We start from the raw sequence: 235,811 nt of genomic DNA, 5'->3' as shown, positions 1-235,811 counted from the left end.
ATCATCGGTTAAAGAAATTAATGCAATACTGTATATTTGTTTATTTATATTATTAACAATCATATTAATTGTTGCTTTTGGTATTCCTATTATTTTGATCAATTTACGTGACTACTCAGACTACCTCTTTTGTCTATCGACTATGTTGTACGAGCGTTTTCAAGTCTATCCCTCGACTTGAGACGCGGCTTAAACTATCCTCAGTTCTCCTCACTCACTCACGGTAGACACGGACGGATAGCTATCGTCACGTAAAATAAAAACACATTCTGAAGCTTAGGCGAGACAAACGAAGAAGAGAAATGAGAAAGTAAGCATTAAACTAAAAGAAACAATGTAAAGGTAGATGAAGAAGGGTCGGTAGGTTAAATTATTATCAATGAAAAAGCTTCGAATAACGGCTTAACGTAAATCATCCAGTCCTGCAGGTGACTTGTTAATATCAATTTATTTTCATTATCTTTAATGTCACGCAAAATGTTTGGGGATATTTGTGGACAAACCAAGGAATTTGTGTGAATCAATCCGATTATAAGATCTTATCTTACTGACCGTTATTAGTCCGGATCAATCCAAACAGAACATGCATGGTGTTAAAACCTGCTTCACAATTTATGACTTTTAACAGTTAAGCCTTACTTTATTCTCTAAATCTAAAAAAAATATTTCTAATTTATTGCTGTGTACTTGCATTTTAATAGAAAAATCAAAATTGTGCATTCGGTCCATCATTATTCTGCACATTGTTTACTTATTATATTCTCTGTAGTTTAAGATTACGCTTTTACATTATTAAAGCCTATACTTGCCAGTATAGTTTCATATTAAAAGTAGGCTATAGTAACATAACATTAACACATAACTGTGTGAATAACTCAATATTTATTTTATTTACTCAGCCAGAAGATGAAGACTACAGGGACGAGTCTAGAACAGGTAAGAAACGACCATGCAAGATATAAAAATGATCAACCAATGAACAATAGTCCATTACAGCATAAGCTGCTTTATTAACATTTGATATAAAGTCACTTAGGTGTTAAATTTCCTGTGTTCCTGTAACTCAGTGGAAGTGCATTGCATTAGCAGCGCAAAAGGTTGTGGGTTCAATCCCAAAAACATACACGCACTGATAATTGTATACCTGCACTGCAAAAAAATGATTTTCAAGAAAAAATTTAGTATTTTTGTCTTGTTTTCAGTAAAAATATCTAAAAGTTCTTAAATTAAGATGCTTTTTCTTGCTGAGCAAAATGACCCAAGAAATTAAGTCTAGTTTTTAGACCAAAAATATCAAATTTAAGTGATTTGTGCATAAAACAAGCAAAAAAAATCTGCCAATGGGGTAAGCAAATTTTTCTTGAATTTTGTTTGTGTTTAAGAAAAATTTTCACGATTTTTGCTTACCCCAATGGCAGATTTTTTTGCTTGTTTTATCCACAAAATCACTTAAATTTTATATTTTTGGTCTAAAAACTAGACTAATTTTCTTGGGTCGTTTTGCTTATCAAGAAAAAGTATCCTAATTTAAGAATTTTTAGATATTTTTACTGAAAACAAACAAAAATACTAAGATTTTTTTTTCTTGAAAATCATTTTTTGCAGTGTGGTAATGCACTGAGTTACTTTGGATAAAAGCATCTGCCAAATGCATTATAATTTTGTCACCATTTTTATGAGGTTAAAATAAGGAGTGTCAACTTTATACGTGACCCTGGACCACAAAACCAACCATAAGGGTCAACTAACCAATAAGGGTTAACTATTTGAAAATCTGGAATCCGAGGGTGCAAAAAACCAAAATATTGAGAAAAACACCTTTAATGTGGCCCAAATAAAGTCCTTAGCAAAACATATTACTAATGATAAACATTTTTAAAAAAATATATTTACGGTAGAAAATTTAAAATAGATCTTCATGGAACATGGTCTTTAATAACAGGGTTCCCCTTCAAATTTCCTGACTAAAAAGCCGAATTTCCATGATTTATGTCCGGGATGCCGTGAGCCTGGATAACGTAGTGTACATCGTGAGTTTATAAAAATATAGCATAAATACGTGAAATGAATAAACCGTGCCAATTAACAGCTGTTTAAATTGTAGGCAGTGGAGGCTTGGACCCGGAAATGGTATTCCTTACTCTGTTATATTGACAAAAGGAAACTAAAGCTACAAAACAAAAATCCCTGATATTCCATGACTTGTTAAAAAAAATTCCATGACTTTCAATGTCTGGAAAACCCCTTTTAAAATTCCAAGACATTCCAAGAAAATCCATGACCCATGGGAAATTTTATAATTGACACATACAATGTGTTGTTGGCTATTGCTAACATTTTTTGTGGTCCAGGGTCACATATTTATATTTAAGTTGTACCTGTAATTTTACATATTAAGACAGAAATCTTAAAAAAAGACAACACTCTCACTCAGATGTTAAGAGACATTTTCTTTTATTTTACATAAAAAAGGGTGCAAACTTTGAGTTTCCCTTTAGGAGTAGAGGGAATAAAAATTTAATTTGAAAGGTTATGTATGGAATATTATAGGACTCCTCAGGAAAATAGGCATTTTAAATAAGATTAAGGCCTGCAACTTAAAAAGAAAACGTTTAGAGAGAGGGGAAAACGGGTCCATCACAGTTGAAGCCCTTGACAAAGTAAATCATTGAAATACATTTAAGTAACATTCATATTTCAACACAATAAATTCATAACACAATGAAATTTAAAGTATCTCTGTAAGTATGACCAGAACAAGAGAACGAAGACTCCTGCGGTACTGTACAATTTCGTTTTTTAATAGGGATGAAGTACAGAAGTACGCAGAATCTTTGTCGCCATCTTTCTTACTGAAAGAAACGACAACAAATAAAAGCCAAAAACAAAAGATAATTCAAATATTGCAGTGCTTTCCTATTCAGACATTTTTAATATAATCATCATTCCGAGGTCGTTAAAAATAAGCAGTTTAACCAGAACAATTGGTTCGCACGTTAACCGAAATGTGACAGGAATGATTACATTTGTTTAGAAAAGAAAGCAATGACTCTATAGCAGACACAATGGCAGGGCTATACGTTATACAGTGGTGAAAAAGGTACGCAGTGGCGATTTACCTGCTTACAGAGGGTCGGCCTTGCAGTAGCATTTAAAGGCATTATGCAGCCTCAGGGTAACAGTGTATCAACTTCATGCCCACAATGTTCTTCAGTGCCCAATTGACAAGTAGTTTCCATTGCTTTCCCATTTAAAAGCCATGCACGTAAAAATCTTCATTAACGTCACTTACATCAACTTTATGAGAATAATCTATACTGTACCTCTCTGTGTGTAAATCTGTAGCACAGTAATGTGATGCGAAAGCAGGAGATGGTACGGTACACAGACACCTTTACAAAAGACCCACAATGCTTCCTGATCGACTGGACCACCTTTTAACGAATAGTTCATATATTTAAACCTAAAAGGCCATTATTGTAAGGATACCATCTTTATTAAAATAAAAAAAGGACATTTTAAAATAAAACAGGAAATTAAAAATGGTTGACAATAGAGCTAGTAATCATTTCGATCGCATCATTTCATATTCCAGTAATGACAAATATCAAATCACTGAATTTTAACCATCGATCAATAAGAGTACTTCATATATACTGGAGTGTGATTTCAGTGTAGTGTCTTATATATATATATATATAGCATGTTTGATCGTTCTTGATCTACTCTTTCCTGTTCATCAAAGTATGTGTCAGTTCAGTGATAGTAGGACTAAATAGCTTAACCATAATCAGACGATTAAATATTCTGTTTATATCCACAAAACAGTTACTATTAGTGGCCCTGCGACTAGCCCGTTTACACTTTGGAAGAGTCAATAAGAATTAAGGGGGGTTCGAGGAGAGTAAACTTGCGAATTCGTTCTCCTCGCCTGGCAATAGCAAGCAGTGCACATCCAAAAAATACTAAATCGTCTAGCGAGGCACGTAATACATATCAATGAGAGAAGAATGTTAAATAAAGAGTCTTACGGGAGACCTCTCGCTGGACGCGTAAGACTCCGCGAGTGGATTTCCAAGCATATCGTTCAAGTACTTTTCACAGAATAATTTAGACCCAAAGTGACCTGCATCACAGTGGATAAGCATGAGGAAAACTATTAAATAACCATCACGTCGGAAAAATACAGCTCACCGTGACAAGTTTCGTATGCGATGAAAGCGGTTGGTTGGTTAGCCCTCCTATTGCCGCCAACCCGCATGCACGGCTCCACGAATGTAGACACTTGGACCTCATGGGAGCTCACCAAATTACTATTTACATTGAAAAACTAGTGGAAATGGACTGGATGACTTAATTGGTTAGTCAAGAATGTGCTAATAAAGAATCTGTGCCATTTTGAGATATCCATTTGGTCCAACATGGCAATTAACCTTTCCACCTGTAGGCCCTTTTTTATACAGAAACATCACGGTTTCTAGAAAACATTACAGGAGAGGTGTATCAGACCCTCAGATCAGAAGTATACAGTAATGCACAGACTAACAGTTAAAGTCATCGAGGGCCGAACGAAACTTTAGTGCAGTCCCACGCTCCTATGGCTTCTCTTTCGATGTCCGCACGGTGATCAAAATAAAATAAAAATAATAGTTATATAATTTATCTTACATTAATTCACATTTACTTTACATTAGAAAGCTCACGAAATAAAATCATGGATTTAATGCTGTGAACGGGCGAGAAATGAGCAAGGCAACGTCACGACTGAGATTATAGAGTCTCTCGCAGCGATTCTTGAAAGTAAAAAACATGAACATTACAGTCATTTTTAACGTATAACCCCACGGACTGCCTCATCCGTGTAAGAGGTCAAGGGCTGCCCGGTTAAGAGCGCCTCAAGGGCGCAATAATAGTCCCACATGATTTAACAAAGATGGGCCGCTTTAGGGGGTCTGTTTTAATACTTTATCCATATAATCTGATTCATACCCCCCCAAAAATGTTCCTAAAGAGAACGCGACACACATTACATTAGCATGAAGGCATGGGAATTTCGTAATGTCCTATCGCGGAGTCCCATAGAGGTGCTGAGTAACGTTAAGGCATTATATTGAGAGTCACTACCGTCAGTCTGGATCCTCCCACTTTACGCCCTTCGGACTCATGCACACCTATATGGAACGGTTGCCGAATAGCCGTTATTACAAGCTGAAATTGATAGCTTTTGCTTTACACAAACACGTTGAGGAATAAGACTTTTCTTAACCACCCTGGCACATAAAACGATTACTCACATCCTGAATAATAAGCAGTTTTCTGGCATATAAAACAACATCGATCAGTCGACTCTTTGTGGGAATAATAAGGTGACTATATGGACGGAAAAGAGTGTTTCAGATACAAAAGCGCAGAGAAGGAAAGAGGTCTCGCTGGTCACCGCAGCCAACAGAAAAGCAGACGTTTTATGCGCAAAGCGATACGATGTCGTAAGAGGTACAGCAGCAGGACTGGCTGGTAGGTGTGTCGGGAGGAGTGCTTTAAAACAAGCAGCTTAAATACTAGTCAGTGGAACTGAGATGGCGCCATCACGTCGCGTCTATCCCGTTACCACTGGAAACAGAGCTGCTTACGTCACACTTTCACAAAGTTCACGTGTAAAGGCCGGTTAGCATCGTTACTACAGTTAATTGTTTTTCGCTTTGCCCGTGTGCGTTAAATCACTCCGACATGTACGATGACGAACGCTAGTCATATCTAAGGCTTCGACCACTTCCTGGCAGCATGAAAACCAACAATCAGCCAACAAATATACAAACAAAAACCAAAAATAAAAAGATAAGTGAACAGAAAAGGGCCGCGCTGCAGCTCTGTCTCACGCAATGCCAGGGGATGGACAAGTGGTCCAGCGTGGACGATTCTGTCTCTTTACATCACACCATGGGAACTGCGTCCGTCACAGAGGAAGAGGATAACAATCGGAGATTTCCTCCCACCGGCAGGGACGAGGACAATGAAAAATAAGCAGGACAGCAAATCAAGTGCCGTGCTGTTCCAGTGCTTTGAGATCCGTAGGTTTGCGTGAATATCTGTGAGGCCTGCCGCCGCATAAATTCATGTGTGGAAGAAAACAACAAAAACAAACACAATCCCAACAGAGACGACGTGTGCACGTCTCGGTTTTCGTACGTCGGGCCCCCTCGAACTGATTCGTTTTGAAGGCTCGCCGTTGTAGTCTTGTAAAATTTCTTTATTTGAACGCTCGGAAAACAACCAAAGGAATGGGTTCTCGTGGAGAGGCCGGAGGTTCATTTGTGTCGGGGTGTGTTTTTCTTTCTCTTCCTCTTGAAGAAGCAGCAGCACCTAAAAGGACAGACAAAGGCAGGTTAACATCAGTGCAGGCTGCTTCTGAACGTAATAGCTACACATGCGGCACTTCCTTCGTAATTACACACCAAGCAGATATGTAGGTTACACGTTGTCAAAATATGCATTAGTATATCCTTATGTTTGCGTATGAAGGAGAGCTGGTAGTAGTTAAGAGAACTTTATGTCTGGGTTTCGTTTAAAGAGGACAACAGAGTCTTATGATAACAGCAACAACACAACAGAATGAGTTGGGGAAAACAAGCACATGCAGTGGAAGAGAACAGCACCAGACTGACACATCGAAAAGTGATAGACATAATTCTAATAGATGCCAGCAGTCACTGGCTTGTATGGTTTGTTTACTGCAGTTTTCACACGAACATAAGCAATCCTAAATATAGAATGGCCTGCGAAAACGTGCAGATCCTTAATAAAGTCTCTCATTTGACTGATTTTCACATTGTACAGTGATATTTTATTACGTAATATTACTATTTTAAGTATCTTGTATGCCTGTTCGCTTTGTAAGGTAATGGATCGCAACAATTTGGCATTCAAACAAACCTCTAATCTTAAGTATAAACAAATCAACAAATCTGCTTATAGACATTCCAGCAGTAACCACATGAACAGCTTTCGTGGAACAAACGTAACTTCTGGTTAATTTTCGCAAAGAATTCATTTAGAGTTGATTATTTCTGATTACAAGCAAAAATAAACAACAAGTAGATTACCTTAGTTCAAATCATAGCTAAAGCATACCAGAAACTTCACGGAGCTAACGTTATGGTGTAAAATGTGTACTATATAACGTATACAATCTTAACTACAGATTGGCTGCCAAACCTCCCTTTACATAGCTGTGATCCATGATCCCTCGTTTTTGGGAAACCAAAACATGTTATTTTCGACAAGGTATTTGTTCCATTGTTCAGTTTAGCCACTAGCCAAACCATTAAACAAACAGAGATCAGATGTTAATTTCCGTACAGACGTGTAAAGATACATTCACACGGGGCGAAAGCGTTAACGCTTCTCGTTTACTTCTATGCATTGCCAAACTGATTTGTGGATCTGTCAACGTCGAATCACTACCGTTGCTTGCTGCAGAATCTGAATCAGATCGCCTTATGCAAATAACCTAGTGTGAGCCAGCCAATTACATTTATCGTATTATTCGGACTATAAGCCACGTTTTTTTCATAACTTGGCTGGTACTGCGTCTTATAGTCAGGTGCGCCTTGTAAGTCAGTATGAATTAATTTAGACATTTATGAGGCAAGAGTCATCATTACCGTCTACAGCCGCAAGAGTCCACTATATGCTGCTCCTATATTTATTTAATTCAATGGATTCAGTGATGCGGAATGACGAACCTGCGAACTTCATGCTAGTTGGCTTGTTTGGTTAATTTAGCCTATTCAATCTTCCAGGTAAGTTCTGTATGCTATGGTTTATCGTTTAAATTACTGATAAGATTACTTTAACGTACAGACATCTATTCAGCCTGCTGTTCTGTCTGCTATTGTTTAGTTGAATAACTTGCCTTTCCAGATTAAATGTCTGTTCTTCGGCTTGGATTTTGTGAAATAATTTTCTAAATAAACGTAGACGTATAGTCCACTTCGACATATATGTTATTTCGTCTTTTTGAATGATGCGGCTTATAGTCTGGAAAATACGGTATGCAAGAACGGAGCATGTGTTGCGGCCACTCTGATTGGCTGTTGTCAACGCTTCAGACAAGCCTTCCTAGCCATATCTGCCTAGAAAATTGCACAGTTTAATTTTCTGTTTGTCTTAGTACACGATGTAACTACAGAAGAGTCAAGTTTTAAATAGGAAAAATATCGAAACTCTTTGGTACTCTTTGAGCGCGATGCTAATGGTCTAATCAGATTCAATGGATTATGCTAAGCTATGCTAAAAGTGTTAACGCCAGACCTGGAGATAAGCTGAATGGATTCCAAAACAGTAAAAATCAAATGTTTAAATCTAGGGGAGCTGGAAAATGAGCATATTTTCAAAAAAAGTGGTGTGTCCCTTTAAAAATATAAAGGATGTTTGCAACTAGAGTGCCCCCCTTTTAATCTCAGTCATTTTCACAAATGCATATAAATAATTTATCACAAGACTGGTAATGCAGTACAATGAGAGATTTAGTTAAGGGCCTGCATACTTGTAAAAGGCAAAGTATGTTTTTGTGAAGATATTCTTATTTCATTACTGGCTTTATGGAAATTGTATTACTCGGACGATTAGAGCACATCAAATCACGAGTACTTTAGTCGTTTAAATCAGACACGCCTCCATCTTCCCGTTTCAACTTGCACACCATAAAAAACTACATTAACCTATAACTGTGTTAGTAGATGTGAGTCCTAATGCAAACTAGATCTATATGGCCACAGTCTAGGCTGGTCCACTCCCTTTAGCTTTGATGTGGACTGGAGAGAGGGACTCACCACAGGTTGAGCATTTTCACGCAGCTACAGAAGAGTGTGAAAAGAGAAAAGACAGAGATTATTACACAGGGGTGAGATGATGAGACAAAACTAATGCCGGCGACACAAGACCAACAGGAAAACACAAAAACAAAGTGAGATCTGAAACATCGACTCAGACTCTACGACTTTAAATCAAGTTTAATCATCATATAGCAGGCATTTCCTGTATTCTTGTCAATTTGTAATACACATGAAACAAAATAGAAAATAAAATGAAAAAGGTGTGAGAGGAGGTGGAGTGTGGAGAAATGAAATGTCATGCTCGGCTCAGAAAGCAATTTACCACCCTAGTAAAAACAAGTAAGTAATGCACATAATAACTCCTAATATTTCTTCTACCATACCGGGAAAATGTTTTCCAAAAAAAAACCTGACGACGACTCAGGGTCACATACAAGTTATAGCGCTTTTCAACTGCATAGTAGCCCACGGTTTAGGTTGGGTCAGCTCACTTCACTTTGACTTGGTTAGCTTTTTCAATTGAGTTTTGTAACACTTTGGAGTGGGAGGGATTATAGGCGTGTCGTTATATTTGCGCTGCCTACTGCTGTGACATCATACAAGTGAGAGCTCCGTTGGAATGCTATACATTAATTTATTTCTCAGTCCGCCACAAAATTTAAATCGACCACCACAAATTTTATCGCGTTGTCTCACACGACAGTTTCTGTAGAAACACCTGTGACATCAGTCGACGCTCTCCGCCGAGCCTCGATCATTTAAGTTGCATTTAAGCATATATGCGAATGTGCGCGTCACGAATGTGCCGCCACCAACTGCAAGTTTAGAAAACACTTGTATGGTGTTCCTGATTGTCAACCTGTGGATGTTTTTCATTGCTAAAAGGGAGTTTGGGAACTTACAGCAAAGCACAGATGACAACATGTTTGCTCGAGGTAAAGCTAATCTTTTACATTATCGTGAAGACGTTGGTAGTGACGATTCCTTTAGACCAATCAGTGATCTATAGGGCCCTATCTTGCACCCAGCGCAATTGACTTTGTCAGTGACGCATGTATCATTTCGTATTTTGCACTGGCGCACAGCGGGTTTTTCCCTCCACAGACGCACGTCGGCAAACTAGGGAATAAACTTGCGCTCCCTGGGCGGTTCAGTGCAAAAAAGGAGGCGTGCTCCGGCGCAAACCATCTCTTATGCTATTTTGCAGTTTCAAAAAACAATTGCGCTACTAACAAAAAAAAACTAGTCTAAAGTCAGTGGCGCGTTGCGCGTAGTTCATTATGCTATTTTAAGGGCGCATGCTTGACCATAATGTATAGCGTGCACAACGCGCATTGCTTATCTAATCTACACAGATGCAAGAGTTATTTTTGCAAATCATAAATTGTTACAATAAAAAATATAAGATAAGGGAAATCATTAAATCATAAATTGTTACAATAAAAAATATTAATACATGAGATAAGGGAAATCATTGTGGTGAGCATTGTGGTGATAGTTTTTATTTATTTTGTGTGGCAGCGTTAAACAATTATCATGCAAATAACGATTAAAATATTTTCATAAGTTTGTTGTGTGGCTGTATTACGTTTATTTTATCTAAATAATAATTAAAATGTTTTCATAAGAAACCTTCATGTATGTGAACTTTGGGGTTGAACCTTGCTTGCGTTTCTTGTGTCCGATTTCAAAGCCCCCAAACCCTTTCAGCGGTGAGGGTGGACGCAGCGATGTCCTCCTGTGTGCCCGCCGTGCCCGATTTATGCTGGCAAGCTTGGGATCCGCCCGTCTCCTGACATCATGGTAGTGCTTGGCGCAGCTGATGTAGCCCGGGTAGGCTGATGAGACAATTGCGGCTATTTCCTCTCACGCCTGTTTAACCGACGCTGATTTGGGCGGGTTTCTCCCATCCCCATACAAAACAACTTCTCTGTCTTTGACTGCTCTTACAAGAGCGTCGGTCTCCTCGGCCGTGAACCGCTCCTGGCGTGCGCCTGTCAAATCCGTCATAATAATAGCAACCCGCCATGGAACTTGCGCCCTTGCGTTTAAAGGGAATGTTGAATAGCGTTTTGATTGGTTTATTTGACGTTACGCCCAAACCACACCTATGAATAATGAACCTACTTCAAACCAACCCCTTATTGATTTGCGCCCGGCGCAAGACTTATTTCTCCCGCCGGGAAAATAGCAACAGCGCCCAAGATCCGCCCACAAACTCACTTGCGCTTTGCGCTTCGGACTTGCGTTTCAGATCGTTAAAATAGGGCCCATAGTGTTTTCACATCACGTTTTGGTATCAGCTCATCTCGCTTGAAACCCCAACCGAGGTGCTACTAAAAAAAGTACTGGGTACTATATACTGCACCCAGTGGAAAAGCCCCTAAAAGTAAGCTGACCCGACACAAACCGTAGGGTACTATGCAATGGAAAAGCGCCATTATATCAAATTAATCTAGCAGCACTGGATTGTTTAAACCAGTAGTTAAGTAGAATATGGACAAACCAAACCGTTGGTTTAAATTAACCTAGATAATATCAATTTTGACCCAACTATGCGTTGAAATAACCCAGCACAGGTTAAATTTAAACCCAAATGGTTGTGTTTATTCATATTTAAAACCAACCATGGGTTGAGGTGATTGGTAAATGGCTATAATGTAAATCCTCCTTGGATATGGCCCGTCCCAACTTATTTCAGTCCATTATTTAGTAACTAATTATAAACTATACAGATTTCACACGATATGAAAAACAAGTATTATAACAAGTTTGCCTTTAATAGAAGTGTTTCACCATCACAGGCTGAATCTTTGAATGTAATTGCCTAACAATAATAACACAGACTGCTAAATGCAAGAACCAAACAGGAAACACACCGAAGAATAGAAGATCACAGAGATTAGAAGAAAGACCTCCGTTGAGCATTAATAGCATATAATAGCCATGGCGACTCTGTGCTGATAATTGATATTGCTACACTGTCAGTGCTACTTTTAAGTCTGTGCATCAGTAAATCAAAGACGGGCAGCTTCTAAAGATATCAAAGAACTAAAAGAATGAGTTGTAATTCAGGATGTTTTATATAACAAACTCAAATGTACACGGACATCAGGTGCATTAAAGGGAACACAAAATAAAGTGCGTAATTGACTCGCTAGCAGAATAGAGCTTTATGGAAATATATGCTCTCTCCCAAACGCCAGTGAGCTAGCTACCTAAACAGCATTTTCGGCAAAAATAAGGTACACTACTTATGCAAAGGCTGCTCCAAAATGGTAAGCTTACTAAATATAGCGTAAAGGGATGGTTCACCCAAAAATGTTATTTACCCCATGACTCACCCACCCCCAAGCCATCCTCGATGTATAAGATAAACATTTTTTCAGAGGAGCACAGAGTTATACCAGAAAAAGTCCTGGCTGTTCCAAGCTTCACAATGGCAGCAAACGGTGCCTCCGATTTAAAGCGCAAAAAAGTGCATCCGTCCCTCACAGAAGTAATACAAACGGCTTCAGGGGGTTCAATCGATTAGAGGTCTTCACGGGTCCACTTGATCCAAAAACCCAAGGTCTGACCCGAGCGGGTTCGGGTATAAAATTTTCAAGTGTGCCTCGGACACGGGTTGGGTATAAAAATAGCGGCATCAAGTCTCGGGTAATTTAAAATGAATGCGTTTTTGCCAAAGAAACCCGAGATGACCTATACTCTCTCTTAGTAGTTACTTGGTGTCACTGTCAGATAAGAGTACAATAAACAGAGCAGCGGGTCAAATTGGTTTTGAGGCCACCGGGTTTTCTTTCTGTCTGACGGGTGCGTGTGGAGCTGCAGACTGCATACACGTTGGAGCCGTTTACATTAGGGTTCCAGTTGGGTTAAAAAATTGCCAGTGTTTCGGGTCGGACTCGGGTCTAAATTTCTCGGGTTTGTCTCTTGCTGGGTCTATCTTAAAAAAATGCATGTATGCACATTGGGTAAAGAGTGTTTCGGGTAATTTCGGCTTGGGTGCATTTCTTTGGACCCAAGAGGACCTCTACAATTGATGCGATTTTGTGGGAAAAAAATCAATATTTAAAATGTTACCAACTAAAATAAATAGCATCCAGGTAACGGCCGACGCACGTTCACAAGAGAGTGCATTTCTAGTGTACGTAGCGTATGACGTGAGACGTAGCGTACGACGTTGGGGCTACGACGACTGAGACGTTGGGGCTACGACGACTGAGACGTTGGGGCTACGACGACTGAGACGTTGGGGCTACGACGACTGAGACGTTGGGGGTACGACGACTGAGACGTTGGGGGTACGACGACTGAGACGTTGGGGGTCCGCCGACTGAGACGTTGGGGGTACGACGACTGAGACGTTGGGGGTACGACGACTGAGACGTTGGGGGTACGACGACTGAGACGTTGGGGCTACGACGACTGAGAAGTTGGCGCTACGACGACCCGAGACGTTGGGGCTACGGGCTACGACCCGAGACGTTGGGGCTACGGGCTACGACCCGAGACGTTGGGGCTACGACGACCTAGACGTTGGGGCTACGACGACCGAGACGTTGGGGCTACGACGACCGAGACGTTGGGGCTACGACGTCCGAGACGTTGGGGCTACGACGACCGAGACGTTGGGGCTACGACGACCGAGACGTTGGGGCTACGACGACCGAGACGTTGGGTACGACAGAGACGTAACATACGACGTAGTGGTGTAGTGACTAACATGGAAGCGCAGAGAGCAAAACAAAATGGCATTTAGTAAATAGAAATCTAAAACAGGGATTTGAAAGAAAAAAATTTGCCTGCGCTTTAGCATCTGCAATACTGCACTATGTCTCGTACGCTACATCCTATGCTGGAAGCGCATTCTCTCATGAACGTGCGCCGTCATTACTAAAAGCTAGTTATTTCAGTTTGTAAAGTGTGGATTACTTCTTTTAAGGATAGATAGACAACTTTGGGCAATGAATCAAAGGCACCATCCACTACCACTACAAAGCTTGGAACAGCCAGGACATCCTCCAATACAACTTGTGTTTGTCTGAAAAATGACAATCATATACATTGAGGATGGCTTGAGGTTGAGTAAATGTTAGGGTAATTTTAATTTAGGGGTGAACTATTCCTTTAAGAAACCTTGTTTTCGTCAAATTCTTATAATTCACAGACGAGATTCCCAAAATACAAGCGAAAACATCCTCCGAATTGGAGGAAGCTGATCTAAAGTATTATAATGTATGTGCTCCTGTATACCTCAGTGGTAGAGCTATGTGTTAGCTGTGCATGGGTTAAAAAATTTACACCTTTGCAATTCACTGTAAATTGCTTTGGATAAAAGTGTCTGCCAAATGCAAGTACAAATGTATTTACATAAAAACAGTGCAGCCTTATTAAAAATCACATGGGGCTAACATACCTCATGAAAAAATACTAAATACTACAGCTTGTATACACCGGTGGTACATACAGCACAATCTCAAACACTAAAGGGTAAAGTAGATGACAATGGACCACTGAGAGTGATGTCAGGTAAAGACCCAGAGAGCTTCAGGACATCTTGAGTCAATCAGACACAAGGCAAAGACAACAGAACTTTGTGAATCTGAGTATACATACTTGGCTTCATCCACCACCTCCACCTCTGCCTGCGCTGTGATTGGTGCATTCGAGTGGGCCGCCAGCGGGTCGTCGGCATTCAATTCACCATTGGTTGAGCTAACCACCTGTGTTGGAAAAGCACGAATAAATAAACGTTAAAGTCGAAACATCATATGATATTGGTGTAACAATGTTTCTTCAGTTTTTACATAAAATCATTCTATAATGTAAAGAACATTGTGTGATAATATAGCCTTGATATTTTTAATATTGCCCGATTAAGGTCGAAGATCGATATCAATGTGAAATCAAACTTTGATGCTCCTCATCCCATCATTAGATTATGAGACTTTAGTCATGATTTCACAGACAGGGTCACATATATAGCACCACTACCCTACATCTGAACATATGATTACATTTGACTGGGTCGCCAAATATATTATATATTTATACATGTTATCTATGAGACCAGCCAAGATCTGGTATTGTATTTGTTTTGTCTCAAGATCCAGGTTCAATATTGCATGTTCCTAATTTGTGACCCTGGACCACAAAACCAGTCGAAGGTTTTTTTGTTTTTAAATTAAGATGTATACATGATCTGAAAGTGAATAAATAAGCTTTCCGTTGATGTATTGTTTGTTAGGATAGAACAATATTTGGCTGAGATACAACTATTTGAAAATCTGGAATCTGAGGGTGCAAAAAGATCTTAATATTGAGAAAATTTAACCCGTTAACTGGCACTGTCCCGTGACAAGAGTATGCAGCAAACAAACCTTATTTTTTATAATTTTATGTACAAAAATAATACTATATTGCATTATTTTAATTACAATAAATTTAAATTGCTATAACTATTTTTTCTTATTTAATATTTTCACCTCCAGACACTTCTGTAAAAAAAACTTCAAAGTGTCTTCTTTAAAACAAGACCAAAATTAGGATACCAGACCAAAAAAATTCCAGAGTTAAATTAATTTAAAGGCAGGAATTATCTAAAAAAAAATTTACAAAATTTTTACAAACTTTTTTACAAATTTGTTTAAACTGTCTTTATATAACAATACATAAATAAAATGTAAGTACTCTGAAAAAAAAGAGTATAAAAATCGAGTGTCTGCAGACTTCTCACGACTGTTTTAAACACAGTTCACTCCACCCCCTCCCTTCTGGGTTTCTTCTAAAGCCACGCCCCCAAAACACATGAACGCGCGACGCTGACCGGCTCTGCTGGGAGCAGCATTTACCAGACGAGCGGAGAGGAAGGAGCGTGGTGCATGTAGTAACATCATGTCACAATCACATGTAATAATACACCTAACTTTATCACTATGAATATAAACAAATGGGATGGCTTTTAGTACTAACTATAAAGCTAGGATATCCATACTGGTAAAGTTTAAAATATATTTTGTTTGATTCGGTAACAAACAAACTAGTTATATTTATAAGACAAAGCTAAAAACAGATTGCATTGATACAAGTTTCTTTATTACCATCAGTTACACTGTGATGAAGGTGAATTTCGTGAACGATTCAAAACATATACGGTGTTTTGCATGGAAGAGTTTCCGTGATGAAAGCATTGTTGAGGACTACACTCTCCGGAGACAATACCACTACCGCATTGTCGACTCGAGGAAAAGCCACGTGATATTTACTCTTGTTTGATTTCTTCTTTTATTCCTTTTTTGCCATGTTTGCCTTCGCTGACTGGATATGCAGGTACTGTGAGTTCTGAATGCTCTTTCTCTGCCATACTTTTGCTCTACCTAGAGTGCCTCGTGCACGTTCAAATCAATCGGATGTGCACATGTGTGGGCAGATCCTGTAGCAACAGGGGTGGTGCCATGGTTGCGAGAGAGAGTGATAGTCGCGCAAGCCAATCATTTGTTTTGTCCCGAATGGAAATAATGAGCTGTGTTTAAAACAGCCGTGAGAGGTCTACAGACACTCGAGTTCTACACTCTCTCCCTCAGAGCACCCACACTCCAATCATGCATTGGTATATAAAGACAGTTTAACAAATTTGTAAAAAAAGCTTTTTTTTTAGATAATTCTTGCCTATCCTGCCTTTATAATTGACCCAAAAAAGTTATTGTTGGCTATTGCTACAAATATACCAGAAAGACTTATGGCTGGTTTTGTGCTCCAGGGTCACATTTGTATCACAGACATACAGCAGGTGTTCATTAGCTTAATGCTTTCTCACAGCCTTGGGGTAACTTTATCTTATGCTGCATTTCATTCAACACGTAAACTGTATTAAAAACTTTCCAAATCTTGTTTGTAAAGATGCAGGCGTATCGCTTAAAAAACAAACAATTCTTCAACGAGTTAGATCTCCTATATTACCTAAGCAATAAGGTGCAAAAGGCTGTGTTGTATTGTTGAAAAACAACTGGTGGGGAAAGGGTGTTGATAGCCATGATGCAAAGCAAAGTCAATGCAACCCCTTCAGCAGTCACTTATTCACGATACAAGACTAGCCTCGAGTACCTTATTGCTTTTATAAAACGGTTTTCACACAATACAAATATTAAAGCAAAAAAAAAAAATGTATCAACGCAACCTTCATATAATAAAATCACAAAAAGTCTTCTTTCTGCTGGAAAAAATATTCCCTAACTGACTGATCAGTAGATGGGTGCAGAACGCATAGCTGTGTTTAACACAACTATTAACCAATCAGAATCAAAGACTCGAACTATCCTCAGATAACAAAGTTACAGGACAGGAAGGCAGAGATGTGATGTAGTGAACATCGAATGAAACGCAGCATTAGAGGGGAACCAATGGAGGACGTGTCTGGAGTAACGCTGCAGATATGAGCACACACAGGAGTCATCGAGCGAGGGGTAAAGCTGTACCTGCACGGAGCCCCCGTGCCTGTCTGCTGCCAGGTGGGAGGTCAGGTAGGAGGAGTTTGTCTGGCGATTGGGCTGCACCTCCCATGCTCCTCTGCGGTCGGAGACGGCCGTCTGCGCGGATGGAGGTGGCGCGGGAGGGAGGGGAGGTGTGGCGAGTGAGCGAGAGCGGGCGAAGTGAGGCCAGGTGACATGCAGCACAATGCAGGGATGAAAATCGACAAGAAACAAAAGAGCCAGTCAAAGCCAGGAAATGGCATTAGTGACTGCGGACCGATTGTCCGATTAAATCAAGAAGCCAACACAAAATAAAACATAGGGCATTTAAACAGAGGAAAATAAGCAAAATATTTACTGCGGTTGAATGCCTATAGTTGACATAATGTGTAGCAAATCATACATGATCTAACATAAGATCTATAGTACATATAAACATTTTACACACAACAACCCATACGTTACCAAATCTGTTTAATTTAAACTTGTTGGGCACCGTATATTCATAGAAGGTTTAAGTTATAAAAGTGATGGCACAATCAGATTCAGACAAATGATTAAACAGATCAATAATCTTAAAAAATCTAATGCCAAGTTCACACTAAAGGGCGATTTATAGTCGTGCGTAGGTCCTACGGCGCAGCTACGGCGTAGGCTATCCGTAGCCTGTGCGTAGCTCTGCGTAGCCTGACGCGCACCTCACAAATTTTCTAACAGCGCGTCGGCTCTACGCGGACCGTAAGCGCTGTGATTGGTCCACCAGAACCCCTCCCGTCAGGTAAAAAAACTGCGTCATAGGTATTTCCGTTTGAGACGGTGAAAACAAAGATGAGCCAAGTTGAGGAGTGTTTTAACTCAAACTGCAACATAAGTTGTTGTTTATTTACTTCCATCATTGCTGGTCTTCTCAAATTATACACAACAAGTTGCTATTTCTTCTTCGTTTGTGGGTTTACTTGCTTAGCTTCTTCTTCTGTGACGACTTCTGCTGCTACTGTGGTTACACGCGTGATTACTGCCAACCAGCGGTTTCGCGTGTGTTTGCACGTCGACGCGGACGGCGACGCACAAGTATAAATGAAAACCGACGCGGAACCTACGCCGTCGCTGCTACGCCGCAGGACCTACGCACGACCACAAATCGCCCTTTACGCCCGATCGCTGTGCTGTTCAGACTACATGACTTGCTCTCAGTAAATTCTGTCAAAGTGGTTGAGGTGTTCACACTACGTAAATAATCGCGACACACTACACGAGCTGAAAACAACTCTGTCATTCAGCGACTCGAGACGCTTCCCAAACCAATTTTGTCAAAAAAAAAAAAACCACAAAAAAAACATGAGAGAAGTGGAATCGGAAATTACGCGAAACAACAATTGGAATTGTTTATTTAAAAATAGATGTCAGAAAGAAAATAGCACCACAAGCCCAGAAAAAGATATGGGTGAAAGGAATCAGCATACACGGGTACCTCAACCCATGCCTTGCTCTCAGTAGCTGGGTTTACTTCGAAACGTGAAGCTAATCTTTTAAAAATTAGCAAAAAATTTAAAACAAACAAATGCAAATTAGGTGCGTTTCCATCAAGTTGTTTGAGCAAATAACGTAGTATTGGTACCCTAGTAACCAACAACAGTAGATAAACAAGGCACGCTTAGAAAATGGAGACAAGACTGCATTTAGTTACGATTGGGCAAGTTATAAAGCTTATTACTGCAAAACTAAATGAATATAAGGAAGAAATGCAGAATTTTTGGTGCAAGCAGTAGCAGCAAGTGCATTGCGATGACATCGAGCCCCATAAATGGGAAAGACAACAGGTGTGTTCGAGATCACATGGCGCTGCGCAAACCGATCGGCGAAGTTTGCCGCTTGCAGTCGAGAGAGGAGCTAAACACGGACCCGTCAAGTCGGACACCTTGCTGCTTGGCGTAGTGACATGTGCGCCGTGTTTCCTTTTTTTATCGCGAATGAAGTAAATTAGATGGTGAATTTGTTAAAAACAAACCTTTTAATAAAAAGTTGCAACCAGAATTTTTTTTATATCAAATATTTTAATTGCTGCTTATACTGTATGCCCGAAAATAACGGGAAACAAGCTTACATTATTAAAATACCAATAGAGTTTGGTATTTATATTTTATTACACCACATATAACATCATATTTATGCATATTAACGTGTTTTATCTGTTGTAAAAACATGAATTTTTAATGTTTACTAGTGGAACGAAGGTTGGATTAAACTTGAAACCCACGTGATTGTTGTCATCAGTGAGGCGACCAATCACAAAGAGCTGTGTCGTCATCAGAACTCCATGGAGAGGCTGCACTGGCTGAACCGGCCGGCTACTCTCGAAACGCTCTCGCGGCACTTTAAAACCATACGTCTAGGGCTGGCCGATATACACTGGGGGACTCTCATGCGCGTCCCATCAGCAAAGCCGGCTCCCCGACCAGCAGCAAACCGCCATCAGCTGCTTTCAGATGGAGCGGCACCTACCACACAGAGCCGTAGCATTTGACATCACGTGGTGAACTTCAAACTTTATTGCTTAAAAACAAACGTAATTCTTAGATCTCCTATATCAGTGGTTCTTAACGTTATTCCTGGAGGCCCACTGCCCTGCACATTTTGTATGTCTCCCTTATTTAACACACCTGATTCAAATCATCAGCTCATTAGAAGAGCTCTCCATGAACTGAACTGAGTCTTTCAGATAAAAGAGACATACAAAATGTGCAGGGCAGTGGGCCTCCAGGAATAACGTTAAGAACCACTGTCCTATATTACCCAAGCAATAAGGTGCAAAAGGCTGTGTTGTATTGTTGAAAAACAACTGGCAGGGAAAGGGTGTTGATAGGCATGTTGCGAAGCGAAGTTAATGCAACCCCTTTAGCCGTCACTTATTCACAATACATGTGAACTACGGCTCTGTGTAGTAAATGCCGCTCCATCTGAAAGCAACTGATGGCAATTTACTTCTAATCAAGGAACCAGCTCCACTGATGAAACACGCACGAGAATCCCCCGATATATATCGCCCAGCCCTACATATGTCACAGTCACATGCCTTCAGCGCGGACAAAATTACTAACCGTCATGCACTGCTTTAAGTCAGCCGCCGATCAGTCTGCGCAGGGCCGCATGAAGTTGAACACACCTGATACAGCTAGACGATCAGACACATGGGTTTGATGATCCCGGCGCCAAAATTTATTCAATTTATTCATCTCCCATTATTTGTATTTACTTTTTATCGCAAAAAACACCTCAAGCGAGCGTACAAACTTTTTTGCGAATTAAGGGATTTTGATTCGAAATTTGGCGTTTCCATTACTAAAATGCGCATATAATCAGGGTGACGGTAACCCAGCTAGTGGCTGTAGTTCATCTCGACACATGACACGACTGATTGTAGAGTCGGATGACAGCTCCGATATTTGTTTGGCATCTGCGAGGCGCGGCTTTGATGCGTCGTTAACTAGTTCACAAATAGATTGGCAAGCGCTGAATGCCCGATGATTTGCCCCATCACAGCCCTATCTGTCGGCGAGCTTAATGACTTGCTTAACTCATTCACCGCCAGCCTTTTTGAGAAAAGTTGCCCACCTGCATTTTTGTGATTTTAACAAAATTTTCACAAAATTCCTTGCAGGAAAAATCATTTTCTATAAATATATAAACATTCAAATTATATTAAATTAAAGAACACACCCTCTGCTTTCAAACAAACAATAAACAAACAAACAAAATGGGGAAAAAACGTTTCATTATATATTTACTTTTTCTACTTAATTTAACCACTGAAATATGGATATTTCTCTTCAAAAAGCTTAAAAAATTGCGTTTTTGTAAAGGAATTTATGTTAGAGATCAGACTCAGAATGACTATCAAACATAAAGGCAGTTAAAATAACCATTAAATCTTTTTTACTTCCGTTTTTGATCAATTCGATTTGGTGGATCTGGTGGATACAAGCGGTATTACACTTTCACTTTGAAATTCGTCAAAAAAGGCATATTTATTAGTAAAATATGAACTCATAAATGACGAGATAACTCGTCAATGGCGGTGAATGAGTTAAAATCCTGTAGTGTGAACTTGGCATAAGGAACAGTAAAAACACTTGGCATAAGTGAACCCTAAAACTTTAGGTGTAATTTTGCTTTCTAAGTAAAAATTGTAATATTTCCTTTCGACTGACTTGGTTCAGTAGATTCTTGCAGGGTCATAGATATCAGTGTTGTTTTGCCCTCTGAAACAGACTCACTGACGACTAAAACTTCTGCCAAAATGATGATGTCTGCACTTTAGGAGGCCCATGTGTGTTTCAATTCAAGAAACTCTTAAGTATATCTGCACTTTTCTTTCCTCACAGGACTCATTATAATATAGTCCTTCCCTTGAATATTCAACATCTTAACCTTGAACCATGTCCACTAATTCAGTTGCACTGCAGGATTCGGCTTATGATCTAATATTAAACTTTCTTTTCGGCAGATGAGTTTGTGAGATTTGCGAAGCTGATTTGTACTTGCAAACGTAAAAGGCAGAAAAAGAAGATTGCAGAAAAAACTTAAGTGATATGCATCAATATATAATATTAAGATGTTTCACTGCCAGCATGCACTCTGAGCCATGATAAACTGAAGCAGTGCATGCTGTAGCAGACAGCGTGGCCAGTGGGAATCATGTGGGTAGGTTTAAGGCTTTCGATTCAAACTAAATATATTGCAAAAGCTCTCGAAAATCATAGACTGTGATGCAGTTTATTCCTATATCAGAAAATTTCTCCTGTAACAAAGATATAGGTTCATCACTCTTAAGATACCTAATGGTGAGATTACCTGATTTCTTAATGGCTGGTGCTGGGAGGGTCTGTCCCTGTGTGCGTGGCTCTCACGTGTGATGGCAGATGCACCTGAATCCACATGGACTGACCCCACTGGTGTGGGCTGTGCATAACATACAAAAACATAGTAAACATCAGCTTTAAGGCTTAACCAAACGAAGAGCGTTGCTCTGTTGCAAAACCTAGTGAGCCGCCTACTACATTTTAAAGCATAGGCAGAAAGGCCGTCCAAAAGGTAGGCAGCTTTTTTGCTGGCTTTCTAGACGCCTCGTTTCGCCTATGATAAAGTAACATGGCATGGATCCTTTGCAGAAAATGCAGTCCCATAATGCATTGCGATGAACTCCAATATAGCGACTGGAGTCCAGAGAGTCGAGATAAATGTTGATTATAAATATACTTCATTTACTATTTAATTTAATAAAAAAAAATGCTGCACTGCAAAAAATGATTTTCAAGAAAAAATGTATTAGTATTTTTGTTTTCAGTAAAAATATCTAAAAATTCCCAAATGAAGATGCTTCTTTGATGAGCAAAACGACCCAAGAAAAAAATATAGTTATTAAACCAAAACTATCAAATTTAAGTGATTTTGTGCATAAAACAAGTAAAAAAATCTGCCAATGATGTAAGCAAAAAATCTTGAACATTTTTCCTAAACACTAAATTCAAGAAAAATTCAAGAAAAATTAGCTTACTCCATTGGCAGATTTTTTTTGCTTGTTTTATATACACAAAATCACTTAAATTTGATATTTTGGGTTCAAATACTAGACTTATTTTCTTGGGTCATTTTGCTCATCAAGAAAAAGCATCTTAGTTTAAGATTTTTTTTTTTTTAGATATTTTTACTGAAAACAAGACAAAAATACTAAGAAATTTTTTTAATTTAAAATTTTTTTTGTAGTGTGAAAGCTATCGGAGCCAATGGTGACTTATTTTCTTGGGTCATTTTGCTCATCAAGAAAAAGCATCTTAGTTTAAGATTTTTTTTGTTGATATTTTTACTGAAAACAAGACAAAAATACGAAGACATTTTTTTCTTGAATAATTTTTTTGTAGTGTGAAAGCTATCGGAGTCGATGGTGAAGTGAGCAGTGTGTTCGGACATATAGTGCTTTTCCGATCCGTCCACTCTGTACTTTCCTGTTTATCACACGAGGCAAAACCCAAAAACATAACTTTAAAAATAAAATAAAATAAAATTCTCACATCCATCTGCAACTGTGATTTGAGTGTATGTATCAAAAGAGATCAACATCCCTTTATCCCTCAAAATATCTTCCTTCATGCTTATCAGAACCCAAGAAAATTATTCAGGTTTGTAAGAACATGAGAGGAAAACATGACAGAATTTTCATTTTTGGGTGAACTATCCCTTTAAAATGGTTCCAATTTGGTCGGGAAGGTCTGTGCCTATGTAGTCAATACAGGGCTCAAAATTGCGACTATTTTAATTGCGAAATTTAATCTGTGCAACCTTAAAATATATTTGGGAGCATTTGTGCGACTGCCCATTTTGTTGTGGTGCAACTTGATTTAGATTGTGATGCTGTGTGCTGCTGTCCCAGGTTCAGTGTTCTCTCCAACGTTACATAACCAATCAATTTTCACCATTAAGTTCTTGCGTTTAATGAAGACCGCAGATTGGCTAATATGAGCGTCAATCATTCCTTGTTGCCGTGTTATGTTGCTACGTGAAGCGTAGTGAAAATGTGAAAAGACGAACCGCGAGCATGACGAGAACGAGGCCGATTACAGCCAATGTTACTACTGTAATTAATGAAGATGATCCGAATTCAAATGCGACTCCACCACCGGAAAATAAGACTTGACGTTAAACCTTTCGGAGAGAGTGGCTTAAAGATTTCGAGTGTCTCCGCTATGATAATGACTCGATGTAACTTACTGTGTTTACGGTAAATCCTGCAAAATGGCGTTGGTGGCGTAACCAACACATTTTAAGCGCGAGACCTTGCTTAAACATGGCGAAAGTGCCAAAAACTGAACTTCAGCCAGCTCCTTGTTTCCTGTCTGCCATTATTGGACAAACTGATTAATCCAGGTGTGTCTGATTATTGTTGTTGTGACTACTGAGGTCAGGCACACCTGGATTAATCTGTTTGTCCAATAATGGCAGACAGGAAACAAGGAGCTGGCTGAAGTTCAGGAAGTAGTGCAGCTGGGCATAAAGCCTTTGCTAGGTTTTCTATTGTAATCTTAATCATGTTACCTGTAATTGTTAAATCATTATTGCTGCTATACTATATCAACAGCATTTGGGTATTATTTTAGGAATCTATGCAGCAAAAAAAAAGAAATTAATAGAAGATCAAATTTCAAATGCTGGCCATGGGATGTGTAAAGCCCAGTGGTGGTGTTTTATTTTTAATAAAATAAATATTTTAACATATACATTGTAGTTGTTGTGCTTTTTAATTTTTGGATGGGTGCGCCTAAATTTTTGCTGGTGCTCCTAACTCTTTAAAGTTGGGAGCACCAGTGCTACCAAATAAAAAAGATCATTTTGAGCCCTGCAATAGGCAGCGAGTCAGCTCACCAGGTGGTTAACATGATTTAAATACAAAAAAGATTAACCATGTTGACTTACGATCTGTCTGCCAACCCAGTCATAAGAGTAATCAAATGTGTATCCTTTTCGTTCGAACAACTCCGTAAACAAGGTTCTCAAGTATTCGTAATCCGGCTTCTCGAAGAAATCCAACCGCCTGACATATCGCAGGTATGTGGCCATCTCCTCTGAAACCACAAATGAGATAAAAGTTAAAATGCTTTTATCATCAACGCACTGAGAATGGTCAATTATGAGAATATATAACAGCAAATGCCTCGAGAAAATAAATGGGGTTGAATTAAGATATGAAGAGTTCAGATGCAAAACCTTTTCAGTTAGTGGTCGACCGAAATGTTTTTTATGACCAATCCAGATATTAAGAAAACTGTATGGCCGATATAACACAAATGTTATTACAGTAAATAAGAGACAAACAAAAAATTGGAGAAAGTAAAAATACATTTGTTGTATACCCTTATAAAGTACTTAAAACATATTTACAAAACACAAAATAATGTCATGTTAAAAAGTGAATAATGATTGGTAATTTACTGTCTGTCAGACTTTGGCGTCTTTTTTATTACAAACATAACATTTAAGTAATAGAGAAATTAATGTCCGATTGAAAATATGTATCTGCTGATACAAATATCGGCCTCTGCAATATATTGTCCTATCAATACTCTTAAGTGCGTCTGACATGATTTCATTTCATGATTTCATTTTATCAGGCTCTTATGTTTAGGTTCAGTAATTTTAAGGTTATTAGTCAGTAATTAAAATGCCTTTGTGTAAAATACATCTTTATTTGAGAATTTTTAGACATTTCTACTGAAAAAGAGGCAAAAATACTAAGTTATAAAGTCATTTTTTGCAGTGTAAACGTATAATATGTGCCGGGAGTATTTGGTTATTATATTACACCATTATATAATTTTTGACAGAGGTGGCGTTTAGCCGTTTAGCTTTTGCATCAGAACTCTTCACGTGTTGATGTAAGGGTTAACTGATATATGAGGCCTCACCAGGAAAGTTTTCACAGAGAACTTCGATGGGAGTGTTTCGCTTCGTGTCCCCGATCTTCTGGTAGCGTTCTTTAAGCGTGTCTGCCTGCAAAGTGCACATCAACATCTCAGTCATTTAAAAATACAAAATCTGTTACGGTTCAAATGGAGTAAGCTGTTCAACATACTTTTAGTCCTTGCCAGGGGAGACTTCCCCTGAGGAAATACATAAACATGTGACCCAAAGCCTCAAGGTCATCCCTCCGACTTTGCTCTAAGGGACAAAAACCACCAGTAAAACAACAGCACATTACAATCTACATGTGTACACATATGTGACCCTGGGCCACAAAACCAGTCATAAGGATATATTTTTTGAAATTAAGATTTATGCATTACCCGAAAGTTCAATATTGAGAAAATCGCTTTTTAAGTTGTCCAAATGAAGTCCTTAGCCACACATATTACGTAAGGAATAATTGACGATGGGCCGTTGAATTTTAAGAAAATATTTAAGGACCGGAGTCAAATTTTTCCTCTTATAACACAGTTACCATAAACATTGCACTGGTGCCTATTTTTAAGACATTTGACAGGTCAGTGGTGCGGTTTACAGAAAAATAATCATGGAACATGTCTCAGCCAATCAGAATAAAGCATTCAACAGACCCGTGGTATAATAATGATTAATACATGTTTGATATTTTTATGGTAGGAAATGTACAAAATATTTTCATGGATCATGATCTTTACTTAACATCCTAATAATTTCTGGCATGACAAAATCGATCATTTTGACCCATACTATGTATTATTGGCTATTGCTACAAATATACCTGTGCAATTTAAGAGATTTAATTTTGTGGTCCAGGGACACATATGTAGGCCTATATACACGCACACACTTTTGAACCAATTAAACAATAGCTAACCTCACAAGCAAATACTTGGCTATACACTGAAAGATGATCATATTTATGCATTACGGTACCCAATGCATTTCAAAACACCACTATAGTATGATACTACAGTAGTATTAACATGATACATCTTCTCCATTAGTGTAATTAAGCAGATTATGATTATGGCTTAACATTTCATGTCAAATATCAATTTAAGCACGAGATTATGAAGCTGTGAACCACTTACCCTTCCCTAAGTGTGTATTAATAGACATATATCGTGCTGTGCCGGTGAGGCTCTTGTGCTCCCGGTAAGGAATGTGTTTTTTGGTTTCTGGGTCGATGTATTCTTTCGCAAGGCCAAAGTCTATGATGTGAATGATGTGCTCCTTCTTATTGCCTTGCCGCCCGATAAGAAAGTTCTCCGGTTTGACGTCCCGATAGATGAGGTTTTTAGAATGCACATACTCCATGCGAGAAATCTGTGAAGATTGACAGACGCATGCTTATGTTGTAAAGATTAATCCGAACGATGGGATTTAAAGTAATGGGTGTAAGACACTTACCAGCTGAATGGCGATCATTAGGACGGTCTTTAGAGAAAAGGTTCGGTCACACAGGTCAAACAGATCCTCAAGACTGGGACCCAGCAGCTCTAGAACCATGGCATTGTATTTCCCACATGGCCCAAAATAAAAGACCTGAGGCAGACCCTCAACTGAAAAAAACAAACACAAAACAGAGTATTAGTTACAATAGTCATGTAGTTTACGTTGAATTAAACTTTAAGGAGCAGTTCCCCAGCAAGGGTATAGATCAGGGGTCTCCAACCTTTTTGCACTGCATAAAATGACTTTCTTACTTAGTATTTTTGTCTTGTTTTCAGTACAAATATCAAAAAATTCTTAAATTAAGATGCTTTTTCTTGATAAGCAAAATGACCTAAGAAAATAAGTTACATTTTTAAACAAAAAATTTACAATTTAAGTGAATTTGTGCTTAAAACAAGCAAAATATCTGCCAATGGGGTGAGAAAAAAAATCTTGAAATAAGTTAACTTTTTTCCTTAAACACTTGATTCAAGCTAAATTTTCTCACCCCATTGGCAGATATTTTTTGCCACAAATTCACTTAAATTGTATATTTTTTGTTTAAAAACTAGACTTACTTTCTTAGGTCATTTGCTTATCAAGAAAAAGCATCTTAATTTAAGAATTTTTAGATATTTGTACTGAAAACAAGACAAAAATGCTAAGTAAGAAAGTATTTTTTTGCAGTGTGGCTACCACTGCATAAAATGATTAAGAAAAAATTTTCTTAGTATTTTTGTCTTGTTTTCAGTAAAAATATAAAAAAATTCTTAAATTAAGATGATTTTTCTTGATAAGCAAAACAACCCAAGAAAATAAGTGTAGTTTTTAAACAAAAAATATACAATTTAGGTGAATTTGTGCATAAAACAAGCAAAAAAATGCCAATGGGGTAAGCTAATTTTTCTTGAATTTTTCTTGAATTTAGTGTTTAAGAAAAAAATTTCAAGATTTTTTTTGCTTGGCCCATTGGCATTTTTGTTGCTTGTTTTATGTACAAAATCACTCAAATTTGACATTTTTGGTCTAAAAACTAGAGTTACTTTCTTGGGTCGTGTTGCTCATCAAGATAAAGCATCTTAATTTAAGAATTTGTAGACATTTTTGCTGAAAACAAGACAAAAATAATAAGATTTTTTTTCTTGAAAATCTTTTTTTTGCAGTGCACAATGGATAAAACTAGGCTACTGAGGGCTACTTTTTTGATACAGTCTACTCAAAACTTTTTGTTTTACCATTTTATTTTGTGATACGTTTTATCACTGTTTAAAATGTTAATATACATAAAAGAACCCGTGGGCACCATATTTGAGACCACTGGTTTAGATAAATCCAGGACTAGGTCTTAGTTATATTAGGACATTGAAGTAGTTTTTACAAACAAACCTTCCTGCTGTGCATCTTAAGACACCGATATATGTTTTTTTTAATGAACACTGAAAAAAATGATTCATTGAATTTAATCCATTTTTTTAAGGTAAGTGGTTGCAATCAATTTATTTAACCTACATTTAAACAAAAAAGATTAGTAAAGTTAAATGAAATATAAAACTTTTGTTTAAATGTAGCTTAAATAAATTGATTGCAACCACTTACCTTAAAAAAATTGATTAAATTCAATGAATCATTTTTTTCAGTGAAGGCAGCTCAAATATGCATTTTATTCTGGGATAAGCCCTGTCCGGGAAACCGCCCCAATGAGTTATTTTAGTAAGTTAACTTCTATACTATCTTATCGGACTAAACAAAAGCCGACTTAAGTTTTAAGTGCAACCCTGCTTACTATAAAACATACAGTTTGCCTTTTGCACAAATCTAATGCTAACAATGATGGTGTTGGAACAAAGCACAAAAACCTGTTAGTTAAACAACCAGCTTAACATGAAGAACTACTCAACTAATTCTGTCATTATTTATTCAGCCTCAAGTTGTACAAACCTGTATAAATGTCTTTGTTCTGCTGAACACAAAGGAAGATATTTTAAAGAATGTTTGTAACCAGGCAGATCTGGGGCACTATTGACTTCTATAGGAAAAATTAATACTATGGAAGTGAATAATGCCCCAGATCTGTTTGGTTATTAACATTTTTCTAAATATATTTAGCTGTGTTTAGCTGAACAAAGAAATGTATATAGGTTTGTATCAACCTGAGGGCAAGTAAATTAAGACTTTATTTTTCAGTGAACTATCCCTTTAAGTCAGGGGTGCCCAAACTTGTTCCTACTAAGGACCAAAAATCAAACCTGACTGAGGTCCGTGGGCCGAAATTAAATGCTACTGAAATTTTTTAATTTTTTTTAAAACAAATAAGCAAACATTACTTTGTTTATGCTTAACTAATTCAGTAGTAACTGTTGTAAAAATAAAAAAATTGCCATTCAAATTTCCTTTTGTCTGTGTGCCACTGTCTCGACCTCTTCATTATTAGAGTTTGTTAAGTTTCATGATGCATGCTTTACACCTTCAAGTATGCATGCATGCACACACAAAAAAAATTCACTTTAATTCCTTGCATTTCATTTTAAATTACATTTTTGTAATGTACAAATAAAACAAAAAATGTTACATCGCAGAAAATGTTTAATTAGAAATATGAACATCTGTGTCATGACGGGCCAAATTAAAGGTCATTGCTGGCCAACTTTGGTCCTAGTTTGGGCACCTTCGCTTTCAGTAATTTATTAAATTCATCCAGCCACTAGATGGCAGCATTGTGAGAACAGGACTGAAATAAATGACATGTTGTCTTAGCATCTTTGCCTTACTTTGTCCACTCATAAATTATGTTAAAAAATAAGAAATCATCTGAAATGTCAGTGTTATATTTAAGGAGTGATACTAAACACCATATTTATTAAGTAAGTCTCTAAACTGTATGCATGTGGGTAGTTATAGTCTGAGCCCACACTGCTCATTGTGTTGTTGTAACACCCCTGAGAATCAAGCGCACCGTTGGCCTGCCGATGACTCATCTAGTGTTCAGAAAGCATATAACACGTATTGCATCTCTCTCCAGCCTTTAGTGATTAACACGTTTACAAGCTTTCTACTGGCGCTCTACTGCTAGATGTTACAGGAACATGTGAAAAAGAATTCAAAGGGGACTCATGTATAAATTAATCTATACTTCAAATAAAAACTCTATACTTTGAATTTGAATAATGCAATGCATTGGCTGCATCTGTATAAAAATTATTTGAGAGGTGCTCATTGTAACATAAAAAAAATCCATAAATTTTTTTTCTGGAACAATCCGTCCTAAAATGCATTTAACTTTCGTTTACAAAGACGTGAAACTCATCGAGTGGGGTGTTCGCTGATATGCTCACACAAAAATCGCTGCAAAAGATGCTTTCCAACAGCTGTTTTAGCATTCGTTGTTAACTTGTGGACCTATTTTTCCAAACGCATCACACCCATACATTCACTGAAAAAATTGATTCATTGAATTTAATCAATTTTTTTAAGGTAAGTGGTTGCAATCAATTTATTTAAGCTACATTTAAACAAAAAAGATTAGTAAAGTAAAATAAAATATACAACTTTTGGTTGAATGTAGCTTAAATGGGTTGATTGCAACCACTTACCTTAAAAAAAGTATTATATTCAATAAATCATTTTTTTTCAGTGTTCTTCCGTTGAGAGCTTGAATAATAGACCCTCCAGCCCAGTTGGTGGCGATAATCCGCCTTTGCCAATTGCAAGAATAGAAACAAAGTTCCCGACGCGGAGTAATACCGTACCTCACAGCACAACTAATACAAGTCAATGGAGTTGGACAGAACTACGATAAAACATATTGGAAACATTTTTGCAGCGATTTTTGTGTGAGCATATCAGTGAACACCCCTGACCACTAGGTGGGTTTCACGTCTTTGTAAACGAAAGTTTAATGCATTTTAGGAAGGATTGTTCCTGTGCACCTATACAGCCATTGTAGAGGTGGGAGGTGATAGAACAACACCTGAAAATTCTCAGGCTAGCATCATATGTCCAAATTTCAGTCAAACGCGTTCATCATAAACAATCTGAAAACAGGGCTTTAAGTGTAAAATACCGAACTTGTCCTTTAAACTGAAGAATTAACTTTCATCTATCAAATTGCCAAATTCAGTGTAACTTGCCTTGTTTATACTCGACGCGAGCGCGAGGGTGCGTTTGGCAAAAAATGACGTCAACGCGGAGAGGGCGGAAGTGCGCGAGACCCCATTTTGCTTGGCGGTGTGCACGTCAAATTTTGTAGGTTTGCATGCGGCTCTGCAAACCAAGAAGCATGAGTTTCAGGCAAATCTAGCCGAGCCTGATGTCTCATCACGCCAGCACCCAGTCTGTGCGTTGAGTATAAAAACCTTACCAAACGGAGGCTCGCGCTGTGGAGCCAGAAGAAAGTATACAAGGCTTCAGTTAACATATGGGCACAATGGTACATTGCGCATGCGTCGAACCATGCGACATACACACTCCGAACTGAGACAAGCGAACTGAACGGTTCGGATGTTCTTTCATGTACCGTGCCAGCCCTACTGTTGATGTTTAACACACTCCAATGTGACGGGACAGCGGGAAAATCTGCAAAATAAAAATCGGCAACAAGTCGTGGTAAAAACACAAAATCTAATGCAACAAAAGAGTACATTAATCTGCCTCGATGCATTTATTACACACAGACAAACACTTAGTCTATGTGGATTAGGATGGTTTCAGATACAGTACAGTATCAAATAGAAAGTTATTTTGATAAATAATGGTAACCACACAGTTTACAGTACACGGGTGATTCTCACGAAACCATTGAAACACCACGGCACTAATGATTTTAGCTTTAAAATGTGTAATATAGTAACATTAAAAAGCATCAGAATTAACACAATACTGTGTTCTACCTTGCACAATGTGTGATTTCAACATAAGAATTTATAATTGTACATTTTATCTCTTTTTCTGCTGAAATTCTCATTACCGCAATGTGTCCGGCTGTGTTTGAACATGCGTTATGTTGTAATTTAATCAAATTAACACAAAAATAAAAAATAAATGGATGTTTTGCTAGACTACTTTAGATGACAGAAAAATTATTTACTGAATATTCATGTATAATAATAATGAAGAAAAATTAGGAAAATGATGTGTCCATGTCTGATGTTCTCATCCTCCGCAACACTTTTTGAGAACAGTTTAAGCACACATACAGAATTTTAATAAAGTTTGATATTGAGTGACCAAGCACATGGACCAGTTACTTCAAGATGGCTACCAGGTAAGATCATTTCTTTACAGTTAATTTGAAATATTGTCTTGTCAGAATGCTTACACGACATTTTGATTATCATTACCGCAACAGATGCTTATTAAATGTTAATTTAATTAATAGAAGCATAATACTTTGATTTTAAATGCATGTGCAGAATCTCCAAATTATGTTCTTTCAGGTTTGTCATGTCATTTTGAAAATATGTCAGTGTTGATGTTTTCTGACTGTTGCGGTAATGAGACTTTTTAGGACTAATTTTTTAAATTATGTTACAAAAAGTGTTAAATGATAAGTAAAAGTTTTTAAATGAATGTTCCCATTTACTCCAGACTTTGTTTTTCAATGTCTGGTGGGAAAAAAAGTAAATTTAAGCAATTTTTACATTTTCATGCTTGACATTTTTAAAACCAAGTTTTCGTGAGAATCACCCACACATTAACTAGCATAGTATCTGTTTTTCCTACTATTGACTTCTTAAGTCAATGGGTACAGTCACGGTTACCAAAATATCTTCTTTTGTGTTCATTCTCTTGAACAGACAAAAGAAACTCATACAGGTTTAGAAAAACATGAGGGAGACTAAATGACAACAGAATTTTAATTTTTGGGTGAACTCTCCCTTTAAAGAAACAAACCCGGGAATTAGATACCAGCGAATTGGGTTTATCACGCCCGAGTTGGTTGATCAGTATCCAAATGGTTTCCCAGCCGGTCAAGTCCTAATGCAACACAATGCAGCTACACATTAACCACAGACAAAAGAGAACTTCAATGGACTTTCTAGAGGAAGAGATGCAAGCGTGACCTTTTCTTCTGGCTTGGTTTGATGGGAAATTATGACATAAAACAAGTGGTTAAAGATCAACTGCTTATAAGGAAGTATAATATGGCTGAGGTCCGTCCTTCTGTGCGTTATTTCAACCAATTAATCATTTAAAAATGAAACTAAAAGTCTGATGGTATGCCAGCACACCTCTCCTGAACAAGCCACATCACTTCATACTTCACCGCTAATATTTATACTACGCCATAAGTGAACTATAGGACCACCACAGAACTTATCTGTAGGAGATGCTGGGTCAGAGCATCAAATTTACTTTGTGTTTAAATGGCCTGAGCTGATGATACAAGCGAGATGATCGAGGAGAGCAGGAAGAAAGGATGGACATGGATTACATAAGAGCCAGGGGCGGTGTTATGTCATTCACAAAGCTGTGCTTGAGGATGGAGAGAAGCTCTGCCTCCCACCCCAGCATCCTTCCTTCACCAGCATCACTCCTACACAACACACGCAGTGGTCAGGACAGCGTGATTAACAAATTGCCCACTTTACCAGGAGCGCTCCTACATAAACATTCCCCACAAGCTCTGCTGAAACAACAATGATGAGAGGATAGGGTACAACCGGTGACCGTGTTGCATAGCTTGGGCACTGTATTATCTGCCTGTGTGCATGGGACACACCTTACCAATGTTTTGACTTCCTGCCAGCTACCTTTGTCCGTTCCTGATACACTAAGAATACACAGGGCGGTGGCACCGTAACAATGAACACAAACCCTCAATCTCAAACAAACTGTAAGTTATAAAACGAGCGAGTCTTTAGTTTGAAACATTGAAATATGAATCATTGTGAAACAAGAATCTGTATGGTGGTGGTATTTGTTTTTCCGGTCTGTCAGTCTTATTGGCTGTAACATGACCTAAACTGCTGTGATGTCTCAGTAAAGATGTCCATCTCTCTCTCTCTCTCTCTCTTTTGTACCCGAGCCAACGGATGGGAGTTAAAAGGATGATCTCTGGTGCAAACAAAAGAAATCATTACAGCTAAATCAGTTTGTGTAACCTGCTGACATCATATCCACCAAATAAAGCAATTTAAAGTAACTTTATTGAAAGACTTGTGGACTAATCTAATCATAAACTATTAACTATTTATAGATTTTCATTTGTCCTAGTAGCATTTTTAATGACTCAAAAATAAAAATATACATATGAAGAGTTTGGTTCCAAACGCTATAAAACGCCATTTAAAAAAAAATGAGTTACTGCCAAAATCAGTATTATATCAGGTCAGTATTTGAAAGTAAATTCTTAATTTTACGCAAAATACAATATCCGCCATGTTATTCTGTCATCTTTTTTTTCCCAAAACGCCACAAACGCCACTCCTCCTTTTCTACAGAACGCAATAAATCCGCTCCACATATTAAAGCGCACCATTCCACGCACTGTAAACAAACAACGGCGGGCCGTTGAGTACACGGAATCCTAGTTTTCCTCGTCTACTTTGTACTTCGTGATCAACAAACAAACAAAAACAAAATAATACTTTTGATGCCATTGATAAACCTGTGGTGGTTTTCTGTGACAGGAAAGAAATGTAAGCCATCAACATCTGATCATTTACGCGAGAGGCACTCGGGAGACAGTTGCTTGTTCTCCCGACAGCATCAAGCTTCTGTCATACTAACACATTGACCCCAGGGGATCTTATGAAAAACTTTACATTATTTTACTCAAAGTCAACAAAAATCGAGCAGGACCAAAACATTTTACAGCTGATCGCTATGAAAAACGTTAAGCGACTACGTCAAGTATAAATGCAGCAATGACAGTGTTCTTAATATGACAAAGTAAGTGTTTTGATTAATGACATTAATGTTTGTTTTATCAGCCTTAGCCGATGACCGATACAGGCGGACAATTTTCATGAGCCGATACTGCTTTTGCTCACTCAATTTACATCATAAAAATGACACAATGGTAATGCCAAATGTTATAAGTCTCAATTTTAAAAAAGTAATATTTGGGTGATTCTCACGAAACCATTGAAACACCACGGCAGTAATGATTTTAGCTTTAAAATGTGTAATATAGTAACATTTAAAAGCATCAGAATTAACACAATACTGTGTTCTACCTTGCACAATGTGTGATTTCAACATAAGAATTTATCATTGTAAATTTTATCTCATTTTCTGCTGAAATTCTCATTACCGCAATGTGTCCGGCTGTGTTTGAACATGCGTTATGTTGTAATTTAATCAAATTAACACAAAAATATTAAGAAAAAAATAAATGGATGTTTTGCTAGACTACTTTAGATGACAGAAAAATTATTTACTGAATATTCATGTATAATAATAATGAAGAAAAATTAGGAAAATGATGTGTCCATGCCTGATGTTCTCATTCTCCGCAACACTTTTTGAGAACAGTTTAAGCACACATACAGAATTTTAATAAAGTTTGATTTTGAGTGACCAAGCACATGGACCAGTTACTTCAAGATGGCTACCAGGTAAGATCATTTTTTTTACAGTTAATTTAAAATATTGTCTTGTCAGAATGCTTACACGACATTTTGATTATCATTACCGCAACAGATGCTTATTAAATGTTAGTTTAATTAATAGAAGCATAATACTTTGATTTTAAATGCATGTGCAGAATCTCCAAATTATGTTCTTTCAGGTTTGTCATGTCATTTTGAAAATATGTCAGTGTTGATGTTTTCTGACTGTTGCGGTAATGAGATTTTTTAAGACTAATTTTTTTAATTATGTTACAAAAAGTGTTAAATGATAAGTAAAAGTTTTTAAATTAACGTTCCCATTTACTCCAGACTTTGTTTTTCAATGTCTGGTGGGAAAAAAGTAAATTTAAGCAATTTTTACATTTTCATGCTTGACATTTTTAAAACCAAGTTTTCGTGAGAATCACCCATTTATTGAACTTAAAAAAACTATAGTAAAAACAGGTGAGGGTGCTATGGAACCATGAACTCTACTCTCCATAATGACAAGGAACTATCAGCAAAGGATATTGATTTCTAGCACTTTACTACTACAACGTTATTAGTTTGGACAGTTCTTACATACGACGTCTGCGATTTCATGTACCGATTCGGACGGACTAGAATTTACAGGCTAGTCCAGAGTTTGGAGTTTTGCTTTTGTGGGTAAGTGTGTATTAGTACATGTTAACGATATGCAAAAGTACAAACCCCAAAGGAAATTTAAAAGCATGAATCGGTCAATAGGTGCTCTTTAACAGTGTCAAAATTTGTCTCGTCTTGAAAAAAACATCCATTTCTGAATTAATGGGACGCAGAAAGTACAATACAGATCAAGTTGGCCAAAACACGAATATAACCAAATTTTCAAAAGATATTGCTGGCAAACACAGAAATTCGCATTTAGACGGGATTCAATTTCCCAGAGGACCTTTGAGTTCGGCGAAAAACAGTAAGTAAATTGCGAATGAGTTTTTACGGAGGTCATGGCCAATTCTTAAGGAATAAAAAAACACAGAGGACCTCTGACAGGCACGATTTTTTCAGAGGACTCCCTGTAAAACTAATCCAGTCCGAATAGGGCTTATGCATTATGAAACTAATTAGCAAGTATGCATGTAAATACTTAGTGCTGCAACGACGCGTAGACGTCATCGACTACGTCGACTATGAAAATACGTCGACATGCGTAAAATGCGTCGACGCGTCGCTGTTTACATTAATTTCGCATAATGGCAGCTTCTGCTCCTGGCAGTGTTATCCATACATTGATTTGTTTGTTTGCGGCACAAAATCAACAATGGCCGCAACGTTTACATTTTTATTTTCATTTAAAACGGCTTCATTTATTGTTGTGAGCGCTCGTTGGTGCCTCTCTTGTGCACGCGCGCTCTCTCTCTTTCTCTGCGTGAAGCCCCTACAGCGCCTCTCATACAATTAACTGAGTGAAAGAATTAAAAGTTGGCTGTGTTTTCCATGCGGATTCCTCTGTTTACTTGCATTTTCACGTAAACGTCAGATGATGTTACTGGCAGAGAAGACGACTGATTCGAAAGGTTAGCAGTGTTTTCCCACACACACTGGTTCTCTGTGCTTGTGCGCGAGCTCTCTCTCTCCTTGCCCGCGCATGCCTTTTGTAGTAACTCTGTGTAATGGCAATTTTTTAATTTGCGCCGAATTGTCTGTGATGTCGCGTTTATAAATCAAGATTTTAGTAACTTTGTAGTTAAAGTAACAGCTGGTTGGATTAAACACAAGGTTATTGGGTCATGTTTAGTCACTATTTTAATAGTCTTTGGGGTGGTTTCCTGGACAGAGATTAGCTTATGCCAGGACTAGACCTTAGTTTAATTAGGAAATATAATTACTTTAAACAAACATGCCTTACTATATTGTATTTCCTGAGTCCCATTCATTCAGATATGAATGTTTTTTGCATTTGGCAAAATAAAATAATTAAATCAAAACGAGCTGAATATCATACACTGTTAAGACTGGCCACTGCAATATCATTAACGTTATAAGAAACTCCGATCAAAGTTGTTTAACTCCGGAATGGTAATGTTAATTAATAAAGATAATACATTTTTATTAATCATTATTTCTTCATTTTCTTCTTTTGTGTTTATTATAAGCAGACAGTTATATAAAACATGGAGGTTAACGTTACTTTAGTAGGATTTGTATATTTTATTTTGATTTGTAAAAATTAAATTAATAAATTACATGTTCTGTCATAAATGTACATTTAAAGCAAAATATTAAACATTACAAACACGTGTATCCAGAGCACGTGCTACTGCAACGCCCAGATGAATGAAACAAACACTCCCATCTCTGGACTAGCCTGCATCATTTTAATCCGGTCCGAATCGGTACATAAAATCTAGGGCTGCAGCTATCGATTCTTTTTGTAATCGATTAATCTAGCACTGAATCGATCGATTAATCGAGTAATCGGATAAAAAATTGGTGTGTGTTTTTAAACAACCAAAACAAATAATGCATAACGAAAATGACGTGGCTGTAAAATGTTCAAGCATTTGGCTCCAAAAAAGCCTATTTATTACCCATTTAGTGTTTATAAGTGCCAGTGCCAACAATTAAACACTTTAATTTATTAATATGCACAACAGGTTTCATGCTGTAATCTAGCCCTGACATCAAAGTAAATATCTGGTTTATGTACATTTCTACACCTGCAGCATTTACCATTAGGCTACTAACATATAATATATAATTTCTGGTGTGAGCCTATTTGCTATGGTGACAACCTGTGTGTGTGCGCGCGCACGTGCACCTGTGTTTATGTCACGCATGCTGTGCGTGAGGAAGAGTTACACCCCAGTCAGACGTTCAGTTGCTTCATTGCATTTTGGTACGGCAGAAATACATACGTTAATTTTCAATAGAACGCTGCATTTGGTTTGCATCACTTGCATTGCGGTGCATTTTAGTTTAAGAATCCGTTCGAAAAATCACAACATCACGTCCCGCTGTATACAGTGAATGCATGCTGAAATTATTGTTGCGTGGCTACATAAAAGTTTAAGCATTATTTGATGCATCGCGCGATCGGTCTCTCGCGTGAGAGATAATATCTTACTTATGCTAAACTCCAATAAGACAAAAATTATTATTATTGAACAAAATATGTCAGATTACAAGTTGCCCATATATGATTGCACTGTGGTGCCGTTTTTGGTACACACACCTGTAAAGTGCATGCATGTGTGTGAAGGGGTTATACTCTCCTGCAATTAAACGTGAATACGTTTACTACTTAAAAACATCAAAGCTAAACATCATATCTAGTCAAACCGCATAACGACTTCGCTACAAATACAGTATGGGATTAAAATCAGCGGAAGCTACGTTACCTTGTTTCATCGACGCTTGGTGAAACAGCAGTGGATATTTTCGGTTCAGATGCTAAATGTAATGATAGTGTAATGATCCCAAACTTTAGACATTCTCTCTCTGCCGTTTATGGACATATTCGCTCCGCCATCGCGCCAACTAAATTCAAAATGTACCACGCGCTATGATGTGCTTCCTGAACATTGAACAACGGTCCGTGTGAATCAGATCTTGCCGCCTGTAGTGCGCGTCATAGGAATTTAGCGAGGCATCGAGGCAGAATTTTTGCCTCGAGGAATTTTTTGAATCGAGTAAATCGAGTAACTCGATGAATCGTTTCAGCCCTAATAAAATCACAGACGTCCTGGGGGACACGTTGAAACTCAAACGTCGTTTGGAAAACTAAACCCATCCGAATAGTGCTTAGGAGTAGTATAATCCCTGTCTGGGAAACCGCCCCATATGTCTGACTACAGAACAGATAATATGTGAAAATAGCATTCAGTTGTGTTAAAATACAATAAAACAGATTATAATCTGTAGAAAAACAGATTATACAACAGATTAAATAGCTAATCAAAAAAGAACACTGTATTAATAATAAAAAATAGTCGTTAGAGTAGTCGACTAATCGGAAAAATAATCGCTAGATTAGTCGACAGAAGATATAGTCGTTAGTTGCAGCTCTAATGTAAATACATAAACATACTTCTAATATTTTACTTATAAATTAATATCAATATTAAACTTACTATGACACAAATTCATAAGGTGCCAGCAAAAACAGCGTTTATGTTTTTTGCATATTTATGATGAGATTTGCAAATAACTATATTTTGCAGGACTAAAGCTCCAATACTTTAAAAGAGCATTACAGATGGAGTTTGAATATGATGCCTGTGTGCGTAATCATAACACATGAATCTGAGCAGATGGGTTGGACCCCTATCTCTGGACCAGTGATGTCATTCCTCTCCTCATTGATACGAGCTGTGTGCTCGAGAGAGAGAGAGAGAGAGAGAGAGAGAGAGAGAGAGAGAGAGAGAGAGAGAGAGAGAGAGAGAGAGATAGACAGACAGACAGATAGATAGACAGACATACAGAAAGAGCGTACACTAATCACACCATCATTTTGGAGTGGTGAAGCAGAGGATGAGTAATCATCACTAACACCATCTCATCTCGGCCTTACAGTGAATATCCCATTTACCTTTATGGGGGAAAAAACGTTTTCCCAAGTGCTTCATTAGACCACTAAAGGCTACTTTTAATGTCTATTGTTCGGCCTGATTTCCACTACTGCTCCTTTAATATCACAGAAAGCTTGCTTCATCTTACATGCGATACATCCTCTAAGCAGAGATACAAATTAGCTGGTTAAGCGGTGACATCACTGCATGATATCCAACCAAGTGATGCTGCTAAAAACGGCATTCTCAGAGCATCATGTCTGGGCATGTTCATGGGACGTGCGTCAGGATAGCAGCCTTCATGTTCAGACTTACTAGAAGTTAATTCTTTATGCTGTCCACAGATCAGCTTCTTAGTGACGTCAATTAGCAGTAATAAAAATATTAAGTGAAAAAGTAAGGCTGTTAAATGATTAATCACGATTAATCCCATACAAAATAAAAGTTTGTGTTTGCATAATATACGCTTGTGTCTTGTGTTTAATTAATATACATACACATACATACAAGTATGAAAAAATAAATAAATTTTTTTTTAACAGTGTACGAGATATAACAGTGTATATCAGTGGCGAACCGTGAGTACTTCAGCTGGGCCTTCAAAATATGCAATGAAGTGCAAATGCCTCTCCATGCGCAATTACGCATGGCGCAATAAATGAAAGTCACAAATTGAATGGATAGGTTCTACTTACTACACCGCCTTAATTCTTAAAAACAGGAAAATGGAGACAAGTGAGCATGGGGGAAAAAACACCAAAATAAATTGAGAGTAGTTTGTTTTTCATAAATGTTAAAATTCAGAATATAATACTAGGCTATTCGTATTTCGTTAAATCATACAGTGAACGTGTAAAAATTCTGAGCACGCAAAGTTAAATTACAGAATAGGCATCGTTTGCCTTTAAATGCAGTTTTAAAGTTTAAAATTACTTTAATCTAACTGATAAACACAAATACAGACTCTGCTGCTCTGTAAATTTGCATTTAATTTTGTTTTTTGTAAATATATATTTAGCTGTAGGATAGCTTGTTAGTCTTTTTTCATAAGGGGAAATATAGCACCCTGCGTTCTCAGTGCACCTCCTTGTGGCTTATAACTGTTATATTTTGCGGGCTCGCAAAATCCCTAGCCCGAGCCCCGGAGAATGTTTTTGCATTCTCTGAGATTTAGTTAGGTAATTATATTGTATGTAATTCGGCGTCGTCTGCAGTCATTACTATCCTCAAGTAAAACTGTCAGGAAGTGAAAGTATAATTAAACCCATTATTTTTCTCGTGTTCACGTCTGATATGCGCAGCGCAGCTGCACGCGCATCTCTCGGCTGTGCTCTTCACGAGTACCCGCTTAAGTAATTTCGTTTTTACCTCAGCCATATCAAACTAGCCACAACGTCAATCACGTTTTCTGCCATTTACCTCAACCACTCTCACCGCAGAGATTCGGGCCATTAGACGGTCTATGATTAGGACTTCTTCTTCTTTGGTGTTTTACGGCAGCTCGCATCCAGCTTGTTGCATGATTAGGACTTCATGAAGGCTTACAATGCTTTGTTTTTTACCCGCCCACTTGAAATCAAAGCGTGATTGGTCGATTTGCCCGTCACTCTCCACACCAAAACACATAGCTTGGCCTTCCTTGGGATTCTTGAAGTCCTAACCAATGAATGAGCCAGTTTACCGGGCCTTAATAGAGACAGACGATTCTGATTGGATATGAACCTGACAGTAAGCTTAACGTTAGAACATAGATGAGAGAAAATATATTACATGTATTAAATTAAATTAAATATAAATTTAAACATGTAAAAACATATTTTTATTGAATACTTTATTATTTATTAGTATTATTATAAAAAATATTTTTATTAATTTTTTTAGGCCTTCTCTGAAGGCGTAGAAGGCCCTGAAGGTTCCCCACTGGTGTATATATATGTATATATGAAAATTTTACTTGTATATCATTTTTTTATTGAATAAGTAAGCAAGCAAGCAAATAATTAAAATTTATTTAAAATAAACATTAGCCAATATTTTGCTCACCCTTAAAGGTGGTGTGTGTAATTTTAGCGACATTTATTTATTTATTTTTATATTATATATACAAATTTAAAAAATTATATCTAAATGACATTTTTCTTAAATTTATACATGTATGTGTGTGTTTTTTTTTTTTGGTATTTTGTACACAATTTTGTATGTGATTAATCTTTTAACACCCCAAGAAAAAACGCACAAAAAATGCCACAGACGACAGAGCTAGTTTGACGTCAATGTTTTATTGTTCATCTGCAAAACAATAAAAAGCTCTGAAAGTGATCACATTTATATTGTTCCTCTGTTTTATTAAAGGAAACGTTCACCACAAAATTAATATCAGCCCATATTTTACTCACCCTTAAAGGTGGTGCGTGTATTTTAATGGTATCTGGTGGTGAGATTGTAAATTGCAACCAACAGCTCACCCATCAATTTTTAAAACGCATATGGTAGCCGCCACAGGACAAACATGTCAGCGTCTAATGGAGCATACACACCAAACTAGGGCTGGGGGATATGGCAAAAAAATCGAAAAAATCCATATTGACTGATAACGATATACGATTCCGATATAAGATGCTAATGCTTCCAGCTTTAAAAGAGTATGCCAACAATGACTGAAGCCACAAAAATAAGAGGGTTCATTAAATAAAATTTTAATCTGCGGCTCGTCTGTTTTTTTAGATAGCCAAACCACTTCCATATAACAGAATTTGTGCTACCTTTTTTGTCCAAAATTTCATCATCTTTAGATAATTATGTATTACATATAGGCCGATGTATTTTGGCTGTCACTACAACAATGCTACTGACAAGCAACCAAATCTTAAATTTTTCCACTTAATCATAAGACTATATTTATCTTGTTTTACTTTTCAGTTTATTGGCACAGCCCTAAACCAAACGCGAGTTCAACGATTTGCGTGAGTAGATTACATACAAAGTCAAGGCAAAGACGCAATCAGACGCGTCCTTGCGCGGGGCGATGCGAATTGGGCGGCGCGATTACCGTGAAAACACGCGCTATTCGTCCTCAAACGCGCCTTCGCGCAAGTTGAAAATATTCAACTCAAGCGAAAAATTTGCATGAAACAAAGTTAAATCCCGCGAGTAATCTAAAGCAAGCAACGCAATGCTACGCGTTTGGTGTGTACTTAGCATAAGACAATGTAGGGGCGAAACGCGCTTTATAGAGCAGTTTGTCTGTTTGGGCTACCGTACAAACATGACGATGACTTCCATATAAGGGGACCCACGGTCTATGTAGATAAAAACGACTCATTCTAAGGTAATAAAAACAATACAGTTCATTGTGTAAGGTCTTCTTTATACAGCAGAATATAGTTATGTGAATTATTAGGGCTGTGACGATTAATCGCGCAAATGCGCGTTTTCTCAATGAATGAATTTTAATGAATTATGGTAAAATGCCACCACATCCAAAAGCCAGAGGGCGCACTTGTGCAGAAACTCCATTTGTGCCATAGAAGAAGTATCATTACAAATGCTATTCCAGGAAATGTCTAGAGGAATATTTATATCGCTGTTATCAAATTGTTTCAGGTATTTTCATGATAATAAAAATATTTTGAATTATTATGTTTGATGCGCTTTTTTAATGCACATTATTAACGACTTGTTACGACTGATCACAGAGCCCTAGTACACGCACAAGTTGTGCATTAAAAACAGAATCGGAGCCATGCGATTCAGAATCGATTTCAGACAGGTATTTTTAATGGGGAACGCAATGTATCGTCACAACCCTATGTATTATATTGCATTTCTGTCAAGAGATCCTTCAAAAAGTTAAACAATGCACCTTTGGGCTCTTTTCAGCTTTATAATAGCATTGGATAGTGCCACGATTTTAATCACTTAACCTTCAAAGACATTGAATAACTGTATGTATTAGTTTTTGATGGATGGATACGCTTTTTGGATGGATACGCACTATTTAATGCTATTACAAAGCTTAAAAGAGCCAGGATGTTATTTAATATAACTCAGACTGTGTCATAGACAACTAGGATGGCTTGACGGTGAGTAAAATATGGGCTAATTTTCATTTTGGGGTGAACTTTTCCTTGAAAGTTTTTGAGGTGGTGTAGACTCCACTATGCTTTTAAATACTTTATCGGTATTGTCCTTGGTCGCACTAGGCCTTTACTGTTCATACCTCTGGAATGCTCGATTCTGATTGGTCAGTCACTTGTCTAAACTATAGAACTGATCACTGTTCAGGACAAGAATTTATTCGCCACAATGTGCGCATGGGTCACCATACATGTGTTTTATCTCAAATTTAAATCTCTAGAAAAGATCTAGAGCCATTATCTAACAAACTGGCAAAGTTTGTTATGTAAATAGACTTCATTATTGCATATACATGGCTGTGTTTGGGCTTTGTGGGTATTATTGGATACCTAACGACAAAAGAAACAATACAGCAAAGAACAGAGAGTGAATCAGTCTGCATTAAATAATGCACGAATAGCATTTCCTAACCAACAATCAATGACCAAATGTTACATCCAGGCTTATTTGTCCAAACACGCTGCGCCGAAGGCAAGAGCAAGCGGATGGAGGAAGGTGAGAATCACAAAGCGGTGCATGAGACTCTCCACCCGTCCGTCACCCCATCCCCCTCATCTATAAAGCCTGAGCAGAGAGCTCAGCGGGTGGGCCTGGTGGAGGCAGCAAACCCCGCATTCACATACAGCACCTCCTCCACTGAGGTTACTCCTGTAGAGCCGGGAGGAACATTTTATGCACTGATGCATCATTATCCTTTCTCCAAAGATTCTGATTTGATGCGTAGTTGAAATATCAAATTAATACTAGTTACTCGTAAAAAAAACACAGACACGAACTAGATCACTTTCAATTCAAAACTAAAAACCCTCGTTCAAAGCGCCCACGTATGGTACCTCAAACAAAACAAATAGGTTTATCACTTCTACTTCTTAATGTATTAAGCATCACATTTGCATTTGAGTATTACATCATGACTGCAATGGACCATGTGCATGAAGGGCAGAAATAAGTAGACATTTTCTCTAAGAGCCTACAGTCGTGTCTGGGGGAGGGTGGACCTATGGGGTCGGGTTGCACACTAAAGGATGTAAGGGGAAGCACATCCTCAGGAACACATGCTACAGCGACAATAGCATCTCCTTCACCTGATCACCAAGAGCTTCACTTCCTGTAGTAGTCATGGGGTTTAACAAATAAACAAATGGCCACAATTGTGTACACAAGATTAAAGGAACAGTATGTAGGATTGTGGCCCAAACTGATAATGCAATCACAAAACTTGTGGCTAACACTGGTACTGCAATCACACAACTGGTGGCCAATACACAACATGACAACATAAACATCATTTGAGGGCTGCAACTCAACTTTTTAAATGACAATATCCTGGCCGGACCACTGTTGTCAGTGATATAAGTATTTGAAATTAAAATGATTTCTTAATGTCTAGTGAGATATCAGGGCCATTTTATGATTAATAGATATACATTTCTTACATACTGTTCCTTTAAGTTGTGCTGGGGTGACACGGGGGTACCTGTCTATATGGGTGATTCTCACGAAACCATTGAAACACCACGGCACTAATGATGTAGCTTTAAAATGTGTAATATAGTAACATTAAAAAGCATCAGAATTAACACAATACTGTGCTCTACCTTGCACAATGTGTGATTTCAACATAAGAATTTATAATTGTAAATTTTATCTCATTTTCTGCTGAAATTCTCATTACCGCAATGTGTCCGGCTGTGTTTGAACATGCGTTATGTTGTAATTTAATCAAATTAACACAAAAATATTAAGAAAAAAAATAAATGGATGTTTTGCTAGACTACTTTAGATGACAGAAAAAATATTTACTGAATATTCATGTATAATAATAATGAAGAAAAATTAGGAAAATGATGTGTCCATGCCTGATGTTCTCATCCTCCGCAACACTTTTTGAGAACAGTTCAAGCACACATACAGAATTTTAATAAAGTTTGATTTTGAGTGATCAAGCACATGGACCAGTTACTTCAAGATGGCTACCAGGTAAGATCATTTTTTACAGTTATTTTGAAATATTGTCTTGTCAGAATGCTTACACGACATTTTGATTATCATTACCGCAACAAATGCTTATTAAATGTTAATTTAATTAATAGAAGCATAATACTTTGATTTTAAATGCATGTGCAGAATCTCCAAATTATGTTCTTTCAGGTTTGTCATGTCATTTTGAAAATATGTCAGTGTTGATTTTTTCTGACTGTTGCGGTAATGAGATTTTTTAGGACAAATTTTTTAAATTATGTTACAAAAAGTGTTAAATGATAAGTAAAAGTTTTTAAATTAATGTTCCCATTTACTCCAGACTTTGTTTTTCAATGTCTGGTGGGAAAAAAAGTAAAAGTAAAAGCCCTTTCGGTTCCATTGTCCCGAATTCAACGGGGTTTGGTTAAACATCTTAAACAAGATATTGGGGTAACACAAGCCCAAGATTTTTCACGCTTTATTAAAAAACACCAGTACACTCACGCATGACTTTTTAAAGCTTTAACGCATCTTTAAACGCAAGTTATAAAACCCAGAAGTATCGCCCTAGAGCAAACAGCTGCATGTCCATGTATGTTTTGAGAATCGCTCTGAATCTGATTTCTTTCAAAAGTCTTTTACAAAGGGCCTTTTTACACCTGGTCACTTCATGTGTTTTCTGTGATCGAACAGCTATCTGATTTGTTAAAACTGTTCCATTTACATTTGGCCACATAAATGTGTCTTGGCAAAACAGATATGAATCCGATCTTCTACTCCTGCACAAAATGCAAATACACTATTGATTTCTCCGCCTTAAGAAACTTAAGACGGAGTATATGCAACAAAAGGCAGCACATACTGTATGTTGGGCAGGGGATGCACGTTTCCATGCTCGGCATGAGCTGGAGCGCGCAATACCGAGCAGCAGGACAGTGACGGCGCGATGATGTAAAGTTCACAAAACTCCATCTCAAAGTTTTATTTCTTTGTTTAATATCATTTGAGTTTGTCATTGGACTCTTTAATTGGTTCTAGAAAGCTTTTTACCCGCTGCCATTGTTCCATAAAGCAATAAACATGTCGTCTTGGTTTGTTTGCCTCTTTATCAGCTTACTTCCGGGTGACGTGTTTGTGTTGGGAGGAGTTATGCGCTGACATATGTGGTTTCAACAACCAGATGTATTCACACTTGTCCAGTTTCGCCTGAAATTCATCCCAGACCACCTCCTGAAGTGGTTTGAGCGATCGAAATTTAAATCCATCTCGAAAACGTTTCATAGGGCATTTACATCTGGTCTTTATACGATCAGATAGCTATCCAATCAGAGAAAACGCATGACGTGAACAGGTGTAAAAAGTCCCAAAAATGGAATGCTTGAGAGCAGAGAATGCTGCCTATTTTTCCAAGATTTTGATTACTTATTTAATAGGGGTATGACGATTAATCGCGTTACCCCTTAAAAACACCTTGGTTTTTGGTTGGGTGGTTAATAACACATTTTTCTGTGGTGTCACAAACTCAAAACACATTTAATATCCGACTTTACTGGGACTATAAAGAATTACATATTAGGCTTGCCGCGGTAGTCGGTGAAATGGTGATTACCGGTGCTACAGCCTCTCACCGGTTAAATCACTTGCCCACCGCGACACCGTATTTCACCATCGTTTTGATATTTTCATGTAATTAAATCATTTAGTTTCGTTAGAGAGAGAAAACACACTGAATGTGTCTGCTGCCTGAATTCAGCGGAGCTGAATGCGCGTCACGTAACAGAGCAGCAGGTGTCAGATTTCATTTATCTCTGTCAGTGTGCGAGGCGAGCTGACCGACCAGACGATGGCAGAAGCCGCGTGCTTACTCATTTTTGTTATAATATACATATATGATGTTTAATATAATTGAGATCGTTTTGTTGTTGTGTTTTTCATTAAGAAAAATATTAAACCCATCATTCAAGCAGCGCTTTATGGAGAAGCTTTATGGACTGGCGGGTTCTGTGAGAATTACCTGCGCACATTGACTCAAGCACTTAATTAAACCAGCTGTTGCACTCGCATTGCACGCAAATTCATATGCGATTTAACCACTGATCTATATAAATGACTGGATTGCGCATAGAACGCTTAACGTAACAGCGTGAGGTGAAGCCAGCGCAGAGTTCAAGCCGCCATCTTGGTATACCCAACCGGCAGAGAGCATCAATTGACTTCCATTCAAAATCATGTTTTAAATTCACCCGCTTTACAGCGTATCAGTCACGCAAGATTAATTTTAGGATATGTGTACGTAAATTAACTGTTATTTCCGGTGTTATTTGCAATGTTTATGTTTTAATCGGGCAGGAAAATGGATTTATAAAAAAACGTTAAGGTGAGTGTGTCTGCTGCATTCTGTTAATGACACGGGTATAAATAAAGTTTTTTTTTGACATTCAGCTACACGGTCAGTGTTATTTCTCTAAATAAGTTTAGGTAACTTGTAAGTTTAGATAACATAATTACAAAACCAGCAAATTATTGCATGGGTGATTCTCACGAAACCATTGAAACACCACGGCACTAATGATTTTAGCTTTAAAATGTGTAATATAGTAACATTAAAAAGCATCAGAATGAACACAATACTGTGTTCTACCTTGCACAATGTGTGATTTCAACATAACATTTATAATTGTAAATTTTATCTCATTTTCTGCTGAAATTCTCATTACCGCAATGTGTCCGGCTGTGTTTGAACATGCGTTATGTTGAAATTTAATCAAATGAACACAAAAATATTAAGAAAAAAAATAAATGGATGTTTTGCTAGACTACTTTAGATGACAGAAAAAATATTTACTGAATATTCATGTATAATAATAATGAAGAAAAATTAGGAAAATGATGTGTCCATGCCTGATGTTCTCATCCTCCGCAACACTTTTTGAGAACAGTTTAAGCACACATACAGAATTTTAATAAAGTTTGATTTTGAGTGACCAAGCACATGAACCAGTTACTTCAAGATGGCTACGAGGTAAGATCATTTTTTTACAGTTAATTTGAAATATTGTCTTGTCAGAATGTTTACACGACATTTTGATTATCATTACCGCAACAGATGCTTATTAAATGTTAATTTAATTAATAGAAGCATAATACTTTGATTTTAAATGCATGTGCAGAATCTCCAAATTATGTTCTTTCAGGTTTGTCATGTCATTTTCAAAAAAAATGTCAGTGTTAATGTTTTCTGACTGTTGCGGTAATGAGATTTTTTAGGACTAATTTTTGTAATTATGTTACAAAAAGTGTTAAATTAATGGTCCCATTCACTCCAGACTTTGTTTTTCAATGTCTGGTGGGAAAAAAAGTAAATTTAAGCAATTTTTACATTTTCATGCTTGACATTTTTAAAACCAAGTTTTCGTGAGAATCACCCGCATACACATACGGTACAAAGTATGATTATTTATTTAGATTTCAGAATGAGCACGTACGTCATTAATACTAAATATGCCGCGGTCTGTCTGCTGATCTGATACTGTAATGAAGATGAATGTATAATAACTGATCAAAAACTAAAATGTACAACTTTCAGTAAATAACTATGTACATGCTTAGGACGTTTGTGTTGTAATAATGTACAGGGTAACTTCAGATATAAAAACGAAGACTTGTAAAGTGATGTTTTATCATTAAAATCTGATTGCGTCCATTGATTTAATAGAATGTTTGGGTATACCAACATGGCGGCGCGGTGGCTTCACAGTTGTGACGTCATGCGCAATCCAGTCATTTATATAGATCAGTGGATTTAACGCAGCGTACGCAAGCACTGCATTTAAACAGTTGTGTAATTCAAAAGTGAAAGTAAAATGTGCACGTCTGCAAGCCCCTCCCACCCGCTGAAACCGGGATCACAGGGTTTGTGACGCGCTGATTAACCGGTGGGAAAACTCTGTCACCGCGGTAACCCTATTACATATACGGTAGAATTACTCAATGTTTACATGCACAAAATTGTGTCAATCCGACTGAATTGAATCCGATTGCAGCTTACGACAATACAGTTAACGAGTACCCTAAACATTGCAATATGTTCGTTTACATGTACATTGTATATAATCCGAAAAAGCAGAGGACTTGGCAACGCAGTGCACAGCATCTCTCATAGAGTTCTTGCTTTATTTCTGGACAAATGTACAAAGTTGAGTTGAACAAAGTTGTTCTTGAGAAAACAGACTTTTCGAAAGGCATGATGCCATTTTTATTGCTTTATGCAATGTTACGAAAGTACACATGAACGCTGCAGAATGTACAGCTATATTTAATAATCCGTGTTGCCATTGCCTTGCTATTGCAAGTTTCTGTGATGAGAATCAGGTGATACGTACATAAGAAATAAATATAAGACGTGTACTTAAGCATAATTTTTCTGCAGATGTGCAAAACGTATTTTGAATCCAATTTTTGAAAATACTCTGATTCGCGCATTTACATGCAAACTTTTCTCCTGATGACAGGATCACAGATCGGACTACAACACCCCTTTCAAAATGATCGAAATTTACTTCTGATCGACCTCAATCGTATTGATTAAGGGGTTTACATGAAGGCTTTTCAATCCAATGGAGCCATCAATACGATTACAAACGAATTATTTGGTTACATGTAAACGTACCTAATGATTTTGGTCCTACCACCCCTAGTTCAGAAGTAACATTCACTTTGAGCATCTTTCTGGCTTAAACTTTACCTCACATACTGAGTCTATCCTGCACACTGTACACAAGCAGGCTTTTCTAGGAGTCAGGGGTTCATGGGTTACGTGGGACCCTGCTGATTCGGTGTTACTCCAGCATATCGCTCTGCTTTTACAAGCTGACAGAGGTACGGGTGTAGAATTACACCGGTTTCTTCCAGGCAGTTTAATCAGCGGACCGCTTTTCAGACGTCATACGATAACAGTGCTAAGTGAACATCCTGGAAACGCTCGTGGTCAGAGTGCCACCTTTCCTGAAGTGCTGATTCATCGGTGAGACACAAATCCTGTAGGACATCTAACAAACCAGTGTGACATTGTATTGTCTGCACGGTCTACACAGAAACAAAACGTGTAGAGTTACATACCAAGAGTATAGTAAACATTTAACAATTCTGGTTCTGATGCCTCCATTAATGATTTATTTAGTACTTTTGAGGATGAAATATCAGCAGATTTGATTTATAAATGATGATATCTTTTCAGAATTAAACAGAGCAGGTATGACCTATCGGAAGTAACCTGTTTTTGCAGAAGGTGTTTTTTAGACTTAGACTTTGTAATGTGACATAAACGCAACACAAAAAGAGTGGTTTACGGAGGCGGCTTGTGAAGATCGAGTAGTAGCAGCAGTGTCGTGTGCTGAATTATTGATTAGTTGATGCTCAAAAGCTACTCCACCCTCTTCCTGTCTGCACTGGCACCACACACGCCCCTGATCTACATACATATCAATACACATATTACAACTCTCTTCTGACTGCATTAAAAACAATCATCTGAGCTCTACTTCAACGAAAAGCTTTGGTAAATACTTTGATGTCTTAAGGTTGCAATGATGTGGACATTTTAGCCACATTACATGTTAAAGCTGATAATAGCATTTTCTATTCATATTCTTTATATTCCTGATAATACAAAACTAGAACAAATAAATACGCAAATACTGAAGATATATAATAATATATAAAAATGTTAATAGGCCAACACAAGTGCCTCTCTTTCTCGCTCACTGTAAAATTATTATTTTTTAATTACTAACGAAAGAAAGTAGTCCAACTCACAATAACATTTTAGGGACAAAAACCTGTCAAATGTCTTAAAATAACACTTAAAAAAAAAAAAACTATACGCAATTTTAAAATATGTGTCATGTATGTTTTCAAAATATGTGTTTGTTGCGTCATGTGAACCATGTGCATCACGTGTTTTGTCAAGGTGGGTGCCTGCTGCATATGCGTCAAAACTGTTTATGATAAAAGAGACGCTCACGTTCAAAAAGTACAAGCAAGACAGCTTAACAGTAAACTTTGATTACGCATGAGATTATGCGAGTATCTGGCAAAGGCGAGCATCTCTTATATCATAATCCCTTTTGACACGTCTGCAGCAGGCACTTATTTTGACAAGACACGTAATTACTTGATGCGCAGAACACATATTTTAACATTACATGTTGATATACATGTTGTGAACAACTTTGCATCAAGCGCCCTTGAAAAAAGAAATCACCAACCGCCACTGGTAATACCAGAATGTTGCATTATTTCAAAGTAGGGATGCACCGATTGTTCAGCAACCAAAATTATTCGGCCGAAAATAGCCGAATAAGTGAAAAGACGAAATACATTTTACAGAACAATGAGGTCTTTGATGACGCAATCAAATGGCAACCATCGCAGAGTGAGAGACGCGCAAATGCAGCAAACGTGTCCCAGAAAGACACAAAAACTCACAGCACTACAAGTTTCATTTTTAATTTAAAATCAGGACATCAACACCATGCAGCATATGAGAAAGACACGTCGGCGATCCTGGGTATTTGTCTGCTGAATACACAAGCACGAAGAATGACAGACTTCATCTCACGTCATAGAACGACGAAGAGCTTCAGCAGCAGTATGTAATAAAAACTTCATATAAACAGTAAAGTCCTACGCTTATATTAAACGAGAAATAAAACGTTTATTACCAAAAGCTTTTCGTTAGACTGCTTTGTTGAACATTTTTTCCTTTGTCATGCTCCTGTTAAACTTGCCGCCGTCTCTCACTCGCTCTCCCTGTGCTCATGCTTGACCATGCACGCAGGCGCGCGTCCGCTGCTCAATATAAACTGCTGCGTAAAAGTGTTGTTGCAAGTTTCTTAAGGCATAGTAATGAATAGGTCATTTACATTTTGAGCGGGAATAAGAAGATCGGACTAATATTTGTTCAGCCAAGACTGGTTGAATGTAAATGAAGCAGTTTTAACAAGTCAGATATCTATCTGACTAGAGAAGTGACCAGGTGTAAAAGGCCCTATATAATGACTGCTGGAATAAAAAAAAAATAATGTTAATGTAAAATAAATATAGTAAAAAAAAACATTCTGAAAATGTAAATTGTGCAATGGTGAGAAAACTGACAAAATAATTAGGAAAATTAAAAATGAAATTTCATTATCGCTCTGAATCTGACGAATATCACATAATTTAGAAAGTTACGACAGATCACAATTTTCTTCAATATTAAGCAGCCCTAATCTACACTGTTTTTATTAGAGCTCCAATGCACACTTTTAACAAACAAATGAAAATATACATTAAATCTGTGTCAGCTTAAAATTAATCTCTGTAAGCAGGACACCAAATTGTAAAACTGCTTTGTTATTATGAACTTTTATAAAGTAGACATTGACGCATATCCATCCATCTATCCATCCAAACGCAACCTAAAGTATTAGCAATATATGAGTAAAAATAAACACCGCCGTCTTTACAGGCCTGCCCCTGCTTCAACCTTCATCACTGATCATGAACGTCTAATGCGAATAAACTCTAAAAAATATATATATAATAAGCCTGCATCACAAATCGCCTACTATGCCCTAAAAGTATATACTGTTTTTTAAATTGGAAAATATGGACATTTGAGTACTTCAACAGAGATGAGACATACAAAATCTAATTTTGACTACTATTTAGTACTGATAGTATTTCGAATTGGCTTGTTTGAGTGTGATGATTGAGGAATGTGTGAGCAGAATCTCGTAGGCAACGCCCCCTGCCAAGTCATCATCCAGACAGTGAACAGAGCATTTGCATTGTGTCGCCAAGGTAACGCTGACACCGTGCTGCTCTGTGACGCCTGAGATGCTACTTCCTGAATCAAAGTGCAGTGTGAAGTGATCAAACCCTGCAGCCGCTGAATGACAGGACAAAGACCTTTACCATTATAGCAGGGATGCACCTCTCGCATGAAACAAAGCAATACATTTTCATATTAGAGCAGAAGCGTAGTAAAAAAAAAGCACTGGGGGACAAAATCTTACATAATGCATTGCCTTTATTATATCTCCAAAGATTAGATATGCCTAAAATTTATAATGAAAGAATTTAAGTCTAATAAAAAATATTTTTATGCAGTTGTTAGTCGTGAACTTAAACTGATGATGTAAAAACACCACTTTTGTCAAACACATTTTTTTTTACAAAACTTTTGTTCATGGTAAAATCTGTTATTGAAATGTGTACATGTGCAATGCATGTAAATTTAAAGGTCCAATGTGAGACTTTTAAAAGGATCTCTTGACAGAAATGCAATATAATATACATAACTATTATTAGTGGTGTATAAAGACCTTACACAATTAATTGTTTTTATTACCTTAGAATGAGCAGTTTTTACCTACATACACCGCAGGTTTACTTACACTGATGTCGCCACCATGTTTCTACAGTAGGTTCAACATTGCAAGAGACAAAAGTTAATAGATCAGCTATGAACGTTGCACAAAAGAGTGCAAGTGTAATTAAATAAACACATGTATTTTGTATAGCACTAACTGATTTCTTTTGTTTATAACTGTTTAACCTCTTGAAAAGCACCCACACTCTATAGCCCAAACCTACTTTCACTAAAAGGGTTGTTTTTACTAAAATATTTAGAGTATACGCATAACGCATAATGATAATATGGTATCATAAGAAAGACGACAGTTTGAGCTTTATTTTTCATAATTATTTTAAGTTAAAATTGAAAAAAGTTGGAGAGGCTGAAGTACATTGGAATAATATTTGCATAACATCTTTTTATTACTAAAAATCTAATGATAAATATGTGTGTGAAACCTAGAAATGCAATGATCCCAAAGCCACAAGTCTAAAGAAGTTATGTTTCACGTTTGAGGTCAATAGGCCCAAAAATGTAAGACTTTTGTAAGACTAGTGCCTTTTCTAAGTGACAGACAGCCCCAAAATAAAAGTCTTTGTGTACATGCATACACGTTCATTCTTATTATTATTTATCCGTATGTTACCATATAAAAGGCAGTTTCCACACCAGGAAACAAAACGTCACACAAAGATCGTTGGATGCGTTATCTTATATTTTAGCATAATATTTTTCATGAAGTCATTGGAGGAACATGTATTTAACTCCCGCCTACTTTTAAAAGTTTTTACCGGAACCTAAAGTGTAATCTCATATACAGTGTTTCGACGTAAATAGTCCTCAGATTGTATATTACATTCTATTACAAGATGTTCATGCAAAATCTGATGTAAACAACAGACTATATCTCTGTATTTCATGAAATATACACATTTGTGGACAAAAATGGTAATTGGATGTATTCTATTAGACGGGTTTCATGAGTTATTGACACATCTGAAACAGACTGGATTCAACTCGCGATCGGTATATCAACGCAAAGGTAAGAAGTCCAATTTATATTTTACATGTTGTCATAAAATACTACATTTATAATGCTAGAGCATCTGTATCTCAAAACAGAGACCATGCACTGATGCTAAACCCGTAGACCTTTTAAACCATGTATAGTAATGTTAATATTATTAATGTTTGTAGACAGTAGGCTACATAGATTTTGTTAGCAGCGTTAAAAAAAAAACTGACGTCATCTTGCCCACAAATTAGTGCGCGTCGAGAGGTTAACTTCCATAAATTCACAACATATAGTCTTCTCCTAATGAATAAAATTGCACTTAATGTTTTCTTTTTTAATATTTTAAAGATATATAGGCTAAACTGCATTTCCATTGTACACTACATTCGTCATGAAATTTAAGTTTAATCGTAAATCTGTCTCAACGTGTGAGAGAAGTGGAAGTCGTCATGTAATTTCAGTTTAATCATAAATCCGTCACAACATTGGAGAGAAGCTCATTCCGGCGCGAGAGCCTTTAATCTACTAATATATTTATATTCAATAAATTTAATTATATAACAAATCAAACATTTTTTAAAGTTTCAAGTATTACCGATTAAAAAAAAGGATTAATAATTTTCACCTTGCACACAATGTTTTAATTGGAACACACTTTCATTCTACGTGTCACATGCAGCATATTTTTTTGCATCAAAGCTCAAATTGGATCTGAAAATTACGCACCCACAGACGGTTGGCACCCGACCCAGCCCCTTTCCGACTCTCCTTCCGGTTTATTGGGCGTCACTTGTCACGTACAGTGGAAAGGCGGCTTTAAAGTAACCACCCTGATTTTAAATCAGTCAAAGATGACAAGCGGGGCGCCAGCTGACTAGCTCTGCCCTAAACTGCCCCCCTCTACAGAGCGCGTTTCGTCCCTATGTTGTCTCAGACAACAACGTTTGTCCTGTTGCGGCTATCATTGCTTCGCTTTGCGTTTCGAAATTGAGGTTGATTGCAATTCGCAATCTTAATGCTAGATGCTGCTAAAAAACTCATACTGGTCCTTTAAATGCTGGTTTAGCACTTGTTTTCAAATCGCTCTCATAATAGTTTGATGTCACAGGCTGATGTGCGGTAGTAGCACTTTGTATACGACAGTACACTATACAGAATGCGGAAGTAGAACGTCGAGTGCTGTCAAGATTACTTGGTTTTTCGAGTATGCAACTTAAAAAAAGTAACTTGTTAAACCTGAAATGTGCGTATTTTTGTATATTTATCCGTTTCAGGCCTATACTGATCATTAAACATGCTACATAAAATGGCAGACATAAAACATCCTTTAAATATCCTTCAGGCCCTTCTGATGACAATGAACTGTAAAACTTCCTTGATACTTCAATAGCATTTACTGTAACTACCATAAAATGTCTTTGCACTAGATATTTAACCGTGTACCTGGTCCACGTGTTTTATTAGCCTCAGTATACTGTGCTTTGATAAGAGGAGATAAAAGATCACAAAGAAAACCATTGCCAAAATTCTGCTCAACTATACCAACACTTTTCTCTATAGCTACAAGAGCGCCCACACTTCAAATTTTTCAAACATTCAAATACAAAGAAAATGATTACTTCTCCCATATTAGAGACAAACATCAGCTCATCAGAGGAACTTAATTTAACTTAAAAAGAAAACGCAAGCACCCACTAAATACAAACACACACCATCGCATGGCAATGTTGGATTACCGGAAGATTAGTCAACACATCTTATCCGAGTAAACCTTGCATGTGCTTGAGTGCTGAATAAAAAAAAAATCACAGGTAAAGCCAACTGCTGCACTCAGCTCCTATCAAGGCCAAACGAATAATTCATTATGCCCAGAAAGGGTAGAAAATAACACTTGCCAAACTAAATATTTTTCTAATGTAAACAGTATGAGCAAATAAAAATCAAGTGGTATAAAGGGCATACTGCTGTGCATTATTTTCACATAAACACCAGTATCCCATACAGCTAAAATATGGACAAAATATCATGGCAGGTCAGAAATATTAATAGCCAGCACGTTTCTCAAATCTGGTAAGTGAGGTAAAACCTCAACATTGAAACATGTGCCGATTTTCTTTGCTTTACTATGAAGTCTAGGTGATCTGTCAGACGATGACTCAACATTTCAGATACATCAGAGGGGAAGTAATCCTCAATCCAATACAAAGAAACATTCAACAAAAACCTGCTCAGCAACTCTGGGCTTCAAAGCAAGTAAATGACAGTAAATCCCAGCCACAAAGCCATGATCTTGTAAATACAGTAAACGACACATACCAGTTACAATGAGCAAACTGACAAACAGTAAAAGAATTGAAACATATTACAATAAAAGATAAAGACAGATTAATCTAATATAATCCAGATAAACAAAAGATTAACACAAGGTACATCTTAGTATGCAAGTTATCCTTACCTGCACTGCCTAATGTTTTGTAGAACCGGTATTCCAAATGTAGCTGTGGGGCCCTCGATTTCACAGGTTCCTTTTGGATTAAGAAAATAAATAAGTTAAATTCACTTTGAGTATTCAAACTCCAGCCAAATATGTAATATGAGCAGTTCAAATATAGTGTTGAATGGCCTAGTTGAAAGGACAAGGGCACTCCTGACAGACACACCTAAAACTTGGTACTTTTAATAACTTTTTGTTCCGGGTCTTCAGAATTTCACCAGTGATGTATTTTTTGAAGCTGCTCTCATGCACAAGTGCACAATGTGGAAAAATTGGTAATATTTATTTAGTGCAACAAATATTTAACATTATTTGTTTACCTTGCATAATTATAATATAATTATTATTATTAATATTATAGTAACTGTTTACCCGCCAGCAGTTTAAAAAAAAGTTGCCAGCCAACGCCAGCATTTTTCATGATTTTCACAAAAGTTTAATGCTTTCCAGAAAACATTCTTCTTTAAGTATATAAACATACAATATATCAAATGAGCAGGCAGCTCCCGCTATATGAAGAAACGACACCTCATGCGTGTGACAATGTTGACAACAAATGCCATAATCGAATTTCATTGATTTTATCGACTAGTTGTTGCTGCTCTACTTCAAAAACACAAAATTTGAGCAAAAAGCTGAGATAATTGCATTTTTGTGAAGGACTTTTGATAGAGATCAGATTCAGAGCGACCCTCAAAACATAAACGGACATAAAGCTGTTTGACATAGGGCGATTCTTCCGGGTTTTAAGCGGGTGCCACCTGGTGGATAATAGCGGTATCAAGGATTGTCGGAAATACTCGTCATTGGTTCTCTCTTAGTTGACTAATGAACTCGTCAATGGCGGGGAAAGAGTTAAGATAGTTTGCATAATTTTATTTTCCTTAAAAAGATATTATTGGGAAAACCCTTACAATATGGGCAATTCCATGCAAATAAAAAGTAAAGTTTTTACTCAAAGTTTTTAACCATACTGACATTTCAGATGTCAATACTTGGTAGTTTAATTACCCATGCAAAGTCTTTATTAAAGATTATTTTCCATAGTTAAATAAGTGACAACTGTCAGAATTATCCCGTCTATAATGGAGAAATGTCACATAAATGCGCATACAAAAATTTCAAATAAAATTAATATTAAAGTTGTTAGTTTTTTGAAGACCCGTCCCTTCTCAATTTGTTGGGTATTATTGCTTGTGTTTGTGCCTTTTAATTTACAGGATTCCTACAAGTATGTTTTCCCCAAAAAACTTGTCCTTATTTTGTCACATACAGAATGAATGTGTTCCCTAATTTTTAATAGAAAACTCAGAAATAGACTAATATTTTTCTGATGTCTGGACTCAATCATCAGGGGTTTGTGAAAATATAAACAGATGGTTCAATATATTGGTAATAATCGCATTCTCTGAGAAATTATTTTACAAGTTTTCACTGCAAATGTCACATCCATAACACTGGAATTGCCTAGTTGAAAGGACAAGGGCACTCCTGACAGACACACCTAAAAGTTGGTACTCTTACTGAGATAGGAAAGACATATAGCTTCTGTACATTGACAAACATAAACCTACTCACCAATTTTATTGCAACATACTCGTTGGTATAGAGGTTCTTTCCTAAAAAAAAATAAACATATGTGACTCATCTGCCGATATTTGCCCATTTTGAGATTATACATATTGATTTCTTAGTATCTGACATGTCAAAGTTTTACTTCAATGGCGGCATGTGCTTGATCTAACACAAACTCCACAAGTTCGTGCAAAACGTGCTGATTATTCAAAGTTACTTCATCATAATTTGTTAAATCACCTCAGGAAAGAAACTTCACCTCACGTAGCTCTTTCAAGACTTTCCAAGCTATAAAGACACTGATTGCTTTCTTTCCGAGCTTCAGCTCTCCAAAATTCCCACAGCCGATCTTCTTGCCAACTCTGAAGTTAGGTCCTACCATCAAGACTCCAGAGGATGTGGAGGAGCTGGAAGGCCTGGAGTGTCCACTGCGCCCCTGGGCCACTTTACTGCTCCTCACCGGCCTCTCGCCCTCCTTCTCTCTGGGGTGATCCATGATTGCGGCACCAGAGGCACAGAGATCCAGACGAACCAGGCCGGAGCCCAAAGCAGACAGCTCAGGCCAAAAGAAAGCTCATGGGATGATGGCTGTTGGCACCACTGCCACTTAGCCAATCACTGCTGCCAGCACACTGAGAAGAGGAAACATTTAATGTCAGTATGCTCTGAATACAGTCGTGTTTTAGAAATTTTAAAACACTTACAACAACACAAAAGATGGAAAATAGATAATTTAAGAGGAAATGCTTTGAAAAATCCAATTAATTGGCAAAATTGCTGGCACCCACTGTTTAAATCTTAAGTGTCCTTGGTGATGATGCCAAAAAGGAAAGTTGCTTTACATTCATTACATTTTAATGAAATATTATGGAATAAAAATACTGATCATCTTGCATCAACCATAAGACAAGTGGCATGAAACAAACAGGGGTCATTTTTAATTCATGTCCACTTTTATATAGGGAAATGGTTTAAGCAAATCACAAGTTAGTAGTAGGGATGTCAAATTATGCATTTTCGCATATTCGATGATCATTTAAATTAACGATCAATCAATCGAATAATCGTTAACAGTAATAGTGCAATAAGCCATTACAGCAGTGGCATATAACCAATGACATAAAAGTGTGCATAAAAACGCCAGCTTCCTCACGCGAATTAAAAGATTTTATTTTGTCTAGTGGGATTGTAAAATGAGTCAATGTAGTTGGTGTTTTGATAAAAATCATAAATTTATTCTCGTAACGAAATAAAATGACTAATAGACAGTAAACTCCGCCTCATAACAGGCACTCCGCACAGTCGCATGCATCCATGACAAAATAAAAGTTTCATTATCATTTAGTGTTATTTTTCTAGTTGTTCACCTCGCTTTCTGAGTCGTCGATACACCGCTTGTTGTAATTATATCCAAGAAGCACACGAAAGGGCACTTTTCCCGTCGTTACCTCAGCTTTAGACCTGCGGCGTACTTTCAGCAAAGATGCTTATGTTTGAAGACTTCAACCTTCCATTAGAAAACCCGCAACAGTGTTTAGCGTGTAGCGCCTCAGCCAGTCATGATGATGATCAATGATATATGTTGCGGGAGTTCAGAGTGTAACGACAGTCAGTTACAGTTTACATTTTACAGTTTCTTGCCAGAATTTAAGTTTTTTATTTTAATCTGTTTATTAAAAACGGCTTCTGGTCGCCTTCCCTGTGTAAAGCAGCGTTAGCAGCGCTGCTATGCTAATCTTGCAGGCTTCCCTGAAGAGGGTCTTTGCTTTCAGTATCCTAACTGTGTTTAGATTTTCGGCATCAGACCTTCTCAGATCCTCTGCGGATGCAATTTTGTTACGTTAGCAGCCAGCCTCGTCTCGAATGAGGACGAAAAGCCCAAGTGTGTGTTTGGCATCGAGCATCATTGTGATCATGGCTAGTTTAACTTCTTCGCGCTTGGTTAGTTTTTTCACCAGCTGTGTATGTGCTTTGCGCAGGCGCCGGACACACGTGCTTGCTTTTTCGACAATCGTTAAGTTTTATCGATTTAATTCTTATCGACAATGAATTGAAGATCGATTAATTGTTAACATCCCTAGTTAGTAGTATTGTCTCTTTACATTAGGTATTAGTTGAATTGTTTACAATAACACAATAAACTACGATTATGAGGATAATTGTGGCATTTTGAAATAATTTTGTGTAAATTAGTGTTGCGCGATAGTGAGATATTCTCAACCTGTGATATCGGCGATACACGATAGTACAGAGGGGCGGGGCAATAGTTTACTAATTTATTAATATAACATTTAATCTATCTTCAATAATATTAAAATCGATAAAACTAATTAAAGCGATCTAGTCAAGATCACAACAATGCTCGATGCCAAGCCAGGGCTCCAGACTAACTTTTTTCACTAGGGGCGCAACCAGAAAATTTAGGAGCACACACGGTAAATCAACATGCTAACCAAATATTTACATTTCTACTCATTTCCGCTGTATTACTAATAAATACTTAAATGATAGATCATGCAGAAAGTACAATTTGCTGTTTCAAGTTCAGTGTCACATCACAAAAAAAGGTCAAATTTACTGGTCGCACATGTGCGACTGGATGTAAAATTCAGTGGCACAATCTCTAATTTTGGTGGCAAGAACACACCTTGGCTTTTTAACGTCACATGAGACGACGTAACTAAATGTCATCCGCCGTGGATCTGATAGGGTCGATACAGAAAATGCAAATACGGTTCTGAAAGCAAAGACCCTCTCTAGGGAAGCCTGCAAGCTTAGCATAAAAACGCTGCTATACACAGGGAAGGATTTTAAGGATTAAAATTAAAATATAATTAAGGATTAAAATTAAAATATAGTCTTAAAGTCTGGCAAGAAACTGTAAACTGTAACCAACTGTCTGTCGAAACTCTGAACGCGGAAAGGCTTATAGCTTCTCTTATATAATTAAATCGGCAGGGTCTAAAGCGCGTGCAAATGATAAACTTCGTAACGACTGTTCTGTCAACTGCCCCGAGCATTGTTCATGCTTGCCCCAGGCCATCAGGCACTCCTTACAAGCCCAGCCTGAAGAAAAGCACGCACATAAAGAATCAATTCGGGGATTTCTCAATTCTATATTGTTTGGTTAAATTAAAGAACAATTACAGTTGGTGATGTCACGGGCAGATCACCATAGCTCTGGCCACATCAAGTCAAGCACTAAAGATAACAAAGCAAGACCTACTCCGAACATCAAAAAAGACAAAAAAAAACAAATAAAAGACAATTGCCCCATGTAATAAAACAGATGTTACAGGCAATAATATCATATTTTCTGTAAAAAGTCTTATATAGCTGAAAATCATGATTTCCTGTTGTCCGAAATTAAGGTCTTTTCACACTGGAAATAGTTAACCCAGGGTTATTCTAAAACCCGGGTTATTGGAATCCCGGGTTATCTGTTTTACACCATTCATACTTAACCAGGGGTTAAGAGATATTCATAATCTTACGTTTCACACTGTTCATTCCTAAACCCTAGGTCAGGTGTCTCCAACCCTGCTCCAACCCACCTGTCTGGAATTATCAACCAACCCTGAACACCTTGATTAGCTGCTTCAGCTGTGTTTAATTGGGGTCATAACTTTCTAACCCTGTTTCGTTTCACACTGCATGCATTTGGCACCACAATGTGTGGTTAACCCTAGGGCTGCACGATTAATCGGAAAAGAATCACAATCTCACATACACGTGATCCTCTTTGTAAATGACGGCGATTCTCTTGCATGTACAGTATTTTCCTGTATTCAGATACTGCGTTCATGTATTTACATTACAACAATCCAGATGTTATGTCAGTTAAATTTGCTTACACTCACGCAGTGTAAAACCAAACCCTATTCATTCACCAATCCGACCCGATCGTTTATCTCCTCTCTTCTCTTCATTTGCAGCGTTTGGCTGTCACTCGCGTGACGTGGAACAAAACAGTAAACCTAAACACATCGATTTACTTGATGGATTTGGAGCGGCAATTTTCAAACAAATGAGATGAAAAAAACGTTCGCCATTGTGGAAAATCCTGGTGGCGAAGGAGAGAGTGACAAAGCAACAATATTAGTTCTGAAAAAAAGGCAAGAAAATAAGTTATCTCTGGCCGATTTTCAATCGGAAGGCTGCAGCCTCCGTAGGTCGCATATGCAGGCTGCATACCTCATCGAGCCTGGTTTAACTTAACTGAGCATTACATTCGCAACTTCGCAAGTCATAAACGTATTACAACAATTTACGATTAACTAAGAATAATAATCAACTTTATATTGTTAAATATTCGGAAATAATATTTACTATATTTGATGACGTATGCAGCTTAGAAATGCGACCTCCAGAAGCTGCAGCCTTCAGATTGAGATTGTTTAGTTCTTTAAAGGTTTCGTGTTTTTAAAGTTTTAAGGTTGACCAGATTGATTAAAATAAATAGCACCTGTGCTTTTTTGTACAGTTACTTTTATTTATTAGTGTCAACATTCTATTGTTTATGTTTAACAGCTAACAAATTTTAAGTTACTCATCTTCTAAAATAAGGAAAAGAGACTTTGAAGACACTTTATTATAACTAAAAGTCCGGTGTAGCCACTGATCTATATAAATGACTGGATTGCGCATGACGTCACAACTGTGAAGCCACCGCGCCGCCATGTTGGTATACCCAAACATTCTATTAAATCAATGGACGTGATCAGATTTTAATGAAAAAACATCACTTTACTAGTCTTCGTTTTTATATCTGAAGTTACCCTGTACATTACTACAACACAAACCTCCTAAGCATGTACATAGTTATTTACTGAAAGTCGTACATTTTAGTTTTTAATCAGTTATTATACATTCATCTTCATTACAGTATCAGATCAGCAGACAGACCACAACATATTTAGAATTATGACAAACGTGCTCATTCTGAAATCTAAATAAATAATCATACTTTGTACCGTATGTGCATGCAATAATTTGCTGGTTTTATGTTATCTAAACTTACAAGTTACCTAAACTTGTTTAGAGAAATAACGCTGACCGCGTAGCTGAATGTCAAAAAAAAAAACTTTATGTATACCCGTGTCATTAACAGAACGCAGCAGACACACTCACCTTAACGGTTTTTATAAATCCATTTTCCTGCCCGATTAAAGCATAAACATTGCAAATAACACCAGAATTAACAGTTAATTTACGTACACAAATCCTAAAAATAATCTTGCGTGACTGATACGCTGTAAAGCGGGTGAATTTAAAACATGATTTTGAATGGAAGTCAATGACGGCGTCTGCCAGTTGGGTATACCAAGATGGCGGCCCGAACTCTGCGCTGGCTTCACCTCACGCTGTTACGTTAAGCGTTCTATGCGCAATCCAGTCATTTATATAGATCAGTGGGTGTAGCACATTTTTGCTACTTGAATGCAATAAATGTTTTTTTTTAAATATGAGAATCGTTTGAGAGAATTGGAATCTCAATTCTCATGGAGAAAAACCGTGATTCACATTTTAGCACAAATCGTGCAGCCCTAGTTAACCCCCACAAAAACAGGGCTAACCCTGCTTCTGAGCAAGGTTTCATTTCAGGGATAACCCCGCTTTTAAATTACAAGTGTGAAACGATCCTTATCCCAAGGTTAAAAATTGGGTTAAGAACGAAGATAACCCAGGGTTAAGTGCAGTGAATATATTCAAAAAGACACGAGGCAATGACATAAATTGGGTGGCGTAATTGCTGCGAAAACACCCGTTATTCGTCTCAAATGCGTCATCGCATTTCAAAATATTCAACTTAAAACAAAAAATTTGCAAGATACAAGTTAAACCCCACAAGTAATCTAAAGCGAGGAAATGTGATGCTTTGCACTTGGTGTGTACACAGCATAACAGTGATAACAGTGTTGACAGTATGTAACAAAACTGGCAGTCATATACAGAGAAATACACACACACACACACACACACACACACACACACACACACACACACACACACACACACACACACACTCTATCTGAATGTAAATGTAGTCTCTCTCTCTCAAACACACACACACAAACACTGTTACTTCATCTTGGTAACAGAGTTTGACAGTAACAGAATTGACACTGACTTATTGACAATGAGAAATCCTGATTTTCAGCTATTTAAGACAGAAATATTATATTTTTATGGCCTGTAACAACTTGTGATCCATGACAACGAGTAACAAATTATCAAAATGATTAAAAATAGGGATGCTCCGATCGATCGGCCGATAATGCTTGCTATGCTTAATGAATTACGGTGAAATGCTGCTACATCCAAAAGCCAGGGGGCGCTCTCGTGCAGAAACTCAAAATGCGCTGTAGACGAAGAACAATACACACGCAGCTATGATGACAAGCAGCTCCAGGAAATGTCTTAAGGATATATTTATATTGCTGTTCTTCAAACCTTGTCGGGTATTTTCATGATAATAAAGAATATGTTTAATAATTATGGTTGACGAGTGTTGCTTTTTCAAATGCATGTTATAAACGACTCAAACTAACAGTGATTTTAGGTCGATAAGGACTTACTGATCAAAAGCCGTGGTACATGAAATAGCTGTGAATAAGATCCGCTGTCCAATACAGAATAGTGATCGGCCACGTATTTGTAGTGGAGATCGACGTTGATCGGAGCATCCCTAATTAAAAATCTAAAAATTTTAAAATATGACCTTGCACACCAAATGCACCTGCAATAACAATCACCCTCATATTGGTGCTTGGACAAACCAACTTAAAGAGCAACTATGGTCCGATTCACTATTTTACATTTCCTTTGGTGTGTACATGCCTATTAACGTACATGTTAACAATATGCAAAAGGTACAAACCCCCGAGGTAAACGATGACGCGAATTATCGTTTCAACGTAAATCACTTTTCTTGGACTACAACAAACACACAGATTGTAGGCAACAGTTTACTTCCTGGGCCTGTTGACATGGACACGACATGACATGGTTAACTCCTGTTAGCATTGCATTGCGAGCAAATCTTTCAAACATGGCAACGAGTAGTGCTGTGTTCAAAATATCGATACGACGATACATCGTCATGGACGCCTGACGATGCACGCATCGATACAGCACCTTCCGTATCGATTCGGATGTACTTTTGAAAGTAACGTGACGAATTGCTGTTGATCCGTGATCCATATGGAAAGGACGCATGTGCCCCGCAGAGTACGTAGAGTTAAAGGTAGCGGGGTATACTTTCACTATGCGTGTCTGCTCTAACTCTGGGATTTTAAGTATTTTTAATAGCTAATAAATGAATGGCAAAAACACAACTGTTACAACACTGCTTATTCAATGTACAATAAACAAATAATAATAAAAATAATAATAATAATAATGTTACTAAATTCTGAACAAAAATGTAATTCAAAATAGTCTTGTATCATAACGCGCATCATATCGGGGCCCTTGTATCGGGATACGTATCGTATCGGGGAATTGTTGGCGAAACACAGCCCTAGCAACGAGCGTCACATTTATGGCTAACGTCAGAGGTATTCAGGCCAAATTACAACATACAGATTAGCTGGCCAATCAGGGACACAGCGCTTTTCAAATCGATGAGTTTTGAACAAAATCAAAGCGTTTGAGGAAGACTGTATATCTGGAGCTACAAAAATACACGGTATGTGGAAAATAATGTTTTTTATCCTAAACCACACGAACACATTGTATTATACTAAATACACAAAATAACGTTGTTTTTAGCAATGAAATAGGTGCACCTAACTTACCAATATAACAAAAACGCATTGTGTTCCTCATGTCAACAACAAACCTCAGTTAGCCCCAAGTAGCTTAAAGGTAAACAATACTGAACTGCAAATAAAACCATGTGCGTGTATCAGTTTTCACACATTTCTAATGTCCTGTGCTTTTTGTGCCATGCAGTTCTAGTGCAACATGCTGTATCCATTAGAAGGTTCATTTCAAATCATTAACCTTTTGAAAAGAGATTAGCTCAGGAGGAAGCCAAGCATCGGGGAGGGATTCCTATTGTGACACCAGTAAGGAAACGCTTTCCTCGAGCCATGAGCAAGACAGCATGCTCGGTGCTATTGGGCTGATCAGTGTAATACTACGCTTTCAATATCAGCAGTTGAGTAGGAAACAGAAAAACTGAGGCTAGGGGTTTGCAAATTTGATCTGGAAATGCTTTGAACTCACACATTTAATTCAAAGGGTTTGGGATGCCATATAAAAGCTCATGCATTCATTCATTAATTTAACAAGAACACAGAAATAAGCATCTGAACAGGTGCAAACACCTCGTGACTGTAGCACTTTTAACATGGTAGCAGTCCCACCTGTTACCTCCAAATTTTAGCTATGTAGAAAAACCATCCGAAAATCGTTTGAGGAATCAAAACTGCATAACATTTAAAAATGCCTGGCCTGGGCTTAAATTACACTTAACAGGATTTATATCGAATATAATGTTGGTTGCATTGCCACTGGCATGCAAGTAAAACGTGAATACTGATGTACCTGCATGATCCAATCATCTGACATCTGACTAGAGATCAGACCACCCGTGCGTATGCGCGTGTGTAACGGATTCTCTAATGAGCTCCAGTGAAGACAAAAGCCCTCTAAAAAAATAATCATTAAAAACTAAAACGTAAACAAATACAATCTTACCGACATCTTTAATCTGATAAAAAAAACACAAAATTAAATAAATAATGTCTTCTCACGACACTGAATGAGTTTTTTTCTCTGCGGGCCACAATCCTTGATGTTCAATGTTTTTAGATCTTAACAGGAAGGAGGAGCAACATATTCAAAATATCACCTGCCAGTTGTTTTAATCCCCGATAGGTTCACGTTTATTCTCGATAACAAACAATTGATTATTCTATATATCGATACAAATATAAACAGCGAGCGAATAAATGCAGTTATTCAATCTTCTCGCTATTATGAACCACGGATTGAGTCGCGATGCGCAGATACTGGACCTGATGTTTAATCGCCGAATACAGATTACATCCGTAATCGATCAGTCAAGATCATTGGTGATTTTAGACAGGATTACCAGTCAGTTACCGATATGAACTCATAAAGCTAACAGCCTGGCAAACACCTTTAGCTCGTTAGCTCTAGCAGTCTGATATATTTCACTCACATTCCACGATGATATGCCCGTAACTTCGCCAGGGAGAGGATTTCCGAGATACCAGCGTCTGTCAATTATTTGACACCCTTTTCCCAATAAAATCAGTCCTGGTATCCCGCTAGCAGCTTTTCCTCCTTTCTTTAGTGTTCCTGCAAGTAACGTGAACCTTTCGCTGTCGCCAATGACTTCCGCTCTCGGACTCCAAGGAGATTTCAAAACAAAAGTCCCTGCCGTCATTACGCAAAGCTCGTTCATAAAGCATGGAAGATAGACAGGGTAATATAAACGCTAACCAGGCACATAAAATTAGTAAAATTGGTATTATCGAGTGATAAAATATAAGTATTCTTATTTGGTAGTAGGTTATTATTTTATAAGACAGTGGTACGTAAACCAACCCACCTGTAAGAGCGTTTAATGTGAAGGTCGCTGGTTTAAAGTAATTTTCGCTTAAAGTCTCACTCGATAAAGTAAAATAGCAATTAAAAGATTATATATGAAATTTCAAATTATTTATTTATTTACCAAAAGTACCTAATAACCTTTAATGTTCACTATCTACATTGATTATTATGTATACATAACACTTGCGTAGTATGTAGGTGTTGCACATACATAGCAATAATATTACATTTTGGCTTTATTTGTTTATTTTTTTTTGAGAATTGTTTTGCGACTAATTGATTATACCCATATGTTCGTTTTCACGTTTATTGTATAGGTTGCACTGTTGTGTGTAGCACCACCTAGTGAAGTAGGTGTAAATATTGTATAGCGCATATGCATAAAGAAAATATATTTTTTTAATTATTTTCACTTCTGGTATCCCCAACCCTAAAAACATAGTCTACAATAGATTTATGCTAAGTGTCTTCCATTTGTTGGCCAATGATAAATTATTTATGATGTAATTATAAACGTATGGGTGTTTTTTGGTGTGTGTTGGGTTTTAGTTACTTTTACGGTGTTTCGTGGAAACGCAAACGTGATATTTGTATATTTGTATTATTCATGTTTTTTATTTTATTTGTGTTGCTATCCACAACTTTTTCACAAGCAATAAAAATTGCAGGTATTTTACGAACGTATATTTACGTGCATTGAAATTCAAATGACATTTCCCGCGAAATCCGACCAGAAAAATCATTATTATAAGCTTACCCGATGACTTTCGTGTGTTCGATATCCGGTTTCTGTTTATTTTAATAATTGTTAATTGCAGTTATTTATTTATTTATTTTTCTTCGTATTAATATTGTAGTAATGCGGTATCCCCAAACTGCTTGACTTTTAATCAATTGCAAGTCTGCTTCATTTTTCTCTCTTTCCTGATTATAAATAATTGAAAGAAAATGTTAAATATAAAATAAAAGCAGTGATCTCTATAATGTTCAAAACCAGATATAGCTGTAATATATTTAACGGAATAGTAAAACTTTATGAACTGAGCTTCAGCAAAATAACATTTCTGTCAGGACTCGAGTTAGTTTTACTGATGATTTTGAAACCTACAGGGGGCGACGTCGCTCTTGTTATCATACATGATAACATAACAAACAAACCTAGATTTAATTTATCTTTAGTGCTTTAATATTCTCACTGTATGAGAAACACGACGCGTACGCAGCATAGAAAGCAATCATGTAAGAAACGCTACAACTACACGTCATTAAAATATTTCGGTGTTTTCAGTTTGAACCCGAAGGGGTTAACGGGTGTAATTGGATCAATGGGCATAATGCAGAGCCCCAGCATCTCATTTCATTTGTAAAACTGCTCCTCGTACTAACGCCAGGAGTTACTGTTGACTGCGGGACAAGTCTGCTTACTGAAAACATTCTGCTGAAAGAGTTTCGGTCTCCTGCTAAATGTTTATGGGATATATTATATCGTCTCTTGGTTGCCATGGGAGAAAAGGAAGGTGTCAACTTTTCACATGGAGCTTTTCCAGCCCTGTCCTAAACTGATGAACGCAGTCTGCATGTAAATACACCGCCTTTCACCTCAGTTTGAGTGACTCTGGATTTATGCCGACGTGGGACGTCGAGTACACGAGTGTTGTGAACTGGTGAAGACCAAACTAAGTAAGTAGTTAGTGGGTTTGCGATATTTGAATATTTTCCTCTGCATCTCTATGGCGACTAGGTGAGCGCGTGCACTCGTAATAACGTGGCCGAAACTGAAGCGTCATAGCGGATTTATTCTGTTCAAGATCCGCTATAAAAACATAAACACAACATGAACATTCATTTCTGACTGAAAATTATAGTAAATATTGCGATTAATCGACATACATCGTTGTATTACCTCGCTGAATTGTAGACTGTAACTTTTCTAGGACCTGAGCAGTAACTTTACACAACATATGTTGTCGCTTTCCAAACGAAGTCTTAAAATTATTCTTGTATCTTATTTTAAATTATTTTGACAGTTGGTGACTTTGGGAATAGTTGTTTATTTCTGTATGTACACGATTTTCATTAATTCGTCTTGGAATATAAAAACAAAACCTCTTGTGTGATATTGCTAAACTTCAGCTAGAAATTAAGTAACTTATGTGTCCATCAAATACTTCAGCTAGAAATTAAGTATGTGTCCATCAAAATATGGGTGAGCATAGTTTCTGCTGTCCAACGCTGTGACACCACACTTCCTGTCTGCAATCCATTGACATTTGATGAGGCTTCCACCATCTGAAGACTGTGAAGTATCTTTCTATCTATACATCTATCCATACGTCTGTCTGTCTGACTGTCTGTATCCCTTTGTCTACTCTTCTATTAAACTATCTATACAACTATACATTTGTCTCTATCTATCTATCTATAGATCTATCTATCTGTATTCTGTACAACTATCTATCTATCTGTATTCTGTACAACTATCTATCTATCTGTATTCTGTACAACTATCTATCTATCTGTATTCTGTACAACTATATATCTATCTGTATTCTGTACAACTATATATCTATCTCGCTATCTATATAACTATCTATCTGTCTATACAACTATCTATATATCTATACAACAATAAGTCTGTCTGTATGTATCATTTTGTCTATCCTTTTGTCTGTCTGTCTGTCTGTCTGTCTGTCTGCAATCCATTGACATTTGATGAGGCTTCCACCATCTGAAGACTGTGAAGTCTCTTTCTATCTATACATCTATCCATACGTCTGTCTGACTGTCTGTATCCCTTTGTCTACTCTTCTATTAAACTATCTATACAACTATACATCTATCTATATATCTATCTATCTATCTATCTATCTATCTATCTATCTATCTATCTATCTATCTATCTATCTATCTATCTATCTATCTATCTATCTATCTATCTATCTATCTATCTATCTATCTATCTATCTATCTATCTATCTATCTGCAACTATATCTGCAACTATATCTATATATGCAACTATATATCTACATATGCAACTATCTATCTACATATGCAACTATGTGCAACTATCTATCTACATATGCAACTATCTATCTATACAAGCAACTATCTATCTATACAACCATCTATCTACCCATCTATCTATCTACACAACCATTTATCTATCTATACAACCATCTATCTATATCTATAAACAACTATAAATCTATCTATAATATTAGGGATGCACCGATAGGATTTTTTTGGGCCGATTCCGATTTAAACAGACAACTTCTGGCCGATGCCGATACCGATATTAAACACTTGTATACAATACTATACAGTTGGTCTATTAGCTAGTTTATTTCTGCATCAAATTATTTTTACTGAACATGGATTGGATCTAATTAACATTCAACTGACCAACATAATAAGAGAGGCACAAATTAAGCTAAAACAAATATAATAAGACAGCATGACAACCTTCAAAGGTGGTTTTTGCTATTCAGCATTTATTTTATTAACAACATCAACTCATATTTTACATATAATGGATTTCTTTATGCAGTTAATTAATAAACAATCGGTATCGGCCTTTCTCGTGCTATTGCCGATATGCCGATGGTTTCAAATTCATCAAAAATCGGCCGATAAATATCGGTGGCCGATACATCGGTGCATCACTATATAATATTTCTATACATACATATACAGTAAGTCCCTAAGACAGAGTCCAGTAATTTTACTTCAGATATTTTCATTACAAATTATTTTATGAGCACATTTTGTGATTTTGTAGGATTTTTTAACATTTGCTTTAATGATGACATGCACTCAAGCTGGCATGGACTTCTGCGGGATTCATTTTCCTAGAAAAGAAATTCCCAGATGTCTTATGTTGTCTTAGACATTTGGAGCCTCTGTAAGATTTGTGTGTATTAGGGTATTCACACCACATTTCTCAACTTGTCTATTGTGCTCTTCAGACAGGATCAATGTCATGAAAATACTTTTCTTTGTCCAGTTTGTAGATTAAGTGTTTTTTATTACCTTTTTATTTTAGAAAGCGACTATAACGTACAGTACTCTTGGATTATAGGCTTTTTATAGGTATTTGGTTACTTTTGTTCTCTTTTTAAAACAATAGTTCAGTGTCTCATGCTGATGTATGATTCATATTTCAAACAGCTCTGATTAAGGGTGGTGGTGGTTACATGGTTGGAGATTTAATGGCTAATGCAAATATGCAGGTTGTATTTGAGGAACCGAGACCCATTGGTTGCCTTGTCACTCTTGGAGCAGTGATGTAACCTCAATGTGGAATGCTTTGCATAAAGTGTCCGTCAAATGTCAAAGTGCAGTTGAAGTCAGAGATAAGACTATAAGTTAAGTAACTTTGAATGCAATTCAAGCTTTTTAAGTAATTGAGCTTCTGCTCTCTTTAACAACAGCCTGGGTGCCCTTTCCAAGTTTTTCAATTTTTCCTGATTTTTATTTTATATCATTTAAAGTTATTGTAATTATTTGTTTGACTAAAATCTTTTCATGCTTGCTGATCCCAGACCTAAACCCCTAGGATCTGTAAGTATATGTGGTGCTGAGTAAGGAACAAAACTGCCATTGTTTTTATCATGCCTACACAGAGACTGGGAGTGCACTGAGAGTTTGAAAGCAGGCTTATTTTGAGCTGTCCTGAAGCCAAATTCACCATTCTTTTCTACAAGATATGCGAGGGAAATGTGTAATGACGGTTTTAGTGTGCTTGATACTCTTGACAGGCTCAGAGAGATTCACTCTTTTAACCCTTAAATGCATAAATGTTTCACCAACCATTCAGTGTGTTTACATGCAAAACATAAGTAGATATCTATTAAAAATCAGCTTATTATAGAAACCTGTTTTCATGCATTTACATGCAAATTTGTAATCCGGCTACGCAGAAACTGCAAGATTTGGATATTTTTCAGGTTTCTTGCATGTAGTTATGTTACGCCTATACATCTAGTTGTTTAAAAAGCTGGCAGGAAATTTGCCAGAAGCTATGCTGTAATGTAAAGCAAACTTTTAATTCCACAGTGTTGAGTCGAAAGCAGACTTTTATGCATTACTTCATGCTTACGTTCATGGTTAGGGATGCAAAGAATTTTCGTTAACCGGAATTATTTGCCGGAAAATTGCAAAAAACTAATTTTCGGTGTTTGACCGAAAAAGTGAAAAAGCTGCTGAATAAATTTTACCGAACATTGAGCTCTTTGATGACGCGATCGAATAGCAACCAGCGCAGAGTGAGAGACATGTAAATGCAGCAAACATGTTTGTAAAAGCATTTTAAAGTGTCTGCGAAAGACGGGAAAACACCGCACTACTAAATTTCATTTATAATTTAAAATCAAGAAGTCTTGAACACCATGCAGTGTATGAGAAAGACATGGCGTTGGCGAAGGGAATTCATTAGGAGAAAAAAAAAAAATTCTGCTTCGGGCAAGAATTTTCTTTTCGGTGCATCCCTATTTATGACGTTTATCTTTTTTGCGCACTTGAACAAAACTGCAAGAAAGCCGGTTAAGTTGTATATTACATGCAATGCGAAATTGGCGTAATGGGAAGCAATCTTTGGGAGCCAAATTTCAATTACCTATTTTTTTCACATGCTTGCAAAGAATGGTTTACCAAAACTAAGTTACTTGGTTGTTCCTTTTCACATTTTCTTGGTTGATACAAGCACTAGGCACCCAATTATAGCACTTAAAGGATTAGTCCATTTTCTTAAAAGAAAAATCCAGATGATTTGCTCACCTCCATGTCGTCCGGGATGTTGGTGTCTTTCTTTGTTCAGTCGAGAAGAAATTATGTTTTTTGAGGAAAACATTGCAGGATTTTTCTAATTTTAATGGACTTTAATAGAGCCCAACATTTAATACTTAACTCAACACTTAACAGTTTTTTTCAATGGAGTTTCAAAGGACTATAAACAATCCCAAACGAGGCATAAGGGTCTTATCTAGCGAAACGATTGTCATTTTTGACAAGAAAAATAAAAATATGTACTTTTAAACCACAACTTTTCGTCTAGGTCCGGTCCAGCGCGACCTAACATAAATGCGTAGTGACGTAGGGAGGTCACGTGTTACATATGAAGAGTTTGGTTCCAAAACGCAATAAACGCCATTTTTGAAAAAAAATGAGTTACTGCCAAAATCAGCATTATATCAGGTCAGTAGTTAAAAGTAAATTCTTAATTTTACGCAAAATCCAATATCCGCCGTGTTATTCTGTCATCTTTTCTCCCTTTTTTCCCAAAATGCGATAAACGCCACTCCCCCTTTTTTACAGAACACAATAAATCTCACAGCGCACCATTCCACGCAATGTAAACAAACAATGGCGGCGCGCTGAGTACATGGAGTCCTAGTTTTCTTCATCTACTTTGTACTTTGTGATCAACAAACAAAACAAAATAATACTTTAATTGCATTGATAAACCTGTGATGGTTTTCTGTGATGGGAAAGAAACGTAAGCCATCAACATCTAATAATTTCCCTGAGAGGCACTTGGGAGACGGGTGCTTGTTCTCCCGACAGCATCAAGCTTCTCATGCTAACACATTGACCCCAGAGGATCTTATGAAAAACTTTCCATAATTTTACTCAAAGTCAACGAAAATCGAGCAGGACCAAAAACATTTTACAGCTGATCGCTGTGAAAGACGTTAAGCGAAGACGTCAAGTAACCGCAATGACGGGGTTCTTAATATGACAAAGTAAGTGTTTTAATTAATAACATTAATGTTTATATTTTTAATTAGTGTGTACAACTAGTCAACTAAATGAATATAACATGGCAAAGATAAATGCACATTTATATAGGCTATTGATTCAATAGATTTATAGCATTTTGAATAAAAACTTGTCATGGATTTATTGCATTTTGTGGAAAAAATTATCCGTTTTTATAATAAATCTTTGAAAATCAACTTATGGATTTGAATTTTTTATGTTTTTATAACCTAAAGATGCTATGTGAAAGTTTGTAACAGAAAATAGTTGTTTTCATCTTGTCACTTTCTTGGTATAGAAAACACGTTTTTACCAAAATTTGTCAAAATGGATTTATTGCGTTTTGGAACCAAACTCTTCATATATAAAACGCACATTTGCAGACCATTTTAAACAATAAACTGCCACAAAGACAATTTAATTAGTATCATTTGACATACAACAATGTAGGAACGGTTAAAAGTGTATATTTGTCATTTTTATTGTCAATCGTTTCGCTGGATAGGACCCTTGTGCCTCGTTTGGGATTGTTTGTAGTCCTTTGAAACTCCGTTGAAAAAAACTGTTAAGTGTTGAGTTAAATATTAAATGTTGGGCTCTATTAAAGTCCATTAAAATTAGAAAAATCCTGCAATGTTTTCCTCAAAAAACATAATTTCTTCTCGACTGAACAAAGAAAGACATCAACATTTTGGGTGGCATGGTGGTGAGTAAATTATCTGGATTTTTGGACTAATCCTTTAAACATGAAAAAAGTCAGATTTTCATGATATGTCCCCTTTAATGTAATCAAAATAAGACTGTAAACGCACTCAGTATTTCATATACTTGGGTCTTTAGCGACCCTGAATGTATATCTTAAACTGATATCTAAACGTCCTCATTGTATAAAACTCTACTAATACTTCAAAACTGTCATAATATTTTATTAACAATTACAAAATGATCAAATAAAGGTTATAACATTTTATTTGTCATTAAACAGATGCCAAAAAATATACAGTGTTAAAATTATGCACTAATGACATTCTGAATCTCAAAGACTCAAGACATGCAAGTAAGGGTTAAAGGGATAATTTACCCAAAAATGAAAATACTGTTATCATTTAATCCCCCTGAAGTTGTTTCAAACCTGTATAAATATCTATTTGTTGGACACAAAGGAAGATATTTGTAATCGAAAAGGAAGCAGGAGCACCATTTACTTCCATAGTTGGATAATAAAATACTATGGAAGTTGATGGTGTTATAAAAAGTTGGTTTACAAACTTTGCTCAAAATAAATATCTTCCATTGTGTTCAGCAGAATAAAGAAATTTATATGATTTGAAACAACTTGTAGGTGAGTAAATGATGACCAGATTTTAATTTTTGGGTGAACTATCCCTTTAAATGGGCTTTTGAATATTTGCATGATACGATTTAAATTATGTGGGTTTGTAAAACAAAGATGAAATCTACCACTCCGCTCTAAACACAGTTCTGAGATTTCTCAATTCGCAGAAATAACGTGTTATCCTTTTAGTCATCTTTTATTTGCAAAGCAGTCATTTGCTTTACAGTTACTCTTTCTCATATGAGCTTGAGCAGAATATTCACTTCCAATTCAAGTAACTGTCATTCATCTTGTGTATAAAATTAGGCCATGGCTCTCTCTAGAACAATCTTCTGCCAATTCACCCCTCGATAGCAACAATGGGCGTATAACATGAGTTATAACAGCAGGCCTGGTCACGTCTGCTAGTACTTTCCAGTCCGTTTTAGAGTTTTGAAGTTAAGTAATTTTATAAAGCATTTCTCTAAAGGAGTAGAAGTTATATTGTTATCAAACCCCGTCCGGGGGAGAGTTATTGCCCTGTTCAGCTATAATACAGTGTTTTAGGAAAGGGAAGGACCTGGTGACGTGAACAGTCGTGTGCCCGGGGTCTCATTATTGTAACGTGTCTGAACCTGACACAGCACACAGGAATGTGCTTCATTTTGTGGGTGATGTCACATTCCATACTTAAGGTTAACATGTGTAACATACCAACCTTAACAGTCGTACTTAACAAAAACATGACATTTTCTGCAGTTCTCTAGGCATAGTAATAGTATGCGTGTACATAACACAGCTAATTATGTGATGTCACAAACTTTCTAGACTATGGGCCAGATTAATGTAATAAACTTTTGCGAGTTTACATATATTAAAGAACAAACGCATCAGCTCATTGTTAAGTATTATTGGCACAAACTGCGTTGCATGATTTAAATAATGTGCTTAAAAAGAAACTCCAACAAATGCATATGTCAGTCACAAAAATAACTATGTCCACACCTTTTGGACATAGTTATTTTTGCGTGATTATGATTTTTTGCCAAAATAACCGTGATTATGATTTTTGAGCAGCCCTACCTGACAGTAGATTTTTTTTAACGCTAAAAGGGGCGTTTACACAGGTGCAAGCTGTTAGTACGGGAAGCAATCCACACCTTTTCAGCACTATTTTTGTGTCTTTAGTAAATCCTGAAATTAGGGTTGTGCAACTTAAGTAATTGTTTTTTTTAAACCAAGTAATTACAAAAACAAGTCAATAGATGTAAAACAATTATTGTGCAATTAAAATATAAATGGCGTGTTGCTATGTGTAGCCTAGTCTCGCGTAGCCAGACCTTCAATACTGAAGGTCTGGTGTTTTTCGCTGCTTTTTCTGGACAAAGCCCGCCCACGAGCTGTTTGACCGACATGTCAAACAACCAATCACAGTTTGTTTCATCTAGCGTCACGTTTCGGACTCCCCACAATAACGAGCCGGCTGGCAACAAGTCAGTTATTGAAATAGCCAGACGCAACCAAATAGTATCTAAATAAACAACATTACTCACCATAGGACAACGTTGAGCACTTCATCAACAGCCACACCAATGAGACGATCCTGTTAAACGTCTGTTTGAAGCATATCTCTCCACTTTTTAACACATACAAGCAATTCAGGAGAACCAAACTTTTAAACTCCACTAACTGCCTTAAAGAAAACTCTTGGACGCCTTTTAGAGAGTCGATGCCGCGAACTATGCATATTTTTGAGAATCCAATGTTTAGCTGATCATGATAACTGCTCATTATTATCCACTTGAACACGACTGATTCTCTTCCTCAATGGAACGTCAGAGCTTTTTTTTCAGGGACTGAAACTAATCGCGACACTCGCGTCTCCTGGAAATCCGTTTTTTTCCAACCAATCAAAGGCGACTTTAACATTTTCACAGGGTTTCCAGAAAAGTGTACGAAAAACATCAGACGTTCAGCCCACAGTTTGTGGGCGTGACGTCTGAGGCTGAGACTATGTGTAGCCTATTGCAACACTTAAAGGGACATTCCACCTTTTTCTAAATATGCAAATTTTCCAGCTCCCCTAGAGTTAAACATTTAATTTTTACCATTTTGGAATCCATTCAGCTGATCTCCGGGTCTGGCGCTAGCACTTTTAGCATATCTTAGCCAGTGTTGGGCAAGTTACTGAAAATTAGTAATTAGTTACAGTTACTAGTTACTTCTTTTAAAAGTAACTGAATTACTCTACCAGTTACTGTATGTCAAAAGTAATTAGTTACTTAGAAAAGTAACTTTTAAGTTACTTTTATGTCTGCTTTTTAAATGTAAATATGAACAGTACTGAACAGTCAAACAGTAAAATGATATGGATGGGCTATTTTACACGTAAGACTCTAATATATCACATACTGTAGGAGCCTATTTTGCTTTAGATTCAACCTTTGAATATTTTTGTTAGAAATTATCTTAATATGTAAACTTAGTTTATTTATGTATATCATTTAGACCATTTAGACAAATATTCTGCATGTTTACAAAAATATATAATGTGTTAAAATTGTGTAGTGTCTTTGCAGACAATTGTGTCAACATGTCATATTTTCTAAAATAAATTAGAATTTTTCTGATTTCATATTTATTTTAATAAGTTAGAAACGTCTCCGCTGTGCCCTACCGACAGGCGTGATGCGTGTGCAGCAGATGAGGCAAATTATGGTTCCTCCGAAGGTTAGACCGTCTCATTTCAGTTCTCTTCGCAAACTTCTGAGCACCTTGAAAGGCCGAGTGCTCACCTTTTATCGCATGCTTAGTAGGGTGCAGCCCTTGAATTGGAACACAGCTTGTGAAGCTTGCCGCAGGGACTGCGCTCTTTGGTCATATATTGTTTGTTTTCTGTTGGATTTAAATGATACACAGGATTAAAGGAAGATATTTAATCAGAACGGAGTAGGCTACGTGGATTGTTTTGTCGGACGGACACAGAGCGAGTGGATTGTTTGTTCGGATACGGAGAGACTGAAATTAAAACTAAAAGCGAGCTCACACATACTATAGAGTTTTAACACGGGTGTACAGCGCAGTGTGAATATTTTAGTGGAAACAACAATCGCGGATCGTTCTGATGTAAACATCTAAGAATATATGAACATTTCTTAGATTTATTACCTTTGTGGACTACAAAGGCAAGTTGATGTCATACTGCGATTGCTTGGTGAAGATAATTTACAAACATGAGACCGGATGGATTATGACTTGCGCACAATTTTTAAACAAAGGTATGTTGTCCCGTTTAGATTTTCATGTTCATTCTATATGCACTGTCAGCTATGATGAAGTGTAATGAATCATTGCGCCGCCAACTACGGTCCTGCGACGTCAGATATGTCTTGTCTATTTTTTACAAAATAGAGTAACGCGAGTAACAAACTCATTTAAATTTCAGTAATTGTAAATGCGTTACTTGATTTAAAAAAATACTTCGTTACATGCTCGTTACTGCTAAAAGTAGTGGAATTACAGTAACGCGTTACTTTGTAATGCGTTACTCCCATCACTGATCTTAGCACAGTCCATTGAATCTGATTAGACCATTAGCATCACGCTAAAAATAACCAAAGAGTTTGGATATTTTTCCTATTTAAAACTTTACTCTTCGGTAGTTACATGTACTTAGACCAACAGATAATTAAAAGGAACTATACTCTCATTTTGGTGTAATAATAAAGGACTTTGCTGCTGTAGCATGACTGTAGGAGGCGCAATGATATTACGCACTGCCCGAAAATAGTCCCCTGCCTTTGAAAGTTACTAAGGGGACAATTTTCGGGCACTGGGTAATATCATTGCTCCTGCTGCAGCCATGTTACGGCAACAAAGTCCTTGATTATTACGCCAGAATGCAGGGTTTCCCGCAGAAAATGTGTTAGTTAAGGTGGTATTGGGACAGGGGGTGTGGCAATCAAAGGGGTGGGGCGTACGCGTCATGATGAAAATAAAAATATTTTTATTTAAAACACTCAAATAAAACTTAATTTTGAAGAAACTATGACAGAAAATCAACACATACTAGATTATTAATGAATTAAATGCCTCTAATGGGAATAGCTGCGTGATGAAGTGAAACTAAAGGGTTAATAAACACAAACTAAAGCAGATGTTATAGAACGTCTGGCGAACGATAAAAGATAGCGCAAAAATTGTAAAAACTGATTATTTCCCACCATTAATTACATTACCTTAAAGGAGTGTAACTACTGTTGCATGTAAATAATGCACATAAATAATGTGAGCAAGAGCGCTCAACAATTATATAATCAACAGGCACGTGAAATCTAGCTAGCAGGTTGCTCAAAAAAAAAAAAATCACCAGGTAACTTACTTTAAATTTGCAAGAACTATAGACTAATACAATAATAAACCCAAAACATAAGTTCACTTACAGTTCTGACGGACACGCGTTTTATCAACTGGCTATCCTCCAGACATGACGGACCATGTCTTTATCTCATTTTGGCCGCGTGATGCGCCTGCACGCTCACGATGTGAAGCGCATCTGCGCTATTCTCCGAGATGCACTTGACGGATTTTGTGCAGCAAAATGTTTTATATATATATATATATATTTTTGGACGGCCTAGTCAAGGCGGTAGGGTTTCCAGCTTAGGCGGGCTGCCTGAACTGAAAAGTGCTGCTGGAAACCCTGGAATGAGAGTATAGTTTCTAGCCATATCAGCCTAGAAAATCCTTTAAATTTTCCGTCTGTCTTAGTACACGATGTAACTACAGAAGAGTCAAGTTTTAAATAGGAAAATATCCAAACTCTTTGGTTATTTTTTTAGGCGCAATGCTAATAGACTAGTCGGATTCAATGGATTATGCTAAGATATGCTAAAAGTGGTAGCGCCAGACCCGGAGATCAGCTGAATGGATTGCAAAATCAAATGTTTAACTCTAGGGGTGATGGAAAATTAGCATATTTTCAAAAAAAGTGGAGTGACTCTTTAAGAAAAAGGTTAAATGCAAGTTTTCAAAGTCACGAGTAATTATGTTAAATAGTGATTTTTTTTATCCAAAATAACCGTGATTATGATTTTTGCCTAATCGAGCAGCAATCCCTGACAGTAGATGTTTTTAAACGCTAAAAGAGGTGTTTATACGCACATACTGTTCATAAATCTGACCCTTTTTCATTTAATATCAGATATAGGAGTTTATTATTGTGTTCAAAACATAACGTAATGTTAGTATCTTGCATAAAATCTGTTGTAATGTGTTACACAATTGTTTTGGGATTAATACTGTTAAATTGACAGACAAGCTGTTGGTAACCACTGAAAGTAAAATTGTCTGTGTATTTTTGTTTAAAAAGCTTTTTACCTTTTCTATACAAATGTGTGTTTTTTTCCAAACTAAACCATCCTTTTGTTGATGTGAATGTTCTTTTCTAGAATAAACTAGTTATGTATTGTCTAGGTAATTCCAGTGGGTGAAATTTTCTCTATGTAAACAATCCCTGTCTGATATCTTTGCACATGTTGCCAATGTTTACCAGTCTGTTCTAGATAAAAATTGCACAATTGCACCAAGAAATGTTAAATTAGCAGCTAGCCACATGCTGATCTTACGCCAAGGAACACCTAACTAAGTCCTATGTTGAGATCTTTAAAACACGTTTGTATTTTAATATTCCAGTAATGTCTGGATACAAACACAATTTTATTTTGATTTTATTTTTACTGATGTGTGAGTTATCATTGCACGAGTTGTGAATAGATCTGAACTCGTATTGAACCCAGAACATTCTTCCTTGAACTGGGTGTTTGGCCTTAAACCAGGACCCAGTCATAGGTCAATTGTGGAGAGCTATGGTGTTTTCCAGTGTCCTCCTGATTGCCTCTTCAGGTCTTCTATGTGTGGCATTTCTCTCTCCATCTCAGAATGTGCCACCTGTGACTTTCTGGGATTATATTAACCTGGTGTGCCGCCTTCAACTTTCTGACATCTTATTAGGACCAAGAGACACTTTCCTCTGCTTGCTTGCTTCTTCTCTGGCTTACTAAACCCTGACAAAACCTAACATCTCCTTCCTCTCGCAGGGTCACGAAAGAGGCCGTGTCGCTGGGTAAACTCCCACTAATTTCTAACATTCTTCCCTGTATTTGGTAAGTCCCTATTACAGAATTTTTTGTTTCCTTATGCATGTTACCTAACATTATGTAAGCCTAAGTCTGACTCTGTATTCTGATGTTTAAAGGCTGTGTGTGCACACCACATACTCAATACTATGTAATGCTATACTATGTCTAACTATGTAGGTCACTTTAGTTAAATCATTATTGAAATTTGGTGTTTACCATGTATGGCTGTTAGTTAGCATGTCCTTTACAAGGCCTGGGCAGTATATCAGTTTATACAGATTATAGTAGAAAAATGTGGACTGGTAGAGATACTGTTTATACCGTTGTACTGTGTATGTATATCCAGGTGGCTATGAATGTGCAGAGCTGCTTTGTTATTTACATTTGGAAGTGATTAAGAAATCTTAAGTAATGTGAGAACTGTAGGACACCTTAAAGTATGAATGCGTTATTATTACTTTTTTCTCAGATGTGATAGGGATGCATAACGATTAATAGCGATTCATCTATAGCAGAATAAAAGTTTTTGTTTACATCATATATTTTGAAGGAGCGCTGAGAGCGGAGAAGCGCCCGACGTCATTCGAGTCTTTCCATTGTCCAATCGAATGAGGGGAGAGGCGGGCCTTACGTTGTTGCGTGGGAAGTTTACAGTTGCTTTGAAGAACCGGACCTTAAAGTATGAATGTGTTATTCTTACTTTTTTTCTCAGATGTGATAGATGAATCGCTATTAATCATTATGCATCCCTATCACATCTGAGAAAAAAAGTAAGAATAACACATTCATACTTTAAGGTCCGGTTCTTCAAAGAAACTGTAAACTTCCCTCGCAACAACGTAAGGCCCGCCTCTCCCCTCATTCGATTGGACAATGGAAAGACTCGAATGACGTCGGGCGCTTCTCCGCTCTCAGCGCTCCTTCAAAATATATGATGTAAACAGAAACTTTTATTCTGCTATAGATGAATCGCTATTAATCATTATGCATCCCTATAGCAGAATAAAAGTTTTTGTTTACATCATATATGTGTGTGAACTGTGTATAATAACTTTGTATAGATAAATGCACACACATGCATGTATATATTTAAGCAGTCCTTCCAGCTTTTTTTGTTTTTTTGTGATTGTTGCGGGCAAAAATCCTTGATCTTGCGGCACGCTTTCTTAAAAAATGCGATGGAATATGTGGGATATTTATGCAATTGATGCAATGAAATTGCGGGAACTTGCAAAAACTGTTTGCAGCTTCTTGAGCTTTTCAATAAAGTTCACGTCACATAATCACGTCACTTCATAACGTTCCCATTGCAACAGGGACATGGCTGCACTTGTGTGAAGTAAATGCAAAATTTTTTTAACTTTCTGCTAAGATATATGAGATTTTTGCTACGAAAATGCGGGGATTATGAAATCATGCAAGCCCCACATATTTTGCACATGAAAATCTGCAATTTATGCTGCGAAAGTGCGGAGTATTTGAAAAAATGCGGCCCCCGCATAAATATGCGGACTATGGCTGATGATGCGATGAATTATGTGATGGAACTTTTTAAGAAATGTTTACATGTGTATATACATTTATATATTTATGTATAATATAATTTATATTATATATAAATACTTAATATATAAATATATATATATATTCCTAAAATTATACATGTGTGCATATTTATATATACATAATTATTATACACAGTTCACTGGTGCTGTGTTCAAAATATCGATACGACGATACATCGTCATGGACGCCTGCCGATGCGCGCATCGATACAGCATCTTCCGTATCGATTCGGATGCACTTTTTAAAGTAACGTGACCAATCGCTGCTGATGCGTGATCTATATGGAAAGGACGCATGTGTCCCGCGGAGTATGTAGAGTTAAAGGTAGCGGGGTATACTTTCGCTTTACGTCTCTTTCTCGCTGGCGCACGTGCCTGCGAGCCGCTCTCTCTCTCTCTCTCTCTCTCTCTCTCTCTCTCTCTCTCTCTCTCTCTCTCTCTCTCTCTCTCTCTCTCTCGCATATTTAAAATCAATGAGTTCAGTATGAAAGCGAAGATATCTTAGCCTATACTTATTAGTCGCTCTCTTATAAAACAGTACTAACGCATTAGAGAAGAAACACAACAAAGATTTGCATGTGAAAAGTGTACATCTAGAGAAGAGATACAGAGCTACTTCAAACTATAGCTGTCACATTAATAATCTGATTTCTATTAAATAGTATTACGTCTGACTGCATGTTTACACATATATAAATAGATATAGAATAATGAAATAAGAGACAAATATAATGCGTTGAGTAAGACACTTTTTCTGTGTAAAACTGTTTAAAAAAAACAAAAGTTAAGTATATTAACTCTGAGATTTTAAGAATTTCTATGAGTTACACCAAAAATAAATGAATGGCAAAAAGACAACTGTTACAACACTGCTTATTCAATGTACATTAAACAATAATACTAATAATGTTACTTAATTCTGAATAAAAATGTAATAGTCTTGTATCGTGATGCGCATCATATCGGGGCCCTTGTATCGGGATACGTATCGAATCGGGAAACTGTTGGCGATACACAGCCCTACAGTTCACACACATGTATGATGTATACAAAAACTTTTATTCAGCTATAGATTAATCGCAATTAATTGTTATGCATCTCATGTGACCCTGGACCACGAAGCAGTCATAAGGGTCAATTTCTTGAAATTGAAATGTATACATCTGAATGCTGAATAAATAAACTTTCAATTAATGTATGTTTTTTTTAGAACAGGCCAATATTGGGCCGAGATACAAATATTTTAAAATCTGAAATCTAAGGGTGCAAACATAAAAATATTGAGAAAATCACCTTTAAAGTTGTCGTTAGCAACACAATTACTAATGATAAATACATTTTTAATATATTTATGGTAGGATATTCACAAATTATATTCATGGAACATGATCTTTACTTAATATCTTTTTTTATTATTAAAAAAATCAATAATTTTGACCCATAAAATGTATTGTTGGCTGTGCTACTTGTGACTGGTATTTGTTCAAGTGTCACAAATGTCTCTCTTTGTGTTAGATTAATTGTCCTTGAAGTTCTGGATAGAAAGAGGAAATAACTGATGAAGTGCCAAGTCATTTGTTTTGATGAAGCATTTAATACACTAGAATATACTAAAGTATAATTCGCACATGAGCAGTTCAGCTTTGGGTAGAATATTGCTATCTAAATATTGTGATAAACAGTACTGTTACAGTAACAAAAAAATAGTCATTATCATGACATTTGATCATACTGTAACTGTTCACCAACCCAGTACTGTTTGTATTCTGTCTTGCGATAATTTTTCACAATCCAGTTTCCTTTAACTGTGATGTTTTCCGGATACATAGAAGTAATATTTTGTTTGAAAGAATGCATTTGAATATGCTTAGATTCCTGGACCTGAAATACTGTACATGCTCTTGTATACATTAATCAGATTAATGACTGTGAGTTTCCAGGGAAGCTTATGCTGGATTCCAATCCCCTCCTTCCCATGGCCTCATTCTGCTCAAACGGAAGCCGTTGTTTTCCCCGTTCTTTAGTAGCAGGTTATCTAAAATTGATGTGTCGTGCTTTTGCTGATTTGGACCATAATTCAAAGGTTTTCTTTACTTAAGTCTGACATGCATTTACATTGTGTGCAAGCGTGTTTATGTCCAAGAGGAAGAAAGCCAAGCAGATTTATGTGTCAGAGTCGCACAAATAAATACCACATGCCGCAGGCTGTATTCGCAAAGCCACATCTGACGACTGTGTAGATGCCCTTCTAATTTGTTCCAAATGTACTTTTATACACTAACCCGCTCCTGGGGGCCTGCGTTACACAGCGCTGACACAGATGAATATGTTTCCATTGGTGACGGTAAGTGTGAATGCTTGGCCAACACACTTCATTGTCCTGTCAAACATACGTAACATGCATTCTTGCTTAAAGTGGCGCCACACTAAACTTTGCGTTCCATTGACTTTCAATTTGCTTCGTACCAAAGTTAAAGTATGGTCAACTCTGACCTGTGAATTCATATCATGTGGAGATATGTGATCAGTAGAAAACCAGTACGTCACGGCGTGACCTTTTTCTCTACTAAAAAGCAAAAATGAGCAAGGCCAAAGAACTTATATTGACGAACCGCTCCCCGCCCATATGCGCAGTAACGTCTGCAAAATATTTGCATGCTCAAAGTCTAGTGTGAGCACCTCTTTACTGTGGTGATGAAAAGTGTATGTACTATTAACCTGATAAGGATCACTGTGCCGTACACGGCACCCCCCCTCCCTTGCACGTTAGGCTGCATAAACGTCATTGTAACTATGAAGACTTAAATCTTCAAAATATGCGTTCATGCGGCACATCGTTTGAAAGCTTAGACTCTCAGGATTCCATTAAGTGCACACACAAAGCATAATATGATTTATAGCAGTCATAAAACTGTAATCTAGTTGTTAGTTACCTGAACCGGGTGGCGCCGATTTAGGATATTTATCTACCTTCAAAATCTTCCCTTTATCCGCTTCAGTGAACTTGTCCGAAACAAATTGTTCATAAATCCCTAAAAGTCAGAGGAAATGGAATATCTAAGCCTTTAATCCAAAATGATTTGTTCGCCTCACAATCTTGACATTTCTGACCGAATTACGATATAAATATTGTAAACAATTAGTTCACTACCAGACATTCGTTCGACTCTCACTTTTCATTCACGATTTCTAATGATATATTCAAGTGATGCGTTTATTGTGCAACGTCTTAGAAACAAATATGCCCCCTTGTGGAATTTCATCCGTTCCATAAGAGGCTACACCAATTGTTAATATTCAGGTAGTTATAAACATCGTTTAAGTAAGCAATAAGATACGAGAGGCCATGCGGAGGGTTGTGCCGATAGTATCGTGTATCGACGATTGTCAGACACATCACCAATAGCAGGCTTTCATGATGATAGTTGGCAATGGTTATTATTATTATCATCATAGTTTCACATTAACATGCGCATTGCGTGATTTTCCTCACATGAGAGGGTTTGTGGGCTTCACTTTGTACGAGAGAGTTTGTAACGCTGGAACTCTTGCTCGGACCTGAAAACGTACGGTATGGACTCCTTCTAGCACCTGAACTTGTAATGTGCATGATTTAGACTCTTCCTTGCACATGAGCTTGTAAAATGCGCGGCTCTGACATTTCCTTGCACTAGTGAGGTTGGTAGCGCGCACAGGGTTGATACCGGCAAGTTTTGTTCCGCTTCCTGACATGCAGAAAATTTTAGAGCGCCTGGTATTCAATGACACACTCGGATTAATGGCATCAGTTTTAAGAAGGTTGCGGTCAACAGTGTTGGGAAAAGTTACTTTTAAAAGTAATGCATTACAATATTAAATGCGTTACTTAGTTACTTTTCATGGAAAGTAATACTTACGTTACTTATAAGTTACTTTTGCATTTCTTTTTCTTACTTGGCTGAGGCTTGATCTTTTTCAGGCCTTGCAGGTATTTTTTTATGACTGAGAAGTTCTGCATTCAGAAATTGCATATTTCCATCGCAAAAATGTCTCATTTATAAAACTTTGTGTAGGATCCTTACTAATGGTGCGTTTACACCAACCGCGTTTCAGGCGTCAAAATCACGTCTTTGCGTGGTTTGTATTTGGTAACCTTACTATAGGGGGGAAAAAAACGGTGCGGGTCGATAAACGTCACGTGACTCAAAAGGGAAATGTGTATTTACAACTTACCAGGTTGCCCGATGTCCTTACTGACACTCTTCCAAGCGAGGTCCTTTTTATTCCTGTGTCTATAGAAATAAGAACATATCGTGTCGTATAGCTCTGGGTGACTACTCACGGATAATATCAAGTGTTCTGCCGAAGTTCAAATTTTTCAACTCGGGCGTCAGCTGTCAATTCGCGTCAAACACAAAATGCACAAAAAGCACGTCGCCAAACGCCTCATCCGCGGGACCTCCAGACACAAGTCAACGCATCTTCACATTGATTTAACATTGAAATCACTCGAGCTTCATGCCTCTACCGCGGTTGGTGTAAACGCAGCATAAAAGTCTACGTACCAACAAAAGCCAAAAACTGCATACACCGAAAATATTAAGACTTAAAACAAAGCAATGTCCTCTTTTTAAATCACAGATCACCTGCAAGCGTGCTTACATGAATCATCCATTTGTTTTGTTTTTTATAGATTACATAAAAATCTACCCACTTTGCGTGGGAACTGTTGTACGCATGTTTCCAGCCTCGTTTTGTGCATATGCACGCTTTATAAATGAGACCCCAGGCCTGCCATCTCAGTTTTTAATTAATCTGAAAAGTAACTCACACTACTTTTTTCAAAAGTAACTCAAATATTAATGTGTACATTTATAAAGTAATGCGTTACTTTACTCGTTACTTCAGAAAAGTAATATTATTACATTATGCACGTTACTTAGTAATGCGTTACCCCAAACACTGGCGGTTATTACAGTGTTGCCCTTGCTTCTTTTTTGTCACCAATCAATTGACTTGTCATAAATGAATAAAAAATGAGCAAATAAATAATCAATTAAACTACTGCCCCGCCCCCTAATACTATCGTGTATCGACGATCTCGCAGGCTAACGATAGGACGATCTTAAAATCGGGTATATTGCCCAACACTACCATGCTGTATCGTGGGGTAGGTAACAGCCAAAGGGCATTGTTAGGCATGACTCGACCCTTCAGTGACAGTAATGTTTCACATATGTTTACATTGCTATAAGTGCTGTGCAGTGATACACAGAATCATTGGGTGCAAGCTGGGATTTATCATAAATAAAACTCAGCTATTAACCAATCAGAATCAAGGACTGGAACATTTTATAAATACCAATAAATTTCTTGCTTATTAGATTTACCACAGTTCTTCTTCACGTCAATCTGCTGTAGTAGTTTACACTGACCATAGATTGGCACTTGCATGTCACTTTCTAGCATTTCTGTTCTTAAAATGTACAGGTTTATCCTTTGACTTTATATGATCATGCAAATGGGTTGTGTTTACACGATGTACACAAATTTGTTTCTTGTTGTCCTGTTGTGTGACCAAAGAAATACTCTGTTTTGTAGTAACTTAGCCTGAGAGAGAGGCAGGCAAAACGTCCAAGCAGAGTCAACGACCTATGAAATGTAAACTTCTCCAAAAACAGGGCCATAGTCCCCCATAAGAACTCTGACACTGTTAGTCTCTGAGCAACTTGTATAACAAATTGCATGAGACTTATACAGATGGAGGTTTAGCGCATCTGTTTTCTCCTGGGGCGAGGGGCTGCCCGGTCAAAACGGTTGCACCAGATTACAAATAGCCTTCATGATCAGCCATCTGCTGCTGTTTGGTTTTTGACTGGGTTGAAATTACAGGATTTTCGAAAGAGTTTGCATCTTAATCATTGTGGCTATGCAATCAATGCATTGTATATTTTAGACCAAAGCCTTTTCAGCACAATAACCCTGGGAATTTGGTAGCATTCCAGCACACGGAAATTGTAAAGTAAGTCTCGACAACTCAGCAGAATTGGGTGTTTTTTGTTGTTGTTGTTGTTAGTCACAGACGATGTTAATTTAATCAGGTTTTGTTGTTGCACAAAGTTTCTGCCTGTTTACACTGGTTTGTTATCCTAGTTTTCTAGATTTCTTTGTGAGGAGCGTGGGTCTATTAACACGTCTATGTCACATTGTTATGTGCAGTGTTTCAAAGTGTTAAGGAAAGCATCACTATTGCAACTCATACTTAAAGATTTTAACAAGCCCCTGCAGCCAGCCGCAGGAAACCCCTTTAACCCAATGCATTCCAGATGTAACCTGTATGATTTTCATTCCTCAGCTGAACAGAAATAATTTTATATTTATATGTTGTCATGTTTAGGACTAAGCTTAATTGACAATAATTAATAATTGATGATAAAAATAGTGGTCAACGGATGTCTATAAAATCAGGCGCCTCTTGTTTGGTTGATAGCGAATAATGTGTAAACCCATCTTAGTCTAAAGTTGAAGATCAAAATGATTGTTTTAATCTGACAAAATTTCCTAAATGTTTTATTTATTTATATTTAGACATTTAAAGACAGTTTAACAATTTAAAAACTGGACAGACTTTTTATTTAAAGCTTAAAATAAAATGAAAGATTATATTAGTAATCTTAGTAAGATTTATTTAGCTATAATAAGTGAAAAATCTAATTTAATAAATGTTTGTTTTTATCCATTTGATCGATTAACCAGAAAAAATAACCGTCAGATTAACCGATTAATCGGAAAATAATCGTCAGATTAATCGATTATGAAAATATGACTTTAACTTTGAACATCATTGGTTCTTGCATGTCTCATGACCAAAAACACATACGACTGACATTTCGTCATGAGACACGGAGAACCAAAAAGATTGGAATTTATTGACATAAGTTATGATCACACCCTTGCAGTCTTCTGGATTACTATAATTTGTCAAACTGACATGAATTAATGTCCAGTTGGTTAAAATCAAAGCAATGCAGTATGACTCTTATATTGTAACTTGTTTAATATTTAATATTATGACTAATTTTAGTTTTTAGTATTAAAGGCGGAGTCCGTGATGTTTGAAAGCCAATGTTGATATTTGAAATCACCTAAACAAACACGCCCTACCCCAATAGTATCTGGACCTTCTGTTGATAGACCCGCCCCACACATACGCAACCCAGGCAACGATGACGGTTAGTAGACACGCTCCTTACTGCTGATTGGCTGAAACTGTGTTTTGGTAGTCGGCCTGTCTCCTTTTCCAAAGCGTTTTTCAAACATCGTGGACTCCGCCTTTAAATATTAAAAAAGTACAAATTGTGGTACCTGGAAAATGATCGGCAAACCACACTTTCTTCCTGACTTTCTTGTGCTTTTACTCAAATGCATATCAATATAGGTCTGGCGGATCATTTTATACAACTTTGTGCAAATTTAAATATTTGGGTAACTGTGTAGCAGTTCGTTGGCAGCCACTCATAACACCTTAGCAACATTTTTACAACTATAAAAAACAATGCATTTAACACCTCTCATCACTGCAACTCCATATCAATGCTCTAGCAACCAAATATCAAAGTATTATCAACCATTCATCTTTGCAACTGCATAGGAACGTCCTAGCACCCACCTAGAACACCCTGCAATTGTGGTGGTTAGTTTTGCATCATCTACCAAGTAAAATTCTAGCTAACTGTTTAGATCTAAGCTCTTATGTTCCTATAGTTGATGGTGTTTGTGGCCCAGGCTGTCGAACATGTCTTGTTCAGCATGCATTGGTCTAAAAGATCCCTGCTGCTTCACTCCTAGTGATTTGCTGACACAGCCATGTAATTACAGCCGTCATGGCCACGCCTCTCCCCAGACATGCTTGTTTTTAGCTCGGATCTCCGTGGGACTGCTGAGCTCTTTCACATCGATGTTCTGGACCATACTAGAAGCTCTGCTGTACAGTACAATAGCACAATGAAAAGGGGGCAACACTCCGCCCTGCTTGTATTTCAGTTTAACAGCACGAGGATCTCCGTGAACTTGCTCATTGTGTTTTCCCGTCGCTAGGCTCTGTTGACCACGCACTTAACAATGGGTGTTTGACACGCGCTGCATCCCAATTTACCTACAGGTACCTGTACTATGTACTAAAAGTATGTAGGTTTTTTTGTTATGGGAAAGTACTGTATACACGTTTAAGTGCATAGCAATAGAGTTTGCAAGTGGTGGGAAATACTAACATGTAATGGATGTAATTGTTGCCTAGATGCACATTGTGATTGTTAACAATATACAAGCATCAAAAAAGTTACATTTCAGCTTTTTCTTATTCATTATTTCTTATGTAATGTTTACTAAATAGTTATATTTATCTATTCAACTAAACACTTTTCTCTCTCAAAGAATTGTGGGTAATATGAGCCGTTAAGGGGGTCGCACACCGGACGAGAAGCACCGCATCGTGCCGTGAATCCAAAAACAAAACACATTATTTTCTATGAATGCACACACACTGGCGGCACATGACGGTTGGCTCAGGACACTGCTTAAATCCCTGTTGCGCCACTCACATAGTTTAACATTAAATAACATCATATTTGTCCCAAATTGTTAGCGATTGACATTGGCTGCTGACGTATATTTTGCATTTTGAAGTAGACGGTATCTGACTAAGCTTGCGTGATTTAATTTGCACTTCCAGTGTACGATACCTCCGAGTTGTCCTCGTCCAGTGTGCGACCCCCTTCAGAGTCTGCATGGATCACTTTTCAATGAAAATGGTAGATCATCTGGGTATTTTAAAAATTAATATTTTAACATACTATGATTTAGGACATGCTAATTCTAATTTTGAATACTACTAAGTAGGAATGTAAATAGTGCATATCGATCGGCCAGTGATCCGATTTCAATTTGATTCGATTCATTGATTGGTTTATCAATATTTTACCAGCGTCCGGCAGCAGACACAAGTTTTTTGCATCTGTCTTTTCACTGCTTTATTGTGAATCGCAATCTGATACACAGGCACATATTATCTTCAGTAAACGAATATGCACGCATTGGTGGAAATGCGTAGACGCACATTATGTGAATGTAAAGTGTCTAAAAAATACATGTTATAGATATTGTATGCGTGACTTCGATTCATCATATTGTTGAACATTTCATCGATTTGTATCGATGTATTGTTACACCCCTACTACTTAGTATGAGTTTGAATCTTCACTGGTCTCATGGTTTGGTTACGATTATTATGTCGACTGATCGATTTAATGCGTTATCTCGGCTTTGCAATATTCTATTTTGCTGCGGTGTGTATTGCATTATTAAGCCCTATTCGCACAGGATTAGTCTTACTAGAGGTCGACGATAGTGGATTTTACCGATACCGATAACTAAGTTTGTCCCTACTTGCCGGTAACCGATTAATCGACCGATAGTTTTTAAAACGGGTAATGGATAAAAAACAAACATAACACTCGAAAGTGAAACGGTGCTGAAATATATTACACAGGTAATAAAACAACAGTACTGAACCATGAAAATGTGCTAAATGAAATAAATGTATAAATAAAAATATATCATTTATATTAATACGTTTTTCTGTGAAATACTCCCACTGGAAAAATTCAAATTACAATAGTATATTATATGTGTAGTCTTGTACTTTATATGCTTCTGTTTTAACATTAAATGATTATCTAATCAAAATAACAAAAGATGTATTGGAGTGATGATAAAAAAACTGAATTCAGATTTTGATTAGTTGTTAACGTAGCCGACAGCTGCATATAGTTTGCTTTCTTTAGTTATTAACTTAAATATGAATAAATCATGGATAAAATTAACCAGCTGGGTATAAACTAATGCAAATTGGTGGTAATAATTATGACATGTGGGTTGGATTTATCTCTGTGTATTTTTGTGTAACTGTTTGGGGTACTACTAATATTAGCGTCCTGTCAGCCTTGACGCCAATCGTAGGTTTCTGCTGTTGTTTCTTTGCTAATGCAGCATCTATTCAGCAAATTAATTACTTCATAATGATATGAAGCAACAGACGCACTCGGAAAAACTATCGGCATGTTTTTTTTTTGCCAAATTTATGCTTTCAAACATCTCTCCTCTTTCATGTTTGATTATTAATATTCCCCAGATAATACTAATCCTGTGCGATAGTAGCTACTATAGTCACACTGGATTGCTTGAAAAGCACTGGCAACTTGAGGACAATAGTTAAGTGATATATTATATAACTTTTGTCGGACCATGTTAATAAAACGATAATAAATGATAATGATAATAAAACGAAAATTTGGAACCATATTAATTGGTACTACCACCATGTTTTTCACAAGGTGAATTGTTATTCAAGCTGTGATTTCTCTCCCATTTGGAACAGTAAAGGTAAAGGCATCCAAGGTATTTTTCTTTTGAACAAATGCTCTGCATATTCTGCGATGTGACTTGCAGATGCGCACATTGCGATGTCGGTGTTAAAACGATAAATTGCGCAGCGCTACTATTTAGGAAAGCTAGTATGAGAATTAAAATGCAGGGATGTAGTCACTTAGATAAAGCAGAAAGTTTCATCTGCTCTCAGCTGTTGGAAATGGTTGTATTGTGCTGTGTTCTCCCTCCAGCTCGACAGATCCCTGGGGCTTTGATTATTTCTGGAGTTTAACATGACACAGCTGCTCAGCGCCGTACTTACAGCGTGACATGTTTCATGGGAATGGGTGTGCCCGGCTCTTTAGAAACATTCTGCGCTTTTTTTCCATTTCCTTTAAATGCGAAACTATCTGTTTACATTTAAACATGCACATATTGATGTGATGCACATAAGCATAACACATTATTGGCGTATGTGGTAATTATATACACGTATATAAAAACATAGTAGTGTATAGTGCATACTGCACAGTATGCAGTGTTGCCCTTGTTATTGCAGTGCAAGTTTAAGTGATTTTTCGCATCAGCTCTCTTTTTGGCATGTCGGTGGGAAATGCCTTCATCAGGAGCCGACTTTCCACTGCTCCCTGCCTTCACCTCACAAAGAGGAAGTTCAGGGGACTTAATCCAAGCTTAAGGATGTGAAGTCACATGCTTTAAAGGTAATTGGCAACAAGCAGCAGCGGTTATTATACGCAAGGTAATTGATACAAACATGCTGCCAACTGTGGTTTGATGTTGAATCATTAAAACTAAGCATTCAAAGCAAAAACTCATCAACTTTGTTGGCTCCCATTTGCTCAAAGATGCTAATTTTCCGTTAGCATAACTAGCTTGGCCTGAATTAGAAGCAGATGCTCTTGCAAGGCTCCTTCCTCCAGTTTGTTTTGTCTGTTTCAGGAAGCTATACGACCTTGGTTCAAACAATACGCCTAGGACCGAAGGCCGAGAGCGGTGCTAAATGTACACAAGAAAAAAAAAGTGGTTAAGGTTCATCGGGTGTCTTCCATATCATTCCGCTTGGCTACCCTGCAATAATTTTGGTAACGGTTTGCATGTTCAGCGTGTTATTTTAGGATGACAGGTATGATGTAAGAGTCGCAGAGTTTCCCATGCACCAGTGAGCAATAGACACCAGACATTTACATGTCATATATTTATTTGTATGACTGTTTCTGGTTGGGCGATAAGGCGTACAGTAGGAGGTCCTGAGTAACGATAGCATCATTTAATAGGATAATTCAGCCCCACCCAAACCGAAGTAAAGAAGCTTCGGCTCGCCTCGGTTGCCCTAGGCAGACGCAAAGGCATTCAGAGGTGAGACAGGTGGCAATTGTCTTTCTTCCACTTTGTATGGGAATACTGGATTACTGTGCTTGGCCAGACGTCTTAACTGTGTGGGATATGGAGTGTTAGGATGTGACAGGTGGTTGGCGTGGCTTTGGCAAAATCTTAATGGAATATATTCTGAGGGATTTCCATGGCATTTGTAGTTGGTTTCAGTTGTTTGGAGTAAACTCGAGGGCTTGTGCATGCAGAGCAAAGACTGGATAAACTAGTTTATTCGCAGCGAGCCTGCATTCTGATTTGAGTACTTGACTTTTTTTAAATTTTGCTGTGGTCTTGTTTTCAGTTTGACAGACAGCCGCCATCATTCCGTGCTGCGGAGGCGACCCAAAAATGTCGTCCAATGGCGATCTGCAGGACATCGGGAGCTGGGACAGCTTTTGGGAGGTAAATGACCACAAACACCCACAAAAACTAAGTAGGTTGCATACTGACATCAGATGTTGTGTATGATGCTTTCGTGAGCTCTGTAAAAGGTATTCACATCTGGCATGGACTGTAGTGACACATTTCTTAATACACTGTCTCTACAAGCATACTTGGTCAAGTTTACACTCGTCTTAAAGAAAGCGAACAGGGATTTTGCATACTGAAGTTAAAATAAAGTTCATGTAGGTAAATGCAACAGAAACTTTTTTTAAAACAAGTAATGCAGTTTACGGTAATTGCATTTAACATATATACATAATATTGAAAAGTCACCATGACACCTTGTCTTCAATGTAAGCAAGCGGCTTTAACGCTGTTGAGATCACACCCTTTAAAATCCACAAGTTGTTTACTCTACATGCTGTACAACACCTAGACAGGGATATAGTTGTTGTGTTACTTTTAAAAGTGAAAGAAACTTCAAAATGGTTTTAAAGTCCAATGTTAAATGTGTTCTGAGTTTGTCACACCACAGAAAAAATTGTTATTAACCACCCAACCAAATTTCAATGTTGGTAAAAAACGGCAAGTAAATAAAACAAGTTCTTGAAAAAATAGGCAGCATTCTTTGCTCTCAAGCGGTGGGGGCGTGTCTACTGTCGGTGCCGAAACCATGCCCACTCGCGGGAAAGCTGCCGCCTCTTTTAACTTTCAAAAATTGCTGCAACCTAAATGGATGCTTGTGATTGTGTTATGGGCGGGGCCCTGCACGGTGACTCAAGTGCATCATTGAGCCACTGCTTTAGCCCCGCCCAAAATTTTTGATTTTACAGAAAATCTTACTCTGCAATTCATTTCTACATAGTTTACAGTCTTTTTGGCTTGTTTCAGCAATACATTTCTAACATTTATAATGTGTTTACAAACAATTTTGTGGAATATAAATAATCTGTGTGCAACATTTGGTTAACACTCTTTAATATGACTGTGTTTGGCCAGCCGGGGAACTACAAGAGGACTGTGAAGCGCATCGACGATGGCTACAAGCTATGCAACGAGATGATCACATGCTTTCAGGAACGAGCCAAGATTGAGAAAGGTTATTCACAGCAGCTAAATGAATGGTCCAAAAAATGGAGGGGTGTAGTAGAGAAGGGTAAGTGCTCATTCGGGACTGTTGTTGAGTTACAGGGGCTCTCCAGTCTTCTTGAAATAAACGCATCAACACTTCCTATTCTTTTTAGTTTTGTTAAGTATTCCTGTCAGTCAATTATAACTTTTCTAGTGATCATCTGAACTAGTCAGACATTCGTTTACTTCACCAGTAAGGTGAGGCTTTCTTCTCGAAATATTTGCATGTGATGCTTTAGTGTAACTAACAGAGGGGCATTCACATAGGATAGGTTCTTGTGAATCCAAAACAGCTATGAACTGAATCAAACGGGTTCGTTTTTTAAAAGTTGAACTGTAAGTGCGGGGCATTTTAATGCAGTTTTACTGCACTGGATCTGTCCAAAGCTTTTCTAACTTTTGCAGATGTTTGTTTGTATGCAGACACATCTAATTTAGTTTAAAAAATATATGTTTTATATGTTTAAAGGGACATTCCACTTTATTTGAAAATATGCTAATTTCCCAGCTCCCCTAGAGTTTTGGGCTGCACGATTCATGCTAAAATGTGAATTAGAGCCCGACCGATATATCGGCAGGCCGATATTATCGGCCGATATTAGGCGTTTTCCAAACTATCGGCATTCATAATGGCCGATAAATGAATATTTATCGAAACGCAGAGAGAGAGAGAGAGAGAGAGAGAGAGAGAGATGATAAAAAAATTAAAATAAAATTATTTTCTAGTGAAAACCCAAAAATAAGTTTGGAAAATGGGGTTGGGGTCGTCTTATATTCGGGTATATACGGTAACTATAAGGTAGCTTATAAGGCAATATAGGGAATAATTATTACACACGCACACAAACATTTAGGAGTGACCTTTATCTTGTTTAATGATAATATAAATGATGATGATAGTAATAATGTCATCATTATTTTTTGTACATTTTTGATGTTCCTCTGTTCTGTTGTGACAATAAAAGAAACAAGTTTCTTTTTAAAATGCATTATCATATTATTTTAGTTAAAACTCATAACTACAAATAACTAATGTTAGGGAAATCTGTTGTTTTGTTGCACGTTTCTGGAAAAAAAATCAGCCGATATATCGGATTTTAAAACCAACAAACATTTGTATCGGTATCGGCCTTCAAAATCCTTTATCAGTCGGGCTCTAATGTGAATCATGGTTTTTCTCCATTGGAATTGAGATCCCGATTCTCTCACCCAATTCTCTCTTTTTTTACAAAAACATTTATTTTGCACTTAACTTAAAAAAAAAAGTGCTACAGGACTTTCAGTTATAATAACGTCTCCTTTAAAAGTCTCTTTTCCTTATTTTAGACCCCTTAAATTTAGAATAATTTAAAATATATTAGCTGTTAAAATAAGGCAAACGCTACTTTCGTTTCATGGCGACTTTAAATATAAATTGTTGTAGTATGTTTATGACTTGCGAATGTAATGCTTTGTTAACTCGAAGGAACCAGGCGAGATGACGTATGCAGCCTGCAGATGCGGCCTCCGGAGGCTGCAGCCTTCCGATTTAGAAATGTACGGATGTAACTCATTTCCTTGCCTTCTTTCAAAACCAATGTTGTTGCATCGTCACTTTCTCCGTCGCCACCAGGATTTTCCACAATGACACTTGTTTATCCTCTCTTTTTTGTGAAAATTGCTGCTCCAAATCAACAAAGTAAATGCCTGCCGCCTTATTATACATCGCGCGGGGGCCAGCAGAACGCCGCAAATGAGCTGATAGAGGAGAGAAACGATTGGGTCTGATTGGTGAATGAATAGGGTTTGGTTTTATCCTGTATGCGTGTGTGTTAGCAAGTTTGACTGATATTATAGCATCTTGGATTGTAATGTAAATACGTGACCACGTGAATGCAGCATCTGAATACAGGGAAGTACTGTATATGCAAGTGAATCGCCATCATTTAAAATGAAGATCGCATTTATGTATGAATCGAGATTGTGATTCTTTTTCGATTAATCGTGCAGCCCTACTAGAGTTAAACATTTGATTTTTACAGTTTTGAAATCCATTCAGCTGATCTCCAGGTCTGGCGCTAGCACTTTTAGCATAGCTTAGCATAATCCATTGAATCTGATTAGACCATTAGCATCGCGCTAAAAATGACAAGAGTTTTGATATTTTTCCTATTTAAAACTTGACTCTTTTGTAGTTACATTGTGTACTAAGATCGACGGAAAATTAAAAGTTGTGATTTTCTAGGCAGATATGGCTAGGAACTATACTCTGGCGTAATAATCAAAGACTTTGCTGGTGTAACATGGCTGCAGCAGGCGTAGTGATATTACGCACTGTCCGAAAATAGTCCTCTGCTATTGAAAGTAACCAAGGGGACTGTTTTTGGGCAATGTGTAATATCACTATGCCTCACCAAAAGTGGATTTTGCATAATATGTGCCCTTTAAGTTGCCTTTTGTGCCTCAGTGGTTTATCTAGTTGACGTCTTTGTAGATAAACTGGCTATTGACATAAGCACTCACAAAATATCAAGTTACATTTGAATAATAAATCAAAATTGTGTGCAGCACAAAAAAACAGAAGTGAACTTGAAGGCGAGGACATGAATGGATTAGCAGGCCGGACCATGTGACTTTAAAGGAGCAGACACATTGACCTCTATTTCCTTTGTGTTCAGATGCATGTGCACACCATTACAAATTGTATTTTGCAAGAGCTAGTATTTCTTTCAGATATGTTTGTCAGACCAATGAAGACGGATAGGGCAGTGTTTATGAAACCTAATTGATAACATTTATAAACCATTGTTAATGTTAGTGACAGAGATATTACACGCTTTAGTTTGTTGTTGTTTTTGTAGATGATTGTGAAATGAAAGATGGCTGATTTGTCTCCTCAGGGTCGCAGTATGGCACGGTAGAAAAGGCGTGGCATGCGTTTATGAACGCAGCAGACACACTGAGCGAGATCCATATGGAGATTAAAGAGAAACTGATCGTCGAGGACAGCAATAAGATTCGCAACTGGCAAAAGGACGCCTTTCACAAGCAGATGATGGGTGGATTCCGGGAGACCAAAGATGCTGATGAAGGGTTTCGCAAAGCCCAAAAAACCTGGGTCAGGAAACTGAAGGACGTGAGTCTGCTGTATAAAAGTCACACTATAAACCATTTCATGCATTGCCAGGGTCAACATCAATAATCCTTTTTAAAAGCAAAACGTTATGTTGAAAGCTTTTGCTTTTGTTGACCACAAAATAAATGTCAAGTTATATCCAGAGTTGGCAACAAACCCTGCCAGTGAATCTAATTTGTATTTACAGCAACATGAGAATGAGTAATGTTAATTTTTATTGTATAGTAAACTATCCCCTAAAATTATGTTTAAAAAGTAACAGCATATATGATGTTTATGAATAAACAATGTGCTCGTCTTCTCTGCGGTAGGTGGAGTCCACCAAAAAGATTTATCACCAGACCCGTAAGGAAGAGCGCACCGCTCTAACCCGTGAAACCCATGCCAAGGCGGATACGACCAAATCCCCAGAGGAGGTCCGCAAGTTCACAGACCGCTTGGAGAAATGTACACAAGAGGCTGAGAAGGCAAAACAAGTTTGCTTCTCATTTCTTATTTGTGCATCCTTACTTCCTTTTCTCTTAGCTCTTAGGATGTGATCGGGGAAAGAAGCAAGGGGAAGCATTAAGTGAAATGGCATATTTTCACTCTCTGTATAAAGTTCATTCTCTTATATCAAATTATCAAGTGCATAAAAATATTGATCGATGTCCGTGTCATAGGATGTAGGAAGTAGAAGCAAGGAAACAGCATATTGAGAAGCAGACACAGTTGCATTATTTGTCATTTAGTTTTCTGTATCGTCACTGATAGGGAATGGCGCTAGCAACGCCTAAGGCATGGGTTTGATTCTTAGGAATAGACCCCTTCAAGGTTTGTAAACATTGAATGACTATCGGGTGCGCGCGCAGCATGGGGTCAAACTGTTCATACCATCCAGGCTTTATAATTTAATCTAACAAGGCTGAAAAATGATGACTTGCCTCAAATGAAGTGAGCACTACAAACAGAAGCCTCTTTGATATTTGCATTGTCCCAGTCTGCACGTCAATTGCTTGCAGCCGCAGATGTTGTATTTTTTTTGTTTTTGAGATTCTGCATGAATCGCGAAAACTTAACGGAAGACCTGGTGCGATTTTCACAGCCCACGGCATAAGTAGGCATTTTTGACGATACCGAATAATACGCAACTCAATCTGCTGTAATGACTTTTCTGACCCCGACATGTGCAGTGGGTATTGCCTGTGACGTGAACCGTGAAGGGGTCTATAGGGCTGTCGTGATTATGAAATTTGTCTGACGGCTAATTGCCTAATAAATTGCACCGATTATGGCGATTAATTGCCTGTTTTAGGGCTTTGACGGATATGACAATTAATTGTCTGTTTTATTGCTTTGACATTTAATTGTCATACTTTGTTTGTTTGTTTTTTCATGAAATAATTTTCACACATTGTTGTGATTATTTAAATAAAATCTTTTGCAAGGTTTACCTGGCTGTAAATATTAATATACATAACACATATTTAAAAGTCATTATTTAATGAATATATCTTAAAAGGGATAGTTAACCCAAAAATGAAAATAATGTCATGAATTCTCACCCTCATGTCGTTCCAAACTCATAAGACCTCAGTTCATCTTCGGAACACAGTTTAAGATGTTTTATATTTAGTCTGAGAGCTTGTTGACCCTTCATTGAAAATCTACGTATTGTATAGTGTCCATGTCCGGAAAGGTAATAAAAACCGATGTGACATCGGTGGGTCTGTTAGAATGTGTTGAAGCATCAAAAATACATTTTGGTCCAAAAATAACTTTATTTAGCATTGTCTTCTCTTCCGCGTTTGTTCTAAAGCCCATGCGCGAGACTAAAGTCACGTGACTGCAGTGACGCGGATGACGTGTTATCCTCAGACAGTAAACGAAGCCCGGGTGCACAAAAAAAAAATTTTGAAGTTTATTTAATATTATATGTTGTTATAATATTATATGTTGTATGTAAATATATATATGTAATGTATGTCTGAAGATGTAACGAAAGTAATTTCCCCTGGAATTGTTATAAGTATTTCTGCTTCTGATTAATAGCGCATATATTAATCTGATGTCTGTGTGTTTCAGACCCTGCTGTGTGCACTAAAGTGTATATGACAATAAAGTAGTGTGAAACTCAATGTATTTATTTTTAAAATGTATTTTAAATGGGCCTATAGGCTCATAGGTTTTTGTAAAAAAAAAAAAATTCACAGCACCCCCTGATCAAAATGACTTCCAGCGGCCCTGGCTGGGGCGCACCAGATAACACGTCAGCTGCGTCATATGTCACGTGACAAAATGTATTTTCGATGCTTCAACACATTCTAACTGACCCACTGATGTCACATGGACTACTTTGATGATGTTTTTATTACCTTTCTGGACATGGACAGTATACCGTACGTAGATTATTAATTATTAAAGGGTCAACAAGCTCTCGGACTAAATATAAAACATCTTTAACTGTGTTCCGAAGATGAACAGAGGTCTTACGAGTTTGAAACGACATGAGGGTGAGTCATTAATGACATTATTTTCATTTTTGGGTGAACTATCCCTTTAAGAAACTGAAAAATCTTTATAAGAAATAAACATAATAAAGTGTTTCAATAACTGAAAATTAAAATGCAATCAAAATAAATTGACCAGAACAGGCCTTAAACAGTAGCCAATCCTACTAAGGTCATTTTAGTACTTGACCACATGTCTGTTGTGGCTGCCAATAAATCAATTCCTTACAGATTCTTAAGAATAGCAACCTTCAGTTCCCTAAATTTGGAATTGCTGTTTTGGAAATGTATGTTTTACCTGGCAGTTCATACTACTTATCAAAGCATTTCCTTAAATGCTGTTTTTCCACTGTATTGAAAGGCTTTGCAGTTAAGGAGCGCCATCTGATACTATCTCTTAAATACAGGCGCTGCAGCTCCCCCTTGTGTTTTTAAAGAGATGTGCAATCATTTCGGTGATCTGAAGTCATTGCGATGCAGTCAAACAATCGCGATGAGACGATTATTTAATCATTGTGACAGCTCTACTGAGGAAATGCACATACAAATAACAAACAAAAGTCAATCTTGAATACTTTTAAAAAAAGAAAAAGGTGTTCAATCCGTAATAAAAAAATTAAAGTTTTGTGAGCAAGTGCCCGTCTAGATAGTAGATCTGTTTGTTAAGTTTCTACAAACATAAAGGCAAGATTAGACCTGCTTGTTGCTATTACAGGGCTGAGACAATGCTAATTTATGAGTGTGAAAGACATGCTTGTAAATGTGTTGTTTCATTCACAAAACTGAACTTTATACATGCAGTGCAGTCTTTTCTATGGTGTTATGAAAAAAGTTGCAAACTTTTACTTTGTTTTTCCATAAATGATCACAGCTGATTTTGTGTTACCTATAATTGCACTCATAGTGTAAAATATAGGTTTAATTTAGCATATTAAAAGTGATTTGCAAATGAACAAACTTGGAACATCTGGTTTAGGCAGTTTTATCATCTATAAGCTCTGTGTAATTGCCATGACATTTTACTATTTTTGTAGCATTATCGCGGTTTTTCTGTGGCCTTTGCGTCCCTCATATGACTGTTTTTGAAATGTTTCCCTCAGGCAAAAGAGCGTTATGAAAGAGCTCTTGAAGAACTCAATCGCTGTAACCCGCGTTACATGGAGGACATGGAGCAGGTCTTTGAAATCACCCAGGAAGCTGAGAAAAAAAGGCTGCAGTTCTTTAAAGAGGTTATGAAGGACATGCACCAGCATATGGATCTTTCCAGCAATGATCGGTTAGTCTGCTTCACTGTCTACATAAATCATAAATGTGAATTGATTACTACAGTTATGCAGCAATGGTTGGTAGGGCTACACGATATTGGAGGGAAATGCAATATACTGTATGATAACTTTCCATAAACGATATGCAGTGTGATCATGCTTTAGGTTTATAAAATCAAAGCGTCTCTCTCTGTCTCGCCAGCCTCTACATATGTCAACCTAAAGCCCAGTTTATACTTCTGCGTCAATTGTAAGGCGTAGCCTACGCATAGACATGAACTCGTAGCCTGATGGGCAATCCCTAACTCGGGTCCAAAAAAATCGCTTGTCAACGGGAACAATGCAGCAGAAGGATAAATTAAAACTGACGCTTAGCCTACGGCATACAGGCTATATACAGCATTACAATATCAGTGTTTCCCACAAGATTTTGAGAGACTTTGGTGGTGATGACCAGTGTTGGGGGTAACGCATTACAAGTTATTATGTAAGGAATAATTGATGACGGGCCATTGAATTATAAGAAAATAATGCACACCCAAGGTGGTAATGCGTAATGCGTAGCGGAGTGCCGTTTCACCGCGGGTGTGCATTATTAACATTTTTTCACAGCGATCAGTTGTAAAATGTTTTGGTCCTGCTCGATTTTCTTTGGCTTCTCGTAAAATAAATGTTTTCATAAGATCCCCTGGGGTTAATGTGTTAGCACGAGAGAAGCTTGATGCTGTCAGAGGAACAAGCAAACAGCATTTTCCGTCTCCCGAGTGCCTCTCACGTAAATTATTAGATGTTGATGGCTTACGTTTATTTCCCGTCACAGAAAACCACTGCAGGTTTATCAATGCCATTAAAGTATTATTTTGTTTTTGTTAGTTTGTTGATCACGAAGTACAAGATGAGGAAAACTAGGATTCTGTGTAATCAACGCGCCGCCATTGTTTGTTTACAATGCGTGGAATGGTGAGCTTTGATTTGTTGAACGAATTTATTGCATTTTGCAGAAAAGGAGGAGTGCCGTTTATTGCGTTTTGGGAAAAAGATGACAGAATAACACTGCGGATATTGGATTTTGCGTAAAATTGGAAATTTACTTTTAAATACTGACCTGATACAATACTGATTTTGGCAGTAACTCATTTAAAAAAAAAAGGCGTTTATCGCATTTTGGAACCAAACTCTTCAGGTTAAGGAGGGAGAGAGCTCCCACAAAGACTCACACTAAGAGAACGGGTGTGTGTGTGGGGAACACTACTGCTAACCTTTTGTAAAGACATGATAAACTCGATTGGTCGTCTTCTCTGTCAGGAACATCCGTGACTGTTGACGTTTACGTAAAAAAGAAAGTACACATAGGAACGCACATTGAAAACACAGCCAACTTTTCATTGTCACGTGAGAAAGAGGCGCACGCTGTTCGAGACGCTGCATGCAATGAGAGAGAGGAGAGTAAGGCGTGCTGAGCGCTCGCAACAATGAATTAAGCCGCTTTAACCTCCTAACCGTGTGTTTACGCCAGCCGCGGTAGAGGCGGCAAGCGCAGGTGATTTATATGTTAATTGAATGCAAAGATGCTATTAGGCATCCTGCGGCGCGGGACGCGCGGAAGGTGCTGCGCGTTTCGTGCGAATTGAGCGTTGCCGCGGGAAACGCGCGAGTTGAAAAATCTGCTGTAGTAATAACGTGATTACAGGAAGCAAGTGGAGTCTCAGCAGAGTCGCAGAAGTCCCTCCCATGAAGCGAATTTCCAGGTAAATGTCTCGAATGACTAGAATTTCATGTGCGGCTTTCATGCGCGTATGAAGCGAGTAAACTCAAATGTTCAAGCATCCAACTACGCGCGCATAGCACTTTTTTGCCACCTCTACCGCGGCTGGTGTAAACGCAGCATAAGACCAGAGATGTATAAAGTACTAGGGACCCAGACTTGAGTAAAAGTACAAGTGCTCTATCAAAAAAGTGACTTAAGTAGAAGTTGAAGTGCTCTTTAAGCACAGCACTTAAGTGGAAGTACTAAAGTATTAAACATGTTTTGTACTTAAGTATTGCAAGTAGTTTTTTTAAAAATATACTACTCAAGTACTGAAAGTAAAAGTACAAGTATTGTGTAATGTAGTTATTAAAGAAAACAGTCAAAAGTTTGAATATAATATTGTTTATATTATTTCAAATGTTTAAGCTAAAGGACACTCACAATTCCTTTGGCTGTAGCAGGAGTACAAAGACAGGACTGTTCAGATAATTTAGATTAATTTAACTGATATGGCGATAGAGAATTCAGAATTAATAAAATATTAGTCGATATAATGGTAATAGGTACAGTAAAGGTACAAGGTGTTTCAATGAATTTAGGTTTCCTTCTTTCGCGCACACTCGCCCTTTCTCGCGCACTTTGGTTCTCTCTTTGCTTCATATTTGTCCACAACCCCGGCTCATATTTGGGAGTGAGAGGGAGGGAGGGGTCCGCCCTTCACTATCTCTGATTGGTTTAGACCACCATGTGTGTGTGTTTCACCGCTCCGGCAGTGATAATGTGGGTTTGGAATGATTCGTAACATTTGAGTGTAACTAGTAACTATGCAGCACATAAAAAATGTATCGGAGTAAAAGTATTAAACTCATAGAAAATATGTACTGAAGTAAAAGTGGAAGTAGGAGAAAAAAATAATACTTCAGTAGAGTACAGATACTGTCTTTTAGTACTTAAGTACAGTAGTGAAGTAGTTCTACTTCGTTACTATACATCTCTGCATAAGACCTGGTGTCTCACATACGTGGACAACAAATTTTTTGTTGTTTGCACCATAGTACTTAGAGTAATTCTGTGTAACTGGAATCTGTTGTACACAAACATGGACATTTACACTGCTTCATGATCAAAGAAAAATATTTGGTTAATATATTTGAAGAGTTTGGTTCCAAAACGCAATAAATCCATTTTGACAAATTTCGGTAAAAACGTGTTTTCTATACCAAGAAAGTGACAAGATGAAAACCAGTATTTTCTGTTACACACTTTCACATAGCATCTTTAGGTTATAAAAACATAAAAAATTCAAATCCATAACTTGATTTTCAAAGATTTATTCTAAAAACGAATTCTTTTTTCCACAAAATGCAATAAATCCATGACAGTTTTTTATTTCAAAATGCTATAAATCTATTAAATCAATGTATAAATGTGCATTCATCTTTACCATTTTATATTTATTTAGTTGACTAGTGGTATACAATGATTAAAAAATAAACATTAATGGCATTAACCAAAACACTTACTTTGTTATATGAAGAACACAATGTTTTAGCATGAGAAGCTTGATGCTGTCTGGAGAACAAGCAACCGAGTGCCTCTCGCGGAAATTATTAGCTGTTGATGGCTTACATTTCTTTCCCGTCACAGAAAACCATCACAGGTTTGGCAATGCTATTAAAGTATTATTTTGTTTTGTTTGTTGATCACGAAGTACAAAGTAGATGAGGAAAACTAGGACTCCGTGTACTCAGCGCGCCGCCATGTTTGTTTACATTGCGTGAATGGTCCGCTGTAATATCAGAAATGGATTTATTGCATTCTGTAAAAAAGCAGCAGTGGCGTTTGTCGCATTTTGGGAAAAAAGGGAGAAAAGATGACAGAATATCACGGCGGGTATTGGATTTTGCGTAAAATTAATTATTTACTTTCAACTACTGACCTGATATAATACTGATTTTGGCAGTAACTCATTTTTTTCAAAAATGGCGTTTATTGCGTTTTGGAACCAAACTCTTCATTTATTGGTTCTTCCTAACCCCAAAATAGCTGGAAGAAATCTGAAAAACCAAAGCTCGGGTCTTCGGAGGATAAATTGTCAAATAAAAATGTAAATGGGGATTCTGTGGCGGACCACGCAAATATTTAGAGGGATTTTTTTTTTTTGCTCCAGTGTGTAACAAAAGTCAGTATGAAAGCATGAGAACCAGCACCATCTTTGTGGGAAATATGTAGATGTCTACAGTGCTGTCTAAGGGGCCAGTCACACCAAAAGCGCTTTAAACGCTAGCAAACGCAAGGCGCGACACACTGCCTTTTTTAAAAAAGAGCAGTGCGGCGCGGCTTTTCATATTGCTAAGCAACCACCGAGTCAGCTGTCTTGTCAATCAAATATTGAAGCGTGAGCGCTCTTTTGCTGTTAACTGTCATATTAGCAGAAACTTTAAAAAGATGACGCTTGCTCTGACCTTGTTTGAGGGTGAGAGGTGCACAAACACGCAGGAGAGAGTGAGCGAGTGGAGTCCGGTTCTTTAAAGCAACTGTAAACTTCCCTCACCACAACGTAAGGCCCGCCTCTCCCCTCATTCGATTGGACAATGGAAGACGCGAATGACGTCAGGCGCTTCTCCGCTCTTAGCGCTCCTTCAAAAACGCGTGCGCGGCAGGCGGCAGAAAACCGCAAGGCGCTAGGCGCGCATAAACAGCGCGCAAACGCGCCCTGCCCATAGAATATCATTCAAAAAAGGCGCCTGCAACTGCCATAAACGCTTTTGGTGTGACTGAGCCCTAAGTAGACAAATCTCAAGATTTTCTAACAGAGCCACTTAAAGACTGACAGGCACAAATGTCCAAAAGTGGGAGCTTGTGCAATAAAAATTAAAGAAATGGGGAACGTGTCCTAAACTTTACCTTATGTTCAATTCCTGATCTATGAAGATTGTCTTAATATCCTCTGGGTCCTGAAATGGTTAATTCATCCGGCTAAAACTGAGAATGCAGAAAAATGTTAACCATTAATAAGTGATTATTTGTTTTTCCATGCTCTTTGATATCATTACGTTTACTTAAAGAGGAATTCTGAGCATGTGGTTGAGTATTAACCAGGGTCTTTCAAAAAGTGCTGAACATTAGAGCAAGTTGGTGGTTTTATTGTTTTTTTAATCAGTGAACAAATACCTCCTATCATATTTGATAAGTCTTTCAGCGTGGAGTATGGCGACACAAACATCACCTTTATAAATCTGTCTCTGTAGTTTGTTGACAGATGCCGTAATGACAGGGCTGTGTGGTAATCATATAGTTTAGTTTCATGTACAGGAACTCGAGAGTGTTTACTTTTTCCCTCCCTCATTCTTTGCGTTTCCTAAGTACTTCTGTTTGTTTAGTACTGATTGTGAAACCAGAACTAAAGAAACTAGATTTTCTAATCAAAAAGTAAGCATCATTGCTATAATATTATGGGTTGTTATCAGAGGCGTTGCTAGGGTCAGCTGTGAAGGGGGGCTTAGCCCCCTTAGAACTTGATCCCACAAAAACCACAGATATATTTGATTTATTATGAGATTAATTGCACTATGAATACAAACCTGAAAAGAGTGTTAAAAATGCTTTTTGTTTACAAAACTGTAATAGTCTGTCCTCATGGTGATTGTCTTATTAATTTTTTTATGTTTTTTCACTATTCTGCCTGTTATTTTCTCATTTTCCTTGTTGATCAACACTTACTTTCTGTCTGTTCTAGAACTGATTGTGAAACCATTAAATCCCCTGATATTTCTCCTTTGCATTTTCTCTATGGGGCGGTTTCCCGGACAGGGCTTATCCTAGTCCCGGACTAAAATGCATGTTTGAGCTGCTTTAATTTCAAAACACCTTGCACTGGCGTATTTTAACATATATCAGTGCCATTGTTTTGTCTTAAGATGCACACCAGTATATACCACTACTTAAATGTCCTAAAATAACTAAGGCCTAGTCCTGGATTAATCTAAAGCCTGTCTGGGAAATCGCCCCTATATGTTGTCTTGTTGACTATTTAAACCTGGAAAAAATGTTGACTTGAAAAAATGTCAACAGTATTTCTCTAAATAATACACAAGTGCATTTATAGACTATATTTCATATAGGCTTTCATTTTATTGGTTAAAGTTATTTCATTTTTTTTACATGCATACACATTGACAATGTAAGCTGTGTTGAGTTATGAAGCTTTAATTATTAAGAATTAAGTAAAAGTTGTTAATTTAGCAAATTTTTTTTTTTTTTATGAAATGTTAATTTTTACCTGATAAATGACGATGTTTAATGACAGACTGTTGCTGCGTGTACATTAAAAAAATGTGCGCAAAACATTAGCGTTATTTTCTAAATGTAGACAAAAACTATTGCGAAGTGACAGCGTTTCCATTAACCGATGTTATGCATATCAATAAGAGTGAACCGATAAATGCCGATATACACTAATAATATGTGGTCGATAACTATTCTGACTCACAAAGCCGATATTATGATCAGTAAGTCCTTATCAATCTAAAATCGCTGTTGGTTTGAGTCGTATATAACATGCATTTGGAAAAGCAACACTCGTCAAAAATAATCATTATACATATTATTATCATGAAAATGCCTAAAAAGGTTTGATGAACAGCAATATAAATATATCATTAAGCCATTTCCTGGAGCTGTGCGTCATAGCTGCGTGTGTAATGATTCTTTGTCTACAGCGCATATTGAGTTCCTGCACGAGAGCGCCCTCTGTTTTTGGGTGTAGCGGCATTTCGCCGTAATTCATTGTGAAGCATAGCAAGCGTCATCGGCCGATATATCGGTGCACCCCTACAACTCAACCGTAATTTTGACATTCCAAAAACCATGATGACGGGTGTGTTCGACTTTATACGGTGCTACGCAGACCAACATATGAATGACGCAAAATCTTGTAAGAACGACTCGAAAGCCCACATAACAGTTTACTCGTAAATCGCTTTTGTGGTATTTTGATGTCAAGTTCTAAGTCAAGTCAAACACACCTTTTCTATCTTGTCCTCCATTCCAAACATACCCCACCATATTTATAAGTGATGATCATGTGACACTTACGCGTGTCAAGTGACCCGTAAATGCGAAAAACTGTTTCCATTGCAGTTTTGCGAGATATTCCTTTTTCGACTTGAAAAACCACATAATCCGAGCGTAAAACGTTTGTGCGATATATGGGGCTTTATGCAAAATTGCTGTTTCCATTAACTCTTTCCCCGCCATTGACGAGTTAACTCGTCAATTAAGAGAAAACACTTCCCTGCCAATGACGAGAATTTCCGGCTTTCCGCAATACCGCTATTATCCACAGGCGTCACAGCTTAAACAACCCGGAAGTAACGCTTCAAGTGAAAGAGAAAGAACTGTTTTAAAGATCGCTCTGAATGGGATCTCTATCAAAAGTGCTTCACAAAAATGGAATTGTCTCAGAATTGGGTGTTTTTGAAGAAACCTACCCATATTTGAGAGTTGATAAAAAGAGAACTAATGAAGGTAGGATGTAAGTTTTTTTTTTTTTTGTTTGAAAGCAGAGGATCTGTTCTTTCATTTTATATATATTGTATGTTTATATATTTAAAGAAGAACGTTTTCTGGAAGGCATTAAACATTTGTGAAAATCATGAAAAATGCTGCCGCTGGCTGGCAATTTTTTTTAAACGCTGATGGGGAAAGAGTTAAGTTCACTTTCAATTCGCTATTTCAATTTGCGCAATGTGAAGGGTAATATAAACACAGCTAATATGTTGTTAACAGTGCCACCTGGAGGCCGGACCAGATACTGTACTGTTTAACAACTCCACATACGAAGATCTTTACAACTGCTTTTAACAGAATGAATCAAGCGTAAAATAACCGCTGATCTACTGCAAACAGATGGAATTTGTGAACTAGGAAAAGTAATAATAATAAATTCACTTAAATTTGTGAACTAAAAGGTTTTAAACTCTTTAAAAGATCAAGGGCTTTTGACAAAACATAAGGGGCTTAAGCCCCTAAAGCCCTCCCATTGCAACCCCACTGGTTGTTACTTAGCATTTGCTTACTGGCCCCAATCTGTCATAATCTGGATCTTGGTTACAACCTGTCTTCCTCCTTTAATGTAAGTCTGGGATTTTTGCCCATTTGTTTTTGTCTGACAGGCACACCTCTTTTTACCCAATCCAAAAAGGATTTGTTCAAGTTGATACTACATATTATGTGGTGTGACTTACATGCCTTAACTTTTATGATAAATTAAAGTTGGCGTAGAATGTATTTGTTTTTCACTTCCTTGTGTTGACTGTGACAATGCTTAAATAAAACCTGTACTAACAAAGACTGTGGAAAATCCCCACGCAGATTTAAAGCCCTGTTTCGAGACCTCGGTCAGACCATCAACGCAGCCAGCGACACAGAGGACCTCAGGTGGTGGAGAAACACCCACGGGCCCGGCATGAGCATGAACTGGCCACAATTTGAGGTATGGTGACTTCTCCACTGGGCAGAATGCTTGTAATGTTGGCAACATCCCCGAAATGCCAGTGAATACATTTACCAGGATGATACACTTTACTGTTAACATTTATTTAGAAGGAAGATGTGACATTTACAGGCAGAAAAAAACAGTTCTGTGAAGTTAGAGAGCAGTTTTGGACTCCAACGGTGGTGAATTTCTAATGGGCAGAGCGTGAATGAACTGTTGTCTTCATACAGCCCATGAGTGGGTTCTGGAATGTCGAATCCCTTTCCCTAATGGCAAATCTTTCCCGCCAGCCCTCCCAGCACTTTGTGCAACACAAACACACAGTGGCAATGTCAGAGTACACACATCTGTGTAATTGAACACCCTCTTGTATGTATGTACGTTTGTGTGGATGTGTTGTGGAATTTAAGTGCGTTTGTGGTTCAAAAATGTCCCAGTGTTGTGAAATGCTCGGTCGAGCGGTTGAATAGGATACAGAGAGTTAGAGAGACAGCAGATCTTAGTCCGGATTGCCCAGGTAAATAACACCTCCAGAGGAATCTTCTGGCCCTTTCCTCATTGTGCCAGCACACCATAGTCCTTTTGTATGGCATAAATATAATCACTGAACGGATGATGGTCCATAATGTGACTCGAGCACTTTTATGTTGTTTGACTTAACATTTATGCATTTGACACATGCTATTATCTAAAGCAACTTGCTGTGCATTACATGATATACATTATTATCGTGTTCCTGGGATCGAACCCATGATCTTTTATATGCAAACATATACATTAACAGATCCAGTTTGTATCATATATGACAGCACATGAATAGTCAATGTGGAAACCGTAGATAGTACATTTTATAGACAAGGGTCCAAAAAATATTCCAGATGTTTAAGATAGGGATGGGCATTTTCCAGTGATTTACTATTCGAATATTTTAGCTCATAAAGAATGAATATTCGTTTATTTAAATTATGTTAATTAAGACATGCGTCTTTTGTATTTTTCATTTTGTCATAATTTCACAGAAGGCTTATAATTAGGAAATATCCACAACAAGCTAAACTTATATTCTGTATGTATATGTATGTATGTATTTTTAAGTTGAAAACATTGTAAAAATAATATATATATATATATTTTAAATTCTTATTAAAAAATATCCTACAGAAAAAAAGGCATTAACACCCCATGCGGAGCGAAGTCTGAGTCAAATCCTTAGTTTCGGTCCTAAGTCGGTCGTTAGTATGAATTCATTACTGTTTGATCTTACATACATTATATTATACCATATATTATACACTAACCCCAAATCTAAGCGAAGTTTGAGGACTTGGGAAGTTTAAAGTTTGAGGACTTGACAAAGTAGGCTATCATCATTTAAACAGACTCAAAACACCAAATAAGAGCCCGGAGCAAAAGAAAAAACACACCTACATAACAGACTGCTCAGTCGCCATATAAATATCTTCTCAGTTTAGTTTGACATGTATTTGTGAATAAAGAAAACCTACCTGCTTCGGTGAAAGCCCGTTCTTCTGACTAGATACAATAATGACGGTGCTGCGGAGAAAACTCTTCCTCGTGATGATGGTTATCCGATAAAAACAACAGACGGATTGAACAAGATTGAATATCTGTATTTAACATTATTTTACAAATAACGTAAGCTGGCTCGATAGATTATTGTTGACTGTGCAAAGTTACTAACGTTAGCTTAATTTAACAACATTTCACAAAGACGGAGCTTTGCTTTTAAACTGCCATGTGCAGTTATCCGTTTCATTTTTGAAAGAGCACCGCATATAATAATGTTCTCCGTTTCATTTCGTTCTCCGTGTCTGTCTCGTTATTAACAAAATAAAGTAGACTTTATAACAACAAGCTTACAAATCTCTCATGATGTGTTGATGCGGGCGGCGGAGAAGCACGTTTAATAACACGTGAGCCCTCACTGAGCCAGTGGCCAAATACGGCGCGGCCAAACCCGGAGATAAATGGAAAACTTAAATTCGTCTGCAATCTGCATTGCCAAACAATCAGAAATACATACGAATGAATTAATATTCATTTATATCTTACATTTAAGTATCTAAAAGACAGTATATATGAACTGAAAAAGCAGTAAATAAGTCGTAACCCTTTGGTGGCACATTAAAAACAAACAAACATTCGAATACCATTTTTTAAATTCGAATTATTATTGCCGATCGAATATCCGTGCCCATCCCTAGTTTAAGAAGATTTAGGTTTTAGAAATGAGTAAGAGTTTCTCTACTTTTATGACAATAGATTAAGGTTTTATATCATTATATGACCCCTTGAAATACTTAACACTGTTAGTTATGTTTAAAGTATTTATTGTATGGCAGTATAGTGTTGGAATGTAAGGTTGTGAGGTCACTCTGTAAATCATTGTGTAACATTACTCACCTGTATTTTGCATTTTAAAGGGCACATATTGGGCAAAATCCACTTTTACAAGTGGACACAAATGTACTGTTTGTTGGTGTCCGTAAAATCAACCCTCTCTTTTTTTAATCTTTAATAACAAGAGAATCAAAACAGCATTTCTAATACGGACTACCGGCACATCTGGGAACTTGACTGTCAATTTCATCTCCGCACCTTCTTCGGGGAAAACAAACTAGACTTCCTATTGACTTCCGTACAAAATAGCGGAACAAAGCAAAGTTCTTACACAGCCGACAGTATGTACTTTACATACTTTACAGAATGTAAAGTAATGTACTGTTTAAAAAGCAAAATGTACAACATTCAGTAAATAACTATGTACATCATTAGGACGTTTGCGTTGTAATAATGTACAGGGAGACTTCAGATCCAGTCATTTATATAGATCAGTGACTCCAACCCAAATATGGGCATTTTGGACATGTTATAATAAATGATCTGTGGGGTATTTTGAGCTGAAACATCAAAGACACATCTTGTAAAAATGAGCATAATATGTGGCCTTTAATGCATGCAGTTTTAATGTATATTTTGAGGAGTGGTCACCTGAGACGCGGACCATCAGTCGGAAGGACAGAAACAGTCGCTCTGATGATGTGGTCACCTTGACTAATATTGTCTCAGCGGGAGATGAACTTCCACAGGATACTATCAGGTACGTATGACTAATACAAACACCAATGCTCATTCATAAACATCCTTAAACTTCTTTCTATAGGTCTTTGTTCAGGTCGTTTTCCAAGAAAGATTAAATGGCAGCATGACACTTAGTGTTGGGTGATGTACTCTTTTAAACAGCAGTTTTGCTCATGTTTAAAAGATTATACAAGCAGTCTTTTGACCTCCATATTTATTTTGAGACTTCATAATATTTATACATATGTGTGCCAGGCTGCAGGACCAGTCTGGTACTGATATCTAGAAAGCAAGGGGGCCAATGGCAATATATATCATACAGTTGAAAGGTAAAGTGTGTCTTTTTTAACATTACATTGTTGTACCCATTGTCTTACCTTGGTGAGTAAAACAGATCAAACAGTCCCACCCCAGACACATACCATTAGTTAAGACATTTTTATTGCTACAGAGAAACAAAGATATTTACAAACAAGAACAGCTTAACTTGGCTTATTGCATACTAGGGTGTTTCGGTGATGTAAAATATTTGGTAATCGACCACTTGTGCAGTTCTAAACCATTATCTCTAAAAACATGTTTTTGCCTTAGATTTCATAACTGAATTGGTTGATCTCTGTGCAGACAGCTACAGTTTGTATTTTAAAATGAAATCTGGCATGAATGAAGTAAGTGCTGACTCGATTCTTGCGATGTTTTTGAATGTGTGCAAAGAATTGTGGGTGATTTGAAGCCACGAAGGATACACTTCATGCATTTTTCAAAGGAGGCCCAGCGCTTCAAAGAATCCTTCGAATTGAAATGTCATTTGACGATGCTTGATGATGTGGCAGTTGAGATATGCAGCCTTCCTGGGACGCGTCCTTGCCAAAGATATTTAATATTAACAAGATGCGTCACTGCTATTGCTATAAATAGGGGAGATCGCAATGGTCAATATGGATGCTTTAGTCTTGCCTTAAACAAAAAAAACAATCGTTAACCATAAAAATGACATTAATATTCAAACAATCGTACCGTACCATTCACAACGTTAAACTTTGCGCATGCGCAGTATCTGACAGGTCTTGCAAACATGCTGACGCAGTTACGCGACTTTGTTCTCACGTTTGAGAAACACACGTAATTTGAGCTGTCAGCTACGATTTCCCAGGAAATGTCAATTTATTCACTGTAAAAAATACTTTGCTGCCTTAAAAATTTTTATTGAATCAACTCGGAATTACAAGTCATTTCAACTTACTATTATTTATCTTGACTAGAGATGAGTTGTTATAACTACAGGTGAGTTGTTATAACTTATAAAATATATTTGAGAAAAGTCAACTTAATTTTATAAGTTGTGACAACTCATCTTTGTTGACATGACTTGTAAATCTGAGTTGATTTAAAGCAACACTATGTAGTTTCCATGTAAAAATGACTTACAGCTCCCCCATGTGGTTGAAAAGCGCAACAGTGCCTGGTATCAGACACTCTTTTGCAGGCAGGGGGAGGGGCGGGGCTGTGTGCTCTACCCTCCACCGCCACTTTCAGAGTGTGCTTGTAGCAGCTAGGAGGCTGCTCAGATTGCAGCAACAGTAAACTTTGTCCAGTTTAAAGTTGTTCTATCACTGAAATAATTTTAGAGACATTATTTAAATGTAAAAAAAACTACATAGTGTTGCTTTAACAAAAAATTTTAAGGCAGCAAAGTATTTTTTACAGTGTTGTTAATTCAGTCCTTGTAGATAAGTATATAAAGCAGTGGCGGATTGTGACTGCTCATCGTTCCTTTTTTCAAAATATGTGTTCTGCGCGTCGAGAGATCCTGTGTGCATCACGTGTCTTGTCAAAATAATGCTGCACAGGCGTCAAAACCGTTTATGATAAAAGAGACCCTCACATTCGCAAAATACATGCAAGACACTCACTTAACAGTAAACTCTGATTACGCATGAGATTATGCGTGTATCTGGCAAACGCGAGCGTCTCTTTTATTATAAACCCTTTAGACGCATCTGCAGCAGGCACTTATTTTGACAAAACACATGATGCACACAGGATCTCTCGACGAGCAGAACATATATTTTGAAAAAAAGTCACCAGCCCACACTGATATAAAGTAACCTGAAATTGTTTATTTTGAACAGAGATGGCGATAGAGAGAATTTGCAGCTTTAAAGGGACATTACACTTTTTTTTGAAAAGCATTTTCAGGCAGTGCGTAATATCACTACGTCTGCTACAGCCATGTTACATCAGCAAAGTCCTTTATTATTACGCCAGTTTGAGAGTATAGTCCTAGCCATATCTGCCTAGAAAATCACAACTTTTAATTTTCCGTCAGTCTTATGCGGCTTTCACATAGGACGCGGTGTGCGCTGCGCTATGAAACCCATTCATTTCAATGGCTTGCGCCGCGCGAGGGCGGTTTGTTGTTGCGTCGAGCAAAGCGCGGGCGGTCATAGTTCAAAATAGTTTAACTTTTGCGCTGCGCTCTGTGACGATTACCCGCGCGGCCAATAGAAACGGGGCGTCCAAACAAAATGGACGAAGAGCTTATACTCGGATCTGGCCAGCAGAGCACAAGCGGCGAGCGTAGCGCACACCGCTTCCTATGTGAAAGCCGCATTAATACACAATGTAACTACAGAAGAGTCAAGTTTTAAATAGTACAAATATCTAAACTCTTTGGTTATGTTTTAGCACGATGCTAATGGTCTAATCAGATTGAATGGATTATGCTAAGCTATGCTAAAAGTGGTAGCGCCCGACCCCGAGAAGATCAGCTGAATGGATTCCAAAACAGTAAAATGTTTAACTCTAAGGGAGCTGGAAAATTAGCATATTTTCAAAAAAGTGGAATGTCCCTTTAAATATTGCTCTATAAATCCCTAAATAAAAGCTTTTTGTGTTATTTGTTAATTCACTGCCCATATATTACTACTATAAATAACAAGCAGGTTTTTAATGACAGTGTTTTGTTTCAGAATACTGTTTTTGTTTTGTTGTTGTTTTTAATGATCCTGGTAACCGCTCTTCCCTTAGGGCTTCACCCACTCTTATTAGTCCAAGTACACTAATTAGTTTGTAACCTGCTGAGTCCGCACTATGTGTTCATGTGTGAATACACTGTGTGTGTGAAATGTTAACAGTATCAGGGATACGTGAGATTTTAGCTAAACAACATTTCTGTACAGAACTGAGCACATCTAATACAGATACTATAAATGTTTTTGTGCTGTGTATTGTAACCACACACAGGAGAATGTGAACTTCTGCAGCTGTCTTGCTTATTAGTCTGGTCTCCATTGACTGTTAAACCCACATGTGGCATGAGGCGGATGGCTGTTATGAGAGCCTTAGTGGCTTTACGGCGATGATAATAGTGTACTCACACTTTCTTTATTGACCATCCGTTGCTCCAGGCACAAAAAACAGATCCATTATACAACCTAGTGAGCTGCCTACAGCATTTAGTCCTACTAAGACGCCACATTTCAAATTCTCATCCCAGATGCATTGTAACAAATTCTGTAAAAAAAATGTCAGGCAGAGTTAAGGCTTCATCGCAATTAATCGTTTGCAAAATAAAAGTTTTTGTTTACATCGTGTGCGTGTATTGTGTAGAATAATTATGTACATATAAATACACACACACATGCATGTATATATTTAATAGATATTTACATGTGTATATACAGTACTGTGCAAAAGTCTTAGGTCACCATGCTACCATTAGATTTGTTGTTTTTGCAATGTTATAGTGATCTTATATAATTGTTTCTCAGTCTCTTTATTAGAATACAACCAGAAAATACAAGAAATGTGTATGTAGTATTAAAAACAGTATAAAGGTATAAGTGTCAAGTAGGGGTGACCCCGAATATCGAAGATTCGATGCATCGATAGGAGAAGCCTGATTCGACTACCAATCTCACAGATGTGTTATGAAATGAGGATCCTTTAATTTTGGCCGTATATGGGTGCACTGTGCACAAATCTGATTTCACATATAACAGCTTTCTCCCAATATATTAATATACAGCATATTATTATAATTCTGCAAATAATATGTGAAGTATCAGCTTTCAATAAATATTTTTAAAATATGTTAATAAATCCAGCAACCCCTGTGACCGGGCTACACGTCCATAAGAGGTTCCTATGTTAATAAACCATTGCCTCTTTGTTTCTACATTTAAAAGACAAAGCTGGCAATTCTGGCTATACTTTCATTCTTTTAATAATTTTTTTATTTTATTTATAAATCACTCTGGGTTATCTTATGTATCTTTTTGGCTTGTGTTTTGTTTTCGTGCACTTGAGGCATTTTGCACATTTGTTCTGCACTTTGTTACTTCTGACCTTATTTTATTTTATAAAACGGCTAGTTCCAATCCTTGATTCTGATTGGTCAACAGGTGTGCTTTATTCACAATAAAACACTGCTATGACCGCTTTACCCGACGGTTCTATTTAATATCACTGCGCCCTTAGCAACAACCTTAGCAACACATAAACATATAATGAGACAAAGTCTGAGAACAGTTTGTTGTTTTTATTTGAGCTTTCATGTTGTTGTTCGCAGTCAGGGACTATTTTTTCTAGCGGAAGGAATGCTTTTATTGATTTAACTTCATGAAAGTTGCACTAATATTTTTTTTACTTTAATATTGTGTGGTAACCGTTTTATAAAAGCAATAAGGTACTCGAGGCAAGTGCTGCATCGCGAACAAGCAACGGCCGAAGGGGTTGCAGGCACTCCGCTTTGCGTCGTGCCTAACAACGCCCCTCAGCCGTCACCTATTCACGACACAGCACAGCCTCTCGTACCTTATTGCTTACTTAAAAAATGTATTTATTATAAACGTAAATTCTGATCTGATTTAAGTCTGTACATTTTGGATTGCTTTTCGTTGTATAGATTTTGCACTATTGCGTGCTGGCCATGCTTGCGCATGCAATTAGCCGAACGTGCTAGGTGCTCTTCGTCTCATATTTAGAAGTTCATCAAACTAAACATTAAAAAACGGATGTTTTCGACGGGTATACGTTTTTAAAATGTATTTAAAACATATGGTTATCTTGTCAAAAGTTAAACTACAAAACAGGTAAGCCGTTTCTTTAAATTTCGGTGATGAAACGGAAAATATCTGCACCGAACCAATATTTATGCCTGACACGACTGTCTTTCTTGTGATTTAATATTATGGTCGGTGTTCACTTTCAAATGATAGAAAAGAGATTCCTGAAATAAATAATATCATCAGTTGTTTCTGTATCTAAAGTGAATGGAGATTATCAAAGTGAAAGCAAGCAGGTATTTATGTGCTAAATAATAACGCATAGTGTCTATAAAATCATTAATTTCAGTGTTTTTATGAATTGTATATAAAGCTTAGTTTTTAAAATTTGCAGTAACGATCACAAATTATTTGTCATTTCTCATTTGTCGTTTTTTTGGTCATGACTGCTTTGATGCGCTTAATCTCCAAATTAAATAAAAACACTAAATTAGCCGAGGTTTCCAAGGCAGGATCACCTTTGTTATAGTTTTAGGTTTAGTTATCAATATGTTTTTTGTTTGATGTTCTGTAGATCGTGGCTTTAAAATGTTATAAGGAATAATTAAACAAATGTTGCCTTACATTTTACTTTAAAAATATATAAATGCATCGTCAGTTTGTCTTCGTTCATCACTTGAAAGACAGTTTTGGTCACTTTATCAGAAAGTTGTTTATGTGTGCTGCTTGTGAAAGAAAATAAAAGTTATCAATTTGTACCTGGTCTGACCCCCTCCCAACCCATGCACACACACATAGATGATTCGACTATCGGTCGACTATGAAAAGATTCGACAATTCTGATTCGAATATGTAAATCCTTAGTCGAGGACAGCCCTAGTGTCAAGTATTTAGGGTAAACTCCCCTTCCACTTGAGCAATAGCAGGCAGCTGCAGGATCTCTTAAACCTAAATAAAATTAAATCCTAATTTCTAATTCTTATCGAATGACTTCATGTCTTCTTAAAAAAGCTCAAGATGTGTTTCGTGCCAAGAGAGGTCACAATAAATACTGACCGATGTCTGAATAAGACATATTTCCTGTATTTTCTGTTTGTATCTGAATAAAAAATTAAAAATAAATATGGATGGACATTTAAACTTTGCTAAAGCAACAAAGTTGGTGATGGTTGTGGCCTTAGACTTTTGTACAGTACTGTATATTTTATATTTCTATATAATTTTATTTATGGTTTATCATGTGGTTTATGATATGAGGAGCGCTATTAGTACGATGCATGGATGAGTTTTTGCCTGGGTAGACATCAGAATTTTTCGGAGCGTAATTCAATTCAAGTTTATTTCTGTAGCGATTTTCACTTCAATTATGCATTTTTGCAAATGAGCTTTACTGTAGATAGATGTTAGTAGTGGCAGAACAGCTAAAATTATTAAAGTAAATAAAATGCATGGTATTATTGATTTTTTGTTTTTTGTTTATTCTATGATATACTATGTGTGACCCTGGACCACAAAACCAGTAATAAGTTGCACGGATTTAATCAACAATACATTTTATGGGTCAATATTATCACTTTTTTATGCCAAAAATCATTAGGATATTAAGTAAAGATCATGTTTCACAAAGATATTTTGTACATTTCCTACGGTAAATATATCAAAATGTATTAATCATTTGTAATATGTGTTGCTTAGGACTTTCAAGTTGGTAACACTTTACAATAAGGTTCATTAGTTAACATTAGTTTATGTATTACCTAACATGAACAAACCATGAGCAATACATTTGTTGCAGTATTTATTAATATTTGTTAATGTTAGTTAATAGAAATAGAGCTTTTAATTGTTTGTTAGTTCACAGTGCAACGTTAACAAGATTTTAATAAAGTATTAGTAATTGTTGAAATTAAAAATGAACTAATAATGAACTGCACTTATATAGCATTTATTAATCTTTGTTCATGTTAACTAATGTAGTTCATTAATGTTAACTAATGAACCTTATTGTAAAGTGTTACCAAATAGTTATATTGTCCTATCCTTACAAACCATATTTATTCAGCTTTCAGATGGTCTATAATATTTTGAAATTGACCCTTATGACTGGTTTTGTGGTCCAGGGTCAAATATATTTAATAATTTTTATTATAAATTAATTTTTTATTTTTGTAATGTGCTTTAAAGCTGACATAACACAAGACGTTTTTGCCAATCTAATGTTAATCTTGCTTATATATAGAGTAGCATTTCATCATTCATATGTCCAAAGAGTTTTTCGTTTAGTCAGATTTATAAAAGAAAAAACAGCCTTTCAGATTTTTGGCGTAAAAGGTCGAACACTTGAAGAAGGCGTGCGGTAGGCGGAGCTAAAGAGTTACGAGTACGCGCAGCTTCGGATACTACTTTTGGATTTACAGCCGACATAGATGGAAATCAAACTTTAAAAAAACTTTTTTTTAAATAACCAGCCTTATATTATAAATATGATCCAGAATCGGATACTTAGTCAGTAATGGATGAACAGGAACAATAGCAGCAACGATTACACCAGGACATCTCTATCAGGTAATTAATCCTTGCTTGTTTATTCGCTATTTTAATAAAAAAGCAACCTAATCCAGTTTTTAACTGCATTTCCTCGTTTTAAAAGGTGTAAATGTTGTAAATGCAGTACAAAGTGATGTTTTTGGTGTTGTTTACATACACGCACGTATGCGCAATTGCAAACAAAACACGTGAGATTTTGAATTACTTACGCCTGTGGTTGTGACTCCTAAACAGGGTTTTTTTTTAAAAGTTTTGACCGCTCCAATAGTTGTAAAAAGTGGAAAATCCGGCGTCAAACTGAGCCTTGTTTGTAAAGCAGTCCTCTCCGAAATGCAGCCAGGGAACAAACACTCATTCGCAATTACGTTGCTGTCCGGGAAAAACGAACTGCATCCACTGTTGTCTTACGACAGGAAAAGCTAAATAAAGTTTTCTTCTCCTTGCATCCAAAAACACACTTCTTTTGTCGAACTGTCTTGCTAAAACAAAGTTGTCGCGTGCTGTGCAATGATACCGGTGACTTCTACTCGACGGAGCAATGCTAATGCGCGTTCTCGCTCTCACTTGACGTGCAGGGCAGGCGTGCTTTTCTGGGGGTAAAGGCCCATAAAAGGAATATGGGGTCAATCAGTCGTAACGGATACCCCCATTTGAAAAAAAACTTTCCGAAACTTGTAGGAAAAAGGAGGCGTGAGTTTGGCTCAGAAATACTCTGTTACAAGCTTAACAGCTTTTTTGACACTTTGCTTATGTTAAGGATGATGACTACAACTCTTAAACTGTGTTAATAAGTCAGAATGCATGGAATAGCATTAAACCTCCCCTTTAAAGCAATGAAATGTAAAAAAGTTGTATATGAATAAATGTGACTTGACTTACAGTATGATTTTTCACAACTTTCACACGCTCGCAAAATGAAACTAATGAAAGACTTGTTTTACTTTAATAATGAAAGCGTAAAGATATTGCTGTACAATGTGTTTCGACGAATGTGTTTTCGACTACCTCTGAATGTGGTCGAAAGTTGATGAGCTCAAAACGTTTTACACCTCAATTACATCTGTCTTTAGTGTTGTCCACTTGTGATCCAAGTGTAAACTAGGTGTAAACAGCCTCTAACTTGTTTCACACTGATCTAAGGCTATTTTATTTTTGAAACGGCAACAAACCAGTTAGCCTTTATTATTTAGTTTTTAATCGGAAGCCTTGATCGATCACAGATTGCCTGATTACGTCATAAGTTTGTTTTGTGTTATTTTAACTGCTCTTCCGTCTCAACAGGGCTGGTAAAGATTACTCCTCAGACTGGTCTGATGATGAGAGCCCTAAAAGATTCATCGCAGCCAACGGGATGGACGATGAGGAGAAGGTAGTCGGGGTTCGAGTTAAAGCGCTGTATGATTATACGGGGCAGGAGGCTGATGAGCTGAGCTTTAGAGCAGGTATTAATCCATACTAATGCTTATTATTAATATCTCCTACACACACACATACAGTATATATGAATATACACACAGCTGACTGAGGAAGAGCGCAGTGGATTCATTTCATTACTCATTCTTTTCTCTCACAAGGCCTGTTTGTGACCTATATTGAGAAAAGTATGAATGCAGTGTGGTTATTTAACGTGTGCATGTGCATGATAAACACCCACAATTACAAAAACACATATTTTATGGGTATATTTAACACTGCTTTTAAGGGTTATAAGGTTTCTTTCATTAAAACGTTGATCAAGATAAGATCTAGTGGCATCTGGATTGTCTAATGAATGATTTATTTTTGTTGGCGATCAGATAATCTCTTAGATAATATCAGATTCAAAGAGAGTCTGAACAGAAATCAATAGGAACACAGTGTCCTCATATCAGATTGGTTAAAGTGCCAATGTCACAGGACTTTTTTTAGATTTCAAATAAATCTTTGGTGTCCCCAGAGCACATATGTGAAGTTTTAGTTCAAAATACCAGATAAATAATTTATTATAGCATGTTAAAATTGCCACTTTGTAGGTGTGTGCAAAAATTTGCCGTTTTGGGTGATCCTAATGATGGTGGTTTGTTGAAATTGAAACTCAATTGTTCTGTGAATTATTTTCTCTCTGCACTAAATGGCAGTGCTGTGGTTGGTTTAGGGGTTGTATTATTATAATAAGAGCTTCTTATGACATCATAAGGAAAGCCAAATTTCAACTACCTATTTTTTCATGTGCTTGTAGAGAATGGTTTACCAAAACTAAGTTACTGGGTTGATCTTTTCAAATTTTCTAGGTTGATAGCACCACTAGGGACGCAATCATAGCACTTAAACATGGAAAAAGTCAGATTTTCATGCCATGGCCCCTTTAAACAAAGTTTGCATCAGGATAAGAGACTGAATCCACTGAATCCAGTGTTAAAGTGGTCATATTATGATTTTTTTTTTTAAAGATGCAGAATAAGTCTTTGGTGTACCCAGAGTGCTTATGTAAAGTTTTTGCTTAAAATACCCCACAGATGATTTATTAAAGGATGTTAAAATTCCAATTTTGTAGGTGTGAGCAAAAATGTGCCGTTTTTGGGTGTGTCCTTTAAAATGCAAATGAGCTGATGAAATGCAAACACTATTTTTTTTTCTCTCTCTCTTTCTCTTTGCATTAAATGGCACTGCCGTGGTTGGATAGTGTAATTGGCCTTGCTACCTACCACAAAACAGGCAAAATCTGAATAACCTATTTTTCATGCTTACAGAGAATGGTTTACCAAAACTAAGTTAATGGGTTGATCCTTTTACATTTACTAGGTTGATAAAGGCACTGGGGACCCAATTATAGCACTTAAACATGGATTTTCACGCTATGACCCCTTTAAATGTCTTTAGTGTAAACAAATCTAGCTAACAGATCATAGGAAGCAGGTAACATATATAATTTCGCATTACTCCTGCACTTCCAAACTGAAACAAACATTTGTTAAGAGTTCAATAAGAAACCAGAGTCCAACGTGAAGTCTTTTACTGAGTAAATATATTTTTTTATGGATATTTTTGGTTACTTGATTCTTCCTGCCAAACTTGACTGTGTATGCACACTTTATGCCACATGTGACCTCTGGTGGCCATTTACTGCATGTTGAACAATCCAATAAAAAGTTACAGGAAACTGCAGTCAAGACTAAAGTCTGCCAATGGTTCATTCAGTACATTTAGTAACCAAATCATAGCACAAGGTTTTTGATATGATCAGTTTTCAATTCAAGATACACATGTCCATCATCTTTTAGACAAACACATTTGGTGTTATTTTAGTAAATGTCCTTGATTTTCCAAGCTTTAAAATGGGAGAAAACAGAGATCAGGGAACAACTTCTGACTTTAAACCCCCCCAAAAAAAGTGCACAGAAGTAATACACACAGCTCCAGGGGGTTAATAAAGGTCTTATGCGAGTAATCGATGCAACTGTGTAAGAAAAATATCCAGATTTTTAACTTTTTAAACTTTTTAAACTATAATAACTAGCTTCCGGTAACGACGCAACGTCGCGTGATTCCAAGATGGCGTCGTTACTGGAAGCAAGTCGTTACAATTTAAAAAGTTTAAAATAATAATATATTTTATTACAAAATTGCATAGATTACCCGCAGAAGACCTTTAAACATCAAAACAGTTCATCCATCCTTTACAAAAGTAATCCATGCGGCTCCAAGGGGTTAATAGGGTCAGAGGTTGTTCCCTGATCCCTGTTATTTTACCATTGTGGTGCTTGATAAGGCAGGGACATTTACTTGAGTTACACCAAATGTGTTCGTCTGAAGGATGATGACATATGTACCTCGGATTGCTTGAGGGTGAGTAAATCATGGGCTTTTTTAAAAAAGACTTTTTTAAAGATGTAAAATAAATCTTTGGTGTCCCCAGAGTACATATGTGAAGTTTTATCTCGTTTTTTTGTGTCCTTTAAAATGCAAATGAGGTGATCTCTCCACTAAATGGCAGTGCAGATTAAGGGGCGGTTCTGATCACAGGGGGAGCCAAATTTTAATGTTTAAATTTCAACCTATTTTTTTACATGCTTACAGAGAATGGTTTACCAAAACTAAGTTACTGGGTTTTCCTTTTTCTCATTTTCTAGGTTGATAGAAGCACTGCACTGCAAAAAAATTATTTTCAAGAAAATAAATTCTTAGTATTTTGTCTTGTTTTCAGTAAAAAGACCTAAAAATTCTTAAATGAAGATTCTTTTTCTTAATGAGCAAAACGACCCAAGAAAATAAGTCTAGTTTTTAGACCAAAAAGATCAAATTTAAGTGATTTTGTGCATAAAACAAGCAAAAAAAGCCTGCAAAAATTATTCTTAAGAAAAATGTTCAAGATTTTTTTAAGAAAAATGTGCAGGATTTTTTTAAGAAAACCTTTCAGGATTTTTTTTAAAGAAAAACGTTCAGGATTTTTTAAAGAAAAACGTTCAGGATTTTTTTTAAAGAAAAATTTTCAGGATTTTTTTTTTTTAAGAAAAATGTTCAAGATTTTTTTTAAGAAAAATGTTCAAGATTTTTTTAAAGAAAAAGGTTCAAGATTTTTTAAGAAAAACGTTCAAGATTTTTTTAAGAAAAACTTTCAGGATTTTTTTTAAAGAAAAACGTTCAGGATTTTTTTAAAGAAAAATGTTCAAGATTTTTTTTAAGAAAAATGTTCAAGATTTTTTTAAAGAAAAAGGTTCAAGATTTTTTAAGAAAAATGTTCAAGAATTTTTTAGAAAAATGTTCAAGATTTTTTTAAGAAAAATTGTCAGTATTTTTTAAAGAAAAATGTTCAAGATTTTTTTTAAATCGTAAAACATTTTCTTAAAAAAACCTTGAACATTTTTCTTAAACGGTAAATTCAAGAAAAAGTTCAACAAAAATTTGCTTACCCCATTGGCAGATTTTTTTGCTTGTTTTACACACAAAATCACTTAAATTTAATATTTTTAGTCATAAAACAAGCAAAAAAAACTGCAAAAATTATTCTTAAGAAAAATGTTCAAGATTTTTTTAAGAAAAATGTGCAGGATTTTTTTAAGAAAAACATTCAGGATTGTGCAGGATTTTTTTAAGAAAAACATTCAGGATTTTTTTAAGAAAAACGTTCAAGATTTTTTTAAGAAAACCTTTCAGGATTTTTTTTAAAGAAAAACGTTCAGGATTTTTTAAAGAAAAACGTTCAGGATTTTTTTAAAGAAAAATTTTCAGGATTTTTTTTTAAGAAAAATGTTCAAGATTTTTTTTATAAGAAAAATGTTCAAGATTTTTTTTAAGAAAAATGTTCAAGATTTTTTTTTAGAAAAATGTTCAAGATTTTTTAAAAGAAAAAGGTTCAAGATTTTTTAAAAGAAAAAGGTTCAAGATTTTTTAAAAGAAAAAGGTTCAAGGTTTTTTTAGAAAAATGTTCAAGATTTTTTTTAAGAAAAATTGTCAGTATTTTTTAAAGAAAAATGTTCAAGATTTTTTTTTAAATCGTAAAAAAATTCTTTAAAAAACCTTGAACATTTTTCTTAAACAGTAAATTCAAGAAAAATTCAACAAAAATTTGCTTACCCCATTGGCAGATTTTTTTGCTTGTTTTACACACAAAATCACTTAAATTTAATATTTTTAGTCTAAAAAATAGACTTATTTTCTTGGGTCGTTTTGCTCCTCAAGAAAACGCATCTTAATTTATTTTTTAGTTTTTTATATATTTATTGAAAACAAGACAAAAATACTAAGATTTTTTTTTTCTTGAAAATCATTTTTTTTTTGCAGTGTGGGGACCCAATTATAGCACTTAAACATGAAAAAAGTCAGATTTTCATGATATATCCCTTTTAAAGGCATTTCAATGTAAAATCCTACCTATTATGCATTAACATTGTCAAATATCCAAAACTAGCACAATGTTATATCATTTTTCACATGCATGTATACAGTACATTATTAGAAATGTAGTGTTTGAGGGGTGTCTTGTCCACATTATCCTCGGTTTTCACTTTTACTTCTTTAGTAATCATAGATGTATAATTTGGCATGCCACAATTGTTTTTCTCTCAAACCATTCTGCTGGCATAAGAAACTTTTTTATTATGTCATCCATAAACTTGATTTGTGACTCCTGTCAGACTGATTTCCAGTCAGTGGTTGAGGTAAAGACTACAACTCCCATCATTCCACACTCCATCACAGAGTCATCAAGCTGCGACATTGTTTTTATATTGCAGCGAAAATAACATAATGTGTAGCCTTAAAGTCAAGTATTAGCCGAAATCTTGCATGAATGAGAGTCTGCCATTATTAAATATGTTTGTGTATCACCCCTCCAGGTGAAGAGTTACTGAAGATGGGTGAAGAGGATGAACAAGGCTGGTGTAAAGGTCAGCTGGACACTGGAGAGGTGGGACTTTACCCTGCTAACTACGTCCAAGCCATCACATCATGATAACCTCCATCTTTTCCGTGCTAGCCGTAAGGTGGCATCACTGAACTGTGGGATGTGTGACGGAGGACTTTTCCAGGATTTCTTTTTGACTTTATGAAACACCAGTGCCTTTATTGTTAAACATCAGAGACATTCATTACTGTAACATCACAGGGTCGGGTGGATGTCTATGTATAAAAATAAATGACTTCCACTACAGGATTCGTTTTGGAAGATCAGCAATCCGCGACCCTTATCGTTGCATATTTAGTATTTCACATTTCATGTATATCACAAATCATTTCAAGTATTCGTCGCTGAAATTATATTCAGGTTTTGCGAATGAGAAGCGCGTTAGTGTGCTCGTATATTTTGTGTAGTTGCGCTAAATTGAGTATATGGATCATTTTGTTTGGCTGTAGTAGTAAATCTGTATTTTTTTCACAAACGTATGAGGATTTATAATATATGAGGCTCATAATTGCGCTTTTGGATTTTTGTAAAGAGATTGTAAGAAGGGGATTATAAAATATTATCTGTGGGATTGTTTTACTTTATTTTTTAATTTTTGGTTTTATTTCGAGAGTTTCTACAGTATGTTGTCAAACTCCAGTGTCTACAGAAAGAGGGTTTCTTCAGTCCTGTTAACGTGTGTATATGGTTTGTATTGCCACATCTTTTGCCTCCAGTATGCCCCACTGTAAACATGGATCTGCTGTAACAGCCAATACTAATCAATGTAAACAAATAAATAAAATATAAGATAAGATTGATTATTATCTTTATAAAATGTATTTACCCAAGACTTGTGCCCTTTATATGCAGCCCAGTCTCACGAAGTTTCGTTATATAGTCACGTGTTTTTTTGATTCTTTTTTCGTGCTGTTGTCGCGAAATATCGTGTTTTTTCGTGATCGTGTGGCGAGTTCCTGTTTTCGTGTGAGTATCAGGTATTGGTTGCTCGACTGTTTTGTCCTATTTTCTTACCATTCTCGCTTCGGTTTAGGGTTGGATTTACATAAAATGACATCCCTAACCAAATCCAACTCTAACCCTAACGCCAGGCGACATAAATAAATCAGAAAAAATAGTATAGATCAATATATAAAGTGACATTCTAATGCAAGCACCAAATCTAACCCTAAACCGAAGCGACAATGGTTTAGAGATGGGAGAAAACGGTCGAGTAACCAGTGCGTGGTGGTCGCACGAGAACAGGAATTCGTTGTACGATCACGGAAAAGCACGAAATTTCGTGATAGTGGCACGAAAAAAGAATCAAAAAATGCGTGACTATATCACGAAACTTTGTGAGACTGGGTAGTTATATGTGACCCTGGACCACAACACCAGTCATAAATCACATGGGTATATTTGTAACAATAGCCAACAATACATCGTATGGGTCAAAATTATTGATTTAGTTTTATGCCAAAAATCATTAAGTAAAGATTATGTTCAATGCAGATATTTTGTACATTTTCTATTGTAAATATATACAAAAAATTATCAATACTTAATACGGACAAATTTAAAGGTGTTTTTCTTAACATTTTGACTTTTTGCACCCTCAGATTTCAGATTTTCAAATAGTTGTATTTCAGTTAAATGTTATTCTATCCTAACAAACAATACATCGATGGAAAGCTTCATTTTCAGGTGATGTATAAATCTCAAGTTCAAAAAATTGACCCTTATGGTTTTGTGGTCCAGGGTCACATATGACCTTTGTTTATGGTTTCTTTAACCTCCTAAGACCCGAGCTTTGGTTTGTCTTTTTTTTCAGATTTCTTCCAGCTATTTGGGGTTAGGAAGAACCAATAAATAACCAAATATTTTTCTTTGAACATGAAGCAGTGTAATTGTCCATGTTTTTGTACAACAGGTTCCAGTTACACAGAATTAAGTATTATGCTGCAAACTACAAAAAAATTGATGTTCATGTATGTCTTAGGATGTTAAACCATTTATAATGAAACTATAATTAATCATTTAGAACATTTATTGAGTTTTTATAATGGTGGTTTTCTGGTTATGTGGTTAAAGCACAGCTGTTATTACTGAATTTAATTGAATGCACCCAGCTGTGCAAGTTCTGCCAATTTAGTTATCCTCAAGTGTATATTGAATATTAAATCAAATGTTTTCATAATCTTAAAGAAAATTGTTTTTATCTTAGCACCTGCAAGAGTTATAAAGTGTCTAAAATGAGATGAAGCTGAGCATTAGTTTAATCTTCGTTAAAGGGATAGTTTACCCAAAAATGAAAATTCTTTCATCATTAACTTGACCTCATGTTGTTACAAACCTGTATAAATGTATTTGTTCTGATGAACACAAAGGAGTTATGAGAGTTAATGGGGTCCACGAATGGTTTGGTAACAAACATTTCTCAAAATATCTTCCTTTGTGTTCATTTATAACAATCATCAAAAAAAAATGAGATTGAGATTTATGCATCATCTGAAAGTTAAATAAATAAGCTCCATTGATGTATGTTCGTTCTATGCATCGCACGTACGCATTTTTTGATAAATGATCATGCGTTCAAATGGATGGTTTCTACCCAGCAATTTATAAATGAGGCCCATGGAGTAGCAAAAAATGAGATGAAGTGGAACATTAGTGTAATTTTCGTTAATTATTCATGTACTTCTGTGCTATGAGGTCATATTTTTCCTTCATATAAATATTTGACACACCACAGCAGCATTTAAAAAGAACCAGGAATAACTCATCACCAAGTTTTCACAGGTTTAAGATTACGAGTGAACTTAAATCTGAAACCAGCCTAAATGTCAATATTGACAGATGAACTGGAAATGGCAAAAGTTATTTCTAACTCAGTCAGATGACGCTCATAGTGGCATTACTGCACTGAAAAAAAATCTGACAGATTAACATAAAATATCAGTTGCACATAAAGTTATGCCTGCTCGCACAAATTAGGCAACCTGAACATAAATTATGCTGTTAAAAGAACATGCAGATTTGAAAGTTCTTAAGTCAAATATTTCTGTTAATGTGACTTTTGAGGTATGAAACACTCATACAGTCATCAAGAGTAGCATTGGCTTAAGCATTACTCTTCAAAACAGTAACCATGAAACTAAAAATGATAACAAAATAACACTTTTACCCAAAAACACAACACAAAATAGGACAAAACAGTTGAGTAACCAATATGTGATAATGACACGCACACAGAAATTCGTAATACGATCACAAAAAAACAAAATTTGTGACAATATCACCAAAAAAAAAATCAAAAAGTTATGTGACTATAGCACGAAATTTCACGAGACTGGACTACCAATGCCTTATTCTGGGGGTTCAGGCCTTGATTTTTCAAAATTGCAGTCACAAAGCATAATGGGATCAGTAAAGGCACAGGTGGATAAAAGTGCACTAAAATACACTTTAAGAACACTTTAAGAAGTGTTCTTAAAGTGTATTTTATTTTTATGCACTAATTTTGTACTTGATGTAGAAAAAATGAGTCTTTATTACTTTTTTAAGAACATTCAAGTGTACTCAACTGTGCTATTTTGAGACACCTTATATTTCAATACACTAAAAATCTGATTAAGTATTACTAGTGTTTTCAAGTGCACTGAAGTAGAACTACACTTTTAATTAGTAAATTTCTAGTGTATGACTTTTACACTTTTATCTTGCACAAAAATAATACACTACAGATACTTGCTGGTATTTAGGTCTAGTTTTAATATATAATTCAGCAATTCTGTAGTCCCAACTAGGGTTGTAACGGTATGAGATTTCCACGGTATGATAATCGTCTCAGAAACTATCACGGTTTCACGGTTTGCCGGTATTAAACAATTATTATTATTAAAGCAACACTAAAGACTTATTGCTCTTTGCTCCCCCTACAGGTTAGAAGCGTAATTGTTCCTTACCACTGTCGTAAATACTGCAGCATAGCTGGCTCTGATTGGATTGTAGGTCTGCCGTAAATCAAGTTTTTGTAGTTTTCACTCGAACTACAGGACCACTACCCGACGGTTGGAAACTTCTTTAGTGCGGTTTTGGCCTATAGAGGGCTGCAAAGCGAATGTGAAAGTGCCGTTCACCCTGTTTTGAGTGGATGAACAACTGAAACTTTTTTGGAAACGTTATTTTAAGGTAAAAAAAACTCTTTGGTGTTGCTTTAATATTATTATCATTAGCTACAATGACCCTTAAATTAATAAAAAACAGATGGGGGTTTTGGGTTGAACATATGGTTTATTACATTAAACTTTTTTGGGGGGAAAATACACTTTCGAAAAAAGTAAACTTTGATTCTTAACCATTTTTGATTCTTTTAATTTTATTCTTTTAAATAAAATTATTAAAAAAACTCATTAAATTCTCTCAGAGCTGCTCTGGATATATTCATTTGTTCACATCGTCATATAGTGAGTGAAATAGTGAGTGAGTATAGTTTTTATTATATGGCCTAAGTATAATCAACTTAAATTGATCTGTAATATAAATCACTTAAATGGGCTTTAGTGCCTCTTTTTGCAGCCACTCTTCGTCCACATTTCTTGCAAACTGGATATCCATCATCAAGGAAAACCCCGTGTTTGTTTTTCATATACCCAAAGTATTCCCATACTGTAGATTTTAACTTTTTTTCTGGTAGGGCATAGAGAATAGAAATTGTAGTCTTTTACATTTTCTCTGCTGTACATAAACGAACGGAGTCTAGCTGTCATGCCGAATGAAGTTGCATGTGCGTAGTAGCGCAGGTGAGATCTGCTTGATTTTTTCCAAAACCGTGTATAAGCTCATTTTTACGGTATGATAATCGTAAAAGTTAATATCAAGGTATACCGCCATACTGGTATACCATTACAACCCTAGTCCCAACATGAATGGATCAAGTTTGACAATTGAAGACGAATAACGCATGTTGTGACAAAAAAAAAAAACGTAAACTCACGTTAATTTAAAAAATAAGTGTTATTTTCTTTAAATTGAGATTTATGCATCATTTGAAAGCTGAATAAATATGTATGGTTTGTTAGAAAAATCTGGGCTATGAGAGTGCAAAAAATAATGAGAAATTCCTCTTCAAGTTGTCCAAATGAAGTCCTTAGCAACATATATTACTAATGATTAATACATTTTTTATATATTTATGGTAGTAAATGTACAAAATATCTTCATCTAACATGATCTTTACTTAATATCATAATGATTTTGGCATAAACAATAGATAATTTTGGTACCAGGGTCCACAAATGTCTTCATTTTGTATACATGTTGGACACAGTGTCACGGCTTCATGGTCTACTAAACAATTCAGATATGGGTGTGGTTAATCTGGCAGAGTGAGTGAATATTTTCCGAACACCCATAGTAGTCGGGTAATACGCATGTGAGTTCAGGAATCAGTGTGTGTTGTAAAGAGCAGCTGGACGGTCATGTTGATCTGATGGGCAAACAATAACATGGACAGCACAGACAACAAAAGCGAGATGTTGAGTAACATGAAAATGTGGCCACGTCACTATTGCCACGACAGTGAGTTCAGCTAATGACATGTAAAAATGTTCAGACGGAAAACTCGGTGCGTCTCAAAGGAAAAGACTACGGTGTGGTTTCCCGGACAAGGATTAGCTTAAGCCAGGACTAGGTCATAGTTTAATTAGGAAATATAACTAGTTGTAACAAACATGCCTTACTAAAAACATTACTAGTGTGCATTTTGAGGCAAAACAAAGGGCACTGATGTATTTTAAGATGTCATTGCGAGTTGTTTGGACAGCTTTTACATTTAGTTTAGTCTAGGACTAGTCTAATCCCTTTCCCGGAAAGGGGCGGTTCCCAGACTAAAATGCATGTTTGAGCTGCTTTAGTTTAAAAACACTGCGTATCTGTGTCTCGCTTTCAGTAAAAATGTTTACAAATTCTTAAATCAAGATGCATTTTCTTGATGAGCAAAATGACTTAAGAAAATAAGTCTAGTTTTTAGACAAAAAAAAGAAATTTAAGTGAATTTGTGGTTAAACAAGCTAAATTATCTGCCAATGGGGTGAGAAAAAAAGATTTTTTTCCTCACAGATATTTTTGCTTTTTACGTTTAAATTTACTTAAATTGTATATTTGTATGTCTATAAACTAGACTTATTTTCTTGGGTCGTTTTGCTCATCAAGAAAAAGCATCTAAATGTAAGTGATTTTGTGCATCAAACAAGCAAAAAAACAATAATAATCTGCCAATGGGGTAAGCAAAATTTTCTTGAATATTTCTTGAATTTAGTGTTTAAGAAAAATTATCAAGATTGTTTTGCTTACCCCATTGGCAGTTTTTTTCTTTTTTTTTGCTTGTTTCATGCACAAAATCACCCAAATTTGATATTTTGGTCTAAAAACTAGACTTATTTAATTGGGTCGTTTTGCTCATCAAGAAAAAACATCTTAATTTAAGTGATTTTGTGCATAAAACAAGCAAAAAAATAATAATAATCTGCCAATGGGGTAAGCAAATTCTTGAATTTAGTGTTTAAGAAAAATTATCAAGATTGTTTTGCTTACCCCATTGGCAGTTTTTTTTGTGCTTGTTTTATGCACAAAATCACTTAAATTTGATATTTTTGGTCTAAAAACTAGACTTATTTTCTTGGGTCGTTTTGCTCATCAAGAAAAAACATCTTAATTTAAGAATTTTTAGATATTTCTACTGAAAACAAGACAAAAATACAAAGATTTTTTTTCTCATGAAAATCATTTTTTGCAGTGCAGTGCCATTTTTTCATCTCAAGATGCACACCAGTATTGTTTTTAGTAAGGTATGTTTACAAAAACTACTCAAATGTCCTAATATAACTATATGGCCTAATCCTGGATTAATCTAAACCCTGTCCAAGAAACCACCTCAGAGTAATAAAAAGCAAACAGTGACCATGCTTCCTCTATGTGAGTCACAAAGCCAAGATGTGAATCATTCAAAACAAACTCTTCATGTGCCAAAAAAATCACTGAGAAAACACGGCAGGTGATTTCTTGCTTTAACTTGTTGATCACATGCCTTTGTAAGGCACGTCTTTCTGAACTTTCTGAACCATAGGACAATCATTTAATTTAAGCATCTTAGTGCACATGGAAAACAGATAGAAAAAATTGCATACTATTAAGTGCATGTTGCAAGTTTGACAGACAGAGACAACAACACATCTAATGATGACTACAGTGAATAATCTCCCTATATATGCAGAAGGGTTCAAGAGATTTTATTACTGTCATATATTAACTCTGTGTCTGACAGAGAGGTAGCATTATAAACTGCAGGGTACATTACAATTATGAACCAAATTCCCTTTATTTTTTTGTAAATGTAGCATAAAATTCTTAAAATCCCTCGACTGTTCACTCAAAAATCACAATAAATGAGATCAAAAAGAAGAGAGTCTCTGAAAAACAGTGAAACTTATGAGTCCAGTGTTGCTATTAAGACACTTCTCAATATATTTCATCCTCTGCGGTGTCATCACAAATATAAACTAAAAATTTTGTATTTTTAAAGGGATAGTTCACCCAAAAATGAAAATGCTGTCATCATTTACTCGCCATCATTTACTTTTTTATTTTGGTGAGCACAAAAGAAGATATCCTGATAAATGATGGCAAGCACACAGCTGTTGGTACCCATTGAATTCCATCGTTTTTGTTTTTCCTACTATGGAAGTAAATCAGCTGTGTGCTTACCATCATTTCTCAAAATATCTTCTTTTGTGTTCATCAGAAAAAAAATCATACACGTTTAAAATTAGAAAAGGATGAGAAAAATGTGAACTATCCCTTTAGAAATATTCACCATTGCTGTACACGATTCATTCAGGAAATTTTGTAAACATGTAATTCAGCTCATTTGCGCTTTATAGAGAAATTCACATTATAATCCCAAAGCTGTCCATTAATAATCCAACTTCCAAAAAACTGATATTTAATGAAAATAAATGTATTGTAGAGGCTTTTAAAGTCCTTCATCTTGTAGTTTTTTCTCCACGAGATCGGCTGTATAGTTGTGTCCGCAGTCACGCAGAGCTTTAATGAGGATCTCAACTCGAGCGTTTTCTCTCTGGATCTTCATCCACTCTCGAATGAGACCTATCGCCTGCTCCTCTAGATCACGACTGTGTTTGTCCTCTATGCTGTCCAGTTTGGTGTCATTCAGTCCAAGTTTTCTTCCAACTTTCTTCCAATTTCTCCCCACTTGCTTCATGATCACTTCAGTTGCTGAATCGATTTTTTCTAATAAAAACAGACACAACACACATCTGTGTGATTAGAATCTAAACGGAATTATATTTAAAGGAACACGGCGACTTTTTGGGACTCTAGCTTATCCACCGTCTCCCCCAGAGCTAGACAAGTCCATACATACCTTTTTCATCTCCATGCGTGCCGTAACTCTGTCTAACGCACCCACCGCCAGCCTAGCTTAGCACAAAGACTGGAAACAAACGGCTCCAGCTAGCACACTGCCCGCAATATGCGACAAAACAACACCAACATTTTCCTATTCATATGCTGCGACTTGTATAGTCACAGCATGTACAAATAAAAAGGTGATATGAGTCACAGCCATCTTTTAACCGTATAAATACTGGGAACTATATTCTCAGAAGGCAAAGCACTGCTACTTGGGCGGAGTGATTAGCACAACACCGAGCGAACTCTCTGCTCCTCACCACGGGGCTTCTCAGGTGCTGCGCCTTCTGAGAATATAGTTACCAGTATTTATATGGTTAAAAGATGGCTGTGTCTCATATGACCTTGTTTTTTGTACACGCTGTGACTATACAAATCACAACATATAAATAGGAAAATGTGAACTTCATTTTGTCACTCATTGGGAGCAGTATGCTAGCTGGAGCCATTTACTCACAGTCCCTGTGCCAAGCTAGGCCAGCGGTGCAGACAGAGTTACGGCATGTACAGAGATGAAAAAGGTATGAAGTTATCTAACTCTGGGGGATACGGTAAAAAAGCCAAAGTCCCAAAAAGTCGACATGTTCTTTTAAAGGTGCAGTGTGTAAATTTTAGCGACATATAGTGGTGAGGTGCTGGTGAATTCCAACCAATGGCTCAGTTCACTGCTTACCCCTCGTTTTTTAATCACATAGAGAAGCTACGGTAGCCGCCATCGGACAAACATGTCATTGGAGACTTAGTAAATTTAGTAAAAAATTAAGGGTTTCTTTAGAAACATGGCGGCAACAAAATGGCGACTTCCATGTAAGGGGACCCTCGGTATATGTGTATAAAAACGTCTCATTCTAAGTTAATAAACACATAATGGTTCATTATGTATACACCACTGATAATATAGTTATGTATATTATTTTGCATTTCTGTCAAGAGATCCTTCTAAAAATGACATAATGCACCTTTAACATCAAATATTAAGACCACAAACCTGTAGATTGTAAGTGTACAGTGACCAAAATATATACTGTATAAAGTCTATGCACATGATCAGGTTTGAAAGCAGTGTGGCAAATAGGAGACAGATATACCACAAACGCAGTTAGGGTTAATGAAACAAACAGAAAATTGGTGTTCTTTTATAAATATAACTTTCTTTAGTACTTAAAGGGATAGTTCACCCAAAAATAAAAGCTTGGTCATTTACTCATCCTCGTGTTGTTCTAAACCTGTATACATTTCTTTTTTTCTGGTAAACACAAAAGAAGACATTTTGATAAATTATGGTAAGCACACAGCTCATTGTAACCATTGACTTCCATAGTAGGAAAAACAAATACAATGGAATTCAATGGGTACCATCAACTGTGTGCTCACCATTATTTATCAAAATATTTTCTTCATAATTTATCACAATACTTCTATAATACTTGTTTTCCTACTATGGAAGTCAATGAATACAGGAGCTGTGTGCTTACAATCATTTATCAAAATATGTTTTTTTGTTCATCAAAATAAAAAATCTCATACAGGTTTAGAACAACGTGAGGATGAAAAAATAATGACAGAATTTTCATTTTGGGGTGAACTATGTCTTTAACATAAAAACTTTACATATAGATGTTTTGCTTGACTATTATTATTATTATTTTTTTTTAATTAAGAAGTAACTCGATATTTCATTTTACATTGGTCTTTCCATTTTTCTTTAAGAATACGATATTTCCCCATAATCAGTCAAAGCTCAAACTTAAAAATACATCTTTATGTTTGTTATGTGGACGCCTTGGACATGAAAAACTCCCAAACATCTTGACAGCTCAAGATCACGTACCCACAATAGCACGTCCATTACTAATGTCATATTAAAAGTGAAAATGACACTACTACCTTCATTTAGTAGACTATTCTAATAGATTAATAGACTTTGATAAAGAAAGAAGATTACAAAAGACAGCTGTCGTGTTGTTTAGACAGGAAAAGTGTTACTTAAACTAATAAAAGCTGCATTCCACACGCGTCTGTTACACCGGAAGAACAAACATTGACGCGACGGTGTTAGAAATACCTTCCCATCAAACCTCTGCCTTCACTTCATGCCATTTTTACCCAAATGTAGAGCTTTTTTTATTGGGCAAACGATGTCTATCTACGTTACTTATAAACTTTAATGCTTTCGTGTCAGATGTTAGCAGTTGCTTTACCTCGCTCGCGTGCGTCCAGTCCATAAGCATTAGCAGTCGATCCCCTCTCATAATCGTCAATAATTTGAATCAATGCTGTTTGACCGACTCTGTCCAGAAGTGAACGCAACAGCTCCGTGTCATCAGGTCCGATCTCAGCTCTATCGATCAGGCACTCGAACAGCTCAATTCCCTTGTTGATCTTTTCGAGTTTTTTCTTCCCAATGTATTCTTTGCACAGAAACTTTAAGTTGTCTAAAGTCTCACCGTCGAGTTGATTGGATATTGATAACAGCATGGCTCTGAATCCCCCGTTATCCATGATGTGTGTGTATGTGCACGTAACCGCAGCCCGGCTTATCGCTTTCGCTTTTAAATTCCTGCGCGTTCTCGATCAGCGACCCATGATAATGAAAGTCTCAAGCTCTTCCAGTAACAGTTTTACCTTTGGCTTGTGCGAGCCGAGGCAACTAACGTTAGATAACGCTGTTGAACAAATAGGAAGAAGTTAGTTAAGTTACACACCCATCAAACTGAAACACCGCCCACGACTTGTAGGCCATTTCTCAATCGGAAGGCTGCAGCCTCCGAAGGGTACATATGTAGGCTGCATACGTCATAAAGACGGTCTTATTTGAAAATATTAACAATTATAAATTTGACAATTATTTTTAGTTAATCGTACATTTTGTAATATGCCTATGACTTGCAAACGTAATGCTTAATTATTTAACTTAAAAAAAAGGGCTTAATAACGTATGCAGCCATATGCGACCTCCGGAGACTGCAGCCTTCCGAGAAACGGCCGTAGTTGTAAATTAACGAACTCAAATGAATCGTTCTTTTAACGAATCGTTTGAACCGGTTCTCGACTCTAAAACTAAAGGATAAGGATTAAACATTAAAGGGGCGGTTTCCCGGACCAGGATTAGACTAGTCCTAGACTAAAAAAAAATTAAGAGCTAAGTTACCCAAACTAAAAACTATTTGCACTGACACATCTTAAAAAACGTCAGTAATGTAAAGTAATGCTTTAGTAAGACATGCTTGTTAAAACTAGTTATATTTCCTAATTTAACTAAGGCCTAGTCCTGGTTTAAGATAATCCCTGTCCGGGAAAATGCCCCTTGTTTGATCCTTAGTTCAACCAATACGAGTAATGTAGCTCACTCAATCGTTCTTTTTAATAAATCTTTTGAACCGGTTCTCGACTGGTGTTGGTTGAACTAAAACTTAAACATTAAGGGGCAGTTTCCCGGACGGGGATTAGTTTAATCCAGGACTAGGCCTTAGTTTAATTATGAAATATAACTAACAAACATGCCTTACTAAAAACATTACCTGTGTGCATTTTGAGGCAAAACAAAGGGCACTGATGTATTTTAAGACATGTAAGTGCAAGTTGTTTTCAGTTTGGACAGCTCTTAAAAATGTTTTAGTCTAGGACTAGTCTAATCCCTGTCCGGGAAACCGCCCCTAAATGTTTGATCATTAAGTTTTATTTTAACCAACATGAGTACATCACTCAAATGAATCGTTCTTTTTAGTGAATCTTTTGAATCAGTTCTCGACTCGTGTTGGTTGAACTAAAACTTAACCATTAAACAAGTGTTTGATCCTTCCCTACTGAAAAATCCCGCTAAGACCAGCTGGTAGCTGATTTAGCTGGTTTAAGGTGGCAGTAGCTGGTTTAAGATGGTCCTCCCAGCCTGGCAAAGCTGGTGGGTCAGCTGGTCTTCCAGCCTTACTTAAAAACCAACTTAAAAAAGAGACCAAAACACAGCTTCACCAGCAAAAACCAAGTTGGGAGACCAGATAAAACCAGCTGCTGGTAGCTGGATTTTTCAGTAGAGTTATCCTTAAGTTTTAGTTCAACCAACACAAGTACATCACTCAAATGAATCGTTCTTTTTAATGAATCATTTGAACCGGTTCTCGACTCGTGTTGGTTGAACCAAAACTTAAACATTAAACAAATGTTTGATCCTTCCCTACTGAAAAATCCAGCTAAGACCAGCTGGTAGCTGATTTAGCTGGTTTAAGGTGGCAGTAGCTGGTTTAAGATGGTCCTCCCAGCCTGGCAAAGCTGGTGGGTCAGCTGGTCTTCCAGCCTTTCTTAAAAACCAACTTAAAAAGTGACCAAAACACAGCTAGACCAGCTTGCTTCACCAGCAAAACCAACTAAAACCAAGATGGGAGACCAGCTAAAACCAGCTTATGCTTGTCTTAGCTGGATTTTTCAGCAGGGTTATTCTTAAATTTTAATTCAACCAACACAAGTACATCAATCAAATGAATCGTTCTTGTTAATGAATCTTTTGAATCGGTTCTCGACTCGTGTTGTTTGAGCTAAAACTTAAACATTAAACAAATGTTTGATCCTTCCCTACTGAAAAATCCAGCTAAGACCAGCTGGTAGCTGATTTAGCTGGTTTAAGGTGGCAGTAGCTGGTTTAAGATGGTCCTCCCAGCCTGGCAAAGCTAATGTCAGCTGGTCTTCCAGCCTTACTTAAAAACCAACTTAAAAAGTGACCAAAACACAGCTAGACCAGCTTGCTTCACCAGCAAAACCAACTAAAACCAAGATGGGAGACCAGCTAAAACCAGCTTATGCTTGTCTTAGCTGGATTTTTCAGCAGGGTTATTCTTAAATTTTAATTCAACCAACACGAGTACATCAATCAAATGAATCGTTCTTGTTAATGAATCTTTTGAATCGGTTCTCGACTCGTGTTGGTTGAGCTAAAACTTAGACATTAAACAAATGTTTGATCCTTCCCTACTGAAAAATCCAACAAAGACCAGCTGGTAGCTGATTTAGCTGGTTTAAGGTGGCAGTAGCTGGTTTAAGATGATCCTCCCCAGCCTGGCAAAGCTGGTGGGTCAGCTGGTCTTCCAGCCTTACTTAAAAACCAACTTAAAAAGTGACCAAAACACAGCTAGACCAGCTTGCTTCACCAGCAAAACCAACTAAAACCAAGATGGGAGACCAGCTAAAACCAGCTTATGCTTGTTTTAGCTGGATTTTTGAGTAGGGTTATTCTTAAATTTTAATTCAACCAACACGAGTACATCAATCAAATTAATCGTTCTTGTTAATGAATCTTTTGAATCGGTTCTCGACTCGTGTTGGTTGAGCTAAAACTTAGACATTAAACAAATGTTTGATCCTTCCCTACTGAAAAATCCAACAAAGACCAGCTCTTAGCTGATTTAGCTGGTTTAAGGTGGCAGTAGCTGGTTTAAGATGATCCTCCCCAGCCTGGCAAAGCTGGTGGGTCAGCTGGTCTTCCAGCCTTACTTAAAAACCAACTTAAAAAGTGGCCAAAACACAGCTAGACCAGCTTGCTTCACCAGCAAAACCAACTAAAACCAAGATGGGAGACCAGCTAAAACCAGCTTATGCTTGTTTTAGCTGGATTTTTGAGTAGGGTTATTCTTAAATTTTAATTCAACCAACACGAGTACATCAATCAAATTAATCGTTCTTGTTAATGAATCTTTTGAATCGGTTCTCGACTCGTGTTGGTTGAGCTAAAACTTAGACATTAAACAAATGTTTGATCCTTCCCTACTGAAAAATCCAGCTAAGACCAGCTGGTAGCTGATTTAGCTGGTTTAAGGCAGTAGCTGGTTTAAGATGGTCCTCCCAGCCTGGCAAAGCTGGTGTCAGCTGGTCTTCCAGCCTTACTTAAAAACCAACTTAAAAAGTGACCAAAACACAGCTAGACCAGCTTGCTTCACCAGCAAAACCAACTAAAACCAAGATGGGAGACCAGCTAAAACCAGCTTATGCTTGTCTTAGCTGGATTTTTGTGTAGGGTTATTCTTAAATTTTAATTCAACCAACACGAGTACATCAATCAAATTAATCGTTCTTTTTAATGAATCTTTTGAATCAGTTCTCGACTCGTGTTGGTTGAGCTAAAACTTAGACATTAAACAAATGTTTGATCCTTCCCTACTGAAAAATCCAGCTAAGACCAGCTCTTAGCTGATTTAGCTGGTTTAAGGTGGCAGTAGCTGGTTTAAGATGGTCCTCCCAGCCTGGCAAAGCTGGTGGGTTAGCTGGTCTTCCAGCCTTACTTAAAAACCAACTTAAAAAAGAGACCAAAACACAGCTTCACCAGCAAAAACCAAGTTGGGAGACCAGATAAAACCAGCTTATACTGGTCTTAGCTGGATTTTTCAGTAGAGTTATCCTTAAGTTTTAGTTCAACCAACACGAGTACATCACTCAAATGAATCGTTCTTTTAAATGAATCATTTGAACCGGTTCTCGACTCGTGTTGGTTGAACCAAAACTTAAACATTAAACAAATGCTTGATCCTTCTCTGCTAAAAAAAACCCAGAATAGACCAGCATTATTCCCATGCTGGTTTTGCTGGTGTTTTTTTCAGCAGGGTTAGTTTTAGTTCATCCAACACGAGTACATCACCTCAAATGAATCATTCTTTTTAATTCATCTTTTGAACTCTCGACTGTTGGTTGAACTAAAACATAACTTGTTTTTACTAATTGCGGTGCATGTCATGGTTGAAATTTCCGTTATGATAAACCCCACTGATGCGAATTTGGTCCAGTAAAAGATTCAGGTTTTTTGGGGGGGCTGGTGAATGAATAATTTATACGAGTGATTGACTCAGCTAACGAATCGATTCTTGGCAAATGAATTGGACATTAGCTGGAGTTACTTCATCGCTCCTCTTTTGCTTTTTGTACTCGAATAAATACAAACAAACAAAAATGATTCGTCAACTCAATGAATGTCTACACGTGATATTAATATAGGACATATTTATTTTATAAACATCATTCAAAAGCAAAGGGTACAGTCAGAAACCCTGTAAATAGAAACATTAAAACGCCATGACAACAACTTATGTATGACAAAGACTTGACCCGTCTTTAAACAGTTCATTCATAAAAGGGGATACAGTCAGTGTATATTTATAATAACAAAGTCATTTTTGATACACAGTAAATAAAGAACTTTATAGTTTTGTATAGTCATGTTTTATCTGGGATATTAATTTTGTAAGACATACAACAATTAAATAAAAAAACCTACAAACCTTTGTCATGTGGTCAAGCAAACATATAAAATACAAATTCAGTTTTAAGACGTACCGCGTATTACATTTGTATTACCTAGCAAGCTTTTAGAGGCAGATTATTTCTTTTCATGGAAGACACATGCAACATACTTTACCAATATTAACATATCTGTTGTCATTTATCAGGGCTCGTTCAATGTCAGGTAGAGGAAACGTTCAGACAAGAAGCCAAAATGTGTTGAGAATATGATAGTTGTAATAATGCATTTATAAAAATGCATAAACCATTAATATTAAGGCTTCTTTAACATTGTAGGATTATACACAATCTCTCAGCATTTTTGGACCTAAAAAGCAAAAATGTGCACTAAACAAGTTTATATCCCTTCGCAAAAACACCACCATCACATGTACTAACTAGATTAAACTATAGACTACTTCAAGTGATGATGTTTTATTAGCTTTTACAGTATTTTATGTTTGCATTTTACTTGTTTTGTATAGATAAAATTCCTTACTTTGATATATTTTATTATATATAGAGAACAACTTTAGTTATGTTTTAAATAAATAGCATTGTTTTAATCTCTTAACTAGAATTAACCTGAATGAAATGTCTACTCTTAAAAAGCACTTTAAAGTCAGATCAAGGTTCATATCTCAAAAACTTACATGTTAAAAGTCAATATAAAAGCTTTGTTTTAAATAAAATGCTCATTAGCCAAAGCAGCAAAACTTACATACGATAATAATCAGTTAAAACAGAAAACAAGAATACAGACCCTCAAGCTCCAAATAACCCTACCTGCAAAAATTGCATATCGCAAATAGAAAAAACCTGCGTTTAATTCAGTAACAGACAAAATTTCATTTTTGACTCCTTCCTGTCGTGTAAGCAGTCAATGTAACATTCCAAGAAACCACGTTGGTCCTATAGGGGGAGCGGCGGTCCTCCCGTAACTCTTCCGCACCCTTTCCACGTTGCCAGGTTGGCATTTGGATGATTCACCAGGAGCCGGCTGGAGTTTAAAACAGACTCCGGACTGGACGGTATTCCGGCTAATCGGAGTGATTATGGGCTATGCCTGTGAGCTGGGACGGGAGCGAAGTTGCTGAGGGCTCGGATCATTGAATGTGTTCCTCAACTTCTTGCCGTGTTCCTCCTTCATGAATAACTCTACCACGAGGTTCCTCTCTTTGTGTATCTGTACGGTTATGTCCTTGGGAATGTCTGGGATTAGCCAATCCACAAAGTCGCTCATCAGCATTACCACATTCTGCATAGAGAACAAAAGAGGATCACTACTTAGGATGAATGTTACCAAAAATGTACTGTATTTCATCCCCCCCAAACAATTCCTGTCCATCTGTCTGTTTTTTGGTACATTTTAAGGTGAAATATGACCAAAACATTGTTAAATTTAATTTAGAAATTAAAAGAAGTTTTATTATGGGTGTGTCTCAATCAGCTTCCTCGATCATGAATCAGTATTTTGTTTACATATTCTTGGTCGACGGTAATGACCCTTCTGTACTTTGGGATTTTCCGGTGACGTGACTATTAAGCATGTTGTGAGATGCACCATATTGATATTCATTAACCTTATGGGTTGTTGGGGCCATTTTTGTTTTTTTATTGTCTTAGTTTGGCCACAACTTTCTCTGTGTTTTAGCAAATGGAATTATTTTTGGTGACACATCTTATATTGACACATATTTTGAGAAAATGCTTTGAAATGTAAAAAAACTCAACAATATACCGCGGGCAAATTTACTACCCTTTCGGGTTGTTCGTGTACAAAAAAAGCCACTAAATTAAACGGCTGTAAAAATCAGATTAATATTTATTCAAAAATTTTTCATAAATTTGTTAATCATACTTATCAAAACTACCGAATGCTTACAAAATTTCCATGATTTTAACTCTTTAATTGCCAAGTTCATAAGTGGTGTCACTGATTTGAAGAAAAAAACCCCACAAAATTACAGATTTTCAATATAAAAAGTGATGCTGGACTGTTTTTTTTTCTTTTTTCACAGTATTGGTCATGTCAAAGATTGGTAAAAACATTGGCTTTGATGCATTTTTAGTTTTTGTGCAGCATCAGTTTTTATTTTTTTCTCCCTAATTAGTTGTTCGTGTTTTTTTTTGGCCCATTGACTTCCATTATAGCAACATTTTTTGATTGCAAAGCCATGAGACCTTATTATCATGCATTCTTGATTGTTGGTGGTTTTTCCTTTTGCTAAAATTTGTAATTTTTACTGTTGATCACCATGTGGCACCATTAACCCTTTAGTAGGCCTGTGGAAAAAAAACAGAGCTTAATTTCTGGCTTGTACATTAAATTATATGGAGTATAACTCCATAATAAAAGAATATTATTGTGTGTGTGTGTGTGTGTGTGTGTGTGTTTGTACGCACTCTCTCTCTCTCTCTCTCTCTCTCTCTCTCTCTCTAATATGCTGTTATACTCCATATAACTCAAAGTACAAGCCAGAAATTAAGCTCTGTTTTTGCACAGGCCTACTAAAGGGTTAATGGTGCCACATGGTGATCAACAGTAAAAATTACAAATTTTACCTCTCAGCAAAAGGAAAAACAGTCAACAATCAAGAATGCATGATAATAAGGTGTCATGGCTTTGCAATCAAAAAATGTTGTTATAATGGAAGTCAATGGGGCAAAAGCAGTAAATAAGAGAGAAAAAAACCTGATCCTGCACAAAAACTAAAAATGCAATGTTTTCACCAATCTTTGGCATGCCCAAGTGAAAAAGGTAAAAAAATCCGGTCCACAATCACTTTTTATATTTGAATCTGTCAATTTGTGTGTTTTTTCCCCAAATCAGTGACACTACTTATGAACTTGGCAATTAAAGAGTTAAAGTCATGGACATTTTGTAAACATTTGGTAGTTTTGATCAAAAAAATTAGGAATAAAATTAATCTGAAACATTTTTACAGCCTTTTAATTTAGTGGCCTTTTTTGTACACAAACAACAACAAAAAAAATAGTTTGTTCATTCAACATAATTGAATTAAGGAAAACTTTCCACGAAATTAGTTTAGGCTTGTACAACAAGAATACAATACGTTAATTTAAATAAATAATCTTTTGTTGCAACTTAATAAATATATTTTCATTTGTCATAAAAATATCTTGTTCAATAAACTTAATTCAGTTAAGGAAAACTTTTCTAGGCAATTAATTCTGGTCTGTTCAACAAAGACAAAACAAGTTCATTGAAGCAAAAAAGTCTAGTTAAACCAATTGTCAGTTTCTATATAATACTAATTAGCATAAGCAGACGTTAGCATGCTAATGACACATTGAATGATTATGTGAGAAGAGACTGATCTTCAAACAGGCTTTAACACAGTTAAAGAAAATACGTACGTCACATCCACAACTTAACCACAAGTGCCACTCTTCTGCACGATGGTCACCAAACAATTCGTAAAAATATAACACAAACTCTTCTAAATCAATAAGATAAACGACCATCAAACACTATAAAGTCTTTCTCTTTACCTAAAAATGCATAAAATAAATTTTAAAAATTACTCTCCAAAGGCAGTTGCATGCAAAGCATGCTGGGAAATACAGATTCACTGGTCAGTAAGTAATAGCAACAAAAATCATTCATGTGGTCCCAATCATGTGTAATTTTTTTAATTTAAGCAGATTGAACATGATAAAAATAGGTTGAGACAAAAAAAAGAAAAATTTGTTGTGTTAACTTGTTTCATTTAAGTAAGTTAGACAAGGTCCAAAACAACCCACAAGGGCTAAGTTGGAGCGCTTCAGAAAAGGTCACATGATTTCCAGTAAGGGAACATGGGGAGTATCAGTGCTCAATGGTTTATGCGTTGCGTTTTGGGAATTTTAAGGGAACGAATGTTCCAGTGCACTGGAAGGATTTTGCTATTGAGAAATCCCTTAAAATGGCCGACTCCCTGATGGTGCCCTGACTACTAAACAAGGGAGCTGATCGAGACGCAGCCTGTGTAATCGTCCTTGTATGAATATGGTGAAAACTTACCTGAAAGACGATGACGAATGCTAGCCGGGCTGCCAGAATGGCCCAGAATTCTCTTGAGAACTCATACGGTGTGTCAGACCATGGAGGATCCCTGTAATCTTTATATCTAGACACAACATAAACACAAATTCTTGTCAAATTGGGTACACTGAAACAAGTATATTACAAACTCAAATAAAAAAACAGACTTTGTGAACGAAAGTGATACGAGTACCTGCAAATGTCCACTTTGTAGCCCAGGTTAAAAGGCTCCAAGGGTTCTGTGTCAGACTGGAAGTGACTTACATTGAAAGATGAGAGGGTGTGGTTGACAAAGCCATGCAGAGTCCCATCTGGACTATACATGTACTGATAAACCAGGCGTGGAATGAAGTCAGATGTGAATGCGATAACAAACGCCTGTGAAATGACAAAGCATAATTTACTTTCAGAAAATGTTCTGATCTCTAGACCTGCTTGGATACAACTCTGTCAATGACTTGAACCCTATCAGGACCTGAAAAGGGCTGTCCATGGTAGGGCTGCATAACGATTAATCGCAACTAATCGTTTGCAGAATAAAAGTTTTGGTTTAAATCATACATGCGTGTACCGTGTATAATAACTATGTTAAAATAAATACACACACATGCATGTATAATTTTAAGATTTTTATTTATTTATATATTATATATTCATTTTTTTTATAAAATATAAATTATATAAAAATATAAAAAGTTATATACAAAATATTTCTTAAACATTTGTGCATGTGTGTGTATTTATTTTAACAATTATTATACACACATATATAATGTAAACATCATATACGATTCGTTGCAAACGATTAGTTGCGATTATTCCATGCAACCCTAGTCCATCGATGGTCCCCATCCAACCTGACCGAGCTTGAGAGGATTTGCCAAGAAGAAATGTCAGAAAATCACCAAATCCAGGTGTGCAAAGCTTGTTGCGTCATATTAAAAAATACTCTCGGCTGTACCTGTTGCCAAAAATGCCTTAACTAAGTATTGAGTAAAGGGCCTGAATACTTATATAAATGAGGTCTTTCTTTTGAAAATATTTACAGACATTTCTAAAACTCTGTTTTTTACTTTGTCATCATGGGATAATGACTGTAAAATGAGAAAATGATGAAATTAAACAATTATAGTATCTGGCTGCAACAACAAAATCGAAAAAAGAGAAGCGAGTCTGAATACTTCTGTGAATGCAGCGTTTAAAGAATCGCTCCTTCATTGCAAGTCAAAATATTTTTTCTTCCCGTTTAACTATCGCCATAGTATCTCAACAAACCACATGAGATGATATTCATGTCAACAGCACCATGTATGATTTAGCAAAAAGCAAAAATTAATTTCAGTGCTATAATCTTTAGCAGTGCTTTATTTACTTTAACCCTTTATTGTGAAACAGCACAGTCATATTTTTCTAATTCATACATGAAATTTCAAACCTACATTAACAATGACGGCCACTTTACTCAGACCTCTCAGAAGATTGTACCAGATTCCTAAAAGACACAAAAACAAAAATCAGAAGAGGGGGCAACACAATAAATAAAACTCATGTGCGGTTATGCGATAAGCGTCTGGTCTGAACTTTACTTCCGATTTCTGTTTGTTTAATGGTCTGACTAGTTGCTGAAACTGAACTCTTAAACAAATACCTCGTCGAAAATAACAAATATCTTGGGTTCCTATGTAATCTACGTGTTGTTTATTTTGCTTGCTATATAAATAAACTATTTTAAAAGGATTTGTTGATATAAATTCTTCGTTGAGTTTTCCGGAAGTTATGTGAGGACCACGAAAGCCGCTTGTTTATGTTGTTACTGCTGAAACCGTCTATACTTTCTAAAAAATTCAGCAGAAATTGAAGTGGATTGATTTATAACTGACGTAATAATTTGACTTTTTCTGTATTATAGTAATGAGAACGAGATCCTTTTTGATGACAACAATGAGAAAATGGGGAAGGTTGCATATTGAAAATATCAAGAAAATAATGTCACCCTGCAAAAAAATGAAATTTTGAGATTTAACTGTACAAAACCTGAATATGCTTTTTGAGTAACATAATCATTAAAAAGTTAAATATTACTTGATAAATGAATATTTAAAGATAAAGTACAACCACTAGATGGCGATGTATGGCTGTCATAAAAAACAAAAGTCAGAGTTAAAGGGACAGTTCACCCAAAGCTATTATAGTTTTAAATATGTACATTTGTATTACAAAATCACATCAATTGCCCTTAGAAGGTCTTTATTAACCTTCTGAAGCTGTGTGGATTACTTTTGTAAAGGATGGATGGACATTTCTGGGCTTCAAAATCAGAAGCACCATTTACTACCATTATAAAGCTTTATTAGAGCATTTTCTAAAATAACACTGATTGTGTTAGTCTGAAATGTGATATTTATACATCTCAGATGGCTTGAGGGCGAGCAAATAGGGTAATTTTCATTTTTGGCTGAACTATCCCTTTAAGATACCTTGTTGTTAGCGGCATAAATAAGTGACATCATCCCGCGGATGATCTAGTGCGGTTGTGTTTTTACACCCATTATAACCTTATTATCACTTCCAGTAATTATATATTATCATTTGTAAATCTAAACTAGTGATTATATTAAAAAGTCTTGTTCCCTCAAAATTGCAACATCCACCACTAAATACAACCTTAAGGCTCTTAAAGTGTCCTTAAGTTAACAGACACATGTTTACTTGTTTAGTTTCACCCATGTTTTAAAGTCTTTCCTATTAAAAAGTTATTGAAGTTTCATGTTATTTCCTTTAAACAAGAAAATGCAGAAAACATTTACATTTGTACATTTAGTAGATACTTTTATCCAAAGCGACTTCACTGTAACAATTGTGAGGCTATACCAAATGAGCAAACAAAATCACATTATATAACAGGCTTATTTTTTAGCGTTTTATCCTTTATTTATACAAATAAATGCATTTTAAATTTCAAGGTCAATGTCAAGAGCCCACATGCAATATTCTCCATCACCTCTAGATGTCAGTACCATCTTATAAAACTGATAGAAAGTAAAGATGGGTGTGCAGATACTGACCGATGTCTTTGGCTCTGACGGCGATGGGTCTTCTCAGCTCAGTGACGAACTTTTTGGCGTCAAGGCGGATCTCAATGACGTTATTGAGAAGAGCAAAAAGAGGGGCCAGTGGAAAAGAAGCCACAAATAAGGTCACCATCCCAAACTGGATGACTAGATAAGAGAAGAAAAAACAACACCATCAAACTTTCATAGAAGCTTTCTCTGATATACAACTCACACAATTACTCATAAACATATGCTGAGAACATATTGGTTGTACAAACAAATGAATGGGTCATGAGGAATATTACATCAAACAGAGAAATAAATCAGATGTGTACATGCTGGGAAACTCTTTTAATGTCACCATGAGAAAAAAATAGGGCGAATTGTGTATTCATTGCAATATTTTTATAATAGTTTCTGCAGCAATCATATTCAGATCTGCCTTTTGTGCGGACCTTAAGATCAAAACCAAAAACCAAGAGTATTTCAAAGAGATTGCATCTTGAAATGAGCCTAAGGGCAATGCATTTCTCTTGGGGTTTCCTCTTACATCTTTTTGAACCATTTTGCTTTCCCAGATATTTCTACTGTAGCTGTTGGCTTAGAGTCCCATGAATAATAAATAATACAAAAATTATATCAAAATCCAAAAAGATTATGGACCAAAATGACTATTCTGCATATGTGTTACCTTTTGTTTTTGTTTATGCATATTCTTGCGAAACTTTTCACACATTTTTCATGACAGGATTATTATGATATTATTTTTAGATAACATTTTACAATAAGGTTGTATTTGTTAACATTAGTAATGCATTAGCTAACATGAACTATATCAGCATAATGTTCATGTTAGTTAAAGGGGTGGTTCAATGGTATTTCATGCATTCTGACTTATTAACACAGTTATAGAGTTGTTTCCTCGTGCTAAACGTAGGCAAAGTTTGGCGTGTTACTGAGTATTTCTGTGCCGAATGCACTTCACCAGGGTTCGTACAAGTTTCGGAAAGTTTTTTCGAATACAGGTCCAGCTAACGTTTCAGGGGTTTCTATACGTATCACTTTTATGGGCACTTCCCCCGGAAAACCCTGCCCACCCGTCAATCAGCGGGAGACTCTAGAACTTACAAACATCACATCACACAACAGCTTTGTTTAATTTCAAAACTCAACAATGGCACAAAAGAAGAAGTGTGTTTTTGGATGTAAGGAGAAGAAAGTCAGCCTTATGGAAACAATGGATATAGTTTATTATCTGGGGTAGCAGCGGAGTTTTGCGTGTGTGCTGGATTTCATTGAAAAGTCCCAACCGGGTCACGAGTTGCATGCGGTAAGTAAGACTTCTGTCTTATGTTGGAAATAAGCGCGTGCATATTATATAAATGACACGAACATGTAGTGAATCATAAGTTAAACAGTTAAACAGTGTTGTATAGTGTTGCATGACTCGTACTCGCTCCTCCCGCGGTAGTAACTCCTCCTTCTTCATTTTTTTGTACGTTATCGGAAAGATTCGGCTAATCTTTCTTTTATAAATCTGATTAAACTAAAGACTCTTCGGAGATATAAAGGATGTAATACTACTCTATATGTACTCCAGAAATGCAGAAACAGCTTATGTTATGTCAGCTTAAGTTAATGCCAGTACAGCTGTTAGTGTAAGTTCATTGTGCATCAACTAATGTTAACAATAAAATGTTTTCGTTTTAAAGGTGCAGTGTGTAAATTTTAGCAGCATATAGTGGTGAGGTTGCGAATTGCAACCAACGGCTCAGTCCACTGCTCACCCCTCGCTTTTGAAACACATAGAGAAGCTATGATAGCAGCCACCGAACAAACATGTCATCGTCGGTGACAAAATTTTGTCCGTTAAGGGCTTCTGTAGAAACATGGCGGCCCAAAATTGCGACTTCCATGTAAGGGGACCCTCCGTGTATGTAGATAAAAACGTCTCATTCTAAGGTAATAAACACATAAGGGTTCATTATGAAAGGTCTTTATAAACACCTGATAATATTGTATTGAATATTATTTAGCATTCTTTTAAAAGATCCTTTTAAAAATTACACACTGCACCTTTAATAGTAAATGCTGAATTTAATATGAACTAAGATTAAAAAATGTTGAAAAACTATCAAAGAACTTAAATGCAAAACCATCTAAAATGCATCTGACATGTTTTAATTTTATTTCTTAATAGATTCTGCTAACAAACCGGTATTCTTGAATAGCCTGAGGCCGTGATTAAGCCAATTTGAAGTGAAAGTACTTGATGCGAAAGTATATGAAGCGAAAGTATTTAATGAATGCATATTACGTGCCGAGAGCATTCGATTCAAATCATTATCTCATTTTGACATATGGAGCTCATTAATTGTAGTGCATTATTATACCATAGGGCTGTTGAATGCTTTATTCTGATTGGTTGAGAAATGTTCCACAGGTATGCATTATTTTTCGATTACTGCACACCTGACCTGTCAAATGTCTTAAAATAACCACCAGAGCAGTGTCTGTGGTAACTGTGGTATAAGCGTTAATTGACTTTGCTTCACGTCGTGCCGCATTATTACCTTGGGTGTGCTTAATTCAAAGGCCTGTCGTCAATTATTCCTTAATTAAAAAATACAACCTTCCTAAAGTCTTACCTATTATTTTTTTCAATCTTATAGTAAAGTCTACCTCTATTTTATATTTTAAAAGAATGATGCATTTTAGTTTCTAATCCCTGCTCAGTATTTAAAACATATCCAGGCTCCCATCATAGGAGTAAAGCGGAGGGCAGAAAGAGAGATAGAAGGACGGAGAGATGAGGGGGTGGCATGTTATTAATGAATGCAGGCCAGAGCTAAATCTCATAATCTCACATCACTGGACCCATAATGCCTCTGTGTTAGCAGAAGGGCGGCCCACGCTGTAGCAGAGATGAGGAGGTGCCAGCAACACGCACATATAAACCACAACAGATCCTTCACAGAACAGACGTGCATCTACCTCTTTACCACGCACAACGGCTTGCCTTCAAATTAAGCATCAGTAATAGTGCTTCAAATAGACGGGTGAGAAAAGATGTTGGGAGACTAAATAAATCTGTTGAGTTGCGTTCAGACATTTCAATTAGTTGGAATGGACTCTGTAGGAATTTAATTATTCATACGAGGAGGTTGTAATTACAGTAGATCTCTGATAAAGCCGTATTGCCGCAGGACTACGAGAGCGCAAACAAATGTTTGTGTATTTGTATGGGTGTGATTTGTGAAGTGACTCACTCATTTCCATATACTCCGGGTTGAGTCCGACAAAGGGCCCTAGGAAGTGGTCCTTCTCGTGACGCTGAAGAGTTTTGTTTAGCTCTTCCTGCTGCTTCTTGTCCATCTTGCGTTGTCGGAAATATTTCTTCAGTTTACTGTAAGATATGCGAATATATAATAGTTTTGCACAGATATGGATGATTTAGAGAACACAAGCGTGTCCGTTCAATGACGTGTCAACAAGAATCTGCACTCGCCACATTCCACAGAGCTCCATAGATTTTCGAGGAAGCTAAACACCAATCATTCCTAAACGTATGACTGTTTTGTGTTACGCTAAAAACATTTGGCCTCAAGCCAGGTGCACACTGTACAATTAATTTAGTCCAAAACGGTATAAAAGCTGTCACTGGGATGGTACCCTTTATAAAGGTCCTAATACAGTGTCTCTCAAACTTTTTTCGCGTGCGGCCCCCCTTGTGTACGGTGCATTCCTTCGCGGCCCCCCCAAAGAAAATTTATGACAAAAACTGTTCTAAAATTTAACATTTTAATTAAAAAAACATTTTAAGTTATACAAAGTAGTGCCGTTGGTTAGTAGCTTTATTTTTTTATGTTTAATTACACAGAATTCATGATAAATGAATGTATTTTATAAAATGTCATAAAACTGGGGCCCCCCTGGCACCATCTCGCGACCCCATGAGGGCCCCGGACCCCAGTTTGAGAACCACTGTCCTAATATGTACCATTTACACTGCAAAAGATGATTTTCAAGAAAACATTTTCTTAGCATTTTTGTCTTGTTTTCAGTAAAAATAGCTAAAATTCTTAAATTAAGATGTATTTTCTTGATGAGCAAAATTACCCGAGAAGTAGAGTCTAGTTTTTAGACCAATAATGTCAAATTTGGGTGATGTTGTGCATGAAACAAGCAAAAAAAAAAAATCTGCCAATGGGGTAAGCAAAAAATCTTGAAAATTTTTTCTAAACACTAAATAAAAAAAAATTCAAGAAAAATTTGCTTACCCCATTGGCAGATTTTTTTGCTTGTTTTATGCACAAAATCGCTTAAATTTGATATGTTTGGTCTAAAAACTAGACTTATTTTCTTAGGTTGTTTTGCTCATCAAGAAAAAGCATCTTAATTTAAGAGTTTTTAGATATTTTTACTACAAGACAAAAATACTAAGAATTTTTTTCTTGAAAAATGTTTTTGCAGTGTACTGTAGATACATATATGCACGGCAAAAAATATTTTCAATAAAAAAATTCATAGTATTTTTGTCTTGTTATCAATAAAAATATCTAAAAATTCTTAAATTAAGATGCTTTTTCTGAATGAGCAAAACGACCCAAGAAAATAAGTCTAGTTTTTAGACCAAAGATATCAAATTTATATGATTCTGGGCATAAAACAAGCAATAAAATCTACCAATGGGGTAAGCAAATTTTTCTTGAATTTAGTGTTTAAGAAAAATGTTCAAGATTATTTTGCTTACCCCATTTTTTGCTTGTTTTATTCAAAAATTATTTTTGATTGAACAAAGAAAGACATCAACATTTTGGATGACGAGGATTTTTTTTAAGAAAATGGACTACTCCTTTAAAATAACAACAACAGCTGATCCATAAAATCTATGATGTCACAAAAATGTACAAACCGCATCTGTAACATGTACTTTACAGTGGGAACAGTTTATTATTCACACATTTCTCATCGCTGGAGGTTTATTGTTTTGCATGTGTTTTATGGGTGTACTCACGGTAGGCCAATCTCAAACAGGTTGTTCTGGATGAGCTGCTTTCCAAGCATGGTAATGCAAAGCTGAATACATAACTCCATCAGACATCCGGCATGAGCGCACTTCAGCGAAAACATACAGAGAATCCAGTCACAAGAAAGCTGACTGACTACACACCTACACACTTGTCAGTCATCAGTGCAAAGGTAACTAAGTTCATAGACAAAAACACACAATGAAGTAAAAACCAGACACGTACCTCTTCCATACGGAAATTGCCCAGAACGTAAATGTATTTGCCTGGACGTCCAATCAGCCTGGAGGAGACAGGAAGGTCAAGAATGGAGTTGAGATGCCAATGCATACAGTAGATGTCAAAGTCTATTGAAATAACAAGACTGCTGTCTCTGGAGGGTGTTTTATAAATCGCTCACTGTCATCAGTTAAGTCGTTGCCTTTAAAAGCCTGTCTAATAGCTTAATATGGAAAACCTATTGTAGATTTGTTAATAACATTAAAACTGTACCGTATGAAGTATCAGGTTGGTATACGGTTGACACCAAAGCGCTCACCTGCCTCTGAAGAACGCCAGGTACACAATAGGGGTAAATGCGTTCGCAAACTTCAAGACGAACGCCTTGAAGATCAGCCTTTCCTCAAAACTTTTGTCAGTTTTTGGCACCTCTGATGGGTTGAAAAGAAGGGAATGTGTAAAGGTTTGTTTTGCAAACAAAATGACCAGAGAATAGCAAGCAGACATACCGAGAATTGTGAGCCAGCGGGCGATCGCTCCGTAGATCTCGTCCATGATGATGATGATGATGAGGTTGATGAGGGCCGCGGTGGTTTTCACAGTGGCTCGTACGTTAGTTCTGAACGTGGTTGTGGAGCTCATGTGCAGGGCAGTCTTAATGGAGATCCTGTACAGCACCACGCCAAACACGATGGCCAGCGTAACAAAGATCTACGTTGAGAATACACACACAGTAAAGACCCAAAAATAAGAACTAAAAAAAGATAACTATAACAATAACTCTTATAAGTTTAAATATGCAACCCTTTAAATTAGAATTGATTTTGAATGGCTGTCAAGATGACAAAAAATGCTAGGTTGTTTCAACCCATGTTTGGGTTAAAGGCGCTCTAAGCGAATTGACGCGTTTTAGACCATAAAATTTTTTTTGTTACATACAGCAAACATCTCCTCACTATCTGCTTGCTGTCTGTCCGCTGATCAAACTGTAACAAAACGCGATTTCTGTAGACAGCTCAGGCTCGACAAACGGCAATATCAACATAGTGGCCAAACCTAGCACAACAAAACATAACAAAGTGTTCCAGCCAATAAACGACAAGAAGGATTTGGGGGTGGGGGTTGGGCGCGTTCATGAAAGCACGGACGGGAGAGGGAGGGGGAGGCGTTAGCTACGCTCCGTTTGTTTGAAAACAGTTCAAACATCAACAAGAAGTGACGTTGCACATTATTCGCTTAGAGAGCCTTTAAATACTGTATGGGTTACCCAATGGTTAAATTTGTCAATATCTGTCTCTCAACTATGTGCAGAAACTACCAGGCACTTTCAGAGTGATTGTGTTATTGTTCTTCTGCTGGTACATTGATGCCCTATTTACTTTTTTTGGGAATATGAAGACTAGCAGCTACCGCTGTCATTGTTATCACATCATTCAGAATTATAGAGCCGCTGGCTGTTGATGCGATTTATTACAGTCAAGAAAACATGAATACAATACAATACTGATGCATATCTTTGTTTAGTGATATATTATGTAGTACCATAATATCTTCATCCAAAACTTTTATTTTTAAGTCTGACTGCATTCTTTTCAATTTCTGAATGTGCACTTCAGCTGTTTGAGAAAAGACTGAAAATTATATTGCTGGTCCTTCATCATTATGTAACAATTTCTTATCTTTTGTTAGACTATTATTGTATTAATTTGTCTTGAATAATTGCACAAGGCTAAACAATGTTTTCTGAGTTCTGGCTTAAAGGGACACACTTTTTTTTTTAAATATGCCCATTTTCAGCTCCCTTTGAGTTAAACATTTGATTTGTACTTTTTTGGAAACCATTCAGCTGATCTCCGGGTCTGGCGCTACCACTTTTAGCATAATCCATTGAATCTGATTAGACCATTAGCATTGCGCTCAAAAATAACCAACGAGTTTAGAAATTTTTCCTATTAAAACTTGACTCTTCTGTAGTTACATCGTGTACTAAGACCGACGGAAAATTAAAAGTTGTGATTTTCTAGGCAGATATGTCTAGGAACTATTCTCTCATTCTTGCGTGATAATCAGGGACTTTACTGCTGTAACATGGCTGCAGGAGGCGCAGTGATATTACGCAGTGCCCAAAAATAGTCCCCTGCCATTGAAAGTTACTAAGGGGACTATTTTCGGCTGCTGTGTAATATCATTGCGCCTCCTGCAGCCATGTTACGGCAGCAAACTCCTTGATTATTATGCCAAAAAGAGATTATAGTCCTGCATATCTGCCTAGAAAATTGCAACTTTTACATTTTTTGTCAGTCTTAGTATATGATGTAACTACAGAAGAGTCAAGTTTTAAATAGGAAAAATTTCGAAACTCTTTGGTTATTTTTTTGCGCCATGCTAATGGTCTAATCAGATTCAATGGATTATGCTAAGCTATGCTAAAAGTGCTAGCACCAGACCTGGAGATCGGCTGAATGGATTCCAAAACAGTAAAAATCAAATGTTTAACTCTAGGGGAGCTGGAAAATGAGCATATTTTCAAAAAAGTGAAGTGTCCATTTAATGGTAGATTTATATAAATGTTCAGTGAAAACCCTTTTTGCATTTATTTAAGTTTTGTTTTTACATTTTATTAGGTGGCAAGAAAAAGTATGAGAACCCATAGGAACAATAGTATAAGCTGACAACACACAAATAATTGTAGTTTCTTGTGTCTTTTTTTAACCATTAAACATTCACAGTGCTGGAGGAAAATGTAAGTGAACCCTTTGATTTAATAGCTTGCTGAACCTCCTTTGGCAGCAATTACTTCAAGCAAGCGCTTTCAGTAGTTTTTAACTTTATTGTGTATTCTGCGTTGTGCTTTAGGAGTCATCTTGGCTGTGCATTCACTTCTAGGATAGACAATTTGTCTAACTGTAGACTGATGGATGTCTAAACATTTTGAGATTGTTTTGTATCCCTTTTCAGCCTAATGGAGTGCAACAACTCTTGATGGGATATCTTTAGAGATTAATGGTTCATAAGAGCTGATGCTTTTTAAGGACAGCAATCAAAGTTGCACTAAACCTTTAAACTAATTTTATTAATTGGACTCCAGTTTGCCAGCTACTGACATAAAATGGCTTTCATTCAAGTAATTAGTCTATGGGTTCACTTACATTTTCCTTCAGTACTGTGAATGTTTAATGGGTGTTTTCAAAAAAGACTAGAAACTAAAGAAACTAAAAATATTTGTGTGTTGTCAGCTAACGCACGTTGTGTTTGTCTATTGTTGTGACCTAGATGAGAATCAGATAACACATTTTAAATAATAATTTAGTACATGTCTGGTTACTTTATCAAAAAAAAAAAAAACATATGAACTAAGTCTTACCAAAAAAGTCATCATGATGATAATAGTCATATATGCTGGGATTCTGTCTGTACATGTCAGTTTCTCTTTTACTCCCTAGAACAAAATCAGAACACAAATTATAATCCAGGGACGACCAAACACACACATTCACAATACTGATGTAAAACCAAGAGCTCGTCCTCAGCAGTGCCTTCAGCGGCCCTCTGTGATGATTTGGCTTTACTAGGGCAGACAGAGCCAAGTCGAGCAGAACAAATACAACCCTCAAGACAAGACTCACAGCTGTGCGGTCACATCACATTTACACCGACCGCAACTGGGTCAACATGCACTGAGCATAATGCTCCATAATCCAAACTACATTATAAAAGCAAACCTGGCATTTGTAAATCAACAGATAAAAATAATACAAGAGTCAACATCTGTGCTTGGCCACATATTGCATATAAGGGCTTAATGTATAAAGCCTAGTTCACACTGCAAACAAAAAACGCCCATTCAGATGTCCTGTAAATATGTGTGAGAATTGTTTTTAGTATATTGTTTAGTATATAACTGTTGTGACAATATAGTTAATTTACTCACTTTTTTATTTGCTAGTATGAATTTTAAACTTTCTTTAAAGAGCACCTATTTCATTGCTAAAAACAACATTATTTTGTGTACTTGGTATAATACAAGTGTTTGCGTGGTTTATGGTTAAAAACACATTATTTTCCACATACCGTACATTTTTCAAGATATATACGGTCTTTCTGAAACGCATTGATTTTGGACAAAACTCATCGATCTGAAAAGCCCTACCCTGATTGGCCAGTTTATCTGTATGTTGTGATTGGCCTGAATACCTCTGATGTCAGCCACAAACGTGACGCTCCTTACCATGTTTGAAAGATTCGCTTATAATGCAATGTTAACAGGAGTTAACTTACAGGCCGTGAGTCCGAAGCAGGAGGAATTGTGATAATGTCGGTCTCTACGTTGGAGACCATAACTCGCGCCATAGTTTACTTTGGGATTTGTACCTTTTGCATATCATTAACGTGTACTAATAAACACTTACACGCCAAAGAAAATGAAAAATCGTGAATCGGACCGTAGGAGCTCTTTAAAGGAGCTGCATGTAACATTGGCTACTACACTGTGTTAATTTTGGCGTGCGATAAGTTGACATAACTTATAAAAACATGTTTAAGTTGTTTAACTTAATTTTTTAAGTTAAAGTAGCATTAAAATATATGTTGACAAAAATTCTGAATTTTTTACAGTGTACAGTTAAACTTGTTACCATAGTCTAAATAAAAAATATTGGAGATGTTTTTCCCTGCCCCCCTCTTGGGCTGCCAGACACATACGGGAGCACAACTGATGATGAAAAGCTTTAAGTCTTACTGTGCTTTCATACCGCCACCGGCGAAAGCAAAAGTGGCCGGAAGTCATTCGTTTTCAATAAAAGCCGGCGGCGAGCTCTGTCGGGCAGCGGCGCGTCATGTACGGCGTGAGAGTCGAGGAGAGGATTCCAGAGAATGAATTCGAGCGTCAGAGCGTCCGCTACACCTTTTCTATAGCGCATTAGTAGGGCAGCCAGAGCCTTTATTGACACTCTCGACAGTGCGGTGCGAATGCACAGTTAGTGTGGGTTCACACCAGCCGTGATTGAGGTGTCAAATTCGGGTCTACCGCATCTAGTTTCACGGTGCGAATGAGGCATTTAGCACAAAGCGGTAGACGTGATTCCGCCTCATTCGCATGTCTAGTTTGCGCGAATTGAGCGTTGCCGCGGCAAACGCGTGAATTGAAAAATTTTAACGCACCGCGTTAACCAATCAGGAACTTGCTCTAGTAGTGACGTGATTACAGGAAGCGAGTGGAGTCACAAAAGCCCCTCCCATGACGCAAATTTCCGCGTGAATGTTTCGATGACTAGAATTTCACGCGGAAATTTGCGTCATGGGAGGGGCTTTTGCGACTCCACTCGCTTCCTGTAATCACGTCACTACTAGAGCAAGCTCCTGATTGGTTAACGCGGTACGTAAAAATTTTTCAATTCACGTGTTTGCCGCGGCAACGCTCAATTCGCGCAAACTAGACATGCGAATGAGGCGGAATCACGTCTATTGCTTTGTGCTAAATGCCTCATTCGCACTGCGAGACCTCCAGATGCGTGTCAACGCGTCTTTACACTGACTTCAATCGTACTTGACGCCGCTACTGCGGCTGGTCTGAACGCAGCATTACACTGTAAGATTATTTGCTAATTTTTTGGTTTGCAATGTTTTTTGTTGTCTACAAATTACAAACCCGCTTGTGTGAATTTTTAGAACTCAATCTGCGGCTCATTTGGGAGGGTGCGTCCACTGGAGTTCACATTTATGGGCCATTGCGGACTCATTTAAGCAACCGTGAAAACTGGCAACCGAGCTGTCGAAATACACTATTGGGTAAATTGGCAGTGGGCAGGATCACACAAACCAAAACAAAAACAGAAGGCGCATTACAGGAAGAGATAGCTGGCATTGTTTTTCAGAGAAACAAATACTTTAACTTCCTAAATATCTATGAATATATTATAAAAAAAAAATTCATTTAGTACAGTCAAAAACCTACATACAGCCCCTTTAATTGTTGTTTATTAAACACTGCAGCAGCCTGAAAACTTCGTATTATACGCATGTACAGATGGAAAATGGCCATTTACCAGGTCTGCACTGTAACAATATGTAAATATGGTGCAAACTAAGGGATGGGTCAGATGGGTTCTGACTGCAGGCATCCACTTAGTTTTTCATGTGCAATGTGCAGCAGATGGTCTGTGGGCTTTGCCTTGGACTCCCTTTGGGGCCGGCTCCTTCTTCATGCTCTTCTTCATCACACGGAACTCATACTCGGCTCTCGGCTGACTCTGAGAAAGACGGAGAACATGATTCACAATACGGACGTAGTACGGATTCGCTTTAATGAACCAGTGCAATGCAGTCGCGAGAGAGTAGAACTGGTTATGGAGCCAGAAGCAGCCGTGTGCGTGAACAGAAAATCTTGTAACAGTGACACACTGACGTTTAGTAAAAGAAAAATCCTCAAAACCAAAAGCTCTTGACACCACGAATAACGTTCCTCTCATGTTCAGCAGTTTAAGGTTTCACCTCCTCTGATTTTACCCACGCAAGCGGTGGGGAGCCATGAAAGACCTTACGAAACTGCTGAAAGGAGAGCGAGCAGCTTTTGACCTGTAAAGGTCGGAGGAAAAGAGAACAAACGTCTCCCAGACCTCAACATCAACAGATCAATAGAGAAATACAGTGCTGGTGGCTCACTGTACAAAAGCGAGATGCTTGACAGACGACTTTAAGGATTATATGAAGACTTTGTTAGTGCTGAAATGCAACTGTTAGGTTAGGACAGTTTGTTAATATTGTAAAGGATCTAATTCCAAACCTTTTGCTTCTCCTATACAAAAACAGGACAGAGAAACAAAACAAACAGTTTGATTTCATGGCACTGAAAGAATAATAACAGACATCTTGAATTGATGATACACAATAAACCTTCAGTCAATGCTACGAAAATAAAGAACATGCCTAAACATATACTGTATACACCCATATGTGACCCTGGACCACAAAACCAGTCATAAGTCACACGGGTATATTTGTAGCAATAGCCAATGATTGTATGAGTCATTTATAGATTTTTTTATGCAAGAATCATTGGGATATTAAGTAAAGATCATGTTCCATGAAGATATTTTGTACATTTCCCACCTTAAATATATCAAGCATGTATTTATCATTAGTAATATGTGTTGCTAAAGACTTCATTTCGACAACTTTAAAGGCAATCTTTCAATAGTTGGATTTTTTTGCACCATCAGATTCCAGATTTTCAAATGGTTGTATCTGGGCAAAAATTGACTCTAATGACTGGTGGTCCAGGGTCACATATGATTATCTTGTCAACAAAACAGTCTATAAAGTCATACAGTATGTTAAAGGAAAACACCACAGTTTTTCAAACACCCTACTATGTTCTTACCTCAACTTAGACAAATTGTTACATACATATCTTTATTCAATGCGTGCACTTAATCTTTGTACAGCACGTGGTGAATGTGTTAGCATTTAGCCTAGCCCCATTCATTCCCTGGGATCCAAACAGGAACGAATCCAGAAGCCACCAAACACTAACATGTTTTCTTTAAAGACTGTTACATGAGTACTTACACGAGTAAGTATGGTGGCACAAAATAAAATGTGGCAATTTTTTAAGCGGATAAAAAATGAGAACTGTATGGCGGAAGAGCACTTAGGGTGCGTCTCATTTCTCTGTCTTAACCCTTACCCCTTCACCTCGGTTTTGCGCGTTCATGTGAGGCGAAATGGTGTCTTAATTCTCAGTTTGATCAAGGGCTAGGGCCAAGGCGTAGGGATACATAGACCTTGAAACGAAGTGTGATAATGACCACACTTGAAAGAGAGGGATAAACGTTAATGTAGGAATATCTCAGGAGAGCCGGCATCAAGACGTTTTATTGATGAACGTCGAACTGTCAAGGAGTCGCAAAAATGAAAGTAACGTTATTTTCTGCAGTTTAATTGAGATTATATTATGACACACATGTTTTATGATACTTTTAATAAAATGTTCAAGCGGTTTTAATTGTAATGTTTTTGTTTTGAATCGCTAGTTAAGGTGCTAGCTAGCAGCTAAGTTATGCGCTATTTGTTGAGCTCCGCTCAGGCAATCGATACCACAACCTGAGACAACCGCATCTTCTTTGTTTGTCAACGCTTGTCTGTTTACTTAGCAGCCGGTTAGCGGCAAGGGAAAGTGACGCAAACGGTAATCGAGTGGTGTCTCATTTTTTAGACGAACGATCTGTCTTACCCCTTTCCCCTTTACTCGGTTTCGAGGGGCAAGAGGAAGACGAAGACAAAGGGGAAGGGGTAAGACAGAGAAATGAGATTGGCCCTTAGTGCAGCACTTTGACCTTGGCGCGCAGCAAGATCATCAACACTGTCCCCTCGCTCAAACAATATTTCTGCACCCGGAAATATTTCTACAATGTAGTTCTATTTTTTTATCTGCTTAAAAAAATCGCCACGTTTCACCTTGTGCCACCACACCCACTCGTGCAACCGCTCATGCAACAGACTTTAAATAGAGAAAACATGGAAGTGTTTTGTGGCTTCTAAAGTCATCCCTGTTTGGATCCTAAGGAATGAATGGGGCTAGGCTAAATGCTAACACATTCAAGACGCGCTGCACATAGATTAAGTGCATGCATTGAATAAAGATAGGTATGTATTAATTTGTCTAAGTTGAGGTAAGAACATAGTAAAATATTTAAAAAACTGCGGTGTTTTCCTTTAAGAGTATGTTTCCTTGATCAACATGGGTGTGCCTGACTCACCCCTCCGTCTTCAAAGCCGGTCAGATCCCAAATGTAATTGAGTCTCATTTGTCGTCTTTTCCAGTGTTCCATGAACATGGTGGCTGTGTAACAGAGTGATATGTTTCACCAAAACACTCGTTTTATACACAATGATCAGAATGATATAACAGTGTATATAGATACAACCAAGTCTAGTTGCTCAAAACTAACAGTCTTAAAGTACTGTTTTAAAGTTTCTTCAAGCTTTATTGTTAATAAGAATTTATTTAGGCTGTATAGGGTTTTGGCTACAAGGGTCTTTGGAGATGAAGAAGCAGACAAAGAGTTTATTTTAGGAGTCTGAGAGCAGTTTGCAAGAACTTTGGCTTATATGTAAAGGCTTCAAACAATGTAACCATCTAAAGGAGCAAACTAGTTTTTTTTTTATTTCAAGTAAGAGTCACATTTTTAGGCTGGTTACAGTGTAAATAAAAAGCAAAATAATTTATTTTCTATTAAAGTCACAATGAAACTTTCATTTTTTTGGAATATTGTGGTATTGTGGTCCTGCGACTCCCGCCGTACCTTCTTTTCACATTCAGAAGCCATTTCACTTGGATATAGGTCACAACGGGGACCATTTCATTGTGACTTTAAGCCCTTTACACACAGAAATTGGGAAAAAACACTGATAATGTTTCCAGGGATTTCTACCGGGATGGTTTAATTTCAGATTATTCATAATGCAAGTTATTTTGTGCTTCTGTTCATACACATCCTGTAAAGACATGTGACAATGTATTTGTAATCATGCACTTGTTGGATTTTTCCAATTGCGTCTGATGCTACGTACACACCAAACGTGGGGCATCGTGTTACTCGCTCAATCTTACTCGCGGAATTGAACTTCGTGTCATGCAAATTTTCGCTCGAGTCGAATATTTTCAACTTGGGCGAAAAATGTGTTTGAGACAAATAGCGAATATTGCATCGCCCATATTGCGTCATTCTCATCGCCCCACGCGAGGACACTTCTTAGCGCGTTTTTGCATTCACTTTGTATGTAATCTACTCGCGCAAATCAATGAACTTGCGTCTGGTGTGAACCCACAGTTAAAGATGCAATTTGCACTAGAGGGCACACAATCAAAACAATAACAATGACGTGGATTATTGACGCTTTGAAGCAGCATGGAATGATAGGATTTGTTGACTTTAACTCAACCACTGATGGCCATCAATAAGTTGGGAATGAGAAATCATGTTGACACATGAGGTAATCAAGTTTTATAAATGTAAGTGTATTTGGCTAGTTTCAACCCGGCGCAATGATCATTTTCACGTTTAGCACCACGTTGTATAAATAGCAAATGCATTTGCGCCCAATGTTGCGCCCATGGGCGTTCTGGTCTGAAAACGAGGTGTGTTCATGCGCATTGTGGCACGTTGCTATTTTGAGGCAACTAAAATAGACTACGCCATTGACCAACTAAAACCTGGTCTAAAGTCTAAAGTTAATGGCACAATATGTTTTTTGTTATTTAAAGAGTGTGTTAATAGTATGCACCTATAAATGGAACGACAACGCGGGTTTGCTTATCACATATATGAATGCGCAGAAGCACAAAAACGGTTTTAAATATAAAAGATTAAAGGAATGAAATGTAAAAGATTATTCTTGAGTCTCTTGAACATAAATGAGGACCGATTATGAGACGTTAGAAGGCGTAAAGAGCTGCTTCACCTGTAGCCTAGTAAATATCAATACATTTACAGCAAATTAAAAGCCTGCTATTTTTACTTCTATGACTGAAAGAAAACGTCTTTTAAAGGTTTTAATCCCAAAAAAATTCAAATTTCAATAAAAATGAAAACTACAAATTTTTTAACATTATTCTTAAACTGGGGATGTTCTTTCGCCGCTAAGTCTTTCAGTTTACAAAGTCCGTCATCTAAATAGGGATTAGACATAGCGCCAGCGCAAATGGCTTTTAAAAGGGATGAGAGATGAGACTCTCATTGGTTTATTGCACGTTACGCCCAAAACACACCCATTACTCATTACAAGAATAGGAACAACCCTTTTCGACCGTGCGCTCGGCGCATGAACCATTTTTCCAGTCGTTAAATTCGCAAAAGCGCTTTAGACAATGCGCTTAGATCGTTAAATTAGGGCCCATTGTTTTTTTTTCCATTATGTAAGGTTTTACGTAATGTTCAATATGCAATTGTTAGTCATAGATGTTACATTATTAGTCCAATATGATGGTTTGTTAACACAGCACAGAATTAGGTGTTCAGATTAACAAACTTATCATAAACAAGCGAGAGGCCCACAGACGCTATTACTTCCGCATTTGTCCACGACACTGTTGTCATGTGGTTTCTATGTCAGTATAGGTGGTAACAACGGTAACGTATATATTAATGTCATTGACAGGCGACTGCACTGCCCCGTGTCAATGTTTAGAATGCCAATTTTATCACGATTTACAAGTAGTTCAAAATATTAGAGATATTGTATGTAATCAGCTGAACAAAATATATAACACTGCCCTAGTGGTTTTTGGATATTTTACTGCAAATATCTTACACATTGTACCTTTAAATTTGCTTATTATCTGCTACTTCCCTCTTGGGAAACCACGCGTGTGCTTTATTTCTTGATTCAATCATTAACTAGCGCATCGCAGACCTTTCATTAAGCCGATCTTAGTTCAGCATGGATAGCAAGGAGCTTCCTGATCTCCGCTTCATTCCAGGTTGCAGACGTTTTTATCGTGAATCTACCCCGGTTGCACGATAACTATGACACTGCGAAAATACATCAAACATGGCTCTGGGACTCATCCTGCCAATGTTACCAGGTCCTCATCCCAGGATCGGCCCGGGATCAATTCCGGAACATGTTTGCATTCACAGAAGGCACTCTGGCAATTTTAAGGTGATTTTCTGGGATAAACGCTATGTGTGAAAGGGACATTAGTTTAACTTTACCTAAGCACTTCTCAAACTCATGGTTTTTTATTGTGTTTCCATGCAAATATTGCTGCCCTACACTGCGTCAATGTTTGTGCCGCCTTAAGCAACATATTGACAGTCACGCACATTTTAATGAGAAAGTTAATTCGGAGCGTGTCATGTGAAGGGAGCGTTGCATTAGGTATGCACTGCAACTTTTGTTGCCAATGCAAACTTAATGCAGTTGCCAAATGAAAAACTCAGGAGCTACAAGCTTACTGTAAATCTTGAGTTGAGCTCTGTCATAAGGGTGTCGGTTTGCTATTCAAAGCCTGTAACTACCAGAGATCAAACCAGTACAGGCAAATTTAGGGTTTAAGCTAAAATAATCGGCTTTTCAGAAGCTCAGGGGTAAGACAGATGGGTGTGGAGGTGGGGGTCTGATGCGATTAAAGACGAAAAGTGAAACACTGAGGACACAAAATTTCCACGGGACCAATCTACTGTCAATATGTACAGTACACAACAGTTGGTGTACAGAGTCAACAAAACACAAGAGAGAACAAGCAAGGAAATAAAATCTGCTGACCCCACAGTGCCATAAAGATGGAGAAGAAGACGGTGGCCGCATTGTCGAACAGGTGGCTGGCCCGGGCCGTGCCGCAGGCAGTGGACAGTTCCCAGTAGCTGCACACTCGGTCACACATGGGGCACATGGTGATGTTGTTTCTTTCATCACAGATCTCCATGCTGTGAATGCAAAGAATCGAACCTGCATCATCTGTTCATGATTCACAAATGCTGTATTAATGTTTCTATGAAAGCTCATGATAATGGCATTGTTTGTTTTATATGAAAGCTAAAAACTTAAAGGCCAAGACTTGCCTGTTATACACTGCCTACATAGGCAGCTGCCTTCTAAGGGAGCATTTTAACATGAGCTGCTAAATCTATACACCACACAAACTGTGTTCATTATGCGCAGAGCGTGGGGAAGAATCTCACAAATCAATAAATGTATAAAATTTGCATGCTGCCAAACTAACATAATAAGCATTAGGAAATGCACACTGAAATATTTGGGCAAACCATTATATATTCTTTAAAGTCCCCCTGTAGTCGATAATTGTTTTCATGTAAAACTCATCTTTTAGCATCATAATAGCATATGTCAAAGTTTTTTTTGTGACGGTAATTTCTTCATGCTTTAAAACAGCTTGAATGTTATTCTACAACCTTGCCTCATTTAGTATGCGAGAATGATGAATATGCAAATTAGTCCCGCCTATACTTAATTGCACAGCTCGGACCATGGATTACATATAACGTAATCATGTTGAAAGGTGTGAATGTGGAGTTTTCCTTTAAAACCACATAAGCCCTATTCGGACGGTAATTGTTTCTTGTGGGGACTTGAGGTATTTTTATAATTTACAGAGGGTTGTCAGTGATTTTATTGCCATCCGAATTCAGAATGTCAGTGTTTTTCTCCGACCACCCGCGTAAAAATCCCCGGGCCGAATTACAGACGAACACCAAGGCTTGGTGCTAATTTAATCGCCGTCCAAATCCAGATATCTTAGTTTATAAAAGAGATCAATGCTAATTCATTCTGCACTTCCAATAAGAACACTGAAATGCACTGCATGGTCAAACGCTTCACATTTATTCTGCATCAGTAAACATCGACACCTTCATAACTGAAATGATGAGGAGTATATGGGAACAAAGTTTCATCATCGCTTTACTACAGTGAGTGAGAGCTGATATAAATAAAGAGAAGAAAATCATGAAAACTTCACGTGCAGCTCATGTTTCGAATTATAAACTTGCACATCCACCGCAAATTTATCTTCATCCGAATGCATGAGTTTTATAGTGGAGGAGGCATGCAAATGTGTTTTTACAGATTTCCTTATGCTGTGTTTACACCAGCCGCGGTAGAGGCATGAAGCACGAGTGATTTCAATGTTAAGTCAATGTGAAAGGGCGTTGATGCGAAAGGGTGAATTGAGCGCCTGGTGCGGAACACGCGGATGGTCCTTTTTGTGCATTTTGCGTTTGACGCGAATTTGCGACTGACACCCGAGTTGAAAATTTACCCGCGCCGTTTATTTTCCCCCTATAGTAAGGTTACCAAATACAAACCGGTAACTCTCTCGATAAATGCACAAGTAACATCAGTCATCTTGCAAACAGACAACCGCATAGCACTTGCCCCTCCCACAAGAAGCGGATTTTGCCTCTGACGCGCGTCAAATGCTTGTTTTTCCGCGTGCCTAGAGCGAAGTAGATGCATTCAAGCTGTTCAAGCGGCAAACTAGGCGCGGTAGACGCGATTTTGACGCCTCAAATGCAGTTGGTGTAAACGTAGCCTTATAAGAAACAATTGCCATCCGAATAGGGCTATAGACATATAAACAACAAAAACTTAATTTTCACCACAGGGGGAATTTAAACTATTTGTACAGTTACCTTTGAGTACTTTATTTTTAGTCAACAGTCAATATTTCCGCTATTATCCATCAGGTGGCACTTTTACCCAATTTATAAAACCCGGAAGCAACCCCTTAGGGAAAACAGTAAGAACTACATGCATGTTTTGATCATCGCTCTGAATCTGATTTCTATCAAAAGTCCATCACAAAAACTATTTCAGCTTTTTGCTTAAAATTTTTTTTTTTTTTTTAAAAAAAACTACTCATATTTAAGAGGTAATAAAAAGAGAACAAATGAAGGTAGTATGAAACTTTTTTTTGAAAGTGGAGAGTCTGTTCTTTCATTTGATATATTGTATGTTTATATACACTGCAAAAAATTATTTTCAAGAAAAAAATCTTTTATATTTTTGTCTTGTTTTCAATAAAAATAAGTCTAGTTTTTAAACCAAACGTATAAAATTTAAGTGATTTTGTGCATAAAACAAGCAAAAAAAATATTGACAATTTTTCTTAAACACTAAATTCAAGAAAAATTATTTTATGCATAAAATCACTTAAATTGTATATTTTTAGTCTAAAAACTACACTTAGTATTTTTGTCTTGTTTTCAGTAAAAATATCAAAAAATTCTTAAATTAAGATGTCTTTTCTTAATGAGCAAAACGACCCAAGAAAACATGTCTAGTTTTAGACCAAAAATATAAAATGTAAGTGATTTTGTACATAAAACAAGCAAAAAAATCTGCCAATGGGGTAAGCAAAAAAATCTTGAACATTTTTCTTAAACCCTAAATTTAAGAAAAATTATTTTCTGCATAAAATCACTTAAATTGTATATTTTTGGTTTAAAAACTAGACTTATATTCTTAGATAATTTGCTCATTAAGAAAAGGCATCTTAATTTAAGAATTTTTGATATTTTTACTGAAAACAAGACAAAAATACTAAGATTTTTTTTCTAGAAAATAATCTTTTGCAGTGTATTTAAAGAAGGCATTAAACTTTTGTGAAAATCAAAAAAATGCTGCCGTTGGCTGGCAACTTTTTTTAAAAGACGCTGGCGGGGAAAGAGTTAAGTAATGTAAATAATTTATGTTGTTAAATAATTTTCAATATTTAAATGTATATTTTATGAACATAAAGCACTCACAGTTTAGCAAGTTATCACATATCACAAGTTTCTTCAATACCGTGCAGCCCTAAATGTGATGCTTCTTTAAAATTTGGGCAAACTGAGGCATCTTAAAAGACTGCATAATATTGCCGCCTACCTTGTAACAAGCATTACACGAGGAGCACGCCTCTGATGCTTTAAAATGTTTACTAGGTAGGCAGCACGCTCAGTTCGTGAACAGTTTTATTGTCCTTAGCAGTGAAATCTTTGGAATTAATGAATGCTGTGGTGAGTCACACTCATTATATTCTGCATTACTGTCCATTTCATACCCACATCCTAATCATCACTCGCTCTATTATCCATTCGTTTATCTTTTAAAAGAGCAGTTGTGGTCGCTTCCCTAAGTGGCTGGATACATTCTTCCATAAAATACATTCCCGGTCAAAGCCGCTGCGGAAAATGGTATACAGCTTACATGTTGGGACTTGTAACAGGTGTGAGATAACAGAATGTGTTTCAAGTGGATGACACAGACATGCATGTGTCTACTAAACTGTCCTATTCCACGCCCTGTTCATCGAAACTTAACAGCTTACTGTTATGATATGTAGATATTTGTAAACATGTTAGGGAGGAGCACAATTAACCACATTGTCCAAGAAAGCAATTGCATGTACAGTACACCACAGGGTTTACCTGGGGATGTCGTCATCCACAGTGACACAGCCATATAAGAACACAATAACACCCACAATTGCGGCTGGGATTAGCATCTGTGTATACACACCCAGCCAGGCGAAGTACAGGCCCACTTTTTCACCAAAATACTTCCTAGAGGGAAATAAGAATAAAAAAACAGAAATTACTGTCTATATATTGTCATACAGAAGAATACATCCGCCGTCGAACACCAGCGTGTAAAATAAAATTATTCATGTTGGTTGGCGGGTAAATTTATTAGGAACTGATAGACAATACATTTTTACACGATTGTTCCTGTGGCTCAGTGGTAAAGTATTGTGTTAGCAAAAAGTTGTGGGTTCGTAATCATAAATGTAAACCTTGTGATGCACTTTAATTGGCTTTGGGTACGTGTCTGCCAAATGCATGAATGTAAAAGTAATAGGCTAAATTCATTACTCCTCTGTAAACAAAACTACCAAAATGAATATATTGGCAGCAAAATCACAATTGGTTTTGACATATTTGTACATATTTTGTTTGGATTAACTCAAGAGATACAGACTGTAATTTTGTCATTATGAATTTGTAAGCAAAAACATCTCATTGTGACCTAAAGAGCAAAAGCACACAAATGCTGTGTTATTTTCAACACAGTGCCGTGTCAATAAAGGATCAACCTAACCTGTTGGGTTGTAATTGAACTTATGCTGGGTTGTTTTAACCCATTTCTAGGTCAAATATAAATTTTTTGGGGGTTAATTTAACCCAACGGGTGGGCTAGTTTCTTTTTTACCCAACACTGGGTTGAATATAACCAAAGATGCATCATTGCTATTGCTTTTAATGGGGGAGATTATAACGGTCAATATGGAAAATCTAGTAAAGGAAGTCCCGCCTTCCAGTAAAAATAGCCAATCGTCAACTGATAAAGAATGACATCATCTGGGGGAGGGGATGCGTACAGACTCGCTTGTTCTTTGCGAAAAACCCTACCGAGTGCAGTACCTTACAGGTTTTGCTTTAGATACTGGTGATGCGACTTTCTTAACTCTTTCGCCGCCATTGACAAGTTATCCCGTCAATTGACCCTTTAACTGGCGCAGCCCTTTTTGAGGTGATGTACACCTTTAAATTAATATGACTCATGTCATTTTTTTGGTCTAGAAGCCTAATTTTGGTCTTGTTTTAAAAAAGACACGTTTTTTACGGAAGCGTCTGGAGGTGAAAATATATATATTTTTATAATATATATATATATATATATTATAGCAGTTTAGATTTATTTGTAATAAAAAATTAAATATAGTACTATTTTTAATACATAAAATTATAAAAAAAACTGAGGTTTGTGTTGGTTTGCTGTGAGGTTTGCTGCATACTCTTGTCACAAATGAATAAATTACAGTTACTGCATTATTATTACTGCTAAAAGGTTTTGAAATATAAAAACTACATTCATAAGGGCTCGTTATAGTTGTGCGTAGGTCCTACGGCGTAGGTTCCGCATCGGTTTTCATTTATACTTTTGCGTTGTCGTCCGCGTCGACGTGCAAACACACGCACAGATCGCTGGTAGGCGGTATCCACGCGTTTAACCACAGTAGCAGCGTGACCGTCAAAGAAGAAGAAAGTTGGCAAGTTAACCCACAAACGAAGAAGAAACAGAAACATGTTGTGTATGATTTGAGAGGACCAGCAATGATGGAAGTAAATAAACAGCAACTTTTGTTGCAGTTTGAGTTAAATCACTCCTCAACTTGGCTCATCTTTGTTTTCACCGTTGCAAACGGAAATACCTATGACGCAATTTTTTTACCTGACGGGAGGGGTTCTGGTGGACCAATCACAGCGTTTGCGGTCCGCGTAGATCTGACGCGCTGTTAAAAATCTTGCGAGGTGCACATCAGGCTACGCAGAGCTATGCACAGGCTACGGATAGTCTACGGCGTAGCTACGGCGTAGAGCTTACGGAGAACTATAAATCGGGCTTTAGACCTTTCCATCAAAATATAGTGTGTCGTGATAGATTAACATTTACATGAAAAATATTAAAGTAAACTTAGGTGTCCCACTCACGGGACAGCGCCAGGTAATGGGTTTAAGATAAAAAGCTTCCCTACCAATGACGAGTATTTCCAGCTTTCCGCAATACCAATATTGTCCACCAGGTATCAACCCAGTATTTTTAATGAGTTTTAATTGAGAGTATGGATTCGTATTTACGTTTCACAGACACTTTAAACAACGCGACTTACAAATGAGAGAGCATTTTAACATTTCGTCAGAGAAGCCAACAATAAGTAGCCATGTTTATGCAAAAACAGCTAACACTTTACAATAAGGTTCTATTTGTTAACATTAGTAAATGCATTAGCTAACATGGACTAATAATTATTAATATATTTTTTGCATTTACTTATCTTTGTTAATGTTAGTTAATGCCAATAATGTCTCTTCTTATTTTAACAATCCATGATTTCTGAGGTTCTTTTTCCTGTGGAAATTTGTAAAATTATTTTTTTATGCTTTAAAGGCTGAATGACCTGCATCTCGGTACAATAGTTTTAAAGTGCATGCTCTGGACGTCCATCCCTCACAGCCTTATTTTGAAATCAATATGGCGGCAGGCTGAATAAGGTGTATACAGTTATTCATGTTCTAATAATATATTAGTAAATGTTGAAAATAACATAAACTAAGATTAATACATGCTATAGCAACATTGTTCATTGCTCATATTAGCTAATGCATTAACAAATACAACCTTGTTTTAAAGAAAGAAAAAAAAACAATAATGCATTTGTATTCACTCAGCATTAGCAGATGTGACATGAAGTTAACGCTGGAGACTGGATACCTTCTGTTCTGCAATAATCTGCTTCAGGATAATATATATCTACAGGGTATTTCGTAAAATCTCTTCACTAGTTCCTAATTCCAGGTCGAACACTTTCTCAGTCCCTGGCTGTCACAGTAATACCTGATCAGTCCAAGAGGCTGGTACTTGTAGAACATGCTGTAACTCGCCCACTCCTCATACAAGACCTGCAAAAAAAAAAAAACAGTAATAAAATTACATACACATCCAGCAACAATGCCACTCCATCATTGTAGCTCAAACATTCTATCAAACAGAAATGACAAAAATAATAGATTGTGCCAATGAAACTTGTTGAAAAGATAAATGAAGGCTCAGAATGTAATTCAGAACGTAATGACTTTGGTTCGGTGCGCCTGAAGGACGTAATATAACGTATAGGTCCTAGTGATTTATGCAGTACAACTGTGCTCTCTGTTCTTATAGTATATTTCAGCACACCTTTTTGAAAAATAAGTCACAATATGAACAAACATTTTTTATTGCATTGTTTATAGCCATTTTTGTCGTTTGCCATAGCAGCCATTTGTAGTACTAGTAAATGCCACTTTAAACAAACAAAAAGAAATGTCCACTGCATGCAATTTTCCCTTCTCATTTCACGAATTTGCATGAACATAAAAATGTAATTAAATATGATAATAAAGCACATTTGGCATGCTGTCCGAGGGAAAGGCTCCGAGCTCGGAATTTTAACCTGAATCCGGAGAACTCCCACCCTCCCTTTACTGGGATAGATACCAGCTTAAAGTGAGGCGATGGGGTAGAGGAGGGATGCTGCAAAAATGCAGTCATGGGTCAGAGAAAACAGCACAAAACACAAAAAGGACTTTTTATTTTATTAGTTATTTATAGTTTTATTTATTAATTAGATTAAAAAGTAACACTTTACAATAAGGTTGTGTTAGTAAATGCATTAACTACATTGTAAAAAAATTAGCATTTTTGTCAAATCTTCAACTAGTTTTTATAAGTCATGTCAACTATTCAAAAACATACTTAAAATAGTATGTTGAATTGATTTGCATTTAATTTTTTTTTACAGTGTATCATGAACAAACAATGAGCAATATCGTTTTTCAGCATTTATTAATTCTGGTTTATGTTAGTTAATATCAATATAGTTATTCATGTTAGTTGGTTTCATTAACTGTTAACAGCTACATGAACTAAGGTTAATAAATGCTGTAAAAGTATTGTTCATTGATAGTTCATGTATTAACTAATCGTATTTATTGTAAAGTGTTATACCGAATTTTAATCGTGCCCCAACCCTACTTTTTCTTTATTAAGAAATCCCAGCTCTGTAAAAATAACTGTGCATATTTATTTTGAGAGTGGCAACACAACCCATGAAGACTGAAGGGTAGGGATGTAGGAACATTGCTCACAGATGTCTGAAGTGGGAAATGATCCTGTTGCCGTGGTGATTTGCACACAGTGATAATTATTCTGTGCTTGGTTCAGGCAGGGCTAGAGTCTCCTCTACAAATGCATGGTCTTGAGATTGAAGTGCCCAGTTTCCATCTGTCTTTAGTTTATCTGACCTAATAACTTATTAACTTAATAATGGTAAGCTATGTTCTTTTGCCATAAAGCTGTCTAATCTGGCGATGCAGCTAAACACATCAACACTCAGGACAATTAATGTGGTGATTAAAGCACTTTTAGAAAATCTAATGGTTACTCCACTGATGGGAATGCAATGGTACCTGCACAGATGGTGGAATATGAGCCCGGAAGAATTAAATTAAAATGCGGTTTTATTTGTACGGTGCACACATTGTTCTGAAGCAGTTTAAGAGAAACCTTAAACTTCCTGTGAGTGAGCCAAAAGCAACCGTTTTTTTTTTTTTTTTTTAAATAGTCCCAATCTGAATGCTGTAAACCTTATTGCTTTAGATCGTCTCGGTTACCGATGTAACCCTCGTTCCCTGAAAGAAGGGAACAGAGGCACCACGTCCCAATTCGTCGGTCATGACATGACGTGGTAAGGAAGTTGGTGCATTTCAAGATATTGTCATGTACACCGTAAAAAAAAAATCTTGTTGCACTTATATTTTTAAGTTTAATTAACTAGGATTTACAAGTAATTTTAACTATTGAAATGAGTGATGAGTTGCTGTAACTTAATAAATCAATCTGAATTAGCCTTAAGGGCAATTTATAGTCGTGCGTAGGCTATCTGTAGCCTGTGCGTAGCCTGACGCGCACCTCGCAAAATTTTTAACAGCGCATCAGTTCTACCCGGACCGCAAGCCCTGTGATTGTTCCACCAGAACCCCTCCAGTCAGGTAAAAAAAAACTGCGTCATAGGTATTTCCGTTTGCAGTGAAAACAAAAAGAATGGCCAAGTTGAGGAGTGATTTAACTCAAACTGCAACAAAAGTCGCTGTTTATTTACATCCATCATTGCTGGTCTTCTCAAATTATACACAACAAGTTGCTGTTTCTTCTTCGTTTTTTGGCTTAACTTGCAAAGCTTCTTCTTCTTTGGCGTTTGCGCTGCTGCTGTGGTTACACGCGTGGTTACTGCCTACCAGCGGCCTGCACACGTGTTTGCACGTCGACGCGGACGACAACGCAAAAGTATAAATGAAAACCGTCTCGGAAACTACGCCGTAGGACCTACGCACGACTATAACGAGCCCTTTAGTTATGTCAACTTTATGAGTTACAGCAACTCATTACTAGGTGATTCACTTAAATGACTTATAAAAAATATTTTTACTTTACAGTCTCCAAGATTAACGTTAAAGTTTGTAAAATATTTGGACTGGACTTTCAAAATGAATTTTACCTTTCTGTCATTTGGTTCACCATTGGGATCATCCATATCTCCCTGTAATGAAAAAAATAAAATATAATGATACAGGGAGAGAATGTAGAGATTTTGAGAGTAATTTGCACACACAGTGGACTCACGTCATGTAACGGGTATGCTGCAGTGTAGATACCACTGCCCAGCAGACTGCTGATACCTGTGAAAATAAAACAATTAAAACAATGTGTTTGCTGATGTTCAAAACATTCAGGAAACATATGCAAGGTTTCGTTGCAAAAATTCGTTTTTTTAATTTTTCAGAAATCTCGTTTTTTTGGTTGTGCATTCCAATTAATATCAATTCAACTGCAGTTGGTTTTTTTTATTTAAACCTTCATAACTTAAAAAATACAGCTAAGTAGCACCATAAAACTAAGTATTAACATGATAATAATAAACATGTTTTGACAAAAATGTTAATGTTTTGCAACGAAACTCTTCATATAATGACCCTAATTTCTGGTTTCAAAGAACAAATTATGCTACTTGTCAAACCATTGCATTTACTAGAAAAATAAAGCTACACCTGACGTTAAAGTCGCTTGAATAAAAAAATTGGAGTCGCTCGAATGCAACATCATCACCAAGCTTCCAACAACTCTTTCAAACATTATTAAAAACATGCGTACGCACAAATTTGTTCGTAAAATGTGCGTACAAACATTTTAACTTACAAATCATGACTCAAAAAAAAAACTTTCATACTAAAATTTATTTTAAATATATGCAAAAACATAAGAACAACTTAGACCACACGTGCGCAATAATCATGAACAATTTTTTTTTATAAAATATATAACACCGATATATATTATTGGGTTCTTTTTCCTTGTTCATGATTATTGCGCACGTGTGGTCCAAGTTGTTTCTACGCTCCTGCCAACATCTAGAAGAAATTTTAGTATGAAAGTTTTTGTTGATTCATGATTTGCTACTTAAAACGTCCGAACACACATTTCACAAGTGTACGCATGCTTAGTGAATGAGACCCATTGTTAACTCTGTGGATGAGTCTTTTTTTGAGAATTGTGCCTATGTTGAAATTTTTGTCGATTTGACATTTAAAGTTCCTGACTGCTCCCTTGTAGCAACTTGTTATCACCCAACCTATTCAAGACATAAAGACTTTAAAAAAAGCATGAGGGCGGGTATTATTGGTGTGCTTAATGCCGTAGAATAAAACATGAAATTATCTTGAGCTTGTGCAAACCAAAAATCTTACTTAAAGCATTTAACCAAAACCCCATTAAAAAAACACTGACAAGAAACTGGGAAGTGCTAAAATGTCTACAAAAATACAATGTTATTATCATTTGGACAACAAATCCAGTAATATGGATACAATTTTTAAAATTGAGATGTATACATCATCTGAAAGCTGAATAAATAATCTTTCCATTGACGTATACAACAATATTTGGCAGAATTACACATATTTGTAATCTGAAATCTGAAAAGAAAATATTGAGAAAATTGTCTTTAAAGTTGTCTAAATTAAGTCCTTGGCAACACATATTACTAATAATAAATGCAATATTTTTCTGGCTATTGCTACAAATATACCAGTGCGACTTATGAATGGTTTTGTGGTCCAGGGTCACATATGTGAAATATTTTCGGGTCTGATTTTATGTATATCTTTATACTTTTTTATTATTTAAAGCATAACAGCCTAAAAAGTCAAAAGTCATAGGCCTGGGTCGTCAAATACAACTCTTTTGGTTGATAAATGGAAGTCAATGAAAGCATTAAGTGAGAAGGATAGACTTACCCATGATATATTTGGCCCGTCTGCACTTTGTTCGTTTTAAAATCTCATACACCTGATAAAGAATATTATTCATTCATTTGGGACATCAAACTGAACTAAACTAATTAACAATTTAATCCTTATACCACTAACAAAATGAATCTCTGCTGTAAATCTGTGATTGAATAGCACATTATAGCAGGTGACAGATTAAATTATTTAAATGACTCTTCACATTAACAAAAACAACTTTGATGGCATTGACGTTTTGTAAAAAAAGCACTTTGCCTATCAAATCAGGGGATAAATGACATCAGGCCTTAAACTGCGTGTGATTGGATGGAAAAAAATGCTACTTACTATTGAGCTCCTGGTTTTGCTGTCAAAAAAGGAATTTCGGTCCGACAAATCAAAGCTGTTAAAAGAGAAAGAGCTAATGTAAGGCTCAATTAATATACTGTTTTTGCCTCTCTGAAGAATTGTCCTTTAAAGGTATAGTTTATCAAAAAATGAAAATTACCCCATGATCTACTCACTCTCAAGCCATCCTCGATGTATATGATCATCCTTTTTTAGGGCTGTCTAAATGTATGCATTAACAACAAGTTTACATTAAAAACACTTATTTTATTAACGTGCGATTAACACAATGCGCAATTTTTGTTTGACCCTAGGCCTAGCGCGTTGTTGAATAAATTGAGACGCAGCCTTAGACAGTAAATATTCATCAAACATCAAACAACTCTAAAATTATCTTTATTTGTAGGTTTCCTGAGAGGTGTACTGTCCTAAATGCTTAACTAAAACAAATGATGCGTGTCCTTCCAAATGCTCGTCTGAGATTTTGGTTTCGGTTTTAAAACATGCAGAAATTTGAAAAAAAAATGCAGGACTTGCTTGATGTTGAAATATTTATTAAAATAGAAAAGTTCGGGACCTGATTGATGTTAAAGGAATAGTCCACTCATTTGCAATATTAAAATATGTTATTACCTTAACTAAGAATTGTTGATACATCCCTCTATCATCTGTGTGCGTGCACGTAAGCGCTGGAGCGCGCTGCGATGCTTTGATAGCATTTAGCTTAGCCCCATTCATTCAATGGTACCATTTAGAGATAAAGTTAGAAGTGACCAAACACATCAACGTTTTTCCTATTTAAGACGAGTAGTTATACGAGCAAGTTTGGTGGTACAAAATAAAACGTAGCGCTTTTCTAAGCGGATTTAAAAGAGGAACTATATTTTATGCTGTAATAGCACTTTGGGAGTACTTCGACTCGCCTGAAAAGTCCGCTCCCCTTCTCCCTCTCATAATGGGAGAGTGAGGGTGTTACTGCGCCGAGTCGAAGTACTCCCATAAGTGCTATTACGCCATACAATATAGTTCCTCTTTTAAATCCGCTTAGAAAAGCAATACGTTTTATTTTGTACCACCAAACTTGCATGTCCATGTTGATTAGTGTTAAAAACTTGAAAACTGTTACATTTAAGTTGCGATTAATCACGAGATAACTCATGACAATCATGCGATTAATCTAGATTAAATATTTTAATCGATTAACAGCCCTACTTTTTTAGATAAACACAATCAGAATAGAAAATGTCCTGGCTGCTCCAAGCTTTATGATTATAGTAAATGGTGCATCTGATTTAAAGCCCAAAGTGTCTATCCATCTTTTACAGAAGTAATCCACACACCTTCAGGTGGTTAATAAAGGCCTTTTGAGTTTGTAATAAAAATATTATTATTACATTACAAACTACTAGCTTAAGGTAACGACCGACGCACGTTCACAAGAAAGTGTCAAGTCAATTTCTAATATAACTCTGATTGTGTTAAATTGTGTTTCTCTGATAAAAGATAATCATATAGGGGATGGCTTGAGGGTGAGTAAATCATGGGTTAATTTTTATTTTTGTGTGAACTATCCCTTTAAGCAGATAGTAATGCAGTATAGCATAAATTGGAGGTTTGGAGGGTGCGAAATATACTATACTTAATAATAAATTAGTGCTGGGCAAAGATTAATCGCGAATAATCGCATACAAAATAAAAGTGATTATTGGTATAATATATGAGTGTGTGCTGTGTCTAATTATTATGTATAAATATACACACACACATTCATGTATGTATTTAAGAAACATTTACATGTTTATATATATTTATTTATATTTTTATATAATCTATATTAAAGATAAAAAAAGATATATAAATAAAACAATTCTGAAATGAATATATGACTGTGTGTGTGGTTAAATATACATAATAATTAGACACAGTACACGCACATATATTATGCAAAAAAAAGCACTTTTATTTTGTATGCGATTAATCGCGATTAATCTTTGCCCAGCACTATAATAAATTAAAAAAATTATGTCAAAATATTAATTATACAATTTATTGTAAAATGTGACAATCACATGTATAATCTCACAAAATGGCTATATGGCAATCTAAATATAAAAAATTGTACTATTTGTCCAATCTTATGTATTGAAACCACATGACTTGGCGTCGTCTTAGGAATTTTAAAAGGATTTTTTATACACTCTCAGAAATGGAGGTACAAAAGTTGTCACTGGGACACTAACCATTAAAAAATGTAAACCATTGTAACCAAAGAGTGCATATTATTACTTCAAAGGTACATATTGGCAGTTCAAAGATACATACAGTATTGGTACCTAAATGGTACATATTAGGACCTTTTTTAAAGGGTACTGCCCCAGTGACAGCTTTGTACCTTTATTTTTTGACAGTGTAGGTTTTAAAACTGAGTGGTGATGACAATGGCTTACAGTTTATATATTGCACAAATGTCACATATACTGCTTTTATGAGGCATTTTTGTCTTGACTGCTTACTCCTTATCCACTTTTACTGTATAGACTTTCTGCTTATAAACTGTCAGAAAACATGTACAAAAGCTGTCGCTTGGGCGGTACCCTTTAAAAAAAGTACACCTTTGTACCCAAAAAGTGCATAATAGTCCCACATATGGACATATCTGTCCTTAAATGGTAAACATTAGGATGTCTCTAAGAGTACTGTCCCAGTGAGAGCTTTTGTACCTTATTCTAACAGTGTAGAAGAAAATCATATGGGTTTTAAATGGCATGACAAAATGTTCATTTTGGGTTATTGTCTTTTATGAACCTGCCTCTGGTGTCAACTGTCATCTTAACTATCTGCTTAGCATGGCTAGACATGAATGCAAACTTACAGATGTTGTTTTTCTCGTGAGAACGGGTACGAAAGGTGTTTCTCATTTTCTACCTCGCTGTTCCCAACTTTAGGTCGTAAGGGTGCCGTGACTTTGTGCATAAACATGTGGATCTTCTCTACAATGGTGTTTGCCGGACCTACATTAAATTTCTGAAAGTGACACATCAGGTGTGGAGTTAACAGAAAGACGCATGCTTTAAATTACCATTGTGTAAGATTCGAAAGCACATACCTTTATGGTTGGCATTTTGAGCTTCATAAACTCTGCCTCGCGACAAAGGACTTCCCAAGGGGCATGGATCTTCAAAAAGCCCACACCTGGGATTTTAGTCTAAAACACATGGAAAAACAAACAAGACTTGAGCAACAAATACAACATTTCGGTGCACTCAGGAGCAAATTCGCAGGGAGTGAAGGAATTTCTGAAGAAAATGTGAGTGGAGCTCATCTGGGCAAAATTTGCTGCTGCAATGATGGGTGGCTGCCGTAGTGTCCCTGTGCTGTTGCTAGGGGTAGGTATGGGTAGGTATCACATTGCTATGTGGTCGCTAGGGTATTTTTGGTGGTCGCTAGAGCATTGCTGGGTGATTACATGCAAGATCCAACCCACAAGGTGTCCATTTATTAGCCCCCAGATCTGATTTAGGCTTCTCTTTAAATTAATTTGCATGTGACAGGCAATAATCGCATACTGTGACATTACATACTGCCATGTTTTTATTGTCATGTGACCAGTATGTCCTTTGACCTTTGATGTAATCGGAACAACCATGACCATAATTACGTTAAGTGTTGTTTAACAAGTACAATTAAATCATGAGGAATACACGTTTTGGTCTCCAAAGCACTTAAATTTTTTTTTTTTAGAAATGTTTAATTGTATTCACTTTTTAGAAAGGATAATAAGGATAATAGGATAATAAAGTGTCTCACAGGACAATAAAGTGTCCATCGAATGCACACTTAGGGGAGGTTCACATATCGTATCTTTTGCACGCTGAAGTTCTTTATTTCACATGTGGTGCAACGCGCTCGTTTTTCCAGGCGCGTCTGCACCGCATCGAATTAAAAACATTTAAACTTTTCAGAGCGCTGCAAACGCACCGCAGGTCATGTGACAAGAAGCAACGGTCGCGTTTTCCAAGCGGTTTTAGACGCAAAATGTGAACCGCCCCTTAATGGGCAATCACACTAGACTTTAAGCGTCTATATATTTTTTACAAATCGCTTTTATTGTTTCCTAATCTTTGTAAGTCGCTTTTGATAAAAGCATCTGCTAAATGCCTAAATGTTTTTAGAGTTTACCGCGAGGCATGATTTAGCATGAAGTTAACATGATTTAACATTAAGCTAACATGAAGCTATCATGATTTAACATGAAGTTAGCATGATGTTAACATGATTTAGCATGAAGCTAACATGATTTAACATAAAGCTAACATGAAGCTATCATGATTTAACAAAGTTAACATGATGCTAACATGATTTAGCATGAAGCTAAATATGGGCGGAGAACGCTTCGTCAATAGTTCTTTGGCTTCGTCCATCTTTGCTTTCAGCAGAGAAAGGTCCCGCCATGACATGCTGGTTTTCTGCTGGTCACATATCTCCATGTGATTTGAATTTGCAGGGAAGAGTTAACCAGTGCTGGTATGAAACGAAATGCAAAATATTTTCGAAAAAGCTTGCATTTTGGGTATGACGTATTTGGATGCGTATTAATGTAAGTCAATGGAATAAAAAGTGTAGTGTTACTGGCCCTTTAAGTATCTAGCCAGAAGTAGTAGGTCACCTAGGTCCTTTCGCCTATTATTTTCCGAATACTATAAATTTGGACATACTACATGCCTTGCATACTGATTTTCGTCTACTATATAGTATGGAAGTGATTTCGGACGCAGCAATGCTTTGCTATGGATAAATTGATTGTCATACGATTGCTATGACAATCGTTTTGCTATATAAGACCCTTATGGTTTGTTTAATTGTTTAGAGTCCATTGAAACTGCAATTTTAAACTGCATTAAAACTGTTAAGTGTTGGGGTCCATTAAAATGAGAAAAAATGTCTTCTCGACTGAACAAAGAAAGACATCAACATTTTGAATGACATGGTGGTGGATAAATTATCTGGATTTCTTATAAGAAAATGGACTAATCCTTTAAGGTAAAGGAAACATGACTTAAGGTATCATTTATGACTGTTGCACTGAAGCTGCGTTTAGGGTTTGTTTAACTGTACAATCCTAAGTATGAGTAAATATAAGTGATTCTGATAAAGTAACAAACAGCGACACATAACGATAACAAACCAGGCATGTCTACTTCGTATTATAATGAGCTGAAGTAGGTTTATGTACTACCATTACATCCATCAGAGCTAACGGTTTGTGTTGCTCATACTGTAGAAGACAGCGACTGGGAATGAACAGACAGGGTTTCGACCTGCTGTGTGGGATGTGATGTTATAACAGGAGTGGGTCATTTAAAGCAAATCTTACGTAACACTCTCTCAGCTTCAGAAACACAGAAGTCCCTCTTCACCATGAAAACAGTTTTTCCTTCATTTCTGTTTTTTGCTTTCAACACGGTGCTATGTAATTGCTTTGTAAAAAAAAACACTGTGTTAAAGCCAACAAGAGATCTTGTTCATTTTAGATTTTGTGAATGGTCAACGCATAGTGATTTTTTCCATTTTTGGAGTACACCTGCACACATGGAGACTAAACTCAAATTTTGATGTCATGGTAGGGGTGGGCGGTACGCCAAAAATCCATCGCATGAAATCCATTTCTCTGTCATACTCAGTCTAACATTCAGGAGTGCTGAGTTAGCCACATGCACTTATTTAAATTCTGCGGTATAGATTTATACCTCTTCGAAAATAACAAATGTTTTGGTTTCCCAAAGACGAGGGGAGATGGCGAGCATGGATCACCGCTATGTGAAGGAAGGTTTGTTAACTACAGATCGTCTGCCATTGTATACATTATATAACATGACAGTGTAGTTTTTGATACGCTTTAGCTATGATTTGAACTAAGGTAATCTACTTGTTGTTTATTTTGCTTGTAATCAGAAATAAACTACCGTACTTTCCTGACTATAAGCCGCACCAATAAAAAATGCGTCATTAAGACGAAATAACATATATAAGGCACAGTGGACTATACGTCGCGTTTATTTAGAAAATGATGTCACAAAATCCAAGCCTAAGAACAGACATTTAATCTGGAAAGGCAAGTTATTCAACTAAACAATAGCAGACAGAACAGCAGGCTGAATAGATGTCTGTACGTTAAAGTAATATTATCAGTTATTTAAACTATAAATCATAGCATACAGAACTTACCTGGAAGGTTGAATAGGCTAAATTAACCGAACAAGCCAACTAGTGTAAAGTTTGCATACTCGTCATTCCACATTACAGAATCCATTGAATTACATAAATACAGGAGCAGCGTATAGCGGACTCTCGCGGCTGTAGACGGTATTGTTGTCTCTTGCCTCATAAATGTCTAAATTAATTCATACTGACTTATAAGGCACACCTGACTTTAAGACGCAGTACCAGCCAAGTTATGAAAAAAAAACGTGGCTTATAGACCGAAAAATACAGTACTCTAAAAGGACTTGGTTCTTTACAAAGTTTACCGGAAGTTACGTTTGTTCCACAAAAACTGTTTGTTTATGTTGTTAATACTGAAACCATCAATACATAATATAGAAAAATCTGTCACGGACGGTTGACATTTTATTTCACGTTAAATGTTTATACCGCCCATCCCTATTTCGTGGAACATTGAAAACCTTTAAAGGCCAAAATTATAAACAAATTAGTAACATTGCTCAGTAAAATAATGTTCAGATAACTGTTAAAGGCTCTCTAAGCGGATAATGTGCGACGTCACTTCCTGTTGATGTTTGAACTGTTTTCAAACAAACGGAGCGTAGTTAACGCCTCCCCCTCCCTCTCCCGTCCGTGCTTTCATGAACGCGCCCAACCCCCACCCCAGATCCTTCTTGTCGTTTATTGGCTGGAACACTTTGTTATGTTTTGTTGTGCTAGGTTTGGCCACTATGTTGTTATTGCCGTTTGTCGAGCCTGAGCTGTCTACAGAGATCGCGTTTTTTTACAGTTTGATCAGCGGTCAGGTAGGAAGCAGATAGTGAGGAGATGTTTGCTGTATGTAACAAAAAATGTTTTATGGTCTAAAACGCGTGAATTCGCTTAGAGAACCTTTAATACCACAATAGGTACGTTTACATGCAACCAAATAATCCATGTGTAATCGTATTGATGGCTCAATCGTATTGAAAAGCCGTCATGTAAACAACTTAATACGATTGAGGTCGATCGGATTCAAATGTGATCATATTGAAGAGAATGGCATGAACAATCTATTTACTGCTCCTTTCGGTGTTTTTTGGCAGTATGTAAAACGATAGCTCCGATGTTAATCTGTTAGTACAGTCTATGGCACAACAGCTGTTTCCCATTTAGACGCGTTTTCCCCGTGTTTCCGCTAATTTCACACTGTACTCAAATTCTGCCGCTCTGTCTTTTGCCACTCAGTGGGTGTAACCGTAGTCACTTTCGCCAAAGGTGACGTCACGTGCATACCCTCTAATGCGGAAAGCCGGAAATACTCATCATTGGCAGGGAAACGTTTTCTCTTAATTGACGAGTTAACTCCTCAATGGCGGGGAAAGAGTTAAAGGCACTCACTGTGGCAGCCTAGAAACACAACTATGTGTCTGTAGCTCAGCTAATTTGGCGTGTTGCTTGCAATCACAAGCTCACGAGTTATCACAGGCGGTCTCGATGCCTCTCGGATTTTGAAATGAAAATAGTGATAGGAACTCACCCCTTCATCTTTCTCCATCTCAAGGCCCATCAGACGCAGGTTCTCCTCATACTCCTCCCTCCGGAGGCGCTGGTCATCATCATGGTAATCAAGTCTTTGCTCCTGGGCTGCGAGTTCAGGATCCTCTTGAGCGGACGCTTTGGCCCGATTGCGTTTGCACCCGCAACAAAAGCTCCTCAAGCAGGAGTGGGAGGACTGCTTGTGAGTGCTATCGGGCTTCTCGAAATGGTAGGTGAGGACATAATCAACGCGCCTTTTGCCATCCTGAAAGTACGGCATCTGTTTTGAGTGCGGTGGTCCCTCGTCGCTCTTCTGAGTGTTCCAGAGAGGAGAAAAGAGGCCATGATTATATGCATCTATATGGAGTCATTAATATTAAAATACTTTTATTTGCTGAATTGTGATTAAAACATTTCTTAGACAGTACTGTATAATGCAAAGGGTGTGGCAGGATGTGGTCAAATATTAAAGGTGTGGTGGAGTGTGTAATGTTTATGATAAAACACTTTCTCCTATCCCAGTTTAGTGTATATAGATAAGTAAACCATTCATGGGCTGATTTTCCAGACTGTAAACACTGAAGAGCTTTAAACATTGCTCTGCTTGTTCGTGCAACCAAACACAAGATCATTGATTCAACCAATGGCGCAAGTTCGGGGCAGGACTTCCTGTTTGTTTGGGAGATATAGTCAAAAAGAGAGGCACCGCCCAATAACAGGTAAAGACAAATATCAGTAATAATCTCATCAGACTAAACTTACTTATTTTATCAAATCAGCTGCATTAAAAATATGTATATATTGGCTGCGCATGTGTAAAGTAAATGCAACATTTTTCAACTTTCTGCTAAAATATATGTGATTTTTGGCTATGAAAATACAAGGATTATAAAATCATGCAAGCCCCGCATATTTTGCGAGCAGAAATCTGCAATTTATGTGGCATATTTAAAAAATGTGGCCCCCACATAAATACTTTGGCTAGCTAATTATGCACCGAATCATGCAATTGCTAATCACGCTTTTCTGGAGGGACTGACAAAGACATTTGTGACACTTCCCCAATAATAAACTATAGCCATGTGTCCTGCTTCTCAACGCTAGTAACAACAGTGTCATGGGTTTGATTCTCAGAAAATCCACAGCCTGATCTAGCAAACACCCAAAATGCACTGTAAGTCAATTTGGATAAAAGCGTCTGACAAATGCATGAATGTAAATGCCACTAATCTATTGGAGGCGTTTTTTCAAACCCTGCAGGAAATCAGTATTTATTTTGTACTGTTTCTTTGTGATGCTAATGAGGCTTTTATACCCACAGCATATTAATAAATGATTTCTAAACAGAACAAAACCAACAAAAGCATGACATTTTAAAAATAAAGGTGCTACACAATGCCACAAGAGAGCCATTTTTGGCTGTATGGTTCAAAGAACCTTAAATTTCCAAAGAACCTTTGTGTTTCACATTTCTTTGTAGTGGAAAAGGTTATTTATTCCATAAAAAGGTAAAAAATAAATGAAGAACATTATTTTGTGTATTTGGTGTGACACAATGTGTTTACGTGGTTTATAGTTCAAAAGACTATGGAAATGACCTTTCTGAAATGTGTGGATTTGGACAAAGCTCATTGTTCTTAAAAGCGCGATGTGCTCTGATTGGCCAGGTATCCAATGTGTTGTGATTGGACGAACACCTCAAGGGTGTGAAGGAACTGTTATTCACCCTTTACATATTTGGATCAGCTCCCAAAGCACAGCGTCACCATGACATGGCGGAGGCGGGAACATTAATAATAAAAGTTACATCTTTTTTCGTTGCATATACATTTGTTATGCAAATCTTCTCACACAGCAACGTAGATATGTGGGGGTGTGTTTAAAGAGCAACTATCGTCCGATTGACAATTTACATTTCATTTGGTGTGTAAGTGTGTATTAGTACATGTTAACTATATGCAAAAGGTACAAACCCTAAAGTAAACAATGACGCGAGTTATCGTCTCCAACGTCAGGGTTTCCCGCAGAACATTTGTTAGTTAAGGTGGTAGGGTTGGGTAGGTGGGCGTGTCCGGGGCGTGGCAATCAAAGGGGCAGGGTGTACGCGTCATGTTGAAAATGAAAATATTTTTATTAAATCACTCAAATAAAACTTAATTTTGAAGAAACTATGACAGAAAATGAACACATACTAGATTATTAATGAATTAAATGTTTTTACCTCTAACGGGAATATCTGCGTGATGAAGTGAAACTAAAGGGTTAATAAACACAAACTAAAGCAGATGTTGTAAAAATTGTAAAACTGATTATTTCCCACTATTATTACATTATCTTAAAGGAGTGTAACTGCTGTAGTATGTAAATAATGCACATAAATAACGCGAGCAGAGCGCTCAACAATTCTGTTCTAATCAACAGGCACATGAAACCTAGCTAGCAGGTTGCTCAAACAACAAAATCACCACTTACTTTAAATTTGCAAGAACTATAGACTAATACAATAACAGGCTTAATTAACCCCAAAACATAAGTCCACTTACAGTTCTCACGGACACATGTTTTATCAACTGGCTATCTTCCAGACATGACGGAGGTCTTTATCTCATTTCGGCTGTGTGGCGCGCGTGCCCGCTTGCGGTGTGAAGCGCGTCCGCCCTATTCTCCAAGATGTTTTATCAACTGGCTAGTTATCCTCCAGACAGTGACGGTCCGGACCACGTCTTTCTCATTTCGTCTGTGGCGCGCGTGCCCGCTTGCGGTGTGAAGCGTGTCCGCGCTACTCTCCGAGATGCACTTGACAGCCTTTTGTGCAGCACTTTTTTTAGTTAAGGCAGTAGGGTTTCCCAGATTAGGCGGGCCGCCCCAACTACAAAGTGCTGCGGGAAACCCTGAATGTAAATCTCTTTTCTTGGACTACAACAAACGCACGGATTGTAGGCAACAGTTTACTTCCTGGGCCTGTTGACTTGGACAAGAATGGCATTATCATAATTACCACTTGGACTCATAGCCTGTAAGTGAACTCCTGTTAGCATTGCATTGTGAGCGAATCTTTTAAACATGGTAAGGAGCGTTATTTTCCAGCTAACGTCAGAGGTGTTCAGGCCAATCACAACGTACAGATTAGCTGGCCAATCAGGGACACAAAGCTTTTTCAGATCAATGAATTTTGTAGAAAATCAGACAGTATATCTGAAGCTACAAAAATGTACGGTATGTGAAAAATTGTGTGTTTTTTTAACCATAAACCACGCAAACACATTATACCAAATTCTTTAAATGACGCAATGTAGGAAGGCGTGACAGAGCCTTCACTTTTAGAAAGAATATCTCTTTGGTTTTGAGACTTTAATCTTTGCAACTTTACAGATCTTCTATATGCACGAACAGCCTTTAACATTGCAAAGAAAAAGGCCAACTTAAAACTGCATCATATGACCCCTTTAAGGCACAACGAACTCTGAACCACACATTCCATGCAGGTCAGATCTTTAAAATGTTAGTTCACCCAAGGATGAATAGTTTTGTCATTATTGCCTCACCCTCGTGTCGTTCCACACCTGCAAGACATTCGTTCAACTTCAGTACACAAATAAAGAAATTTCATATGAAATTCAAGAGCTTTCTAAGCCCCCATAGATAGCAACACAGCTTTCAAGGCCCAGAAAGACAGTAAAGACATTATTAAAATATTCAAAGTGATTACAGCGGTTCAATCTATATTTCATGAAGAAACGAGAATACCTTTAGTGCTCATAAAGCAAAAAAGCATATTAACAAAAGCAGCACATGCATGCGTTAAACACCGGCATCGGGTGCCAGCCAAAGACCACTCCATAGATGCGAGCCGTTAATAGGGCATCTGTTAATACCCATCGGAGACCGAGTATATGGGCTCCAAAAGTATTCTTGTCACTTCATAAAATGAAGATTGAACCGCTAGTCACACTCAGACTATTTTAACGATGTCTTTATTGACTTTCTGGGTCTTGAAAGTTGTGAGTTGCTGTCTATGGAGGCTCAGAAAGCTCTAGGATTTCATTATGAACATCTTCATTTGTGTTCTGAAGATGAATGAAGGTCTTACGGGTGTGACGCGACAGGAGGGCGAGTAATTAATCACAAACTTTCTGGTGTGAACTAACGTTTCAACTATTTTCTGTGCCATGTCTATGAAATAATAAGTGAAAGTGAAAACCAAAACTTTTAGCTGGGTTTTAGCTGCACATTATACACGTCCACAGGGACAGTCCCACAAAACAAATCACACTAGAGCCAGCACAGAGCAGGAAGTCAAAATCCGAACGCAATTTCTCAACGGGAATATAAGTGCATGCAACAGCACACACAAAGAAAGAAATCTGTCATAATTTTCACAAATCACAATTGTGGTTACAAACATTTTAACTGTATATAAACATTAAGGCTTGGCAGAGGGTATTTCAAAGTGACCAGCATGTCCGGTGTTTAAATACTCAGTTTGTGTGCAAAACTATTTTGCATACTGAACGAGTATGCAAAATCAGCAATGTTTAGTATTGCACCATCTGGAATACTGGAAAAAGACAGGAGAAATGTTTTTCAGCCAAAATTCATTTAGCAAGCGTTGGCTTCTCATGGAAATATATTTGGGTTATTTAATTTTTACTAGAAATAGAATTTCAAATATGCAAATGTGACAATTTGCTTGTTTTCATTTCCCTATAGCTTTAAATCCATCTCCTGGTCCCAAACACCATAAAAAATGTGTCAAGCATTCAAATGTCCATATGTTTTCCTTAATTTGCCTAACAAATTACCCTGAGCGAGAAAGACGAGAATAATGAGTGTTTGAAGATAAACCAGCATCGTGCTTTTATATATGAACCTGGTCAACATAAATGTAAAACAAGAGACACCGTTTTACTTACAGGAGAATCATGCTGAGGGTATTCTGAGTCCCTGTGGCCTTTATAGTTGTCGTCATCAAGCCCCTTCACATCTGTAGGGACAGATTCATACATCTCATTTCGCCACATGCTCTCCCGGGCTGTTGGCTGCTCTTCTGTGCTGTTAAAACTCAAGAGTTTCTCACCTGACCAAATACAAACACATCAATGCAAACATTACTTCTTTGTGCTGGCAACACGGCTGTGTCACATTGAATGGTAAATAAATAGTAAAAGTTTTCTCAATAACAAACTGGTATGAAGTTTGACTTGAATGTTTGTTTTATTTGAATGCAAAATAAATGCTGATTTTGCATTCACATTAGAATTTGAGCAAACAGAATAACATCACCCATTGAAAGAGTGAAATTACTTTAATGCTAAAACTTAAGCTGCATTGTTATCATACAAAGGGTTTTTGGTTGTGTGTTGTAACAAGTAGAGCAAATTCATGGTTCGATCCCCAACAAACACATAGACTGATAAATCAATAGCACAAAAGTAAGACTGGGACGATAAATCGTGCAATTCTGCTTGCAATTGACTACATGCACACCAATTTTAAGGACTTATTCACAGTCCAATGCACAAACGAATGGTGCAATGGTGTAATGGTGTGGGGGATGTTTTCTTGGCACACTTTAGGCCCCTTAGTGCCAATTGGGCATCGTTTAAATGCCACAGCCTACCTGAGCATTGTTTCTGACCATGTCCATCCCTTTATGACCACCATGTACCCATCCTATGATGGCTACTTCAAGCAGGATAATGCACCATGTCACAAAGCTCGAATCATTTCAAATTGGTTTCTTGAACATGACAATAAGTTAACTGTACTAAAATGACCCCCACAGTCACCAGATTTCCACTTAATAGAGCATCTTTGGGATGTGGTGGAACGGGAGCTTCGTGCCCACAAATCTCCATCAACTGCAAGATGTTATCCTATCAATATGGGCCAACATTTCTAAAGAATGCTTTCAGCACCTTGTTGAATCAATGCCATGTAGAATTAAGGCAGTTATGAAGGTGAAAGGGGGTCAAACACAGAATTAGTATGGTGTTCCTAATAATCCTTTAGGTGAGGGTACTGTCAACTGTTTAAATTGACTTTACATTAAATTTACGTTAAATGACAAACACTTCTTATGGACATATTTTGGTATTCAGTGCTGTGATGAAGACAGAAATATTATGACAGTGCCTGTAATGGTTTTATAGGCTGCTGTCGTGTGATTTGAGCTGTTTCTGGATGAAGGCAGACTGCTGAAAGCGAGTCATGTTGACAGAGAGTTCAGGGAAAACTTCCTAAAGGCTCGTAACAAACATACACACACACACGCACACGCGCACGCGCACACGCACACACACACACACACGCACACACACAAACACACACACACACACACACACACACGTTAGTGCGGTATAGACGATATACACCTCTTTTTACCTCTTGCGGTACGCCAACTCTTTCGATACGATTAAAGTTGCTGCGATTATTGGCGTACTCACATAATTTTTATCAAAGTATTGCGTTTAAATGAGGCAAAGTATAATCGCAATATTGCCAAAATCCCATACATGTAAATACCGCCTTTGCGATTCAGAATCCATATCATACTTATTATAGTATGAATCGCAATTAATCGTCCCAGCCCTACACAAATGCATTGTAAGTCACTTTAGATAAAATGTAAATGTTTTTTTTGTGACGACCTAAAAATTATACGAAATTCCACATGCCTAAAGGGCAGTTTCCTGGACTTAAGTTTAGTCCCAGACTAAAATGCATAACTTAAAATATGTCAGTGCCATTGTTTGCCTCAAGATGCACACACCAGTAATGTTTTTTGCAAGGTAAATTTGTATAAACCCCTTAAATGTCCTAAAATAACTATAAGGTCTACACCTGGATTAATCTAAACCCTGTCCAGGAAACCGCCCCTATATGTCTTACAATAAAAATGTCTGTTTTGATTGAATGGCTTTATATAACCAGTAAATTTGAAAAATTTTGCTGTTTCATAGGTCACATCTCTGGGGTTAAAACAAAAAGGTCAGCAGAATAGTCAATATATTCTTCAAAACGACATGGAAATGCTGAGAGGCCAAAGGTTTTCAACAAAGCTTAAAGCAAATAAATTTCATTTCATCATACATTTCATCCTAAAAACTTGAATAAAACCCAAAAAGAACATTGTTTTTATAAAAAGGGGCAGTATGAGCAACGGTATAAAACCTCATTCTCAAACCTCAGACTCACAAAATGAAAAGCTAATATCAATGTCAAATACACATTTGGATATAAAGGAATTACACTAAGATATTAAGTTAGCTAATATCAGATGCACTTTAAACTGGTTATACAAATGCATTTGATGAAAATGCATTTAGTTCCTGTGCTTGTGTCTAACCTTATTTTGCACAATAGTAAAAAAAATACTGACCTACATCTGCTATATAGGGCTTTAATGGAAACTGTATTTATATATTAAAAAGCATTGATAATAATCGGATCACAGACTTAATGTGGGAATTAACGGAATGTGAGAGGATGGCTTTATGCGCAAACCATGCAACCACCTTTTCAAGATCGCTGCTATAGAAATACACAAAAAATTACAGTTTTTTTATCAAGTACTGTCTGCATCCTGGGAAATACTATAGTAAATACTATCCTACATGCACTCAAAGTTGGAAAATACTCTCTGACAGCTCAGGTCTACATGCACCGCCCATTAAATCACAGTCTCAGGTGAGAGAGATGATGATGATGATGCGATGGATTTTCTCACGCGCTCATCACGCATCACTTTGCGTGCAACATTGCTCAACCATCTCAACACCGCTGTGCTCACCTTATAACACAATACAAAAGAGCTTATTCGACTTACATGAGTAACAGAAGTACCAACAGACTGTTGCAAAACAAGACAAGACTGGTTCCCATAAATGTTGCGTTAAAAATAATAATAAAGCACTTCGCCTAGTGAACACCTTTCAATCTTTACTAATAAAATAACAAACCCACACTTCAAAAATTCAAATGCACAAATGATAAACTCACCCGATCCGTCAGCTTCATCTTTCCGCGCAGTGTCCGCGTCGCCCTCACTGTTCATCGCAGCGCTGAGCGCGAATAGGTCTGATCTACTGTGCTTTACGAGTAAATGTATACGGCTAGAAGATCGCGGTATATTCCTGCACGATCGTGCGTGTAGTGTATTTACACGAACTCCAGGAGAGGAGTGGATGCGTGAGTCTCTCACCCACCAACCACACAGCCCCACACATCCCTACATCACTGTCAGACTGCCTACTCCAATTATTATGGGCTTCAGGCAACACCAGTTGAATGCTGGGTGTATCTTATTCGGGATTATCAACGATTTTGCACTTTTACACTGAACCTTGTTAAAGTGTTAGGAGCGCAAAGGTTGTAGGTTCGATTCACGTGCACTAGTAGCTTGAATGCACTTTAAGTCACTTTGGCGCAAATCTAATGCAACACATGTTATACATGCATATTTACTGTATAAAAATATGTGAACATGCATGTTTATAATTCTTCACTATATTTGATCAAAAGAGTTTGTGAAGAACATTGCTTTTAACGTATAGTCTCCATATTCGAGTCGTGACGAACAGGTTTACGTAGGTTTTTTATTATATGTGTTGCCACATTGTGTGTTTTCATGCATTAGCCTACAAACAGTATAGCCTATATCAGATTTCATGAGAACATTCTACACAGGGTGGGTTTACAAACGTAGCCTACTTATGTTATTCTCTTACAAAAAAATAAATAAGTTTCCAATAAGTACAGTAACTACATCTTAACGTGCAATTGATTGACTGTTCAAATTTAACTTGAGGGCAAGTTAAATTTGAATTTACCGTCAAATTCCCTCAGTAGCTACCTCAGCTGATGTCAACAAGTCTTTGCATTATACATGTTATTTTAGGTAAGCCTAACTTCTCTTTTCGGTATATATTTTGTACGTTTAAATCGATATGCAAACATTTTAAATATGTCCTACTCAAAATTAGTATAACATAAAAGTAGGCTACGGAGATGTTGAGGAACTTCAAGTAAATGTGCATATAATTTCTTTTTTTTTAATGCTTGTTTACATACAATTAAAGTCAACACTTGATGAAACTGTGAAATCGTATTTCGCATCAGAATGGAGAACAACAATTGAAGAACAATAATAAAGAAGGCAAAACTTACCTGTGCTACGAGAGGAAATCACTCCAACTTTAGTTTCTTCCTTTGACTTCCTCCTCACCTGCTCAACTGCTTTGTTTAGAACTTAACCGCCGATAAACATGTAAATGATCTCTGACTGAACGACTAACAAAAACAATGCCTTCATTTAAAGTGCCACACTTTTCCCACAAACATCACACTTCGACCGACGCTTCACGCGCAACACGCCTACGTACAATGTAGAGGCGCGTGAACGGCGCTGATAGTGACGTCATCATAGGTGTTCCCCAGATTTTATCGCCCCTGATCTCCCTGCAAGCAGAAAACTCGCCAAACCTGATGTTTACGGTTTTTACAGGGGCAGTGAGTTAAATGTGACCCAGTCTGTACATTCACTTAGTCTTGTTTGTTTACGTTTAACATAAAATCATCCTACTTAACGAAAAGGACATTCTGTGAAAAATAACCTTGATATATTCGATATTGACTGTGCAAATGTCAAAGATTCAAATCGTATGAAAATATTAGCTGAAATCAAATTTTAATGATCTTAGTCTGGATTTCACAGACAGGATCACAAATGTATTTAAACAGTGGGCTACTCTCCCCCTGCATACCTTGACATATTTTAATATTTTTTATATAATTTTTGAATAATTATCCAATTAATATGTTGCATGTGCTTGTTTAACAAATGTTTTCTTAACAGCTCATGTATTCTTCTTTTCATTCAAAGTAGATGTAGAAAAGGTAATTGAAAAACTCATATTTTGCATTATCTTATTACATTTGGACTGATTTACAATATCATTCAATATTCCTAGTACTGTAAATGTTAATAACCATTTGTTAATGTAAGTATGTGGTTTATTTTGATCAAATTGAGTGTGTTATTGTTTTTTCGGCTGTTGTGTTTATCTGTGTACGGTATGTTCTTTCCTATATAGGTTACTGTAAATCTAAACATGCCTAAGTGATCCACCCTATTGTATGAAATATTTGGCAACGTAATCATACATACTGTAACTGCTTTTGCTTTTTAGCTTGCCATTTGTGGTCAATTAAACCACAGCATTAGGTATGAAAATGCATGCAGCTAAGGTGTGTGTCACATACTGTACTTCAGACAATGATGGGTAATGAAAGTGCATGTGGGTTTCCCTGTTGACTCATAAGGATCCAGTTTGTGTGCATGCATGCTGCACAATACATCGCTCTACACTCCTGTATAATGAGGATTCCCAGTGATACGCAACTTAACACCTTTTCAGAAAATGAGGTTTATATATTCTGGCCCAGTAAATGCAAACATTCACCCTGATCATACAGGTATGCAACCAATAGATTTTGAATTTATTGTGAGCTACAAACAAATCAACCAGATACTTTTATCGAGTAACTTTGTCATATACGATTAGCCTACACATGCAATTATACAGCACTTTTTAAATGCATGCCCTAGAGATGGGAACCTAATCTACAGCTTTGGTGCAGTTAATACGTTCCTCTTACGTTATTGGGCTTAGCCATTATTACTCTTCAGTTGTGCCTTGGTTTCAGATGACTTGGTAGGAAAAAGCTTTGCTTTCTGCTTATTCAGAGACAACAATGCTGATTGCATCCCACCCTAAATTTGAAGCTGACCAAATTAACTAGAGTGCACTATAAAAAAAGCTGGATTATTGTCAACCGAGCGTTGAACCCAACCCTTTGGGTCAAATTAACCAAGAACATTTTATATTTGACCCAACAAACCAGCATTTTGGGTTGAAACAACCCAGCATATAGGTTAAGTACAATGCAACAGCTTAGGTTCATCCCTTTTTGACCCAACACAGGGTTGAAAACAACCCAACATTTTTTGTGTGTGGCAGTTCACTACAGAAGTCATAGCTTTGCAAAGCCTCTGAGAAAACATGCAGTCTTAACACAGATATTATATCTGTGTCTAATTTAAACCTGTAAAGTCTCATGTCCCCTTATCTCTCTCTCACATGCACACACTCTTTCGTTCACTCTTTCTATCTGTTCATAAAATGTGCTTTATAACGCACACACTGGCCTCTAAGAGTATTTGGACGTTGCAGCCATGCTGAAATATGTCTGAATGGCATTGCATGAGATAAAAATATTAAACCTATCTGCATTTGGAAACACAAAACGCTATACATTTTCTCAGAATGAATGCTCCCCACGAGCGCTCTAGGTAAAACGGCTGCTTCCATCATTAGGACAACACGTTTGGCACGCTCAAACAAAGTACAAATGTTGACAGAATGAATTTAAATGAAAATAAACTCAGCCACCAGACATAGATTTGGTTCTGTTGTACCAGCATCACTTTTGCACAACCCATGTGATATATTTGTACATGGAATCAATGAAATAATAAATATTTGAATAAATCAAATCGTTGCAGACAAAATAAACTTGAATTTGGCTACATGTCATTTTTACCAAAATAACTTGTGGGATGTATGAGATATTTATCATATGAGCAAAGTCAACAGTGATAACAAGGTGTTTGATTTTATTCATTTATTTAATTTGGATATGGTTAGACGTCTATTAAATTTCCTTTCCTCAGCAGCAAGCTCAAATTTTGATGTCTGAGCTGTGTTTGGACACTATAGACAAACCCAAAATCGATTGCTGGGACACAAACCCTCAATTTGATAAAAATAAAGCACTGATATTCAGTGTTGGGGGTAACGCATTACAAGTAACGTGCATTACGTAATAATATTACTTTTCTGAAGTAAGGAGTAAAGTAATGCATTACTTTATAAATGTACACATTAATATTTGAGTTACTTTTTAAAAAGTAATGCAAGTTACTTTTCAGTTTAATTACTTTGATAAAAAATAATATACTAAATTAAACTGAACGTAGTCACATGCACTCTTATGCATACGCGCCTTAGCAGAAACAGTTGAAAAAAATACAACTTGTAAAATTTGTACAAACTTTTTTTAAATAAAATTTACTGCTTTTTTATAAGTAAAACTTACCTACTAAAATCAAATAAAATTTACTTTTTTAATCGTTTAGGTAAAGTCTATTAGTTTTTTTTTTTGAAAATTGAAGCATTGCTGTCCTAATAATATTAAATAAATCGTATTTTTTGTTTGTTATTTTCTTTAACATATTCCTATGGACCTAGTTATTTTTAGTGTTATAAATGGCATTATAACACAAAATTCATGACTGACAACAAGTCAGTCATTGAATAAACTTAATTCGGAACAGAAACGCATACAAACTGTGTTTCTGACATGCATTATCAGCACTGTGGAGAGAATTACAATACAATGTTCTGAACAGGGTTCATGTAAAGAAACACTGATCACCTGAACAGTGACTTCACAAAATTATTACAACAAAACAACATCAATAATATAAGAGCTTAAACCTTTATGACATTTTGCTAACAAATATTTAAGTAGTTAAAATTCTTATCAGTTCTTATTCTGTGATAAAGCTTAAAAAATAAAAATATTCAGGGGCAAAGAATTGTGGGTATTCCTTACAACATGTGCAAATAAATGTAAGTAAATTTTCCTTAGATTTTTTGTTTAATGGATTTAATATTTTTAAGTAAAATGAACTAAGATTTTGTACTTGAATCTGCTAAAGTTTTTGATTAAAATTTACATAATTATTTTAGGACTATGTGCAGTGACTATAAAACAGTTAAATAATAAAAGAAAATATCTAATAAGACTTACTATTCCCACACAGTTAATTTTTTACATGAATTAATTGTGTATTTATCATCATTTTACTTAGGAAAATTTAGTTCTCAATAAATGTTAATATTATTATGTAGAAATTATGAGAGTTAATCTAATAAATATTACTACACCAAAAAGTTCGTTTTTTCATTGTGGCATGCCAGAGCTTAACATTTTTGTGATGGAAATATGCGATTTCTGAATGCAGAACTTCTCAGTCATAAAAAACACCTGCAATGCCTAAAATAGATCAAGCCTCAGGCAAGTAAGAAAAAGTAATGCAAAAGTAACTTTAGTAAAGTAAGTATTACTTTCCATAAAAGCAACTAAGTAATGCAATTAGTTACTTTTTGGGGAGTAACTTAATATTGTAATGCATTACTTTTAAAAGTAACTTTCCCCAACACTGCTGATATTACAGTAACATCATTACAATTATTATTATTATTATTTTATTTAACAATTTACTTTCATCTACTGCATATCATCTTTGATGGTCAATCGTGTATGGAAATCATTTTTACATGCATAATTCAAAATAATTCACATGCATAATAATTAAATAAAATATATTATAAAATTCATAATATTTCACAATATAACTAAACTTCATTGCATACATTTTTAGTTTTTTTTGGTGCTTTTCTAACATTTTAAAACCATTTAATTGGATGTACGCTACTACTGTATGAAGTCAGTCATGTTGCATCCAGCAGGGCTCAGTAACACCAAATGCCATTGGTTCTCATTTATAAATGACAAATTATCATTTAATCGTATTTATTCTCCTTAATGCACTCAGCCTTAGTAAACAGGGACTCAGGGTCAACGACTTTTGAAGTGCAAAAGATTTACATGTCTTGGTGACAGCTTCAAGCTACTCCATCTGACCGCATGCAAACTTCATCTTGCATTATGACCACTATGATCTTGCAAGCATTTTTGTTTTGTCTCCAGAAGAGGAATATTTCTATATTTAAACTTCTAATCTTGTTCTCACAGTAAATGACAAACATTCGTGGACAGAATATTTGCTGCGTGATACGGTATTAGATAAGGGAAGTTGAAGTATGTATTGAAAACAAATGTTTCCACTGGGAATGAAAAGCTACAAACAGGGTCACCATGCTCCACCACCATTTCCCGTTTGTCTGAAACTCTGTCCTGACCTTTGTCTTTACTCTTCAACAAGATAACCTCATGGTTTTTTTAGTCCTTAACAAAATAGATGCTTAAACATTAGGTCTAGCTTTTTGCTTATAACTGGATAACAAAATAAATCTATTTTTATTTTAGCATAGCTACGTGGCTTAATCAGAGTCCAAGTCTATCTGAAATTGTGATGCACTTGTGATTAGAAGAAATTGTCAAAAAGGTACCAAATGTATACATTTCTATCCCTAAATAGTACATATAGGACTTTTATAAAAGTTGGGACAAGTGTCTATGCTTTTTGTCCGTTTATCATCCACCAGGCTTAAAAACTCTAACATGTTAGCAAAGTAATAGCACAACATCTATGTATTTGATTCACAGGGAACAGGGTGCATTCAAGGTATACATTTTCCATTAGCATGTAAGTTACTTTGGATCAAATCCTCTGTCAAATCCAAAAATGTAAATGCATGATTTGAGGCATTGGTTATGTCTGTAATACAATGAGTGTAGGATGACATAGGCGACAGATTTAAACTATGAGCAATAGTATTAGTAATACATGCCTGAACAAGCACAGTAACCTGTTTTTTTTTCAGTCTGGAGTTAAACTGAAAAGAGTGGAGCCGAAGTCTCAGTGGAGCAGGTTGCAGGTGAAGATAAAGTGTTTTAATTAAACATCATGAAGTGCACCTTAGACATGTGAGAAATGGCTGTTAGCCTTTTTTTAAGCACATAAAGCATCTTGTTGCTTCTACTGTAATTCCTCTGTGACTACAATAAGGAATAAAATTTGCCTGTTAATGACATCTGGTTGGAGACGTGGGTTTGGTCACAGAGAACAACGAAGAAGTGTTAGGTTGGTTAAAAAATGTCTCAACCAAAAGAGCAGCACTTCCTGGGAAACAAAGAAGTCTTTCCAATACAGTAATCTCTCCCCACAGAGAACAACATGGAGTGAAATGGACTCTTTGTTTTTCTAACTGGTTCATTACTTTGTGTCATTTTTTAAAGCATTTTTATGTTTAGAACCATAGAAAAAGGTTTTGCACTAAATCATTCATTTGCTTGTATTTTCCTGTACAATTTGCGTTCAGACATTAACCATGTCTCAGATTTTTGTTTCTGCGTGTTTGCTTTTCCATGGAACCAGACATCTGTACATTTTTTGCATTTATGAAGGAGCCGGATCCATATCTAGAAATCAGAATATCAAAGAAATCTTTTGCCTTCGGGCATTAAATAACCACCCACAACAGCCTAACATTATGGTGATGCTACTGAGGTCTGCACAGTAAACCACCCCTCACATTTTCTTTACAAAATGTGAAATCTAGTTTATGTCTAATTATGTCTATTGAGCATGAGATCTCAATTGCAGAAAAAGCTTGCCTGCAATTTATTACAGGACATTTACATTTATGCATTTGGCAGACGCTTTTATCCAAAGTGACATTGTCCATTACAAGGTATAATTTTTTAATCAGCATATATGTTCCCTGGGTTCAAACCGAGGGGCAACCTTCCGATCTCTCTGATGAAGCCAATACAGAAGTTACTTAATCTGCAATTCATCGACGGCCGCTAGAAGCAGGCTCCAAAAAGGAGTCAATTCCCATAGACCTCCATGTTAAAATGGCCAATTTTACAGTAGAAAATAATACAAAAACTGTTTTTTGTTTGTATAGCTAATTTTGCCCTCATAACAACTGTGAGGGGGTAGAATTTTTTTGTAACTCATCCATTTAAATTATATTAAGCCTTAAACTTCTGCATAATTAAGGGCGTGGCCACTTGAGTGACGGTTGAAAAGCCACTGCCGTCACTAGAGTCGAGCTAGGTGCCTCTTTACCCATTTTCGGATATCCGTGAGTGACGCGCAGTGACGCGCGGCCAAGATGGCGACGGCAGGCAACACCTACTTTAAGCTTCAAAAACGATCTTCAAAAGCCTATGGGTGACATCACGGACACTAAGTCCATCTTTTTTTACAGTCTATAGTTCAAACCAGAGGCAATCTTCTGATCTCTCTGATGAAGCCAATACAGAAGTGGCTTAAACTGCAATTCATCGACGGGCCGCTAATTTCCATAGACCCCCATGTTAAAGGAACAATAAGTAGGATTTACCCCCATCTAGTGGTGAAATTGTATTTTGCATTCAAACGAGTAGTGCTCTCTACCGCCTAGCTTTTCCAAATGTGTGTTGCAACTATGGTAGCCGTTATATAATCACTGATCTCCTTGTCCGTTTCAGGTAGTTCATGTGTTCTGAATGAAAAAGCGTTGGTAGGCTAGTGCTTCTTGTCCCTCTCTGCTATTATAGTTTATCAGTATGGCGGAACCATAGATATGTAAAGGCTAGATGTGTTACGGAGTCTCTAACGTCATCACCTGGCGGCCATCTTACCACAGGCAGCTCGCTCACTCGTAGCATTGAATTTTAATGGTGCAGGTACTTTTAAATGACCATACTTGCTCAATTTTCTACCAATTTTCAAACGGTTTGGTTTCTTACAAACATTATTAATGTGGGTATAAATCTGGATGCTTTAACATCTTTCATGAAAAAAAAATGTTTTTAGTATAAGGATGTTTGTAACAAATCAAACCGTTTGAAAATCGGTAGAAAATTAAGCAAGTTATGGTAATTTTAAAGTACCTGCACCATTAAAATGAGGGAGCTGCCTGTGGTAAGATGGCCGCCAAATGCGGATGTTCCACTCAATTGGCCAGTGCGCGGGCGAGACATCTAGCCTTTATACATATCTATGGGCGGAACGACATGGAAGCCACCTTGGACTTACCCGTTCAATGTAAGTAAAGAGAAGAAATTCGAAGCTTACAAAGAAAAGTCAGATCACTGGCAGAGGTCATTTGACACCAATGAGGACATATTTATGAAGATTTTAATTAATAAAACACTTAAAATCCTACTTACAGTCCCTTTAAAATGCCCAACTTTACAGTAGAAAATAATAAATTCCTAATGAATTGCTAATGAATTTAATGAGTTTTTTGTCAATGTTGGTCCCAGTCTGGCTGGGGAGATTGAAGCCATTGGAAGTTGGAATAAAACATTAAGAGAGACGGGTAAGGTGAATAAGCAATCAATGTTTATAAGAGGAACAAATGGGAAAGAAATAATTGACATTGTTAAATCATTTAAAAATAAGAAGTCAACTAACTGGAACGATATGGATATGTCTGTAGTTAAACATATTATTGAGTGTATAGACAAACCACTGGTACATTTATGTAACTTGTCCCTACAAAAAGGTTTATTTCCTAAAAAAAAAATGAGAACAGCTAAGGTTATACCCATATATAAAACTGGAGATAGACATAGTTTTTCAAATTATAGGCCTGTTTCTTTGCTTTCACAGTTTTCAAAAATATTGGAAAAATTATTTTACAAAAGATTAAATTATTTTGTTATAAAATACAACATAATAAGCAATCAACAATATGGGTTTAGAAGTAACAGAACAACCTCACATGCATTAATAGAATTGGTGGAGAAAATATCCAAAGCAATAGAAAATAAACAATACACAGTTGGGGTTTTATTAGATCTTAAAAAAGCATTCGACACTGTCGACCATGACATCTTATTAGAAAAACTAAAAAAATGGAGTAAGAGGAGTAGCTCACCCTTGGATAAGTAATTACTTAAAGAAAAGGTATCAATATGTACAAATAGACAATTGCAAGTCACAAATGTTGCAGGTGACATGTGGGGTTCCCCAAGGCTCTGTGCTGGGACCATTGCTTTTTTGTTATATATTAATGATATATGTGAGGTTTCCAAAGTATAGTAACTGATATTATTTGCTGATGATACAAATGTATTTTGTTCTGGTGAAAATCTGAAACAACTTTTGGATACAATGGAAAAAGAAACGGTATTGCTAAAAGACTGGTTTGATTTTAATAAATTAACATTAAATACAAGCAAAACAAAATGTATTGTGTTTGGTAATCGTCTATCAAACACAATAAGTAAATTAATGATTAATGAAGTTGAAATAGAAAGGGTGTCAACAATTAAATTTCTTGGGGTGATTATAGACAATAACCTAAATTGGAAGCCCCATATATATTATATTAAGAATAAGATTTCAAAGTCTATTGCAATATTATATAAAGTTAAAGATTTCTTAAATGAAAAATCATTATATACATTGTATTGTTCCCTAGTGCTTCCATACATTAATTATTGTGTGGAAGTATGGGGAAATACATATAAAACAAATATCAATCCAATATTTCAACTGCAAAAGAGAGCAATACGAATTGTGAAGAAAACCAACTATAGGGAGCCAACAAACTCCCTATTTATTGAATTAAAGGCTCTTAAGCTTAAAGAATTAGTAGAATTAAAAACATTACAAATCACGTATAAAGCAAAAAAAAACAATAATTGCCAGAAAGTATCCAAGGGTTGTTTACAGTAAGAGAATGTCAACATGACTTAAGAGGAGATTGTGTATTTAAAAAGAAACAAGTGAGGACCAACGCAAAATACCATTGTCTGTCAGTAAAAGGTGTAAATCTATGGAACAGCTGTGATGAGGAATTAAAAAATGTGGGACACTTAAATTAAAGAAACTATTCAAAAATAATGCACTGAAACTATATGAAACCAGTTAAAGAGTGATAGATGAACAAGTTGCTTTGTTTAAATGTTAAAATTATGAAACTGTATGCATAGGCAAAATTAATGTTTATAATTTATCAGTATTTGATTGACAACATGGTATAGGGTAATATATTTTTTATTTTATTATTTTATTTTTATGTTGTTAAAATATGATGTTTAAAAAGGGTAGGCATTATAAGCAAGGGCTTCAAGCCTACACCTGTTTCAGACTGAAGCATATATGTGGTTGCTTGTTAGCTCAACTGTGTTGACTGTCAGTCTGAAATGTCATTCATTCATTCATTCATTCATTCATTCATATGTTTACAGCCTGGTACAAAAAGTGTTTTTGGTCTGTATATTTAATTTTACCCTTCATGGCAACTGTGAGGGGGTGAATTTTTTTGTAACTCATTGCTTAAATTATATTTAACTGCTAATGCAATGCTCTACCACTGAGCTATACAGGAGCACAGGACTATAGTAAAACATCATTTCCCGTAACGCTCCTTACCACAAAATTAAACCGTTTCATTAGCAAATTGCATATGATATTGCCCCCCATACTTCCTGTGACAATTTTCAACCTAAATTAAAACAGGCTGGCGATCAACTTGGGCTCCTTTCCACACATTGTGAAGACCTTTCACAAAGCGGTCCTTGGGATGGTCTGGATAGTTTCTCACAGGCTTGGTCGAACCATAGAGATAAATCAAGTGTCAGTTAGAGACAAAAAATCATTTGAAGATAGCAAAAACAGAGAAACATCTATTTTATTAACCGTTCACAACTTCCACTCCCACAAACCTCAGGGACAGAGGAGACCCACAGCATCGTCTCCAACTTTGTTTATAGCTCAAGGCAGTGTGTGTAAATGCGTGTGATGGTAACAGTTATGGTTGATATTCCTGAGGAAAGGCCACCGTGGGACTGCTAAAACTGGACGTTTTGAAGAAAGAGCTTGAGAGCACATCCTGTGTACACTAAGGAGGATGTTTTTGTATTGGCTGAGGTCACGGATCCAAATTCCAATAATGACTGCAATGATGGGCATCTGTGATCTTAAAGACGTCTGTTACTATAAATACATTTTCTTTTCTTGTTTGGTCAAACTGTGACCTTTGAGGTTTTTAGTAATGCACATGAAAGTGTTGTCAGAGCTGCGGCGCATAGGTACTGCATGCTTATGGTGATGCAGGTCTGCATCATGACCCGATCCCATTACCAGTTTTTTCATCTGCTTCATCCATCTCTTGTGACTTTCCTATGAACAAAATGCAAAAATGTCATTAAAAACTACTCTGACACTGTTTGGTAATTGCTGTTCAGGGCTGGCCCAACCCTTTATGGGACCCTAAGTCCCTTGGTGCCCAAAACAATTGTCTATTGCTAAATGCTATTAACTCATCTAACATATCCATTATGAATTTTATTAGTTGTAGCTGCGTTTGGGATTTAGGAATGTCTTATAACATACACACACCCACAAAACCACAGCACAGACCACACAGGGACTTGGGATATTTTGTCAAAAGAGAAAATATGAGAAATAGGCCAGAAGAAATGGATGAATGAAGAAAAGAGTTTCTCTATTAGAATTATTGTTTGCCATTTAACTATTTTTCAAAGAAGATTTTTATTTTAACAGGCTTAGCCTATAGACCCCTTCACGGTTTACATCACAGGCGGTTCCCACTGCGCATGTCGGGGTCAGAAAAGCCATTACAGCAGATTGAGTTGCGTATTATTCGGTATCGTAAAAATGCCTAATTACGTCGTGGGCTGTGAAAATCGCACCAGGTCTTCCGTGAAGTTTTCGCGATTCATGCAGAATCTCAAAAACAAAAAATACAACATCTGCGGCTGCAAGCAATTAACGTGCAGACTGGAACAATGCAAATATCAAAGAGGCTTGTGTTTGTAGTGCTCACTTCATTTGAGGTAAGTCATCATTTTTCAGCCCTGTTAGATTAAATTATAAAGCCTGGATGGTATGAACAGTTTGACCCCATGTTGCGCATGCACCCGATAGTCATTCAATGTTTACAAACCTTGAAGGGGTCTACCACAACCGATAAAAACACCTTTAAAGACAGGCAATTTATAGTTTTAGTGAAGAGAGTGTGATTTAATGATTTTTGGCAAGTGTATTGTTACTTGATAAACATAAAATGTATTCACATGCACACATTTATTACTAATCCTGTCCCTAAACTCCACTACTGTTTCTTCTGAATTACATTAAATATTTTCCATTTGGTTTGCATCATTCAATACACCTTGTGTTGCACTCAACTTTAGTTTGAAACTGATGGGGAGTCGACCCCAAAAAGAGTCGGTTCCTCGAATCTTACTCGAATCATCACAGTTAATAGTCTTGATCGACTTTATGCGGCGCCGTAAGAAACTATACGACGATTACGTCAAAGTACTGCGAGAACGATTTGCGAAGTCTAATTTTGTCTCGATCTCGCGGTACTTTGACGTCATCCGCCTGTCAGTGCTAGCGGCGCGGCATGAAGCAATAGTGTCTGTCTGCGGAGTGCGGGGGGGGGGCGTGCCGTTGGGCGGCGTGGCTTTTGGCAGGGGGCGGAAATTTGGGTTGTCCAAGTCACACAGAATCCCGCGAGATGTCCGACTTCCGCTAAACTGACACGGCACATCCGATAGCTAGTTTAATAGTAAGACGATTGTTTATAGCTCTCTTTCAACTTTAGCGTAATGACAAATAACGTTACTGCCGTAAATGTTTTAAATTGAGGGCACGGAAGAAGCTTCATAAGACGCTCGGATGGTCTTATATCGTCTCATCCATCGTCATTGTTAACGTGGGTAGACAATATGGCCATATACGGCATATATGGACATATTTACCAACCTAAAATTATTAAAGTACCTTGGCATACCAATATTTAAATCGTGAACTGTTACACAATGAGGGTGATTTCGTCTTTTTTTTAAGTAAATGTGCACCTCAGACAGTTTAATATGTATTAAACCAAGATGAAATTAATTTGCAAACTTGCAAAGACTTAATTCTTTTTAAGTTTTAAGAGGAATCTACAGAGCTCACGTGGTTTTATAAGAAATGGCTAACAGATAACATCTGGTGATATTGTAAAGGTTTATAAAAATAACTATTCACAACAGGTAACATTGTAAAGGTGTATAAAAATAACCATTCACACCAGGTAACATTGTAACGGTTTATAAAAATAACCATTCACACCAGGTAACATTGTAAAGGTGTATCAAAATAACTATGCACAACATGTAACAACTGGTGACATTGTAAAGGTTTATAAAAATAACCATTCACACCAGGTAACATCTGGTAACATTGTAAAGGTGTATAAAAATAACCATTCACAACAGGTAACATTGTAAAGGTGTATCAAAATAACTATGCACAACATGTAACAACTGGTGACATTGTAAAGGTTTATAAAAATAACCATTCACAACATGTAACATCTGGTGACATTGGTTATTTTTATAAACCTTTACATTCACAACATGTAACATCTGGTGACATTGTAAAGGTTTATAAAAATAACTATGCACAACATGTAACAACTGGTGACATTGTAAAGGTTTATAAAAATAACCATTCACAACATGTAACATCTGGTGACATTGGTTATTTTTATAAACCTTTACATTCACAACATGTAACATCTAGTGACATTGTAAAGGTTTATAAAAATAACTATGCACAACATGTAACAACTGGTGACATTGTAAAGGTTTATAAAAATAACCATTCACAACATGTAACATCTGGTGACATTGGTTATTTTTATAAACCTTTACATTCACAACATGTAACATCTGGTGACATTGTAAAGGTTTATAAAAATAACTATCCACAACATGTTACAACAAGTGAGATTGTAAAGGTTTATAAAATAATTATTCACAACAGGTAACATCTGGTGACATTGTAAAGGTTTATAAAAATAACTATGCACAACATGTAACAACTGGTGACATTGTAAAGGTTTATAAAATAATTATTCACAACAGGTAACATCTGGTGACATTGTAAAGGTTTATAAAAATATCCTTTCAGCAAGATCACCCTGCCATAAATTATAACAAAGCATTATGAGAGGCATCAGGAGCTGATCCCAAGTGTATAGCTGGAAGCTGTTGATGTATGTACAGTATTTGTAAAGTGCACATGAATGCATTTTATAATAATAATGCATCCAATGTCAACCCTGTGTAGAGCTGAGAAATGTGGTTGTTTCTCAGCAGCAGTAATGTACAATGGTGCCAGCTCAACACACTGGTGCAGTTTCCCAGGCAGGGCTTAGTCAGGGGTGCCCAAACTCAGTCCTGGAGGGCCGGTGTCCTGCAGAGTTTAGCTCTAACTTGCATCAGAGCACCTGCCAGTAAGTTTCTAGTATGCTTGGTAAGACCTTAATTGGCTGCTTCAGGTGTGTTTGATTAGGGTTAGAGCTAAACTTTGCAGGACACAGTTTGGAAACACTTTGTTTAGATCAGGGGTGACCAACCCTGTTCCTGGAGATCTACCCTCCTGCATATTTTAGTTCTAACCCAGCTTTAACAAACACACCTGACTATAATTTTAAGGTTGCCCTGAAATGCTTGATTGGCAGGTTCAGGTGTGTTTGATTGGGGTTGGAGCTGAACTCTGCAGGACAGTAGATCTCAAGACACAGATTTGGTCACCAATGGTTTAGATTAAACCAGGACTGGGCACTTATATTAGGACATTTTCGTTTTTACAAACAAACCTTACAAAAACAAGACTGGTGTGCATCTTGAAGCAAAACAATGGCACTGATATATGTTGAAATGTGTCAGTACAAGGTGTTTTCTTAATTACAGTAGCTCAAACATGCATTTTAGCCCGGGAACAGTATAAGCCCTGTCTGGAAAACCGCCACATTGTTTTACCATAACCGATATGGGTTGTTTAAGGTTGAGTTGTGAGTTTGAAGTGTAGACAGATGGATCATCCTATTATATTTCTGCATCACAGTTAAGGTGCATGTGGATGGTATCACCCTCACAAGTTGTCCACTGCATCACTTCACATCAATGCAGCTGTGAAAATAATAACCATAAACAAACATATTTTACATTTGTACTTAAAATAAGCTTACATTATGAGAATATACAATGGCACCCATACTTAAACAGAATAGGGTTTGAGAGAGATACATTAAAAACGAGACAGTAGTACACACATCCTTTAACTCCAGTGTTATTATGACGTTTAATAGGTCATTAATTAATTAACTGTCATTTGAAATGTCGACAACTTACAGGAATAACTGTAAGATTCTAATGTACTAATATCTAACGTTACTATCGTAAACAGGAAAATATATAGGTGAGCAAACTCATGCAAGATTTGTTGCATTTTGTTAACTACTCGTTACTGATCATAAGTGTAATCATAGAACGGACTTCACAAATCTAACATTAGGCTAACAACACATAGCTAACGTTAGCGAGCTTACCTGAAACGGTCGACCTTAATTCAGCCCCTGGCGTGACTTCTCTGTCGTAGCCAAACCATTTCTCGGGAAAAGGATGTTCGTCAGTCGGCTTCCCGTCCATTAAAATTGGTACGAACAAACATGAGGGCGCTTGGATGAGCAACTTTAATAACGCCTTTAGCCGCCGTATCTCTATGCGGGCAGAAGAGAAGACAGAATGACAACATCTCGTCCTGACGTCTCGCGTGGTTCTGTGTAACTTGGACAACTTAAGGTTACGCCCACTGCTAAAAGTTACGCCCCTTAACGGCACGCCCCTCTCTTGCGGTCCGCAGACAGACCCATCTCGCATGAAGTCAAACAAGCACGAACTCCCATCGACTCCGTAATTCTTTAATGCTGTCATTATCTTAAATCCATTTAATAATAGCTGTAACTTTTTCCTTCTTTGATGCTGTAAGATTAAATCCATTAAATTATGTAATTTCCTTCTTTGATGCTGTTAGATTAAATCCATTAAATGGTAAATAACGTATTTGATGCTGTCAGATTAAATCCATTAAATTATAGCTGTTATTTGCGCAAAACAGTGAATAACATTTTTGAAACCAATAGGGTTTTAAACGGCATACCTCCACTCTCCTACACATTACGTCTGGTTCAGAACACTGTGGCCGGTTTCTCAAACGCGAAGGCTGCATCCTCCAGAGGTCGCATTTGTTGGCTGCATACGTCAAAAAGACGGTCTCATTTAAATATATTACCAATAATAAATGTGACTATTATTCTAAGTTAATATTAAATTGTTGTAATATGCTCATAACTTGCGAAATGATGATCAGATAACTTAAATAAACTAGACTTGATGACGTATTCATCCTGCAAATGAGAACTCCGGAGGATTCAGCCTTCTGCATGTAAAACGGCCAGTGAAAGTCAGATAATGAGCGACCCCTCTTGGTATAATCACAAAAGGCCATACAATATTTCCTGTTAATTTCACATTCATTATTTATCACTGGTGGGACTCGATCAGCCATGCTCATAATATTCAAGAAACTCGATGTTGCCATAATAAACTTTATAGTCGCATGGTCTTTGTTTCATAATTGTAATCTACTACCTGTATAGCTCATTTGGTGGAGCATTGCAGTAGCAGCAATACCACTTCTTGACTAGACACACATGACACACAAGACCACTACTTGACTAGACATAATGGCATGGTTTCGGTAGATGTTTTGCAGTCTTATAGCGACATCTTATGGTAAACATGGTTCAGTACAAGATAATCTAGCTAAAAAATAAAAATAGATGATTAACGAGGACATTAAACCACTTCAAATATATTGTATTTCAAATATATTGTAATTTAACAATAAACAAGCAATCAAATAATTTAAAATATAAATATAACATTTCTTAAACCTTTAAACATACTTTCTGACTTTTCCTTAATACTTTTTGACTTGAAGTTACTTTTAGTCATTTTGGATAAAAGTGTCTGCCAAGTATATAAATGTACATACACAGTGTTCCTGTAAAACTGATCAAATAAGTGTTTTTCACTTATATGTGAGAAACTGGTAAGACTTTTCTCAAATAAAATAAATGTTATTGTATTGAAGACTGTGTTATGCACTGATTACTATTACGGATCTAAATCACTTTAGAGGATTATTTACCCAATTAATGTCCAGGGACTAGGAGAGGAGTAACGACACCAGAGTCAGGGATCAGATTTACTGAATGTATTGATTGTTCAAATAATAAAATGAACAACTTATTCACAATGTTACTAAACATGAATACTTCTCAAATAAAACAGCGTAGGCCTACGCAAAATAAACAATCAGTATAACAATAAACTTTGATTCAAGAAATACAATTATGTGATTGCAAATCAGGCAATGAGGTGGTGAAAATGAGAGTACTCAGTCTTTGCAAGTCTGAAGTGTCCCAAAAAGTCCACTTAACGCAAGGAGGGTACAGATTTGGTCAAATGTTAATCCTCATACGCGATGTCATCACATTGAAACTCAAACAGGTGGTTACATCCTCAGTCTGCATCCTTATTTGGTCCTGAGAGGCTTAATGTGAGGTGATATTAACAATGATGAATGTATCATCGTGTGCGACGGTGTTCCATAGGCGTGATGGGTGTGTGTAATATACACACTCAGCTGGATAAACGTGGATGAACGTGGTTCTGCAAATATACAAATTAACTCAATAAGTTTTCCAGCACGATTTGTACAATAAAGTGCTGCACCATTATCGTATCACTTGAGTGAACACGCGAGTCATTGCACATGTGATAAATAAATAAAATAGCAACTAATCTTTACAACTGAACAGTCATCTTGTTAATGTATCTAACAGAGTGTCAAGACAATGATTATTAAACTAAATAAAGTAAAACAAACACTTACAATCTGCAATGACGCACGTGATGGTATTCACCATACAAATCCACATATCTCTGGAGCGATCACACAACATCGGCCGCCCATCACATCTGAGAATGCCAAACTGCACACGATATGAATGCTCTATGGTTGTTCTATAACCGGATGGCTATAATTCACATTGAATCATGAATTTACAATAACAACACACACCGCATTTCTTCCTTCTCCTCCATTGCTGCGTATCTGATCTCGCGCTATTATCTGTCGAACTCGCGAGACTTAGGATAAACTCCGCCTACTCAGCAGACGCAATACTCAAACAGAGCACTGTACAACTATTATAATAATATGAACGTAACTTGAACATAGTCTTTTGTACAGTTATACATTATTTTCGTTACTACTTTTATTTTTTACTAAATATACACTAACTTAACTTTACGTGCTACTAAATATACTTTCTCATAGAAATTAATCTATTAAATAAACGCAGTTATATATATATATATAAAAAATTAAAATGTAGTATACTAAACATACAAATGTACGTGCTACAAAACATATGTTTGCATAGAAATTAATATATTAAATAAACAATTTATTTATATAAAAATAAAAAGTTGAAGTTATTTAGCATACATTAAACTATTTGGGGTCAAATTTGACCCCAAGCATTAAAAGTGTTGCTAAAATTTGAACATAACAGGAGGATTAAGCAGCTGATGCCTCTATGCAAGTTATTTAAGCTGTTTTTTGTTGCTTTTCTTCTTATTTAATTGTAACTTCTTTCATGCACCTGATGCTTCTGTTCTAATGCACAATAATGCATGTTTTAAATTGGTCATTAACACAAATAAAACAAAAGAAATACATACAAATAACGGGTAAACGACTGTTTGTGGTTTCTCTAGGCACCGTCTGCGCATATGTCATACAGCTCCTGCACTTCCGCATTACTTCCACACTTTTTCAAGCGTTCCTATGGATCGCGGGAGCTGTCGTTAAAGCGTCTAGACAGTTTTAACCTTCACATCATGTTTTTATCATCATAATATCGCGTATTAGAAGGACATATAAACCACATCAATCGATTATGTCGACCGATTATGTTTCATTTGTTCTGTAACTATATATTTGGCAGATTCAGAAGTTGTTAGGCTAGTCAGCGAGAGCTATTACTCAGGACTGCGGGTGTTCGCTCGAATAAATCATGGCAGACGCCAACAACGGAGACAGGACGGATGACAACGAGCCGAAGGGAGCTACAGGTGGTGAAGGTGAGACTTCCAAATGCGATTTAAAAACGATGTGAACCCCGCCTCGGTGTGTTTGCTATCGAGTAAACTCTAGTTTGCACTCGCTATGACGTCATCGCGAACAAGGTGACTGAATAGTGCGGAAGTCTTTACTTTTTATTCATAAATATCCACGATGTTTTTACAAGGGAATGACTAGTGTAAAAGTGAATGTTTTACATTTTTCTCGTGTAAACTGCTTTAACTAGCTTTACAAAACTTTCGACCGAGTTGGGGTTTTGACAATCATGGAACTTCCTGTGACGTCACTACATTCAGTGTGACGTATGTCGGGGTATTTTTCACATGTTTTAGGTAGCAAAAAGATTCACGTTGATACCTTTAGTAGCATCAATCATTAATTTGGAAGTACTAAAAATCCTAAATACAATAAAAATTTATTTTTTTGCTTTAATAGCAATGAATGATGTTTAAACTATGGATCTTATCATCACATCAGATAAACAGGGATTTTTTGATAAAAGAGAAGTGAGATTAAAAGTGTGGTAATAGGGTATTCTGGGTACACCACAAACTTTATGATGAACCTGAGCAGTCAACATCAGAACAGGAAGTTTTTTTCCCAATAGAGGTCAGTGTTCACCACACTCAGGGTTTCCTAAACCAGGCGCCTGGGCACCACAAGAGAGCCTCAGCAAACTTCCAGGTTCAAGTTTTATCTGTAATAAAAATTATTATTGATTCATGTGAATGATATTTGCCTACCATTTTATTTCAGATGTCGTAGATGATGCAATCATTCAGCAAAGTGCAGTTCTACTAAGAGGGTGAGCTGATGGATTTTTGATGTTAGATGCTTTTAACCATTTATGTTGTTTGCATGCATTTGTGTGAATAAATGAATTTCTCTTCATGTTACTTTTATTCTTGTGAAGGTATGTTATTGAGAGAATTCAAGTAGAAGACCCCGCCATGCATGTGGGCCACGAGGATCTAGGAGGAAGACCTCATGATGGAGAGGATCCTCAGATCAAAGAGGTTGTTGGTCAGCTGTTGAAGATAGCTGATGATCTGAACAGGAATGCGGAGCTTCAACAGTATGTCCTTTTTTAAATTAAAATGATCGCAATTATAAAATATTATATTAGTTATTAATCACTTACATTCTTTCAATCGAGTACAATTAAATATAATCGTTCTTAATCATTTACCACCAGCTGGTTGTTATTGCAGAATAAATACAGACAAGGTGATTACTTCTCATATAAAAGTCTTCCAGGAGTCAAGAATTTTATCATTTAAAACTTATCTTTTAGTATCATAATAGCTGATATAAAAGTTTTATCTGTCACAGTCATTTCTTCATGCTTTATAACAGCTTGAATGTAACTCTACACCCTTGCCTTATTTAGTACATGTTTATCTATGAATATGCAAATTAGTCCCAACCTCTACTCAATCTCACAGCTCGGACTATAGATATATATGTTTATAGATGCTACATTCGGCAGTTTCAATCACATGACTGCTACAGTAAGTTTACAGCACTTACCCTTCATGTGTGTGCAGCACAGATGCAGAGCTCCAGTAGCAGTGATTGATGAATTTGCACATGCCTCGTCTAAAAACTAGTGCTGGGCAAAGATTAATCGCGATTAATTGCATAAAAAATTAAAGTGATTTTTTGCATAATATATGTGTGTGTGCTGTGTGTGATTATTATGTATATTCACACACACATATGTTCATATTCAATTTTTTTTAATTTATATATATATATATATATATATATATATATATATATATATATATATATATATATATATATATATATATATATATATATATATATATATATATATATATACATAATAATTACACACAGCACACACTCATATATTATGCAAAAAAATCACATATTTTTTATGTGATTAATCACGATTAATCTTTGCCCAGCACTACATACACTCACCTAAAGGATTATTAGGAACACCTGTTCAATTTCTCATTAATGCAATTATCTAATCAACCAATCACATGGCAGTTGCTTCAATGCATTTAGGGGTGTGGTCCTGGTCAAGACAATCTCCTGAACTCCAAACTGAATGTTAGAATGGGAAAGAATGGTGATTTAAGCAATTTTGAGCGTGCCATGGTTGTTGGTGCCAGACGGGACGGTCTGAGTATTTCACAATCTGCTCAGTTACTGGGATTTTCACGCACAAATATTTGTAGGGTTTACAAAGAATGGTGTGAAAAGGGAAAAACATCTGGTATGCGGCAGTCCTGTGGGCGAAAATGCTTTGTTGATGCTAGAGGTCAGAATGAGCCGACTGATTCAAGCTGATAGAAGAGCAACTTTGACTGAAATACAAACCGAGGTATGCAGCAAAGCATTTGTGAAGCCACAACACGCACAACCTTGAGGCGAATGGGCTACAACAGCAGAAGACCCCACCGGGTACCACTCATCACCACTACAAATAGGAAAAGAGGCTACAATTTGCATGAGCTCACCAAATAGGACCGTTGAAGACTGTAAAAATGTGGCCTGGTCTGATGAGTCTCGATTTCTGTTGAGAAATTCAGATGGTAGAGTCAGAATTTGGCATAAACAGAATGAGAACATGGATCCATCATGCCTTGTTACCACTGTGCAGGCTGCTGGTGGTGGTGTAATGGTGTGGGGGATGTTTTCGTGGCACACTTTAGGCCCCTTAGTGCCAATTGGGCATCGTTTAAATGCCACGGCCTACCTGAGCATTGTTTCTGACCATGTCCATCCCTTTATGACACCATGTACCCATCCTCTGATGGCTACTGATGGCAATGCACCATGTCACAAAGCTTGAATCATTTCAAATTAGTTTCTTGAACATGATAATGAGTTCACTGTACTAAAATGGCCCCCACAGTCACCAGATCTCAACCCAATAGAGCATCTTTGGTATGTGGTGGAACGGGAGCTTTGTGCCCTGGATGTGCATCCCACAAATCTGAAAGATGCTATCCTATCAATATGGGCCAACATTTCTAAAGAATGCTTTCAGCACCTTGTTGAATCAATGCCACGTAGAATTAAGGCAGTTCTGAAGGCGAAAGGGGGTCAAACACAGTATTAGTATGGTGTTCCTAATAATCCTTTAGGTGAGTGTATAAACAACAATAAAAACCTGATTTTCACCACAGTGGGACTTTAAAACATTTTGATGCACAGTATGTTTAGTAAAATGCAGTAAGCTTAACCCTTTATCTCCTAACAGTCTCATCAGCACCGTGCAGGCTAACTGTGCCCAGGACGTCTTCATGACAGTAGCCAGAAGCATCTTTGAGGATGGCATTAACGTGGGACGCATCGTGGCTTTATTTCACCTTGCTTATAGACTCATTTACAAGGTAAATTTAAACATTGGTTTTAAAAAAATTCCCTTTTAGCCACACATTTAAATGTAAGAGTGTCTTTGCATTTGATGATTTGCTTGGTTTGATTTTTTTAATTGAATGCATACATTTTTAAATGTGGAAAAGGGTCTGCAATAGGGTTGGTTATAGAGGGCATTGACGTCACTTTTCCACGTGACCACATCGAAGCTCTCCCTGTTGAGTGGCAAAACATTTACCAAAATGGCTGGCTGTTCTAGCGGCAGTATAACTGACAATTATCAGCAAAAATTTAATTTAGTTGTGACCCTAGCAATTTGCCAACCCACCTGTGGTCAGTGGACGTTGGCATTAACAATCCATTTACTTCTCCTTTCTGTGTTTTTTGGTAGTCTGTAAAACGATAGCTCCGAATTCTTGTTAAATCTGATAGTACAGTCTATCGCACAACAGCTTTTTCCCACTTAGATGCGTTTTCTCCATGTTTTCACTGATTTCACACTGGACACAAATTCTGCCGCTCTGTCTTTTGCCACTCATTGGGCGTAACCGCAGTCACTTTCCCCAAAGGTGACGTCACATGCATACCCCCTATTGAGTTCGATACTTTTTTTAGGCACCGTATTTTTGTATTTTTTATAACACACATACTGATACAAATGTATAGCATGCTTTGTGAGATTTAGAAAATGTAAGTTTTAATATTGCACACAAATTAAGGACATTATTGCTTTATATGTCCCTAGGCACTGACTCAAAACCACTTTGAAATCGTCAGGAGGATCATTAGCTGGGTTTTACAGTTTATCAGGGAAAACATTTCTGCCTGGATCAGAGCGCAAGGAGGATGGGAAGTTGCTGTTTTTTCCGGCCACCCATGTGGAACCACACAGGTCGAACCAGACATGGGCCACCACACACATAGATGTGCCCACTCGAGACGGGAAGTGAACAAGCACAGATCCAGACACATCCCGTCCCGTCTAGAACACGCAGACACGCAAACCCACTGATATCTGATTGATATCAAAAACAGAAAATGTGCATGTGTGATTTAAACATAAGCTCATAACATATATACACACAAAGGCTATATGATCCTATAATAAAATTTATCTGATGGTGATGTTAACATCATACACAGATTTAAGATTTCTCAATTAAACATTTAGGGGAATTTTTTGCATCTCATCTCAGTGTCGTCTCTAACTGTGCTTCAGTAAGATTCATGTGCGCTGCAGAGCCCCACAAGTGTTGGCTGGAGTTCCTGGGGCCACTCAAGTTTAATAGCACACATATGATCATAAAGGAAGCAGTACGTGGGGTGCAGGGTTTAGACTTCAAACGGCATTCTGTGGCCCTGAGAACTGGGATATAGTGAACATGTGACAATATTTACTGAACTTAGGGAATGCAAGCATAAACAGACTGGTAAAATGATGTCTGAGCAGTTATTACTCATTTATATGGATTTGGGGATGATGGGAAACCTCCCGTATACAAAAGCATCTGAGTAAGTTATAAATAAGGTTGTATTTGTTAACTATTAGTTAATGCATTTGCTAAAATGAACTAACAGTGAACAACACTACAGCATTTAATTATCTTAGTTCATGTTAATTTTGGCATTTACTAATACATTTATAATATCAAGTTGTTGTAACTGTTAACATTAATTTAAGGGAATAGTTCACCCAAAAATTAAAATTCTGTTATCATGAAACCTGTAGGAATATTTGTTCTGCTCAACACAAATGAAGATAGTTTGTAATGTTTGTAACCAAGCAGGGGTCTCATTTATAAAACTGCGCGCAGGATCCTTACAAAAAGTCTACGTATGCACAAAAGCCAAACATGGTATACGCCTAAAAATATTAAGACTTATAAAACAAAGCAATAAATCATCCCAAGATCCCACCCTGCACGCCCATTCTCCTATCAAGTTTGTTTTTTTATAGATCACAACCTTTGCATGCTTTATAAATGAGACCCCAGATCTGGGGCATTATTGACTTCCATAGTTGGATAAAAGAATACTATTAAAGTCAGTGGTGTCCCAGATGTTGCTTGGTTACAAACACTCTTCAAAACATTTTACACTTAATGTAAACACAAGGCATAGGAAAGCGTCATCTTTTTTTCTGTAAAATAAACGGTTTACCCTAAATGTAACATTTTTATTTATTTCATGCCTCATGTTACTTCAAACCTCCAAAACTGACTTCCTTTGTACCATGGAACACTTTTTCAGGAAGTAAAGGCTACTCTTTATAACTAAAATATATAAAAAATATACAACAAAAATTTGAATGGGGCTAAATCTTTCGAAAAAGCACCATACATATATGTTAACATATATGTGAATGTACAATTAGTAAATGCTAAAATTCACATTAACTAAGATTAATAAATGCTGTAGTATTGTTCATAGTTTGTTCATGTAAGCTAATGCATTAAATAATAGTTAACAAATACAACCTTGTTGGAGCCGATGGTGTAGTGGATGGTGCTCCGACACATGGTGCAGACGCACTTCTGGCGACCCGAGTTCGAATCCCGGCTCGAGGTCCTTTGCCAATCCCATACCCCTCTCTCCACCCTATACTTTCCTGTTGTCTCCTTAATCACTGTTTATCTAATAAAGGCAAAAATGGCCCAAAAATATAACTTAAAAAAAACAAATACAACCTTATTGTAAAGCATTCGCATGTCATACCAATGTCACACAAGTAGTACATTGTAGTCTCACCATAGCTTTGTGACGTGATAGTTCGACCCAAAATTTTCCCTTTATTAGTTTCAAACCTGTATCAATTTATTTGTTCTGTTCAACACAAATGAAGATAGTTTGAAAAATGTTTGTAACCAAGCAGATCTGGGACACCATTGACTTCCATAGCAGGAAAAAATAATAGAATAAAAGTCAGTGGTGCCCCAGATGTTGCTTGGTTACAAACATTCTTAAAAATATTATACATTTAATGTAAACACAAGGCATAGGAATGCATCATCCTTTTATCCGTAAAATAAACGGTTCATCATAAATGTAAAATTTTTTAACATAGCTTTGTGACGTGATCAAATCTTTTGGTGGGTTTTGGTCATTTTTGATGACGCAAACTCAACAGCCCATTCATCTTCACTGAAAAGTGCCGAAATTCGGAATAAAAAGTCTTGCAGGCGTACTGTGTTTTGTAAATTATTTAGCATATTGTACATGTCATATGAAGTCTTAAATTGTTTTGATGTTTATTCTGAAATAGATGTTTCATACCCGCTTTATTTTGTGTTGCAGGAAGGAGTTATTCATAGCGTGTCCAGATGGCGTACCGTGTCCTGCATCGCTGCGGTGGCATTCATCGTAGCCGTTGTTTACTGGAGACGAAGTCGCTAAAAGTGATGTCAGATTCTCAAAGCTTTCAGGTGTGAAAACTCAAAAGCAATACACTGTCTAATTGGTGCGATCATATGGACCAATCAATCAACCGTCATGTGGAACAATCATGCGTCATGTAACCTAAATGTGTAAATGTTTGCACTCCTTGTTGTGAATTTTGTTTTTCTGTCTACTGTTTCTCTGTTAAAATGTTTGTATTTCAGTGCAACTATGTGACGGCACATCTCTTGCCTTGATATATTTATTTGCAAGCATGTGTAGCTTAATTCAATGGTTTTTAATACACAGCACTATTTCTCCATCAGTGCCTTTTATTATGAGGAGTTTTGTAATGTATCAACTTTTTAACGTGCCATGAAAGATGCCGGGCCTACCTCCAATTAACTAAATACACAAGACCACATGTTTACCTTTTGATTTTGTTTTAAATGTCATCAGAAATAGTGAAAAGACAAGCGTACGTGAAAATATGAAATATATTAGACCTGTTTTTACGGGTGTTTAAAAAACAGCTTAAAGGGATTCATTGACTAAGGGATGTTGTGAGATTTAGGGAATATGAACGGTTCTTGCACACAATTCTTGAAATAAATAAGAGGAATTTTCGGGAAATGTCTACTTGTATTTTTCGTCTTGTAATATATCATTGTCAATATACCAGAATTGTGCTGGAGAGATGGCCCTTTTTTATCTATCCATTATTGCTTTTACACTTATACATGTGTCCAATAAATGACAAGGTTTGTTGACATCTTAAAGGGGACATATCATGTTTAAGTGCTATAATTGGGTCCCCAGTGCTTCTATCAACCCAGAAAATGTCTAAAAGATCAACCCAGTAACTTAATCTCTGCAAGCAAGCATGTGAAAAATAGATCATTGAAATTTGGCTCCCCTTGTGATGTCAGAAGGGGATAATACCGCTCCTTACTGCACTGCCATTTAGGCAGAGATCAGCTCATTTGCATTTAAAAGAACACCCCCATAAGATTCATGTATTGTATGTAAAATCCTTTGAAAGCAATGATGTAATGGCTGTTTCAAGAAAAGAGCAAAATTTAAGATGTCACTCTTATTACTTCCTAAAAGCGCATTTGAAGCTTTCTGAGAAAAGCTCTTAAATTGGCCCATCGCTGTTTAAGTGTTACATCACATACTTCTCAGAATTCATCAGAGCGGCTTTGAACCCAGTGACACCGAAAGCATTTCGTGGGCAGCAGTAGCAGCAGAAATGACCTGTGGGTGTGTTAGCTCAGCTGTTGGTGAATACTACACAGTCCATCCTCAGCGTGACAAAGAGCAAAGTTTTTAGACCTCAGATTTCGCATGTCGTTATGAACCTTGCCTGCTGTAAACGCTGTATGATCAGCTGGTGTGTTCAGAAGCAAGAAATGGTAAACAGCTGCTGGGTTCAAACAGATCTGATGTGATGCCTCTTATCCAAACAAGGAATTTATATTTGAGCAGAATTGTGAAAGAACTAAATCTGGTATAAAGAAATATGGGTCAGTGACAAAAGATGAGAAATTCAAAAATCTTTTTTGTTTTAAAAGCTATCATCAGGTATATTTCAATGCACATAGTGTATTTATGTTGATTTTATGCAATAAAAAATTACATTTGCACCATTTTTATGAAAGTTAAGACTGAATAGACCGGAAAATGTCAAATGGTGTAACTGCCAATTGTGCATAGAATGAGAAATATTAAATATTTTACACTGTAAAAGTGAAAACTGAAAATTAACTTAAAGGAATAGTCTACTCATTTTCAATATTAAAATATGTTGATATTGTTGATACATCCCTCTATCATCTGTGTGTGTGCACGTAAGCGCTGGAGCGCGCTGCGACGCTTCGATAGCATTTAGCGTAGCCCCATTCATTCAATGGTACCATTTAGAGATAAAGTTAGAAGTGACCAAACACATCAACGTTTTTCCTATTTAAGACGAGTAGTTATACGAGCAAGTTTGGTGGTACAAAATTAAACGTAGCGCTTTTCTAAGCGGATTTAAAAGAGGAACTATATTTTATGGCGTAATAGCACTTTTGGGAGTACTTCGACTCGCCTGAAAAGTCCGCTCCCCTTCTCACTCTCATAATGGGAGAGGGAGGGTGTTACTGCGCCGAGTCGAAGTACTCCCAAAAGTGCTATTACGCCATAAAATGTAGCTCCTCTTTTAAATCCGCTTAGAAAAGCGCTACGTTTTATTTTGTACCACCAAACTTGCTCGTATAACTACTCGTCTTAAATAGGAAAAACGTTGATGTGTTTGGTCACTTCTAACTTTATCTCTAAATGGTACCATTGAATGAATGGGGCTAAGCTAAATGCTATCGAAGCGTCGCAGCGCGCTCCAGCGCTTACGTGCACGCACACAGATGATAGGGGGATGTATCAACAATTCTTAGTTAAGGTAATAACATATTTTAATATTGAAAATGAGTAGACTACTCCTTTAACACTTAAAAAAAAATTTAACTTAAAATTTTCACCATTAACTTAGCTTCACAAGTGAAACTAAAGTTAGTTTTTAAGTTGAAAAAATATATTTTTTTAAGTGTTACCAATCGAAGTAATATTTTAAGTTAATCCAACTTTTCACTTTTTACAGTGTATCCACCTTGATGGGATGTAAGCGTAATAAAATATCTTTTTAAAATATAATTTAATTATAGTTATAAAATGTACATTTTATTGCGTTTTGTAATATTTGCTGAATATATGCTATATGCTGAAAACAGCTCTGTTTTCTAAATAATCTTTGACAAACGATGTAAAAATGTATGTAAAAAAATCATATTACTCTAAACTAGATGATTATATAAAAAAATACTAGTTACACCAATTGACATTTTTGCAATTATCCCCCAAATATTTTTTCAAAATAAAATAAAACCAGAAATTTTAGACTTGGTCCTCAAAAAGAGAATGTATGCAAGCAATCTGCAAATTTATTTTGAAATTTTAACCCTTTTACATTTAATTGAACCATACCGACACAAAATAATTAAAGTCATGTTATTGACCCGTATACAATTCAACTCAATTCAATTGTATTTATATAGCGCTTTTCACAATAGTTAATTGTTTCAAAGCAGCTTTACATTAATAGATGTATGAAACCGAGAAAAACGAGCATAGTAATAATGTAACGTATACAGTAAAGTAGTAAGTTAAGCTAAATGTGGCGGACTCTCCAGGGGATGAAAAAACCCCATAGGAGAAAAACCCTTGAGAGAGATACATATATATTTATATATATAAATACTATCGGAGTATGTGAACGGCTAAGCGAATTCAACTGGTGTAAAACAGTGCTCATGTATAGCTCAGTGGTCAGGGGCGTAGCAACCGCGGGGGACGGGGGGGTTATGTCCCCCCCACTGTTACTGTGCGTTCACAAGGCCAGCAAGCCTCAAAGTGGCCAGAAGTCACAAATTTTTAATGAGAGACGGGGGCAAGCTCCGGCGAGCAGCAGCGCGGCGTGTCATGTGTTCAGTGTTCTCTGATTTGTTACTTAGATTTGAGTGAACTAACATTCAGCCAATCACAGAGATCATCTCTTGGGCGTCTGCATGAGCTTCAAATCTCTTGTTGCTCTTGTGAATTTTCGTTTGTTCATTCACTTTTGCTATTACGCCGTCTGGGATAAAATGCACACCAGAAACAAGCAAATGACGATTACATCATTCAAACACACACTACATTAGATAATTAAATGTTACAGTATGTCGTGATAACATGAAAACTTTATTGCGTGATTTGTGTCATGATATAACCTACGTTAAAAGACAACAGAACCCCTATGGACCTCCTCACATCGCGCAGGATTCAGGATGGGTTGCACCGATTAAAATAAGCACAGTTTAGAGCTAAAATATGGTTTGTTGATCTCAGTTTAATTTTAATTTGAGTTGTGCTGCACCATAAACACAGCTTACAAATCTTAGATTAAAACTTATTTATGTATTAAACCCATCATCTGCGCTATGAATTTGCTGGTGTAATTAAACAGCAACAATGCTGACGTTGTCATTCAAAAAGAAAATAAACCGTTTATGCAGGCAAAGGTATTCTTTTGTATTATAAATCTCTATACATCGGTAATCTAAAGATCTTATTCAAATAAAAACATTTGACGATCTTTTAAAACAATCCATTGTATTGATTAACGAAGCAATGTGGCAGGAAATATTGCGAAGCTCAGATATTGTTATCTTTGTAGTGGAGATGAGTGGTACCTGGTGGGGTCTTCTGCTGTTGTAGCCCATCCGCCTCAAGGTTGTGTGTGTTGTGGCTTCACAAATGCTTTGCTGCATACCTCGGTTGTAACAAGTGGTTATTTCAGTCAAAGTTGCTCTTCTATCAGCTTGAATCAGTCGGCCCATTCTCCTCTGACCTCTAGCATCAACAAGGCATTTTCGCCCACAGGACTGCCGCATACTGGATGTTTTTCCCTTTTCACACCTATCTTTGAAAACCCTAGAAATGGTTGTGCGTGAAAATCCCAGTTACTGAGCAGATTGTGAAATACTCAGACCGGCCCGTCTGGCACCAACAACCATGCCACGCTCAAAATCACCTTTCTTTCCCATTTTGACATTCAGTTTGGAGTTCAGGAGATTGTCTTGACCAGGACCACACCCCTAAATGCATTGAAGCAACTGCCATGTTATTAGTTGATTAGATAATTGCATTAATGAGAAATTGAACAGGTGTTCCTAATAATCCTTTAGGTGAGTGTATAGCCAATTATTCGGAAGTAATATGCTGTCTTTATATCATCAAAATTACTTTTTATATAACAGTTAAATTTTTTTTTAATACAAAATATATTTAAATGGATATATATTTTAGGATGGGGTCCCTAGCATAAGGTTTCAGTTTGAAAACCGTGATTTAGATTATACGTTTTATGATTTGTACACCGTTTTGGTTCTCAAGAAAATAAATCTTGTTTTTAAAATGTTTAGAATGTTTCTTCCTGATCCCATTTTTAAAACTTTAGTTAGTGTGTTTCTCAATTCCAAGAAAGCAAAGAACGTACTTGCGTTCTCGTGGAGATCGGTCTTGCCAGGCGACCTTGGAAGAACGAACTCAGAAGGTCACGAGAACACAGAACGCACTTGTAAGAATTGAGTTGTGTGCGATCTTCCTGTTGGTCACCTGACTTCCGCCATCGATGTATCAGTGCATCTTTAATAAATACAATTGTTTTGCAGTGTGGTTCACAATAATGTACAATATAAACACTGCAAATTACGTTAAATGTCTTTGAAAAGCATTTTATTTTAGTATTTTAGCTTGCAATGACATTATGAATTCTCTGTTACATGAAGCCACATTAAAAGACCCCTAAAACTGTGTCACAGACCTTCTGTGTGACGATGGTATTGATGTGGGTTCTTCTAATCTAAAATCTTTTAAGAACAGAGCTCTGGCTCATCTCCAGTACACACAGCTGTACAAATGAGACCTGCACCTGAGCAATGTGAGCCCTTGCTCCAGATAAATATGCAGGTGGCTACTAAGCATTACAACATTTCGGGATATGTAAACTGTCCGGTTATGCAATGTGTGTTGTGTGCGACTGGTGTCATGACATGTACTCAATTAAAGGATTCCTTAGCCTCGACTGGTAGAGCCTGGAGCTAGCAACACCAAGGTCATAAGTTCAATCTCAAGGAACACACAAACTGATAAATGTACCTTGAATAGACTGTGAGCTCTGAGATTTTGTTTTAAAAATTCAGATTTGATAAAGATTTACAAAACAAATATATTACAGCCATAATTATACCCTATAAACGTAAATATTAGTTTCTGACACATTTTCACTCCACAGACACACGGTATATTGTGCATTGGTATGTGTGCGTGGTGAACTACGGTATCGGATAACTTCCTGAACGATGCAGTAAATGATATTCAATATGGTTTGTAAAATAAATGTAAACTCATTAAAATATTATTATAAAATATTTTTTTTTAATTTTGAAGATTTAAGGCAGTTGTTTTGTTTGGAGTTTACATCCCGACCACTAGATAGCTTAACTTAAACAGTGACAGGAAGTACTTGCATACAAGCACGCCACAATTTTTTTCAGGTTTCCCACGGGTCCTTGAAATCCTTGAAAGTTTGTGAATCTGGGGGAAAAAATTCAAGGCCCTGGGAAGATTTTGCATAGATACATAGATACAGATGAAAGTGTTTGAATCTATTCTATGCAAGAAGTTTTCTGGAAAAAATCCATATTGTTCCCTGTTTAGTGTAGGATACTATCATAAAAATTCTAGACTTTTTAAGCACACGTACTAAACTGTTAGCTTAAAATGCTTATATATTCTGTATGTGAATGTTGATTCATACCAAAATGCTTTTTTGCATAGTTGTGTTTGAAACATGAAAACATCTCGGGTTACATATGTAACTGTTGTTCCCTGAGAAGGGAACGAGACGCTGCGTCTCCCTTGCCATACTTCCTGCGTACCTGTAACGCCATCTTTGCCCTTTTTTTCAAATATTGATATACTTTTTGGCTCCCGCGTCACCCTGTCTTTGTTGTTAAGCCTCACTATTGGTTGAATTTGATATACACATTCAGACGCACTTACCCCTGGAGGCGTCCCCAAAGTGTCGCTGCAGTGACGCAGCGTTAGTTCCCTCGAAAGGGAACTGTAACAATGTATCTTAAAAGGTAACACGATGTAACCTTGCTCTCACTTGAAATGTGTCCCCACATTTAGTCCTTGAATTTGAGGGTATTGGACCTGGAAAGTCCTTAAAAGATCCTTGAATTTGAAGTTAACTAAGGTGTGGGACCCCTGTTTTTTGCTACGGTTTGCATAGTGGTATGTTCCCAATGACAGCTTCCTAAAAATTATAACCTAATATATTTCTAAAATAGGAAATAGCACAATATACCGTCCCGATTAATAGCAGCGAAACGTATCGTAACATGTATATCGCGACGGCGCGTACCATATTGCAAGTTTTTGCAGCGAAACAGCCCTAGCATATTGCCATATGTACATTTGCGATATTTTGCTACTTCGGATACATTGCACGACCACATCCCCGGTCACAATATATTGAAACAATGCAAATGTGCATTACAGTAAACGTTGACAATGACAATTTATTTATATAGCACAATTAATTACAACCGTTGACCAATGTCAAGGTCATTTAAAACAGAAAAACACACAACAAACAAACAGAAAAATTATAAAATCGTACAAAATATCCCATCAGCCATACACTTTTTGAAAATTAAAATGTCTTTAGTCTGGACTCAAAAGCCTGGAGTTTGCAATAACAATGATTTTAATATCTCGAAAGCTAGTTAAAGTTATAGATAAAATATAACTTTTATATGTTATATTTTTTTTAAATATTCTTCATAACGAAGATAATATTAACTTTGCTAACACTGTCGTATCACATATCGTATTTTTCTTGGAGCTATAAGCTGTTTAAAGCCACATGAACCTGCATTTCTTGAAATCCGTCATGAGCACAGTTAAGGGTTTGGTGTTCAGACAGGTCACATAAAGAAGAGTTATTTCCTTGAGGAAACTGTCAGAAGGTGTTATGGTCAGGTCTACTTTAAGCTTTAACCTTTCTATTGGTTGGGTGAAATTCTAGTTGTTGATAAAAGGTTATACTCAGCAATGACTCAACGTAAAGCCCCTGTTGAGAGCCACGCTGTTGTTGCAATTGTCTTTATAGACCCGGACCATCATGAGCCATCTCTGACGCAAAGGAGACCCCGCTGGGGAAAGCAAGGGGACGTCTGTGACACCCCATCTGTGCATCTCTGCAGAAAATGCGTTTAGGTGAACCACCTCGTGGCCTGTTCATTTACGACGAACAGGAATCATACACATGAGTGATGGAGGACAATTTGTCTACAGTGCAACAGACAGCCTGCTGTGCAATGCACCATGAGTCAGTCGTAGGAAAAGTTTAAAGTGATTAAGGACACAATAACTTGAAGCGATAATCATGCCAAATATCAAAATTACCCCGTACTTGACCTCATGCAATCCGAGATACGTATCTCCATCATCTTTCAAACTAACACATTCGGAGTTATTTATGCGGGTGTCTTTGCTTTTCCAGGCTTATAGTGCGAGAGGACGTGGATCAGGGAACAACTGCTGACTTTGAAGCCCAAAAAGTGCACAGAGGTGGTCCAGACGGCTCCAAGGGGTTAATGGAGGTCTTTTGCGGGTGATTGGTGCATATTGTAGGAGAGATGTTCATATTTTAAACTTCGTGAACTAACTCGCTTTGGTAACGGTGCCATCCTGGACTCACAAGAGTCACTGTGCAATGTAGCCAGGTGATTCTCACGAAAACTTGGTTTTAAAAATGTCAAGCATGAAAATGTAAAAATTGCTTAAATTTACTTTTTTTCCCACCAGACATTGAAAAACAAAGTCTGGAGTAAATGGGAACATTAATTTAAAAACTTTTACTTATCATTTAACACTTTTTGTAACATAATTTAAAAAATTAGTCTAAAAAATCTCATTACCGCAACAGTCAGAAAACATCAACACTGACATATTTTCAAAATGACATGACAAACCTGAAAGAACATAATTTGGAGATTCTGCACATGCATTTAAAATCAAAGTATTATGCTTCTATTAATTAAATTAACATTTAATAAGCATCTGTTGCGGTAATGATAATCAAAATGTCGTGTAAGCATTCTGACAAGACATATTTCAAATTAACTGTAAAAAAATTATCTTACCTGGTAGCCATCTTGAAGTAACTGGTCCATGTGCTTGGTCACTCAAAATCAAACTTTTATTAAAATTCTGTATGTGTGCTTAAACTGTTTTCAAAAAGTGTTGTGGAGGATGAGAACATCAGGCATGGACACATCCTTTTCCTAATTTTTCTTCATTATTATTATACATGAATATTCAGTAAATATTTTTTCTGTCATCTAAAGTAGTCTAGCAAAACATCCATTTATTTTTGTTCTTAATATTTTTGTGTTAATTTGATTAAATTACAACATAACGCATGTTCAAACACAGCCAGACACATTGCAGTAATGAGAATTTCAGCAGAAAATGAGATAAAATTTACAATTATAAACTCTTATGTTGAAATCACACATTGTGCAAGGTAGAACACAGTATTGTGTTAATTCTGATGCTTTTTAATGTTACTATATTACACATTTTAAAGCTAAAATCATTAGTGCCATGGTGTTTCAATGGTTTCGTGAGAATCACCCACCCATTGCAATGAGCCCTCACTAAGTTACCGGAGGCTAGTTATTACAGTTTATAAAGTTTAAAATCTGTATATTTCTCTTACAAAATCGCATCAGTTACCTGCAGAAGATCTTTATTAAAGGTGCAGTGCGTAATTTTTAGAAGAATCTCTTTACAAAAATGCAAAATAATATACTAAACTATATGATCAGGGGTGTATACCTTCCTTTATAAACCGTTATGTTTTTATTACCTTAGAATGAGACGTTTTTATCTACATACACCGAGGGTCCCCTTACATGGAAGTCGCCATTTTGTGCAGCCATGTTTCTACAGAAGCCCTTAACGGACAAACTTTTTTACTAAGTTGTCTCCGACGATGACATGTTTGTCCTGAGGCGGCTACCGTAGCTTCTCTATGCGTTTCAAAAGTGAGGGGTGAGCAGTGGACTGAGTCGTTGGTTGCAATGCGCAACCTCACCACTAGATGCCACAAAAATGTACACACTGCACCTTTAACCCATTGGAGTCGTGTGGATTACCTCTATGACGGATGAATGCACTTTTTGGGGTTTAAAATCAGAAGTTGTTCCCTGATCCTTGTTTTCTCCCACTGTGGGCTTGGAGGAGCGGGGACATTTATTAAAAGAACTTCAGGTGTGTTTGTTTGAATGTGATGGATGTTTGTGTCTCGGGTTGTTTGAGGATGGGTGAATCATGGGGTAATTTTGATATTTGGCTGAAGTATCCCTTTAACCTCCTCAGACCCGAGCTTTGGTTTGACTTGCATTGTAGATTTCTTCCAGCTATTTGGGGTTAGGAAGAAGCAATAAATTTAATAACCAAATATTTTTCTTTGGTCATGAAGCAGTGTAATTGTCCATGTTTGTGTACAACAGGTTCCATTTACACAGAATCAAGTATTATGGTGCAAACAACAAAACATGTGATGTCCACATATGTGGACATTTGGGAGTACTTCGACTCGGCGCAGCAACACCCTCCCTCTCCCATTATGAGAGTGAGAAGGGGAGCGGACTTTTCAGGCGAGTCGAAGTACTCCCAAAAGTGCTATTACGCCATAAAATATAGTTCCTCTTTTAAATCCGCTTAGAAAAGCGCTACGTTTTATTTTGTACCACCAAACTTGCTCGTATAACTACTCGTCTTAAATAGGAAAAACGTTGATGTGTTTGGTCACTTCTAACTTTATCTCTAAATGGTACCATTGAATGAATGGGTCTAAGCTAAATGCTATCGAAGCGTCGCAGCGAGCTCCAGCGCCTACGTGCACGCACACAAACGACAGAGGGATGCACCAACAATTCCCAGTCAAGGCAATAACACACTTCAATACTGAAAATGAGTAGACTATTCCTTTAAATAAGTAATCTAAGTGATGAAAGAGCAACTACTGATCAATAAAATGTTCTTTTTCTGGCATGTACACGTAAACGGTTTTGTCAAAACTACAAAGTTTCTGTAGGTGTAAAACTTGTGGGCCAAAAATGGTTTCAAGACCTTTGAGTCATCCATCTCATATGTGTGGATTTAGAGATGCTGACCTCAGCAGCAGGTCACGTGAGGAGGGGGTCGCTGTAGTTTACCTGGTGTGCCCGAACATTGAAGAACAGTGCAGAGACCCTCCTGTTCTTATGACAT

At 36.8% G+C, this 235,811-nt stretch overlaps 5 protein-coding genes and 2 long non-coding RNA genes across 15 annotated transcripts; 2 read left to right on the top strand and 5 right to left on the bottom strand.

Annotated features, from left to right (window-relative positions):
* Window positions 1-2,437: 2,437 nt before the first annotated feature.
* On the bottom strand, window positions 2,438-68,490 carry csnk1g1 (casein kinase 1, gamma 1). Of its 4 annotated transcripts, XM_073859431.1 has the most exons (14): window positions 68,472-68,490; window positions 60,235-60,550; window positions 59,922-59,963; window positions 58,305-58,374; window positions 27,209-27,360; window positions 26,890-27,124; window positions 25,929-26,014; window positions 25,762-25,846; window positions 24,773-24,921; window positions 22,157-22,264; window positions 17,312-17,422; window positions 14,454-14,560; window positions 8,832-8,855; window positions 2,438-6,360 (listed from the first exon to the last, which is right to left on the bottom strand). In XM_073859431.1, exons 2-14 carry the CDS (start codon window positions 60,412-60,414, stop codon window positions 6,306-6,308), a joined length of 1,404 nt encoding a protein of 467 aa, XP_073715532.1. In that variant the 5' UTR covers window positions 60,415-60,550; window positions 68,472-68,490; the 3' UTR covers window positions 2,438-6,305. The 4 variants fall into 4 exon arrangements, with proteins under 4 accessions (XP_073715532.1, XP_073715533.1, XP_073715534.1 ...); XM_073859432.1 differs by lacking the exon at window positions 8,832-8,855; XM_073859433.1 differs by lacking the exon at window positions 17,312-17,422.
* A 2,218-nt stretch (window positions 68,491-70,708) lies between these two features.
* On the top strand, window positions 70,709-131,548 carry pacsin3 (protein kinase C and casein kinase substrate in neurons 3). Of its 6 annotated transcripts, none has more exons than XM_073859435.1 (11): window positions 70,709-71,186; window positions 83,677-83,742; window positions 97,381-97,481; window positions 98,463-98,619; window positions 101,474-101,709; window positions 102,021-102,185; window positions 105,308-105,474; window positions 113,589-113,709; window positions 116,715-116,833; window positions 125,652-125,812; window positions 130,685-131,548. In XM_073859435.1, exons 3-11 carry the CDS (start codon window positions 97,428-97,430, stop codon window positions 130,798-130,800), a joined length of 1,296 nt encoding a protein of 431 aa, XP_073715536.1. In that variant the 5' UTR covers window positions 70,709-71,186; window positions 83,677-83,742; window positions 97,381-97,427; the 3' UTR covers window positions 130,801-131,548. The 6 variants fall into 6 exon arrangements, with proteins under 6 accessions (XP_073715536.1, XP_055070493.2, XP_055070504.2 ...); XM_055214518.2 differs by having other exon boundaries at window positions 70,711-71,186; window positions 102,021-102,176; window positions 105,299-105,474; XM_055214529.2 differs by lacking the exon at window positions 83,677-83,742 and having other exon boundaries at window positions 70,711-71,186; window positions 102,021-102,176; window positions 105,299-105,474.
* Window positions 131,549-138,093: 6,545 nt separating this feature from the next.
* fadd (Fas (tnfrsf6)-associated via death domain) lies at window positions 138,094-141,938 on the bottom strand. Its single transcript, XM_055214573.2, has 2 exons — window positions 141,426-141,938; window positions 138,094-139,044 (listed from the first exon to the last, which is right to left on the bottom strand). Exons 1-2 carry the CDS (start codon window positions 141,724-141,726, stop codon window positions 138,767-138,769), a joined length of 579 nt encoding a protein of 192 aa, XP_055070548.1. The 5' UTR covers window positions 141,727-141,938; the 3' UTR covers window positions 138,094-138,766.
* Window positions 141,939-146,807: 4,869 nt separating this feature from the next.
* On the bottom strand, window positions 146,808-198,537 carry ano1a (anoctamin 1, calcium activated chloride channel a). The gene is made up of 25 exons (XM_073859424.1): window positions 198,305-198,537; window positions 195,224-195,380; window positions 190,305-190,638; window positions 185,670-185,768; window positions 185,436-185,587; window positions 182,564-182,618; window positions 182,225-182,276; window positions 180,555-180,610; window positions 180,430-180,471; window positions 177,732-177,796; window positions 174,764-174,898; window positions 171,099-171,259; window positions 167,588-167,670; window positions 165,008-165,079; window positions 162,196-162,270; window positions 159,341-159,542; window positions 159,151-159,262; window positions 158,838-158,895; window positions 158,600-158,700; window positions 156,852-156,988; window positions 153,595-153,747; window positions 151,969-152,021; window positions 150,723-150,907; window positions 150,509-150,614; window positions 146,808-147,739 (listed from the first exon to the last, which is right to left on the bottom strand). Exons 1-25 carry the CDS (start codon window positions 198,357-198,359, stop codon window positions 147,542-147,544), a joined length of 2,898 nt encoding a protein of 965 aa, XP_073715525.1. The 5' UTR covers window positions 198,360-198,537; the 3' UTR covers window positions 146,808-147,541.
* Window positions 198,538-212,714: 14,177 nt separating this feature from the next.
* LOC141353052 (uncharacterized) lies at window positions 212,715-214,756 on the bottom strand. The gene is made up of 2 exons (XR_012360098.1): window positions 214,477-214,756; window positions 212,715-214,057 (listed from the first exon to the last, which is right to left on the bottom strand). It is a non-coding gene; the product is annotated as an uncharacterized lncRNA (long non-coding RNA).
* Window positions 214,757-216,191: 1,435 nt separating this feature from the next.
* Window positions 216,192-217,238, bottom strand: LOC141353051 (uncharacterized). Its single transcript, XR_012360097.1, has 2 exons — window positions 216,888-217,238; window positions 216,192-216,664 (listed from the first exon to the last, which is right to left on the bottom strand). It is a non-coding gene; the product is annotated as an uncharacterized lncRNA (long non-coding RNA).
* A 553-nt stretch (window positions 217,239-217,791) lies between these two features.
* Window positions 217,792-225,512, top strand: LOC129451436 (apoptosis regulator BAX). Its single transcript, XM_073859423.1, has 6 exons — window positions 217,792-218,143; window positions 218,901-218,949; window positions 219,058-219,219; window positions 221,386-221,518; window positions 222,250-222,358; window positions 224,803-225,512. Exons 1-6 carry the CDS (start codon window positions 218,077-218,079, stop codon window positions 224,895-224,897), a joined length of 615 nt encoding a protein of 204 aa, XP_073715524.1. The 5' UTR covers window positions 217,792-218,076; the 3' UTR covers window positions 224,898-225,512.
* The last annotated feature ends 10,299 nt before the right edge of the window (window positions 225,513-235,811 follow it).

The sequence above is a fragment of the Misgurnus anguillicaudatus genome, chromosome 21 (genome assembly GCF_027580225.2).
Source record: "Misgurnus anguillicaudatus chromosome 21, ASM2758022v2, whole genome shotgun sequence".
In the NCBI taxonomy this organism is placed as follows: Eukaryota; Metazoa; Chordata; class Actinopteri; order Cypriniformes; family Cobitidae; genus Misgurnus; species Misgurnus anguillicaudatus.
This window is presented reverse-complemented; position numbering and strand designations above follow the sequence as displayed.

Coding starts and splice junctions, on each gene's coding strand:
- pacsin3 (XM_073859435.1), top strand. CDS start 97,428: ATGTCGTCCAATGGCGATCTGCAGGACATCGGGAGCTGGGACAGCTTT. Junction 102,186..105,307: donor AGGCTGAGAAGGCAAAACAA/GTTTGCTTCTCA, acceptor CAGGCAAAAGAG/CGTTATGAAAGAGCTCTTGA. Junction 105,475..113,588: donor GATCTTTCCAGCAATGATCG/GTTAGTCTGCTT, acceptor ATCCCCACGCAG/ATTTAAAGCCCTGTTTCGAG.
- LOC129451436 (XM_073859423.1), top strand. CDS start 218,077: ATGGCAGACGCCAACAACGGAGACAGGACGGATGACAACGAGCCGAAG. Junction 218,144..218,900: donor GGGAGCTACAGGTGGTGAAG/GTGAGACTTCCA, acceptor ATTTTATTTCAG/ATGTCGTAGATGATGCAATC. Junction 221,519..222,249: donor CTTATAGACTCATTTACAAG/GTAAATTTAAAC, acceptor ATATGTCCCTAG/GCACTGACTCAAAACCACTT.
- ano1a (XM_073859424.1), bottom strand. CDS start 198,359: ATGAACAGTGAGGGCGACGCGGACACTGCGCGGAAAGATGAAGCTGAC. Junction 177,797..180,429: donor GTGAACCAAATGACAGAAAG/GTAAAATTCATT, acceptor TTTTTTTTGCAG/GTCTTGTATGAGGAGTGGGC. Junction 162,271..165,007: donor AGGAGCCGGCCCCAAAGGGA/GTCCAAGGCAAA, acceptor ATTTTGTTCTAG/GGAGTAAAAGAGAAACTGAC.
- fadd (XM_055214573.2), bottom strand. CDS start 141,726: ATGGATAACGGGGGATTCAGAGCCATGCTGTTATCAATATCCAATCAA. Junction 139,045..141,425: donor ACTGGACGCACGCGAGCGAG/GTAAAGCAACTG, acceptor TGTTTTTATTAG/AAAAAATCGATTCAGCAACT.
- csnk1g1 (XM_073859431.1), bottom strand. CDS start 60,414: ATGGATCACCCCAGAGAGAAGGAGGGCGAGAGGCCGGTGAGGAGCAGT. Junction 58,375..59,921: donor AGTATGTTGCAATAAAATTG/GTGAGTAGGTTT, acceptor TTAATCCAAAAG/GAACCTGTGAAATCGAGGGC. Junction 8,856..14,453: donor GAGGTGGTGGATGAAGCCAA/GTATGTATACTC, acceptor ACTCTTCTGTAG/CTGCGTGAAAATGCTCAACC.